Genomic DNA, 287,886 nt, shown 5'->3' on the forward strand with positions numbered 1-287,886 from the left:
TTCATTGAGTATAGTTCAATAGGAGACTGAATCTAAGTCTGGATCTATGGGTGAGGGAGATGGTTTCACTATGGTTTCTGGTTGCTCAAAGGAAGAGTTTTAAAGGATCTCTTTCCTCTTTGCATATGTTTGTGTGGAAGTCAGTACATTCCTAGCAAGGAATATTTAACACATGACATATCAGACTTAAATAAGTTGTGAAAATGATTGCCCAGGAGGAGGGCTAGCCTGGTCTTTATGAGTTGGAAATCAGCTGAGCTATTTAGCCTTTATCTTAAAATAACATGCTCTCATCAAGTTTTGTAAAGTTTGGAAGCAGGAGATTTGGCTAGCTCTGCCTAGGGTGGAATCTTCCAGCCCTGAGAGCAGACCCACACTCAGAGGCTACACAGTTCCAAACACCTGATTTGCCACTCTGGCTTAGCGCCATGTTCAAAACCAGGGAAGAGATTCCAGTCTGTGTCTGTCTCATGCTTATCCCAGCTTTTCCCCAGGTTCTTGACTTAGTAGTCACCGTCTATTCAACTCCAAATAGCTGAGGGAAGGGGAAGGGAGGGAACTTAATTTATTCTGATTGAAAATTGTCACTGAAGGCCTTTGTGCTCACTTACGTAAGAGTTTGCTTAACTCTTGGCTAGACTTGTCTTTGCCCTGTCTAGGGTTACAGAATTGGGTTTCTCACCTGACCTGAACTGTGTTCAGGAGGATCATGCCAAGTTATTTTCCATAAGTATTGATTCAGCATTTAGAGTTTCTAGGTGTCTCTTCATTGAAGGACCAAACTAAGGCATTGATGCTAAGCTGCATTTTATCACTAGGGTGTATAAAGCTTTTAGGCAGAAAGGAAGGAAGGAGTAGGAAGAAGGGTGAAAAGAGAGAAGTGTGGGAGAGAGAAAGGGAGGGAGGGAGTAAGTAAGGAAAGGACAGATTATCCTGTTCACCATTTAAACATTCAGTATAGAAAAAAGATAGGATTTTAAAAAAGAAAAACAGGATTCAGGGTAAATTTTTGAAATCAACTCATGTTTATGTTGCATAAAGTATAACATAACTTCAGTTCTATATGTGATGAAAGAATAAGCTGAGAAAAGGAAGGGATCATGTATACCAACAATATTCCTGTATAATATTTTTTTCTCACTGCTATCATTGCTTTTCTTCACAAATCACTAATATCTACTTTGAAAGAAATTCAAAGCATCTGTCCAGAAAAAGAGACATGCAGACTGTCACAGACAATAAGAAACAAAAAGGAGTTTATTCGAACCATTGTCTTCTCCTCCAAATATATGCCCTATGTCATTCATTTTACTATGCATTACTGACTTCATGGTATTATTGCTTATAAAATATTTATGTTTTATATAAATAATTACACGTCTTCAGAAGCAATTTAGAACTACATAATTTGAAATGAATCTAAAACTCAGCACTTGTATATGTAGGTGAAATAAAACAAAGCTATATCCTGCCCTACCTTCTTACCCATTTTTTTTTCTTTTGTCAGACCGAGCCTGGCTGATAGAACCAAGGAAGGTCCAGAAACTTCAGGAAAAAATTTATTTTGCACTTCAACATGTGATTCAGAAGAATCACCTGGATGATGAGACCTTGGCAAAGGTAAGTCCCTCAGATCACAAACCCACTGTCACCAAAAGAGAGTGCAGGGTTCTTACAAAGCAAGGGAACTTTCTCATCAGCAAAAATTTCTGAAAGTTACCAAAAGCTGCTTAATTTTAGAGGTGTACATTTTTGAAAGGAGAACAGTAAATTATGGTAGATGGAGAAGAGGATGGCTTTCTTAGAGGAGGAGGATACTGGCAGGTCTGAACCCAGAGTGCAGAAAGACAAAGCAAAGGAACTGTGGGTGTTTCCTCAAAGGAAGACAAGCTTGATGCAAGGAAACAAGTGTTTGAAATTCATATGTAAAGAAAGAAGACTTTGTGCCAGGTCCTGAGTCAGATCTGGGCACAATTACGAGTAATTGGATTTTTATTGAAAATTAGGAATTAATGTCAAAAATGAGACTTGTTGAACAGGGTGGTGGGGGCGACTGCTGTGTGAAGTAGTGAGCTCCTTGTCACTGGTCACATTCTAGTAGAGACTGCCTGGTCGCCTCTCAGGCATATTGTAAATAACAGTTTTCTGCCCAAAGTGGAAGATTAGTCTGATGACTTATAAATTTCCCTTCAACTCTAATCTCTTCATGCAAGACTTGCCCTGGGGTTCTTTCAAAATGGTGAAGCATCCCAGGAGCCACATACATGCAACATGACATCAATTTCTTGATTTAGCTTAATTAAGAATGATGATCTTTAAGAAGAATAGTGAGAAAAGTTGTTTACCAAAGAAACATAATCATAAAAGGAAGAAGTAATCTTCAATGATTGATAGCTAGCATTATTTTAAATCTTAAAGTATCTTTAATTTCTTAAGAACTAAAAAAAATTTAGAGGGATATTATTTTCAATTTTCAAGTATCTCTGATTTCTCAGGAACTGGATTTTTTAAGACAGTAAGAAACTGGAAAATTGAGCTTATTCTTGGTTAAAGATAATAGGAATCCTACTCTTTATATTTTTATCATTAAATTCTCCCACTCTGCCCTTGAAGTTCTTTATTTAAAAAAGGGGGAGGGTAAAGACTCTATTTGGAGACATCATCAGATTTTACTTTGCACATACAGAGAACTGCTATAAAAAACCTCCAAGAGTTAAATATGCTACTTCATTATGGTAACATTTTGTTAAAATTAATGCATCACTAGGAAGAACATTTCCACACTCACTGTGCAGTGATAACTCTTTGATGTAACTTTTCATTTATTATGTGATCAAGGACAAGCCACCTGCTTTCTGCACCTCAGTTTTCTCCCAGTCAGAAGCAAAACTTCAACTTGCTTTCAGATTCACTGGGCAGAAAAAAATGGTAACAGGATCATAAGCAGTGTCTCTGTCATTGCTTGATAACATATATGCATGAACACACCTGGTTAATTAATGTGGAGATGTGTTTCTTGCATTTGAGATCTCCTGAAGACTTTGGTCTCCATGCTTACCATTCTAAAGTAAAGTTCTTGAAAAGGAAAACTGAGTTAGATGAAAGCTCTTGCTCTTTTACTTGGTGAGATTGTCAGTTTGCCTGAAAACCCTGGTCTCTTAATCTACAGAAGGAGGATTACACTTTTTTGCTCCTATAAAGATGTGTTGTGGAGTTGTGGTTATTCTCCCCTTGGAGGGTAAAAGGTTCATGTGGACACCTTGTTATACACCCTGGTGGCCTGTGGGGATTTGAAGTATTTGAGGTTTTAGAAAAAAGACAGAGAAATTGAAAAGTAAAAGACGTTTGATGGCAAGAAAAAAACTACAGCACTGACTATAGGTTAGCTCAATTCTCCTTTTGCCATCTTTAGGAGAAAAACACACAATTTTATCCTTTATTTATAAAGAGATAATGTTATAAAGTTGGGAGCCAGAGAAAACATTAGAAGAAGATTATTTTTTTTAATAAAATTCCCTGGAACCAGTTTACAAAAAACTGCTTCCACAAGCCATATGCAGATATTGGGTTTTGTATGGACCCCTCTTTGTAGCAGTCATCATTTTATTAGGATGCTATTTGAATTAAAGTGGAAGGACTATAAAATGAAATGAGAACTGGACTCTCTTTTATACCAGTTCTGAATGGTGTGGACTCAGATATGGGATTCCATTTGTGTGAGCCTCAGATTTATCATCAAGGCTGGTGCCATGGGTGAATCTCTCCAGTTCCTGACTGTTTTAACATTCTGAGGACAAATACACTCTCGGCATACAAAATATCGTATCAGCTTTCTGACACTATGACAAAAGACCTGATATAAACAACTCATGAGGAGGAAAGGTTTGTTTTGGTTCACAGTTTGAGAGGTTTCAGGGCACGGTTGATTGGCTCCATTGTTTTGGGGTCTGTGGCAGGGCAGACATGGTTACAAGGAATATGTGGTGAAGCCAAGTTGCTCACTTTATGGCAACCTGAAAGCAGAGAGACAGGAAGGGATTGGAGTCCCAATATCTGCTTCAAGGGCACACCCCAAGTGACCTAACCTCCTCCCACTAGGCCCCACTTCTTAAAGTTCTACCTCCCAATAGACTTGCAAACAAGCCTTTAGAATCTGGGCATTTAAGATTTCAACCATCACAGATGCCCTTTCATTGAACTCCCCTAAAGGAAAAGTTTTGTTCAAACCTAAGAGGAACTCTTCCACCCACCACAGATTCTTCTCATTCTTTCAGGAGAGCTTCTTCTCTCTTCAAGTCATGGACCTCCTCTACCTCCATCACCTCCCTTAGACAGCGATGACCCTTGTTAATATTTGTTATTCATAGAACCCCTGGGGAATCTGGTGAACACTAGAAAACCCCTATCTAGAAAAAGGCACACATACCCAAAATGTTGTATTTAAATCTGGAGGCTCGAGAGTTAATCTCCAGTAGATGGGGAGGGGTTAGCATTTAGATCTTTCTGTGTATGTTACAAAAGACTATTTATACCACTGACCAGTTTGACCATAAACAGGTACAACAGACATCAGGATAAGATACTGGGGACATACAGTCAATAAACATCATCCTGAAAGAAAAATGACTCTAACACATTTTCTATACACCCACTTCCTTAAATTAAAGTTCAGTGTTTTGTGCCTTTGGCCAAATTTAAATTTTGAAAATTCAGGGATCCTGTACCCATGAACTAAGAAGCTTGAGTTCCCATATATTAATTAGCTTTTTGTTGTTGTTGTTTTTTGTTGGGTGAATTGGGGACTAGAGAAAATATCATATTAAAGAATTTAGTTTCCTCTCTCAGCATAATAATGATATGTAGCATATTTATATTAAACTGTCAGAGTCACTTACTAGCCAAGTGATCCAGAACTCTGATTTAAACTCTCCATTTCCTCATTAATACCATATGACTAAAGATAGCACCAATGTCAAAAGGTTATTTTGAGGACTAAATGAGATTAAAATATAATTAGTCTGCCTAATCCATAACAGGTAACATGTGAACACTGTTGCTGCTATTGTAATAGTTGTTGGAGTTGACAGAGGAAATCTCATTTCATCTGGAAAATGTTTATCCAAGAGATGGTATATGTTGGCTCATCACTGAAGGATGAAAACTTTTCAAAAGATGGAAGTTGGGAGGTTGGGGAAGTAAAGAATGGCATTCCACGTGATGGGGGCGATGGTATGGAGGTAGAAAAGTATAAGGTATGTTCAGACTATAAATAATAGTTAGATTTGGCTGGATCCAGGATTTGAGAAGCCAGGAAATGAGATAACACTGGTCACTCTCACTAAAGCTCATGAAAAAAAATAAATATACATATATATTTTTAAGCCCCATATGACTAGAGGAGGCAGCCCATCTGTTCTCTGGGCTTCATTTTTCTTGTCTGGGAAATGAGTAGGTTGGACTGCCTGGTCTTTAAGGTCCCTTCAGTATATCATCTTTCATGCCCAGAAGAGAAAAACAAAGGTTCTTTCTCACAGCTTTTGCCCTCCAGTCCAGGGTACTGTGTGATTATTTAAGGACTCTTTAGATGTTTTGGCATTATTAAAAAAAATTGAAGAAAAAAACTGATTTGCCATGTCTTGCTGATTCCAATTAGTACTCTGTGCACTCTGATTATTTAGTTTGAGATGGTTTTCTGGCCCCAAAGCTGCATAGTGTACAATGTTTATAAAGCCAAAGGCCAGCGTCTCTGTCAGGTTTCCAGGAGGGGCTCCGTCTCCTTGGGTATTTAGTGCTGCCATGACTCATTGTGATGGAGTTTCTTCCTAGGTGAGGACCTGTGGGAATTCAGAACCTGATACTCTTGCTTCTCTCAGTTGAGCATGTCAGGGTCCCTGCTGAGACAGAGAAAAGGGTATAAAATCACTGGGAACATATGAACTGTAAAGACCATTGGTGCTTCAGTTCTCTGGCAACTTCATTACAAGTCACTAACCCTGCCCCTCTTGTTGCCCTGACTGAAGTTACTGAGACAGGAACTGGAGGAGGGGCCTGGTCCTCAAGCCAGGCTGTGGCAAAGCACTGGCTATTTGAACATTCTGAGGACAAATACACTCTCAGTGTACAGAATACTGTGTCAGCTTTCTGCCACTGTAACAAAATACCTGATGTAAACAACTCATGAGGAGAAAAGGTTTGTTTTGGTTTAAGGGCAAAGCTTGGATCTCTACATCTTGCGCACATCTTGCCCTCAGGTGCATGTTTCCAACTCTTTTCGAAATGTAGTCTTTGGGTCAGGCCCATAACTGGAGGCAGGTGTGATGTATACTTCTCAATTAAGCCCTTCTTCTTGTGCCTCCTGGATAATTAGAGTCATGAAATATTGTTAGGTAGTGTATGTATTTTTCCCAGCATTCCTGAAAAGAGATAGAACACTCCTGCGTTGTGTTCTTGACCAAAGTTATATTGAGAAGTGTAAAGTAGCAAACTAAGGAGAAGTTTCTGGAGAAGTACCTCAGACTTCAAAGCCCACTCAGTCCTCCATGTGCACACCAAGAGGGAATTCTGCTTTTCATTTTACCACAGATGTAACACGTCAGTGAATCCATGCCTTCCCCTCACATCTCAAAATCTGACTAAATCCTTGTGCCTTGCCACATTATATAGATGCCAGCTTTCCGGGAATCCTGGGACACACCACACTTCTCCATACTTCTAGTGGCTTTACACCCACAGTTGTATCCTGATAATCCTTTCTAATTCTTCCAGCATGTGGTAGTATCTGTAGTAATTTTGCTGAAGATCAGAATCTCATTCCTCTCTTTCTTCCTATTCCTGGCTGGCCAGAGAGTTCTTGTCTGTCCACCTCTCTTTTCTGGTTAGTCTTCTTAAGCTCTTGCTGTACATGAGCATGTGTCAGCCATGTCCCTTTATGCAATCATTTCCCCAGTACAGGAAAGAGGGGAAAGGGGTGGGAAGACAGGGGCACTGAGAGAGAGGAACGGAGAAAAAGAAATGCAGTGGGGATTTACGGTTAGTTATGGCCAAGAAGAAGTGGTGACAAATCTCCTCCTTTGAAGTTTAACTCCATCTCAGATCTTTTGCTTCGTTTATGGACATGGCCAAGTGGGCTACTGTGGAGATAGCTGCTTCCTTTCAGCACAGCCCCAGAGAAAAAACTAGAACTTTTTCCTGATTCCCCACAGCATCACTGCAAAGTCCCACTTTTCAAATAGACAATAATACATATGGACTGTGGCATAAAGGGGATCAACCTCAATCCAAGTAGTCAGGCTAAATGGTCCAACTTTACACAACACAGCATACATGCACTGCTTTCCAGGAAGCCTTGGGAGGTGAGGGAGGGGCCTCCCTTTGTTTTTTGGTCTTTTGACCTACTTCGGCATGAACGCCTTAAACACTTACATTGCAAGATATGCAAGATCGCCTTCCTTGGCCTCTAGGCCTACATTTACACCCATCCTAAAGACCTACAATGTAAAATGTCTCATTTGTACTTTCTCTGTTTATATGTTGAAGTAACACTTTGGTATTTTAAGTTAAATCAAATTAATATCACCTGTTTCTTTTTACTTTTTCTAGTGTGGCTGTTAGATATTTATAGATTACTGCTAAAGCCTACATTATATTTCTATTCGGCATCACTAATCTGGACTCTCTGAAGTTCAGACAAGAGGGAAGTCTACCTCTCCTGCCTACTTCACACATAGCCTCTCAAGGCCATCATTCTGTCTGAGCAAAAATCTCTTATCTAGGTAAGGGTCCAGAGCACTGCCTTCACCTTCCAGGTGAGGCACTCTCTAGAGAAGACAGCCTCAATTAGCCACAGCTTTCAAACTGCAAAAGAAAGACTCACGTGGAAATAGGTAAAGTAGGAAAGGTTTCTAAGTTTCATCCATTTTAATTACTCAACAAATATTTATTGCAGTTCAAATATGTAAAATATATAAACGTATAGGAGCTATAAATTTACGTGGCCCAGAGAGAAAATACAAAGTATCTCCATGACTAAAATGAAAAGCAATGCATGATTGAAATCATATAACTCATAAAAACAGTGGTAATAATGCATTTACCATGGACCATGCACTAACTATGCTGATAGATTCTGAATGTACTGATATTTAACTTTCAAAACTCCAGTTTTTTTTATCTCATTTTAAAATAGAGAAAGTTAAAAATTCAAGCAACCGTGTATCTTGCCCAAAGTTAACTAGCTTGAAAAGGTAAGACCAGAATTTGAACCCAATTAGGCCAATTTCTGTACCTGAACAGAATTCATGGGGAGCTGCTCCTAAATGTTTGAGGGGCTCAGAAAGAGTCACTTCTGCTCAGGTATCTGGAAACTTCCAACTTCCCCTCAAACTCATAGTAAATCAAGCTGGTAAGGTACCTGCTAACAAGTTCACTAACTCATTAATTCCTGTCCTAGCCTAAAGATAACAAAACTGTTTTCATCAACATGAAAAGGAAGCTTATCTTTCATTGAATGATAATACCAAGTTATTGACTCGAAGCCTAAAAGATGGAAGGCTTCAACAACCCCATGTATATGTGAATATTTGAAATTTTACTTGAAACGACTCATCTCGGCCACTCTCATACTAGTAGTTCTCTTATGATACAAATAAAAAGAAAAAAACACGTTGCTCAGAGACTCTATGGAACAAACACTGAGAGATCATGAAAACTGAAAAAGGTCATTTGCAGTGATTTTAATTTCTTTCTCCATGAGATCAAAACAGACCACACTGCGATTAATAATGAAATGTTTATGCCTAAATCCAGCACCTTGCTTAATCTTCCTGCAAGGCCCTGGATGTAATTTTCAGTAGGTGGGACTAAAGATTCTGGTTTAATTTCATCTTGAAATTAGTGCAGTCTAATCAGAACTTGAGGAGCCACTTCCCAGATGATGTGACTTGTGGTCTCAACCTCCCCATTCCTATTTCTGTTTGCCAGGAATGTATTTTATATGTTAAAAAGTCTATAGGGCTGGGGTTGTGGCTCAGCAGTACAGCGTTCACCTAGCACGTGTGAGGCCCTGGGTTCGATCCTCAACACCACATAAAAATAAAATAAAGATATTGTGTCCATCTACAATTAAAAAATAATTTTTTTAAAGTCTATAGTTCATTTAGAATAAAACGCACATACTGAAAAGTACTAATATCATTACTGCATATCTTAGTGAATTGTTACAAATTTAACCTACCTGGTAACCACTTCTGGGGCACTCCAGAACCCCCCCTCAGGCTTCTACTATATAGTAAATACCCATTTTAAAAACCACAAGAATAGGCAAAATTATAGAAAATAACTCAACAGAGCCCCCACATTTTTAAATTTCAACTCTATACTCAAGAAACCCAGCTCTCCCCTGGGACAGTTTCTACTACATGCCAGGTACAAGGAGAAAATGGTGAAGGATGCATGGCAGTTTCCTTAAAGAACACCAGTGAGGGGCTTGATTACTTCAGTCTATTTTAGCAGTTGACAGTTTGCTAGCATACACTGTATGCCCAACACCCTAAAATTCCAAGGGTTGTCCATCAGATTAAAGGTCTGTAAATGAGAAGAGAGGTTTGGGTATTATTCTCCACTCATCAAGTTGCAAGTTAATACATTCATTGGGATTCTTTGGTTACAAGTAACAGGAACCAATTCCAGCTAGCTTAAGCAAAATAATAAAATAACAAATAATGAAGAATGTATCACAAAACCTAAAAATCAAACTTTCGACCGCCCATTCAAGAAGGTACTAAATAAAATTAAGAATTGAAAAGCCTTATGAACTCTGCATCTCGTACATATTTTCCTACTTTAAATATCTACTTCAGTGTTCCCCCTTTCTGAACACCAGTTTTCTCTGGTCCACATGGTGAAATACAGCCAGCCCTTGGCTCCTGAGGTTACTTGCAGTCTCTGCTACATTTAGAAAGTACCTTACAGGCTCTGTCTGATTCTTAGTTCCAGCCCCAGTTAAATGTCCACTTCCACTTTAGCCAACAATGTCCAGGGTAGAAAGAACATGCCCCATAACACGGTTGCCAAGATTGGTGTAGGGGTGGTGGGCAGAGGGCTAATGACCTGGAAATGCATCTCAAGTTCAATATCGTAATTTGAATCCTAGTGTCTAGGTTTGGTCAAACAAAAAACACAGAGAGCAATGTGAACGGACAGGTGACATGGATGTATTCAGCCTCACTTCATGTACCCTGTTTTTATCGGGGCTTCCGAAGTTTCTTCCACTTTGATCAAACCATTGCTGGCTTCCTGGCTTCCTGGTGGCCTGGAAACCCACATGAACAAGATTACTAGTTTTACCCTCTGCATGTCCCATTTTTCCAACATCAAATGTGCCAGTTATAAAATTGTGAGTTTTCTCATGAAACCACACTGTGGAGAGAAGCATAGGATTATTATCTCTTCTCAAACAGCCGCTTTTTCTTCTTGTAGACCCCTGTAGGTATAAGCTGAAGCTTCCTTCTTATAAGAAATGCTTGTCATAAGAAAGAGATGAGTGTGAAAATGGCTTTTTATAGACCCTCTGTCTACTTCTGCTATGGGGATTATTTAAACATGAAGGAATTTCATGATGATTTGAAATTGACTACCCCCTCCATCTCCAAGTGCTTCTGGATCACCTCCCCAGCTGTTTAAAAAGTTGTTGAGCCATTAACTGCTGCTGAGGCTGCTCTGAGCTCCCTTTGAAATGGGGGTCCCCCAGCTGCAGTACATAATATTAATGAGCAATAAGTGACTGCCTGCTGTCTTCCCCACCAGGCCCTTCTGGGCTCTGACAAGTGCTGCCACTGCCTTCACATGGCCTCCTGGCCCTTCATGCTGCCTTGGTGGATGTCACTGTCAGCACTTCTGTACCTGCAGCTGATTGGACATCTCTCAACCAGCCTCTTCTGGTACTGCAGAGGTTGAGGAAGTTTTGCTGTTTCAGCGCACCTTGCTGAAATTGTCCAGGTGCTCTTTGACCATTCGACCCTTTCTACAGATGAACAAAAGGGACTGGATCCAAAGTCCATAAAAATGGCAGAACCAGGCTCTTCCGAGACAGCAGCTCCCCCTGCCCCAAGGAAACTCAGTATTTAAATTCCATATGGAAACCTCAGATATGTGCTTGGAAATTATCTCATCATTGTTTCGAGACACCAGCTTTTAGCATAAAGGGGCAAGAGTCTAATATTCACTTTCCAAAGTGAAACACGCTGTTACCTATTTCCAGTCAAAAGAGCAATCGCTGAAGAATCTCAGTCATCCTCTTTTGCATTTAATTTCTCATACCTTCCCTTCACTAAAGGAGAAGAAAAATGCTTGAAGAACTATAGTACATAGGATTCTTCTTTATAAATCACAGTTAATAGAATGAGCAACTTGTTTTATTGCTATAAGAAAATGGAAAATCAGTATGATTTTGCTTTTTCATTTCTATAGAAGTAAGTAGCTGATTTCCCCATGCACTAACACACAATATACAAAGACTCGATTTTTAGAGGTTGGTTAGGGCTAAGTTGGTTTCCTGCCCCTCTAATTTATTTGACTGAATTAGATGGCCTTGGCAATTTCTCTCCTTGAAAGAAGGATTCTGTAGGAATGGAAGCATGGCAGTTGCTTGTGCGTGACACCACTATGTGCCAGGCACCACTGGAAAACTTATGTGTTGGTTCATTAAATCCTTCAATATCCCTCTGAGGGAGGTAATGTTACAATCAGAATTTGACCAATAAGATAATTGGGAGGTTAAGTGACTCACCCAAAGTCAAATAACTGTAAATGGCAGAACTAGTATCCGAATCCAGTCTGACTTGAAAGCCCATGTTCTTTATCCTAGACTATTTATCTTTGTGTGTCACAGGGAAAACTCTAGAAGTTCATTACTTATCCCTGGCCATATAATAGAACTAGGAGAATGCAACCTTCCCTCTCTCCTTTTTTTTGGGGGGTAGGGTTAGTGCTGAGGATTGAACCGAGGGCCTTACACATGCTAGACAAGTGTTCTACCACTGAGCTACATCACCAACCCTCAACTTTCTCTTTCTAGATTATAATAATGTCCTCATCTGCCTTCTGAAAAAGAGATTGACACTCAACTACCAGGCTTGTTTAAAATACAATACAGAGTTTACTTTCCAGTTTTGAAAGACAGTTGTAGATTTATAAGACATGAACAACTAAAGCAGTGTTGCTCAAAGTCTGTTCCATAGACATGAGTTTTGTGGAGAATATTTGTGTCAAACATGAATCTGAGTGCTACCCAGACTTACTGAAAACGAATCCCTGAGGAGTCGGTCCCAGCAATCTGCCTTTTAGGAAGCACCCCGGTGATTCTTAGGCACACTAAAGATTGACAGTCATTATAGAGTTGCATCTGGAAGTTTCAGGAGCTCTGCACATCAATTCAATAGTAGATGACTATAGAAAGCTTTCAAAGCCTCTCTGCATTCAATAGCTATTTCAGGGAGAATTGTAATGTGCAGGAAGTGTTCCTAAATTGTTGTAGTTTCCTTCTGGGTGAGCCAGCTGGTTAAGAAAGCTTGAATAATTTCCCAAGGGACTCAGTTAAGTGGACACCCTCACACTCTAGAAAATAAAGTTTTCCACCACGGTCTCAATGTGAGATTGCAGAATGGGCTTCTGATTATCTTTATTTTTACTTAAAACTCTTTCAAAGACCACAACATAGACCATGAGGGCTTCCATAATGTGGCCATGTGCATCTCTCCATCTTTATCCCCAAACATACTCACCTACTGCTGCAACAACCCTGAGCTGCCCTCACTTCTTCCAAGGCACTAAGTGCCACAGCATCTTTGCCTGTGATTTGGGGGTATATTATGTATCTCCTCCCCATCACCTACTTAGCTCTCACTGTTCCTTCAGAGCTCAGATCCACAGTCACCTTCTCAGGGCAGCATTCCCTGGGCCTGCCACAAGAAGGGAGGACATCCTATTATCCACTGCCATGCTGCCGTTCTTCTACAGTGCTCCACAGTTTTTCCATCTGCGTTTGACAGTGTGGTAACTTTATTCCCATCTGTCTTCACAAGTAGACTACAAACAAGAACCATAACTATTTTGTGCATTCTGGTGTGTAACTGAAGACCTGTCACATAGTAAACATGCAATTAATCGCTGTGGAGTATCATGAATGAAAAAATGTAATTGATAATGTTGGAAAGAAAGTCTGCATCCTCAATCAAAAGTTTCACATCCATTCCATAGACAAAGATTCCACAGTTTTCATTTCTATCCCTTTTTAAATAGCAGTGGAGATGGCTAGGTTGGGAAGTCTGAACCCCCAAACATATTTATGGATTCTCAATCCTTTTAGTGTATCAACAGCTTTAATCCCAACGCCATTTTAAAATTGCTCATAGTATGCTTAGTCAGTTATTAGTTGTTAAAAGGAACATTAATGAAAGAGTGCAATTTTCTAATGTTGAAAAACCATAAAGTAACTATTTCCTCTTTTACTTCAATGGCTGAAATGGATTTTTGTCATTTAATGGGACAGGAAGTGCAATGAGCTTAATTGGTGATAAAACTGGTTTATTTAATTGTATTTTATCATCATCATTTTCAAGGGTATCTTTAGTTCTGTATAGAAGAACATACCTCATTCCTCACAGTAAGTAAAATGTTCATGAGGACATTTGTTTAAGCTAATTTGACACTAAAGGATAGATTTGATGTGCTCCTAACATGCAGGTATGTTAAAAGCTAGAATTGCTCATCTGCCTATACCTGCCCAGCACTTAACAAACTATAAGCCTTCTAAATGGTTATAAAACATTGTCTTAGGGGTATTTTAACTCAAAAAGTTACATCCTACACGAGACCTATATATCAAAATCTAGAAATTTCAAGTGAGTATTCTCCCATTCATTTTTAAATACCTCCCTAAAGTTGCTAAATGCCAGTGACCTCCCACAATCTTTCTTGATTAGGCATAGGTTTCATTTTATTCCTTATAATAGAAAGGGATTAGAGAGGCACAGGTAAGTTTAGAGAGTTGGAGAGTCAGCAATACAGATAATTATGGATTTTACCTCACACAGTTTGTCAAACTTACCTAACATTATCACCTTCTATGGTAAAACATCTAATATTCATGTCATACAAGTATATAGGAGTTGATGGATGATAACAGTATTAGCTAACAATTATGTTCTGCACCTATAACATTTTTAACTCTTTTTTAAGATTAACTTGTTCAGTCCACCCAAGAACCTAAAAAAGTAGATGCCATTAGTAAGCCCATTTTACAACAGTGAAAACTGAGACAGAATTATGTCACAGCCACACCATCATTAGGCTATTTTGGAAGCAGGATTTCCATTCAGGCATCCCGTCTGCACAGCACCCATTCCTAACTACTAAAGCAGACGATTTCCCATACATTCTTTATTTTCAAACAGTGAATCAGGAAGCTTGGCCCTGCTTTCTTTTCTTCTCTTAATTTTTCCTTAGGAGATGCGAAGAGAGGTGTAGTTTTGTTTTATTCTAAAGAGAAGCGGAAAGTGAGCGTTCGTTCTTTCTGAACATCTTTTTCCAAAGCCATTTACGTTTTTCTGGGGCTAGGAAAGACTGAGAAGACAGAGCACTAATGAGCCTCTCTCTTTGTCTTCCTCCCTGTTTCTCCATTCTGCAGTTAATAGCCAAGATACCAACCATCACGGCAGTTTGCAACTTGCACGGGGAGAAGCTGCAGGTATTTAAGCAATCTCATCCTGACATAGTGAATACACTGTTTCCTCCATTATACAAGGAGCTCTTTAACCCTGACTGTGCCACCGTCTGCAAATGAAGGGGACGAGATAACTGGCTCACAGTCGTGGAGTACACCACCATTAAGACGAAAGCAATGTGTTCATGAAGACTTAAGAAAAATGTCACTACTGCAACATTAGGAATGTCCTGCACTTCATAGAGTTATTTTTCACCGCTACAGTTTGAAGAATGTAAATATGCACCTGAGTGGGGCTCTTTTGTTTGTTTGTTTTGAAATGACCATAAATATACAAATATAGGACACCGGGTGTTATCTTTTTTTTTTAATTTTATTCGGGTATGTTTTGGAGACAACTGTTTATAGAATTTTATTGTAGATATATACGAGAACAGAGCGGTACTTTACATGATTACTTTTCCTGTTGATTGTTCAAATATAATTTAAGAAAATTCCACTTAATAGGCTTATCTATTTCTATGTTTTTAGATAGTTGATGCATGTGTAAATTTGTAGCTGTCTTGGAAAGTACTGTGCATGTATGTAATAACTATATAATATGTGGAATATTATATATGACTATTACTTATACATGCACACGCACTGTGGCTTAAAATACCATACCTACTAGCAAGGGAGGTTCAGTCAGACTCTCTTATATTATTTACCTTCTGTGTTATGTGTTACTTTTATGTTAGACAATCAGGGTTTTGTTTTTTCAGCCAGAGTTTTCATCTATAGTCAACAGCAGATCGGTACCAGCTCAGAAATAAGTCTACAAAGAAATCCATGTAATGCACAGCCTCTGTATAAAAACTCTTATTTCTGTCAGTGACATCAAAGCCTTGTCAGGATGGTCCATACTGAGTTGGGGGAAAGACTTTGGAGCCATTTTCCTGTTTTGAGAATTGGGCTGCAGATAATATTGAAAGGCATGGGATGCTTTTTGACCAAACAATTAGACATTTCCTATTTTATACCAGAACATATAAAACACTGTTTTTCTTAGGATTTGGATTTCTGGTTGTGACAAAAACTTGATTTTGGTGCTCAGTGTCTTCAACCAAAAAATTACGGTCTGTGCATTATTACCACCAGCCATTTGCTCTAGAAAAATAACAGTAAAAAAAGGTAAACCAGTTCCCAGTGTCCAACGCCATTTGGGGTAAATATTTTCTCTCTAATCATTTTTTGACAAAGAGGCAGAAGTAGAACATACAAGGTTAAAAAGTATTTCTTGATATTCATCCTTAAGTATTTGTTAGAAAAGACAACAATAAAATGGGGGAGGTAGAGCTTTCTATGTCATTCTAGCCTGGGGCTTCTAATTTTCTTCAATTTCAAAACAATGTATTATTAAAATATAGCAAAAACTTGACAGATTAAAAAATATATATTTATTCTATGGAAGGAATATACCCAATGCCACAACTACTTTCTCTGCAGTTTGAAATTGCATTATCCATCCATCCTAGATTATATTTTTAGGAACTCTTAAACTTACAGAATGCAAGAGTGACATCAAAATCAGAGAATTTAGGCATTCTTGTATAAGTTCTCATCTCTCCATCTATTCTCAGGTAAAATTAAGCATAAATTCCAAGACATTTGTTTTGTCCATATCCCTGAGGCCTATGTCTTTGGTATTATCTGAGCCACAGTAAGATTGTTTAAAATGGAAACTATGAGAGAAATTTACATTAAGACAGTGAAAATCACAGTCTCCTTAACTGTAGGCCAGCCTGTGCATAAAGACCTGGCCTTTTTCCCTTGTCAAACACACGGCGCTCCCCTCTCCACACACACACACACACACACACACACACACACACACACACAGACCTGCTTTGTAAATTTCAAATCATGGGGACCTTGACTGTTTTTCATTTCCTATGATCTCCTAAAGTTCATGGTCGAGTGCCATCTCCATGATGCCTCAGAACTCCTGATTGATGATCAAAACAGTAGTGTTAGTCTTTTCCTTTTAGAAAACGAAGGCTTTTCTCACCTCATGATTGATGAATTCCAAACCAATGGGGAAAAACAAAAAGGCTTTAAAATAATGAATCTCTTTCTCGACTAGTTATATTCAATTAATTTAACTACATTGAACCAAATTACCTTTGGTTCTAAGAAGACAGCTGTAGACTGCTTATTATGCTGCTACAGGGACTCAATTCTTTTTGGTATAAATGTCACTCCTGCTAGCTCTTTGTATAAAGAATTAATTCCAAGAGTCATATTTCCTTCTAATGGAAAGATTACTTTACTGATTGCTAGGAAAACAGGGTAATGGAAGGCACTCAATTAAACCAAGCCGTTTCCAAATGCAATGTATGTTTTATGATTGGCTTGTGATAGGCGATGCTTAATGTGTCTACTTGGTGTTTCCCTTTGAGCTTTGAACTTATGTCAAACTTTGCTTTCATTGTTCTGTTGGCCTAGTGCTTCCCATTGTCGGCCTGTAATTCCTGCTCTGTTGCAAAGGGAATCATTCGTTGCCTCCAGTTTACCTTAGAGGATTTAAATTGGCTCAATTGATGAAGTAGCTGAGAATTTTTTCCTCCCTTGTCCCACGGGTGGTGTAGGAAAAAGATTGTTCCCCGCATTTGTCTCGGGAGATACTGGTTTTGATTTTGTGTCATTTCCACTAGTGCAAGCATTTCATTGGGACTGCACGAACTTTTTGAAGCCAGGGACACAGGAAAAAGAGCTAGCAACTGAACCAGAACAATGCAATGGAAACCAACCAGTACAAGCTGAGCCCACTTCAGTTGAGAAAAGAGATTTTCAGTTTTGGCTACAGTTGCCAAATTTCCCCTGACAGGAGAATCAAGTCATGTTTTTCACAGTAACAAAGCCTTAAAAAGCTGCCCTTGGAACATCTCTTGTGACTACAGGTCAAGATATTTTGAAAATTTGGTTAAGAACAACTTTCTTTACAACATACAATCCCAGCACTTTGTCCTTTCCCCCCCTGGGAACTAACAAACACACTCCTGATAAGGTGTGCAATGGAAGAAGGAATCCATAGTCTGCACTCCTCACTCCGTGCTTCGTAAATGACAATCACTGCAGATGTTGCACTGTCTCTGCTCAGGGATGTTTCATTTTAAAAATAAAATAATAAAAAAATATACATCAAGAAGGAGGGAAAAACAGGAAAATGACAACAAAATTTCAATGGCACAAATTAAATATGCCAGTGAGAGAACCTCTCTGACAAGGCTTTCAGACCCATGTGTAATCACTTCATGTCATAAACTGAACTGGCCTTTATTATTTGGATTTGCCTAAAAATTGCAGATGAATAAGGAAAACTTACATTTATTTTTTAAAAGCTTCTAAGAGTCAAATAATCAGGTGCTCCATTTTTAGGAGTAGATATGCCCCCAGAAAATCCAAGCTTCCTATGCAAATCCTGAGCAAGAAAAAGAAGGGAATATAACTGGCATTGGATGACATTGACAAGGGAAGTAAAGCTGTTTAGATTTGAGTGCCAGTGTATCTGTGTCCAAAGAAGAAAGAGCAAATTTTGAAAGGAAAATAAGAGAAGCCTGTCACAGTGGTGCATGCCTATAATCCCAGTGGCTCGGGAGGCTGAGGCAGGAGGATTACAAGTGAGGCCCTAAGCAACTTAGTGAGACACTGTTTCAAAATAAAAAATAAAAAGGGCTGAGGATGTGACTCAGTGGTTAAGCCACCCTGGGTTCAATTCCCAGTACCAAAAAAAAAAAAAAAAAGAAGAAGAAGAAGAAGAAAAGAAGAGAGGTTCCAAATCTGTTTTCACATCCCTCATGACAACTTTCGTCATTGCAATAGCCCCTTTCCTGCGGCTCTTTTATTCTCAAAGTCTAAAATCTGAGGGAAGAGATGTACTGTAAAAATGCTCTTCTGGATTTCCCTTGTCTTAACACTGTCTTCAGGGTTCTGGATAAAAGGACCTCTGAGTAGGTACAAAGAGGAATATCATGGTCTCTGGGGTAAGTAGATGTCTTTGGCAGAATCTAAGAGACCCTAAATTGTAATGAACTCTGTATGTCAACAAGACATGTGAGAGAGACTTCAGTGTTATTTCCTTTGTGGCTGCCTGGTTCAACCCCTAACTTCCAACAGTCCAACTAAACTGTAGAGAACCAGGCAGATGGAGAGCCAGTGCACATTCACTCTACCCTGTTACGTGTACCTGGCCTGAGTGCAAATACAATACAAGGTCACAGAAAACTTAAAATTCCCTCCCCCCCCAAAAAAAAAATCAGTCAGAGGCAAATAATGTCAATGTCATTCCATGTTCTTTGTTTCTGTTTGTTAAAGAAACAAGGAAAAATTCTACTGCTATTGGAAAGTAGAGAAAATAATTTCTTCCTGATTCTTTTTTTTTTTAATCTTTAAACAATTGTTTCCAAGTTACTACAATAGGTAGTTGACTCAGGCAGGGATGTCTATAATTGAACAGAAGCACCCGTCAATAGAACAGCAATAACTATGGAGCATGCATCTGGAGTGAAACTTTGCACAAAGTCCCTTTATAAAGAAGAGGGAAAAGCTGTCCATCTGTTTTAGATGAAGTGCTATTTGATGTGATGTTGGCATCTGCTAATACAAACAGCAAATAGAAGTGAAGGCCTGATAAGGAAAACCAGGGAGAGCTTTCAGAAAAGACCTGAAATCTCTTGGTGGGTAAGGGGGTGCAAGTCTCAGGCCCATGTCTATTTAAAGCAGAGGTTATAAATTCAAAAGCCTAAAAGGACCAGGGAGTGGATGCAAATGAGAGAAGCAGTCCAGCAGCAAGCTGGCAAGGAAATAGCCCGCCTAACAGAGGACATCCACTGTGAGGCCGGAGCTCAGCATTGCTAGAGCTTCCAAGTCCTGTAAAATGTCTTGAGCTGTAAATAAGGGCAGTTGATGCAGAGTGTAGACCAAACAAACATACCTGGGAACAGAAGAGTCCCCTGAGACTGCCCGCTGCAACCTCTGGTTTAAATCAAAATCACAGTCTAGCAGCCTATTCAGCTGTAGAAAATGTGGCCAGATTCATCCAAGGATGACATGAGAATAATACTAGTGTGGAAGGGAAGAAGGAGAGATCTTGCCTTTCTGGCTTTCAGTTTAGTTTCCACATGGAACGATCACTACTCAAGGATATAGTTAGAGGTTGATTGAACAGAATGTTGGTATAAAAATGAAGACAATTCAACTTATCGATGGCTAATAAAAGATACTTCTATTTGTCTTGCCCAAATTTCCATCTTGGATAGCCAGGGGGTTAGCTTTCTTGCCACTTTTTTTTTTTTTTTAAAGTCAAATGCATGACTTTGTGTTTTCAAGTCTCAACCTGCGTGGTTCACTGGGTGGCTTCAATATTGCAACAAGTTCTTACTTTCCCTCAGTTGGATGCATCTGAAGAATTTATCTGTAATCATTGATAGTGTGGTCCCCTCACATTCTGAAGTTCAGACCTCAGGTTCCTATGCACCAGGTGGGGGTTGTCTGTGCACTTTTTTCCTATGATATTGAAATTGTTCTGAATTGAATGGGCCATGGTCGTCTTTGCCTCTTGCATGACCATAAGCATGACCTCCAGTGGATCAGAGAAAGCAGCTCAGTGATTATTCTCACGGCCAAAACGAAAGCACAAGGGTTACTGGAATTGAATAAGCCCAGTTCAGGAACACAGGGTGTCTGCTCCCCAGCTGAGCAGCACTTTATCTCTTATTCGACTACTCTCTTCTGGCTGTGGCTGATGGTAAGCACTGTCGTGCCTCTGTCACTACCATATGTAGACACACGTGAGGTATGTCTGAAGAGCTACAAATCCCACATCCAGACACGGTACCGTCTGCTTCATCTGATTAACACACACACAAGAATGAAAACTACACCCACAGAAAACTGAGTATGTATTGTAGAAATGTAGAGGAAAAATAAAATATTTTTTCAAATGTAATTACTTTTAATATATGCTTGTGGAAGGTCTAATACAATGTATGCTGTCTCTAATTTTTGCTGTAAATAACTGGAGGCAGTGAATACACTGATTTTTCTATGTCTCTGTTTAAGCATAAGACTTTGTAACAATTTTTTTAGAGGGGGAAAACAACAAAGAGCAAATATGTACTTGCTTCCTTTCTGAGTGTCATGTACTTCTCAGTTTTTTAATAGAAACTGATTGTAACAGTTTAAGCATCCTGACGGGTCATCCGTGTTAAGTGTACGCTTCTTTTTGTAATACAATGGAGAAAGGGACAGGGCTGTCAATTAAATCTGCTCCAAAGAATTTGAATTGAAGATTGGCCTAAGAACTGCAAACTCCATCTGAACTAGATGATATGAAAAAGAAAAGTTTAAAAAAAAATCATTGTCTGAATTAAGTCATCTTTCCTTGTAGCAAATGGCTTTGTCCAAAACCTTTCTGCATGGAATAGCTTAAGGAAAACAAACTCTGCTTTCTGATGAACAAAATATTTTTGTACGCGTTTATTTCTTATTAATAATCTGAGGTCAGACCACTCATTCGCTGAAGCCATAACTGACCTTCACCAAATAAATGCTGTAAAGAACCTGGGGGAGGGTGGGGAGAGACTGAGAGGGAGGAAAATCCAAGGTGTCATGAGTATAGAATCACAGGCAGGAGCAAGTCCGATAAAATTGATGCTTTTCCTGCATCCCAAATATGACTTTAAAAGGCTAGTATTTTATGAGGATTGATTTATAATAATAATAATAATAATAATAATAAAAGATATTTAGATTTAAATGAGACTTTCCAATATTTTTTAAATCCCTGACAATGCTTCCTTGCGTTTAGGATTGAGAGAAATGGTTTTCATTACTTCCAGCGTTCAGAGATTTAATGTTTTTTACCTTAGCTCCAGCCTATACTTGCAAAGTGCAGAGGGACTCCATGTCCTCCAGTGATTGACACCATGGTCTGCCTGGGGCTAGGCTGTCCCCACTAACCACCATTGCACCTGCAGGGGCAGTGTGGAAGGGGTACAGTTTGCATCTCATTAGCATGCACACCACTCTTGGCAATGCACCAAAGTTGCATTGCCATGAGTATGTAAAATAAAAGTCTTCACTCTGAAATGCATAATAATTATATCTTTTTAAAAGAATAATGCCTCCTATAGTCAACCATTGATTTTTCTGGAGTTTAATTACATCATCGCCATGTATCAGCCTATAGAGGCAAAAAGCAAACTACACTTAAACCCAGTGACATATATAGTTTTTAAATCTACAATTTTCTTCTCTCTCTCTCCTTGTTTAATATATAAGCCCTAATTTCTGTGTATGTAAAACTGCAGCCTGAGTCATTTAGGAAGTAAGCATTGAGTTTTTTTAATTATAAATATACTAGATTAAAACAGCACTCCCTAACAATTAAAAAAAAAAGAGTTTTATATTACTTTAGAATGTAATAGGTTTTGTCCTTATTTTATGTCCTGTAAATTATTAGTTGAAAACTGTTAGCATTCCCGGATAATGCACACATGATTTCTGAATGTTTTCTGTAAATGACAATCAATGTTTATGAAGTTCCCTCCTTTAATGCTGAACAAAATTAAAAGAAGAAAAAGAAAAAAAAAATCTTGCCTAGTGGTTTTCTTAACTCCCAGAGAACAAAAAGGGGCTGAAAATAATAGTTGGATTTACCTTTATAAACATGGTCTTACCTTTATAAACATAGATTCTTACCTGCAACTATTCTTTTTTCAGTAAATGATTTGTCATTTATTTTCTGAAAATTCTTTAGTCCTCATGGACCTGGCCTGAGTCAAAGTGTTCATTGAGAAAAGATCCAGACTTCATTCTAGCCATATACCTTAACCAGTTGCAATTAAAATGAAAGCACCATCTTTCAAAGATAATAAATATCCTCATCTCAACACTGTCATAAAAGGAAGTCCCAGCTATTGGAGCCCTAAGCAATTCCCCTGTAAACACTTTGCTGAAATAAGCTGCAATGGGTTCCAAACGAATATGACGATCCCAACATTTGATGAAAGCTTTCAGGCAATAATTATGTATCAGGTCTCTGGATCTTTTTGTAATAAAGCACCACTGAAATCAATGCCACCTGCATGAATCTTATTTGGAGCCATCCTGCAGTGGGTAACAATTGAAGATAATCACAACCTCCCCGTGATGTTGAAGAAAGCAGTTCTAAAAGAGGCCAGCAGTTTCTCAGGGGCTTGGAAGTTTCTGCAAGTTGGGGTCTCCATAGTCAACATGCTCCAAGAACAGTAGCTTAAAGCAAGGTTTAACAAATTTGAAAAGTGGAAGCCCTGGCTCAAACAGCAGGATGAACCTGTAGAAGCCCACAGAAAGTTTCTTCCAACTCGGCTTTGGAGCTAGTGGAAACCCTTGTGGGATGTTTCAAGCACCATCTTTACTCTAAACATCCAGGTCCCACATGGCTCTGCTCAGAGGACACAGAAACAGTACTGCCCTGATGTTTCTGTGGCAGTACCATTTATGTCCTTGGGTTTCTGATCAGGTCTTTCAGTAACTAGTCAGCTGGCAAACAAATTATCAGAGCCTATCCTAGATTCCTATCAATTGTCACCAATGACTAATTACAGAACTCTTCACTCTAAAGTCGTGTAAAATTTTTCAGAAACCTAGATCCAGAAAGCAGTGAGATACAAAATGAAACTTACCAGTTTGAAACTCAGCTCGTACCACACACTATCACAATTACTAACCTTTGATAGAATCACCAAAAATTATGAATTAACCCCTTTGGATGGACAAAGTTTGGGTCTAGTCATAGATTCTTTTCTTTGAGGACAAGAACTGGAACTGTGTTCCCATAATCACACCATTGATGATGCACTGGTGTGTGTAAGCCATGTCAGGTACTAAAGGAATGCCCAGGGTTGGCCTTTCCTCCTACATGGCAATAAATAGCTCCTTCACCCAATTGGAAAAGAGCAACAAGTGAAGCAAAACTCTTTAATGCCATCCTTACAGGTAGAGGCTCCAAATACAAAGCGACTATGCTATAAAAATTTTCTCTCCTTGTTTTCTGGATTTGAACTTAATAAGTTTAACTGATTGAATAAATGTTATTCTAAAAGACTATGCAATTCTTGACAGCTAGATCTCATAGACCTTTAAGCCAAATGAGGTCTTGGCATTAGCATAAGCCTTCAATGAGCTATATGTGTTGGGGTCTTTTTCTAATTTTAGTTGCCCAACTATCTATTTGCTGTCATTTCACTGGTTTCACCCTTGATCAAATCATCCTGCAGCACAGGCACAATTCACAGACATGCTTGTCACCATAAGCCATGAGTAAAGAGGGTAGATATTTAGTGATGAGCAGGGAAAGAATGCTCTTTCCCTTCCCTTCTCCAGCAATTTAGCCCAGAGCAGTAAGACAAGGAGACTGAGTAGCTGGGAGAGGAGATATTATACAAATCTTCTCAGAGTTTCACAGAAGACTCAGCTGGCAGGAAATAAAGCAGGGAGATCAGAGAGCCTAACGTGTAAAAACAAACATAACGTAAAAGTGTGGTCTCAGCAAGTCCCTTTCAGATCCTCCAGTGCGGTTTGATCAAATCATTAAAACTCATTCAAAAATAAAGAATTTGGAGAATTGGTTACCTCATAAACTGTACTGTTGCATAAGTAAGAAATCTTAAGAGAAGGTCCTATTTTTTTTTAAGAGATGGAAACCATTAGGGTTGTAGCCATGTGTTTCTATTGCAGCAAAAGAGTGGGTCAAATGTGATCTTAAATGTCATCTTAGTCACTAGATGATTTGAATATGGTTAGGATATGAGGGGAACAAGAATGAACTTGCAGGATTACATGGCAGATTTACATGCACAAGGCCTACCCACATTTCACCAATCAGAATTAATCAGATGGCACCACATATCAGTAAAAGTGGTTGAGAAGGGCTGGGGATACATAGCTCAGTTGGTAGAGTGCTTGCCTCACATGAACAAGGCCCTGTGTTCGCTCCCCAGAATCACAAAAAAAAAAAAAAAAAAAAGAGTGGTTGAGAAATGTAGTCTAGCTGTGTGCCCACAGGGAAGAGAAAACAGGGTGTGGGGACTAATTAACAGACCTGTTCCAAATATAAAAGAAATTCTAAAAATGTCTCTAATCCTATTTCATCAGATATTTCAATAAACTTCTATTCAATTTATTTATTTAACAAATATTCATTAATCCACTACTATGTGCTAGTCACCAAGACTACAGTGTTAACACAGGACAGGTATAGATTCTGTCTATGGAAACTATTCTCTAGACATTAAAATAGAATGCTAAGAATAGAATTCAAGAAAGGTGTGTAAAAAATTAGATGGCAAAGGCATAACAAATAATCATAAATCTAATAATAATTTTCACCAAAAAATCATAGAAGTCCTTATAGATTGTCACTTATTCTCTATTTTACTCTACTTCTAGGGATCCAGTGTGACATGAATTACATGTCATGTTTTGGTTATTGCCTCCATTTTATCTGCCAGGTGAACTGCCATCCCACACCCTATAGGACATACAAAGTCTTTAATCAACCAAGCATGGAATAACAGATGTGGATACTCAGGCAGCTTCTTAGCTGACATTTGACAGGTTAATAGTTTTTGAGAAAAGCCAAGTACACTGCTGTTGGCTGCAGCCCACCTTTGTCTGGCTCACCATGTAAACCCCTTCCTCCCGCCTCAGAGTACAGAGATCCTCCCGACTTGCTGCCAACCAACACACACTTCTATTTATAAGGTTCTAATAAATTGCACTTTGGGAAATCCTGGATGTCTTTGCTTTTCCCTCAGTGTCACAACCCATTTCATCTTTGGCATCCTGTTCTCATACACTAGAATGGGGGATTTCTGAAACACTCCTCTTGAACTCATTATCACCCTTCATAATCAATTTGGGTTTTTTTTTTTTTTAAGCGATGTTGATTGTTCAATTAAGTTCTTAAAAGAAAGACAAAATCTTCCTTCTCATATCTTTTACCTCCTCTTATAGCTAGATCTGGTCATTGAGATCACACAGAGCAAGAGCATACCTAGACCTATCTTTGTGATGGCAATACCTACAATAAGGGGCTAGGGATGTAGCCCAGTGGTAGAGTGTTTGTGTACCATGTGTGAGGCACTGAGTTCCATCCTCAGCACCTCAAATAAATAAATAAATAAATAAATAAAGGTATTGTGTCCATCTACAACTAAAAAAAAATTTAAATAAGTCAATAAAATAGATACATCTTTCAGTCCTCACTCCCACTTGACTTTTTGCACACCAAAAAATTTTTGGTTATCCTAAATGTCTCTACAATTTAATTTTCTCATAAATCTGTTTATTTGGAAATCATTAGAACAACCAGTAATACATATCAGTGACACACGCACCATCAGTCAGGGATCCTATCTATGTCAACACTGTCGGTCATATGTGCATGGAGAACATGGCTTTTGTAGGCTTTTGTGTCTAAAAATGTAGGTTTTGTTACTATTCAGTTATGGTGAGGTCAAGATACCAGAAGACACTTACCATTGAAAAGATAGTTTATGACTCACAGATCCTGAGAGGGCATGCCACATCTCCCAGGGCCACGGAAGTACCACTGGGGCCAGTCAGGACGCAGAAGGGACAAGAGGAACTGTTCCTTCAACAGAAAGGAACAGGAGAGGCATGGTATGCAGGTTAAGGATGAGCCAATTTGGATTACTTTAGTCATCTCTGGAAATAGGGGCTGGTTTTAGATTATCTAGTACCCAACCCTTAAGTGGTTAGGCCAGGAGGGTAGTGGCACCACATGTAAGAACTCAATAAAGGAGATAGTCAGGGTTTGGCTCTGGATTGATTGTTTTGCATATGAAAAGTGGGTTTACAAGCAAGTCATTTTCTATCTCTGGGAATTTTCTGGCCCCCAGAGGAGCAATATTTCCAGGGCTAGCAAGGCCCCAGAGGTCAGAGTTTCAGGACAATAGAGGTGCTTAACACAAAATGATCTGTGCATATTGACTCACAGTGAGATAATACTTGATCCATGCTGGCCACAGTGGAGTACACTTGAAATCCCAGCTACTGGGGAGACTGAGACAGGAGAATTACGGCCTTGGCAATTTAGTAAGATCCTCAGCAACTTAGTGAGATTCTGTCTCAAAATAAAAGTTAGAAAGGATTGGGGATGTGGCTCAGTGATGATGTGCCCCTGAGCTCAATCCCCAGTACCAAAAAGAAAGAAAGAAAATATCTGATCTCATACCTTATATAAGAAAAACAGAGCAATATCTGCCCATCATGGAAAAAAAATTTTTTTGAGATAATCTTCCAAAATTTTTTGTATTTTCCCTCCTTTGGGTGCAAATTTATATCTAAGGCTCATTGCAACTCCTAATCTCAAGAATGTTTACAAGGTACAAAGCAAACTCTCTGACTTCTGAGCTCTCTGCCCCAGCAAAAGTTACACTTTGTCTAACACAGGGCACTAAAAAGGAGAATTTCCTATCTTCAATGTTTGGATCATGAAGAACCATGCCGTGATGATTCTAGAACACAAGCACTTAATCTCAATTTCTAGGAATGAGAGGCCTCCCATGTGAGGGACCTCAGTTCACTAACTCATTCAGTGCTTGTTCATTGAGCACCTACTATGGCCAAACAGTGTATGCATCATTAGTGTATTAGTTTTCTAGGACTGCTGTAATAAAATATCACAAACTGAGTGGTTTAAACAACAGAAATATACTATCTTACATTTCTGGATACAATCCAAGATCAAGATATTGACATAGTTGATTCCTTCCAAGAGCTACGAAGAAGAACTTGTTCTATGGCTCTCCCCTAGTTTCTGGGAACATTTTGTTGTTATTTTAGCAATCTGTAGGATTTCTTGGCTTATAAAAACATTACCCCCAATCTCTTCCCTCCTCCTGTGTGTGCTCAAATTTCCCCTTGTTATAAGGACATCGGTCATATTGGATTAGGACCCACTCTAATGACCTTGCATTACATTGCTCATCACTGTGCAGACCTCCTAGGACCTCTGAATAAGATCACATTCTGAGGTACTAGGGGTTAAGACCACAATATATTCTTTCACAGACAAGCTTCTTCCCCTCTCATCATGTGCATTCCGGGGATATTTTGTAATTTCCCCCCTTTCGATGAGATGATAATATTTCAAATTGATTTCAAGAAAATAAAGGTCTTCTTTGAACACAGGCATTTATGGACTGATAATCTATAAATCACACAGCTTATTCTGAAAGGGTAAGAATCAAGCAGCATAAGAAATTAACAAGGTAGAGGGAAGGGACAAGATCATTTGAGGAAAGCTACAAGTGACCGTTGAGATAATTAATTGGATTAAGTGGAAATTCTGAGACTCCAACGTGACTCCCAATTCCAAGCCTCCCCTCACCCTTCCATGGACGTTTTCTAAGGATCGAATGCCCCACTATGAACTCAAGTATGAAAACAAGAAGATCTACAACACCTTCTCACAGCCAGGTAAAAATATTTAACCAGGAACTAACAGCCCTTTGACAGCTCCAGTGGCGCAGAAGAGATGGACCAAACACCAGGCAGCCTGACCAGAGCTGTGTTCCACGCTCAGCTACCACTTGATGTTCTCCAGACCTGGTCAGCAACTTCCCCATCTGTATTTTCCATCCCCACACACATTACGGACCTAACTTCTTGCAGTCCTCAAATGTGTTCAGATATAATGCCATTTGGATAATCCTCCCTTTAAAATGATGAAACATCATTTTAAAGTGGGATGGGGCAGGCTCAGGGTGACGGTAGGGGGTTAAGTGAGGAAAGTAAAATCAGGAAAAAATTTTCTCAAAACAAATAGTAATTCTCATGCCCCTCAGTTCGCAGAAACTTCCTCTCCCAAACCACACATCCACATCATTGGCCAGGAAATTCTTGTTCATTAAACCTTGAAATTTCCTGACACACACCACACAAGTTAAAAATATAACTAATATAGAAACTTGATTTTTTTTTTTTGTCTTATACTGAAAGCCAGTGAACCCTAAGATGTTCTTGGTCTTGAAGGAAGAATTCACCAAAATGTTTACATTAAAATAATCCCTTTGGAACACATCTTAATTCTATATCATCCAAGTAACAGAAAATCTTCACCTTGATGATTTTTTAAAATCAAGACTAGTTGTTTCAGATTAATGGGGGAGGAAGGTGCAAAATTCTATCTCTAGACATCCTTAATCTTTCTCTCCAAACTGTCATTCCCTATGAAGTTAGGATTTATTTATTTATTTACACTGGAGATTGAGCCCTGGAGCTTTCTACCACTAAGATACATTCTCGGCCCTTTTGAAAAATTTTATTTTGAGATAATCTCTCACTAAGTTACCCAGGCTAGCTTCAAACTTGCAATTCTCCTGCCTCAGCCTCCCAAGTCACCCACCACACCCAGCAGGATTTGAATTTCTTTTTTTTTCCAATATCTTTATTTTACATTTATGTGTGGCTGAGGATCAAACCCAGTGCCTCATGCATGCTAGGCGAACACTCTACCACTGAACCACAACCCCAGCCCCAGGATTTGAATTTCTAAAAGTAATTTTTTCTGAACTTGTGGAGACCTCATCTCACAAATGGTTAAGTGGCACCATCCTCAGGGAAAGACTCATCTGTTTCTCTGCAGAGTTTAAATGTCTGATCCAGACAGGTTCAAGGCAGAAGTCAGATTACTCTAATTCGCATTCCAGAAAAGAGTCTTTGATATTATCTAGATGGTTCCATCCAACTTCCAGCTTTTACCTCATTCACACATATCCTTCCTTCCTGGTGAGAACAAATGCCTGCCAAATTTCCCTTGATCCATTGCACAATAAAACAGCTTTAAAAATAGACTCTTCCAAAAAAAAAAAAAACCAGACATTTGCTCAAAACAACAAGTAATTTTTTTCACAGTAATTTTTGACATAGATTGTATCAGCTATTTTTCTGCTTATTCCCAAATATCAGGGATAATAATTTCCAAAAGTCAAGGTATTGTGATCAAGTGTAAAAGAGATATATCATAAAGCCTTGCCTTTGGGCAAGAAGAATCTGCCAGGTAGAGCAGAGAGATGTGAGTTCAAGGACTCATGGCCCATCACCCATTCAACAAACATTAATTGAGTGCTTACTATATGCTAAATATTATATCAGGTTCCCAGGATAACAGATGGTAAGCATGGTTCCTGTCTTTGAGGTTTTCATAGTGTATGTAGCAAGGCAGATAGAACGACAAACAAATAAAGGGACACTTGATAAATATATTTTCAAATACATTTAACTGAAAAGGAGTGATTAAGGGTATTTGGGAATAGCTATAAGGTAGAATGGGGAAACAGAAAGACTGTTATTTAAACAAAGCTCTGAATAACATGATGTTTATCAGAACATTTAGTGGAAGAAACATGAGAAAGAAAGGAGAGAGAGAGAGAGAGAGAGAGAAGTCTAGAATGCAGAGTAACTGGCAGCTGCATTCCAATATTACCCCAGACATGTTTTGTTTGGTTTAGAACTAATTAGGAAATTTCATATTAAATCAAAATTTCCAATGTTTAAAAAAAAATCTGGCAACAATTTCCCATGTTGACACATGGAAAAATTAACTAGTGCCCAGTCAAGACTGCTCCCTTTAAACAAGACACATTTTTCTCTAATTTTCCTCTCAACTTATTTCTTACCTGCCTGGTTCCATAGGGAGTTGAGAAAGGTCAAAAGTAGACTGTTAGAAAACTTTGGAATGCCTGCCTGAGAGGTTCATTTTTATCTCAATATATCTACAACTCTGCCCTCACAGAACTGGTCATCTACAAGCTGAATCAGAGTCAATTTGTTTTCCCTTATGGTTCTTTTTTTAAAACATTGGAACAGTTACCACTCATCTATATTGGTGTGCTAAGAAAAAAGATCTGTTACTTATACTCACAACTGTCGACTCAGGAAGACAGTTACTACTACAGAGAAAATATTCAAATCTGTTGAGACTTGATAGCTTTGAACTTGCATGTGCTGGTAAAAAAGAATCCAGAGTTTCTGAGTATATCAGTGAGGGTCTCTAGAGGAACAGACCCAAGAGAGTGTGTATATAATTATAAAAGTGGGGGTTATGAGATGGGCTCACACAATCAGAAGCTAGATGGTCTCACAATGGCCATCTGCAGGCTGGAGAGCCAGAGAAACCAAGAAGCTGCTCAATCCAAGAAGCTGAAGCCCCAAACAAGAGAGGCCAATGATGTACCCTGAGTCTGAGGCTAGACATAGAGAAGGTCCCTAGACAGTTGCTAGTGTGAGTCCACATTAAAAGACTGAAGAAGCCAGAGTCTGATATTCATGGAAGATGGCAGAGCTTCCACACACGGGAGGGCTTCCTCCTATATAGCTTTTGTTCCATTTGAGCCTCAAGCCTATTGGACAATGCAGCTCTCATTCAAGGCAGATCCTCCCACTACAGTTTGCTGTCCCATGTGCCAATCATCTCTATAAACACACTTACTGACAAGTCCAGAGACTGCTTTACTAATTTCCCAGGCATCTCTCCATCCAACTAAGTTGACACAAGATTAACCGTCCCACGGAGGCTCTCCAAGAGGAAAGAAGAACCTGAGGAAACAGGAAGGAGACCTCATAAAAGGAGCCAATGAAATTGTGAAACTGGAACATGAATGGGTGAGTGGTCCCATGGGAAACTGTGACAGGATGGCCCAGATTTGAGGAACAGGGATGACTAATGTATGGTTTTAGGTGATTTCCTGCTCAGTGAAAAATATGGCACCCACACATACCCCCAAATTTTCATTACTCATAATGGTTTATGTGATGTTAAGGATTTAAATACTACTTGACAGAAATCCACAGAAAACTATAGAAAAGATTAAATGTCCATGCACATGGAATTGTATATTTAAGCTGAATCTCATAGGAGAAGAAAATCTTGGCTAAATACTATTTATACAAGAATTTAACTGCTGATGAAATAATATTTAAACCAAAATTATCATTAATTTATGATGAATATTAATATTTAAAAATATTTTTGTATTATTGTTGTTTGAGAGGAGCAACGTAATCCCCAGAAGCTCTAACACCTGAAAGCATCTGATTACCATGAAGCAAGGGAAGACTATCTAGGCTCTCTGGTTCTCTACTTGGGAAGTGATTTATGGAACTCAATCTAAGAGAAATTAGAAGGTATCTCCTCGAAGTATCCATTTGCCTGATAGAAAGATTCTTTCTTCCTTGTAGGCAAAAACCCTGGCAAAGTCTTTGCCAGCTCGTCTGCTTGCCCTCTGTTAATGAATGCAACTCTACCTGGATTGGAATTAAATTGCTAAGTCTCACCAGCTGGTGAAACAGCTTTGGTCTACAATTCACCTCCTGGCTCCTGGTCCTTGTGCCTGATGAATGCAAATCCCCAAGCTTCCCATTCCATTCCGAATGGTGCCTCTAGTAAACCTTGGGTCTCACAGTAAATCATCAACTCATAATCCTGCCTTCATCTGGGATAAAATGTGTTCCTCAAATTTCCCAGTCTAGAGGCTCTTGCCAAGTCAACAATGGCCTGCCAGGTGGCTGAGACTTGAGCAAGCATCTGCTCAGCTTCGTATTTGACCAAAATGACCATGGGAAGCATGTATTGCACAGATGTGTTGTCGGAATCAGCAGCAAAAAAAAAAAAAAAAAAAAAAGACCCCAAAGTCTGCCTTTAAAAGGAAGCTGTATGTCATAATTCATTTCTAAATAAATAATCCCACATATCCAAAATGTCCCTGGGCACAAAATCTCATATCCCTTTTTAACAAGGCATAGATATTGAAAAAGGAAATATGTGACGAAGATGGCTATGTTAGTTAGCTTTTCATCACTGTGACCAATATACCTGACATAAACAACTTAGGGAAAAAAGTGTATTTTGGCTCACAGTTTCAAAGTTTTCAGTCTGTGTTGGATGCTACATGCAGAAACATTGTGGTGGGGATGTGTAGGAGAGGGAAGGTGCTCAGTTCATGGCACCCAGGAAGTATATATAAACAGAGAGGATGGGACCATGGACAAAATTTGCCCCCCCCATAGTTTTCACCCCATAGTCCATTCAAGTTATTTTTTTAATTTAATTTTTTTATTTGTTCTAATAAGTTATGCATGATAACATAATGCTTTTTGATTCATTGTACACAAATGGAGCAGAATTTTTCATTTCTCTGGTTGTACACGACGTAGAGTCACACCACATGTGCAGTCATACATGTACCTAGGGTGTTGGTGTTCATCTCTGTCCATCATCTTTCCTATGCCCTTCCCCTTTCCCCTTCCCACCCTCCCCCTTGCCCAATCAAAGTTTTTCCATTCTCCTCATCCCCCCCCCCCCATTGTGGGTCAGCATGCACTTATCAGAGAAAACATTCAGCCTTTGGTTTGGGGTGATTAGCTTGCTTCACTTAACATTATATTCTCCAACTCCATCCATTTACCTGCAAATGCCATAATTTTATTCTCTTTTAATGCTGAGTAATATTCCATTGTGTATATATACCACAGTTTCTTTTTCCACTCATCTATTGAAGGCATCTATGTTGGTTCCACAGTTGAGGTATTGTGAATTGTGCTGCTATAAACATTGAAGTGGCTGTATCACTGTAGTATGCTGTTTTTAAGTCTTTAGGGTAAAGGCCGAGGAGTGGGATATCTGGGTCAAATGGTGGATCCATTTCAAGTTTTCTAAGGAATCTCCATACTGCTTTCCAGATTCTTCTCAGCAAAAGAAATAATCAATGAGATGAAGCGAGAGCCTACATTTTGGGAGCAAATTTTTGCCACATGCACATCAGATAGAGCACTAATCTCCAGGATATATAAAGAACTCAAAAACTTAATACCAGGGGCAGGGGTTATGGCTCAGTGGTAGAACACTTGCCTAGCATGTGTGAGGCACTGGATTCAATTCTTAGCACCACATATAAATAAAGACCCATCAACAAATAATAAAATATTTTTTAAAAACATCAAAAAAAAAACCCATTCAATAAATGGGCTAAGGAACTGAACAGCCACTTCTCAGAAGAGAAATATAATCAATCAACAAATATTTAAAAAATGTTCAACAATTCTAGTAATTAGGGAAATGCAAATCAAAACTATTCTAAGATATCATCTCACTCCAGTCGGAATGGCAGTTATCAAGAATACAAGCAATAATAAATTTTAGCAAGAGTATGGGGGGAAAGCACACTCATACATTGCTGGTGGGACTGCAAATTGGTGCAACCAATCCATTCAAGTTATTAATCCATCAAATGAATTTATCCACCCCACAGAAGAGGTTAGAGCCCTCATGATCCCATCATTTCATAAAGGCTCCACCTCTGGACATAGTTCATTGCCTTCAACACTAGAGCTTTTTAAGAACATTCCAGATCCAAATCATAACAGTAGCCAAGTTAGGTATCGAATAGAATTAACTCATGCTGATTGAATACCAAATATACTAATGGAGACAGACTGTTGTAGAGTTCTTCACATTGTGTGTCTTTCACATACATTCTTCATTTGAGCACTATAACAGCCCATTAAGAGAAAAACAGATAATAGAGAAGATCAGTATTTATAGGCAGTACTTCCAAAATCCAGCTATGGGGTGTAATTTCCCAAGCAAAGTATGACTGAAAAATATAAGGAAGCCCTTCAGATTTTAATAGTCCTAGAAATTCAAGATTAAGACCATCTATAAAGTTATTAATCCTACCACTAAAATATATTATATGCCACACACTGCATTATAATTGTAGTACATTATCCCTTCATGGTCTGCATATGATAATAATAAAAAGTACTTCTTAAAAGCTCTAAACTTCCTACCTAATAAGTTGGCATTACAATAAGTATTGTATAAGAACAAATTGTGGGAGAGAAGCTAACAATTTTAATAAAAGCTGCCAAAAAAAACATTCTTAATAAAAACTGTTATTGATAAATGACAAGAAGAAAGTTACATTTGATAAAGAATTAATCAGAATAAATATAGAAAAAGGAAACAAAATCATCTTTATATTGTAAATGATATAAATTGTATATGTTAAAAAATTTGTGATATGCAAGACTACTTTTCACAAATCTATTCAAATTTAAAAGATAATTTAATTATAGGGCTGTATGTGAAAAATCTACATTTAAAGTACCATATTAGTAAGAAGTGAAATGGAAAAAGAAAACTTATACTACAGTAATGAATACCACAAAATACCAATAAATTTAACAATAAAAGTATAGGATCTGTATGAACAAAATTATAAAAATTTTATCCTAAGGCAGAAAAAAATATTTAAGAACATGAGGGAACACACTATCTCTGAAAGGAAAGGAAGAAAAGAAATAATAGGTACATAATATACTGAAACCAAAACACAAAAATAAGTTAATGCATTTTAGTAATTTAAAATATGTGCGATTCCACTTTTAAAAATAGTCACAAATTATGTTTTTAAACATCTAAATATATAATGTTTTAAACAAGAAACTTAAAGGAAGTTGACATAGGAAAGTTGAAAATAAATTCTTAAAATTTCTAGATAATACTAACAAAAAAGATCTTCTTAAGGATGTAGAAATAGTAATTAGACAAAATAGAACTCAAGAAAACTATAGTGTGCACTATTGAGTATTTCAAAAAGTTGTGAAACCACCTAAAGTATTCACTAATCTACTTTTTTATGTACCCAATCCTGTAGTTTTGAAACATAAAGCAAAATCTATTAGAATTCTGAGGAAAAAATAAAATACCACAGAGAACAAGAAGCCTACAGAGCTCAGATTCTAGAAGATCAAGTAGTTGGGGTTTTTAAAAATTTGTTCTGATCAGTTTCACATGACAGTAGAATGTACTTTGACACATCATACATAAATGGAGTATAACTTCTCATTCTTCTGATTGTACATGATGTAGAATCACACAGGGCGTGTAATCATACACGTACATACAGTAATAATGTCAAATTCATTCTACTATTCTTTTTGTCCTCATATCCCTCCCCTCTCTTCACTGCCTTCTACCTATCAAAAGTACCTCTATTTTTCCCTAGCCCTCCTCCTTATTGTGAATTAGCACATTCACATATCAGAGAAAACATTCAGCCTTTGTTTTTTGGAGGGATTGATTTATTTCACTTAGCATGATATTCTCTGGTTCCATCTATTTACTGGCAAATGCCATAATTTCATTCTTCTTTAAGGCTGAGTAATATTTCATTGTGTATATATACCACATTTTCTTTATTCATTCATCTGTTGAAGGGCATCTAGATTGGGTCCATAGTTTAGCTATTGTGAGTTGAGCTGCTGTAAACATTGATGTGGCTGTGTCACTGTAGTATGCTGATTTTTATCTTTTGGATATAAACCAAGGAGTGGGATAGCTGGGTCAAATGGTTGGTCCTTTCCAAGTTTTCTGAGGAATCTCCATACTGCTTTCCATAGTGATTGCACCAATTTGCAGTCCCACCAGCAATGTATGAGTGTACCTTTTTCCTATTTTTTTTCAAGAAAATTTAGACAAGTTTTTAACAACACAGCTAACAAGTTTGATATAATATATAAGTACTTGACTCTGTGCCCAATAATTTTAAAAATGCAAGTTATTTTCAAACTCATGGAGCATTCATAAAAATTGATGGCATATTGGGTCACAAAGAAATTCTCAATATATTCCAAAAATGACAAATTATTCACCCAATGGAAAAATTAGAAGTTGAACAACAAATGAAGACGCTAGCATTGCCAAAAAGAAAAAAGAAAAATTGAAGAACTTAAAATTTTAAAAACAAACTTTTAAGTAACTCTTTGATTAAAGAGGAACTCAAAACTCAAATTACAAGTGACTTTGAAACTTAAAAAATGTGAATACTAAATACTAATACTGATGGAATGTAACCAAATAGAGCTTAGTAGAATCTGTGTTCATACATTTTAGAAAATAATATTTAAACTGAACTAAACTTTTAGCTCAATAAATTAAGCTCACATAATATCAAAAGGAGGAAATACTGCAGAGAAAAAAGCAGAAATTAATCCAAACTAACATAGTGTTGATCAATAAAACAAAAAGTTGACTCTTCGAAAAACTATGAAACAGACAGACTTTTAATGAATCAAATTATTGGGCAGGGTGGAAGAGAATGAGAAAAAGACAATCCATTTTCTGTTGCTAGAATAAAGGTTTATTTGGCTCTTGGTTTTGTTTGTTTGTTTGTTTGTTTGTTGTTTGTTTTGGTAGGCTGGGAACTCCACAAGCATGGAGCCAGCATCTAGAGAGACCCTTATTATTATTTTTTTCCCATGATGGGGAATAGATCCCAGAGCCTTACACAGTGTATCCAAGTCTCTGTCACTGAGCTATATCCCCACCCCTTATGAGGGTCTTCTTGATGTATCATAAGATGACAGAGGGTATCACATGGTGAGACACAACAAGAATAGGTTCATTTATAAAACTACTAATGCTGTAAAGGGGACCCACCCTCATGATCTTATCTAATTCTAATCACCTCCTACGGTCCCACCTCCAAATATCATGAACATACGAACTTGGGGATAAGTTTGCAATACATGAATTTCTGGGGAACACATTCAAACCAGATCACAGACATCAGCATTTAGAATGAGAATTGAATTACACATTTATCTGTGCTGGCAATTTTATCAATTCTGAGAAGCGTAATTTTTAAATTGATTTATGTCTGTCTTTAGGTAAAGAAAATTCTAGAATCCATTTGTTCCTACCCATTTCTCTCTATATGTGAACTTGAATCCCAATAGCTGAGTCTGCTTGAACCTGTTTGCTGACTCAAAGAGGAGCAGGTATAGGATTAAGCATGACCTTGAACTTCCCTGGCTGCTTGGCCAGCCCTCATCCAGGGTTTCCTTCTTTCAGGATCCCTAGGCCTCAGTATCCCCATCTACTGAATGTTGAGGCCTGTGCTGTCATTTCCCTCCCTGTCTCCAATCTCAAGACTGTGGTCTACCCTGGCTTAGAAACTACCATTTAATTGGTTATTCAGCACTGAATGATTCCTTTGGTACTGGGAAAAAATGTAAAATTCTGATTAATAGGATAAACAAAACAAAGAGATGAATGTTGGAAGCACCTAGAGAATGCCAGAGAAAGAATGAAGAGACAAAAATGATTTGAGAAATGATAACTGGAAGCAATGAACAAATCAGAGATCTCTGGGTAAAGAAGGAAGAAAACAAAACAAATCAAATAGGAGGAATGATCGAGAGTAATCTGAGAAAATAAAAAGATTTCAGATCCAGAGGGTCCATGTGATACAGGCAACTTGCTAAAAGGAGATTCATAATTAAATAAATGCAATAAATGTGTATGCGTTAAAAAAATCTTCAAGCATCCATCCAACGGTCGGCTCATCCAAACTGTTCTTCCTTTAAAACATGATGATCCAAGTCAGGGATGGTGGCGCATGCTTATAATCCCAACAACTCAGGAAGCTGAGGCAAGTCTGAGGCCAGTCTTAACAAGTTAATGAGACCCTGTCTGAAAATAAAATTTTTAAAAAGGGGCTAGAGAGGTAGCTCAAAGGTAGAATGCTCCTGGGTTAGATACCCAGTACTATCAAAAGGAAGGAAGGAAGGAAGGAAGGAAGAAAGGAAGGAAGGAAGGAAGGGAGGGAGGGAGGGAGGGAGGGAGGGAAAAAAAATGTGACAGATCCAGTAGATACCCCTACCCCCATCTACTTCCCACCCAAAACCAGGGACCATCACTTTGGCTCTTCACTATTGCAGTGGTCTCGTAACTGAGGTCTCTGCTTCTTCCCCTGCTCCAGGTAGACTACTCTCCATACAGGACTTCAACAGATTGTAGCATGTCTTCCCTCAAGTCCTTCTAGGAGTATCACATCTCCCTCAGAGCAAAATCTCAGATATACGAGGTCACTTGTAGGATTTGCCTTTTCCCAGCCCCTGCTGACCTTCCCCCACTACTCCCCATCTCCCCAAAAGGCCACACCCTGCTCACCCATCTTTAGCTAAAATGAGCTCCTGTTCTTCTTGACCACCTGTGCTCTGCCTCAGTGCCTTTAATCTTGTAGCTTCCTCTGCCTGAGATGTTCTTCCCAAATATCTGTATGGCTGGCCACTCCTTTGCTACTCCAACAGTGACATTTTTGTTTGTTTGTTTGTTTGTTTCCTTTTAGAATATGCTTAATCCTATAATTATCTAATCACCAGCATCAAAATCAAATGATTAGGTTCTGGAGTTGTGGCTCAGCGGTAGAGCGCTCGCCTAGCACATGGGAGGCACTGGGTTCAATCCTCAGCACCACATAAAAATAAAATAAATAAATTGTGTCCAACTACAATTAAAAAATATATTTTAAAAATATTATGATTAGTTTTGGTTTTCCCTTTTGAGCAATGAGTTTAGTATATTTGCTTTGAAGATGTGTATTACTCCATTTCCTTTGTTTTCATTATATTTTTGTGGAGTTCAGCATGATATCATTTGAGACAAAACAATCTTTTTCTTCTTTTAGCATTGAGTAAATAACAAGTGAAGTCATCATTTGGAATTGCCAATATTAATTTCTGTGAGTGTGTTTAAAGGCTTATTCGGGGCTATAGAACATAAGAGTTTAGTGTGAAATCTGAAGTCTGACCGCTGGGGTTCAAACCCTGGCATCCCCTCTTACATGCGGTATGGGTTAGAGCAGTAAGGTAAGAGAACCTCTCTATGCCTTGGCTTTCTCATTAGAAATGGGGAACAATAGTGGAAGGCACCTCATTAGTTTGAACAAAAAGAACTAAATGAATTAACATACAGGCCCAGAAGAGTGCCTAGCACCGTCAATTATTATTATCATTTTCTTCTTTGTGCTTTACTCATTTTTGACTGTTCTGGCAAATGCCTTTGAAGGCAATCTTTTTCTTTATCCAGCAAAAGTATGTAGCTGTTATTCTTTTGCAATCTCACACATTTGAATCTTTTTTTCATTTTCACATAGGTACAATAAATTGGTAGGATATAGAATTCTTGGATAACAATTTGTTTTCCTTCTCTGAAATCTGGTAAATAGCATTTTATTGTCTTATAAGCATTTATTGTTGCAAAAGTCAATACAGTTTTCGTGCCTTGAAGGGGAATTGTTTTATCATCTTAGATTAATTAATCAATTCAAAAAATATTTATTGTGCTGATTCTTTGAATAAGACAGCCTAAGCCTATCTGTGAAATAGGTAAATATGTGTGTTATGTGTGTAAGTTTCTATAAGCGTATATGTCTGCAATCTGTATCAGACTTAGCAGGTGCCTCTCCATCAGTGCTGTAAGACTCCTTGCAAAAGAACCCTGCCTTTTAATGAGTTTACCATTAAAAAAAAAAAAATTGGGACACTGCCTGGTTCCACAGTGTTAAATGAAAATAACATTCAGAGTTGAGTTAATGTGATTGCATGGGATCTATTTTCCCCCTTGCTGCAAATCAGAGCCGTTTTCCACTAACAAGAATGGGTGCCCTACTTGAACGGGCAGCAGGCACTGCTGCTAGTCAGAGCGGCACTTAGCATTGCCATCATTACATCCCCAGGTTCGCGGCAATGAAACTCCAGGAGTGGCAAAGTCAAATCAGTTCAATTGTCTGATTGTTCATACTCATAAAGTGGGGAAGCTGGCAGGGGTCCGGCATAAAACTTGGAGTTCTGCAGTGGAGCTCCTTTAAGGTAATTCATTGCCCTCTGCAGTAGCTTAAATCAGAGGGGCCAGCATGGTCACAGTAAATGCAGCTCCCCATCCTGCTGGAGAGCAATATCGCAGATAGCCGGCTGCTATGCCAGATGTCAAAGGTGCACTAAAAGCACTTGGTTTTGATCTACCCCATTCCCGAGAAGTACAATGGATGGGACTTTAAGCACTGCCATAAAAAAAGATTGTGATTAATGAAGCAGCACAACTTAATAAACCAAGTTGACTCCCGCTTCCTTCTCCTGGGCATTCTCGCTGTCCACAAAGCAGTTCTTTTACTTAGCAGCAGGGACATGTAAAATGTTAATCATCAATCTGTGGGCCATTAAAGAAGTTGCTTTCCCTTTCTCAAGTTGAAAACCAAGGGGGAAAGATAATAGGTTTGGTTAACAGAGCTGTTCACATAATGGAGATGTGCGGAGAAAAGCTTTGATGGAGTCAGCGTGGGAGCCCTTGAGCACTAATCCATCCTGCACTCTGGGACCACGAGTTCAAATCTTAGCTCGGGCTGGGAGGCTCAGAATGGAGGCTAGGGTGAATGTCTTGATCACGGCTAGACCAGCGGGAGGTTACCGTACCTAAGTGAGGCCAAAAATAAGATGAGAAGCACTGAAGCTGTCTGTGTCAGCAGACAGGGGCAAAGTCTGCTGGTACTGCCTGACCTTCTACAGCCTTCTTCCTCCCCGAGAGGGGGAAAGCATCCTGCCCTGGTATGCAAGTGGCTATGGGATCTTCCCGTGCCCGGCAACAGTACAGAGTTTTCAGCTAATTTTCTAAAGCCCAATAAAATGCTTTCCTTCAGGATTCCAGAGTACCTCATCAGAGAGGCCCAGTTTAAAATTTTATTCACTACTTAGGGATTGCTTCAGAGAGGAGCAAGGGTCAGGAGTCAGAGATCAAAGGATCAGGCAACCAATCAAAGATGTTTTCTGTCAGTTTGTTAATATTGGCAGGAAGAGAAACTACTGGAAGTGTCGGGTTAGACAGGACATTTTGAAATGTTCAGGGTTAGGAAAGGTGATAAAATTAAGGACAGTTTGTTTGTGTCTCTGTTTGCTCCTTTAGGCAAACTCTTGGTCTTGTCTTGCCTTGGTGAACACTGAATTCTGGGCAGAACTAGCAGAGGAGATGTGTCCCACTCCTAGAAAAAGTGTGTGTCCCAAGACCCCAACGAGAGGAAGGCCAATGGTCCCTGGCATCGTGAGAAATCTTATATGATCAACTGAAATGTCACTTCCCCACTAGAATCTTTAATCTTCAGTTTTCTCTGCTGTCTCTAAAAATTAAATAGAGGCAAGGACATTTTCCACCTTTTAAAATCATGCACACCTACCATCTTTTTTTGTGTGTTTTCCCCCAGTATTCTTCTCTGGAGTCCCAGTTCAGGCTTGTGGTCCAATGAAAGTCAATCCATTAATAATCCAGATGGTCCATTCAGGCCAAGGGAAATCTAAAGTCAAATGTACAACACTTAACTTCTTAGACCAGGGCATGAAGGTCAGGAAGGAGATACCAATGACTTTGAAAAATAGCCTCACAGATCTCACAGGTGAAATGTTTGGCAGTTTTCTTAATCCATTTTCTATTGCTATAACAAAACAAAACAAAACAAAACCTGAGACTTGGTCTAGAAGCTTTTTTGATTCACAGTTGTGGAGGCTGGTAAGTCTAAGAGTATGGCATCAGCATCTTCTCGGCATCTGGTAAGGGCTTTCCTGCTGCATGACAGTGTGGCAGAGGGCATCTCATGGTGAGACAGGAAGTATGCTAGCTTGAGTTTCTCTTCCTAGAGAGTCACTACTGCTCATCCCCTGGACCTCATCTAATCCTAATTACCTACCAATAGCCCCAACTCCATGTATCATTAATGAATTTAGGAATTAAGCTTGTTATCACTTATACAACACTGGTGAACTCTTGCAGCAGTTTATACTGGGGTTACAAAACAGTATAAACTTTGTCATGCATGTATATGTGTGTGTTCCTAGGGATTGAACCCAGGCCCTCAAATATATGGGGCAAATACTCTACCACTGAGCTACCCCAACCCCCATGAGATTTCTTGAAACCAGAGCAAGAACTTATGAGAGATCTCTGTTGAGTCAATAAGGGGCTTCCCTTTTACCTCCCAAATCTTACTTTAATTTACTGGATGATTTTAAGGGAACAGGTGTTGGCCAAAAGAGCCTGAATACCATCTTCAAAACCTTTCAGTTATCAAGATGTCTTGAACCTTCTCTGATTCTCAGCCTCTAATATCTCTTCCACAGAGGCAGCCAGCAGAATCATTCTGGAACACTTGATGCCCCAGCCAAATTCAACCATCCCTTGTTTGAAATGCTTGTTCTCTGTTTGAAATGCCCCTTTTTTCACTACCCCAACACCTCCTCCAGGAAGTCTTCCCCCAACTACATACCCTAAGTGCCCCTGCTTTCTTTCTTTCTGCAATTACCACCTGGTGCTATAACAATTGATTTGAGATGTGCATCCCTCAGGACACACATAGTAGCACACCTTATCTCAGTATACAGTGAAACCCGTCACAGCTACTCCAGAGGAACTACACAGGACAGATATGGGAAGGAGGCAAACGTATTGGAAAGTGTGGACTAGGAATCCTTTCATGCTTATATAATAGGTGCAATGCTTTTATATAGTGTTATGCTATAGATCAATAAGTGTGTGCTTTCAAAAAAGCACACTTTATATAAGATTGAGAGAACTTCTATTAGTCCTATCAAAGATAACATAAATGGGGATATGAGGTGAATTTGGAAGGGGTTGATGGTATGGAGCAATTAAAGCCCTTTTGAAAAAAAAAAAAACTCGTGAGAGCCATCTCTACTAGTTGTTATCATTTGCTAAACTGCAAGTTCCTATGGGCAGGGTCTATATCTTATTCAGTATCATACTTCTAAGGCCAAAAATTTGTATACAGTAGGTGATTAATAATTGTTGAGTTAATCAACTAATCTACCTAGAATCATGTTTAAAATATATGCTAACTTCCCTAACATGCATGTTCAAACTTAACACAATAATGTGAAAGACTTTTAGCAACTTTACCTGCACATTCTTCCCAGTCGTCTTGTTACCTCCTACCTTATCCAACATGTGCCCCTCAAACTAGCCACACAGCTACTCACCATTTCCCAAACGCCTCTCCCAGATGCTATTCCCTCCACCAGATAAACTACTTCTTATCGTTCTTCAAGAAGCCTTTCCTTTTCTCTCCAACAACATCTTGCAAAGGTCTCAATTCTCTCTCTTGCTGGGTGGATGGAGGTTTGCGTATATGTCTGTCTTCTCACAGACCTACCCAATACCCATCTTATGATATTCGCATAATGCCAACAAATTCTAGGCACAAAGTTTATTGTAGTTAACACAATAAATCAATGAATGAACCAATAAAGGAATCAAGCAACCCCCAGGGAGTTTCAGAAAGATCAGAAGCTCTGTCTACCTAAGCTCTGTCAGGGTTCTTGGGTGTTTAAAAAAGGTAAATCATGAATAAATTTTCATAGTAGAAATGTTTCTAATTTTAAAATTTGATAAATTAAAATATTTTGTTAAATTATTTCAATGTCCCAGTCTCTTCCCTCCAAGAAAATATCCAAGATGAATCTTAAAAATCATTTTCAAGCTTATGAATCCAACTTTTAAGTCTTCTATTTGGGGGGAAATGTATATGATGTTGAACGCTCTTCATAGAGTTTAGTGAGTCCCCATCCCTTCGGTATATCCAATCTTTCCATCTCCATCTTAGCTCTTGCCATGATGAAAAGTTACAGTGATCAAGGCCATCCAGGGTAGAAAATGAATTAACATTCTCCACAGGACCCTCATTTGTATAGTATATTAGTAGGCTCCATATGTAAATTACCACTCTTACCTCAGAGCTTATTTGTCAGCAAGCTGGGTGTGTGCAATTTAGAAAGGAGGGCAACATGATGGTTGCTTGGAGGGACAGAAAGAGGACAAGGATGGGGGGGTCAAGTAGTGAGGGGGAGAGTGGCAATGGACATATTTTATAGTTGTCACTGAGCCAACAGTGTTCAATAAAACCGGCTCTCTTTCCAATTAGATTTCACTTTTTGTGTCCAATAGATTTTTCCAGCATGAGTGAATTATGGGAAAATAAAAACAGACATACACACACACACACACACACACACACACACACACACATATAATGAGATTTCCAAGATATGTAAGAAGATATGGAAAGTTATTCAAAAGTGTGTCTAAATACAGAGAACTTTTTATTAAGATGTATTCTCTTGGAATACATCTCTCAGAAACCATATTACACTTTCAATAGTCCCAGTAAATCAAATGAAGAACTGGACCTGTATATACAATCCCCAATTTGACAGAGATTGCTAACTATTCATTGAAGTCCTTCTTCTCTTTTTCTTAGACATACTATTAAGTGACATTCCCTAGTCTCCTTTGCAGATGGGATTGACTCAGAATGAGTTCTATCTAGTGGTATGTGAATAAAAAGATGTGTGCTCCTTGTAGGGGTTCTCATAAGATCTCCCATGGGTGCTCCTCTACCTTTTTATCCCCTTCTGTATACCAGCTGAGGAGCCCCAGGGCTATGTTGGGTTCCATCTTTGAAGATGGTTGAGCCCTGTCAGTCTGGATACGATAAAGACTAAGTGGAGCAGAAAATCCCCCAACCCCCACTCATCATAGGCTGCCCTGGACTTTTATGTAAACAAGAAATAAATATCTACTGTGCTAAGTCATCACATTTTCATGTCTGTTTATTTTTTCCTAGCTTCATGCTAGTAAAGAACCCTTTTAGTTGTGACATTCCAGCATCTGTGTCATGAACAATCTAGTTTCTCACATGAAGCAGCTCCAGCTCCACCAATCTTGGGTTGAAGATCATTCTGGATGAGACAAAAGAAATATAAACAATGATTACTAACAATTTCTCATCAGGTCTGTTTGTTGTATGCCAGTCACTACACCAAGTGCTTGGTGTACATTCTAATTCTGAAAATGATCCTGCTTGGTAAGACATTTATGTTATAAATGTGATAAATTTCCTCCAAAGCACTCAGGTACAAAAATGCCACCTTCTCGTATATTCTAAATCTAGACATATGTCTCCTCTCCACATGATAGAGTCAATATAAGTCATATTTTGGGATTCTAAAACGTGTAAGAACAAATATAGATAGTTTGCAGGGGCTTGGAGAACAGAAAAATCTTCTAGCTCTGAGGCCATCAGGCCCACAATCCAGGCCTATGTGATCCATTCACAGCAGCTCTCTCGGTTTGCTCCAGGACTAGCAGGGACACCAATCATTGCGTGTGACTTCTTAGGCCATAGTTCCAACTTAGTCCTCGTAACAACCATGAACTAGCCCTCCACATCTAACCAAAAACACTTTCGTCTTCCCATCTCCAGGAATAAGCCTCTCTTTTCTTTCCCATGTAGTCTTCCTGTATCCATAGCAACTCCAGGTTATAGCCCCATCAATTTTCCCAGAAGTCTTGGAGGAAAGTGGTCATATAGGGACCTCACAACCTCTGTGAAACACCACCAGCGTCCCAAAGCACCAGCATCCACCTATCTTCCTGGGATGGCAATAACAAGAAGAAAACACAAGTCAATATGTTAATAGATTGTTCTGCCATCTTCAGATGATAGACCAAAATTTAACGATGCCAAACAAGTTGCCCAAGACTAGCAACTAACTGCTCAATGGCAGAGTCTCATTTCAAACCCAAATACACCAACTCAAAGGCCTAGAGAATTTTCTACCATTCCATTTGGACTCTTCTGGGAATAAGGCTCCACAGACCTAAGAAGCTGTCTTTGACAATGGGAAATTTGTTAGTTTTCCATTACTATAATGAAATACCTGAGACAATCAACTTAGGGAGAAAATATTCATTTTGGCTCATAATTTCAGAGATTTCAGTGGGGATCTCAAAATAGTTTTGATCAATAATCACTTGCTTCCATTTTTCTGGGCCTGTGATGAGGCAAAACAACATAGCACAAAAAGCTTAAGAGCAAAACTGCTCACTTCATAGCTGCCAGGAAGCAGAGACAGAAACAGTGTGGCTGGGTTCACATCATATCCTTCAAAGGCATGACCCCTGGGACCTATTTCCTCCACTATGCCTCACCTCCTAATAGCACCACCAGCTGGGGACCAATCCTTTAACACTGGAGCCTCTAGGGGCATTCCAGTTCCAAAATATAAAAGGAAATAATTATAGATAATTCAAATAAAATTAAATATTTGAACCATTCACTGAAATCCAAGACTTTTCATTTAAAAGATTCCTTGGTCACCCAAAGAGCTACTTTCTATTTATGTAAACACATACACATACACACACATACACAACACACACACACACACCACACACAAATACACACAGACATGCAAATAAGCCAAGAAAACCAGTAAGATAATTAATATGCAATCTAATTTTGCAACTATAGCACTCTGAAGTCACATATCTAATGAATTAGTCTCACTGAAAAGCAGACAAAAATCTCACTTGACTCCATCTTAATCACAAGCTTTCCCAGTTAAAAATTTAATCACAGAATTTTAATCTGGAATTTTTTTTTCAAAACAAAATTTTGAAATAAGAGGATATCATTTGTTTAATGTATTAGTGTGATTATTAAACTGATAGTCATTTAGGAAGCCTGAATTCTCTCCTTTAACAACAGTTATGTTAACTTTGGTGAAGCACAATCTCTTTTAATCTCTTGGTCCTCATCTATATTTGGCTCTCACATTTTCTAAATCTACAATTCTGGGAAAATTGGTGCCTCAGTTGGAAAATTAATGATATATCTTGGATCACCTTTGTAGCCAGTGTGTTGTAAAAAGATGTGACAAAAAGAGGAAATTAGAGAAAAGAAAGAGGAAAACAAAGAGAGGGAAGGAAGAGACAGTGAAGAGAAAGGATTAAAAAAAAGAAAAAAATACTTTCTCATCATGATCCATGTGTCTCAGGGCTCACCTAAGAGTTGCTTGAAATTCTGCTGCATCCTTTAGAATCAAGCTGAAGAATTCCAGACTTTGAATATTCTACTCTGACTAGCAGGCCTATCCCTCTGCAGAAGATGAGATGAACAGAAGTCTTAGCCAACACCATTAAAAAGTTGATTGATCTACCCATCTTTGTTCTGATTCCATGTACTTCAAGCAACCTTTTTATTAGAATCCAGCTTCCAAGACCTCGAGAGACACTGTGTAATGGCCAGTTTGGTAAAGCTTGCATCGGTTCTATTTTTCACTATAAATTGATAAGCTAGCGGGTCACTAGATGATATCAAATGGTAAGTATTGTTGTGTTGACCAACAAATATCTAATTGTCTAGGAAAGCCAAAGGGAGCCATGACAGAAATAGAGGTGGAGGCAGAAAAAAAATTTGCTAGCAGATCCAATGCCAGCCTCAAAGAAACTATATTTCCTGCACCTACCTCAAGACATGCCAAGGGGAGCGGCTTTGCTGTGGACTCACAGGGGCCAAAGATGGCATTAAGGAGCAAGAGAGATTTTCTTGATATAACAGAAACAAAGAGGACACCAGGAAACACTCTACAATTCCCAGTTTAGATTTTTCTTATCTGATGGTCAAAGTTGGGTCCCAACTTTCAAATCTCTGTTTCCAGTCATTGTCGTCGAGTCGCATTGTAGTAATTTTAAGTGTGTTGGTCAAGATCACATTGTTCTCTATGTCACTGATTAGCTCCAGCGCTAATTTCCGGCTCCTCCTTGGGTTGCTGACTTAGTCAAGTTACTTAACTCATATGCAACATTTTCAAATCAATATAAAAAGCCTCGTAGAGATGGCCCATTAAGTTATTGTTCAGATTGAATGACTGTGTACAATATGCACTGAGCACAATATAGAGGAGATAGTGAGCACACAATACATGTTACCTGGTAACAATGGTAAATCAACGTATGGTGAATTCCTGATTTGTCTTGGAGAAGCTTGCAGACAGACATATTTCATCTCACAAATTTAACCTTAGCGTCAGGACATCATGGTAAGGCTCAAAAAAGTTTGTTGGATAGAAAATGAACACTTCCACAAAGCTAAGAACTAAACCCTGAATCATGACTACACCTCTCTTCCCACCCTATACCATAAAATATCCCCACAAGCCCCGGAGCAGTAGGCAAACATCTCATCCCACAAAGCCTAGCCCATGTTTGTTTGCATTTGCAATGTGCTTCCAGAAAACACCACTCCCTACTCTCTCAGTAAAATACATCACCAATCCTGCCAACCATCCACGACTCTGTAACCTCACCCACAGCAGACACACACACCTGACAGTCATTTCTTCTCCTCATCTCCATTGTTGTTACCAGCACTTCCAAGTCCTAATCTGCAAATTTTCAAGGGCGAGTAGGGAATCCCCCAAAATGACAACCTACCAGGGATTTCATTGGATCTCCAAAGACTCCTAGGATTTGTGATCTTTTGCTTGGCTATCAATAGGGTTCAGAGAAATAGATCCATTAGAAGCTAACATTCAAACAAAAATGTCATTAAGGATAATTCCCCCCAATCCCTCCATCCAAGACAATCACTATATCCACACTTGGACATTCATTAGCAAAAGGATTTTTAACATGATACTTGCTAAAACTTTGAAACTAATGTAATTTCTTTTTTTAACAACTTTTTTTTTATTTTTTATTAATTTATTTGTTTAATTAGGTATATATGACAGCAGAATGCATTTTGATTCATTGTACACAATTGCAGCACAACTTTTCATTTCTCTGGTTGTACACAATGTAGTGTAGCACCATATGTGCAGTCATACATGTACCTGGGGTAATGATGTCCATCTCATTCAACCATCTTTCCTGTCCCCATGGCCCCTCCCCTCTTCTCCCTCCCCTTTGCCCCATCAAAGTTCCTCCTTTATTCCCATGACCCCCATTTATGGATCAGCATCCACTTATCAGAAAGAACATTTGACCTTTTGGTTTGGGGGATTGGCTTACTTTGCTTAGCATGATATTCTCCAACTCTGTCCATTGACCTACAGATGCTATAATTTTATTCTCTTTTAGTGCTGAGTAATATTCCATTGTGTATATATACCACAATTTCTTTATCCATTCATCTATTGAAGGGCATCCAGGTTGGTTCCACAGTTCAGCAATTGTGAAAAAAGCTGCTTTAAACATCGATGTGGTTGTGTTGGTATAGTATGTTGTTTTTAAGTCCTTTGGGTATAGACTGAGGAGTGGGATAGCTGGGTCAAATGGTGGTTGCACTCCAAGTTTTCTAAGGAATCCCATATAATTTCTAATGATTCACAATAAAAAAATTCACTAGGAGAACATGAGAATTTTACAGGCAGTTCTCAGGCAGAATTTTCTTATTACTAAGCAAACCTACACTGACAAAATTAAATCACCATTAATTTGAACTTTTAAAAAATCATCATTTAGCAAGCAGTAAGTTTCTAAATTTGCACAGTGGCTCCAGTGGCGTAATTATATGATCTTGGAAGATTCTAAAGTTGCTATTTACGTTCAAAACTATCACCAATGATAGTGCCAGTGCTGGACTCTACTTCTTTTCCTAGAAGAGTTTTTTTTTTTTTTTTTGGACACAAACAAAAACTATAAGTCAAATTAAATCCATCAAAAAGCAAAATAAGGGGCTGGGGTTATTGTGGCTCAGTGTTAGAGCACCTGCCGGGCATGTGTGAGGCACTGGGTTCGATTCTCAGAATCGTATAAAATCATCAATCAATCAATCAATCAATCAATTTTTTAAAAAAAGCAAAATAAGTAGCAGATGCTGTGATATCGTGAATTTCCTGATTTAAAACTATTTAATTAAGCTTCAAACCAAAAAGAGAGCCATAAGCTTTTTCCCCTTGGGAAGGGAGAAACAGCAGAATCACTTTTGTGTTTGAAATGAAACGGGTCCACTGAGTATCCTCTGTAAACATTAAATAATGATCACACCATATCAAAAATGAAAACCCCTTATTATTTATTGAACTGAATCCCATGTTCACAGAAGATTTTTAAATGAGATTCTCAAAGGACTTTATAAATGCTCTCTCATTATCATTCACCTTCATGTGAAAAGGTAAGTATCTTCATCTCCATTTCAGAGTTAGGGGTTAACAGAAAGGTGAACCAAATTATATAAACTTATATTACAAGTCTGAAAATGATAGATACCAAGATTTGTTATCCCTTGAGCACTAACAGCTTTTCTTTGAAAAATTAAGCAACCTATCTAATTATTTTTAGGAGGGTGTTTCACAAAAACACAATATTTTATCTGTACATCGTGGTCTAGAAAGAAAAGTCACAAAATAATAACTGTGCTAAATAAAAAGCCAGTGTGGTTTCCAGAATTCTCTCTATTCTCTGTACCCACCCATGTGGCTGGAGATTTGAAATGCTATTTAAGTCTCATTTTCCTTCAGAAGCTAACCTCTGTGGAATAAAATGCTGTTAAGGGGGAAAAATCTTTTCTGTCATTTGACTTTAACTTATGATAAATTAGCTTCAACTAGTTTCTTAGAAAATTGCCCAAGAAATGACTACAGAAAATTAAATACCAAGACTTCAAAGAGGCAAACACACAGCCTTCAAATTCCGACCTCAGAGAATAATCCTCCCTTTCTCATGCTTTGGAGAGATGTGAGTAAAGAAATCGTACTAGGGCATGGTAATGAACCATCTTTCAAATGACTTTTCTATCAATCTTCTTTTCAAAGGGTAATAAAGTGATGATTATTCCTAGGCAGTTTCTGGGAAGTTATCATCTCATTTCAATAGTCACCGGTAAAGGACTGCACTCTGGCACTGTCACTGATGGTGATAAGGGCAAGAACTGGTTGGGAATTCAATAGACAAGGTGTAGGTTGTTAAAAGCTATTTCCTAGAAAATTAAAACAGAGAGAGATCAAAAGAATTGTGTTGGGTCTTAAGGAATTGGTAATCATTTTCTTCTAGATTAAAAATGCAAATCTGATCTATCACCTAGTGAATGAAATCCACTATCATTTGAAGGTTTTGTTACTTCTTTTTTAAAAATAGTGTTGAAAGTGTGTTATGTGCCCAGCTTTGTGCTAGATGTGGGTTGGGTGTCTGAAAGCACAGGACATAACAGGGACATCTGTGGCATGACTTCTAGAACCAGAGTAGCCAGTTTCCTCTAAAATAACAGTCACAAGCAACAACAACAGAAAGTTTTTTAAGTATTGACTGAATGTTGGGAAGTCTGGGTCAGCCAGTACTTGTTTTTGCAAAGCCTCAGAAGACAATAGGGCAAGAAACACTCAAAACCACATCAAACTTCATCCCTCAGAGCTGTAAGGAAGCTCTAAGATAGCAGGGGCAGAAGTCACTCCAGGCATGTACAGCCTCGTGGAAAGAAAATCCTATGTGCCCAGTGAGTGCCCCAGTAGAGAATTTCCTGGATCCTGCCTGTTTCTCTGATCCCCAGATTCAGATCCCATCTGTGATGCAGGCTTTGTGCTCAGAAAAGGACTATGCGGTCTGTTTTTTTTCACAGGTTCCTAAAACCAGTCCTAGCTATGTCTTCTTATTTGCCGTAATTCTCTTGTCTCAGTGTGTACATACTGCCCTGGCAGGTAGGGTATGAAACATCTCTGAGTTCAACATTTGCCCAGAAATAAAAAACTCTAGCACTTGGTAGAAGTGCAAATTTGAAATAAACAAAAGTAAGTAGGAGACATAAAGCTCTTTAAGGGCAAAGATATGTCCTGTTCATCTCTGCATCCTCATCATTCATGCAATGTAGAAAAGGCACTTAATAAATATCTGTTGAATAAAATTGAATAAATAAACATTTCATTCTAGTGATCAGAAATCAAAGTTATTGTCACATTGTATTCACGCAATCCTAGTTGTCTGCATTGGTGGGATAGTGATGAGCATAGCTGCCTTCCAAGCAATCCTAGTGACCTTTGCTGAGCAGTTCATCTTTTTTTTATTTAAAATTTTTCTTTTAGACATTGATGGACCTTTATTTTATTCCTATATTTATATGTGGTGCCGAGAATCGAACCCAGTGCTTCACACATGCTAGGCAAGTGGTCTACCACTGAGCCACAACCCCACCCCTTAGCAGTTCATCTTTTTAAAATGTTATTCTGTAGATTTTTCTTCACTCTTTTTTTTTTAAGCACACCACAAAAATTTGAAATCAAAATGTATTTGCTTTTAGGTTCTATCCCAGGTAACAAGTAGTTGGCTAATAAATTGATGTCTTTGATTTGGTCCTTGGACAAATTGCCTCTTTCCATTTGAGTTGAATACAGCACTGAAGTAAGTACCAATTGATCTTTATTGACTCATAAAATAGAATAAAATATTAACATTTTATCTGCCCTCACTGTCAATCAAGAAATCACCCAAATTTCCCACTGTCTACCATCCCAGACCAAAGTCAAAGGAATATAGATTAACCCTTATAGCAAGCAACTCAAAAGAATCAGACAAAATCACTGCAAACAAAATCCTTGATTTTCTACCCACTGTGCAACAGGCTCCCTGAAGTATAACCTAAGAATACAGGAGCATATATTTGAAAAGCAGGCTCAGAAGCAAGATATGTAATGTAAAGACTAAAGATAAAGATAAGCTGAAATTTTTCAAACCCAGGAGGTTTGCTGCTGGCAGATTGGAACATGTTATAATAAGAAAGGAGAGGCAGGGGGAGAGGGGAGAGAATTCCCAGCCCTCCATCTCTGCTCCTGTGCAAAGCTCATACTTGTTTTGAGGTAGGGCAACCCAACCTAGTGTGCAAGAGGCACAATTGACCCCTCCAAAATGCCACACAGTGTACTTTCCAGAGATCCTTCATTTTGGGCATCAGAAACTTATGACACGTTTTCAAGCCAGATTAAAACCACCGGAACTCCATCTTGGAGCGAAGTAAACACCTGAAAAACATGTTTCAGTCTGAAAGCATATATTTCTTCATAAGACCCGACAAGCAGTGATTCAGCCTATAATATTACAGACAGAGCTCTGGAAAAGAAAGTGGCATGATGGAGGTTGACCTAATCAATTCTATGACTGACAGCACCCCTAAGATCAAGGAAGGGAAACCCTTTCTTAATTTATCTCCAATTTTACAATTCCTTGTAAAAAATAAAAAATAAAAGGAAAGGCATTTGTTTTAGATTTCCCTTCGTTTTTTGTTTTAGAGAAACCCGAAATGCCCAGACATCACATAGATTACTGACAGTACTCAAACACAACTAGATTTCACCAGGATACTAACTTTTACTGGTTAGTTGGTACAGGAGTGTGCTCTGATCTGTGCAAATACACCCTTATTCCATTGTTTCCTTGTTGTTGCTAGTCAAAGCTCTGTGCTACTGAATAGGATAGAGGAGGAAGTCAAATAACTTCTTAATGTACATATATATATACACACACACATAAGAATAATGTGTGGGTGAGATGGTGAACAGCATTCGGGGGGGGGGGGTACAGTCTGCATACAACGGTGAGAAAATAAATTAAATTAAATTCATCCCCCTAGTTCCTTAGCACACAGCACTCTGCTCCAAAGGTTCCAAGTGAGCAGCTAAAACAATGAGGTATCAAAAAAACAGTATTTCCAGCTGACTTGTCCAAGTGTCTTCTTGTGGAACCTGAGGATAGAGGAATGCATGCCAAATATCCTTCACAGGTCAACATCCTGGAGAATCCGTTCATTATATACCAATGAGGCCTCTGGGCAGGGACAGATGTGTCCCAGTACAAAGCCATCCTGATCCTTTGATCTGATGTAATCAGTGTTGCATCATCAATCTACATCACCAAAGAACTCGTGGCAGAAAGGTTGAGGGCCATCATCTTCTTGCTTCTCCCTCTTTTAGAGTCGTGTATGATCTTCTAGGGAATTTCTACTCCTTTCTCTTGCTGGAGTCCCCTCGGTTGGTTCTTTTTCCTTCTCAAATCCAAAGCTGGAATTTATTGTTCCAGGGGAATAGTCATTTCTTTTCAAATCTGCAAGGAAGACAAGACAGTTCTAGGACACCCCACAAACACACTTACATCCTCTAGATATACTCAACTTGAGGCTCTGCTAAGTGTTCAGGGAGGGTTCTACTTCCCCAGGCCATGATCCAACCAAGTCCTCCCTCCCACCTCAATGCCCATGTGTAACTCTAATTCCCTTGCTGTGGGGAGCACTGGACACATGGAGGAGAGATATGGTAGTTTGATTTCATGTACAGTGCCCCATAAGGTATAACCTGGCCAGAGTTCAGAAAGAGAAACTATTTAATTATGGGCAGGGTCAGGGAGGTCAGCCCAAATGGGTCAGCTTTCTGTAACAAAAACATACCTCAAGTTCAGCACTACCTACAAAAGTTTTATCCAATGATCAGATCCTATGTTTCCTGAGTCCTCCATCTTCCATTTGAAAAAAGGAAATTGGAAAAACATTCATAGGGGTAATCTTTGGTAGAAGGACATGGAGGAAAATGAGCTTTAAACATGTGTGTAACTTTTTGTGATGCGCTGACTAAATTTGGTGGTCTTAAATGTATATTACCAGGGAGCTAGGTGTGTCACTTGGCAGTACAGCACATGTTTAGTATGCATGAGGCCCCGAGTTCCAGCTTCAACACCAAAGGGGGAAAATGCATTTTTTGCATTTTTTAATGTTAAATGGGGATTAGCAAAAAAACTGGATTTTAGAGCTGGAACTGGATTCATAAAATTAATACATATTTTAATAATAATCAACATCTATTGAACATATACATATATTAACTCCATCCTAATACCAACTTTATGAGACAGGTACTGTTACCCCAAGTTTTCAGATGAGGGTATTGAACTCCAAGTTCCTATAGCTAGTAAAAAGCAGAACTGGTATATGAGCCCAGACTGCCAGGTTCTAGGTCCTAGACTCTTAAACACTGTTCTAAACTGCCTCTCCACAAATAAGTAAGTGTGAAAAGTAAATCAGAAAAGTCAATTCTGAACTTGTTTCCCAAACTAAACTTTTTAAAAATCCATATCACAAACATCCGAGTAAACAAAGATATTTCTTATTTCCATTTAAATGTTGGTTTAAAAGTAAGGTTTGGAAGGGAAACACAGATTATGTCTAAAGATGGAGAAATTATCAAATCACTTACTTGAAACCCACCAGTGTATTTAAAAAAATGATCTCAACCTTAATGGGACAGAACAGCCAACTGGGTTCAGGAACTGGAAGTAGTATATGATGGCTCAAGTCTCCCTGGCTCCTGGCTGATTAGATGTAATGCTTGTGTCTTTAAGAATGGAGACTGCCCTGTCCAGGGTACAATGAATCAGGCTAGGGACGGGCCAGTGCCTGAGGACATGCAGCTAAAGAGTCCAACTTGCAATCATGGGATAACTCAAGGGCTTGTCAGCTCCTGCCTCCCATAGAGCCCTTCACGGGAGGCCCTAAGACCTCTCAGCCCAGCCCCAGCCTGGGCTGCTTCTGACCAGAGGAGAGGATAAAATGCTGGGTACTGATCTCTCAGCTAGTCTGGTGTTTGATTTGTGAGACAGAGTCTGGGTAGCTATGAGAATTGTGCTTTACCCCTGTTACTGCTCCATTTTGACCTCCCCAGCCAACATATGCACCCTGACCCCCCACACTGGCTAATGCACTATATTCCTACTGGAACTGGAGGCCAGCTCTAAAACCCAGTTTTTTTTGCTAAGTTTTGCCCACAAAAGTTCCCTCTCCCAGGCTACAGTTGTGTCTCAGTGGTAGAGCACTTGCCTAGCATGTGCAAGGCACTGGGATCTTTCCTCAACACCATATAAAAATAAATAGAATATGTTGGGCACGGTGGTGCACACCTATAATCCAAGAGGCTCAGAGGCTGAGGCAGGAGATAGCAAGTTCAAAGCCAGCCTCAGCAATAGTGAGGCACTAAGCAACTCAGTGCCTCTAAATAAAATACAAAACAGGGCTGGGGATGTGGCTCAGTGGTTGAGTGCCCCTGAGTTTAGTCCTCAGCACCCTAAATAAATAAATAAATAAATAAATAAATAAATGGTATTGTGTTGTGTCCTTCTACAATTTAAAAAAAAAAAGTCCTCCCTCCCTTTACACTATAAATTTATATCTGCTTCATCCAAGGGAATGACCAGTACTCATACTGATTTCCAATTGAGGGTATGATATATATTTTTAATAGATGGGTCTGACTACCTTGCCCAGGGCGGCTCCTGGGCTTTTCAAGGAACCTCCTGCTTTACCTTCCTAAGTAACTGGCACTATAGGCTTATTGCCACCACAGACAGCTCAAGGGTATAATTTTTGATATGGCAGGAAGGGCTACTTAGCTTAAAATATGTGAAAGTCCAGTATCAGATCAAGTTTGCTGTGACCTAAGAAAAGGGTGAGGCAGACATGAAGCTCCCCTCCTGAGACAAAATTAAAGAATATCATGGAGCTGGGATTGTCAGGTTGGAGGGCAGAGGCCTCCAGCTGTTTGCTTTTTTATCAGGGATATGTTCCATGGGTCTGTTTTGGTTTCAGAGAAGCTATGCCATATTATCTAGCCAGAGTTTTTAAACAGCAATCACAAGATGTGTTTAATGTGGTGGGTTATAGATCAGTGCTAATGGATTTGCCTTGCAAATGCCAGGCCATGGTTTAATCCCCAGCACAGCAAAAACTAAATAAAGTTACAAGTTTTTATTGTGAGAAGCACAATTTAATTGACAGTTGTTGTTTCCCTCTAGACTCCATCCTCCCAAGTGTCCAATGGCAAAATAGAATAGAATTGAAATGTTATGGGTACCAGGGTAGGAGCAAGCTGGAATCAAAGGGGCAGGCCAGGGCGCGTTTAAGTCAGTGAAACTTTTCCCTGGGAGTGACTGTGACAAGTACTGGGCCCCATGTTGTTTTATCACATTTTGGCAGAACCTAAAGTAAATCCCTGTCCTTTTAATCCCTTCGGAGTCTTGAAAATTTTGCAGTCAGAAAGTCAGGCTCTGCGAATGACTGTGAATGAGATAAAAATGTGATTAAGATTTCCGACTCGATCCCAGGTTACAATAGATGTTGTTTCTATGAGAGATTTACTTAGAGGAAAAATAGAATTGTTTGTGGCATACCCGGGAGTTTGAGCTTCCGGCAACAGGAGTTGCAACGATGTTTTGCAATGAAACTTCTAATTGCATCTTCCCCTAAATTGGCTGGTCCAAACACCATTCCTCTTGATCTAGAGGAAATATCAGAATATCAATTAGATCATGGCTAAGAAAAAAGGAGCTCAACTAGGATTCTCTAAGATACTGAACAGTATCCCATAGTAACCCAGTAACTTGAAGGAGCCAACAAAGAACAGAGCACTTTGGGGAAGCAACAATGTTAGGTTTGCAAATTTAAAATTCAAATGCACTTAAATCTTTGTACCCAACTCCAAGACCTACTGTGAAACTCATTTTCAACGCTAATCTGATAGAAGAGTGAATTTTCTATGTACCACATTAAAACAAAATACAGTGAAACCCTTTTTAATGCATATGGGGTGAGAGAGTGACATTCATTACCAAATGTTCTAGTAAAATATGGAAAGGTAAGGTATAAAGTAAAATTGCTATTAGAACACACCTTCTAAAATGATGCATATACATCATTGCAAACCCAAATACTTTTCTCAAAATAAACCTTCCTCAAAAATAAATACCTGTCTGAACCCTAGAGACAATATTTATGGCTTTTTCAAAAGCCACTTTCTAAGCTGCAAACTGGGCTCTTTACGGGACAACAAAACTACTATTAGACCATGTGCACATGGAAGTAAACCAGGTATGCTCACGGAATAGAATCGGTATATGTGAGGCACATTTCAAATAGTCTATCATTGTAATAGATCTCCAGCAGATTCCAGGATTGTGTCCATCCGTTATCATATTGCCTATAACCATGATTCTTCAGACCATGCCATTCTGCACACCACGGAACACAGCACACCAGAAACACTTCCAAAGAAACTTTATGAAAGCTAATATTTTATTTTAATGACATGCAGAGTGGAAACAGCACATTTAAAAAGTCTGAACTCAATTACCACTCTTAAATACCACGTCTTAAGAAAAAAGCAAAGCAAACTATCACAAAAGGAAACAATAAACTTCGCTTCTAAGGAATGCGGTTTTTCAAAGGGGACATGGTGTAAAAATGGACTTTTTTCCATCCAAGTATTGAAACATTTATCTCAATTTCCACTTCCTTTTGGCAGAAGAACAGTAGCTGCTCTGAAGATGTGCCAAGCTCAGAATGAGGGCTGATGTCAGTTTGATCTCAGATTGCCTCTTTGCTCTGTGGTGAGTAGGTGGAGGAAATCTCTTGGGAAGACAGAGTGGAAAGACACTTAGGATTAACTTTCCTGGTCACTCAATCGCTCTTACAAAGTACAGCTCTGGTGGTGTTTACCAGGCTTCATAAGCTGCCTCTTGTTAGCTATGCCTCCCTTTCAGCCCATCTGGTGAGGCACTACTTCAATCAGGTGAAACGGAAGGTGGCAAAAAAAAAAAAAAAAAAAAGTCAAATTGCTCGGTATTTAGACCAGAACTCTACAATCCCAATATAGTGAAAACTAAAGGCATTAGTTAGTCATTCCCATCAAAGGATTCCTTTCCTTAGTCTCTCCATCATGTCCCTGTTTGCCTTTCATACCTGCCATTTCTCCCAAAAAAGAATGAAAACCCCCAACTTAGAAATAACATTGATTCTCAGATAAAAGCTCTAAGCTAAATCAGTTTCCCCTAGGAGCTATGTGAAAGTCAAGACAAAAGAATCAAAATTACTCCAAAATGAATATATCAGGGATTCGACCGCTCCCACCCCCATGAAGCAGAGGGTAAAAGATTGCAGGCACATTCATTTGCATCTACACTTTACAGAAAGCCCTGGGCCCTGCAGTCCAGATAATCAGGTTAAGGAAAAAAAAATGCAACTAGCTGTTTTCCAGATTTTTCACAACATAGGAAAAGCAGGTGGTCGCTTGGTTCCACACTCGAGGAAACGCTAATTAGTGCCATCTATACATAGATTTACTAAAGAACATCTCATCATTTCATGCTTGTCAAATGCCCAAAACCATCAAGGCTGTAATCTAAAAAGATATAAACTCAAACTACCAATAAAACAGGCAGAAGATTAGAGAAAGTTGAGACAATAGGCATGAGAAACAATATTAGAATGTATACCACAAAAAACACCTTCCCTTTTGATAGTGGATTATTCCCTTATCTTGACTCCCTTTCCTCATACACAAGTTATTGTCCTGTCTTTCCTGAGACTCAATTTTATCATTTGCGAACTGGGACTGAAAATGCTTTACTTCCAATGTTGTTGCAAAGGCTAAAATAAATAACATATGTGAAAGTGTTGGCTTAAATTGGTGCTTCTCAAACTTTAATTCACACCAAATCACGGGAAGATCTTGTCAAAAACGCAGATTCTGATTCGCATTGCACTTGTAACAATCTCCCATGAAGCTGTTGTTGTTGGTCCTAGGTCCATGCTTTGTGTAGCCAGGGTTTCTGACATAGAAGTACCTCGTTGAATTAATTAGATGTCATTCTCGTTGAACTAATGAGTCATGAGAAAATAGGACTTTCTGTTATTGTCACCATGAAGACTAACTGCACCCAAAACTGGGTGGTCCCACAAAACCAGGCAGGACTTGGTGATGCCATCCCATCAGTTTCCAGAGTTCTCATCCTCAAGTCATAAAAGGTAAAGACAGAAAATTCTCAACTCTGGTTGCCCACAGAATCACATGGGGAACTTTTAAAAAATACAGACATAAGGGCCCTATCTTTGGAGATTCTAATTGGATGCCAATCCTGCGCATCTTTTTTTTTTTTTTAATTTCCCCAGGAGACCTTAATAAAAACTGAGACTTACTGCCCATAGAATGCAATTAAATACTTAACTGTCAAGTGGGATAACAGAATCTTGGAATCCTAAAAATATGGGCTATTCAGGTCATATTAAGTGATATATGCCAAGGTCAGAATTTAATGAATGAGAATATGTATAAACTAGGTTCATAATATGTGCATAAAATTTTCACTGCAAAATTATAAAGAATGTACAGAACAAGGTTCCTACTATAAACCCAAGGCACACAGGGCTACTGAAGAAATAATATTCTTAGGTTAAAAAAAAAAAAAAAACTTTAGCCCTATTAAGGTGAAAAATAATAAAGCCTTAATGTGTACCCTAATGATTACAACATGGATGCCATAGTCAAATAAAGATCATGAGAATTAGATGCTGCATATGAGCAATATGATCACCTCACCTTCTCTAGCTCACCTAATCCAATTAAATATCCAACATATACTTAGTAGATAGGCTTTTGCATAGAAATCTATAAGTGGGACCAAATTTAGATTCAGTAAAATAACAGAGCATTATAGCAATGCACATCTATGAGTTCTGGGGGAGGAAAAGTAAAAACGTCAGACTTTATTGTATAAGGACTGCCCACATATGTAGTTTTATATTTTTTTCTACCACCTAGGAACCACATATAGATACTTAAGATGACTAAGAAGTAAAAATGTTAAATGCCAGCAGTTCTCAAAGTGTGGTCTATGGACCAGCAGCATCAGAGTCACCTGGGAATTTGTTAGATGTGCAGATTATTTGGTCCCACCCCCAACCTACTGAATCAGAAACTCTGGAGGTGGAGCCCAGCAATCTGCGCTTTAACAAGTTCTCCTGGTGATGGTGATGCAAACTCACATTTGAGAACCATTGTTGTCTGCCGTATTGAGCGGTCTTTAGGCACCATCACTTCTTTTTACTCCACCTTTAACAGAAGAACACAACCTCAGATCCTTTAGTGTCAAGTCTTTCAAAAAGCCTGCTGATGGGACAAAATGCCCTCAGGAATTCAAAGGACAGGCAGACGACTCCTCCTTCTATATAACTTTGGCTGTAAATTAAGCTGGACAACCTGATGCTTGTTATTTCAGCCCCATTGTTTTGACCTCTCATAGATTTGCTATGACTGGATAGCACACTTATGTCCTCAGCTGTCATTTTATAAGCAAGTGATGGAAGATGCTGCCCATGATAAGATGCTATGATTCCACTGTGAAGACAACAAAGGCAACTGTGCTTCTCACAGGACACTGTTTTCACGTCAAAGCCAACACAAGCTAAACTTAAGCACATTTCTCTTGTGTTTGGGACACTAGGAAACTCAGCATCAAATTTGCAACCAAATTCTGACTACTATATAATTTCCATTTATATATACTAACCCAACTCCAGATTTAATGATTTTATTTCCATACTTTCCTTTTACCCACATTTTCTAATCTAAAATCTTATTGTTTTAGACCTATATACAAAAGCTGCTTCAAAATCTTTCTAGGATCTAGGCAACAAGCTGTATGTTTATAAATTATTTTAAAAACCATGTACCATTTAAACAATATGCAGTATATATATGTATTGAAACATTATATGGTTTCCTATTATATGTATAATTTTTACATTTTTATGTAAGGGTTAAAGAATAATTAAAAAGAAACATGCACAAGTTAAATGTAATTTTCTAAAAGATAACACATAAATTAACTTACTGTTTGTCTTCAGGTTTTATAACAGATGGATCTGTCAAATTTTCTCCAACACCTCAAAAGAAGAAACAAAATTCACTTAGCAAATGGAGGTTTACTTTTTTATAAGTTCAAGAAAATAATAATCAAGTCTTAGCGTCTTTTTGTTGATCTTACAATCACTGTGTAGTAAATTAAACATCATATGAATTAAATCTAATATAAAAATTGTCCAGGAATGTTTGGAAATTTTAGTGAAGGCACTGTCTCCCACAATCCCCTCGGTTATAATAAACGTGTAGACCACAAATGAATGTTTTGGTGGTGTGTTCACAGTTACTGATAGTGACATCTGCCATTAATTTGCCACTTGTGCACATTAGACATTCTAGTTCTATGTTCTCTAATTCTCAGCAATCATAAGATATTAGTCTCATATCCTAATTTTACATGTGAATCTCATTTACATCAATGAGTACATTGATATTCAAAGAGATTAAGTAATTTGTCAAAGGTCTCTTGGATCATCCATGATCATAACCAGATTAAAGCTGAGGGAAGTCGTGTTCCTCCCATTGATTCAGGGTCCCCTTAGATGGACTCCATCAGTGCTCAGCAAGGTGCAAGGTGCTATGAGGTTTTGCAAGTACAGCTCCGCTCCATCAAAGGGATACATCAAATTATTTACACCACTTACAAACACTATAATGAATCAACACCAAGTTGTTGATCAGCTGCTGGTTGCACCTCTGTGTTCAATTTAAGCTACCAGCACTTTTCTGAATAGATGAGTCTTCAATAAAACTTACTTGTTACAAGGTGACACCAAAGCCTTAACAGATAATATAGGTTCAATTTAAAGCAAATTGTATATAAAAGAAAAAAGAAAAAAAAAAACAGGGATGAATGCCCAAAGTGAATCTCATAAAATTCAAGTGGTGAGGAGGCTGATTTCCAATGGTGGTGACATTGCAGGCAGCTGGACAGATAAACAGGCATCATGCTACAATGTCTGAGGTCATTCTCTAACTTGCTCTAGTTCTGTGTTTGAAAGAGATTAGCTTTGTGGGAAGATTATTTAAAACTTATGTGAACTTTACAACATTGGTATGTATTGTACTTCATGAAAGAAACTCATGTTTTCTAACCACTGTTTAAAACTCATGTTGTCAATATTTTCTTTGTAATTGTAGATGGACAACATACCTTTATTTTATTTTATTTTATTTTATTTCTGTATGCAGTGCTAAGGATCCAACCCAGAGCTTCACACATGCTAGGTAAGTGCTCTGCCACTGAGCCACAGCCACAGCTCTGTCTAAACACTATTTTAAAAATATTTCTGTATTCTGTATATTTAAATACGTTAAACCTTCCACAAGAAAATATAATCCTTACAGACTTTTCCCCTAAAAACTGACTTCCCCAGGAAAATGACAAAGCAAGTTAGAGCTTAGAGCAGCAGTGCTTAACTTTTTCTGTGTCATGTCCTCTCTCTGTCAGTCTGGTAAGGGTAAGGGACCCCATTCTCAGAATAATGTTTTACATGATTTAAATATGTAGGATTATAAAGGAAACCAATGGCATGGAAATGCAGTTATCAAAATATTTTTTAATTACAGTATTACAATACATGTGCTTCTTTACGAGTAAATTAAATAACAGGATTTCTCCTGGATCTATAAACTACTATAACATCCAACGTGTGACAAATACTAACAATATTTTGAGATTTCTGCCATCTTTGTAAATACTATGTTAATATCTGTAATTTCTATTGTAAACACTCACAAGTACTGCTAATATCACTGTGGTATGTGGTCTACTGTAACTGAAGAAAATGACAAGTTTCAGTTACCGGTTAATGCAAATAAGGCATAATTTGTTTTCTCATCAAAATCCATATACCCTGTGAATTTGACCCAGGAGTGCCTTAAAAAACTCCTAGCATATTAACTTCACACTGATTTTGAATAGGGAAAAAATAAAGTAAGGTTGAAATATAGCTTAAAGGAAGTATGCAAAACTTGCTATGCTCATCCCTTATCCCTTCTGAATAAAATCACAGGAAGAGGCTGGTCCTTTCGTGTTCTTCTCACCACTCCTATAGGAAAGGAACAGCCTAGAGAGATGCTGGTTTTCTAACCATGAATTAAGTAAACAGCACGACAGGCAGAAAGATACCCCAAGTACCACCAGTAGAGAGGCTAACAAACCTTTTACTTGTTTGAGTGCAGACCTAACATCAAGCCTGGAGTTTACAGCAATGATGAAAACTTAGGCTGGTATCTAAGTAAAGTGTGAATTTAAGCTAGGAGGACACACCATAGCTGAAGAGATAACAGCAATTGACAAAAAGGGGGTTTTGTAAGGGGAAAAAAAGTCCATCAAAATCATGTCAGCCTCTGTTTACTTTAAATCAGAGTCACAGAAGTCAAAGGACTCACAGCTCCAGCACCTTCGAGTAGGGGGGACCTGGGGACTTTCCTTCATTTCTCTGAAGCTCAGTTTTATCGTCTGAAAGTGGGAAATCTGTGCCTTATCTTATAGGATTACTGAGAGTATTAAATGAACAATAGTATACACACTGTTTAGCAGATTATCTGACACATATGAAACTAAAATATATTAACTGTTATTTTTATCATATTTATTCTATCAAGGACCTCTTATAAAATTAAACTTTATATTTTTGCCACTGGTAAAATCATGCTTCTGATTATCCTATTTCCCTAAAGCACTACATTTCCTAACAAACATGACACCTTAGAAGAATGAGGATAGAGTATCCACAAACCCAACTGAACAGTTCAAAGCTTAACTACTAAATACATATTTTGGGGCCCTCCAATGGAAGATGGGCCTTCTGAATGTGTGTATGTGTGTCTTTGTGTGTGTGTGTGTGTGTGTGTGTGAGAGAGAGAGAGAGAGAGAGAGAGAGACCACCCAAACACCAATGAACCACCAGCAGCCACATAGTCATACCCACCACCACTGCCACTCTGTTTCTCCCAGCTACACAGGAACATCCAAATAGAAAATTACCATCATGACCTCCCAACACATATATTCTCTGAACATTTGGAAAACATGGGGAAATGATGTATTTCAACACCTAAAAGTCCCCCAAGGCATCTCTCTACTGACTGTAACAGTATCCAGGTAATATGAGAAAACTCACAAATTTGCATTCTGATCTCAATCAACTTTGAATCCATCAATTATCTTCTACATCTGTGCAAAGAAGTTACTTTCTTTGTTGATGTACAATTTATGATAATGTGGTGGATATTGACTTATTCTGGAAATGGCTTTGTTGAATAAGAAATTAATACTGTATCTCCAAAAGTCCCTTGAAAAACATAATGAGCTATGCACCACAAAAAAACAAAGCTATGCACCACGGTAATTTGAAATACAATTGTTTTTAATTTCTACTGCTGGGAATTAAACAGTGGATTTCAAGTATAATGATGATGATTCAGAACCTCATATGCAGGATTTTTAAGTGGAAAAAGACCGGAAAGCTTCAGTATAATTACAAATGATGTGAAATTGGTCACACCTCTCCTTAGAGCTCAGTTTCTTGGCCTGGTGTGGCAATTTCTGGGTTAATGATTGGGACTCTCTTGTAAGAAATTTAAGAGGAGAAAGAAGGGAGACTGAAAGAATAAACTGCCTGTTTCCCCTGCCTTCTTCTCCTAAATGCAGTAGAGAACAGAGACCTAAGTTGGGGTCTCCCTACAGTAGCACCAGAACCCCACTAATGATTAACCTCCATCTTAAAGAACCTTGCAGAGACTGAGATAAAAATAGCAATAACTCACATTTATTGAGGACTTACTACCTACAAGAACTTGTCTCACCTGAACTCTTCAATAGCCTAATGACTTAAGTGCATAATATTATTTTTCCCATTTACAAAAGAGGCAGGTCGGACTCGAAAGCCACTCCTGGGGTCATGAAATCAATTCGAGGTAGAGCCAGGAGTCAGACTCTGGCACTGCAACTTAAAAGCTCCTCCTCCTAAGGGCTTCTACCCAGCTTCGCATCTTTCACCCCCACCTCCTAGGCAATTCTTCTCTCCAAAGATCAGAAATACAAATAAATTAAATACAATATAAAACTGAATGAAAACCCATTATGAGATTTTAAAAACGTTATATTTTCTCCTTTCCAACCTGGTTTGGATTAAACGTGATATTGCACATGAGCTTTTAGCCAAGTGCCTGGCACAAAATAAGTTCTTAGTAAATGTTAGCTAGCAGTAGTAATAGTATAACTGCTTATAATTACTGTTACAGGACTCATATTCTTCCTAAACTCAGGCCTAACCAATTAGCCACAACTCTCTGATAAGCATCTCAAATTTCATCATGATCATTCTCTGATGTCCACTCTTCCCTTCTTTGAAGGTCAATGTTTTGACATAGTTTATTTGGAGTGGCCTATTTCTGCAATTGACATAATTGCTCAGTAAAAGAATAAACTTAATTCCCTTTTTTCCCCCAAGACTATCAGCACAGCATTTGTTCTGTTTAATGTCACTTTGAATTACTAAGAGACATAAAAATCCCCAAACATAAACATCATTAAACAAAAACCTATTCAAGTGGAATACAAAATGCACCGAAGAGTCATCATTAATTCCTTAAAGTTTTTCTTTGGTTGTTTTTGTTTGTTTGTTTGTTTCTGCTTTTGTTTTAGAATCAACTCCACCCAAAACTCAAAGCACAAACAGTCAAGTACAGATGAAAACAATCAACCTTTCCCAAACTTGAGCCACAAAAACAGTTGCCTTAGGCAGCCTCACTCAGAGTTTATATGGATCCAATTCTTGTTGGTTTAAAAAGCTGAGTCATGATGGTCATTTTAACTTTGTTTATATTGCTTCCTGAAATATTGTGTTTGAGGGATAGAAATATAATCTGATCTTGTGAACAGCAGAAATCTCAAAGGTCAGAAGTACGTATTTGTAGTTTAAAAAGTGCATGTACATCCTTGAGCATGAGATGCCAATTTCAAGGTGACTTTGAAGTCTTACTGGACATTGCTCATGATTCCCCTGGATTATTTATCTCAACATTCCCCAGACTCCAAGCCTGGCTTTCAGCATAGAACACCAGAACTGGACAGCTGAGAAAGTCATAGAGGACAAGAAAAAGGCCCAAGTGGTTTAAATGAGCCATAAGATGGTTGCGTCCTCTAGGTAAGAAACTCTTTAAAGGAATAAAAAGAACAGAACACAGATGGTCAATCCAGCTTAATCTGCATTCTGGCTTCCCTTTAAGTAGCTGTGCAACCTTGGGCAAGTTATTTAAACTTTCTGGGCCTAAATTCCCCATAATATCTACCTTGAGGTGCTGCTTCTGGGATTAAATGATATAACTTCTATGAAAGTTCCTGCACTAAATCCCTTATTTAAAACCAAAGCCCTAGTCAGTGAGCCCAAGGACAAAACTTTGACCTTAATACATATTTTGTTCTGTCCCTGCAAGGAAAGTCTGCTGGAGATACTGTTTGTGCTGTAGGATTAGAAGTCACATGTGAGGTGTTGATAGTGGGGAGATGTGCTGATCAAAGGTTTCCATTAAATAAGAGTGCAGTGCGTTGCCTCTCTCAGGCTGAGTGTGTTCTTTCATGAACTGTCATATCAAGGGACAGAGCAAAGAGAGCAAGCTAAACTACAAATTGCTAAGGCAATAAACTCAAAATGCCTAGAATTTAAACTTCCCTATGTGTACAAATGTGTGCCTAAATTTTACAATGAACCTAAGAGCAAGGCAAGGCCATAAAACTGGAAAAATTCATACAAAAATCATTCCCCATTTATTTTAAAATTTAAGATGTCTTTACATCTTAAGCAGCTAATTGTCTCCTTACATTTTCCCCTCAAAGTAGGAAACAACATAGTAAGTATTCATGATCACCACTGCCCAATATCTCCACCTCCCTTCTAAGCTGGTGAGAGCAACCCCATACATTGCCCAACCTGGATCTCTCTGAACTTTGCCTCATACTTATTGTATCAAGTCATGCGTCATCAATTACCTTGCAGATCTAAAACCAGCAGCTCTCCCCGGGTGTACTCATAGGTCCAGTGAGAGAAGGCCAACATCAGCTCCTCCAGGGCATTGCTGGGGGCAATTTCATCTCCATTGTTATTGTTGTACTTCCGGAACTCCCCGGTCATGTACTTCTCAATGGTCAACCATTGGTTGGCTGAGTGGCAGTAGATTAAGAAAACTTCCAAGAACCTGTGAGGGAAAAAGAAGCCATGATCCCCCAGAAGATAGCAAAAGCAGGCTTTCCCTTACAGGACAGTCCACAGCAGGAGAGCTTGCCTAAGACTGACCAATGAAACCTAGGAGAACTTGACGGAATACAAAGAACGGAATACAAAGACAAGGAGGGTTTCTCCCATGTTTACTTGCCTCCCTTCTCTTTGAGAAAACTTTCAAACCCTTTTATAAATCCTGGACCCAACTTTTTTTTTTTTTTTTTTTTTTTTGTACCAGGGATTGAACACAGGGGCACTTAACCACTGAACCACATCTCGACCCCTTTTTATTTTTTAGTGAGACAGGGTCTCATTAAGTTGCTTAGGGCCTCACTGAGTTTCTGAGATTAGCTTTGAACTTTGCAATCCCCCTGCCTCAGCCTCCCAAATTGCTGGGATTACAGGCATGCACCACCACACGAGGCTAGACCCAACTTGTTTTGTCACACTGCATGACATTCCTTGTCAGTAAAGCAATGAAGTTTTACCCTAAGTCCTCAGCACCAAATTATTAAGTGTCTTGATGAGTGAATGCAATTCTCTGGAAACACTCAAGTAAAAGTAACCAGAGTTCAATCCTACAGAGTTCCTAATTTCTTTAAGACACTGAGGGAGAAACTATGCTTAAAATAGAGATGCTTTTCTGCCACACTGATCCTGGACATTAGTAACACATCCAGGATCTGCCTGTTTTGCATAATCGAAAAGGTGGTGATGGCATCTACCTGAACTTCTTTTTTTTTCCATTCCCATAAATTTAGTGATGTAGGCCAACACATCTCTGGGGCATCTAATTCTCTTTTTTCCAGTCTATATAACTATGGAAGAATCCCAAAAATAAAGCCATGGCAGACTTTCCCATGGGTCTGATATTTCTCATAACTAATGGGCTGAGAAGAGATTAATAGGAGTTCCTACTTAAAATGAAGGGCCATTTTGCCAAGATTTCCTTACCTCGGTGTGTAGGGAATGGTTTGAGGTTTCACTTGGTTGAAGGTATAGATTAGTTTTTGAGCAGCTCTTTGCTGTTGAATTTCCTACAAAATAAGGATTATTGATATTATATAAATGTGTGTATGTGTGTGTCCATTTACTGACACCTATGGATTAACGATCACAGAATTCACTAGAGGCTCCCCAAATGTGATTTTTCACCTTATTTAGCTACCACCACTCCCTCAAAAGTGAAAGTCCTACAAAACAAATACAACAAAATTCACCACCTTCAAAATAATACTAGACTTCCTTCAAGTTGGATTGGTAGTCTTAGAAAAGATGTAGCCAAGTCTCCTTTCTTTGGCCTGTCCCTCTTGGCTCTGAGTCTCTGAACTTCAGACTCACCCTGAGGCAAAGATGAAGCACTGTACTCTCCTGGAAGATTTTATGCCAAGTCTGCACGACCTCAGGGAGAAAAGACTTCACAACGAAAACATGTCCCGGTTTGAGAACATCATCCTCAGACCATGTGCTGATGACTCGCATGGCTTTGCGGAGGCCCCCGTCCAACTCTTCCTGGGACAACACCTGGATCATTGCAGCTCTTCCATGCTGAGACCAAGAGGACATGCTCTTATCAAGATTCAGAGGGGAGCTCTCCTCCAGCCTATAGATGGTGACTTCTTCTCCTGCTGCAAAGAGAAGTGAAGGCCAGGAGTTCAATGAGGTCATTGGGTCTGGGACAGGGAACATCCTTGATATCAGCTCAGAATTAGTTCAGTGGTCCCCATGATCAGAGAAGAAGGGACTAGGGCAGAATAAGGACATGGATCAAGCTAGTGTCCAATAAAGGTGGGGAGGGAAGAAGGGACAGTATCAGATGACATGTAAGAATTAAGTTAGTCTTATTGTAGACTACAACTGGACAAAAAAAAGTATCAAAGTAGTATGGAAATGCTTTTATTAAACAGAAATGTTTTAAAAGGGATATTCATTATCATTCCTAAAGGAGCTTTATTAGGCCTGTTTCCATAATTGTCCTCCCTATCACTAATTAACATTAAGAATGCAGCCAGACGCAGTGTGCACACCTGCAATCCCAGCAGCTCAGGAGGCTGAGACAGGAGGATCTCAAGTTCAAAGCCAGCCTTGCACTGAGCAACTCAGTGAGACCCTGTCTCTAAATAAAGATACAAAATAGGGTTGGAGGTGTGTCTCAGTGGATGAGTGCCTCTGAGTTCAATCCCCAGAAGCAAAATAATAATAATAATAATGCATATGCATATGTTTATATTCTCTCTCTCTCTCTCTCTCTCTCTCTCTCTCTCTCTCTATATATATATATATATATATATATATATATATATATATATATATAAAATGTGGTTTTTACAGAAGAATAAGGGTTGTGCTTTCTGGTTTTCTCCTTTGGGGATGTTATTATATCACTGAGGCAGCTGGAGTCAGATAGTACCAGGGTCATACCCACAGCTTCTCCCTCTTCCCTTAGTGCCTTTGAACAAGTCATTTAAAGCCTCAATTTCTCATCAGTAAAATGAGGATGAAATGGGTTGTTGCAAAGATTAAAAACACTGACATGGCTGAAGTCAGATAAAAACTCAATCTCAAAGGAATTTAGACAAAATGGTACTTAACTGCTACACAGCTTCCATTTTTCAGCTATTGAATGGGCACAATTCTTTTTGAACCTGGACTCCATCAACAGTGTTAATGCTTCAGACAGATGTAACAGAATCATGATAGACTTTCCATTGAGGTTGTCTCATTTTTTTTCTTACATCTTTGCTTCAGATGTTTGTTACTTTGTTTTTTGTTATTTGTGTGTTTGTTGTGAACACTGTACTGGTTTACCTAGAAAGGAATCCATTCCCTCACTCTTGTATCTAGTTCCTTACCAGTAAACACATCTGGGGAATGCTTAGTAACTCGTTTTCAAATATTTATTCTTGGTGCCCAGACAAATGCCACAGGAGATCTCTTTGGAGTCCTGATCCCTAGAGAATTCAGAGCACAGCTAGTGATCTGCAAAATCAGCAACGGGACCAACTGGAAAGAGGCGTCTGCATGAACAATCAGAAGCCAATCTGGCCTGTCCCATGTGAACCGTGTGACGAGAATGGAAATCAAGGGCAGCGTGGGGAACCTTGTTATATTGTCAATTGGTTCCCGCTTTATCCTCTGAACTTTATGCTCTAGCAAACTTGTTCTTTACTACTCCAACCTTTCAAAATGACATTTACAGTCTGAGGTAAGATCAATCCGTGTATGTAAAAACATCAAACAAATAAAAAACAACATACAAAGTATCTCTGTTTAGATGCCTGTGGTTTTCACCATATTGACATTTCATGCTCTCTTCTGTGCTTATTATATGTGGTTGGTTTATTCTTTTCTTTTACTGTGTACTTCCAGCCTCAGTCAGTGAATGCCAGGTGCAACATTGTTGCTTTCTTCCCAGCTGCTGCTCATTATAGGTCTCATCCCATAGTATCAGATTCTGACCCTAAATGTTGGCCACAACAAGTTTCCATTTTAGGAAATGAATCTTAATCTATAATTATGGTCAAAGGAAATTTTTCAAGTAAAATGCTGTATCATGATTTGTCCTTTGATTCACTCTGATGTCCTATGCCGCTGCCCTGGTGTGATCTCAAGAAGGTAGAGATGCTACTCACCGAACAGTTGGATGGGTGTAAACGGTATGGTCTGAGACAGCCTCATTAAATTATTCCTTTCAATGGCTGCAAACAAAAACAGTTTTACTCTTTTAAGTCTGAAACATTGGATTAAATTTACAGAAAATCTTCCCCCCCCCCATCAATATAGTCAAATAATTCTAGACTATTTCATTTCAAAGGCCTTTTATTTTTGCCATTATCAATATATGATAAATTATACCATTTTTAAATATATACTATGCCTTAAATGCCAATAATAATCCCAATCTTAGGAACATTTTATATGAGGAAGGACTGTGTCCCCTGCTCTCCTGAATGGCAAACCACACATCAACCCATACATATGTGGAACTGTCTTTTAAATGGCATTTTAATTTGTGGTCTTCATTCTCTGGTTTTCCTTTTCCAAAGCAAATCCAATGCACAGTGGACTGTGGGGACACCTACTGGTGATTTTGTGCAATTCACTCCTTTTCCCAAAGAGATGTGAAGACTCATTTTAATTAGAAGCAAGAGATCTGCATTTTCCTGAGAAGAGCCATATCCTAGCAGATCTGAGTCAATATGAGTTACAGTATTCCTCACCAGAGACTTTCTTCAGTTGACAGCTGGAGTCAAAATAATGGATGACTGCTGAGCTGAGAGACCTGGTTATAAAAGCCTGGGATGAGGAATCCACTAACACATTATTCACTACAGAGGAGAATTCAGGATAAGGAAGTCTATTACTGGACCCAAAAAAATGACCTTCATTATAATAAGAATGGTAACTCTAGCACAAGGTCTTGCCCACGTACTGAGCTTTAGATTGTATAAAAGACTGGCTGACCTATGTATTATGTCATCCAGGGTTGAGAGCAGCGACCTCCAAGAAACCATCCAGTGGCACAAGTCCAGTTGGTTGTTCTATTTTGCATTTCAAAGTGTTTTCCTCTTAGTTCTCCCTCAGCCCTTTGGCAGACTGTTCCTCAGGAAAAGCAAGTACAGTTATTCCCTCTTTGAAAGAAAGACAGCTGAAGCACTACGATGTGATTTTGCTTAAGAGAGTCGAGACCCTGGACATCTTTGTTTAATAATATACGTGTAAGACATCTTTGTTAAACTTTCTAGATGAGGTGACATCTATTCCATGGATATGCTTATTGAGGGCCCACGGAGGGTACAAAACCCTCCCTCAAAGAACTACTTCCAGGTCTGTCTTTCCCTCAATACAAAATACAAAACATCTCTGGCTCTAGGTTGCCTTGGAATATGTAAGGAATCTGTAGACCTCCAGGACATCCTGCTCCTTCACAATTTGGAACTTGCCAATAAAAACTTTGAATCTAAATCCTCTTAATTCCTCACAATTTTCCTTTCCAAGTCAATGCCTAGAAAAAAAAACTTAAAGGCTGTTCTCCAACAAAGTGAACAATTTTCCAAGTTTGGAGCCATATCAATAACATGGAATTCCCCGATATTTCTTTTTCCAAGTGCAGAATCACAGACATTGAGTTCAGTTGACCTTCTATGCACACACACTTCCTACCTGAGTAATGATGGTGAGGCTCTTGAGGGCTTTTTAAGGAGGCTGAGATCTCTGAAATTATAGAGAAGATTGGCATTTTAATTACAGGGCTGGAGATAAATACATGCTTATGAATATATTGCCTTCAAAGTTATTATTGAACAGGTTAATCAGAATGGCTTCTCTGGATTTGAAAAAGCTTGCCTAATATCCTTTAACCACATTATTGCACATGGTACCCTGACAGCTTCCAATCATCAATGTAATATCTCCAAACATATTTATATAGGGAATTGGAGAAAGACAGGTAATATTAGCCTCAAAGATGTATTTCCTCTGAACCAATTATACCTCAGGGTTGCAAAAAGCACTCAGCTGCCCATCACACTTCACAACATCCCAGAAGCACGATTCTCTGAGCTCCCTACCAAGACGCAGTATCCACAGAAAGACATTATTAATGCCAAGTTATTAGCAGACTACTTCACTGACCTAAAATAACAGCAAAATGATGAAAACACATTAAGGGGTATATACCAGAAACAAAGGAGTGGGTGGATAACAGCACCAAGGGATTTGCTTGGAGATGCAACTTCTGCGTGCTGGGAACACCCCTCCAAGTTTAACTCATTCTCTTCTATCTGCTCCAGGCTAAATTACAAGGCTCCAGAGAAAGACTCTGCAACAGTTTTGCCATTTCATAAAATCAAAATTAAAGTGGAGAAACTTCAGTCTCATGGTGGCAACTGCCTTATACCTAGTAGAGTAAGCAGCATAATGAGCCCAGTCTCACAGATCTCAATGCCTTCTTGTTGCTGGAGAAGAAAGGAGCAGGTATCACTTCCTTTGAGGGTGTATGGTAAAATAGTAAAATCAGCAGAAAAGACTATTCCTTTCTGAATTCATTCAATAATCAAATACATATATTCAGCACCCACTTCGGGTCTTGCTAGGCAAGAGAGATAGGAATAAGAGAAAAGTATATGCAACATACTAGAGAAAAAGATACATAACTAGAATCACAATACAGTTTGCTAAGTAATATAACAGAGGTGTGTGTACAAGGTTTTGGGACCACATTAATTCTATCTGAAGGGAGGACCTTCATGGAGGTGTAAATATCTGAAGGTGTAAATATCTGAAGAGTATAAAGCTGAGTCAAGCAAGACTTCACCACTTCAGAAGCTGTGAAACCTTATTCGTGTTTATTCAACACATGCTTACTAAGCACCTATTGTATGCCAGGTACTAGCCTATGCTCCAGAGAAGGAGCAAACAGATAAGGCTTCTGGTTATATGACTTAACACTTTTTAGCAATTTGGGGCATAAAGTGCTATTGAAACTGCACAGGAAAAGGCATTCACATATACCCTTCCAAATGGTTTGCTCTTAATGAGCAAAGTGTAGAAAAATGACAGAGTTGTTGACAAGTCAAAATGAAGTCAGAGGGTATCCCCACACTCATAAAGGAAACAGGAAAATCACAGTCAAAGAGGTAATTGGAAAAGAACAGATCGCATATCTGCTCTGATTTATTTGGAGAAAGATACTCAACTTTCTATCTTTATACTGAATGTTCTACTTTGTATACTAGACATAAATTATAAATACTAATTAAAGAACTACAAAAGTTTCAGCAGGACACTGAACCTCACCATTCATAAGACAAAAATAAAATGTTTAAATACACAAACTTACTGTCAGCTCCATTTGAACTTCTCAACCTGTTTAGGGAAAAAAACCAAAATTATATAGATAATTCTGCTTTAAAATCTTTCAATGATCAAAGAAAGGAAAAAGTATGTGAAACAAGCAAACAAATTTTATATGTACATATATTTGGTATTTACATATACATACTCTATCAGTAACATCTGATCCCCACTTCAACTAATACAGGAATTTATCCCCCTAATGATTTTCCTTGAAAAATAAACACAAGATATGCACGTAAGTCATTCACTGTACATGCCTAAAGCTAAATTAACAGAGGTTGTTTTTTTTTTAATTATCTATGTGATCACACCACAAATACAAGATTTAACTGTGTTTGTGTTATTCTGGATCAATTAAACTAAAGGGTTCCTGAACTATGCAAAGGAGATGCCTACAAATGAGTCTGTGAATGTCTCTGGACAAGTCTACAAATCAGTTTCATTAGCCCACGTGGCCCCTAAATGTTCACAGGCTGAAATTAGCTCTCTTTAAATTGTTACTTGCCCTGCTCAAGTGCACAAGTGGCCATGGGCAAGTCTGAATAAATGCATTCAAAGAATATCTCCAGTATTTAAGGTCCTTAGGGAAGAAAGTACAATTACAATTATTGTTTAATTTCATGCTGCAATAACCCACTACTCTGCATGAACACAAACTGCTGAACCTTTGGGAGAAGAAAGTCATATGTCCTTTAAGTCTGGAGGCAGGCTTGCACGGAGATCACAGAGAAAGGCCATCTCCAAGAGAGCTGACTGCAAATGAAAGTCACCTTGTACCTGAAGATAAGTTTTGAATTCTGCTCCCCACAACTCTATGTACATTTAATTTGAAAACAACACTAGAAAAGTCCAAAAAACACTACAAACAAAATGAAATTGTCAGTCAGGCACAGTGGTATACACCCATATTTCAAGCTTCAGGAGAAGCTGAGGCAGGAGGATTACTTGAGGTCAGGAGTTCAGAGCCAGCCTGGGCAACATAGCAAGACTCCATCACTTGAAAAAAATACAAATAAAAATAAAATAGGATATTATATTCCTGGTTAGTTTTCAAATTTTATTTCTGAATAAATAAAACCCCATGAGGATACCCATTTGTGTTTTCTGCACACTCTTTCCATCCCATATTCTTTCCCTCCCAGTCTCAATCCTTCACAGACTACTACTTCGACAATTAGGATGTTACAAAAAAAAAATCCAAAACATATCAACTTCATAAACTAAAAGGAAAACATTGGAGGGGGATAAAGAACAATTTTTAAAACAAAGAATAAATATAATCAGGATTTCAGTCTTTTTCTTTAGGCAAGACATGTTTATTTCTACTCTTCAAAGAAAATTTACAATCTTACCTCTCTGAAAAGATATTTAATCATTATTCCAAGTAACTTTTTTGACACTGAAAAGGCAAATGTCTATTTTGGTGTAGGAGTATGTGTTTCGTTGTGGTATTTTTAAAAGGGACTCAGGTAAGATGCTGGTGCCAGAAACAGGAAAACCTGGATAATAAAATGTTTTCATTCTTGCTAATAAGATAAAAATTATGTCACTTGACACTCTTTGTCTTCCTCTTCTGACCAAAAAAAAAAAAATTTGTTCCCAATCAGGTTAAAAATAGAATTCAAAGACTCTTAAGGAGAGACATTTAGAAATACTCACATTGGGCTCCTAGTAAGGCTGATGCTCCTGGAAGTCCATAAAGAGTTTTTGCTCAGATCCTGAGTAGAAAAGAAAGACCATTACATGTGCATCCAACACACTGCCACCCCAAGCTTCCCGCAATATACTTGCAAAACACACTCCCTAGAGGATAGCTTCCTCTAGCTCAATATTTCTCTTAATAAACAAACTAAAACCATGTTACATGTTAGAAAGATGCAAATATTAGCATAATATCAGAGTAGCTTAATGTGCTGATGGACTTTAACAAAATAAAATTACTTTTATGGGGACATGGAAGAGAAAATGTAATATACGAAAACTTCTACAGAAATAGGACTGACTATACAAAATCAGTTAATGACATGAAAAGGAAGTGATGGTCCAAGTTGACTCATGTCCTAGCGTCTATAGATGATATGCCAGGTGATTAGGATTATTTAAAATTACATTAGACCTGGGATCATAGCTCAGTGGTAGAATGCTTGCCTAGTATTTACAAGGCCCTGGACTCAATTGCTAATACTTAAAAAAAAATATTAACCTTTAATTTACTTCATTCTACCTCCTACTTATCAAACTAATATTTCTTTAACCCAGCATATTCCAGGTATTATTCATGGTACTATGTTTGTAGACTACTATTGACAATCTCATAAGGATAGTGTTTTAGAGATATAGATAAAGAAACTCATAGGTTAATTGATACACATAGCTTTGAAGCATAGGAAATGGTAGAGTTGGGATGTGAACATAGGTTCCTGACTCAATTGCCCTCATATAGTCTTAACTATCTACTTGCAAAACCTTTCACAGATTCCATTCCCAACAAGAACATCTAAGATTGTTCATATAGGTAATGTTCTCATAGTTCCCAAGTTCAAACAGAAAATATTCAAATAACACCAAAATTAGATTTCTTAGGTTACTCTAACAAAATCACAAATGGCAGGTACCACAAAAACAAGGCATAGATCTGTAGATGGTAAGAAAAGCAGACTACAGAACTGGAGAATCTTAGCTTCAGAGAAACACCAAGGGGCCTTGACCCTACAATGCTTGAATCCTCTCCACCATGTCTGCAAACAGGTTCCTTCAGCCTCTGCTGGACTAACCACACTAGGCAGGAAGTTACTACTTCCAGAAATAAACCATTCCATCCTTAGAAAGCTCCAATTGCTAAAAATTTCTTCTCAGCTTGGGCTGAAATCTGTCTCCCAGTAAATTCTCCATGCTCATTCTAGATCCACCTCTTAAAAACCTATTAAAATGTCCTATTTTTCTTCCATATGACAACTTTCATATACCTGAAAACAATTCTACTAATTCCTGAATTCTGTCTCTCTTATGCTAAACATCCCCAGAAAACTAGGTGGATAGGTAAATTGCACAGAGGAACCACAAGGAAGGAACAATCTAAAGGGGTGGGGGAAAAAAATCACATAGGGATTCACCTGAGCATAGTTTCAAACAAAGATTCAAATTCAATGCCAGTAAAAAGTAGAAGCCAATTAAATGGTATAAATGTAAAAATAATATGGCCCAGTGAAGTGTTGCCTGTACTGATGATTTTTATAAAAACTATTAAAATATTTTTACCTCTTTAGACTGCTGAAGATAATCACTGACTTGTACAGTACGTTGCTCAATTCCTTTAGTTTTCATTTTCTGATATATATAAGGTTCTAGACCTTGTTTAAAAAAAAAGATAGAAATTAGAAAATACTTGAAATGTGTTACATTCAAATCACAGTTCCCAAATAGAAAAATCTGAACACAGTACATTCATTTAAACTTGGATGTAGTTTTTCTCTTTCTGTTTTTAGCAAGTTTTATCAAGTTTCCTCCATCCTTTTTTTCTGAAGTAATTAAAAGCTATATATTCTATTTCTATTCTTCTATTGTAACTTTACATTTATAAACAACTTATACTTCTCTATAAAAGTCAAAGATTACATGATCCATAACCTGTTCTTCAAAAAAACAACTCTAAGTAGGCTATTTTTTATTTTTGTTGTTGTTTATTTGTTTTTTTTTTAAATTTACCCACTCCTACATCTTACAGCCTGTTTTATGTGCCAGGTACAAAGGCATACATCTGTAATTCCAGAGGCAGGAGGATGGTAAGTCTGAGGCTAGCCTCAGAAACTTAAGGAGACCCTGTCTCGGGGGCTGAGGATCTAGCTCAATGGTAGAGCATTCCTGATTTCAGTCTTTGGTACTACAAAAAAAATTTGTTTAATAAAAAAATAATAAATAAATAGAATGTGAAACTTCAGTTACAAATTGTTAGGTGTCCTTTCTGATTAACTGGATCAAGTATCACAGTAGGCCAAACAACAACAACAAAAGAAAAACAGGAATGCTATCAAAAAGGTTTAAGTTTTAGTTTCTTCTTCAAAAGGATTTTGAAAATTATTACTGACATTATATTTTTATAGTTGGTACCTACTATGTAGGTGCATAATAATCACTTAATGAATTCTTGATGAAATTAATTCTGAGAATACTACTTATTGAGGATTCTAACTGAGCATAGAAGACCATAGTTGCAGGGGTTTTTTCTTGGGGGGGGGGGTATTAATTTTGTTCTGTACATATATATACATATATATAGTATAAAAAAACAATAGCCTATTGAAATACCACAAAATTATGATAAAAGTTATTTCATAGCATAGTATGATAATTAAACTACCTACAGAAAAAGCTAAATATATACTTTTTCTTTTCATAGTTAATTTCCTCAAAGCTTTATTTCTTGTGTTTAAAGAAAACTACCTGATAGGTATCTCCCAATCCCCAAACATTTTTTAAAACTTTTTAATTCTCTTCTCAATTGGGTCAGAAAAATGTTTAGGAAAAAAAAAAGTAAGCTTCTCAAGTCGATGTGTGGTTCCAGAGAGATGCTGGGCCTTATCACCCACACAGATTAGCGGAGCCCAGGTTCAGCCTGTATCCCTGGCCTTGCCTCCCTGACTGGCTGTCCAACTTTATGAGAGTCTTTCCCAGAACCCTCCTGACAACTGCATCTTAGACTTTGCTTGAAATTCGCTGAAAAGAGCTTAAATAACTTAAGTACAAATGATATATAAGAACCTAAACATGGGTCATACTATTTATAAAAATATATATATATATATATAATATGTTGATAATTATTTTTAAAAATGGATAAATTTATATCTGGTCCTAGAAACGTGTCCTCTTTCATTTTTTTTTTAATATATGGTCTCTAGTAAACTGTAATTGTAGGCCAACCAATTAAGCTTTTGAGCCTGATTTATAAATTGAGAGGGCTTAGAATAATTTAACTTCAAAATTCTCCTTCAGGTTAGAGTCCATTTGATTCTCGGTGGTTCAACAGAAAGTTGAGTATGTTTTTAAATATAAATTGGGGATTCTCCACCTTGGCATTGACATTGGGGGCTGGATAATTCCTTAGAGTGAGGATTAGTTCTTATATTGCAAGATATCTGGCAACTTCCCTGGCCTCTGCCACAGGATGCCACGACCCCCTGCTTTAGTGGTGACCACTCAATAGGTCTCCAGACCTTGCCAAATGTCCCTTAGGAAGGGGTGGGGATTTGCAAAGTCACAAAGTCAGTGGTTGAGAACCACTGACGTGAGAGTAGTAAGCAAGCCTTATAAAAATGTATAAAAGCATAAACACTTAATATAAATTTACTTGCACCTTTACATTTATTATTTTAAATAATTTTTTCTCTTTATGGTATCTCTATCATATAGTTTCTTCTTTTTTAAGAATAGTAAAACAAAGTTCAATGTTCTGATCATTGCTTTCATTTCTGTTTGTGGTCTGCCCTCTCTCCCTCCCCATCCAGGGGAACTTTACATTCCATGCCCGGCTCATGGTTTTCACACCTAGATGGTTGTCTTCCCTCCTCCACAAACACTACAATCATTAAGCCTAAGGGAAACTTGTCCACAGAATAAATTCTTATGGTGGGCTGTAGCAAATTACCAACAATAACTCAATCCACTGAGTAAGGATCCATATTAGGCTCACGTGAACTTTAAGAATTTATAAAAGTAAACAAACTTCCCAGCTCATAAATACAACTAAATGAACACTCTCCTAGGAAATCACTCTTTGAATATGTGAAACTACCCAAATCTTTTTTTATTTTATTTTTTATTTTTTTGGTGCCAGGAATAGAACCCAGGGGCACCTCACCATAGACCACATCCCCAACCCTTTTTTATTTTGAAACAAGGTCTTGTAACTTGCTTAGGGCCTTGCTATATTGCTGAGACTGGCTTTGAATTTGCGATTCTCTTGCCTCAGCCTCCTGGGCCACTTGGATTATTAGCATGTACCAGGCCTCAATCTTAATATTTCTTTTCCAGATCCTGATTAGTATTCCTTTAAACAAATGAAATTTTGTCCCCTTCAAAATTTAAAAATAGAAAAGGCTGTTTTTCTTCAAGAGTGTTGCCACCTTCTTTCCCATATCTGCAATTGAAATAAAATAGAAGCCACCAATGGTCTAAAGACCATACTCCAAGAAAACTCTGTCAAGGTTTTGGGGATCCAAGAACATACACTGGTACCTACTTATCTGGGTAAACTTGGACACTGTGAGCCAGTTCTTGCTGCACCCCTTTTCTGAGATGTTATTTTCTCCTGGTTCTGAATCCATTTGATCATTTTGACAGCAGGCATTGACTGTTATGACCTGGAGAGAAAGTTACTTATTGAAACACAGTGACATTAATCTGAAAACATTCTGAGTCACATTAATAGAGGCATCATGGTGGAAAGCAGAGATTGCATGTTCAAATTCCCTGGGACATTCTGACAAGTCCCATCACTCAGGCTGGCAAGATACAAACACCCATGTGATTTTTTTCTTTGTAGACATAATTAAGAAAAAAGTGTGTGCTGGGCATGGTGGTGCATTAGTGTAATCTCCCAGTGACTCAGAAGGCTGAGACAGGAGGATCTCTAGTTCAAAGCCAGCCTCAACAACTTAGGGAAGCCGGGTCTCAAAATAAAACATAAAAAGGGCTGGAGATGTGGCTTAGTGGTAAAGTGCCTCTGGGTTAAATCCCCAGTACCAAAAAAAAAAAAAAAAAAGAAAAAAAAAGAAAAGAACAAGGTGTGGAGCAGAGGTTCTGTAACTTGAGTCTGCATCAGAATCAAGAGGACTGACAGGGTGAGGCTGGAGGACCTGGGGTAAACTTCAAATAACTGGATCCTATCTGCAGGATCTATATTCAGTAGGTCTGGGGAGAGGGAGAATTTGAAATTTCTAAGAGGTTCTCAAGAGAAGTTCATGCTGCTGGTAGGAGATTATAGTTTGAGAACCAGTGGTATAGAACAAAACAAGTGGAGGGGGGATAGAATAAGGATCCAAACAATTTCAGCTAGCCCTGTCAAAGCTATGTGAACTTGAGTAAATCATTTAAAGTCTCTGTGCCTTACTCTTTCAATCATTAAAATAATAGGTACCAGGCGCACACCTGTGATCCTAGCAACCCCAGAGGCTGAAGCTGGAGGATCACAAATTTCAGGCCAGCCTGGGCAACTCAACAAGACCACTTCTCAAGATAAAAAATAAAGAGGGCTGGGGATGTAGCTCAGTTTGTAAAGTGCCCCTGGGTTCAGTTTTCAGTACCACAATAAATAAATAAATAAAGCAATAATACGGCTGTCCTCTATACTTACCAGGAACAAAGAACAAATGGGACACAATGGCAAACTACAAAGCAATAAATTAATGTAACCTTGTGTATTTGGAGCTCAGTGTAATTCCTAGTTGAACTCTAGCTATTTGAACTATTTAAAAAAAAAACACCCACTTAAATGCATATTTCACAGGGTTCCAGCAACTCAAGGCATTTTCTCTGAAAGAGTAATTTTCCTCCTCAAGCTAATCTCTGCTCTAAAAGGTGGTCTTGCCTAATTGTCTCAATACCTATGTCTTTACTCACGGGGCTGAGGTGTTTCTTCAAATGCACTTGGATTATTATTTGCAAAAATAAGTGTAAAAAAGAAAAATGAAGCAAGATATGGAGACCATAAAAGATGAATGCTTACAGAATTGGTAATTCAGATTCACTGAACAAAAATGAAAACAATACATCAGAATTTTTAGGATAGAGCTGAATCACTGATCAGATAGAATTTTATAGCACTAAATGCCTATATTAAAAAAGAAGAAAGTCTCAATCAGTGACCAAAATTTCTACCTTAACAACCTAGAAAGAGAAGAGCAAGTTAAATTCAAAGTAAATGGAGCAAAGGAAGTACTAAAGAGAGAAATCAGTGGAATAAAAATCAGAGAAAAATCAATAAAAGAGCTTTTTGTTTTGTTTTGTTGTTGTTGTTGTTGTTGTTTCAAGAAGATCAATAAAATAGAAAATCTGTAGTCAGGTTGATTATGAAACAAAGGGAAAAACATATTGTAAATGTTAGGAATGGAAGAAGCAATGTCCGTGCAGGTCCCACAGGCTATAAGAGAACAGTAAGAGAATGTTGTAAACCATATTATGCCAATTAACTATGTAAAGGAAATTGACAAACTCCTTGAAATGAACAAAGAAAAGCTCACTCAGGCAGACTTTGATGACATATATAGCCCTATAACTACTACAGAAATTGAATTTGTAGTTAAACTAGATGTGGTGGTGCACACCTATAATCCCAGCAACTCAGGTAGCTAAGGCAGTAGGATCACAAATTATAGCCAAGGCAGGAGGATTGCAAGAGGATTGCAAGTTAGAGACCAGCCTCAGCAATTTCGCGAAATCCTCAACAACTTAGTAAGATCCTTTATCTCAAAATGAAAATAAAAAGGACTAGAGATGTTGCTCAGTGGTAGAGCATTCATGGGTTCCATCCCCAGTATCAAACAGAAAAGAAAAAAAAAAAAAAAAGAATTTGTAACTAAAAACTTTCCCACAATAATGGTTTTACTGGTTCAGTTTACTAAATACTTAAGGTTGACAGAATATTATTTTTTTGTAAACTCACCCAAGAAACCAAAAGCATATTTCCCAACTCAGTTAATAAACCCAGCACCATCCTGATGAAGCCAAGGAAAAAGGTAGTCCAGGTAGATAATAAGTAATTGGGTCTGATTAAGAAGATGGGGGCTGGTTGGAAAGGAAATAAATCTAATGCTGATATCTCCAAAGCCCTTTCCCCACCCTCCTCCAACCTGTTGCTAAGGTAACCTGCCCCAGAGATTGTTCCTCCCTACAGGGAGCTGTTAATTAATGCCTCCTGGGCTGCTACCTTCCTGCCTGGATCACTCAACCTGTTGGCCTACCTTTTGGGTCACTTGTCTCCTAAGTAGGATGGGAGAGGAAAGAGACAAGATAAGGGGACAAGGAGAGACCATGAGAACAAAGGAATTCTAAAATGTATAAAAGGGGCAGGACACCCCTACTTCTTTGGATACCCAACTCTGTGACCCCTTCTCTACGGAGAAGACTGTCTCTGTGCTATCCTTTAACCAAAACTTGCTTTCTATACTTGCCTCAGCATTTCTCAGGTGTTAACATCTAGGGAAATGGAACTGGGCACTGATTGATTTTCACCATGGGTGATATCACTGATACCAAAGCCAGACAAAGATATTACAACCAAGACAAACATCCCTCAAGAAGACAGATACCAAAAAAAAAAAAAAAGTATCAAAATTTTAGCAAAATGATAAGTATGTAAAACTAGATACATGGCCAAGTGGGGTTCATCCAAGCAAGGTTAATTTAATATCCTAAACATTTACTCAAACATGATAAAATTAATTAATATAATCCACAGTGCAAAGGAAAACCATCTAATCATTTAAGTTTATGCAAGAAAAGCACTTGACAAATGCCAACATTCATTAATGACAAAGATTCTCAGAAAAATAGGAAAGAAGGGGAGATTTTCAACCAATAAAAGGCATCTATATAAAAACCCACAGTTAATATCATATTTAATGGTAAAAGACTAAATGCTTTCCCTCTGGGAGCAGAAATAAGGAAAAAATATGATTTGTCACCACTTCTCTTCAATATGGTACTGGAGGTTCTGGCCAGCATAATCAAACAAGAAAAAGAAAGAAAACACATCCAGATTTGAAAGGGCAAAGTAAAACTAAATCTGCAGATGATATGGTCATTCATATTTTTAAAAAATTCTCAAAAGCTATAAAAAACTTACTCAAATAAGTGAGTTTAGCAAGAATGTGGAATAAAAAAACAAGATATAAACATATATTTCTATATGATAGAAACAAGAAATCATAAATTAAAAATTTTAAATAACTGTTAAATAAAATTTTAAAATATGAAATATTTAGAGATATGTGTATCAAAAGATGTGCAAGACCTGTACACTGAAAACTACAAAAAATTACAGAAATGAAAAATCTAAATGGGTAGATAAACCATGTTCATGGATCTTGTTATTGTTAAAACATCAGGTTTCCTCCAACTGTCTGATAGACTCATAGCAAGTCCATTCACTATCTTAGCAGGTTTCTCTGTAAAAATTGACAAGTTGATTGTAAATTTATATGAAAATTCCAAGAACATAAAACAGCCAAGCTACTACTTCTTCTTCTTTGGACCTAGGAATTGAACCCAGAGGCACTTTACCACTGAGCAACATCTCCAGCTCTTTTTATTCTTTATTTTGAGACTGGGTCTTGCTAAGTTGCATAGGGCTTCACTAAATTGCTGAAACTGGCTTCAAACTTGTGATTCTCCTGACTCAGGCTCCCCAGTACCTGGGATTACTGGTGTGTACCACTGTGTCCAGTGCCAAAAAAAACTTGCAACTTTATAATAAGAAAACAACCCAACTTCAAAAATGTGCAAAAGATGTGAACAGATGTCACACCAAAAAAACATAGATGTAGCAAATAAACACATGAAATAATTCCTAACAGCATTAGCCACTACAGAAATACAAAGGAAACAACCATGAGATATCACTACACACCCACTAACATAACTAAAATAAAGACTGCATATTAAAGACTGGTAAGGATGAAAAATAACTAATAATGCTCAAAAACTACAGATGGACATATAAAATGTTACAATCAGTTTGGAAGTTTCTGTAAAAATTAAAACATCAGGCCAGGTATGGGGGTGCAAGTCTATAATCCTCGCTATTCAGGTGGTGAGGCAGGAGGATCACAAGTTTGAGGCCAACCAGGGCAAAACTTAGTGAGACCTCATCTCAAAATAAAATAAAAGGGGCTAAGGATGTGACTTAGTGGTGGAATTCCCCTGAACTCAATCCCCAGTACCATAAAAAAATTAAACACCATAACTGACATTCCTAAATATTTGCCAAAGGGAAGCAAAAATATATATGTCTGCAAAAAGATATGTACACAAATGTACGTGCCGGCCTATTTTGTAATAGCCAAAAAATGAAAACAACTCAATGTTTTTCAACCCATGAGCAGATACATAAATCATTATATACTCATTCTGATAACGCATATTTTCATTCTTTTCAGTACAATGCTATTTTATGTATATGACATTTTACAATAAAAGAAAAACCAAGGTAAGATAGGCCATTGTTTCAATTGTTCAAAAACCTAAATTACAGAATACACTTACTGGCACCTGCAGTCCTTGAGTTTTCTTCTTTTTCTTTGACAGTCTCCTGTCCTTGGTTAACATCTTTGCTTTGGCCCACACTGACCCTATCTCTGAGGTTCGTGAATGGCCTGTAAGGAAATTGGTTTTCATGAGAAAGTTAACAGACCATGGGGAGGGGACTATTTGTTTTACACAAAGAGTTGATAATGCATTCAAGAGTCATAGAGTTTTTAAAAGCTGGCAGCAATGTAAAGAACTTAAAACTTTTTTTTTTTTTTAGTACCAGGGATTGAACTCAGGGGCACTTGACCACTGAGCCACATCCCCAGCCCTATTTTGATTTTTGTTTAGAGACAGGGTCTCGCTGAGTTGCTTAACACCTTGATGTTGCTGAGGCTTGGCTCTGAACTTGTGATCCTCCTGCCTCAGCCTCCCGAGCTGCTGGGATTACAGGTGTACGCTACCACACCTGGCAAGACTATTTTTTTTAACGTTTCCTCCTTACTTTTAATCCTATAGATCTTCATCAGTTTCTCCTCCTTATGGAATCTAAAACTATGACTCCTGAAGGGTCTGTCTCTGCGGAGGGGATTGATCCAAAAGGATGTGTTTGGCTGCAGCCATGGTCCCACCACTTCTGAGCAGTCACAGCTCCGGGTCCATCTGGTTGAGTTATCAGACAGGGATCTGCCTGGGATCTGGATCCTGCATTGTTCACTCTGAGCAGAGTCACTAGTACAAGTGGAGGGCAAGCAGGTGTGCCATTTTTTCTTGAAGCTAAACACACCAGTTTCATCACCTTCTGAAAATGCCCAGTTTACATATCCACCTCCAGCTTGCATGCTCTTGGCTTGGGAAGGAAGAGAGGCCATCGACGTGGGTGCAGGTGTGCAACTCAAAGTGGGCGGAACTTGCTGGGCCTTGGCTTGTCTGGCTGGTATCTGAGCAATTGGCTCAATCTGCCCTTTGGGTTCAGCCTCTGCTGCCTGGCTTGAGACAGCTGGGGTCTGCCAAGTCAGATGAACAGGGACCTCATTCTGAGGGACCTGTTCAGTTGCCAGCATATCTGCATCTCCTTCCACAGCTGGTTTGGACAGAGGCAAGACAGCTTCTGCAGAAAAAGGAAGTTGCTTTAGATAAGAAGGGACCTGGAGAAATTGGCCATACTTGGAGTACGCTTGCCTATCAGGGGATACTCCAGAAGCAACTATACTTTTTTCTGTTTCTTGCTCTTCCTGGTCATCCCTTACATTAGAGGCCTCTCTCTGACTGTCTTTAATATCAAAAAGAGTGCCTCTCTGCACTCTTGGGGGTTGTTGGCTTCTAGCTAGGCTCCGCAGCAAGGAAGGGGGCATGCTATAATACTGGTATTTCTTCTCTCCAGGGATCTCCATGCTGCCCAGAAGCTCTGCACAGATGACATTGTTCCAGCTGTGGGGAAGTTTTCTGCGAGTGCAATGCTTTCTGCTGGTCAAGAGAGCCTCATCCTCTTGCAAAGTGTCCACAGCAGAAAGAACCTTTAGAGTATCCACCGTCAGGGCAGAGAGGTCCTGTAGGTGTCCCACTTGGCTGTCCAAAGACAGTAAGGAGTCCTTTATAAAAGACACCTTTTCATTCATTTCTTTCAGTTGGAAGTACATCTCTGTAACCCTAATGGAGGTGAAGAAAAAAAAACAATAAACACATTAAACCAGTGGAAATTTTTCTTGCTTTCTTCCTCTCTTACTCCCATCCTTAGGAGATTGCTAAACCTTAGCTGCTTCCCTAAGTTAAATCTGCCTTTCACTGTCTTCTCTCTCAGCCCAGATGATTACACCACTCCTAGTATTCCTACTATGACCCCAATAAGGAAAAACTTCACATTTGCATTTTTATCTCTGATCTCTTTCTAATATTTCAGAACCACATTTCCAGGTTCCTGCTAGTGATCTCTGCAATTATCTGATCAAGCACTCCATTTTTATTCACTAATATATTCATTAATTTACATGATAAACATGCATCTCCCATGGGCAATCACTGTGCAATTTTGATGGGAAATCTGCAGAAAGAAACCAAATCAATAATCAGATGTGGAACTAGAGAAAGAAAAATAACTAGGGGCAAAAAGAAAAAGAAAAAGAAAAAACTCCAACTGTATGTTAAAACAGACTTTCCAAGTTCCAAACAGAATTCATTTTAGGATACCTACACTGAGAAAAAGTATGAGGCGAATTTTTTAGATTATTTGGAATAATTTAATGTAAAATTATGATGTTTAGCCACTGATTCATATAAAAAGCAGCACAACGTGTCTCAGTTATGAAAGAAAAAAGTAAGTTATATTAAGTATAACAATTTCAAAAAAGGGAGAGAAAGAAAGAAGAAACTGTTGGTCAATATTTATCTGTATATGTCTCTGTAAATATCTCTTATGGAGTTTCATTTTGTGACCCCCCCACCCTCCAAAAAAAAGGTATGTTGAAGTCTTAACCCCTATACCCTAGCACGAAACTCTTATTTTGACACAGGATCCTTAGAGAGGTGATCAAGTTAAAATGAGGCCATTAGGCTGCACCCTCATGCAATATAGCTGATGTCCACATAAAAAGGGTAAATCCTGGGTTGGAGTTGTAGCTCATTGGTAGAGCACTTACCTAGCATACGTGAGGCACTGGGTTCGATCCTCAGCACCACATAAAAATAAATAAAAGAAATAAAAGTATTGTGTCCATCTACAACATATATATATATGAAATCCTGGCAGACACACACACACACACACACACAGAGGGAAAAGGAGGTGGAGGCACATGGGGAGAAGATGGCTATAACCAGAGTGATGCAATACACACAAAGCATCATCCAGAAACACCAGAAACTGAGGCAAGGAGGGACTCTTTCCTAAGACATTAGAGAGAGCATGGTCCTACCACATCTTCATTTTGGACTTCTAGCTTCTAGAAATGTCAGACAATAAATTTCTGTTGATGTAAAACAACAAGTTTTTGGTGCTTTCCTACAGCAGCCCTAGGAAACTAATACAGTTATCAAAGCTTAACAATCAATAAAATAAACTTTAAAAATATATCTAATTTGATTACATAAAAGAAACTTAGATGTGAAAATAACATACAAAATTTTAAAGCAAAAATGAGTGGGGCACGGTGGTGCAAGCCTATAATCGCAGGGGCACAGGAGGCTGAGGCAGGAGAATTGCAAGTTCAAACCCAGCCTCAGCAAAAGCAAGGTGCTAAGCAACTCAGTGAGACCCTGTCTCTAAATAAAATAAAAAATAGGGCTGGAGATGTGGCTCAATGGTTGAGTGTCCCTGAGTTCAACCCCTGATACCACCCCCCAAAAAATTTTTAAAGCAAAAATAAATTTGAAAATTGATATTCTAACAAATATGATAAAGGCATTCATATCCTCCAATAAGTCAAAACATTTGCAAATCATTGAAGGAAAAATACAAAGACTCCAAATAATATGAATAAATAATTTACCAAGTATAAAATGCAAAAGTTAGAAAATATGATGAAATAATCAACCTCACTAGGAAATCAGAGATGAAAATTAAGATGACAATGACTTTATCTACACTGTAACAACATTTGTTTTAACTTAGCAAATTAAAACAACTCAATAGTGACAAACCAATATTGAGATACAATATCTATAAAAAGGCTATAATTTCACGATGCTAAAGCACACAAATACTCATTACATTATGAGATAGCATATTATGTAGCCATTAAAAATCACACTTACGGATGTTGACATCTATAATTGTTTACCTGTTTCTAATGGCAGGGGCCGGGCTGTAGATGTCTGTTATATTCTACATTGTGTGTTTTTAAATTTGGCATGAAATTTTATAAGTAAAGGAATAATAAAAGCTAAAACATATTTACAAAGAATATTTAATTACTTGCAGAACAGATTTTTGATATGGAGGGAAATAAATAGAAAACAATATGGCGTAATCTTAACTGAAAATATATTAGAAGATTTAAAGGGAAAGGGGCCAAAGTTTTTACAGAGAGCTCTGGCTTATTGACAGTGTTTTTTCTTTGTCTTCTTCCCTCATTTTGTTCTTTTATTTGAGGGTAGGGACGAGGGATACAGTTCCAAATTCTCAATGATGAAAATCTTTGATAAACAAATTAAAGTAAAAAACAGCAAGGAAGGAAATATATCCAACAGCTTCACAGCTCATATGACCATCTGCAGTTATTGAAAAAAAAATGATCCTCAGTCTTATGTGGGACAGGGAGAAGCAGAGATCACTCCATGGGGGAGTTTAAACGCTCAGCTGTAGCAAGAAAGTCCCAAAATAGCGTTAGACTCCCTACCTCTAGAACACATCTCAAGGCACAGGGATTGAAAGACCCTCTTCTTCCTGGGAGCTTCGAAGAAAAGAATTAGAGAATCAAGCAGGTGGTCTCTTCCATTCTTATTGTATTCTATGTGGTTAGAACCCTCTCTTTCTTGCTTTTGCTATAGAATTCAACTTCTATAACTCAATAGTGGCTAAATAAATGCTTCCTGACCTTCTGGAACCTGCAAAGTTAGAATTGGCAAGGATGATCACAAAGTGTATGTATATTCCCTTCCAAATATATTTAATTGGAGCCTTCCCACCCAGCACACTGTTTCATCTAATTCAAAAACAGTACAGTCTGAATAGCAGTAATGGAGACTCATTAAGTTCCATTAGCTGCAGCTACATCAAATGGATACAATAGAAACCAGCAACTATTCACAGCAACAGGTAGCAGGCTACAATAGAAACCTGTTAGACAAATAACCTGGTCACCTCAAATCGGGTCTTCTTGCTTTTACAGGTACTTATTTCCTAAAGCACAATGTCCTGTGAAACATATTTTAATTATAATCCTGGACCACCAACTACATTAATTTAATCTAGCCTTTCAGTCATTCTGACACATAAAATAAATTCTTATCACAAAGATTCCTCTTTGCAAAGTCTGAGTGTGAAGGAAAGATGAGGATGGTAACTTTTATTGTGGGCCTTTGGACAGGATATTTTAAAATGAGATAATAACAAGTATAATTATAATCATAATAATCATAATTTCTACCGCATGCTCACCAGGTGCCAAGCATTTTATAAGGTTCTGCACGTACTATTTCATTTCATCCTCATAACAACTCTATGAGGTGGGTGGGACTATTATCCCTTTCACGGAAAAGAGGTTGGTTCACATATCCAGAGTCACAGGGTTGGGCATCAAATTCAGACAATGCAACTCCATTGCCAGAGCATTCAATATAGAACTACTCAGAGACCCATTCAGGATCTAGGCAAGTTTCTTTGCAGGTCCTAGGGTCCCCAACTCTTCCCATGCTGGGGAGTTGTTCACGGATGTTCCTCAATAAGGTTTTGTGGTCAAATAATGATGAGAGGTGTTCAAGCTACAAGTCTACAGTTAAGTCACAATGCACATTATGACAGAGTTTTTACATTTTTTAGGAACCCCAGGATTTCCCAAATATAATGCATGAAACATGCTTAATATGAAAAATATTATTCCACAGAACAGAAAGAAAAAGAAAAGCTAGTTTGCATGACTGAGGTCATCACAGAAGTTGGTGTTCCACATAAGGTGTGCAAGACAGCACACGGCCCTAATGCACGCTCTCGTTCCACGTTCATAACTTATTTCATTCTGGAAGGTTGTAGGTGGTATCTTCTTTAGAGGTAGGCAGACGTGACTGGGCCCCTAATCTCCTTTCTCTCGATCTTCAAACTATGGTTCAGTTACCTCAGAAAATTTTCTTCTCTCTTTCCCACACCTTATTTATGTGCTCCCCAGAAATGACCTCAGCAAGGAGGACAGTGTAAAATTTGTGCTGTTAAAACAACCCCATCAAGAGGGAAAATGGATGAGGTTTTTAAGTTAGAACTTCCTTATTCCTTTTGTTTGCAACAACAAGCACGTGACTCCTACAACTAACTCTCCCAAGAGGCTGGTCTCTTTGTCCAATTCCAACTTGCCCCAGGGCTTCAGATCCATTCATTCAAAGCCTCCTGGACATCTTCAGCTGGATGTGCCCCAAGAATCTCAAGCTCCACAGATCTAAGCTGCTTTTCCCTATACCCTGTTATGCTCTATCTTGGTGGTGCCACCTTTCACCTGACTACCTCTGTGACAGACCGCAGAGTCAGTGATCTTGGATCCCATCCTCTCCATTGGCTCCATCTAGTCCCCACCATGCCTCACGAATTGTCCTTTCTGATTTTTTCTTCACTCTCTCCCACCACCACTACCTGGGCCAGGCTGTGGGACCCATCTTCTGAAGACCTGAAGTTCAATCAGCTACATAAACACATTTACATAAATATGGTATCAATAGAAAAGTATAGAATCATATAAATAGAACTTTTGCCTGTGGTGAGCCATTTAGAAAGTTCATAATATGATTCAGCTTTAAATAAAATTATATTTAAGAATTCACGTCTATCTAAAATAGATGGAAAAATATATGCAGAATTAGATTTAACATTTTGTAGTCGGTTTCTTGTATATTTTATTTTGTTTCATTGGTGTTATTGTTTTGTGGTGTTCTGTTTTGTTTTGCTACCAGGGATTGAACCTGGGACGCTTTACCAATGAGCTACATCCCCAGCTTTTTTTATATTTTATTTTGTATTATATTTTTATTTTTTTATATATAATTTTTTTATATTTTATTATCAGGGTCTTGCTAAGTTGCTAAGGCCTCACTAAGTTGCTGAGGCTGGCTTTGAACTTGCAAAGCTCCTGCCTCAGCCTCCTGAGCCACTGGGATTAAAGGCATGCACCACCACACCTAACTAGTTTCTTATATATTTTTTTTAAATGAAGGAACACAAGAGCAATTCTGTTTTTAAAAATGTATACAGTCACACACAGTCTTCCACATCTTAACACAGGCCAGGCACCTGCAACTGGTAACACACCCGCAATGCCTTGGAGGCCATCAGGTTTCTCAGTATCCACTTTCTCCAAGGCATCTCTCTCTTTTTCCTCAAACCTTTGAATGGTCTCCCAAGAGCACCGTCCTCTCCCCCAAATACACATACCCACAAGTACTCTCAGCCAATGGCCTTGCCTCAAGAGCTGTGTGCCCACACCCTGTTTGCTTCTTCAGGTGCACCAGCCATATTCTCTCCTGTTTCCTTTCCTGGGGGAAAAGCTGGGTCCTCCATTAACCCAGCTTCTCAGGGACTTCCTTACAGCAAACTGCCTCCTCCTTGCTTCTGCAGTTTCTCCCTTGATGGTGCATTTCCAGGACCATATTTATTTATTTTGTTTTCTCCTCATGAAACAAAACACCAGGAGCTCATCATGTCCTTATATTCCATCTCGATTCCCTTCACAGTGAAACTTGTAACAAACGTTGTCTGTAATCGCTGTCTCCAGGACTCCTCAGGCTGCCAGCAACTCCACCACCCAACTGCTGGTCAGGGAGCTGCCTATCTGAGACCCCATGCCTCTTCATAACCACACTGCACTCCACCCCTGGGGACCCAGGTGGCTGTATCTGTGCTCTTTTGGTGGAGTTCATTGTTCCATGAGGTGGTCCTGCCTGGCCCACTCCTCTCATTTCCTTTGGGCTTCTCACAGTGACCCTCCTGAACAAGGCTATCTATAGCAGTCCAACCCAACACTCCCAACTCTGCGAGACCTCATACCACCATCATTTCCCATTCCCTTAAACGGCTTCATTTTTCTTCATAGCTCTTTTACTAATATTAAATTGTGTTTCCTTGCATTTTTTGTTGTTGTTGTCTACTTCTTTCATTTCTTTCATCCCTCCCCCTCTACATACATACACTAGAATGTAAGTCCTCAAAGAGGATAGTCTCTTATTCTCCACTTATTCCTAGAAATTAGAAGATTACCTGATAGAATAGATGCTCAGGAAATACACATTGATTACATAAATTGCATGAGCTAATAAATGATTCAAATTATAGAGAACTCAAACTTCTGGGATTTAAAAGTGGATCTTTCTACTCTTTTAGATATTCTAATAGAATCAGGCTTTGGGAATTTTTAAAAAGATAAACACCTTACCTTTCTGATGTCACTCGGATTCTTTCCTCAAAGCTACAGTTCAGTCCTTCCATCTTCTCATGGAAATATTTCTCCACACACTGTTCTTCAAAATCATGGAGTTTTTTCAGATCTTCCTTACTCAGGTAGAGTTCTGTGGTGATAAATTTTATATGTAAAAAAAGATTATTCTTTCCCTTAATGGAAGCTGATACAGAGTATGCTGTGGTTTGGATACAGCTTGAGTGTGTCTCCCAGAGGATCATGTACTGGAAGCCTGGTGCCCAGTGCAGTGTTGCTGAGGTGGTGAGACCCTTGAGAGATGATCAAACTATGGGGCACCATCCTTGGAAGGGATTAATGTAGATCTCACAGGACCAGTTAGAACAAGCCTGGACCTCCACCCCTTGCCTCCTGTCTTTCCATGTACCTAACCACCTCCATGCATCCCCACCACATGATGTCATCCACCATGTTACAAGATCCTCACGAAAGGCCAACCAGATGGAGCCACCTGATCTTGAATTTTCAGCCTCCAAAGCTACCTACTAAATAGAGATGACCCTTCAACAACGAGGGTTAGAGGCACTGAGGCCCATGCAGTCAAAAATCCACATATAACATTTGACTTTCCAAAAACCTAACTACTAATAGCCTGCAGTTGACAGTCTTACCAAATATATGATTAATTTGTGTTCTGTATGATATATTGTGAAAAAATTTGGAAGAACTGTGAGAGATCACTTTTTACTATGATAAGCAATTTACTGGAAAGATGAACTGCTCGTGTGATAATCAGTGTTTTATGCATTTAAAGTAATAGTTAAAACACTTGAGCTCACCACAACAGGAGTAGGTGGCTATAAGATAATCACAATAATATAGTGTATAGCACAGTTACTGTTATGTAGTTGTGATCTAATGCTGCATCTTTACATTTGTTTAAATTTCCTTGATTGCAAATGGTACCATAACTACTCTGGCACCATAACTGTTCTATAAATTTTAGTTTTTATATAATTTTGTGCATAATTTGTACTAGTAATATTTTGTGTATATTTTAATGTAGTGATAAAATAGACAATTTTCTATACCTATTTTATGTATTCATGACATAACTTTTTCTTCATTTTCTTGATATTTCTACTGTGTAGAAATGTCTTCAAGTTTTTCAGATTGTTGCAAATCTTCAAAAATAAAATCTGCATAAAAGGGGAGCCTTAAAGTACAAACTAGTACAAAGTCAACTGTAAATTTCTTTTCTTTAGAAATAGTTTCAGGTATTTTGCAACAGCAACACACAAAATGGACAAAGGATATGAGATTTTTCTTTCACTTGTATTAAAAATGATAGAACTAGGTTGGGTGTGTAGCTCAGGGGTAGAGAACATGCCTTGCATAGGCAAGCCCCTGGGTTCAATCCCCAGCACCACAAAAATCAACAAACAAATGCTTTTAAAAATAAAAATGATAGCAATGTAGCTTGTATGATAAAAGATTGTCACATTGTATTCTTAATATTAATGGAGAAGTACTACACAAAAGCAGCTGGATACATGACCATTTGTAACTCCACATTATGTACAACCACAAGAATGAGAAACTATACTCCATGTATGTATAATATGTCAAAACACATTCTATTGTCATACATAACTAAAAAGAACAAATAAAAAAATTTTTAAAAAGAAAGAGGTGGAAACACCAGGCTGAGTCTCTCTCTCACTTATTCTTTGAAAATGATTTATATAGAGAACATATTTTCTTTTTTTCCAATTTTTATTCTGATTTGTTACGTATGACATCAGAATGCATTCAATTCATATTACACATATAGAGTACAATTTTTCATATCTCTGGTTGTACACAAAGTATATTCACACCATTCATGTCTTCATACATGTACTTAGGGTAATTATGTCTATCTCATTCCACTGTCGTTCCTACCTCCATTCTCCTTCCTTACCCCTCTCTCCCCTTTGGTCTATCTAGAGTTCATCTAATCTACCCATGCTCCCCTTACCCCAATCCTATTATGAATCAGCATCCTTAAATCAGAAAAAACATCCAGCATTTGTTTTTTTTTGGATTGGCTAACTTCACTTAGCATTATATTCTCCAACTCCATTCATTTACCTGCAAATGCCATGACTTTATTCTCTTTTAATGCTGAATAGTTTTCCATTGTGTATATATGCCATATTTTCATTATCCATTCATCAACTGAAGAGTATCTAGGTTAGTTATACAGTTTAGTTATTGTGAACTGTACTGCAATAAACACAGATGTGGCTGTGTCCCTGTAGTATGCTGTTTTTAAGTCCTTTGGGAATAGAACAAGGAGAGAGATAGGTGGGTCAAATGGTGGTCCCATTCCCAGTTTTCCAAGGAATCTCCATACTGCTTTCTAGATTGACTGCACCAATTTGCAGTCCCACCAGCAATGTGTGAGTGTGCCTTTTTCCCCACATCCTTGCCAACACTTATTGTTGTTTGTATTTTTTATAGCTGCCATTCTGACTGGAGTGAGATAAAATCTTAGAGTTGATGTGATTTGCATTTCTCTAATTGCTAGAGATGTGGAACATTTTTTCATATATTTGTTGATTGATTGTATATCTGAGAAATGTGTCTTCAGGTCCTTGGCCCATTTATTGATTGGGTTATTTGTTTTGGGAGTATTAAAATTTTTAAGTTCTTTATCTTAGAGATTAGTACTCTATCTGATGTGCATGTGATAAAAAATTTGCTCCCAAAATGTAGGCTCTTTAGTCAGCTCACTGATTGTTTCTTTTGCTGAGAAGAAACTTTTTAGTTTGAGCCCATCCCATTTATTGATTCTTGATCTTAATTATTGCACTATAGGAGTCTTATTAAGGAAGTCCAGGTCTAATCCGACATGATGGAGATTTGGGCCTAATTTTTCTTCTATTAGGTGGAGTGTCTCTGGTTTAATTCCTAGGTCTTTGATGCACTTTGAGTTGAGTTTTATGCATGGCAAGAGATACGGGTTTAATTTCATTTTGTTGCGTATGCATTTCCAGTTTTCCCAGCATCTTTTGTTGAAGAAGCTATCTTTTCTCCAATGCATGTTTTTGGCACTTTTATCTAAAATAAGATAACTATAGTTATGTGGGTTTGTCTCTGTGTCCTCTATTCTGTATCATTGGTCTACAAGTCTATTTTGGTGCCAATACTATGCTGGTTTTGTTACTATTGCTCTGTAGTACAGTTTAAGGTGGGATATAGTGATGCCACCTGCTTCACTCTTCTTGCTAAGGATTGCTTTAACTATTCTGGGTCTCTTATTTTTCCATATGAATTTCATGATTGCTTTTTCTATTTCTATGAAGAAGATCATTGGGATCTTAATAGGAATTGCATTAAATCTGCATAGCACTTTTGGTAGTATGGCCATTTTAATAATATTAATTCTGCTTATCCAGGAACATGGGAGATCTTTCCGTTCTCTGAGATCTCCTTCAATTTCTTTCTTTGGTGTTCTGTAGTTTTCATTATACAGGTCTTTCACCTCTGAAGTTAGATTGATTCCCAAATACTTTTCTTTGAGGCTATCATAAAGGGAATAGTTTTCCCGATTTCTCTTTCAGCTAATATACCATTGGTGTATAGAAATGCAATTGATTTGTTGGAGTTGATTTCCTACTGTGATACTTTGCTAAATTTGTTTATGAGTTCTAGAAGCTTTCCAATAGAGTTTTCTAAATATATAATCATGTCATAGGCAAATAGGGATAGTTTGAACTCTTCTTTTCCTATTCATATCCCTTTAATTTCTTTCTTTTGTCTAATTGCTCTGACTACAGTTTCAAGGACTATGTTGAATAGGAGTAGTAAAGGATGGCATCCCTATCTTGTTCCAGTTTTTAGAGGGAATGTTTTCAAATTTTCTCCATTGAGAATGATGTTTGCATTGGGTTTAGCACATGTGGCATTTACCAGGTGGAGATATGTTCTTATTATTCCTTGTTTTTCTAATGTTTTGAGCATGAATGGACGCTGAATTTTGTCAAATGCTTTTCTACATCTATTAAGATAAACATGTGATTCTTGTCTTTAAGTCTATTGATGTGGTGAATTATGTTTATTGATTTCTGTATATACAGGATATACAAAGAACTCAAAAAACTCAACATCAGAAAAATAAATAACCCAATCAATAAATGGGCAAAGGAACTGAACAAACACTTCACAGAAGAAGAAATACAAATGGACAAAAAATAATGAAAAAATTTTCAACATCTCTAGAAATTAGAGAAATGCAAATTAAAAGTATACTGAGCTTCCATCTCACTACCATCCAAATCACAATTATCAAGAATACAAGTAATAAGAAATGTTGGCCAAGATGTGAGGAGAAAGGTACTCTCAGATAATGTTGATGGGGCTTCAAATTGGTACAACCACTATGGAAAGCAGTATGGAGATTCCTTAGAAAATTTGGAATGGAACCACCATTTGACCCAGCTATCCTACTCCTTGTTCTATACCCAAAGGACTTAAAATCAGCATACTACAGTGACCCAGCCACATCAATGTTTATAGAAGTTCAACTCACAATAGCCAAGCTATGGAAACAACCTAGGTGTCCTTCAACAGATGAACGAATAAATAAAATGTGGTATATATACACAATGGAATATTACCCAGCCATAAAGAAGAATGAAATTATGGCATTTGCTGGTAAATGGATGGAAGTGGAGAATCTGATGCTAAGTGAAATAAGCCAGTCCCAAAACACCAAAGGCTAAATATTCTCTCTGATATGTGATGCTAACCCAAAACAAGCAGGGTTGGAAAGGGGAATAACAGAAATCCATTGGATTAAACAAAGGGAAACAAAGGGAAGGGAGAGGTCAGGGAACTAGGAAAGACAGTATAATTAATAGGACATAACTTTCCTAGCCTTATATTTGCATACGCAACCAGGGTAACTCATATCATGTACAAACACAAGAGTAGTATCCTAAACAGAGCAAGTTATACTCTATGTATATATAAAATTACATATACAAAATACATTCTACTGTCATGTGTAACTAAAAAGAAGAGATTTTTACAGAGAATCCTTTACTATGTACCACATACTATGTGAAAACTGGGAAAGAAGGTAAATGGTTCAGAAAAAAATAACACTCTCACAGGCCTTTCCTGTAGATGGCAAAGGAACATAGTAGAAGCAGAAGGAAGGAAGTCTGAAAGAATAGTTAGTTTTCACTTCTCTAACTTTTCATATGAGGTAATACATGCTGATTGCAGAGCCTTTAAGAAATCTAAATAAGCAAATGTTAAAAAAAAAATCCTAATTGCACCACTCAGAAATAACCATGTTAATATTTGGGACTATATCATTTTTATCTTTCATTTTATCTCCGTGTTATGTAGTCTTATATAATAAATATACAGGCTATAGAAAATTTTTAAAAAAAAACTGTCCTGAGGTGAGTCTTTGCTGTGGACTCCAGAAGCAAACTATTAAAATTGCAATTTCAGAGATGGATGCACCTTGCAAATGTGGAGCATTCCTACGACTATCCGCCAGGTGTCACTGCTGCCCTGTGTGTAAATGTCTCTATCCTCCATACAAAGAATCAGAAGTAACTCCATGAAAATGTTCCAGAGCTCGGGATCAAAGTCACATTCAATTGAAAAGTTTACTTGAGTTTTTTAAAGGAATTGTCCTGTAAGCCATGATAACAGTAAGCCCAGGAAAGCCTCTTTTATAGGACACCAGAAAGTCTGGGCAAAGCCTAACCAATTCCAGAATCTCTTCACTGGTTCACACCCTATTAGGTTGCAGTGGTTCTGTGGCCAATGCCTGAGATGTCTCTCTATTAGAAGCCTAAAATTTACAGTATAATTATAAGTCTCCAACTTAATTTCAGTTGTGCCTTGGCTTCATTCTAAAAGCTAAATCTATTGGGAAGAAATTTTTTAAAAAATCTTCAAAGTGACTCTTGAAGGAAGAAAGTACTTCACAGAACCAACTACAACTAGCAAAAGAGTATGATGACCTTTCAACCCCATAATAACATTGTAGGGGACAATATGGCCCCCTATTAATATAAATAGTCCACTATCCCTTATCTGCAATATAATTCAAAATTTTTCTTTTTTAGTTTTAGAAAAGTAACATGGTATATACATTATAAATAATGTGAACTCCTTAGTTCAGGCTAGAACATTCCCCAAAATCAAAACATTACTATTTCTACAATAAAATCAATGAATAATAATACTGCAGTTCCCTCTTCTGGTCCTTTTCTGGCCAAATGAATTTTCCCCAGTTTATTAAAAAAATTAAGACTTTCAGTTTTCAGAAGTATTCTGGATTAAGGAATTGGGATAAAGTATCGTGACTTTATGTCACTGACTGCTATGTGTAGGAATTAACCTAGAAATGGACCTGCTACCAACTGTGGGATTTTTTGACAGGCACCATAGAGGGTCTGTACAGCACAATGGACAATGTTCTCTTAGGACAGTGAGTGGGCTGTCATATCATAGTCATGATTTGGCAAAGAAGGGTAGAGGGTGTGGTTCAGTGATAGAGTGCTTTTTACACATGCTGGAAGGCCTGGGTTCAATCCCCAGCACCATGAAAAGAAAAAAAGAATTTAATTAGACTAAACAATTAAACAAGATGAACTAGAAAAATGTCCAAATATGTAGATTTGCACTCTAGAAGAACAAAAAGTGAGAACCCATAATTCCATATTTCTGCATCCTGAATTGAAGTTTTTAAAAATTAGAAATATCCCTTGCAGAACTCCTTTCATCCTCCACAGATGACAGAACCAGAGACCCAGAACTCTAGTTAATCAGTTAAGCAAAGCCTTGCTTCTGTATTTTCCTTCGACCCCAAGGCCTTCTGGAATGGCTTTCTATTTAAATTCCACCTTCCATAACAGGGAAATGAGTAAGGATCAGGTGACGACTCCCTAGGAGTTTCTTCAGTGAGCTACCAGGTCAGCAGGGAAAACACAGGTTCCAGATAACAGAAAGCTTTTCCACATTCAAACACTGATTCTGTCCCTACCTGTTCCTTTCTTTCAACGTATCACTTATCTTGGCAAAGGGCCACAAACGAGGTCAATGTATTTATCTACACCAGGTACACCCGCTGACAGTCTATTGTTAATTAACTCTGTCTTTCATCCTGGGCCCTTGATTTTAATTCTCAGTGCTCCAATGTGTCTTCACCATGGACCTCCACCCTGTACTCTCTTCCTTCCTCCTGCCCCACCAATAAAAACTTACTTAATCCAACGTCACCCTCATCTTGATCATGTGGAGCTCGGTGACAACACAGACCGCGGAGGAGGAGGCCCAGGTGGCTGAGCAGGATGAAAGGTGGGGGCAGCCAGGGCTTCTCATGGTACGTCATGATGTAGCGATAGCGATTGTATTTCCATAGCTTATTTGAAATGGATTTCATATCTACGTACACATTGCTGTAAGTTGTAGAAAGAGAGGAACAAGGTTTTAATGTGGGATCCCAAAACAACAGCAGTTAGATTCTTTCTTTAGAGTACAATTTTTCTGATCCTCCTTTTCTACCTCTTTTTTATAGGTCACTTTGGATTTTCCCTTAAATTACATCAGTTATAATAGGAAGACAGTAAATATTGACATTATAAAACTCAAGATGGAAATAATGGTGAATGGTAATTATTCAAAACAACATATGAGCTTTGATTACTTAAGTGTATGATTTGGGGGGAGAGTATGATGGAATATCCACCTTAGCATTTTGCTTGAACTAACAAAATTTAACAGCAGAGTTAAATTTGAGTAGAGTGGCTCAATTTAGCAAATAAAAGCACAGGCAAACTAAACTTGAGCAATGATAAGGAGAAGGAATTGGAACTATCCTGGGAAAAGCCAACATCAGATAATGGGAGAAGTTTCATAGGATGCATCCAGTGAACAACCCACACATAGGTGGCTGGGTTGGCACAGTGGATCTCAAAGTGCAGCCACTGAACCAGCAGCATCTCATCACCTGAGAACATGCCAGAGTTGAAAATCCTTAGGCCCCATTCCAGAACTACTGAATTAGAAACTCATTTGAGTGGTGAGAACCTCTCCATTACAAATTGTTGGTCCAAACATGACTATTGCCTGTCCACCAGCAGATGGCGACATTCATAGTGTATTTCAGATACTTTAATAATTGCTATAATTGCCTTAAAGGGCCCCTGAACAAGTGGTCTGATCTGGGGGTCAGTCATCTTGTTTGGTCCTCAGTGTGTTCATCTCTAAAATTAGAATATAGGTCCATGTGAGGATTTCTCAGCCTCTCTTTTGATACCCAATATGGTGGGGAGGGCAGGAGCTGGGGGTGCGGGGTACCAGGGATTGAACTCAGGGGCACTCGGCCTCAGAGCCACATCCCCAGCCCTATGTTATAATTTTATTTATAGACAGGGTTTCACTGAGTTGCTTAGCACCTCATTGTTGATGGGGCTGGCTTTGAACTCACAATCCTCCTGTCTCAGCCACCTGAGCTGCTGGGATTTCTGGTGTGTGCCACAGTGCCCACTGACACCCAACATGTTTGAGAAACAAAAATCTTACATCCTATTTTAATATTATATGAGATACCAAAAATAGCTATAGTATACCTAAATATCAATAAATGTAGTATGGTCAAAACAGCCAGACTAAGAGAGATGACAGTTAACACATAGTCTTGTTACAATTGGGAAGATATGTCCTCTATACCCAGGTGCAAAACCAACATTCACTTTGGGGGAGATATGATTTATTTTTGCCTACCTCCACCCTCTACCTTCTCTACTTTTTTTTTTAACTTAGCTTCCATGCACTGATTTTCTTTTTCTTATCTTTCTTCAGTGAGATAATCAATGAATCAAATACCCAGCAGAGTGCCTGGCATATAAGAGGCATTCAGAAAATACCAGCCTTTTGCCAATGCTTCACTAGTATGTTTTCATTCATAAAGCATCTACTAAATAAGCAGACGCTCTTTTCTGTGTTTGGGATAAATTCATGAGCAAAAAAATCTAGAAAAAAATATTTCTTTTTGTGGTGTAGAGGAGCTGAATAACAGAATAACATGATAAATAAATAAAGCATAAACTAGATTATGTCTATATTACATGTGAACATTAAAGGCGGGGGGCACAAGACATGCCAAGGATATGGAAGAGTAAAGAGGGCTTAACTTTGAACTGTAATGCTCAAGTGAGGCCTAGCAGGGCATGAGGGAATGAGCCACATGTATAAGTGTTGGGGGAACATTCCCGAGGGAACAGAAGTGTGAATGTATCTGTGTTGTTTGAAAACCTGAGAGCAGCCAGTATGTTTGCAGAATGCTATGATTTGGTATGAGGTGCCTTCCTTGAAGCCCCTTTCCCTTTATTTGTCTGTTTCCTGCCCACCATGAACAGAGCAGCTTTACTCTTCCACACTTTTCTGCCATGATGTTCTACCTCACCATGGGCCCAGAGGTATTCAGTCAGCCCACCATGTACTGAACCACTGAAACCATTAAGACAAAATAAACTTTCCTTTCTTTAAGTTGTTCTTGTCAGGTATTTTGTGGCAAACAAGCTGACTAAAACAGAAATGAGTTAAAGGAAAAGTGGGTTGAAGGATGATTTGAGAAGAACAGAAGCCAAATCACATGGGCCATATGGGTCATTGAAGGGATTTTGATTTTTGCTCAAAGGAAAACTGGAAGCCACTCAAGGGTCTGGAGCAGAGGAGTGACCTCATCTGACATATGTTTTTAAGGGGTTTTAATTGAGCTACTGTGTTAAGAACAGAATAGAGGAGCCAAAGACTGAAGCAGAAAATTAAATGAGGAGGCTCTATGGTAAGAGCAGGGTAGTGAGAGGTGGTCAAACAGGTAAGGGCTGACTCAATCTCAGTTTCTAACAGTTTAGAGACAGAGAAAACAACAGTCATTGAAAATGACTCCAGCAGGCTTCTGAACAGCTGAAAAGATGGTGTTCCAAAAGAAACTCATGTTCTTCCCCACAGATTTGCAATCAATAGCAATAGAGTAAGTATACACTGAGAAAGAGAGGAATCAAGAGTCTGGACAGTTTAAATTTAAAAGAAACTACTACATTTCTGACTAGTGATGGAAGAGGACAGTTAAATCTACCTGACTGGAGTATAAGAAGAGCTGGGCTAGAGATATAAAGTGGAATATCAAGATATACAGGAACTGAACAAGATCACAATAAATAAATACATACATAAAGGAAAAGCAGAGACACAAAGATGATCCATAAAAAGGAGATGTAGATAAAGTGAAAAGTAAGAGAGAAGAAAAGACAGAACGAGATATTCTGAAACCCATGGGTAAAAGGTGCATTAAGAACTCCTTAATTAAGGACCCATAAACTATTGCTCTTTCATGAACCTGACTCTCTTAATCACAACTCAAGATCTCTTCCCAGGATGCTCTCAGTACACTTTCTCTCTATTGATAATGATTCATTGCCTCACATGATCTGCTCCTTCCTACCAGGATTTTCGTGCCTATGCTTTAAAGCCACAGTAAATAAAACACGAAACACAAAAACAGAGGTAATATTCTCAACATACAAGTAAATCTCCTCTACATGCTTGTCCCCAGCTTATATTTAAATAAAACAAGCAAATATAATTAAAATCACCTACTTGAAGAAGGCAATCAACAGGTTCACCATGATGATGTATTGCACGAAGAGGTAGACAGCTTGCAGGAACGGAGTAAGAAAAGCACCCGGAGGGCAAGTCGGCTGGCTTGAACAAACTACACACGGAGAATGTAAATGAGCAAGAGAGATGATCAACCACAGTCCCAAAACCCTCCCCAGACACTGAGCACTTGAACTTTGCAAAATGCCAAACTTTATGTACTTCTTAGATTCAGATAAGTACTCTCCAGATTATTTTTTTTAACTGAGTATCTCTGAAGGTTCAATTTCTGCATGTTGGCCAAATCCCCTATGTACCATCTATCTCTGAAGCGTAGACTTCTCCATACATCATCCAGTATGGCTCAAACACAACATCTCGAGCGAGGCTCCAAGACGGAGGCTCCTTTGGCGAAAGGATGGCTTTGCGCGCCACTCCAAAGCTCAGCAAGACGATGGCCATCATGATGACAATGTAAAACATGTTTGCTGCCTGCAAAATAGCACAGCTCAACTGGAATTTTACCACAGATTTGAAATTTAAAAAAAAATAAATACTAGCAGCCATCATAATTACATTTATCAATAACATTGTCTAGTCCTTAACTAAAATGCCCTACTCTATAAACAGCTGGATTTTCTTTGGCAAATTATTTCCTTTTCTCTGCACAGTATGTGTTTCAAGTCAAACTGATCTATGGAACCACACAAATATGCTGAGTAGAGAATACATGCTTCTTTTTTTAAACAGTAATAAATATAAAATGTGAGCAGCTTTTAGTTAATATCCAACTTTTTGTTTTGTTTTGTGATACTAGAGATTTAACCTTAGGGGACTTTACCACTGAGTACATTCCCAGCCCTTTTTATTTTTTATTTTGAAACAGGGTCTTGCTAAGTTGCCCAGGCTGGACTCAAACTTGTAATACTCCTGCCTCAGACTCAGTAGCTGGGATTACAGGTGTACCACTGCACCTGGATGCTTTCCCACACTTCTTATTTCACTGGTATTAGGCTGGGGCCATGAGACCCATTCTAGCCCACAGGCTGTGGAGTGACAGACTTGGGTCACCTCCTGTTCGGAGGTGTAAAAAGCCATTAGATTCTCTATCCCTGTCATTCTCTGCTATGGGAAACCTTAGAAGCCACAAATGGGATATGACTATGCCACAAAACGGAGAGGTTCTGTACCCCCTGAGTGACTGCATAGAGACCCATGACCTTGTACTAAGACATTGAGATATACTAGTTACATCATACAGTCCATTAATAAATGCCAGTGTCACCAAGACTAGAGAAAACAATGAAAAGTAAGAAAAATCTGTCTCTGGACTCCCGCAGGTTCTCCCTTCTCTGTCACCTTCCTGTGTTTCAGCACTACTCCTACTCTCCAGAACTTGCCCTTCCCCGTCAGCAAGTGGTCTAGAAGGAAAAACAATAATAATGGTCTTGGGTATGTGCCAAAAGTCAGATGGAGAAACTGACACAACTATACGGCAAGCTCAGATGACAGACGGAGCCAGGTGGCCCACTTTGGGATCCTGGCTCCCCTACACATGTTCTTGAGTTTACTTAACCTCCATTTCCTTGTATGTAAAATGTGGCTAATAATTATACTTGTCCCATAAAGTTGTTATGACAACTAGAAAGTTCATATACACAAGGTATTCAGTACAGTGTGTGGCCCATAGTAAGCACTATATTTGAGTGTGGTAAGGGTGAGTGATAAATGACTATTAAGATTTCAGCAGAAAATATTCTTGGTGGTAGCCTCACACAAATCTAACACATGAAATTATTGTGCTCCAAGACTAATTTGACTCAATTCCATATTAACCAAAGGAGTATCTGGATCAATGACCCAATGTGTCATCCTTCATATTAAATCATTCATATGGTGGAGAGAGAGAAGGGGAGGAGAGGGGAGGGGAGGGGAGGGGGGATAGTGGAGAATGGGATAGACAGCAGAATACATCAGTCACTAGAAAGGCAATTTGTAAATCAATGGAAATGTAACTGATGTGACACAGCAATCTGTATACGGGGTAAAAATGGGAGTTCATAACCCACTTGAATCAATCTGTGAAATATGGTATATTAAGAACTATGTAATGTTTTGAACAACCAACAATAAAATAAAAAAAATCATTCATATTAAATATGAATTTGTGGTTATATAGAAAATAGTGATGAAATGATCTGTCTGTGTTTCTAGAACTAATCCCCAAAGTTAAACTATTGTATATGAACCATGAAATTAGGCAGAACCATTAACAAAGAACACTTGCATATAGAAACCAGACTGTACTCACCATTTTTGCAATCATAGTCACATATGGACCTGCATGTTGATTCACAGCAAAGAAGTCCATGAGCCGTGAGAACCAGAATATGATGTCTATGCAGTAGATTAGTCTTCCTGCTGTGTGAAAAGGAGGGCTACCCAACCGAAGGCCAAAACCAACTGAAAACAGGCCAATGGCCACAGTTTCCATTAAGTTCCAGTACTCACTAATCCATACCTTCACCTTTTGAGTAATCTTCCCAGGTTCTGAAATACAGATCTAAAGAAGAAAGAAAGGGAAATTTTAAAAAAATGAGGCAGAAGGGTGGGGGTGCAGCTCAATAGTAGAGTGCTTGCCTAGCATGCAGAAGGTCCTGGGTTCAATCTTTTTTTGCACTGCCAAACCTAACATCACACAGGGATTTGAGACAAAAGTTATTCTAGGTAAAAAAATTATTAAACATGGGGCTGGGATTGTGTCTCAGTGGTAGAGCACTTGCCTAGCATGAGCGGGATCTGGGTTCAATCCTCAGCATCACATTAAAAAAAAAAAAAAGGCATTATGTTGTATCCATCTATACCTAAAAAATAAATATTAAAAAAATGATTAAACAATTCTATAAATATATTTTAATGCTTGTTAATTAAAATTAATTAAAAATTAAATTAATAATGTTAGCATTAATACTAGTTAAATGAAACTCCCCTAGAAATTTTTTAAAAAAGGAAAATAGTACTTTTCTAGCTTTCATTAATCCAAAACTAAGATGAGAAGCACCAAGACAATTTAAAACTCAGTATTGGGCTGGAGATGTGTCTCAAGCGTTAACACGCTCTCCTGGCATGCACGGGGCGCTGGGTTCGATCCTCAGCACCACATAAAAATAAAATAAAGATATTGCATCCACCAAAAACTGAAAAATAAATATTAAAAAATTCTCTCTCTCTCTCTCTCTCTCTCTCTCTCTCTCTCTCTCTCTCTCTCTCTCTCTCTCTCTTTCTCTCTCTCTTTAAAAAAAAATAGAAATAAAACTCAGTATTGCAATGGATCCACATCACTGATTCCACTCCATGAGATCAACAGAATGCAAAGAATACTGGATTAAAACCAAAAAATCTAGTCCTACCACAGAAATTTAGCGAATTGTTAACAAACTAGTAGGAATATTATATTGGAGCTTACTATCATAAGAAATCACCCTTGAAATACTTTACAAACTGAAATGTAAAAGCAAACATGTTCTCCCTGAATCCTAAAAAATTCAAATGTTTCTATAATGAATTGTTTGCTATAACCTTTGAACACCACATAACTAGTAGGCAATATAGGTATAATTACTAAAAATACATAGTATTATTATATATTATAGTATTATTATTATAGTTATTAATATTATTATAATTAATTACATATTATTATATGTGATTATTATTATACTTAGTATTTAATGTTGCTCAAATGGTAATAGGACAAAATAAATGTATGTAAGTGCATAGACAAAGAAATACATACACAATGACATCTAAAACAGTCTAACTATTTGTGATTGTAGCTATAACTGCAAACGAATGTTAATTTTTAAGTGACTCAGTGCAAACTAGAAATGAAAGCTTGTTTGCTTTGTTTCTTAGACTACTTGCAATGAGTCTAATGGGATTTTTACCTTCAATTTTCAAAGTTGTTTAGTAGGAACTTTCAAATGCTGTAAATGAATTCCTTATGTATTCTGCAACTTCAGCCTTTACGTACCACTCTGTCATGTAAAATTGATAACACGTAGATAATGCTAGGCCATAAAAAATCAATCCCACAAAAAATATGCACTTCATGGAAATCAAATACTTGGAGGGTTAATAACAATTAGATGCATAACCTGTCTATTCTAGGACTTACAAACATACTAAGTCCTTAAGAGATAAGTGCTTCAGAGATAACTGCTTCCAAAGTCCAGTAACCAGCAGAAAGTATTTGATAAGGATGAAGGGTTAAAATCGGGGAATTTTCCCCCAAGGATCTTCTTGGAGCATGCAAATCAGTATCAGAATATTCTCTCTCCCACCCTCAGCTGTCCCTTTACATCACCAGACTTGAGAACAACTCTACCAGAGGTAAGCAGAGGACAAGAAATTATCCCCCATTTGATTCAAATGTATGATATGTCAAGATCATTACGAGCAACTAATAAAAAAAAAATAGAAGGAAAACTCACCTCCCTGACTTTCTCAATAGCATTGGTGAAGATGTAAATGATAACAAGCCACTCTTGCACGCTGGGTTGGGGCTGCATCTCCACCAACACAGTGTAAGTGAACAGCATGAGGAATGCCAGATATGCCATCTGTGAGGGGACACACATTCCCTGGATGTGAGTGCCAGCAGTCATGGAGGATGCCAACCAGACACACAGAGAGTCCAGAAGAAACACGGCCATGAATTTCAACATGATAACACAAAAACACATGGGGGGCCACCTTCAGATTATTGGTGACCTAATATCAAGGAAATCACAAGAATCTATGGTTTTCTAGTCTAAAATTTGGTGGCAGAAATGAAAATCACTGTTCTCAGATGCATGGAAGAGGATACTGTCTCATCCTGTTTACTTCACACTGGAATTTCCAGTACCCAGCACATTCCAATGTGGATACTAGCAGACTAACAGCAAGCCAGAGAAGAATCTCATGGCTCCCTTCAATTTAAACATCGACAGTATGTCTGCCAAATGTGTCCGATGAGCAACATCAGTGGATTGTGACATTTACTACACTGGGAATATTAATTTATGTTGATTAAAACATTGTGGTTGATAGAAAAGTTTGCCCAACTGTAATCCCTTGTAACTATGGACTGTTTGTGGCTTATCAGCACTCAGAACGATGTCTGACACATGGTAGACATTCAATCCATGTTACATATTATACCTAGATTTCTAATCTCTTCAATGAATTAAAACATAATAAACACATGCATAAATATACATAGTGAGTAACAGCGTTGTAATCTTATTTAGTATCTTATCTTCTTAAGATTTATACGCAGAAGCAGATTAGCTGGGCACACACATTGGAACTGAGACAAATCTTAATAAATTATCCACCAGAAAGGCTTTACCAATTTACATTGTCACCAACGAGTTATGAATCATGCAGTTGTTTAAACAGCTTTGGAGAGAAGACACAGCACTTGCTGACCCATACTTATTTCTAAAAATCCTAAATCCACAGAGAGAAAAATGTCTGTTTTGTTCTCACAAGAAATATTAGTTTAACCTTGATCCTTATTTTTCATGCCTTTTTGAATTCTAAGTTGGTAAGTCTGGTTCTAAGTCTGGTTCTAAGTCTAGTTCTGTACAGGTAACAAAGAAAATGGCTTAAACCATTTCTGACTTCACTAGAATGATATTATTTACAGAAGGTGGCATTTGTGGGTAGCCACTATAGATTTAACTGCCTGTAAGTTAAGGAACTATAGAACAGAATCATATAAAAAAGTTAAGGTAAAGTTAACTAATTCTATACTTGTCTTATGTCTCAATGACTACTCTTATGACTTCCTAGGGACATAATTTAAATAAATTTATTCTACCAAAGCAGTTATATTTTTTTTTTGCATTTTCATCATTGATTTCATAGTAACCAGAAAATTAATCCCTTAATTTTTATTCGAGGGTGTATTTTTATTCATACATTATTTATATTTTCATCCATTTGTCTATACTTCCTTTGTATTAATACTGCCTATCCCCTGCTTTATTTTTGAATAATTTATATAATTTAATATATAATTAATATTATTATATATAATTTAATATATATCATTTATCATTTAATAATCAGAAATAGTATCCTCTACTCAACTGCAAGCTTCTGGAGGTCAGTGACTATGTTTGACAACCTGCTTTCCACCTACCTCTCGTGCTTAATACTGTGCTTCAGAAAGAACAATAAGCTTTCAGTTAAATGTAATTGAATGGTTTTGACCTTATGTCATCTTCAGCCATAATACTTTTTCTTCTAACATGTAGGTATGACTATATGAACATAACAGATTTACAAACAAAAAGACAACAAATGCGTCCAACAAATATATACTGAGCTTGAACTTAATATACGGAGCACAAGTTCCTCTAATTAAGAACAGGTTGGGTTCTTATCCGCTATTTTCAGTCCATTTGCTCATTAGTCTAGAGTGACCTTTTACAAGGCTGCAAGCAACCCAAGTATTCACCTCTAGGCAAAACAAGGCTGATCTAAACCTCTCTAGTTACTTATGGTTTTGCTTTTGACTCTTTTTGTTTCTTTCCAATATGAAAAATGTGATCTAAAAAATGTTTACATTTTTGCTTTTACATCACATTTGCAGCAAGATGCAGTACAGCACACACAGCGGAGTCCAGAAATGCGGAGCCAAGACTCAAACACTAGAGTGCACTGCTTGCACCATCTGTTATGGTGGGCAGATCCAGATGACTCGGATCTACTGCTCAGCTTTCCTCCACCCTCTAAAAGCCTTCGAGGTTGGAAATTTCTAAGGAAAGAAACATGCAGATATTTAGAGTCTTTTGGGATTAACTCTTTTCTCAATAATGGTACTACTCTCAGCACATGGCAAAGTGGTGTATGCATGTAATCCCAGTGGCTCAGGAGGCTGAGACAGGAGGATCAAGTTCAAAGCCAGTCTAAGCAATTTAGCAAGACCCTAAGCAAATCAGCAAGAGCCTGTCTCAAAATAAAATATAAAGAAGGGCTGGGATGTGGCTCAATGGTAAAGTGCCCCTTGACTCAATTCCTGGTACCAAAAAAAAAAAAAAAAAAAAAAAAAGAAAACTCTCAGGGCTCCTACTGGCTTCTCAAATATTTTTTTTGCAAATTCAAAAAAGTAGTGAAACCATATCCTTTAAAGTGAGATTTGATTTTTAGAAACTGATAAAAGTCTTTCAGAGTTAGATATTTATTCAATAAATATATGAAATAAGTGTGTGGTTAGCCAAGTACATATTGTGAAATATAACTCATTTAGATAAATATCTTTTAATAGTCACACTTCAAATGTTTAAGAAATACAAAACCTTGGCCAAGAACATTTTAAGTATAACTAAGCATTAGAAAAATAAATGCTACTAACAATGTGAAAGCACTCAATACATTTAAGGTATAGTTCACACTTTCTCTGAGTCTCTGCTATCTATAATAGAGTTGATATTTGATGGCACAATTCAGATTCTAAACTTTTTATTATCCTCTGCATGCTGTTGAAGACAAAAACAAACACTTGTATTTTTGTCTATGTCACACAAACAATTACTATTAATATTAATAGCATTCCTACAAAGAAAAGCTTGATTCAACTGCTGATTTTTCTTGCCCCACATGGGAAAAGAATCCACTTAATCCTACAGACACTGCTGTTAATCTTGTTGTTTCTCAAAGCTCCAAATGCTCAGTTCCATCTGTGCTAACTCCAAACTCTCTAAGCAAGAAGAATACACATGCTCTCAAATTCCCAAAATCTACTCTGGCTTCCCATGTCCTCTCCAATCCTCTTTGCTGTCTCCTTTGTCTTTTTTTTTTCCCTGCATTTCTATACTTTTATCCCAAGTTGGAAAATCAGGTACGTCAGTGTCCACTTTACCATGAGCTCCTAATGGTCATTAATACTATTTATACTGCTGTAGTGAAACCAACCGTGTAAAACCAAAACTTCACAATGGGAGCGCTGTAGAACTCATAGACTTTCCTAGTCCAAGGAAGGCTTTTGGGCCCATTTGTTAAATCGAAGTGCTGATTTTCATCCACTTTCTCATCAGGGCCCCTCTCCAAATCACAGTATTTCTGTAAAATAAAAAAACAATTTTCAGGGTGCAATTCAGTGGTAGAGCTCATGCTTTGCTTCTATGAGACCTTGAGTTCAACCCTCAGCACTTCCACCAAAATAATTAATAATAATAATAAATCATTTTTGCAGGCAGCTTAACTCAAATGTTGACAGGTGTGGACACCCAAAACATCGTAAATGATATATTATAAATGAATTGTCCAAATTATAGCCTTAGCCTTAAAGAGAGAAAACTGCATATATTGCATAAATCTTTGACCAGGTAAGGAACATAGAATATTTCTGAAATGCAAACTGAATTTCTAATAATCAAACCCAAAGTAAGAATAGTTCTAAGGAATTACAAATGTTCGCTGTTCCTGTTCTGATTAATCTCCTTTAGCAGTAATTTTGGAACTTCCTGGTAAAAGCAATAGCATGTTACATTTATTTCCTTAATACAAGAGAACAAAATGGACATGAAATCAATAATGCCTCTACTCCAGATCATGGGAAGTCAGCCACAGTGTTCATTTAGGATTCTGACCTCTGGCAGCTTTCCAAGTATTTAGAGCTGAGACGCTCTTAGCCTGGAGTTCACGGGCCCTCTGCTCAGGAGTTCCTTGGAAACCCTGCAACTATATGCAGGTATTTGTGTTGTATGTGCATATTTTTTTTTTTTAGGAAAAGAATTAAACCTTTCATCAGCTTCTTAAAAATTATATGTCAGCCCAAAAGCAGTAACCTTTGTAGGTGATGAGCATGAGAACCTGTGTGGCAGAGCACGATCACCTGAGTGTGACCACACCCATGCCCACAGAGAGCAGGCTTTTGAAAAAGGAAACATGAGAAACGATATGAAAACAAAAAAGCACCTGTAGCCTAATTGTCATGATGAAGGAGAATGTAAAAGCAAAAGTGAAGCAAGAGAGCTATACCCTACTTTATTTCTATGGGACTTTAATTTTTACTGGGAAATGCATTCATTTCATAATTTTAAAGTAATACTAAAAGAAAAGAAAGGAATATTCTCTGCTACTTCTCACCCTGACCCATTCCTTCAACCTAGTCACAAAAGTTCCTTCCCTAATGTCTATCCTGCAAGGTTAGCAAGATTTTTCAAGCTTAAGAAATGAATCAAATTTTGTTTGAATTGTTTACAGAACAGCAGAAATGTAATTTTCAAGGCCTTGGGCATCCAGATGGGTTATCTTTAGTGCCTGTTTGATTGTTCAGTTTCCTTCACTTTGTGCAGTGGAATTGAGGTTATGACTTAGAGATGTGGGAACTGACCCGGTTCTTAACAGGTTTGAACAAGCCTCGAGTGAAAATGGCTGAAAACCAATTAGAAAAGTCATCATTGACTGAGATTTTAATGACACCAATACCACTTCAGAAAGACCCCAGAAATCAATTTAAGTAATGATCTTTCTATCGAATGACTTCTCTTATTTTTTCTAAGAGTGTTTCATTAGACCTGAATTACTCCTGACAATTTAGAATGGACTATAAAGTATATAAAGTGACAATTGAGCCTATTTCTGAGTTGTCAAAAACAAATGCCATCAGAAAGACAATATGGGACTTCTGTTCATGACTTCTGTTTTTTTCTTTAGAAGAAGGCAGAGAGAAAAATACTTGGCTTAGTTAACTTGTTCATTCCATTCAAATCTCTCTCTCTCTCTCCCTCCCTCCCTCTTCCCTCCCTCCTTCCCTCCTTCTCTCTGCCTCCCTCCCTCTCTCTGTTCCTCTCCTCCACTCTCTTTCTCTCTAATACCAGCAAGTACACAAAATAAAATTACAACAACAACACTCAACCCTGATACAGGTAGAATAGATTTTTCAACTTGCTTAATTTTTTTCAATTGCTATTTATCAACCTAAGACTGAGTTCATCTCTCCTGTTCCAAACCTACTCCATTTTCATTCATTCCTGCGTCCCTTTCAAGGCTCCTTGTGTACCCACCAATTTCTCAATCACATTTGCCATTTCCTTTAACCCATTCCCCATGCTCAATTGACTCTTCATTAAAATCTGTTGTTTCCTCTCCAAATCTATTGCTACTGATCCTGGATAATGCCCTTATTACTTCTCACAGGAATGTTTTTCCTGACCCATGTTCTCCCTGCCTTCATCCCTTGGTGTTAAACCATCCTATGCACTGCAGGCAGCATAATTTTCCTACTAGTCATACACATTCACTGGTTCTCCAATGATTAAAATGGAATTCATAGAGTAGAGCAAGCAGATCTGGAGGAGGATGGAGGGGAGGAAGAGGGAAGGTGCTGAGGAATGAAAGTAACCAAATTATGTGCATGAATGAACATGCATAATGAATGCCACTGACATGTATAATTAGAAAATGTATAATAAAGACATAACTCTTTCCTTCATAGGGCATACAAGAATCTCTACAATTTAACCTCAACCTATTTTTCCAGCCATGCCTACAGATCCTTCCATGCCTACATATCCTCCATAACAAACAATGGCACTTGTGAAGCTCGCTGATGCCTTGTTATTTCCTGTCTCTGTGCCACTTCCTGTTGTCATGCTCTTTTCCCTTTCCACATCTTCAAGTCTCAACTCAAACATCACGTCTATCATGAAGCTATCACCAACCCCTAACCCTCAGCTACGGGCCCTTACTTGAGAAGTCATCTTCCACGGGTAAGCCTACTCTGCCTCTTCCTGCAGGTCATTCCTAGGACAGCCCATGGCATCCAAATTCCTGCTTTTAAGAGACTGGCAACTAGGAAAAGTTAACTTTCTCTTGGCAAAGTAATTTTGCCCATTCAAATTTCAATGAGGAATTTTACAAGGCCTCACAAAGCAAATGCAGTATTTGATTCTGTATAGTTTCAGCACGAGAACAATGGCCTTCATTCTCCTATTACTATACATATTCTCATATTTATATTTATTACTTCAAAGGCACTCCAAAGGCATCTACGTTTTGCCTTCCTCTAGTTCTCTCCCACAATACATAATGCAAGTTATGCTCCTCAATTAATTAATCACATTGGCTGAATTAGCATTATGAAATCTTGTATATCCCAACAAAGTATTGTTCTCATCCTCACCCAGCATAATACTAAAACCTAGTCAGCTAATCAATAAGTGTTGCTTAAGTAAAATTCAAAGATTAAAGAAAACTTGTTCCTATAAGTCATTTGTAATATATATGTGAAATACTTTTTTATAACTAATTTATGATTTAAATTGAATAGTGGTGAGGCATCATGGACATTCTGTCTGATGATAAATCCAGAGGGGCAGAGGCCACATCTGCTTCAATTAATGATACTGTCCCTCAGAACTTTCTATTTTGTTTGGCACATGGATGTAGGCCATTAAATATTCATTGACTTAATAAATTTATATGGTCATATCCAAACCAACTCAGTAAGCAACTGCTAGAAGACAACCACTATATTACCAAAATGTGATTTTTTAGGAAATTATGAAATTTACAATATTTTTTAATATTAAGAGTACACTTAATTCCCATTGAAGGGGAGAATTCATTTCTGAGTCTCCCCTTTAAAAATTATTATTTAGTGGAATGCTCTAGCTAACTATAATGTCTTAAGTGTTTTTTGAGTTCATCCCATGAAATCTGAGAGTCAAAAGTGAAGTTACACCCATTTGCAAAGTACTATTTGCTACAACCTGTAAGAAACTGCCAATCTAATTCATATTTCTTTGTAGATATATAGATGAAAAATAAACAGCTCTCTTTATTGTTGGCTTTAATAATGGAACTAAACTTAATGTGAACAATTAGACAGGCATAAAGCTAAACTGAATACCTCAATATGAGGATGGCATTCTTGGGGGGGGGGGGTATTGGGATTGAACCAGGGGAACTTAACCACTAAACCACATCCCAAGCCCTTTTAATTTTTATTTTCACACAGGGTCTTGCCAAGTTGCTTATGTCTTCACTAAATTGCTGAGACTTGCTTTGAACTTGGGATCCTCCTGCCTCAACCTCCTAAGTCACTGGGATTATAGGCATGCCTGGCAGTATTCTACTTCTAAGGGGGTTAAATCAAAACTATATTTATTCTTATTCCTTAAAATTTTTTTGAAATGGTCCAAACTTAATAAAGGTATCATCTGGCTGTTATAGTCACAAATGTAATGACTTTGACTAGCTCAGGCGTGTGGGAGATGACTTCCCACACATTCTACAGAGGTTGAAATGTACCTGGCCTCTTGGATTCTAAGAATCCCTGATAGACTATCAAGCAGAAGGAAGGAAGGAAGGAAAGGAGGGAGGAAATAGGGAAGGGGGCAGGGATAGAAGAAGGGGAGAAGGAAGGAGGGGAGAGGAACACACACACACCCAAATGATAGTGATAGTTAAAATAGTTAACTACCTATCTGACAGAAGCATCAACCAATCAGAATGGCTATTCAACCAAATACAACAGATGCCAATCATAGACCACTAATTACAATTAATTTTCACTTAGCATATACTGAATGTATTTTTAAATATTATAATACATACTTTATAAATGCAAAAGTACACCAGACAGGATTCTAAAGATACTTCGTGTAAGTTCCTAAGAAGACATTACTACACCTCATAGTAAATGATGATTTTATAATCAATGACCCAAGTGGAAACATGAAAAGCAAAGAACATATTCAGAGCATACTGGAAACTCTGCAGTTAAGATGGGCTGTGGCAGAAGTAGCTCAGACAGACCACACATGTGGAACTCATAACTCCCCTCAGCCACTGGATATAAAGTATGGAAAGATCTGTGGAATGGAACTGGGAAGATTGGCACAAATTCTAAACACAGATCTTTAGGAACAAAGATTTTAGGAACATGAGGCATTTCTCATTGTTGCTTTAGCATAGTAAGTCAATTTACTATAGTAGTTGCAAAGGAAAATGAAAACTTAGACACATGTTAAGTATAATAAAGTCTTTGATTTTGGCTTCAAATTAGAAATGGAGTATTTCATTCAATACTCCATTGTTAATTAGGCCTTTCATATATGTCACCCTTGATCACAATATAATAATATTAAGATTAGGCTGAAGAAGGACAGGGGCTGTAGCTCAGTGGCAGAGCACTTGCCTCGAATGCATGAGGTACTGGATTCAATTCTCAGCATCACATAAAAATAAAAAACAAATAATCTAAAGGCATTCTGTTCATCTACAGCTACAAAAAAAATTAGGCAGAAGAGAATCACATGCTTGATTGATGAGTCAGGCATTTGAGAATAATGCATAACCCTAGGGCACATCCCTGGCAACAGGAATTTTGTTTACCAGATTACTATATAAATAAACATTGTGGGTATGTCTATTTGCATACAGTCAATACCATAAAAACTCAATTTACTATGTCACACTGACCATACAAGCACTTTCTTTGCTACTGATGGGGTTCTGGTCACCATAATACCATGTAAACTGGAAGTCCTGGGACTGGGGAACATGGGACATCTCAGCTTTGCTTTTAAATTCCAGTGTCAAAATGGTGGGTGGTAAAAGAATGCTTATGATGATCTGCGAAAAATAAAATAAAATAAAATAAGTAAGAAAGGATGCACAATATACATGTAGCACTCAGATAACAAAACTAAGATTTTAAGTGTCTAGACAATATCAGATCCATTCCCAATTCAATTTGTATCCTGATTCTATTCATATTTGTTAACTCAGCAATTTCATTTCTACAAGTGTTTCCCTAAGAAATACTCCAGAGTACAAACATATGTAGATACAGATGTTCACTGTATGGTTATTTACAAAAGCACAAAACTCATGTGACAACCTAAACATTCATCTATACATTGACAGCCAGCACGGAACAACGTAAAAGTGAAGTAGTACCCAATCATTAAATGACAAATGCAATGTTGAAAAGGTTATCCAGAAAATATTGTTGAGTGACCAAAAAAAGAAAAACAAATCATAGAACAGTGATCCCATTAAAAAAAATTAAACTTTAAATATTTGATCATAGACATACATGCATTTTAAAATTTAGAAATATGTAGTATAACATACTATACAGTATACTATGCCAGCAGCACCTGGGCAAGGCAATGCAAGTATTATTTTTCAATGAATACATTGTTTTAATAATTTTTTAAAAAACCTCTAAGTATATATTACCATATAAAACATATTAGAATTTATTCATATTTTTAAATCAAGAATACAATAACACCAAATCATATCTATCTCCCATCCTACATAAATATTTTGTCTGCCAATAAGACCCAATTTTTTCATTATATTGCTATCACTTATAAATTATTAATAGTTTTTTCACAATTATTTTTAAACTGTGTGCTGGTGCATTCCTGAAATCCCAACTACTTGGGAAACTTAGAAGGATTGCAAGTTCAAGGTCAGTCTGGGCAACTTAATGAGACCCTGTCTCAAAATTAAATGAAAAGGTCTGAGGCTGTAGGTCAGCAGTAGAACACTTAATTAGCATGCACAAGGCCCTGGGTTCCATCCCCAACACGCCCAGCCCCCCAAAACAAAGAAGAAGAAGATTTTTTTTTGTCCAACTTATATGGCCTTCAAGGTGAAGTGTTTAGAAGACTTAATAAATGCTGTAAAGATCAACTTGCTAAATCCTACCTGTTTTTAGCTAACATTAAGCCTCAGTATTATGGGATTGAGTGAGAAAAAATAAAATTAAGCCTGACTACCCACTATTCATGTTTTAAAAAACTGACGTCATATCCTTTTTTATCATGCTTAAATAATTATTTTTTCTCTTACAGTACTGGAATGGAACCCCGGGACTCACACAAGCTAAGAAAGTACTCTATCACTGAGTTACGTTCCCAACTCCTGCTGGGTTGTTTATTTTATTGTTTTGTTTTAGTATGATCTCCTGTAAGGACTCTCTGGGATTGGGGGAACAGCTCAGTGGTAGAGCGCTTGCTTAGCACAATGAGGCACTGGGTTTGATCCTTGACACCACATAAAAAATAAATAAATAAATAAATAAATAAAGGTTAAATTCTTTAAAAATATATATGCATATGTGTGTGTGTGTGTATATATATATATATATATGTAGATGTATGTATTCTTATGTAGCTCTTAATAGGCATGATTTATCTCCTTCTATTCAGTTTCAGAAACACATTCTATAGGTTGACCACAACCTAAAACTTTGAGCTTAGGTTCATGTCAAAGGTTAAATGTCCTTTTTACCTAATTCATTTTACTCTTGGTAATTTAAGATGAAGGAGGAGCAAAGAATTTGGAGATGGTTACTGGTATGAAGAAACGAGTTTGAGGGCAGCCTTATAAGAGAGTCACTGGGCCCTGAAACAGCACATTGGATGAGAATTGCCACAGACATTGCTAATTTTACTTAGCTTACTATCTATTAGTGTTTGTTGTTATTGTTTTGTTTTGTTGTTGTTTTGGTGCTGGTATTAAACCCAGGGTCTCACACATGCTGAATGTATGCTCCACCAATGAGCTACACCCCAGCCTCTGTTAGTATTGTTGTTTTTTTGTTTGTTTTTGTTTTGTTTTGTTGTCTTTTTAATTACAGTTTGATCAGAAGTATTCTTAAACTAAGAAAAAATTCCTTGTATAGTCTCCTTTACTTCTGTCAGGATTCTCCCAGGCAGTGGCATGTAATAATAACAACACCTGCATGTTTTTGGTTTTTTTTTTTTAAAGAGAGAGAGAGAGAGATGATTTTAATATTTATTTTTTAGTTTTCGGCAGACACAACATCTTTGTTTGTATGTGGTGCTGAGGATCAAACCCGGGCCACATGCATGCCAGGCGAGCGTGCTACTGCTTGAGCCACAGCCCCAGCCCAACACCTGCATGTTTGTATCTGCTTAACTTCTTCTTCCCTCCTTCACATGGGTCTGTCTTTGACCAGACATGTTCAATTACTCCCATTTTTGAAAAGTAATTGTGGCAATAGCAGACAAAATAGTTTTTGGAGATGCCCCTGGAGATGCCCCTGTGAAAATCCTGCCTCACCTGTGGAAAGATAGCAACTAGTTTTCCTGTGGATGCCTTGCAGGAACAAACAAACAAAAAAAAAATGGAGCTCAAGAATATAGACCTTTCCACTGAACCAACATTACACTCTGTAAGGAAAGTCAATTTACCTTCAGCCAAGAGTTTTTCCTCATTTTCAGGCGCCCCATCCACATGTCTGTCAGCAGCATTTGGGTACAAGAATGTGAAACAAAGGGACGCAGCCCTCCAGACACAGCCAGTTTTAGGCAGGTAGAATTGCTCCAGTTCTTGAGTTCGTATGTCAGCAGCTTCATGGCCATTCGCTCGTTCTGCTTGAAGGCCTTCTCCAACACATCCAGGGCCAGCTGGCCAAACTGCCTGCAAGAACACAGTGGTGAACGGAGAATGCAAGGCCAAGGGAGAGCTCCAGAAATGTTCTAAAAGATCGGATAGGAGACTCAAAAAGCACCAGTAATTAGGCTTAATTTAAGAAACATTAAGAATCTCAGTCTGCAGAAGTTAAAGGAATGGCTGCTTAGGAAAGGGATTTTTCTCCTTTTCATGAAGGAACAAAACCTCAGGAGTTCCCTGGTAGCATATGGAATTTAGTTGACACCTGACTTATTCACAGGGAGGAGTCAGTACACACTGTGCAACAAGCTACAGAAGGCTTGGTGTGGGACTCCTGATAAGACCTAATAGAGAATTATTTAGTGAAAAACACTTCAAAACCAAGCTAGCATCTAAGGAATGTTGTGGAACCACTTTTCTTCTTTCTAGCTTTCTTTCTTTTTTATTTTTATTTATTTATTTTTAGAGAGAGAGAGAGATAGAGAATTTTTGTAATATCTATTTTTTAGTTTTTGGTGGACACAATGTCTTTATCTTATTTGTATGTGGTGCTTGAGGATCGAACCCAGCGCGCATGCCAAGCAAGCACTACCACTTGAGCCACATCCCCAGCCCTTCTTTTTTATTTTTACCAGATACCTGGATGACTTAAATAAAAAGCTAGACCTAGAGACATCATCAGAAGATTTTCCAGGAGGACGTTTCCTTTGGAAAAAACTGCCATTCTCTGGAATTTTAAATCACAATTGTAAATGAGTTTCTGTTATCTCTAGGCTTCCCCTCTTAATACCACAATACTTTAGTAATCCAAACATCCAAAACATTCCCAACTCTTCTGTCTTCTGCCATTACTCTCTGGTTCTTAAACACAATACATTTATTCGTTTTCCCAACATGAGAGATACTTAAGGTTACAAACAACTCTTATGTGTAACCGATGTGAATCTGCAATATGTATATGGGGTAAAAATGGGAGTTCATAATCCGTTTGAATCAAATGTATGAAATATGATATGTCAAGAGTTTTGTAATGTTTTGAACAACTAATAAAAAAATAAAGTAAATAAAACTATCTCTTAAAAAAACAACTCTTAATTTCACTTAATGTCAAAGAGTTTGAGATTTGGGAAAAATTTTCAACATCATTCATTTCAAAATCATTAACTATAGATGGGAAGCTAAAGCCGAGAAATATGGTCAAGTGATCTGTCCAGTTAGTATACAGCTGGACTTAGGTTAGGACCCAGCTTTTCTGACCTGAAGCCCTCTTCTCTTTCGTATATCCCACAAAGGTCCTTAAAATCCCTACAGACCCTTTAACAGGAAAGTCCATGAAATGTACTATGTGATGGTTAATGTTAGGTGTAACCATGAATAGATTAAGGAATACCTAGAAAACTGATAAAGCATTATTTGGGGTGTGTTTGTGAGAGTGTTTGCAGAGGAGCTTGGTATGTAAGTCTGAAATGGACCAGGGACATCCATCCTCAGTATTTGTTCTCCCAATCTGCTGGGGAGAACAAATACAGAAAGCAAATGGGTCTATTTCCCTGAGGCCTGGGACAAGCTTTTCTTCTCCTGCCTTGTACAACAGAAGTCCAGGCCCTCCAGCCTTTGGGATCCAGGACTTATACCAGGGGCACCCTCCCCAGTTTCCCAGGCTTTCAGCCTGGAACTGAGAGTACTACCAGTGGGGCTTCTCTGGTTCCGAAGTCTTTGAACTTGGACTGAGCCATGCTACTAGCATCCACAGGTCTCCAGTCTATGGATAACCTGTTATGAGACTTCTCAGCCACCATAATCACACAACACAATAAATCTCCTCTCATGTATCTACCTATGTAACCTGCTGGTTCTGTCTCTCTGGAAAACCCTGACTAACTGACATGGTAATAAATCTACTTGTCTTACAAGTTCTAAGGCGAGGGAGATAAAAGTGTCTAACCATTCTAAGAACTGTCCGTGTTTAGTATGAAGCGAAGAGATAACTCCTACTTTGAGTAATTTTTCAACTCTTCTGAGGCGTCGTCCACCATGTTGCTGTCCTTAGCTTCGTGGGCCATCGCTCGGTAGAGAATGCAAGCAATCACTGCCTTAACTGTGGCTTCCTCTCCATGCTGCCAGAAGAACATGGCCATCCTCTGCCTTTTCATGAGCACAGCCCAAACCAGCAGGTCATTGTAAGGATAAATAAAGCCAGTGGATTCAGGGTCATCTGTAATGTCTTGTCTTTCTTTTGACTTCTTCCTTGATTTATGTGAGACTCCAGGCTTTTCCTGTTGGAAAGCAAAATAGGATTACATTTCCAAATACTAGGATGAGGTTTTACCTAATATAACACAGCAAGTATCTTAGAGATATTTTTTAAAATCACTTAAAAAAAGACATGGAAATATTGATAGGACTTTATAAACCAGCAAGAAAAAATTAAACATTCTACAGTGATGTTTCTTGTTGTATTTAAGGTATCCAGAGTCCCTAAGCTGAGATGCTTTAAATTCACATGGCACAACTACTTTGGGATATACCCAATAACTACATGACAACTTTTGATTTCCCAAGGAAGGGTGTTGAAATAATATATTGGAAATATGGAAGTTATTTTAAAAATCTCTAACCTCACTTTATCAAATAGATTTATAATTTTCCCCTTAGGTGGATGTCACTAGTATTCCAAACATGCATCAAAACAGATTGGTTTTTAAGTTTTCTTTCCCTTATTCTAATTATATTTCTCTAGGGATAATATTGAAATAGTATTCTCCTCCTGGTGAGGTCACTCTTAGCTCATCTCAGATGTCACTTCGTATGTCTTTATTTCATTGTCTCGTACTGTACTACCGTATAACCTGGAGAAAAATGGGACCATTTCTGAGTCATCTTCATATCTTTCCTGACCCACTTGCTTCCCAAATTTAACCTAGTAGCCAGCATAATACTTGGAAATATAATAACGATTCAGTAATTATTCTTTGCAATTTGAGGGATCATAGCAAAACATTCTAATCTATTTTCTCTCTTTCCATAAATAAAGGAAATCTGTATTCATTAATGATGGCCAAGGGTAATCAAATATATGTTCATCCCAGGAGCCTTGGAAAGCAAATCTCTTTCATCCAACATGGCAAATATTTCCATGGAAATGCTTAAGCAAAATCATTTATCCCCAGAGGAAAATGGGATTAAGGAAGTAAGAAGCAAAGGGAAATATTAAGGTTGTTGTGTATGTGCAGGCACACATGCACACACACATGCAATTATCATTATACCATAATGACAGGCTAAATTAATCTCAAGAAAACCTCAGAATGGAAAGAGGAAGACACAAAAAGGCATTTTTGAGAGCACTGAAGGAGAAGGAAGCAGTCTTCATACAGCTGAACCTTGGTTCAGGAAAGACAAGGATGTAGTGTTGGGCAATGATTATAAATTTTTAATACTATGGCATAGACTGCCAGCCTGAGTCACCGTCTGGGCATGGCAAAGCTAGGAGAAAGAAAGAGAAACCAAAGTACAAGCCCAGACAATCACTGGGTTGCCAGTGCTATATCCTAGGTCTTTGCTCCTGATTGTCAGAGGACAGCTGTGTTATGCTTTTTGACTTGCGCCATCTGTTTAAGGCACTTATAAATGGTTCCTATGTTTGCACCTTGCTTTCTCCAATATTCGATGAAGAAACAATCTCAGTCTGAGAGAATAATTTATTGTCCACTCTAAAAACAAATGAGTGATACCTTGAATTTATAAGGCTGGGCAGTTCTGAAGAACTGGGAATGCGAGGTGTTTTCTGCAGACTCTTTTCTATTTGACAAAGAACATCGCTGGTGAAGAGGGTGCTGGGAGAAGCTTTGAGCAAAGCTGGTCGTTCTCTGGCATATATAGTTATTTTGTTATTTTTTTTTAAGAAAAGAAAACAGAAAAAAAGAAAGTTATAGTGGTAACAATATTTTTTTCATAGACAATAATGAAAATATATAATAAATAAATATAAATATATATATTTATATATTTTTTATATAAAAATAAGTATAATGTTCTACCAAATATCTAATGGTTATGCCTCTCATCCATCATTAGCATTTCATCTCCCTGGAGTCTAATTACTCAAGAGCCTCTCATAATCTTCCTCTTATTAAGCACACTGCTACTTTCTAACATCTTAGAGAACACACTCTTCTGCTCCCTACTGTATATTTGCATTCCTTCTCTATGTGGAAATTTCATTAGAATCAATGGATATTCTATCATTGGAACAAGTTCAAAATAGGCAATAAAGATTTATAGTTCTGATAAGAAAAAGTTCACATTCACAAATGGCTCCAAGAATAAGTGAAGTTAGAAAGTTATGAAATTTCTCCAGATGTTATATAGTTTTCTCTTGAAAATGTAGAAATTAAAAGCTTAATAGGATTAGATCTATAAACTCTAGATTTATATTTAAATCTAGAGTTTCAGTGACTGGGCCCAATAAGAACATAAGTCATTGTTATCAGCATCAAGTGTTCATCAATAAGAAACAAAAACACAAAGAAGTATATTAAAAGAATTGACATAAAAATACAGGCTTTCCATATATTGAACCATCCTTGCATCACAGGGATGAATCCTACTTGATCATGGTGCACAATTTTTTTGATGTGTTTTTGTATTCGATTCGCCAGAATTTTATTGAGGATTTTTGCATCTAGGTTCATTAGAGATATTGGTCTGTAGTTTTCTTTCTTTGAGGTGTCTTTGTCTGGTTTTGGAATAAGGGTGATGTTGGCCTCATAGAATGAATTTGGAAGAGCTCTCTCTTTTTCTATTTCCTGAAATAACTTGAAAAGTATTGGTATTAATTCTTCTTTAAAGGTTTTGTAAAACTCTGCTGTATACCCATCTGGTCCTGGGCTTTTCTTGGTTGGTAGTCTTTTGATGGCTTCTTCAATTTCATCCATTGATATTGGTCTGTTCAAGTTGTGTGTATCCTCCTGACTCAGTCTGGGCAAATCATATGACTTAAGAAATTTATCTATGTCTTCACTATCTTCTATTTTATTGGAATATAGGTTTTCAAAATAATTTCTAATTGTCTTCTGTATTTCTGTAGCATCTGTTGTGATATTGCCTTTTTCATCCCGTATGTTAGTAATTTGAGTTCTCTCTCTTCTTCTCTTCGTTAGCATGGCTAAAGGTCTGTCGATCTTATTTATTTTTTCGAAGAACCAACTTTTAGTTTTGTTAATTTTTTCAATAGTTTCTTTTGTTTCAATTTCATTGATTTCCGCTGATTTTAATTATTTCTTGCCTTCTGCTACATTTGCTGTTGTTTTGCTCTTCCTTTTCTAGGGCTTTGAGATGAAGTGTGAGCTCATTTATTTGTTGGTTTTTTCTTTTTTTGAGGAATGACCACCAGGCGATGAATTTTCCTCTTAAAACTGCTTTCATTGTGTCCCATAGATTCCGATATGTTGTGTCTGTATTTTCATTTATCTCTAAGAATTTTGATTTCCTCCTTTATGTCTTCTGTAACCCATTGATCATTCAGTAACATATTGTTCATTTTCCATGTGATGTAGGATTTTTCCTTCCTTCTTTTATCATTGATTTCCAGTTTCATTCCATTATGATCAGATAAAATGCATGGTATTATCTCCACCCCTTTATATTTACTGAGGGTTGCCCTATGGCATAATATATGGTCTATTTTTGAGAAGGATCCATGTGCTGCTGAGAAAAAAGTATATCCATTTGATGATGGTTGATATATTCTATATATGTCAGTTAAGTCTAGGTTATTGATTGTGATATTGAGTTCTATAGTTTCTTTATTCAACTTTTATTTGGAGGATCTGTCCAATGGTGAGAGAGGTGTGTTGAAGTCACCCATAATTATTGTGTTGTGGACTATTTGATTCTTGAACTTGAGGAGAATTTGTTTTATGAATGTCGCAGCACCATTATTTGGTGCATAAATATTGATAATTGTTATGTCTTGTTGGTGAAAGGTTCCTTTTAACAGTATATAATGACCTTCTTTATCCCTTTTAATTAACTTAGTCTTGAAGTCGATTTTATTCGCTATGAGGATGGCCACCCCTGCTTGCTTACGAGGACCGTGTGCGTGGTACATTTTTTCCCATCCTTTCACCTTCAGCCTGTGTATGTCTTTTCCAATCAGATGTGTCTCCTGGAGGCAGCATATTGTTGGATTTGTTTTTTTAATCCATGATACCAGCCTATGTCGCTTTATTGGAGAGTTTAAGCCATTAACATTCAGAGTTACTATTGATATATGGTTTGTACTAACATCCATGTTTGATTGTTTATCCTTTTTTTAAAAAATTTATTTTGTTTCTCCATGATTATCTTTCCCCTCACTCTCTGTCTTTACTGAGGCACTTCCCACTGATGGTTTTGGTTATTGTTTTTCATTTCTTCCTTGTGTAGTGTTTTACTCAAAATGCTTTGCAATGCTGGTTTTCTGGCTGCAAATTCTTTTATCTTTTGTTTATCATGAAAGATTTTTATTTCGTTGTCATACCTGAAGCTTAATTTTGCTGGATACAGAATTCTTGGTTGGCATCCATTGTCTTTCAGTGTTTGAAATACATTGTTCCATGACCTTCTTGCTTTCAGTGTCTGTGATTAAAAATCCGTTGTTAACCTTATTGGTTTACCCCTGAATGTAATCTGTCTCCTTTCTCTTGTAGCTCTTAATATTTTCTCTTTGTTCTGTATATTGGATATCTTCATAACAATGTGTCTTGGCGTTGGTCTACTGTGATTTTGTGTGCTCGGTGTCCTGTATGCATCTTCAATTTGTATATCTGTTTCCTTTTTTATTTCTGGAAAGTTTTCTGTAATTATTTCATTCAGCAGGTTACTCATTCCCTTGGTTTGAATCTCTGTACCTTCTTCTATCCCGATGACTTGTAAGTTTGGTTTTTTTATGTTATCCCATAACTCTTGGATGTTTTTCTCGTGATTTTTTACCAGCCTTTCTGAGTTGGCTAGACTCTTTTCAAGATGATATATTTTGTCTTCATTATCTGACGTTCTGGCTTCTACTTACTCCACTCTGTTAGTGATACTCTCAATTGAGTTTTTAATTTGGTTTATCATTTCCTTCATTTCTAGAATTATTGTTTGATTATTTTTTATAATCTCTATCTCCTGATAAAGATACTTAACTTCTTTTATCTGTTTATGTAATTCATTCTCAATGTGTTCTTTCGCTGCTTGAATTTGCTGTCTTGTATCCTCTTTAAGGTTCCATTCCATCTGTCTAAGGTGTTCCTTGAGTTCTTTATATGACCATTTTTCTGATGACTCTGGGTCCTCCTGAATATTTAGGCTGTCCTGCATTGTTTGTACTCCTTTTCTTCCTTGCTTTTTGAAGCTGCTCATGTTACTTCTTGTTCTGTTTGACTGCTGAGTTACTGTTTACTCCTATAAATTTATTTGATGCTTGGGAGGAAAGGTATTAGAAGGGAAGGGAAGAAGTCACTAAAGAGAATGAGAGTAAGCAGGTAGAATTCAAGGAAGGGGGGATAAGAGAAATGAAAAGACAAAAGAAGAAAAAAATAGGAAATAAAAAAAGAAAAAAAATTTTTAAAAATAATAATAATAAAAATTAAAATTAAAATTAGAAGAAAAAAATTTTTTAAAAAAATTGTAAAAAAAAATTAAAAAAACAAGAAAGAAAAATGAAAATTAAAGAAAAACCCAATCAAAAACAAAGGGAAAAGAAAAAAAGAAAAAAAAACTAATAAATGCAGTCTTAGAGTTTGATTAACTTCTCTTCCAGTAGGTGGCGCTGTGCCCACCAGGCCAAGTTTCTCCTGTCAATACGCGGGAACCAATCACTGTGCAGCAGCTCCTCCCAGACTGGGCGAGTCTCCAATCCTGAGTGCCTAGGGCCTCCTCTTGTGTCTAGTCACTTCCCACTTTTCCTCTAGCCAGGCCCCTCTCATGGGTTCACCACATCAATAGACTTAAAGATAAGAACCAAATGATCATCTCGATAGATGCAGAGAAAGCATTCGACAAAGTACAGCATCCCTTAATGTTCAAAACATTAGAAAAACTAGGGATAACAGGAACTTACCTTGACATTGTAAAAGCTATCTATGCTAAGCCTCAGGCTAGCATCATTCTGAATGGACAAAAGTTAAAGGCATTCCCTCTAAAATCCGGAACAAGACAGGGATGCCCTCTATCACCACTTCTATTCAATATAGTTCTCGAAACACTGGCCAGAGCAATTAGACAGACGAAAGAAATTAAAGGCATAAAAATTGGAAAAGAAGAACTTAAATTATCACTATTTGCAGATGACATGATTCTATACCTAGAAGACGCAAAAGGGTCTACAAAGAAACTACTAGAACTAATAAATGAATTCAGCAAAGTGGCAGGATATAAAATCAACACGCATAAATCAAAGGCATTTCTGTATATCAGTGACAAAACTTCTGAAACGGAAATGAGGAAAAACACTCCATTCACAATATCCTCAAAAAAAATAAAATACTTGGGAATCAACCTAACAAAAGAGGTGAGGTGAAAGATTTATACAGGGCTGGGGATGTGGCTCAAGTGGTAGCGTGCTCGCCTGGCATGCGTGCGGCCCGGGTTCGATCCTCAGCACCACATACCAACAAAGATGTTGTGTCTGCCGAGAACTAAAAAATAAATATTAAAAAATTCTCTCTCTCTCTCTCTCTCTCTCTCCTCTCTCACTCTCTCTTTAAAAAAAAAAAAAAAAAAAAAAGAAAGAAAGATTTATACAATGGAAACTACAGAACCTTAAAGAGAGAAGTAGAAGAAGATCTTAGAATATGGAAAAATATACCCTGTTCATGGATAGGCAGAACTAACATTATCAAAATGGCGATATTACCAAAAGTTCTCTATAGGTTTAATGCAATGCCAATCAAAATCCCAACGGCATTTCTTGTAGAAATAGATAAAGCAATCATGAAATTCATATGGAAAAATAAAAGACCCAGAATAGCAAAAGCAATTCTAAGCAGGAAGTGTGAATCAGGCGGTATAGCGATACCAGATTTCAAACTATATTACAGAGCAATAGTTTGGTACTGGTACCAAAACAGGCGGGTGGACCAATGGTATAGAATAGAGGACACAGAGACTAATCCACAAAGTTACAACTATCTTATATTTGATAAAGGGGCTAAAAGCATGCAATGGAGGAAGGATAGCATCTTCAACAAATGGTGTTGGGAAAACTGGAAATCCATATGCAACAAAATGAAACTGAATCCCTTTCTCTCGCCATGCACAAAAGTTAACTCAAAATGGATCAAGGAGCTTGATATCAAACCAGAGACTCTGCGTCTGATAGAAGATAAAGTTGGCTCCGATCTACAGATTGTGGGGTCGGGCCCCAAATTCCTTAATAGGACACCCATAGCACAAGAGTTAATAACAAGAATCAACAAATGGGACTTACTGAAACTAAAAAGTTTTTTCTCAGCAAGAGAAACAATAAGAGAGGTAAATAGGGAGCCTACATCCTGGGAACAAATTTTTACTCCTCACACTTCAGATAGAGCCCTAATATCCAGAGTATACAAAGAACTCAAAAAATTAGACAATAAGATAACAAATAACCCAATCAACAAATGGGCCAAGGACCTGAACAGACACTTCTCAGAGGAGGACATACAATCAATCAACAAGTACATGAAAAAATGCTCACCATCTCTAGCAGTCAGAGAAATGCAAATCAAAACCACCCTAAGATACCATCTCATTCCAGTAAGATTGGCAGCCACTATGAAGTCAAACAACAATAAGTGCTGGCGAGGATGTGGAGAAAAGGGTACACTTGTACATTGCTGGTGGGACTGCAAATTGGTGCGGCCAATTTGGAAAGCAGTTTGGAGATTCCTGGGAAAGATGGGAATGGAACCACCATTTGACCCTGCTATTGCCCTTCTCGGACTATTCCCTGAAGACCTTAAAAGAGCATGCTACAGGGATACTGCCACATCGATGTTCATAGCAGCACAATTCACAATAGCTAGACTGTGGAACCAACCCAGATGCCCTTCAAAAGATGAATGGATAAAAAAAATGTGGCATCTATACACAATGGAGTACTATGCAGCAATAAAAAATGACAAAATCATAGAATTTGCAGGGAAATGGATGGCACTAGAGCAGATTATGCTTAGTGAAGCTAGCCAATCCCTAAAAAACAAATACCAAATGTCTTCTTTGATATAATGAGAGCAACTATGAACAGAGCAGGGAGGAAGAGTAGGAAGAAAAGAGTAACATTAAACAGAGACATGAGATGGGAGGGAAAGGGAGAGAAAAGGGAAATTGCATGGAAATGAAGGGAGACCCTCATTGCTATACAAAATTACATATAAGAAGTTGTGAGGGGAATGGGAAAATAAACAAGAAGAGAAATGAATTACAGTAGATGGGGTAGAGAGAGAAGATGGGAGGGGAGGGGAGGGGGGATAGTAGGGGATAGGAAAGGTAGCAGAATACAACAATTACTAATAGGGCATTATGTAAAATTGTGGATGTGTAACCGATGTGATTCTGCAATCTGCATTTGGGGTAAAATTGGGGGTTCATAACCCACTTCAATCTAATGTATGAAATATGATATGTCAAGAGCTTTGTAATGTTGTGAACAACCAATAAAAAAATAAATAAATAAAAATAAAAATTTTAAAAAAATAATAAAAAATAAAAATAAAAATACAGGCTACTTCTGGATCTTGCGATAGCCCACATCCTCCCCTGAATGTATACTCTTTGCTTTATCCCCATTCCTCATGTTTCTCACTCTTAAGAAAGTCCACATTCTCCCTTGAATGTGTCTCTGCTTTCTTAAATACATCACTGTGTCTCTAAAAAAATTATACACACACACACACACATATACACACACATATATGTATACACACATAAAAAAAAACTATAGGCTACAATCAGTCCTCATATCTGCCATTGGTAAACTCACAGCAATATATATATATAGATATTTGGTAGAACATTATATATGTATATATATATATATATACATACACACACACACACACACACACACACATATATATATATATTATGAAATAGCTGGTACATCCCTATGCCTCTGAAATCTTAACAGAGAATTTTCTGGGTAAGTTTTGGGGTTCCATCTGTTTTGCATTGTCCTGTTTTTTCCAAGTCCTAAAGCCAAGTTCAGCTTCCACTTCTCATTACTTTTTACAAAGGGCCAAAGTGGCTGAATAGTCCAGGCTCTTTATATGATCTGATCCCAACCACCTTTCAAATCTCATCTCTTGTGCCTCTGGCACTTACTCTGCAGTAAAGGTCTCCTTGTCACTGCAAAACACATACCCTGGTGTCTGCATGCTCAGGCCCTCACTGCTCCTGCTCCTGTGAACATAAATATCCCAAACTCCCTCTTCTGCCCTTATCTTCTCAGAGGAGTTAGGCTCCTCAGTCCAGTCTACAATGGAAATTACAAAAAACAAGCAATTTTTTTGTGCTAATCTACTAAATAACAACTCTAAACTTTTATTCTTAGATTTTCAAATCTATGATAGAAAATAAAATGTTTATTTCTATTTTTAAAAAATTTCTGTTTGCATCTTCCAATAAAATCCCTGTGTTTATCCCAAGGTTGTCATCATCTGGCTGTGGGCTAAAGAGTTTATAGATCTAATCCTATCAAGCTTTTAACTTCTATATTTTCGAAAGAAAACAAAGAGAAAAAGAACTGGCCATTTCTCTCTCTAACAAGTCCCATTTCATCACATTACTTCTACCTCAATGTAGCACTTATTTTTTAAAATATTTATTTTTTACTTGTAGTTATCACAATCAATACCTTTATTTTATTCATTTATTTTTATGTGGTGCTGGGGATCGAACCCAGGGCCTTGCACGTGCTAGGTGAGTGCTCTACCACTAAGACACAACCCCAGCCCTCAATATATCACTTATTATATTCTGTTTTGTATTATGGCTAGTTCTTCATAAATATATATCATCTAGAAGTTTCTAAACTCCTGATCTTTATGTTCATCCCATCACAGCATGCCAGGACGAAGCACAGTATTTACATACGTCAGGTATAAAAGGTTCACAAATAGAACGTCCATGTTAGAATCTATTGACATCTGAATATAACAAACCATTTTTCTAAACCTACAATTTCTAATTATTCTTAATTTCATTAGGGGCACTTGTTAATTATGTTACCTTGTGTTTCCTGTAGAGGTTGTTGTAGAGGGCTCTGAAACTTTTCCTAGTGTAGCTGCTTCGATATGCTCCACCAATGAGGTATTCTATCACCAATCCGATGTCAATCAGAGTTATTCTGTAGCCTGAAAGAAGGGTGTGCTGCAACAAAAGCACACAAGGAGTTGTGACTTTCAGTTCTCTTTCTCTGCCTCTTTGGCCATGCTATCAGACAATAACCAAGTTAATTTCAATGAGGTATACTTTAATCCTCTTTACAAACTAATCGATTTATATTGCCAGCTATTGATAGAATCTACTTATTCAGAAGAAAAAAAAATCTTAGCCTTAATGTCTTTTTACTTTCACAGACAGAAAATGTACGCCTACATCTATCTTCTCTTTCCCTCTCCCTATCATGAATGCAAACATAGGCACACATATATTTGAATAAGATACAATTAAATGTAGTATTATAGAGAATCTATAGATTGTTTTGTATTTATATATATATATACATATATATGTATATATATATATATATGTGTGTGTGTGTGTGTATGTATATATATATATAACTACAACAACAAAAGTAGTAAAATCATGAAGTATATAGTAAATGTAGGCAATCCAAAATTCACATTGGGTTAACTTTTTTTCTTATGGTACCAAGGACTGAATTCAGCAATACTTAACCACTGAGCAACATCCTCAGTGGTATTGTATTTTTGATTTTGAGACAGGATATTGCTAAGTTGCTTAGGGTCTAGCTAAATTGCTGAGGCTGGTCTTGAATTTGTGATCCTCCTGCCTCAGCTGGGATTACAGGCATGCACCTCCATGCCCAGTTTATATTGGGTTAACTTTTCAGCTTCTGTTGAAATGGCTGTTATACCTTGCAGTGTGTTGAACACATCATATGTAAAACAAGAATGTGGAAGGAAGTAGAACAAACATAAATAAGGAACATAGAATTACAGAGTCAAATTATATCTCAAAACATGAGGCTGTGCCAAGAGAAATTTTATAGCTGACAGCAGTATTGAACAGCAGAATTCCAAGTACATGGCTCTTATTCTAAATGAAAATTATTTTGACCCCCTACACCTCAAATTGTACAGCTGCTGTCTTCTAAACTGCCATTCATAGTAAATTTTTTAAGGTGGAGTGTTAAACAAGGTCTCTAAAATGGACAAATTGTGAATAACATTCACGAAGCTATGAACAAGAAATTAGGTGGGTTTTTTTTTTTGTGTGTGTGTGTGTGAGAGAGAGAGAGAGAGAGAGAGAGAGAATGTGTATCCATATATACTTTTCTTTTTTTTTCCACATTTATAATTTATTTTTTTCAAAGAACATCAAAAAATAACATTCCTGGTAACCAAGTGTGGTGGCACATGCCTATAATCCCAGTGGCTCAGGAGGCTGAGACAGGAGAATTGAAAGTTAAAGCCAGCCTCAGCAACTTAGTAAGACTCTATCTCGAAAAAATAAAAAATAGAAAGGGCTGGGGATGTGATGCTCAGGGGTCAAGCACCCCTGGGTTCAATCCCTGGTAGAAAAATAAATAAATAAATAACATTCCTACTTGCTGCTAGTTAAAAGCATAAATTCGCTGGGCATCGTAGTGCACACCTATAATTCTAGGGACTCGGGAGGCTGAGACAGGAGGACCATAAGTTCAAAGTCAGTGTGGGAAACCCAGTAAGTCCCTGTCTGAAAGGAAAAAATAAAAAGTACTGGGTTTGTGGATCAATGGTAAAGCACCCCTGGATTCAATCCCCAATAAATACAATGATAAATAAATTAATAAGAGCATCTTTAACCTATTTTATGCCTTATTCTTCAATTTACTGATAGAGTTTAAAGAAATAAAATTTAAGAAACTATCTTGACATAGCATAAATCAATATAAATAAAATCCACCTCAGCATAGACACTTTTGCTTATTACAAATTTGCCAAGTAAATTTCTTTCGCTATGGTTCTCCTTCCAAGTCACCATAAGCAGAAATTCCACACTCTATCATTCCATCCTATGAGATACCAGCCTTCAAAGAAATGAGGGAAGTTTTAAAACGTGTCTCAGTCGATTTTAACCAGAGTGACAAGACCAGGGGGAAAAAAGGAAGTCCCAATTCTTGGGTCTGATCTAACTCAAAGTTCCATGAGAAGACCAGGAGCAAAATCTGAACAAGGGTGTTGACCAGTGGGGTCCCTCCAGACTCCCTAGAACAGTGGTTAGACCCAGAAAAAATGTGCCAGTGTCCCCGAGCTGTCACACATATTCCAAACAGTATCAACAAAAGCAACGAAATCATGTTAGTCCTCCAATAAAGACAACAGAACCACAGACTCTTCTTCTGCTGGCAGTTGTCACCATGGGCACCACTGCCCTGTCATGTAGAGCTGAAGTTCTGATTGGAAGTGTTACATGTCTCTGTTTCATGCTTTTGTTTGTTTCTTTTTTGCAATTTCTTTTTTCACATATTTTATTGTTTTATTGTTCCTTTCTGGTTATACATAACATTAGAATTCATTTTGACATAATTAAAAAAGCATGGTATATAATTTGCTGTAATTCAGTCCCCAGTATTTTCTCTTTCCCTTCCTTTCTTCCTCTCTCTGTTCCACTGATCTTTCTGCTATTTACTTTAAGTCTTTTGTTTTCTTGTTGGTCAGTGTCTGTGGATGTTTATGATGGTAAGTTTCAGTGGTGTGTATTCATGTGTGTACACAGAGGAAAGTTAGGTCAGATTCACTTTTCTGTTCTTCCCTTATCCCATCTCTTCTCCCTCCCACTTAGTCCCCTTCATCTAGCCCACACCTTCCTTCCTTTTTGATGGAATCTTCCACCCTTGATTCCCCTCTCCTTATTTTGGAATAGCTTCCAGAGAAAACATTCAACCTTTGGCTTTTTGAGTCTGGCTTATTTCACTTAACATGATGTTCTCCATTTCTAGTCATTTACCAGCAAATATCATAATTTCATTCTTCCTTATGACTGAGGAATACTTCATTGTGTATATATATATCACATTTTGTTCTTTATTAGCTAATGTCACTTACTTGGTAGATCTAAACTAAAAACATAAAGTGAATTAAAGGGAAAAAATGTAAGAGTGTGGTTTGATGAGAAAAAATTGCTTAGAACCATATATATGTAAAAAGGGTAGATAATTCACTAGAAAATCAAAAGAAGCAAAATATGGCTACTCCTCTAATCACAAAGCTAAGGCAATATACAAAGATATTTCCACATCTTTGTAATTAGGTTACCTGTTTTACATCTTGGACAAGATGATGCAACAGCATATTAGTTGGTCCTTGTTTCTGTGATAAAGAACAATAGAAAGAATTATTTCCTTTAATTGTGGTAAAATGAGGGGGACCCTTTATTTCCAAGTGTGTAAATAATGCACAACATGGACAATTTTGTTCAACATTTTTAGTAATGAAACTTAAGCTGGTTGGTTTTAAGGAAGAACTCTCCCTAGAGAAGATGTATTTAGATGAAATATTTTTCCTTTTCTTTTGTCTTTGGATGAAAAGATTTTCAAAACTAGGTATCTATCTATCTATCTATAAACTAAGGATATCAGCTTTAGCTTTATGTGATAAAAGGCAGAAATACATTTTAAGTAATTTGTAACTATTCTTTATTATATATAAATGTTCATACTATTACAAATCCTAAGACACAAGTACATTTTAACATTGGATATTTATTGAAACCTTATTATAATCAACCAGGTTTCTAAGGGATTCAGTGGCATATTCATAAAAATAGAAAGCAGTGAGTAATTACACTAAAAAATGGATATGTGGGTGCTCAAAAAGAGTTATAACTAATCCATACCCTAGGAACAGACTGCTGTAAACTAACTGGCATAATCAAGAAGACATGGCTTGAATAGGACATTGAAGAGAGAATAATATTCAAAGATCGAGGAAAGATATTTCCACTGCTTCAGCAACTGGTGTTTTCACAATGAGTAAGCCAGACTAGTTTCAACAAAGGATTTGCATTGGGAAGTTGCAGTAACAGCATTTTAACAGTGGCCTTGGGTTAAGATACTTCAAGTAGCTCAATAAAAGGCAATTTGTTATTATTCACATTTTAGTCTTTATCTATGTCTTAGTAGAATAAACTAGAATTGGTGAGAAGGTTTCTCCTTCGGTTGAAAAGCCTGTATCTTTATAAAGTGTGTACCTGAACATTCAAGGAGATAGGTAAATCCTAAGCTAATTAGTAAATAAACCTTCAATCGGAGGATGGCTGATGAAGCTCTATACTCACCGTATTGTAGAGCTCTTCCAGTCGGGGGATCGTAAGAAAGCGATGGAGGTTCACTCCATTTTCTATCAAAAGCTTCACAAAATCCACCCGATCCATCACCAAGGCATCTAACATTGCTTGTTCTAGTGTGCCAGGCTTCATAAGGTACAAATTAAAAGACAGTTAAAGAAACTAAGGAATTATACATATTTGCACTTAGAGCATACACACCCAGTAATTACAAAATACAGCCTTACCAAGAATGTGCAGGACCTAAGTGAAGGCATCTTGACTAAATCAAGAAATATTTCATGGGAAAACTGACTATGATAAAGATTTCAGAACTTCCCAAAATGATGTGCAGACTTAATGCAATTCTAATAAAAATCAAAGGGTTTTTTGGTTTGGGGTTTAAAAAATTTTTTTCTAATGTTGGTAACATAATGTTTTCATTTAAGCTTTACCTGGTTTCTGAGTATAAACAGCAAGTTAAACATACTTCTCTAAATTTTTCCCACCATTAAGACTCTGCAAAAGAATTTTTTTTTTAAAGAAAGAAAGAAATTCACAGGCACAAGGAGGGCTAAAGTGGAGACAACAGTGCAACATTTTGGAAGTTGGAAAGCAGTTAGTCAAGTGGTAATTGACTTAGCAGTTTCCAGAAAGCCAAATAATTCAATTGGGAAATGTCAAGAACCAAACAAGATCTATGCCACTGAATTCCAGCAGCACCAAGATGAAATAAATGCCTTGGGTCCTTCCCTATCATCTTCCCCATTGGACTTCCAGGCAGGGGATCAAAAGATTCTCTTCTGGTTAATAACACCAATGCAAGAGAAAACACATGAATCTGCTGACATCTGAGGGAGTCCCACAACAAATGACACATCACCTACTGTGATGCTCACATTTACAGAAAAGCTCCAACTAGAGGCTCAGAGTTGCTAATGAGCTTTCCATCCTCCACCCTTCAACAGAAAGACCAAAGCCAACAGATAAGAAAACATCAACAATGAGAAATCAGATAATGCATGGAGAAACCTACAAAAAAGCTACCATTAATAGTCTCAGAGAGATAAAATAAGACATATAATGGATACCAATGAGGACAAAGGGTAGGAGAATACTATCAGAGAACATATTTGCTCTGGGAAATTACTAGATTAACTATATGCTCTCAGAAGAGAAAAGCTTCATAGAAAACTTAAAGTTGAAGAAATCTACTAAGAAAAGATAAGGAACATAGGAGGAAAAAGATAAGAAGATTAGAACAGCAATCCATAGGTTCAACATTCAGAATATAGGAATCCACAAAGAGAATGCAAAAAACAAACAGAATGGAATGGAAAGGAAAGAAAACATCCATGCCAAGCTGATATCATATGCCAATAATATAGAATGGATATACAGACTTATAGTAACACATATCATTGTGAAATCTCAGAACACTGGAAAAAGATTTTTAAAACTTACAGCAGGAGGGGAAAATGGCCATAAAGGATCTGAAAACAAATTTCTATTTCTCAACAGCAATACTGAGTGCCCAAAATTCTGTAGAAAAACTTACTTAAGTGTAGATTAAAAATAGAAAAACATATAGATCCTCAAAATATTTATTTCCCATAGTCCCTTCTTAGAAGTTACCCAAGCAAACATGCCATCAAAATAAAGGAATAAATCAACAAAGAGGAAGTCCTCATGTACAGAAAACAGCCACTCTTCCAGAGGAGTGAGAGAAAAAGATTCCCAGCATGATGGAGGTAGATTCTAGGAGTACAGCCAAGCACCAGGAATAGAGGCAATCTGCCCACATTGCAGCCATAAGGCCCCCAAAAGGCAGATGTTGAGAGTCTTCTAAAATTGATGAATCAGAAGATAGCCATACAACTTTATTTAGAAATGGGGAGATTTAGCCAGGCACAGTGGCACACCACACATTTGTAATCCCAGAAACTCAGGAGATTGAGGCAGGAGGATGACAAGTTCTAGGCCACCGAGGGCAATTTGGTGATCTTGTCCTGAACTTGTAATGTAGTAGTACAGCATCCCTGGTTTCAATCCCCAGTACCACACAAAAGAAAAAAAGAAAAGAGAGAGAGAGAGAGAGAGAGAGAGAAATATGAAAATTTATAAATGTCAGAACTGAACAGTCCAAAAATGTCAAAAGTAGTAGACTCCTTCTGGAAGGGAATTACATTTTTAAAAGCCCTTTAATACCATTTGATGTTTTAAACAATGTGCATGTATCATTTGACCCAAATATAATTTACCCAAGATATAGTTACAACTTTATTTTATATATATGGTTGTTGATATATCTTTAATTTGTTTATATGCAGTGCTGAGAATCGAACACAGTGCCTCACACATGCCAGGAAAGTGCACTATCACTGAGCACAGCCCCTGCCCAACAACTTTATTATTTAATGAATTGTTAATAGTGATCATCATTACCATTACAGGTAATCATTTTTTCTTATTTCCACTAATTTCTACTGTGAGTATTTATTACATATTCATGGAAATAGAGATATGTTTTAAGTTTTAAATAACAGAAATCCACCCATTCAAAAAATAAAATAAAAATCCTTCCATTCTGTCTTTCTTCCAACTTTCTTTTCCAGCTTACATTAACTAAAGAGTGAGGAAAAAGTTATTTTCAGGGAGTCAATGTATTGAGAGAAATGTCTTAGCCATTCCTGGGTACCCAGACATCAAGATGTTCTTCCTATACCCTCCCAAACCTATCTATTTCTCCTTTAATTTTTTTCTCTGCCTCTCCCTAACAAAACATGCAAGAAATTTTTTCCAAACAACACCGTTTTCATCATACCTTCCAATGTTGTCCGTAAATTAGGATATGTTTCTTGGCAATGTCCATTCTGTCCCAGGTCATTGCTAGATTTAATTGTTCTAATGTCGATAAATTTGTGCCTGTGGTAAAAGAAAGGAACAATCATATATTCTATTCAAAATATCCAGGCAACAAGCACAAGGTGCCCTGGAATGTGAGAACAGGAAGTGAGGAACAATTAAAAATCACTTCAGTCACTCACCCTTGAACAAAGCTGTTAGGATTGCTAAGTCAAGGTCTTGCTGTTCTTCAGAATCAGCATCAAATATGGTTATCTATAACAATTGAAAAATAAAAAAGCCATATATTCAGAAACTACCAAAGACATGCTCTCAATCAATATTCATAGAATTCACATTTAAGCTAATGAATTGAAGAAATCGTTCCTCATTTTGTAATTTCAAAATGTAATTTAATTTTTTTTTACTTATAGAAATGATAAATCTTTTAAAATAGGGTAACAAAAAAAAAACTTGTAGGCGCTTGGAATAAGAAGAAACTTTATAAACTCCATGTGTATTAGAAGAAACATTTCTGAAAAAACAATATTATATTAATTTGCCATGTGCATGCTACAAAAAAAGGAAGAAAAAGAACCTCAATGTTTATTTCTACTGAAAATAAGATTAATCTTCCTTTTGAAGGGATACCAAATGAGATCCTCCGCTCACTTAAACTTAGAAACCAAGACTTTTGTTTTTTAATGAGAAATGAATCCTCAAACATTTGTCCTAAAACAAGTAAGGCAATTTTACAATGGACTTAGTGACCAAGTACATTGAACAGTAGCATAGACATTGTTCACAATGTCAAAGTGCCCAGAGTGTTTTGGATTGTGAATGTCTTTTTTTTTAAGACAAATAAAAACTAATGAATATATTTTAGCCTTTCCAGATGAAACTACATTCCATATAGCAGAGGAAACTTGATTAACAGAAAAGAGCCAGGACTGACAAGCTTTACTCTGCCAGGCCCTTCTGCCATGTTCTGCCTCACCAGAGGCCCAGGATGAATGGGGTCAGCTAACCATGAACTGAAATCTCTAAAGCCCTGAGACAAAATAAATCCCTTCTTCTTTAAGTTGATTTCATAAGGCATTTTTATCACAGGGATGAAGAACTAAAACAGTTCCTATAAGATATAAATATCATGTTCCTACAGCTTCACACGTTCATTCCCTTCACAATGCACATGAATAAAATCAACCTTCAATGGCACAGGAGCTGAAAACCCAGTTGCTATAATGTGTAAACTCTTTAGCTGCCTTCCCTACTCTTCCAGTCATTACACTGTTCATTTCACTTGTTGATAACAGGAAGGGGCGAGCACAATGGCATCCTCTTTAACCTGTCCTTTTCTTAATTTACTGATTATTGTGGAAATAAAAAGTGGAGTAGACTAAGAACAAGATTTCACCTTGGACCTCAAGTTTCAGTTCTGACATTTTTTAACTGCAAGGCTGTGCAAATCACTTAGATTCTTTGGCTTTTAGCTTCATTTTTGAAATTAAAATACAGTACCGCTGTTACACTGAACTCACTCATGGGGCTATTTCAGGAGAAAAATATATTCAAAAGCACAATGATAATTATAAACCCGATTGTTATTGAGTCACTATTACATGTTTTACCACAATTTCTGTAGCCTAGTTCTATTCAACAGGTTTTTTCAGGCTAAGTACTATAATATCACCAAAATTCTTCCAATTCTGGAAAGTTCACTTTGAATCATGACATATCTGCATATGTGCTATAATTTTCAGCTTTATTTATTATATTTATTTTGGGGGGAGAGTATTCAGGATTGAACTCAGGGACACTCAACCACTGAGTCACATCCACAGTACTATTTTGTATTTTATTTATAAACAGGGTCTCACTGAGTTGCTTAGTGCCTCGTTTTTGCTGAAGCTGGCTTTGAACTCGAGATTCTCCTGCCTCAGCCTTTAGAGCCACTGGGATTACAGGTGTACACCACCAGGTCGGGCTAATTTTCAGCCTTATATCATCCAAGTTGATAAAAATTTTGACCCCAGTCCCTGACACACTAAACACTTTTCCGAAGTGTGCATATGACCGCAGCCATAGCCTATGGACTCTGTTTTCTATTCCAGTGTGTATTTTCATATTTCCTGTTGTCCAGTACCATCCCAACGACCTCCTCCAGGACAGTCTGTGATGCTGTCATCTGAACTCAGCAGACTTGAGTTCACTGAAGACAGGAAGCTGTTCCTTTACTCTCTGAAAACATTTATGTGTAACTTTCACCAAGTTTTACGATGTTTCTGTAACACAGTTTATCCTATCCAGGGACCTATCCTAGGGGCCTTCTCCCAGGTAGAGTCTGAAATTTGAATCATGAAGGATTGGGGTGGAGGTGAGGGTGAAGCATGAAAAAGCTAAGTTGACTCAATGAAAGGTTGATTTCTGTTGAGTTACATCTGCTCAAGTTCAAAATGAAAAAAACTGAAAAAATTAAACATTGCAAACTGTCATTCTTTGAAGTCAGTTTGAATCATCAACTCATACTCACAAAATCCCTGTGCATCATACACTCCATTAAAATGTGAAAAAGGTGCTTGGACTGTTTCAGACTAAAGTTGAAAGTGTTCTGAATCATGCAGATGATTTCCTCTTTCACCTGAGGACGCAGCATCCTTGAGAGAGAAATAAATGGTTATGACTGGATGCAACCCAGAGAAGGCACCAAGCCAGAAACTTCAATTCAAGAAAACCCAACTGTCCGCCCCACTGAAAAGTTTTCTATGGATAGTTCTGCCAGAGAGCAACTGAGTAGGAAGAAAATGCAAGGAGGAGATCCAGCAGAAGGCTGAACTGGAACATGAGTAAAAGGATGAGAAATGCTAAAAACTTTAAGAACCACTCATCCAGGTGACTTTAGGAAAAGGAGAGGTATGAAAAGACAGAGAGGGGTACAGGGTAGAAATAGGTGGCTGAAGTCTGAATGGGAAGAGAAATCAGAAGGAAAGAGATGCCAGAGAGCTGATAGAAGAACATAAGCATGAAATACATTTACCAAATAGATTAACAGAGTTGGCATTTTACTTTTAGGCACTGTATTTATACAGCATAAACCTGCTTTCAAAGAAGATTCATGCTGCCCATAGGAATGGCTGGAGAAAAACCAAAAAAAGGGGACAGAAAGCTTGTGGTAAGCACAACATGTGTTATATAAATGCTGGCATGTTAATTTTTCCCTATTCACACTATTTTTTCTAATGGCAAATGAGTTTGAAGGAGATCTGGGGCTAATACTGGTTCCTTCCCTCCCTGCAGAGCTCTCTCAAATATAAGGGCCAATGCAGGGACATCTCTTCATTGATTTCCCTGGAAATGCCTTTTCTGGAAGTTCAAACAAGGCTCAAGATTCCCTAATAAAGGCAAGCCATTCCTCAGCTAAGAAAATACAGCCTTCATTGTTGGGGAGGCATCTAGGGACTAATGAACAAAAATGATTTCCAGTGTCACCCTCTGTACTCCAAGGATATCCGACCCACATCATGTATGGCTCAAAGATCTAAAATGGAAAAGTAAGTAGGTCACTGTCATTTTAAAAAGAAGAGTTGAGAACTTACCCTTCATCTGCTAAGTGTTTGTGGGTAAAGGCCAGGAGGTCGGCAGCTCTGCCTGTACCTTCACACACCACCACTGGGTCTTTGTCCTTGACAGTCTCCCACACCATGAGGATGACGTTGGGACCTCCTTCCACCACCAGCTGCACCACAGGCACACCTTGTCGTGAGCCTGTTTCAGATCACAAACCATCATCAGACTGCGACAAAACATCCCTCTCTGAGAGTCAGCCCCTTTGGTTTCTGGGCACAAGTCTTTCCACTACCACATATCCTCATTGCTTGCACCTGCCCCTGTCTCTTAATTTACCCAGTTTGCTTAGATGAAGTCAAGCCATAAACTTGGACTTCAAATAAAATGTAGCATAAAATATGGTGAGGGTCTCCTTAAGTTTTTGCCAGGACAAAAGTTAACTCAAGTCTTTCAGTGATTTAAAAAAAGAAAGAAAGGCATTGTCTTCAAGAAAGTTAAACTTTTCATTTTGGGAAATCCCAAACATCGAAAAGTAAACAGAACTATATGAAGGATTCAAATGTATCCATCACTCCTCTATAAATATGATCAATTTTTTAGATCTTTTTTTTCCTTTTCTTGCAGTACTCGGAAATGAACCCAGCGACATCCTACCATTGAGCTAGATCCTTAGTCCTATTTATTTATTGACAGGGTTTTGATAAGTTCCTGAGGCTGGCCTTGAACTTGTGATCCTCCTGCCTCAGACTCCCAAGTCACTGGGATTAAAGCATGGGACCCAGCTCAATAAATTTTTAATAGTCATTATTTGAATTATCATTATTTAAACAAGATGAATTGGGCAACCCTCAAAGATGTTTACATTTCAATATATTCTGATTTTTAACCGTTTGAATTCTTACTGGCAGCATTATTTTATTACAACAATGAAAAAAATTAAGGAGCATCCAAGTCACTCTTTTAAAAAAGACATTAAGTGAAAAAAATACATATAGAATGAAATAAATAATATACCCAATTTGTATTTTCAAAACCTTATAATTGCCTATATATTTTACATGCATATGCCTATATCTTTAGCATGTTATATAAATGACTAGCAAAATCTGGAAGGATATACATCAAATAATTAGCAGTGGAAAAGGCAGGGGAGGGTTTAGATAAATTTGTTCATCTTACATATTTCTTATTACATTTTAATACCATACACTAATGGTATATATCACTTTTTTGTGTTGTTGTCATTGAACACAAGTCTTTGCACGTGCTATGCAAACACTTTAATACTAAATGTACTCCAGATTGATATATTATTTTTATTTATTATGCAGTGGCAATACTAGAGATTGAACCCAGGGGTGTTCTACTTTTTGTTTGTTTGTTTCTTTTGTTTTGTTTTGTTGATACAGGATCTCACTACGTTGCCCAGGCTAGCTTCAAATTTGTAATCTGTCTGCCCCAGCCTCCTGAGTTACTGGGATTACAGGTGTGTGCCACCAATACCTGACTGATATATTACTTTTAAATCAATACTTTTACTTTTACTTTTCAAAAGAAGAAAAATTAGCAGGCAACAGCATACCTGCCAATTCTACTTCCTTATTGTTGTCTCCATATCACAAAAAGCAAACCTAGGATCTATCAACCAGTAGACATAGGGTCTTCCAATCATATCATCTTATCAAAACTAAATTAAATGTGGAAAATGTTTTATTGAAGCACAAAGGCAAGAAAGAAAACTTAAGATAAATATTCATTAATCTTGTGACAGAAAAAAAATTATAAGAGAATCTCTTACATCTCATACAATAGAATATTACATAGCCATTAGAAATGTAGTAGCATGCTTATTAACATGAAAATGCATCCATGTTTAGTGGGAAAGAAGAGACTACAAAATAAGCATAGATATCTTAGCATCCCAGTTTTCATTTTTAAAATGTTGCTCTGTATGGGGAGTGGTTATTGTTTTTGCTATTTTCATATGAGTTCTCCTTAGAATAAGGATGTTACCAATCCACTACGATGGATCCCACATTCTTTGTCCATAGTCATGGAAGCCCTCCAGGTACATCCAAAGGATTTCTTTGTTGTTGTTTTATTTTGTCTTTTTGTAATGGGGATTTAACTCAGGGATGCTTTACCACATAGCCACATCTTCGGCCCTGTTGAGACAGGGTCTCACTAAGTTGTTTAGGGCCTTGCTAAATTACTGAAGCTGGCCTCCTGAGTCACTGAGATTATGGGCATGAGCCACTGCACACAGCTTGTCCTAAGTTTCAAAGTCTTTGAAAGTACAAACATCAACTGCTTCTGCTCGGTGCAAGCTTGGGGTTGATTGCATTCACACAAAAACAGAAAATCAGCTGGGCATAGAGGAAAACACTTGTAATCTGACCACCCCGGAGGTTGAGGTTGGAGGATCCCAAGTTCCATAGCAGCCTGGACAACTTAGTAATATCCTGTCTCAAAATGAAAAAGAACTGGATATGTAGCTTAGTGGTTAAGGGTCCCTGGATTCAGTTCCCAATACTGGAGGGAAAAAATGGAAAATCAGTAGGGCACCAGAAAGACAAAGACCCTCATGAAGCATACACTACTGTGCTGCACAGAGCCTGAGCAATTCAGGTAGTGAGCGCAGGTGAACAGAAGCCACAGGATACTTTAAATAACTAGCATTTTAGAGACTTAACAGATCTTTCCCAGCATGGTTCTTCTCCAGGGCCATTCTCCAACCTTTCCTCTTTCCCTGTGCTCCATTGGTCTTCTATTTCCCTAGCCACCTCCGTCCCACAGAGGACCACACACCCAATCCTTCCCTTTTCCTGACCTAAATGAGACTCAAGACCTTCATTCACCCTAAGCCATAAGTGACTGGTAGCGATTTCCATGGCCCCTCCCCTCCCCTCTTGACCCCACAACCACAAGATGACCACTGTACTAAGGGAAGACAAGGAAAGAAAGAAACATTTATTGAGGTGATACTATGCACCCAACACTATTCCAAGCACATCTAACATATCTTTTCTCAATTAATTCTTGCAACAACAGTTAGAGGTAAAAGGGTCCTTCCAATTGATAATAAAAAAGCAGTTTCACCACATGAACTCCATCCCCCAAAGTCACAGGCAGTGGAATACAGCTGTGACTTGTCTAACCTCACTGCTTCCTACTGTCTCAGGGTATCAAGGCAAAAAAACTAAAAGGACTTTCAGTATTTTCAGCCAACACTCAAAGGTTGAACAGAATTGAAGCTTCCTGGAGAAGCTTCTGGCCTGTCCCAGAAGGTAGAAATATTGTGTGGAAGATTTAATTCATCACAAGAAGCAAAGGCCACCTTCTGCTGCTCCTGATGGACCAAAAGAGTTTCCATCTCTCCAGCCAGCATCCAGCTCTCCTCCTCTCTATAAAGAAGCCCTCCTCACTGCCCAAAGACTCCCACTCCACAGATGCCACCAAAATGAATCATACCCAGGATCTCATGCATGCTAGAGAAGTGTCAGCCACTGAGCTACGGCTGCCCTGCACAAGCTCTGGGCTCCTTGAACACAGCAGCCCAAAATGGCCATCTGAAGCACCACTGTTAGCACAACACAAATCTGACACCTTCCACGCCCTACTTTCTAAAACCCCTGTCAGGTCTGAACCACATCCATGCCTGAGCTCTACCCCCCGACTCACACACACACATATGAAACATAGTCTTCCTTGACCCCTGCTCCTCTAAGGCTTGTCTCCTTATTGTCTTCCCTGTGGAAACCCTCCCTCTTCCCAAACTCCAACTACCCAACTCTATGGACTCTTGGAGGCCTTGCTAGTGTCTCCATTGTTCCATGAAACTTCCTTCTCCTGGCTATACTGTCCCCCTAATTTGTGATCCTCTTTTCCACTGTCACCCACAATTCTGCACTATCTTTCACCCCCTTTCTGGCTCTCTGGCTACTCGAAGGCAGGGACTGGCTTGGACTGGGCTCATCAGCAGGCCTCCAGGCAGACCTGTCAGCTGAGCCCTGACAGAACTCACGACTGTGTATCTTCTGCAAAGAGAGGTGCTTCTCCAGGTTCCTCCTGAGCTTCATTTCATTTCCATACTTGCCCACAGTCCCATCATCGGACAGGATGAAGTGCGCGTGCATGCAGTTGAGTGTGGTGAGCTTGCTGAGGGGGTTACCCAGAGTCTGGTACATGCACACCACCTGAAGGACAGCAAGGACAAGAGAGGGTCAGAGCTCAACTTCCCCAGGCTCAGCTGCTCTATACACTAACAGAGCAGCTGTCAAGTTTAAAAACTATTACCTGCTACTTGGCACAGTGCTTCTCAAACTCTCTGTGGAGAGGGATCAAATTTTTAAATTTACCCTTTCTTATGGGCCAATAAAATACCAATGTGCTCTTATTATGCACGACGACTACACAGCCCATTGTATGTGAGCCTCATAATACAATTTCTAAAACACACACACACACACCATGGTCAGCAGGATGAGCACACCCACCAAACGCTTAGATACCATTGCACAGTTGCATTGCTAAAAAGGTTCTAAATATTTATTTTCCACTTCCATACTCACCTTGTTTCAGACCATGAAAAACCAGTTCAAGAATTGGCACCACTATACAAATCATGCTGTCTCTTAGATCTATTACAGAATAATATTGTGCCACTGATTTTTTCTAGTATTCCAAATGAAGTGAGAGGTAACAATCAACCAGCCAATTGGCATTTTATTTGATAAAAAATATCAAGGTCAGCTGGTTGTGGTGGCACACGCCTGTAATCCTAGCAGCTGGGCAGGCTGAGGCAGGAGGTTTGAAAGTTCAAAGCCAGCCTCAGGAATGTAGTGAGGCCCCAAGCAACTTAAAGAGATCCTGTCTCAAAATAAAAAATGAAAAATGTTGGGGATGTGGCTCAGTAGCTAAGCACCTCTGGGTTCAACCCCTGGTACAAAAAAAAAAAAAAAAAAACTTAAGGTCTTTTTAACGTTTATGAACACCCCTTTAAGCAGCTTCAATTCTTATTTGCTTTTAGATGTATGGACATGGTATTTAATCAGAAAGACCAAGTTAAAGTTGCTGCTGACCTTAACCCTGGGTTACTCCTGCTTCCTTTCTCAGGCTTATTTTCCTCATGTATGAGAACAAGGATAATCCCTACTTTGGAGGATTGCCATGAGCCTTCAAAGAAATAATGGATGTAAAAAGCACTATGAATTTTGCTAACATTAGGCTCTAATTATATCAAAATGGATTATACTTTCATGTAAAACTAAAAAGAAACAACAAATTTAAAAAAAAGTCACTTTTATAATTGTGAAACATGACCAGAAACCAAAAGGCAAATGACTGGCAGAATTACTATATACTTATATTTATGGAAAAAATATCATAAATAATATAAAATAAAATTTGAGGGAAATGTAGTATACATGACAAAAGTACTACTAGGCTATAAATAAAAAACTATGTGAAGAGACACTGAACGTCACTAGTAACCAGATAAATGTAAATAAGAACAGTTGGGTATGACTTTATACCTGTAAGAATGGCAACAAAAAAAAGAGTCTTAAACACAGAAGATTCCTAATTGGCCAAGGAACAGGGCACTTGGGCATTCACATACCCCCTTGGTACATTGTGAACAATCACTCTTTCTTTACCAACTTTGTGTAAGACAACCTTTCATATTTTTAAATATATACAGCAACTGGACCAAGCCCTGATCTTTGAGAACGATTTCTAAGGAAACAAGCAAGGCAGTACCAAAGATTTGTATATCTCACACAATATTAATAATGTCTATAAAAGTGAGAAAGAAAGGGCAATCATAGAGGAATAATTAACTATAATATGGTAGAACACTATCAGGTAAGAAAAATGAAAAGGCACCCGTGGCCCCAAATTGTGGTCCCCTAACACTATGCCCCACTGAAAGCAAACAGCAGTATCTCTAGGGAACAAAAATTATACACAATAAGCCCAGAATATTTTTTCATCTTAAAAAAGCAAGAAAGTTATAAGATGAAAGAATTGAGCAAAGGGACTCAACAAGAGACTAAAAGCCTCCACTAGACAAAATGGAGCAATTTAAGTATGATAAAAAATATTATATAGCCAGGCATGGTGACAGCATATGTTTATAATCCCAACAACTCAGGAAGCCAAAGCAGGAGGATCACAAGTTTGAAGCCAAACAGGGCAACTCAGCAAGACCCTGTTTCAAAATAAAAAGGATGGGGGTGTAGCTCAGTGGTTGAGCACCCCTGGGTTGAATCCCCAGTACAATGAAGAAAAAAAAATTCTAACAATAATGACTAGCATAGTGAAATACATAGGTTTAAATTCATGAATTTAAAGAAAAAGTAAGTTTCACCTTTGGAGGATGGTAAATAATCATCCCATTATTTTGAAAACTGGAAAATAAAGTATCAGACATTTTTTCGGCCTTTCCTATCCAACTGTACAAGGTAAGACAAGTGCTTGATGAGAAACTATTTTCTTCGAAGAATAGCAAAGCAAATAATTGAAAAGAGAATGCTATGATTAAATATCAGCATTTCCGACCTTATTGAAATAATGAATCTAGGTGGTGACTGCTAAAACCAAGAAAAGACAAGTGATCAAAGGTTATAGCAGAAGGACACACCTCCCATAATATAAACCTGAACAAAAAGAATCCAAGTCTGATCATGATTCTTGACCAAACTACCAATTTACAAGGAAGACAAGAAACAAGGAAACATGTTAAGTCTGCTACAAAAGGTTAAATTTGGAAAATCCAAACTGTGAGAAACTCTTCAGACAAATGTCCCAAGTTCTTCAACAAACAAATTGAAGGGGGAAAAAAAGGAGATGAATTACAAGAATGGGGAAAAGTGAATCAAACCAGACATGGTGGCACACACCTATAATCCCAATGACTCAGTAGGCTGAGACAGGAGGATCCCAAGTCCAAGGCCAGCCTGGGCAACTTAGTGAGACCCACTCTCAAAATAAAAAAAATTAGAAGGGGGATGTGGAGATGTAGCTCAGTGGTAGAGCATCTCTGGATTGGTCTCAATCTCCAGTACCAAAAAAAGGAAAGACAAAAAATGTGAAGCAAGAAACCTATTAACTGATCACAATGTATTTTTGAATGATGAACTCAAACAATTAACTATGAGGCAATGAAAAACTTGACAAAATAGAATAGTTAATGACACTCAGGAATTATTTTTTTAGTCATGATAACAGCATTGTAATTTTTAAATTGTTCATACACTTTAAAAATGCCTACTGAGGGCTGGGGTTGTGGCTCAGCAGTAGAGCGCTCGCCTCACATGTGCAAGACCCTGGGTTCGATCCTAAGCACCATAAAAATAAATAAATAAAATAAAGGTATTGGGTCCAACTACAACTTAAAAAAAAAATATGCCTACAGAGCCAGAGGTTGTGGCACATACCTGTAATCCCAGCAACTTGGGAGGCTGAGGCAGGAAGATCACAAATTCTAGGCCAGTCTCAGCAACTTAGTAAGGCCCTTAGCAACTTAGTGAGACTCCCTCTCAAAATAAAAAATAAAAAGGGCTTGGGACTTAACTCAGTGGTAAAGTACTTCTGGGTTTAATTGTCCGGGAAGAAGAAGAAAGGAGGAGGAGGAGGAGGAGGGGGGGGGAGGGGGAGAGAGAAGGGGAGGGGGAGGGGGAGGAGGAGGAGGAGGAGGAGGGAAAGAGAGAGAGAGAAAGAAGAAAGAAAGAAAGAAAGAAAGAAAGAAAGAAAGAAAGAAAGAAAGAAAGAAAGAAAGAAAGAAAGAAAGAAAGAAAGAAAGACTGAAATGTTTACAGATGAAATTATCTGATGTCTGGAATTTGCTCAGAAATAACAGAGAGGATTGCACCGGGTACAGAAGCACATGCCTGTTATCTCAGCAGCTTGGGAGGCTGAGGCAAGAGGATCATGAGTTCAAAGCCAGCCTCAGCAAAAGCAAGGTGCTAAGCAACTCAGTGAGACCTGGTCTCTAAATAAAATATATTAAAAAAAAAAAAAAAAAAAAACAGGACTGGGGATGTGGCTCAGTGGTCAAGTGCCCCTGAGTTCAATCCCAGTTACCAAGAAAGAAAAAGAAAAAAAAACAGAGAGGGTTGGTTGGCAATAGATAAGGACATAGAGGAGACAAAATTGGGAGTTAGTTGATAACTACTGCAGCTAAGAAAGAGTACACAAGCCTTCACTCTTCTAATATCTCTACTATTTAATGCGTTTGAAATTTCCAAAATAAGTGTTAAAATACACCATAAACATGACTACATTGATTAACATAGATAAATAACTATGCTAAATAGTTAAATTTTAAAAAAGCATAGCAGTGAGTTTATTTTGTTACTTTTTAAAGGCAATTTTTAAAAACATAGATAGGCATATTCAGAGAAAAATTCTGGAATCATAACACACCAAAATATTAACAATAGTTATCTTTCTTTCTTCTTTATATCTTTTCTAATACCAATAATCTTACTAAAAAAAGCTTTATAAATAGACACATCCATTCCCTCCTAATATAAACACATAGATAGGATCAAAGAATCAATACATAAGAATGAATGAAGCAGAGAGTAATATGAAATAAGAGAAAAGAACTAGCAAGAGCCAAATTAAGAATCTGTCTTGTTTCACTACATGTAAACCATTCCAAATATATTGGCTATTTGCAGGACAGTAACCATTGAGGAGTTTTGCAAAGAGGAATAGCATGATTTGATTTCTATTTTACCAGCAACATTCTGGCTACTGTGTTGAGACTAGACTGTAATAGGAGAAAACAATAAGAAGAAGGAAGACTATTACAATTATTTAGCATCATAAGGTCATTTAGACCTGGTCACTAACAGTGAAGATAATGAAAAGAGGTCAGGTTTTTCAGCATATTTCAAAAGTGGAGCTCAAGTAGTTTACTGATGGATCAGGTCTCAGGCATGAGACAAAGAGCTCATTCTGGAATTCATCTGGGGTTTTTGACTTGAACAACTGCAAAGATGGAATTGTCATTTTCTAAAACAGGATGAAGGCTGAATTTGGGGTACATGCCTATAATCCTAGCCATTTGGGAAGCTGAGGCAGGCGGATCACAAGATTAAGGCCAGCCTGATCAATTGAAGGAGAATGTGTCTCAAAAAATGAAATAAAAAGGGCTGGGGGTGTAACTCAGTGGTAGAGCACCCCTGGATTCAATCCTAATACTAAAGTATAAAAAAGTAAAAGAATAAAATAGGATGAGGGATGTAGGAGGAAGGCAGAAATTGGCTGGGGTTATATTTACTACATTTGAGGGGACTGTTAGACACCTAGCTGCAGTGTTACATGGGCAATTTGAATTTACACTTATTTCCTTTTGCTATGAAAAGGATTGTCTACTTACATCTTTTCCAATGAGATCTCTCTGGTTCTCAATGACACCCCAAGGAGGGATTCCAACAGTCCAGATTTTCCTCAAGGACTTAGAGGAATGGGCTTTTAGGGCATCTCCAACGTGCTTGGACACTCCTAGGGACAAACAGTTCAGAAGTCAAATTTTAACTCACAAATCACATAAAACAGTCAAATAGATACAGATAATGCAAAAGGTTATTCTTAAGGAAAGTTGCTGGCACAGTGGAATTGACTTCTGGTATCTCATTTTCCCCTATTCTCTCCTGACACCTTTTTCTCTTATCACTGACCTCTGTACCTAAAGAATTTCCCTCTCCTTTTGGGCAATTTCTGCCTACAATCTCAGCTCTGAGCCTGCTGAATGACCAGAATGTTCTGTGCATTGTCCTTTCTCAGCAAGTCCAGCCCTGATATCATGAATGTTCTATATGTCTTTATCTCTAATCTTCTCTAAAATCTCAGCAAAACACCCTGCAGATGTATCCCTGGCTTCATTAAGGCAAACTATTTTAATAGCTTCATATACACAAATAATTCAGAGAGAATACATTAAGAAATAGTACATTAATGTTTGATCTCCTGGAGTTAATAATAATATTTATAGTATCCACCCCTTTCCAGAACATGATAAGATTTCAGCAAGTGTTAACTACTTTACAAGTATTTACATGTTAGGATTTTTTTTAGTCCATTTTATAGACAAAAATGGTGGCACAGAGAGGTCAAATAATTTGCCCAAGGTTATAGAGCTGGCAATTTGTAGAGCTAATATTCCAATTTAGATAATCTGACTCTTTAAAAAAAATAGTCTTTATTTTTAGAGCACTTTTAGTTTGAACACAAAGTACAGAAATTCCCCTATGCCCACTGCCATCTCACAAACATAACTTCTCCCACTAACAACCCCCACTAGAGTGATACGTTTTGTTATAATCAATTACCAACCAGAGGTATAATTTACATTGGGGTGCATTCTTGGGGTCATATATTCTATGAGTTTTGACAAATGTATAATGACACCTATTTACCACTGTAGTATCATACAGAATATTTTTCCTGCCCTGAAATTTCTCTGTGTATTGAATATTCATCCCTCCTCTCTGCTAAGCCCTAGACATCACTGATCTTCTTTCTACTGATCTTTCTTTCCATAGTTGCCTTTTCCAGATGGTCACATAGTTGGAATCATACAATAAGTAGTCCTTTGACTTTGACTCTGACCTTTAGTTACAACACTGCATCTTAAGACAGTCTTCCTTATGTATGCTAATGACTTTACATATGTCATTAGCACAGAGAGGAAAAAACCTGCTGATATGGTTTGAATGTGTCCCTTTTAAAATTTATGCACTGGAACTTTAGTCCTCAATGCAGCAGTGTCTGAAATGGGGACTTTGGGGAATTGTTTAGATCATGAGGGTTTCATCCTCATAAATGGATTTATGATACATAAAGGGGTTTCTGAGAATGAGTTTGTTCTCTCTTGCCCTTCCACCTTTCAACAGTGAGGAAACAAGCCAGAGAATCCACATCAGATGTTGGTCCCTTGATCTTGAACTTCCCAGCCAAAAAAGTGAGAGAATAAGCTCTGTTCTTTATAAATTACTAATGTCGGTATCCTGTTATAACAGCACAAACAGACTAAGAAAGACACCTTCATATTTCATGGATCTGATGCAGAGCACCTAAATCACTTTTTTATCTCTGGCATCTTCTCCCTCAATCCATTAAAACTCTGCCAGATTCATCTGTAGAACCTGGGTTCTGAACTTCAGGAACACTTGTATATCAACGTGGAGCTATCCATCCCAATAGAGATTTTGATTCCAGAAGTTTGGCCTGGTTTAGGGTAGCAATACCGTACAGTTATTTTTGGTGGTGGTGGTGTTTTAAGAAACCCACCTGCTATCCTAGTACAAATACTCTGTTGAGAGTCTCTGCAAAATTCAATCTGACCATATCATTCCCCTATCCATTCTCTGGTTCAAAACCCTTCAAGAGCCCTTTGCCACACAGAGAATAATGCCAGGCCATGAGCACAGCACCCAATCAGGCTCCAGTCTTCCTTACTGTCCCTGAGCCCTGCCACATGGCACACACTGCAGCCAGTGACCTTATCACTTCTCTCTACACTTGCCTTGATCTCTTTCTGTGATTCTCATGATGAAGTGCCACTGCTGCCTTGCTGAAGACCAATCCATGGGCTGAATCCTCATCCAAAAGGGGCCCTCAGTTCAAAACAGAATTCATCCTCCCTTTCCTTTTCCTCAAACTTTCTTTTTAACCCTGTCAGCATCAAATTCTAATCAGTTGCTTTTTGTCTGCTGTCACAGCCCACCTGTGTCCCTCACCTAGGGCCACACTGCTTGTCTTTCATCCACACCTATCCAGATGTTCTACACCTAGTAGATCTTGAAGGCTGGTGGCATTCAACTCAGTAATTGTCAAATAGCCGTGCCAAAAAAATGTTCAGTTTTAGTTCAGAAGCGTCTCAAGATAGACAGGCATTCATAAGCAGAGCTTCTCAAATTTAAATGTGCAAAAGAAAATTTAAATGTGCAAGAATCATCCAAGGTGTTGTTCAAATGCAGATTCTGATTCTGTGAGTCTGGGGTAGGACCTGAGATCTGTTTAGGAGCTCTGGTTGAATCAGACTGATGGTTATTTAGGAGTTGCAAGTCTTCCTCATTTCCCATCATCTCTCTTGTTCATATAATCTACTTAAATAATCTTCCCACTACTGTCTATGCTTTTCTTTAGGTTTGGTGACCCTCACCTAAATTTTCTTTTCTAAAAAGCAATAAGTAAAATGACACCTGTAATGCAGTTATTTAACAAAATAATTATCTTTTCCAAGCCGACCTTTTTCTGAGCTCTCTAAAACTTCTCCTCACTCTCTTTTTTTACAGGAAATAAAATAAGTACCATACAATGGACTTAGAACTCTGCCAGCTTCAGTTTATGTCAAAATGTGAAACAATAATCATCTATAAAATGTACAAGACAAACTATCAGATTCCTATTAGTGACAGGCCAAATCCCTTGTTTCATTTTGCTTTTTATGGGTTTTTGTGGTCGTTTGTTGCTAATTTGTTTATCATTTTCTTCCTTTATTCCTCTTCAGTCAAAAGAAATTGTTAAATCAGCACGTGTTGCTAAATACTTGGACAAAGGTGTAGGCTGGCCTCTGGTGCACCACAGGGCAGAGAGCTACTACACAGACTCATGCTAATGTGTGAAGCAAACAGACACAGGCTGCAGGTAGTCACTGCTATAGGAATTAAAAGATAAAAGTAAATAGCTCTAGTTGAGACATCAGATGCTGCTTCATGAATGTGTCAGCCCTAAAAGATGGGCATGATTTAATCAGAGACTTTGGATTCAGAAGAGAGAAGAGTAAAGAGAGATCGAAAGCCATCTGTTAGCAACAGATCAGTAAGAGATGAGGGTTGGGGGAGTCACTTGTTCTCAAGCCTAGCTGCACATTAGATTCACTTCAGAAGCTAGACCCTTGAAGCCACAAATTCATCTGAGGAAGAGCATGTGCATCTGCTTTTTTATTTCTGGGTTTTTTTTTTTTTGGCTTTTTTTTAAAGTTCCCTAGAGAATTCTTATGTACAGGATGCTCATAAACTGATGCAAAGGAATAAGGTTCAGAGGCCACTATATGAGGTTCTTGAATGTCAGATTGCAGTGAGGCTCAGGGGGAGCTGAGGTGGGAGAATAGTGAATTCAAAGCCAGCCTCAGCAACTTAGCGAGACCCTATCTCAAAATTAAAAATAAAAAGAGCAAAGGGGATGTGGCTCAGTGGTTAAGTACCCCCTGGGTTATATCTGTGGTTAAAAAAAAAAAAAAAAGTCAAAGAGCTAGGGGTGTTAGCGCATGCCCATAACCCCAGCAATTCTAGAGGCTGAGGTAGGAAGATGGCAATTTTGAGACTGGCCTGGGCAACTTAGCAAGACCCTCAAAGTGAAAAATAAAAAGGACTGGGATATAGCTCAGAAAAAGAGCATCACTGGGTTCAATCCCCAGAACTGAAAAACAATAATAATAATAATAATAATAATAATAATAATAAAATTTAATTAAACATAAATGTCAATGATGTAGACAGTGTATTGACAATCATGTCTTTTAAAAAAAAGTAATTGTCTACTCATTCCCAAAATAATCAATGCAATTTTATGTATGTCATTTGTTTCCAATATCTAAGAATTTAACAATGACTGAGTTTAATTACTATCTAGACCTATACATACTACACATTTGTATGGTTTGATGTTCCTATTAATCTCACAATAGCCTTGATAAAAGACAAATTCTGTGATGTCCTTTTTTGTTGTTATTGATGGTGGGGTACTGGGGATTGAACCCAGAGACAATTTAGCACTGAGCTGCATTGTCAGTCCTTTTTATTTTTTGTTCTGAGACAGAGTCTTGCTAAATTGCCCAAGTCTCCAACTTGCAATTCTCCTGCCCCAGCTTTCTGAGTCACTTATCATTACAGGCATGCACAACCACACCCTACTAAAAGATGTCCTAAATTTAGTTACAAGGACCAGAGGATGGAAGTGGGAAGAGATAAGAGATATTAATCTGTTAACAGCTATAGGCTGAAAGGAACAAAAGGCTGTTTCACATTCCTGAATGTATGTTGAAACCTTGACTCAAAACTCCAGGTGGCTGATCAGGGGTCACCACATGATGCTTACAAATGAAATTTCCAGACTATTAACCCCAACCAAACCAGGAACAATGGTATTCTGTAAACTGTTCTTCTCTCCTTCATATTATCCCACCCCTCTTATATATCACCAATGTGAATTCAACATGAACAATTTATGCTTTCCTTCCCCAAATTTTCATTATAAAAATGCTCCTGACTCTTGTATCCAGTGGACACATTTCCAACTGTGCTGGTCCTGCTGCTGGTAGTTGTAGAACTTGTCCCAGGACCAGCTCCTCTGCTGAGGGCCATTACCAAGTAGGAATGACGCATCGATTTCCTTGCCAGCGTACCCCATGTTAAATTTGCTGTGACCTTGCATGTGTGTTTGAGAAAGATGACCCTACTCAAGGACGAGGGTGGATCCAGGATTAGGGTGTATTCTGCAGTTTGAGGAAGTATAGTATCCCGGTCCTTGGGTTTAGGGCGTTCCCAGTTTAAGACCTTGGGTTTTAGGGAAGTTCGATGTTGAGGATTATTGCTGCTGGAAATAGGGCGTTCCTGCTACCTGAGCTCCCATTGAGCTCTCGTGAGATTCAGAGAGTATTTTGGGAAAAAAGCCTAGTGGAGGAGGTGAATTGGGTGGCAGCAGAACTGGGATTGCCCCAGAACGTGTGTGGAGGCCGGTGTGAGTTCGGGAATAAAGAATTGCTGTTTGAATCTACAAAGCTGTGTGGTGGCTCATGATTCTGTGCCCAGCCAAGACTGCGGCACTCCTCTTCTGGCTAACATCTGGAATAGCTCAATGAACCCTACCATTGCAGAGAACCCTTGGTCTCAAGAGTTTTGGTTTAAGAGACTTAAGTTCAAGAAAAACTACTTTTTTGCTAGAAGTTTACTTGAAGTTACATTAAAATAGCATACTTCGACAACGATAAAAACATTCTAGGAAAAGTCTGTCATTCTGCTGGGCTTATTTTCCAGTCACTGGCTTTTTATCTTTCCCTTTCACATCACCACATGTCCTGGGAGCACTGCAGACCTGAGATTAGATCCATAATGCCTGCTGTGCAGTGAGAAAGCACAGGGAGGGAGGGAAGGAGGAAGAAGAAAGGAAAGCAGGGGAGGGAGAGAAGAGAGACAGACGGACACGTGCTTTACCCATGTTGATGCCTTCGGTTATTATCCACGCTCCTGTTGTCTCTGCAGCTTTGACCAAACCCTGGCTGAAGATCTCTTTAAGCTTAGAGGACATCTTAAAGTTCTGGAGACCCCCATGGACAGAGATGACAAGCTTGGGCAACTCCATCTTCCATTCTTTCAACATTAAATGTAATAGATGATCTGGTTTGGTATCATAAGAAGTTCTAATGTACTGGAAGACAGACACATATCCATGAACAGAAAACAGTGAAAAATACATACCAGGCATGGAAACAATGAGCACACAGCAGGGAGACCCAAATGGCCAAAACCTGCAAGGAAGTGTCTACAATCTCTCTTAAAGTTCATCCTCACTTATTGGAAATATTTACTTTTAAAAGATCCCACACCCCCTTTGAGTTCCTTCTGGGAATTCTAAGTCACTGTAGGAAAGTTTCCTCTGGCTAGAGGCTTGGCCCCCACTGTCCTCCAGAAGGTCTGAGGGGAGGCAGAAACACTTCAAACAACTAGCCAAAATCACCACCTCAGCAAACCTGGTAACAGAAAGCTGCGAGAAGTAGGTGAAATGTGACTTCATAAATGCTGTGGCTTTACATCCACTGGACCCCTTCACATACTCACATAACAAAAGATTCAGAAGCACTTACAAGAACTTATTATGAAGTTTTTAACCTTCCAATCATTTCCTGTATTCAGCATGTCCTTCTAAAAACATTTTCTTTTCCAAAACAAATTCTTTTCACAGAACAGTCATCTCTGAATAGTCAATGCAAGCAAAATAAAAGATGAGGGAAATCCAAACCAGCAAATAGCTTCCGGATCATTTTGTATTTTGCCTAAGATTTACATGGCGCAACTGGCCTTCTTTGTCCAGGAAGATGTAGCCACATATAAGCCATTCAAATACTGTAATATTGAGATGGGCTTGCTTCCCTCAAGTATATGTCCAAAAAGCAGTAAGAATAGTCCAGATTTATAGAATGAAATTAGAGCAATAAGAAACCCAGAAGAACCACAGGTAGAAATCATACCTGCAGGTAGGGATCTCACACTATCCTCCAGAATGGTAGAAATTGGGACAAGATGGGGGAGAACTGGGGATTGAACCCAGCCACAGCTGAGCCATGTTTATTTTTTATTTTGAGACAGGGTGTCACTGATATGCTTGGGGCCTAGCTAAGTTGCTGAGGCTGTCTTTGAACTATCCATCCTCCTGCCTCAGCCACCAAGGCTGCTGGGATTATAGATGTGTGCCACTGCACCCAGCAAACGGTAGCTATTCATCTTTGAAATTCATAATACACCATCCCTTATTTCATTATTAAAATTTTGAATTTCTGAATGTTGGGATAGGAAAGCTATCACCAAATATGTAATTGAAAGAATCCAAGAATAATCATGATTTAATTTGCAAGTTAGGACACAGCTGCCATATTAAAATAACAAAAATTAGCCAAACTACATTGCTATATTATGTGCATGTACAGAAATATAACAACGAATCTCATCATTAAGTACAACTATAATGCACACAAAAAATATGGAAAAAATAAAATACTACAAAGATGGGCATGGTCGCACACATCTATAATCCCAGAAACTGGGAGACTGAGGCAGGAGGATCATAAGTTCAAAGCCAGCCTGGGCAGAGAGAGACTGTCTCAAAATAAAATTGAAAGGGCTGCAGATGTAGCTCAGTGGTAGAGCACACCTGAGTTCAATCTCCAGGACTGAAAAAAAAAAAAAAAAAAAAGAAAAGAAAAGAAAAAAAACGTATTCACGAGGATGAACTTTTGTTTCAAATCCATCCACCTGCTGGTCACACTCCAGGGTACAGCTGATGCACAGCTTTCCTGAAGTGGGCTTACCTGGGAAAACTGCCTGTGATTCAAACAACAGGGAATTCATATGCTCAAGAGAAAGTACCTGAAGGATGGCTAGCCTGTCAATACTATCTATGTGCTATGGTTAAGATGTGTCTCCACAGGCCCACATGTTAAAAGTTTGGCTGCCACCCTAAGGTACTATTAGGGAGGTCTTCTCAGAGGTGGGTCCTAGTGGTCATTCATTGGGGGCATGTCCTTGAGGGAAATGTTGGGGCCCCAGGCCCTTCTCATCTCTCTCTCTCTGCTTCCTACCCTCCATGAGGTGAACAGACCTCTTCTATCATGTGTTCCTGCCATGATGTCCAGTGCTACCACAGGCCCAAAGCAACAAGGCCAAGTGACCGTGGATTGAAACCTCTGACATTATGAGTCAAAATTAATCTTTTTAGCAAACCTTAGAGTGGTAGGTGTGTTCTCCATCTTGGAAATTAATAGTGCCAAAGGTATCTGTCGGGCTTTTCATTGTATGTTTTTCAACAGACCACTGTTCACTTTCATTACCCTTGACAGCCGAGCAAGTCCAGGCATAGTCTATCCTATGATGGTCTTGGATCAATCGGCCACAGCAACACCTACATTCCAGAAAACAAATGACTTTAGCATAGAAAATCAATGCAATGTTTCTACATTTTCCCAGAGTAATATACAGATGCCATATGTTAATAAGCCTTACAAGTTTACATTAATATTTATATTAGACTAATTACATTACATTGGATTGTCTTCTAAATTTAGAAATATCTTCCTTGGTTCTCTCCTTTGATTAGACATAAGTATCATTTTGGGGAATGTTTTCTAAAATGTTAAAAATCTCTTGCATAGTCATGTGCATAGAGGCATTATTCACAATAGCCAAAAGGTGGATATAACACAAATATCCATCTTGGATGAATGGATAAACAAAAATGCGTATACATACAATGGAATATGATTTAACCTTTAAAAGGAAGGAAATTCTGATATATGTTAAATCATAGGTGAAACTTGAAGACATTATGGTAATTGAATAAGCCAGAAAAGACAAATGTGATGTGATTCCACTTATATGAGATATCTAAAGGAGTCAAATTCATAGAGACTGAAAGTAGAATAGTGATTACAGTGGCTGCGGAAAAAGGCAATGGAGAGACACCTAGTGCATAGGGTTTCAGTGTTACAAGATGAAAAAATTCTGGATATTACTCAGCATTAAATGAGAATTAAATTATGGCATTTACAGGTAAATGGATGGAGCTGGAGAATATTATGCTAAGCAGAGTAAGCCAATCCCCAAAAAACTAAAGGCCAAATGTTTTCTCTGATTAGTGAATGCTGATCTATGATGGGGGAGGGCAGATGGGAACAATGGAGGAACTTTGGATTGAGCAAAGGGGAGGGCTGGGAGGAATTATGGGGGTAGGAAAGATGGTGGAATGAGATGGACATCATTACCCTAGGTACATGTATGATTGCACAAATGGTGTGACCTTGTTGCTCTCCATTTGCATATGATGAATTGAATTTGCATTCTGCTGTCATGTACAACAAAGTAGAACAAATAAAATAATAATAATTTTTAAAAAGTTCTGGAGATCCATACACAACAGTAGGAATGTACTAAACACTACTGAACTCTATACTTTTAAAATCATTAAGAAAGAGCTAGGATGTACATACTCCCCAAAACTTAATGATACATACCCAGTAAAATGTGTAAAGACCACTTTATCAATACCAAAAATCATTTGAGAATGCCCCCCAATAGCTGTATATTTATGTATAAACTATAGTGTATATTAATGTTAATCTACATAATAAATTAGTCAAGACATAAGTGAAATTGCAAATGCCCCAAGTTATTCATTATTGTTCAGTTCACAATTGCAAAAGATTGCAAATAATTAGATATCCTAAACATCATTCATCAATAGAAAATCAAACATGTAATTCATGGGGCATCCAGAGCTCTCTCTATCCTGTTACAGAAAGCATTTTAAGGTGTATGGAAGCATTCAACAAAGCACACAGGGAGTATCCTCTACTATGTCTTAGTGTCTATGGAAAACAGAGGAATGAAGAAAATTTTAACACATTTATTTTTGCTATTTGTGTACTAAAAACTCATAAAGAAATCACAAGAAACTAATAATCATAGGAACCATGAATAGGGGAAGTGGGAATGGGCTGCCTCCACCCTAGGGCAAGAATAAGATGAACATTTTTCACTATAAATCTTCTTAAACTTTAGTTTTGAACTATGTGAAATTGAAAATTGTGCTGTAGAGTTTACTAGGTGTTTCTCAAACACTCTAAAATTCTGTAATTCAGAAACTCACATCCAGGCTTTTCATGTCTTCCTGTCCTAGCCTTCAGGGAATGTCTGTGCTTAGAAGTTTTACTTCTACAGCACGTTGAAAATAGATATTAGTAAATTTTAATTATTTTTTAGATTTAAAAACAGAAATACAAATTCCAGTCTCTCTTTAGGATCCCTCAATGTATTTTTTTTTTTAATGCTGTGGAGTTTATACATCCCAATTTAATGACCAATGTTCTAGAGTGTATATTGTGAGATCCTGGTGTGCTGGTACATGCCTATAATCCCAGAAACTCAGCAGACTGATTCAGGAGGATCACAAGTTTCAAGCCAGCCTGGGCAGAGGTATCATGTCTCAAAATAAAATAAAAAGGCCGGGGATGTAGCTCAGTGTCAGCGGTAGAGTGCTTGCCTAGCACATGCAAGGTGTTGAGGTTCAATTCCCACTACTGGGGGGTTAAAAAAAAAAGTGAGGGAGAGTTGTGAGAGAAGAGAATATATTGTATGATTTTAAGATGTTGTGTGCAGCTCTTGCAAAGATTCTTATGAGCAACTAAAACCAATGCAGATAGACGGAATCAACACATAATTACAGATACTAATCCACCTGGAAAGTACTTCATATGTGGCTAAAGACATCAAAGTCCTTCCTGGATACAAAAAAAAAAAAAGTGCCAGAGTATTTTCCAAATTCAGTCAAATCAATCAGTCATTAAGTATAATATTACAACCACAATAACCAATGCTTATCTGGTGCTATAGAGTTTACTAGGTGTTTCTCAAACACTCTAAAATTTTGTGCATATTATTTTCCTTTTCATCTGACTTGCTAAACTGAGGACTCTATTTTATAAAAATTTATTTTTCATTATCCAATTTTTAATGTAAACCTAAGTATATAATCAGAATTAAGGTAATTTTATTTCTCTCTACTAAAAAGAAAAGTAACAGTAGAATGAATTTGACATAACTCTCCCATGTACATATGCTAATACACAACGGTAACTCTCAACATCATGTACATCCACAAGACTGGGATTCTAATTAGAATAAGATACATTCCATGTTTGTATAAAATATCAAAATAGATTTCGACTGTCATATATAACTAAAAAGAACAAACAAAAAATATTTTAAAATAAAATTACCAGAAATATTAAAAAAGAAAGAAGAATAAGGAAAGGTAAAATTGGTCACCAAAAATTACCTAAAATATTTTTAAAAAAAACAAAAAAGGAAGGTAAAATCAGTTAATAACACATAGTTTAAAGTATACATCATTGTTAAAATTTGTATTGCACTGTGAATTTCAATAAGTACAAATGTTTTTCCCATAGAGCTTGGTATGCATAAAACTTACTTGCAAGCCATGGATCAAGCACATGATGCATATTATTTTATCCAAGCATAAGATAATATTAAGATAAAATTTTAATGTTTTCCATGTTTCAATTGGCAGCAACTTTTGTCAAAGACCTTCAGTTTTGTAGGTAAATGTCTCAAGTAATTCAAATAATCAATTACATTCAAACAATCACTCACCATCAAAAAAAATCTCATTTTTAAAACCTTCCTTGGAAAAGCAAATAGCATAGACTTTGTACTGAGTCCATTCAAGATGCAAGGAAACTATGCTATTGAGTCATAAACACATGCCTTAAAGTTAAAAAGAAGCTTATTTATACAAATCTTACCTGATTAAATTCTGGCAAACTTGACAGCCTGGAGTACATCTAAATGAAAGAAACCAAACATCTATTAGTTTACTTTTGTATTTAAAAATATACCTAATGATTATATAGTCAATACCTATTATTTTCCATAGTCTGGTAATCAAGATTTGCTGAGTATTCCTATACCATGTATTTTCCATATGTCATTTACTACATATACTGTAACAACAATGATATAATTATTAAAACATTTTGGAGTTTGAAACCAATATGCTAGACTTAAATCTCATTGATTTAGTGATTCCTCTAAGTCCCCGTTTTCACAGTTGGAAATAGCATTTGCCCTATAAATTAACTGAAACGATTATTTGAGCTTGGCAAGCATATACATTACTTGTCAGGCACGCATCCAATACATCATTGCATGTGCAAGAAGAAATGTTTTCACTATTATGCTTTTCAATATCTTTTTTGAGGGGGTGTAACCAAGGGTTGAACTCAGGGGCACTCAACCACTGAGCCACATCCCCAGCCCAATTTTGTATTTTATTTAGAGACAGAGTGTCAGTCAGTTATTTAAGGCCTCACTTTTGCTGAGGCTGGCTTTGAACTCTTGATTCTCCTGCTTCCACCTCCCAAGTTGCTGGGATTACAGGTGCCACCTCACCTGGCTTCTCAATGTATCTTGACACTGGATGTGGAAAGCCCTCAATGCTATAGTCTTGTTTTTAAAAAGTTATCTTACTTTCCTAGACTAGAGTGAAATGCCCAGTTCAATCCTGGGTTCCAAAAACAAAAATTAAAAAAATTAAAAATTAAAAATTATTTTACTTTTCTGGACACTTTTATACATTCATATGAATTTTGAATTGTCAAGTTTCCTGAAAAAAAATATTTTTAGAATATTTTCGAGGGAAGGGTACTGGAGAACAAATCTAGGGATGCTTTACCACTGAGATACATCCTCAACCCTTTTTGAGACAGAGTCTTGCAAAGTTGCTGAGGCTGGCCTGGAACTTGCCATCCTCCTGCCTCAGACTCTTGGGTCACTGAGATCACAGGCATGAGCCACCACATCCACCCTTTTTAGGATTTTGATAGGTATTTTCTTAAATTTATAAAACAATTCGGAATGCAGTTGGCATAATTATGATCTTTATTCTTGTTGATCTTTCCTTAGAAGAACCTTCTGGATTTGGGGGTTAGCATTGTGGTCATCAAAGATCATATTTTCAGTGTAAAGAAGTTTTAACAGAAAACTTAAGTTAAAATAATAGAAACAAAGGCAGTGTTCATAGAGTAAGGGTCATTCTGTAATTCCGAAACTCACATTCAGGCTTTTCATGTCTTCCTGTCCTTGCCTTCACGGAATGTCTGTGCTTAGAAGTTTTACCTCTACAGCATGTTGAGAAGGAAGAGGGAAGATGCTATAACTGAGTCTATCAGGTCGGTTCTCATTAGGAAGTAAAAATAAGAAAGAATCAAAGATAAATTTTATTGAAATTTATAATAATGAAATACTGCCAATTTTTTCCATTATAATGAAGAAAATTACATAAAAGCTACAATTTAGAGAATCTTACTAGTATCTAAGAAAAAAGCCTTTACCATCCAGTAACTTTTTATAATCTCACAAAGATGGAGTTAGCTCTCTTCTGCCTAAAACATATCAGGTCTTAGATCATTCATGGAATTATTATGATCATTGTTTTGTTTTGTTTTTTTTCATGTTGGGGATTGAATCCAGGGCCTCATGCCTCCTACATTTGTGCTCTACCACTGAGCTATATCTTTGGCTCCCACTGATGTTCTTCTTGAGTCTAACTAGGCTAGAAATAGATTTAGCAATTTTATCACTTTTTGTGAAGTTCAAGGTGATCATGAAGATGATTTTCCATTTTCAGAAGCAAAATGACCCACTTGGAACTTAGTCTGCTTTCCACTGCAGCCACATAACATTACAAGACATCATAAAAGACGAAGGAGAAAAACAAGGTTGCCTTGGCATCTATAAACATTTTGTAAACAAGTAAAATGAGAATTTCCAATCACGGGGCTTATAGAGGGCAGGTAATTTGATGAGGGTGGAACTGGTCAATGTTTAACAAAGGCAAGGAACACTATTTTAGTCATCCCCAAAGAAAAAGAATTTCAAGAACCTCAACGTGGTCCTAAGCACAGAGTTATGATTTCTACACTCTAATTAATTTAAGGCCAATGGCTCAAAGAACCTAAGTATAGAGTGGCTCCCCTAATTAAAATGTGACTCTTCTATTTTCCTTTTAGTTTTTGCCCCAAGGGCAAAGATAGCCAATCTTAATTCCATGGATCTGATTGCCCTGGGGAATTTTCCATATCCATTTCTTCCCCTATCTTTCACAGGCTGCCTTATTGAACTTTGTTCTGCAAGTGGAGTTTCCAGAGGGCTGTCAAGAACACAAAGTAGTCAAACTCAAACCACTCTGTTCTACTGACCATTTTACTGAAATTACCTGTTCATATAATCTAAGTACAGTATCCTGATAGGTCCAAAATAGTCACAGATAATTCAGTTGAGGATGAGGCTCAAACCACTCTGTTCTACTGACCATTTTACTGAAATTACCTGTTCATATAATCTAAGTACAGTATCCTGATAGGTCCAAAATAGTCACAGATAATTCAGTTGAGGATGAGGAATATTCACAATTTTTTGAACATTTAATATCCAAATATTATAAATTATTTATCCAAATTTGATGGAATGGATGTATTATTTTCCTATAACATCCATCTCCCCCATTAAGAGGAACAAGAGCAGGTAGAATAAAATCCACCACAGCTGGGCATGTTGGGGCATGCCTATAATCCCAGCAGCTCAGGAGGCTGAGACAGGAGGACTTAAATTCAAGGCCAGCTTTAGCAATTTAGCAAGATTCCATCTCAAAAATATAAAGGGTTTACATTAAAAATATAAAGTAGTTAAGCGCCCATGGGCTCAATCTCCATTACCAAACAAAAAAGAGAAAGAAAAAAATCCATCACAATATGAACAGTGATATCACTGTGTTTAACTTCTTTCTTCTTTACACTTCATTAATTCGATGATCAGGCACTTCTAAGGAGCCTCATTTGGGACAGGGACTGTCATAGGCACTGGGGCTGAAGTGAGGCACAAAAGTGACAAGGTCCCTTTTCTTAGCAGATTTTCTACAATAAGCATGTAGTTCTTTTATAAAGGGAAAAAAAAAACAAACACTCATTAAAATTAATGAATGCTGACTTTATAGATATTACCAGATCTTCTGACAAGCGGTATTTCTAAATGTCTACAAACAGTCTTTCTAGTCAAATTGCTTTAAAAAGAAAACTTTAATTAAAAAGTATACCTGTGAGGGTCTTTTGAACTGGGTATGATTTTGTTGCATTCTCTCTTGTCAAACACTCCTTCGATCCAGGATTTCTGGGACTGAACAGAAAGTGTCTAAGTTAGAAGCATAACCCTGGTAGTTCAGTTAAGCAAGATAATGTTTCGTTATCATGGCTACTCACTAAAATGCTAAGATCAACCAAAGCTGATTTCTACTACATAAATAAGCCAAATGTGAACACAAAAATACAATTCATCCATTATCTCACTTTGAGCAACATGTATCCTAATAAATACATAACTGATGGGTTCTCTTAAGTCAGCTAAAAATCACTTTTATGTCTTGCACCATACTCCTATGGCATAAATACCTACCTCTCAAAACTTCAAAAATCTCACTCATAAAACCTTTTCCTTTGCCTAAGATTTCACAGGGAGCAGGAAAAAGTGCCAGAGGAGAGATGCCATCTTGGCAAGATTCTATACATAGTCCATAAACCTAGTTTACCTTGGCAATATTGCCTCATGTTACACAGCCCTTAACCGTCCCAAAATCCAAGTGGTTCACTGGAATTCTTTCCTCCTTTGTAATAAAATCTGTCCCATTCCACAAAATGCAAGTCATAGCCAACCTCCTCCATTAGCTGGTTTAAAAGTCTAGAGGCAGATGACATTGGTTCCACCACAGAACCCCACCAACCAATAAGCTTGGCCTTTATCTAATAGGAAAATATTTTTAATTCCATGTTATATATTTTTAGTCAAATAAAAGGTAAAACTCAGCTTTTGGTTGGTAGCCTGAGAATTTAACTTTAATGTATTTTTTCCCCACAGAAAATACATTCTGACTTTTAAATCTCCCTCACAGGACCACTCATAATACAATTTAGTGTCCTTTATGGCCTACTTTTATACGATAGCTCCCATAGTCCCAGTGCCAGTCATTTCTATTGCCCCAGGGCCCAACCCAGTGCTTTTTGAATGGGCAACAAAATGAACACACTTAAAATAGAACTTCAGGTACACTTTGTAGAATTTTCCTCCACAGGTGTAAACAAGGAAGCACACGCATAACAAGAACATAGAATTGGTTTTCCTAAACTCCCATATCTTAGCTCAAAATTATGGCAAGAGAAAAGCAGTCTTGATTTTCAAGTATTTCAAATAATTCTTACTTTAAAACTTTATTCTTTTCTACTTTCATAATGGTCTCATTTTCAATATGCTCTCCAACACACCCTGGAGAGACCCCATGGTCAGGTTTGCTGGTTCTGATGTAGTAGCCCAAATATGGATGGGACAAATGCCCAATGGGCTAGCTTCTTCTGATGGAGTAGTAAACCATTGACACAATAGTAGCTAACAGTGGGGACTATGCCATTTCTGTGGCCACTGTGGCAGCCTTCACATAGGGGTGTATTTTGTTTGTTTTTTAATTATTGTTACTTGGGGGAGAAAAAGGGAGAAAATAAAAACAGTGTTGACTTCAGTTTGCTTTACCCTAAAATACAATCCGATTTTACATTCAATCTTAGGCCTCAGGTGAGGGCCAGGAATTAGAAAGAATTGTTCCAAAGACTGGTCCTCTAACAGCAGCTGTACATAAAATAACACTTTCCTAACTGACAGTATTATTATTATTATTATTTTTTTTTTTTTTTTCTTTGTGGTGCTGGGGGATCAAACCCAGGCCCTCACCCATTCCAGGTAAGTGCCCCAGCCTCAACCCCTCCCTGACAGCATGTCTACTCTACAATTTTTGAGAGTTTCCAGATCATTTTCTCAGGGAAATCTCTGAGCAGGCATAATTTTAGAGAGATTCCTTAGCTTTCAGAAAATTAAATAAAATAAATAATTATTTTATTTGTTTTAATTCCATAGTGCTGTACAGTTGGGCATAAGAAGGGACAGGTAACAGGTCATTTCTTTTCTGTTTTAAAAAAGAGTGGAGGTTGTACCCTCAAATAGCTAACATCTGGGCTGGGGTTGTGGCTCAGTTGTAGAGCACTTGTCTTGTATGCTTGAGGTACTGGATTGATCTCCAGCACCACATAAATAACTAAATAAACAAAATAAAGTTATAAAATAAAATCCAACATCTAATAAATACTTTTCGGATGAACTGATGACTTGCTCCTATTTTGATGCCACCGGTTCTATTCACATATCACAGTACTGAAGTTTGACTGTACTTGTTCTGCTATCTTTACTTATTAACCTTACTATAATTTACCTCAAAAGAGGCATTGCTTTATTTATCTTGGAATCTGCAGTCTTTGGGGAAGCAACAGAACAGGTTAAATGAAGAAGGAAGATTTTCAGACTCCAGAGTGATGTTTGCTATATTCTCCACAGAGCTCCTTCCTTGGAGCAAGACCCCTTCAGACTGAGTGCCAGGCAAATGGACTTGCAGGTGCGCGAACAATCTTTTGGCTTAGGAAAAGTATCAGTGCAAAGCTGGCTGGTTCACTGGAAGCATCAGCTCAGAGCCCTGTCCTGAATTTTGTTTGAACTCTGCAGGGATGCCTCATTTCACTCACTGGATCCAAGAGGAACACTCAGAAAAACAGCATCCAAACCAAAGTATCCAAAAATTAAAGGCCTGTTGCACCAACATTACCATGAGGTATGTTGATTTTCCTTTAAATGATCTTTTTTAAAGAATTTATTTTTTTTATTTTTTCATGTTGGTGCTTTCAGAGATTTAACCCAGAGGTGTTCTACCACTGAGGTACATTCTCAGCAAACCGCCCCCCTCCCAGTTTTTTAATGTTAAGACAGTGTCTTGCTAAGTTGCTGAGGCTGGCCTTGAACTTGCTATTCTCCTGCCTCAGCCTCCTCATTGCTAGAATTATAGCTATGTGCCACCCAGTTCACTAAATACTCTTTCCAGAGGACAGCATTTAGCAGTATACTTTGAAAGAGACCACAGAATAATCTTACATCTTTTTTTTTTTTTCTTTTTGGTAATAAAAGGTGAACATTCTTTAGTTGGTAGTAATTTTCTTTTTTAAAGGAAAACCTCTAAAAATATGATGTCAACTAAATAAACCACAATTCTCTAAAATTCCACTTCTCCTACAGAGGTGAGAGATTTTACAACACTTTCCTGTACTGCCTTCTTGGACCAGGGTATTTATCACTTTAGAATGAGTTTCCAGATCATATAAACTCATGAGTAAATGAGTAGAAAGCATTTATGAATTCTCCACAGAGCCAACTGGGGAATTAGAGGAATTCAACAGTGACCCTCCCAACAGAGTGGATCATAAAGGTACAAACCAAAGTGATGTCACACCCCTTCCTTCCTCTCTCCATGAACTAAATCCCTCATTATTTCAGTCCAAAAACCCAGTTTCAAAACAGCAGTGAAAGATCTCCTTTTCCTCAAGTGTCATACATGCGTCAGGGCTGCCCAGTCTCCCGGGGAGTAAAATACACAAATAAAACATTTTTCACTTCATGTCATGTTAAATCATTTTGATAAGGAATACAGAGGAAATGGAAGATTCTTTTATTCCTGTTCTTTACAACTGTCCCTGAATAAAAAAATACAGATCTTAAACCAAATGTCGGGCCTAGTTGTTATATAACCACTTTAATCTGCTAAGATTTCCCAGTTTGATGAACTCAATCCTTTCTGATTTCCGAGCACCAAAATACCCACAAATTTATTATGTACATACATAGATGGTCTTTACTTACTTATTTATTTATATGTGTGTGTGTGTGTGTGTGTGTGTGTGTGTATTTTGCTGGAGATCAAAACCATGCCACATGCTAGGCAAGTGTCCTACCACTGACCTGAGGTATACACTCCCATCCCACACACATAGTATTTATTTCAGAGTATCTTATTATATTATCCAGAACTTGACTAGGACTACATCTGAATGATCTGTGTAATCTAATAAAACAAAAACAAAAACAACAACAAACTTTTCTTAGAGTTACTAATTAAACTATACTTTTAAATAATTGATTTTTAAGAAATTTATCATCATCTGGGACAGTTTAAAAGCTATTTATGACCCCCATGGCAATGGAGATTGTCTTATTTATTTATTTTTTTCAGTGTAGTACAGCAGAAAGAGAACAGGATTTTACTTCTTCAACTTCGGTAGAGACAAAAAAAAAAAATTGGTGGGTACACATACCACATATTTAATTAGACAATTCCAAAATTTTTGCTGAAAGAATGTGAGAGAGAACTAGAAGGTGAAGTGTGAGGCAGAAACAATTTTAACACTGTGGGCAATTTAGTGACCATTCCACATTCCAGTGTCTCTTATCCCCAAGAGCAACAGTTTTCAAATGTTTTGGACTTAGGATCACTTCATACTTATAAAAATTACCAACAACACCCAAAAAACTTTGAATTGAGTCTACCAGTATTTTCCATATTAGAAATTAAAATTGGGACTTTAAAAGTATTTATTAACTGGTGAATTTAAAAAAAAATAATGATTAATCTAAAACACGTTAACATAAATAACATTTTTAAGAAAAAAAACATTTAAAGTTTAGAAGAGCATTTTCTTCAGGGTACAGTGGCACTCCTGTAGTCCTCTTTGTGAGGATGAGGCAGAAGGATTGCAAAATCAAGGCCAGTCTCAACAAATTAGTGAGATCCTATCTCAGAAATAAAAATAAATAAATACAAAGGACTAGGAAACTAGCTAAATGGTAGAACACTCCGGGATTTAACCCTCAGTAAAGAAGATGGAGGAAGAGAGGGTGAAAAGGAAGTGGGGGGCAGGAGTAGGGGAGAAGGGCCTTGTCCTGCAATTCTGCAAATCTCTCATTTCTGGAACAGGACAGCTAGGTATTCATATTTGCTTCTGCATTCAGTCTATTTTTGAATAGTTTGGGTTGAAGTATATAAGAAAATTGGCCTCACATAGACATGTAGTTGGACAAAGAAAGGTTTGGGGTTTTTTAATTTTTTAAGTTGTAGATGGACACAATACCTTTATTTTATTTATTTATTTTATGTGGTGCTGAGGTTTGAAACCAGTGCCTCACATGTGCTAAGAAAGTGTTTACCACTGAGCCTCAACCCCAGCCCCAAAGAAAGTGTTTTAATGAACTTTTTAGAATTTTTTGGATTCATCACTGAATCTCAGAAAAAGTACCTTCATGAAAGAACTAATTAAAGGGCAAATCTCATATCAGTACCATTATGAAAGTCATTTTGACTTTTAGGACCATTGAAAGAGTTTCAGGGACTTTCAGGAATCCTTGAACCACACATGGAGAGCTGCTGCCAGCAAGTGACTACATACAGGCCCAAGGTGAGGTGAGGAGAGGAGAAGAGAATCCATCATTCCCTAGTTGGCCTCAATTCTCACATGAAAGCATGTCTTAGTCTGTGAAGTGAATAGATTCTGGTACTTCATGATCACCTGTTCAATCTGGTCTCAATGAAAAAAAAGTTCCAACATAGAGGGAAAAGCAGTTCCCAATGAAGATCATCAAGTACTTACTGTACTTTATGGGCAAGGAGCTTTTCAAGGATCATTTTGAATGCATGTTATTTTTAACCTTACAGATGACTTCAGAGCATATCACACCCCCCTCCTAAAGATGTCATTAAAATGACATCCCAAGGCTGGAGTAGTGGCTCAGAGGTAAATCGCTCACCTAGCATGCATGAGGCACTGGATTGGATCCTCAGCACCACATAAAAATAAAATGAAGATATTGTGTCTACCTAGAACTAAAAAATAAATATTTTTTTTTTTAAAAAGGGATATAGCTCAGAGGTAGAGACCCCTGGGTTCAATCCCCAGTATCACCAAAAGACAAAAACATTGATAACTATAAGAACAAGAGCTTTAATCATTCATCAAAAAAAATACTTTGACAATTCAAATTATTGTCATAAATAAAATAAATAAGGGTTGGGTGTAACTCAGTGGCAGAGTGTCACCTTGCAAGTGTAAGGTAGTCTTGGGTTCAGTCTCCAGCACTGAAAGTAAATAAGTAAATAAATAAAGTAATGTCCAAATAATCAAACCAGAACAGAAGAACTTCTATCTACAAGTAGATACCATGAGAGGGCTTAAGTAATATATGGCACAAGCATAGGTTCATGAGACTCTGTAGAAAGACAACTATAATTCCCCAATAAAAAATGTGGGGGGAAAAATCTGTAGAAAGAGAATCCTTTCTGCCTTCTGCAGACACATGGGAAGTCTTCATGCAAGACATGGGATACAGGAAAATCCTTGAAAGTCAAGAGCGGGGATGATGGAATTCCACATTAGTTAGAAACACAGAGGTTTCGGCCTGGAGAGTTCAGGAGCATCCTTGTTAAGGTGATGATAAAACCCTTTTGGAAACTGAGAAGCAGAGAATAGAGAAGATGAAGGAGTCAGGTACTTCAGGAAACATCTAAGCCTAAAGGTGCAGAACAGTCCAGGGACTAAAGAACAGAGTTATTAGTGGTGATGCTGAAATAGGAAAAGAGGCCTCTCTTCAAGAAAAATGTATGTATCATACAAAAGTAGGAAATTTCAAAGAAATACTTCCTCTGTGATTAATACTGCAAAGAAAGTAAAGATGGTGGTAATTTTGTCCATGATGAACAAACCAAATGGGAGAGATCCAGGAACTGGATTGTAAAAGAGAAGAGGCAGGGAGATGGTGAAAGACACTCTTGGGAGAAGCAATATTAAAAACAATACCCACTAAATCAACATTATAAAGCAAAATCAGCATTTACAAAGCCTTTTATATGCCAAGGGCTGTGCTAAATTTCTTGTGTGCTGTACCTAAAGTAATATTCATAATTGTATGACTAATAACATTTATTCCCTTGTACATAGGAGCAGATTCTAATACCAATATCAGAAGTCTTTCACACCATGTTTTACAGGTGAAGTTGAGAGGAAGTTTATTTTATGTGAAGAAAAGTAAGACCGTACTCACAGACAAAGGAGAAGTCAATGAAGAGAGAGGTGAAGATAAAGAGAGAATGAAAATAGCTTAAGAGATCTTGGTGTGGGGTTGGGTGTGAAGAGATGGCATGAACCATCAAGAAGAAGGGTTCAGGGGCTGGGGTTGTGGCTCAGTAGTAAAGTCTTGCCTAGCACATGTGAGGCACTAGGTTCAATTCTCAGCACCACATATAAATACGTGTAAGGTCCATCAACAACTAAAAAAATGTATTTTAAAAAAAGGGTTCAGACTTGAAAATTCTTCCTCTTCTGATACTGACAATATTTGTACTTGGTAATTTTGCCCAAGACCCTAGAAACTATATTCTACAGAAAGTCACAGCCCATTTATCTCTGAAGGTTGCCTTTTACCTCTTACCCAGAGAGAGAAAAGAAGGTGGGAGACACACATGCACATTCCAAGTCTCTTTTTGAACCAGCTCCTAGCAGTACCATGACACAGTATGATGCACTTTCCAGAGTATGTTCTATAGATCATAAGAGCATATAAAATGCTTTCTCAATTAAGCATCACCAAATTTAATATAGATGGGGAAAACTAATGGTATCCCATTGGACATCCTATGGGGAATACAATACTTCTGCAATACAATAGTCAAAGGATTTCCCTGATGGGTGAACCTCAAAGCACGTTCCTCATAATATTCATGTCTGCAAACATCTAGACTAAGGGAATAAGAATTGGGGGTAAATATACAAATAAAAATAACTTTATTTGTATTTGTATATTTATTTATTTGGATACTGGGGATTGAATCCAGGGGCACTTTACACTGAGCTTTTTATTTTTATTTTTATGTTGAGACAGGGTCAATGCAAAAAAACAAAAAAAAAATCAAGATATATTTGCTTTCATCTCTGGCCTCTGGATAATCTCTCTCAGCAAAATGGAGAAATCTTGTTCTTCCTGGTGAGTAATTTCCAACTGTTTAGGGTATTGCTAAGTTACTTAGGGCTTTGCTAAATTGCTGAGGTTGATTTTGAACTTGGGATCCTCCTACTTCAGCTTCCAGAGCCACTGTGATTACAGGTGTGCACCACCACACCCAGCCTTTTTTATTTTTTATTTGGGACAAGGTTTAACCAAATTGCTGAGGTTGACCTCAAACTTGTGATCCACCTGTCTCAGTCTCCCAAGTCACTGGGAATACAGACCTGCACCATTGCACCCAGCAATAGCAATTTTTTAAAAATAGGCAATGTTGTAAATGGTACAAAATCCACAAGACACAATGCATGATACCGGAAAAGTTAAGCCTCCCTCCAACTCCTGCATCCCATCCATCAACTTCCCTCCTCAAAAGCTAACTGTTCATTCACTGTTCATTCTTCTAAAGATACTCTATGAATTTATAAGCATATATCAAATAAATTTTTACATAAATACAGGTAACTTATGCACACTGCTTTGCTATTCTTTTACTTATTAATAATGGTCAGTAATAATCTTACACATCTGAATATATAGAGTTGCTTCATTCTTGTTGGGGATGACCAGTATTCCTTTGTATGGAAGCCCCATAATTTATTTAGCCAATTACCTACTCATGCATATCCATGTTATATTTCATTTTATGCAAAATGGCTATGAAAGCATAGCTTTCATGTGTCTCTATTACTACAGAATACAAATCTATAAGTGAAATTTCTAAATCAACTCAAACATTAACATCTTGCCCTCTATAGAGGGGTACCAATGTATAAGCAAAAGATATGAATTATTAGCAACTTTCAAGCAATCATGAATACACTAAGTATAATGCACTTTATTCCTTCAGGGAACTAAAATATTTGTGTACTATTCATACCCAACTTCCTTCCAAAAGAATTTTGAGATGACAAAATTCCTTCCATGTAAAAATAATGGTAATAACAAATAAAATAAATGAACAAAATCCTTATTGCCAGGAGATCAATCTACTTCCCACAATGCTTTTAATGTTCAGAAGTTGAAAAATATCTATAGCGCACCTTTGAAAACATGCTATTTCTGGGCATAGCATCACTTGCTTGTAATCCCAGGGATTTAGGAGGATGAGGCAGAAGTACTGCAAATTCAAGGGCAACCTCAGCACTTAATTAGATCTTTTTTTTTTAAAGAGAGAGAGAGAGAGAGAGAGAGAGAGAGAGAGAGAAAATTTTAATATTTATTTTTTACTTTTCGGCAGACACAACATCTTTGTTTGTATGTGCTGCTGAGGATCGAACCCGGGCCGCACGCATGCCAGGCGAGCGCACTACCACTTGAGCCACATCTCCAGCCCACTTAATTAGATCTTATCTCACAAAATAAAAAGGCTTGGAGCCCAGCACAGTGGTGGATACCTATAATCCCAATAGCTCAGGAGACTAAGGCAAGAGGATCACAATTTCAAAGCCAGTCTCAACAACTTATCGAGGCCCTGAGCAACTCAGTGAGACACTGTCTAAATAAAATATTTAAAAAAGGGTTAGGGATGTAGCTCAGTGGACAAAGCACCCCTGGGTTCAATCCCCAGTACCAATAAAGCAATAAAGACAACTGAAGACTAGAAGACTTCAATGAAAAGAATGCTCTGATTTTCTGCTTATACTACGGAAGTCATGTATTAATTGAGAAGTAGGGAAAGGACTTAGAAGACCAAGGTGCATGGTCTCTTACTGCCCTGTGGCGATGGGCAGTTTGCTCATTTATATGCAATTTAGCTGATTAGGTACCAAGGAACAAAAGCATTTATTGCTAATTTAACCTATCATTTCCCCCACCAAAACCTTCTACCCACCTGTACTCCCTAAGGGCTCTTCAGTATACTCAGTATACTCAGTGTCCAAGTTAAAAAACAGGGCATCACTCTAATTCCTCCCTATTCTTCCCATTCAATCAACCACCAAGGAATACTGCCTTCTCTATCTGCTCTTGTCTCTGTATCTTTATTGCCACTATCCTAGTTCATGCCATTACTACAGTTAGTCACCATAAACTCTTGCCTAAATTGTCTCCCAGGCCTTTCTGCCTCCAGCTTTTTCTTCTTCAATCCATTCTCTGCAATAAACCCTGTAATCTTCTTGTAGTAAATAAGTAAATAAGTCATTCTCACCTAAAACCTCCCAATGGTTGGCCATTGTCTTCAAGGTAAACCCTAAAAGACCTCCACAGGTTCATAGTCCACTGCCTATGCTGTCTGGCCTTATCCCTTCCTCCTCCCTGCTTCAATCTCTACATTCTATAACTACTAAACAATTTGGAAGTGTCTGAATTTACCTCCAGGTGTTCTCTACATGCTATTTTCTCTACTATACTCTACACTCCCTTTCTCTCTCCACCAATTTAGACATCATGTCTTCTAGAAGACCTTTCTGGAAACTCCCAGATCTGAATCAAGTTCCCCTTCCACATACCCTCTCAGATGTCTGTGCCCAGCCCATGCATTGACTCTTAGAAAGAACTTGACAGGGCAGTGCCATTTTTAAACAAATCCATCGAACAAGGATCACTTCATGGTCACTCTGACTCAGCCTGACCTAAACCCCATCAATACTCCATCATCATGCTAAGAAACCCTAAACGCTCTATCATCAAGGAAAGGAAATTGTTACCTGGGACCGAAATCCTGAAAACACCTGAAGGCAACACCACAAGAACCCTTCCTTAATAACCCTTCTAGCAATGGCTTAACTGCAAAAATCTCCTCCCTCCTCTATCTACCTTAAGCAGAAGACAGGTCTCAGTCCTCTGGGTCTCGCTCCCCAGGTCTGTCCGTAACTAACCTGTGTCACTTACTGTTGACACTTTTATTTCTGTATCACTGTTGACTCCTTTTATTTCCTTCATTCCCTTCTTTCCTTACATTGATATGATCTCTTAAGACCCACTACACTTTGTGCCCCTGAAAACATTGTGGTATCCCCTGTGCCTAGCTAGTCACATATACAAGAGTTTACCCAGTGCTTCCAAAAGCATATCCTGCTAAACAAAAGAATTACACAGGAGAAAAGAAAATGTTTTGTGGCCATACAAATATGTGCAAGTATTGTGACTCTCCAGCAGGGATAAACTCTCTGTGACTCCTCTAAATCTATTTGTCCAAGAATTTTCCAAGAGGGTATCATAGACTTGATTCCACAACATACAACTGTGGGAGAATCTTTTGCCAAGAGATTTCCACCAATTTTCAAGTAACAATTCTCCATGTCTATTATTATTATTATTTTATTATTATTATTATCATTATTTTTATTTTGTACTGAGCCACATCTCCAGTCCTTTTTATATTTTATTTACAGATAGGGTCTTGCTAAGTTGCTGAGACCGGCTTTGAACTTGAGATACTCCTGCCTTAGCCTCCCCAGCTGCTGGGATTACAGGCATGCCCCACCACTCCCGGCTCCCTGCTTATTATCTTAGGGTTTTTTTTTTTTTAATCTTAAAATTTGAGAATTTTATCTTAAAATACAAAAATTAAAAATTAATTTGCTCTTTAAAATATTTAACTTATTTTAACAGAAATCTTTGAGATGTTAATTTGTTTTTTGTTTTGTTCTGTTTTGTTTTGTTTTCTATTTTGGTGTTGGGGATTCAGCCCAGGCATTGGGCCTGCTGAATATGAGGTCAACCATTGAGCTATACCCCAGCTCTGAGATTAAGATAAAAGCTCTTGAAAAAAATCTTTAAAATTTTTATCCTGTCAAATATAAATTAAAGATGTAGAGTAGGATTCAAGTCAGTCACTTTATTCAGGAAAAAGAAATCTCACATCCAGAATAATTAATTCCCCCCAAATTCTAAGAGGAAGATGTTTTTATGATACTGGGGATTAAACCCAGGGCTGCTTAACCAAACCACACCCCCAGTCCCCTCCTTTTTTTTTAAGACAGGGCCTCACTAAATTGCTTAAGGCCTCACTAAATTGCTTGACTGGCCTTGAACTTGTGATCTCCTGCCTCAGTTTCCCAACATCACACACAACAGGAAGATGTTTGTGGTCCAGAAAGTTGAGACTCAGAAATCTGTCAGTGGGACACCAAGAATCCTGTGAGTAACAGAGGTTGGCAGATATGAAATATTATCTACTAGGCTAAAGTTTCCCAACTTCTGTTTCTTGCTATTACACTTGATATTCAAAGTCCCAGTGCTGCTGTTTAGAGACTGACTGAACTTTGCTTGCCACTCAGGAAGGAGAAGGGAGCGTTGTTGCCACAGTGTCTCTACTTATTAAACACAGGATTCCAGAACCTCTCAGTAACGGCTCCTCCTGGACCTTACCCCAGATCTTCCCTTAAAGAGACACTCACAGTAACAGGATCCCCAGAGAAAAGGCCTTGGAGGGCTCCCTCCGAATGCAGAGCTCCTGGTTCTTCACCTGTCAACCCTGCTCTTCAGCTGGCTGGTTGTTAAATCCAAGTGCCCACCAGCAAGATGCAATTTCTTCTAAATGTCTCCAGGATAAGAACTTCTTCTCCAAAATGCTTTCCCACTTGCGGAAAGTAACTATAAGTAGGCTGAGAAACTCAAACATGTTGGGAATGTACCAAACAACAACAACAATAATAACAATAAATGAATAAATTTTTAAAAGCAAGGTAGCTGGAGAAGTAACTATAAGTAGCTTGAGAAACTCAAACCCAAGTAGCTTGCCTCTTTGTTTCCTGTAGAAATTAAGATTCAATCTATAGGTCTGGAGTTGTGGCTCAGTGGTACAGCGCTTACCTGCATGTGTGAGGCCCTGGATTCAACCCTCAGCACCACATATAAATAAATAAAAGATCCACTAACACCTAAAAAAATGTAAAAAAAAGTCCAATCTATAAAGTCTTACGCCAATTTACAACTCCTTCTTGTTTGCTTTCCAAAGTTTATCCTAAAATTTTAGAAAGGTTTTTTTTTTTTTTTTTTGAGAGAGAGAGAGAGAGAGAGAGAGAGAGAGAGAGAATTTTTTAAATATTAAATATTTATTTTTAGTTTTCAGCAGACACAACATCTTTGTTTGTATGTGGTGCTGAGGATCGAACCTGGGCCGCACGCATGCCAGGCGAGTGTGCTACCACTTGAGCCACATCCCCAGCCCAAGGATTTTTTTTTTTTTTAAGTACTGAGAATTGAATCAGGGTGTTCTGCCACTGAGCTGCATTCCTACATTCCCAGACTCTTTTTTTTTTTTTTTTTTTTTTTTTTTGAGACAGGACCTTACCTAGTTGCTGAAACTGGCTTTGAATTGAGAATCCTCCTGACTCAGCATTCTGAGTAGCTAGAATTATAGGTACACTACCTCACCTGGCAAAGTTTTAAATTTTATGATTTTGGATCCTTGGAGCCAAGTGCAGTGGAGAACATCTGTAGTCCCAGCCACTACAGAGGCTGAGGCAGGAGGATTTCTTGAGCCCACAAAGTCGAGGCCAGCCTGGGCCACATAGAGAAAACTGTCTTTTTTTAAAAGGAAAGGCCAGGTAGAGTGGCCCGTGCCTTGTAATCCCAGCCCCTTGGGAGACTGAGGCAGTGTAATGGTGATCCACTTTATGCTTTGAATATGTCCCTTGCTGCTCTCACATTGACATGTTTTTTCTCCTCCCTGATCCTCTCCTCCCTGATCTTTTCTTCCCTGACCTTCCTAATCTCTCCTCCCTAATCTCTGGAAACAGGATTCTTCTGAATCAACTCTTTTAAAACCCCCTGTTCCCCTGATGGGCAGAATCACAGCCTCTGGGACAGGAGTCCCCTGTGTTTCTCCTTTGCTAGCAAAGTAATAAAACTTCTTTTTCTTTTTTTCTCATAACCACGTCCTCATTATTGGATTGGCATTGGGGACAAGGACAGAGCCAGTGAGACCCTGTCTCAAAATAAAATAAAAAGGGCTGGTGATGTAGCTCAGTGGAAAAGTGCCTCTGCATCCAGTCTTCAGTAACAACAACAACAATAATAACAATAAATGAATACATTTTTAAAAGCAAGGTAGCTGGAGAAGTAGCTCAATGATAGAGTGCTCACCTAACATAGGCAAGGCTCTGGGTTCAACGCTCACCACAGTGAACAAAACAAAAACAAAAACTTAAAGAAAAAAATGTTTTGGACTCTCTTTTCTAATTTAATCCAAAAATATTTACATGCCTTTCCTTGGGCCAAACAGCAAAGCTGCCTGCTCTGAAGATTGAGTTTTTCTAGTTCATATAGGTTGAAGATTGGTGTTTGGTTTGTTTTACTTTAAAATCCCCCTGAAGCAGATACTGACAGTGTTAACAGAGGTTGGAGAGGATTAACTGATACAGGCCAAGGATCTGTAAAGTACTCTGTGGATTAAACCCATCGGAGAAGAAAACTGGTTTTCCTGAGGAGATTACAAGTTTCAATTGAAAAAAAATTTCTTGGTCCTTAAAAGATCAATGGAGGATATCTACTTCCTCCAAGAAGGAAATTTTTTTTTATATTCACAGGTCAACATAGTCTGCAGGATAAATATTAATAAGAGGGTAACAATTTATTCCATATATTCCATACTCTCTGTGTGCCCACCTGCACAATACAAAGCATTTTGTTTATTAACTTACTTAATCTGCCCAAGAGAAGCTGGGTTCAATTATTATCTCCAAGGTATGAAAAAGAACATTGAGTCTAAAGAGAGGATAAACTGCCCCAGAGACACATCAGTTTATTAAAGTGACACTGGGGGCTGGGTGTGGTGGCACATGTTTGTAATCCCAGTGATTTAGGAAGGTGAGACAGAAAGATCACAAGTTTAAAGACAGCCTGAGAAATTCAGTGAGACCCTGTCTCAAGATAAATAAAAAGGGCTGGGGATGTAGCTCAGTGGTAGAGCACCACTGGGTTCAATCTTCCTTACTGGGGGTGGGGGGAGTAATACTAAGATTCATACCCAGGAAGTCTGACTTATGTCTGTGCCCTCAGTAACCACTTCACCATCAGATATCTGCAGAACTTGTGTCAATACCAAGTCAGGCACAGTGATGCACACCTGCAGTCCCAGCGACTTGGGAGGCTGAGGCAAGAGGATCACTTGAGCCCAGGAGTTCTGAGCCAGCCTGAGCAATATAGCAAGGCCCCAACTGGAAATAAAACAAAACAAAAATTCTCGTGCTAACATCAATCCCTGAAGTAGTAGAATAAGAAAGAAAGAGAGAAAGAAAAAAAAGAGAGAGAAAGGAAGAGAGAGAGAGAGAGAGAGAGAGAGAGAGAGAGAGAGAGAGAGAGAGAGAGAGAGAAAGGTTAATTCAATCTCTGATGTCTTAAATTTAATCATAAGGGCCAGAGAATGGGGGCAGGAAAATAAGGTAAATTAATCAGTTAAAGCTATGAGCCAAGATCATCATCATCAACAGCAAAAACTGCTTCCTCTTCCTTAATGTATAATATAACCATAACTTAGACCTTAGGCAGCTGATTCCAAGTGCCACTACCCATTCTTACATAGGAACATCTGGATTACTAACCCCAACCAGTCCAAAAGTAATAAGTACTTCTTATGGACTCTCATCCCCTCCCCAAATTCTGCCCCTCTTATTTACAGCCAATGTAGATTCAGTGAACACAGTTTATACTCTCCCCACATTTGTTATAAAAATGCTCTTGACTCTTAGCTCCAATAGACATATTTCCAACTGCTGATAGTTGCAGAATTGTTCCAGGACTGGGTCCTTTTCTGACTAGCATTTGTAACAGCTCACTGAACCCCTTATTTCAGAGAACCCTTAGTGTCAAGAATTTTGTCTTAAAAGTAATGTCTTAGGGTTTGCAAATTATCTTCCTGAATCATTATCACACAAGTCCACTAAGATCCCTGATAGTAGTAATGAGTAAAATCAAGCAGGTAAAATTTTGAGGAAAGACCCTGCTATGTTCTCTCTAGAAGTCAGACTCACAGTATTATCAGGGGAATCATGAACCCTAAGATATTATATACTGACTTTTGTGTGGATGTCATTTTTCAGGAAAAATATCTTAAGAGCTGGATCAAAAATAAATTCTACCCAAAAGACCTAAATAGTTTTCCAAAGAAGATTACAAATGGCCAATAAGCACATGAAAAGATGCTCAAATCCATTAGACCTTAGGAAAATACAAATCAAAAACACAAGTTTCCTCTTTATATCCACTAGCCTGACTGTAATAAAAGGAAATTCGACAATACAAAAGATGGGGAGAAATTGAAACTATCATAGATTGCTGGTGGAAATGTAAAAATGGTGCAACAAATGCTTTGGGGAAGTACCTCAAAAAATCTAAACAAAAGCCACACATGGTGGTCCCAGCAATTTGGGAAACTGAGGCAGGAGGTTCACAACTTCAAAGTCAGCCCCAGCAACTTAGCGAGGCCCTAAGCAACTTAGCAAGACCCTGTCTCAAAAGAAAAAATAAAAATGGCTGAGGATGTACTTCAGTGGTAAAGCACTCCTGGACTAATCCCCAGTACCCAACAAACAAACAAAAAAAATCCAAACACAGATTTTTCATACCGTCCAGCATTTCCACTCTTAAGGATCTACCAAAGAGAAATGAAAACCTAAATTCACACAAACACTTGTTCACAAAAGTTCATAGCAGCATTATTCATAATAGCCCAAAAAAGTAGAAACAACTGAAATATCCATCAAATGACTAACAGGCAAATAAATTATGATACATCCATGCAATGGAATAGCGTTTAGCAATACAAAGAAGAAGTACCCGATATGCTACAATATGAAACTTGACACATTAATGGCAAGGGAAATAAGCCAGTCACAAACAACCACAAGCAGTATGCATCCATTTATGTAAAATGCCCAGTATAGGCAAATCTACAGAGACAAAAAGATTAGTGGTTTCCAGGGTGGTATGGATGGAAGGACTAGAGTGTGATGGCTATGGGATGTAGTATTTCTTTGGGGGATGATAAATATTTTTAAATCGTGATGATGGCTGTTCAACTGTTAATACACTAATGGGTAAATCATATGATATGCAATTCTACTACCTCCCACTGCTTGAAACTGGTTGTGACACTCAAATATTCTCAGAGTTTTCCTGTAATATCAATAACCAAAGAACTCCTTCTTCAGAGATAAGGAAATGCCAACTCTCATTAAGAGCAAGGGGAAGTGACGCTGGGCTGCCCCAAACAAGGGGACTAAAAAATACTCTCATGCCAAGTCAAACAGAAAAAAGTTTTCAAGGGTACTCCATTGCCCTGCCCTCCTGATACCCTGGAAAACCTGTGTGTTCCAGTCAAAAGTTAAGACTCAGCTGAAAGTCGATTCAATTACCAAACTCAAAGTCTGGAAATGCAGCTCAGCAGTAGAGTGCTTGCCTGGCATGCAAGAGTCCTGGGACTCAATCCCCAGTTCCACGCACACAAAAAAAGAACATTATTTTGAAAGAAGTAGAAAACAAATCCCATTATGAGGAAATTTGTGTGAGAATCTTCCTTTGTTTTGTTTTAAGTTGTGGTAGAAATATATATAACATTTGCCAGGCATGGTGACACACACCTGTAATCCTAGCAACTTGAGAGGTTGAGACAGGGGCATTGCAAGCAATCTCGTCAAGACCTTCAGCATCTCAGCATGACCTGTCTCAAAATAAAAATAAATAAGAAGGTCTGGGGGATGTAGCTCAGTAGTTAGCATCTGAGTTCAATTCCCAGAACTAAAATAAATAAATAACACATAAGTACACAGGCACATTTAACTTTTTTTTTTTTTTTTTTTTTTGGTATCAGGGATTGAACCCCCGAGGGCACTTAGCCACTAAGCCATATCCCCATCCCTTTTTATTTTTTATTTTGAGATGCGGTCTCATTAGGTTTCTTACAGCTTCGCTAAATTGTTGAGGCTGTCTTTGAACCTGCAATCCTCCCAAGCCACTGGGATTATAGACATGCACCACTAGGCCCCATATCCTAACCATTTTTAAGTGTACAGTTCCATAGTGCTAAGTATATTCACATTATTGTACAACCAATCTCCAGAAATCTTTCATCTTGCAAAACTGAAAGTCCAAGATCTGGAGGCATACATAGCTCAGTGGTAGAATACATGTGCAAGGCCCTAGATTGGATCCTCAGCACTGCGAAAACGAGAGATGGCAGAAGGGAAAGTGGACAAGAGCATAGCACACTTTTAGTGCAGGACTATGGATGTGGCTCAGTGATGGAGCACTTGCATAGCATGCGTGAAAAAGTCCCAGTGAAACCCATCTATTTGTATAGTTAATATGCATTAGTAATTATAAGTTTTAAAAAACTGATATTCTGTACCCATTAACAATTTCCCTATTCCCCTCTTTTAAACCCTGGCAATTGCCATTCTACTTTGTTTCTATAAACTTTACTTCTTTTGATGGATTACAAGGGGAATCATGAAGTATTTGTCTTTTTGCAACTGGCTTATTGAACTTAGCATAATATCCTCAAGGTTCATCCATATTATATGTCAGAGTTTCCTTTGCCCTTTTTTTTTAAATTGATCTATATCAGGATAGAATCCAGAGATGCTCTACTGCTGAGCTACATCCCCAGCCCTTGTTTTATTTTTACTTTGAGAGTCTCACTAAATTGCTGAAGCTGGCCTCAAACTTGCACCCCTCCTTCCTCAGCCACCTGAGTTTCTGGAATGACAGACATGCATCACAGTATCCAACTATTTCCTTCCTTTTTAAGACTGAATAATATTTTATTGTATGTATATATTTCTGATATATCATATTTTATTTTGTCCATCCAGAAGCTCTACTTCTATATCTTAGGGGTATGGGCCCATTGGTCTAGTAGAGCAAAAGCTAATGATTTTCATTTTAAACCCGGAGAGAGACTGCTTGTATGATGTTTGTACTCTAGGAAACAAGCTAACTAAGAAGCCAGATTCTTACAGTCAAGCCCCCGATTCCAGTCTAGCCAAAATATTCTAATACTTTATCAGTCATGACAAAATCCAAAGGAGATGTCAAAATCACATATCAAAATCTGTATACAGGTGGAAAGTAGTTGAATAACCCATTTCTTACTTTGGCAGTTAAGGGTGATTCACAACTCCTTCCTAGAACAAATAATGACAATCATGTGTGCAGCTAGAATATCCATGTTCTCAGTGTTTTAGGGCACTGACCCAGGTTCATACCTCAATTCTACTTTTCTCACACAGCCTCATTTTTTAAAGATTTTTTTCGGTAGTTGTGTATGGACAGCATGCCTTTATTTGTTTACTTTTTTGCCATGCTAAGGATCAAACCCAGTGCCCCACACATGCTAGGCAAGCACTCTGCCACTGAGCTACAGTCTCAGTCCCAGCCTCATATTTTGACTGGAAAATTAGTAGAAATGGGGGGAGTGATTATGCTTACACTTTATGGGATTATTTCATCATGAAATAGTTACAAATCACAATCTCTTACAACCTACAGAATATATTAGGTATTATTCTAAGAGCATACGACATATAAGGTCCCACTAAATCTTTAAGTTACAAGTAGTATTCTCCCATTTTCCAGATGAGGAACCTCCCACAGAGGTGAACTAACTTACCCAAGGTCACTGGTAGTGGTACACCTGAGATGCTAATTCAGGCTATCTAGCTCCAGAGAAAATGCTCTTATCAACCAGACCTGGCTGAAATGAGCTAACGTTTGGCAAGCATCCTGTACTACGTCTGAACACAACGTGCTTAATAATGGTACTTCGCATTTCATACACAATGTGTGGAAGTCCAGAAAAATAGGTTAAGTGGTAACCAGTTTAAGGTTTGGCTGCCTAAAGGAGACCAACCTCTCCCCTAATTCCACAAGCTCACTCCTTTCCCAAGCTTCGCCAGAGCTCTCCCAGTAGCCGGGGGCGCCCTCCTTTCCAAGCCCCCAAAACTCCCTGTCGCGCGGGGTGCCAGCCGAAGCTGGGCCAGCGCGCGGGAGTTGTGGCTGCGGGTCCGGGCCGCGCCGAGTGAGCCGGCGGAGCCCACAGTGGCGGGACCAGCGTTTACCTTGACGCGCACTCTCATCGCCCGAGACTCCCGCGCAAGGACGCAGACGGCGACTTCGGCACTTCTGTCGCTTCCGAGAGCCGCGATCCTAGGCTCGCCCGGGTCCTTGCCCGCGATCCGTGCGTCCGGCAGCTCAGTGGTGCGCCTTCTCTCTTCCCAGCCCTGGCTCCAGCCACCTCCGGACTCCTCTGCCGCCGGCCAGGAGCGGACCACCTCACAAATTCCCCACAGCCCCAAGCTGAACCCCTGCTCTGGGTTCGATTTCCGCTCTGACACCACCTCCGCTCTGGCCCCACTCCAGCTGCCGGAACTGGGGCTGCGGGTCCTGCCCTTGCTAGGGTCCTCTACATTTGCCCACACTCAACTGTGATAATCATCTTCCGGTGGAGACTAAAGAACTCACTCGAAAGCCGGTATTTCGTAAATCCTAGCAATTCTAGATCCTACTTAGATTATTTGTGAGCCTGGCCCCACCCGCAGCCTTGGGCTCCGATCTGGTGACCTGCCTAAGTCCCTGGTGCCCCGCCTGGCAGAAGCAGCTTGAGAGTACCTGTAAACGCTCGGTGACAGTCGACGCGTCCATCCTTGATTTGCAGGCCCCGCTACCAAAGCCTTTTCTGAGCTTGCGACTGTGGAGTCGGAAAATCTGGACGCCAGCTCCACCTCCACAAGCTGCCTTTTACAGCCATGTGGATTTGTCCTGTACCTTTTAGCCCCAGTTACCTCGTGTGTAGAAAGGAAGGTGACTCCATCCTCACTTTGATCAAAGAAAGTATAGTGAGGATCAAATGGGATTGTTCACTGCCATCACTGTCAAATTTTATGGTATTGTATTGTTCTTGTTGCGTCAGTGTGGTGGGGTGAGGACGCCCAAGATTTAAACTAACAGCACTGCTTTTACTACCTGTGAGGTATTGGAAAGGTCAATTCTGTGTCTCAGTTTACTTATATATGCAGCGAGAATAATAGCAAAACAAAACAAAACATCTCCCTCATGGAAGTTGTAATGAACAAAGGAAAGTGCTTATTTTGCTTTAGTGTGGAGTACCATACAAATGCTTTTATAATTTTTGTTATTTTTGGTAAGTTCTTCTATCTGGAAAGTGTCCCTCCCCCCCCCGCCCCGCCCCTTAAGGTACTAGGGATGGAACCCACAATGAAATTGATCTACGTCCCAGCCCTTAAAAAAAAAAAAAAAAAGTTTTATTTTGCTGGGCATTGTGATCCACGCCTGTAATCCCATAATCCCACCTACTTGGAGCTGTGAGGCAGGAGGATTACAAGTTCCAGGCCAGCCTCAAAAATTCAGCAAGGCCCTAAACCACTTAGCAAGACCCTGTCTCAAAATTTAAGAAGGGGGTGGGGGGCGATATTGAGCGCTGAGGATGTGGCTCAGTGCCCAAGGATTCAATTCCAGGTACCAAAAAAATAAAAATAAAATAAAAGTTCTATTTTGTAATAGGGGCTTGCTTGCTAAGTTGTCCAGGTTGGCCTTGAACTTGTGATCTTTCTGCCTCAATTTCCCAGATAGCTAAGAGGACAGGCCTGCGGTCACTACATCCAGTAAGACATGTTTGTTTGCTTGTTTATTTTGGTGTTTTTTTTGTTTTGTTTTTGTTTTTATTGTGCTAGGGGTTGAATCCAGTGGTGATTTACCACTGAACTACATCCCCAACCCTATTTATGTATTTATTTCTTCCAAGACAGGGTCTCACTAAATTGCCCAGGCTGAGCTCAAACTTTCCATTATTCTGCCTCAGCCACCTGAGTTGCTGAGGGTCCGGGGCCTACCACTGAGTCCAGCTGCCCAGCAAAGCAATCATGACAAAGGCTGCTGTGGTCAGTGATTTTAAATGAATCCCAGTATGCTGGGAGAGGTGACACAAAAGCTCATGGACAAAGTGAGTCTTACATTATGACAAGTGTTGTAACAATACTATGCTTTCATACAAGTGTCTTAGGGACACCTACCTGTTAAATCCAGTCTGAATTTTTGTTCAGTGAATCCACATTTGGAGACATAGCTATTAACTGTGTTCCCCCACTGTTTCTCCCCCATGTTGTTCCCCTATTTCTCAACATGGTTTAATGAGCATTTCTTTGTTTATTAGAAGACTGGAATATGGCCAGGCATGTCTGTAATTCCAGTGGCTGGGGAGGCTGAAGCAGGAAGATTACAAGTTCAAAGTCAGCTTAAGCAATTTAGTGAGGCCATAAGCAACTTAATGAGACCCTGTCTCAAAATAAAAAATAAAAAGGGCTAAGGATGTGACTCAGTGGTTAAGCGCCTAAAAACAAAAAAAAAAAAAAAGAAAGAAAAGAAAGAAAGAAAGAAAGAAAGAAAATTGGAATATGTGTTGGTATTTTATTGCAGTTTTTCTATTAAAATATTGATTCTTCTTTTTTCTCCATAACTCATCTCCTTCAAAGAATAATTTGTAAACATTCAACATGTATACAAGTTCTTTTGAGGCAAGCAAGTACCTCTCTAAAAAAAAAAAAAAATCCTTCTTTTTAGTTGTAGGTGGACACAACACTTTTCTTTTATTTGTTTTTATTTGTATGTGGCGCAGGAGATCAAACCCAGTGCCTCACGCATGCTAGGCAAGCGCTCTACCACTGAGCCACAATTCCAGCCCCAAGCAAGTTCCTCTTGATTTGGATCCTTCATTCACCTCCTCTGTTAATTTTCTTATAGCCTTAGAGCCTGGAAGCTCTCAGAAATTTGCAGACCCCCCAAGAAGATGACACATTTGGAACCCAAGATGCTAAAGAATCTCAATGTACTGTGACTATCATCTTATAGTTTCATCTCTTTGGGAATGAACATGTTAGGATGGTCATATATATATACACATATATTTGTTGCAGTATTTTTCCATTTAATAATTTACTTATTACTTCCTTAATAACAGACTTTAGGTTAATTTATTGTGCTATATAATTTTGAAATACATATCCTACTATGAAAATTTGTATTATATGTTATTTTGGGGGTGGGTAACCAGATACAATCTTCCTCAGTCACAATGTCCTTTATGATGGCATTTTGTTCTTGTCAGTAAAATATTATCCATTTTCCTAGAGCTTAAGATGGTAAAATAAATGTGATGGTTGTACTATAGCAATTCTATATCTACACATAATGGCCTTCCCTTCTTAAAAAGTTTCAATTATTATACCTTCCAGGATGTTACAGAAATATTTGGGTAGCTTTACTGTCAAGTAAATCACATACAATTTGTTTTGAGGAGGATGTAATCTAAAGACTTCATCAATGCTGAAAATGTACACATTTTTTGCTGTGCTGATATTGCTGTACTGAAAATTGGTTTGTTCAAAGTTTATAAATACTTCCCAAAGTGAAGTTTTAAAGAATTAAATAAAAACAAAATAAAACTCACTAGTAAATGGAAGTCAAGATTTTTTGTATTGGGAATTAAACTCAGGCCCATTCCTAGCCTTTTTAATTTTTTATTTTGATATAGGACCTCAATAAATTACTGAAGGTAGCCTTGAACTTGCAATTCTCCTGCCTCGGCCTCCTAAGTAACTGGAATTATACGCAACTACACCGAACTTAGCTGAAACATAAAATAGTTTAAGAATCCCAGTTTAGTTCAACAGACTCTATATATGATCTTAACACCTTCTTGTGACACTATATATACATTTCAAACAAATTTTGTAAAGTTAAAACAAAAACAAGATGATACTAGATAAGTGAGGAGGCGTGAAAGCTTCTGGTTAATTCGTTTATTTTCTACCTCTCAGTTTTCTTACCACAAATGGAAAAGCATAATTCCTTAAGCTATTAGAGTATTTGTTCCATGAGCAACTGTGGCTGACCCTCCAAGGACAATGTACTGGTAAGATAAACTGTCTCACAACAAATAACCCCCAAATTTAGTGGCTTACAATAACATGTTTTTTTGTTTTTTTTTTTTTTAATTTGCCATCATTCTGAGGGCTGACTGGGCAGTTCTGTGGGGTTGCTGGTTTCCCCCAGTGGACTTTTTTTTTTTTTCCAGGGCCACAGTCTCAGAATGGCCACTTGAGGCTTAGCTCAGAAACTTAACCATGGCATTTTTGCCATATATTTTGTCAGTCACAGATTGAACTCAGATTTAAGGAAGTAGAGATTCTGCCTTTGCATGGGATAGCTATTGTCAAGTCCTATTGCAAAGTGAGGTGTTCCTGGGAAAGGAATTTGTGATCCTTTCACAACCTAGAGTGTCAACTCTTTTAAAGAAGCTGGAGACAGTGGCCTCCATCAGCTTGCCTAGCACTTTATTAAAGGAGCTCACCCAATTTTAGCATTCCTGAAGCAATATCTTAAGATGATTCTGAATCAGGAATCAAACATTTAGGATGTCTGCTGCATGACGGGCTGGCTAGAAGGCTGTGAAATTTTTAAAGTCTGGGCAAAAAGAGAGGACAAAAAAGAAAACTGGAGAGAAGAATGGGAAGAGGAAGAAAAGGGTTGAGGGGAGCAACAGAGAAGGAAATAAAGCACTGTTTCTATTTATGAGTGTTACCAGTGGTGCCCCAGGTACCATTTCATTGCTGATTGTTCATCTTCCTACAAACTTGAGCTTCTTGCAGATTGGACAACATCTCATTCATCTTTGTTTTTTCTGGTGTCCAGCACGATGGCTGACAATCTGTGTTCAGAAAATATTTGTTGATCTGAATCAGTCCACTCTGGGCTATTAAATAACCTTCTAAACTTAAAATTTCATAGCTAGCTGTGGGCATGGGTGTATTTGTGACCAGAAGCCTTTAATAGACAACTTTTCCTTTCTTCTTCTTTTTTTTTTTTTTTTTTTTTTTTTTTTTTCACTACTAAGCATTGAACCCAGGGGGCTCTACCACTAAGCCACAGCTCCCAGTCCTTCTTATTTTTGAGACAGGTCTCACCAAGTTGCTAAGGCTGTTCTAGAATTTGTGATTCTCCTGCCTCAACCTCTGAGCCTCTGGGATTAGACACATGCACCACTGAGCTCGGGTATAGACAATCCTCTCAACTGATTGAGAGGCCTGTGAAACAGACTCCAGGGTCCCACCCTAGAAATCCTGTTTCAAGAGATCTGGGTGGGGGTGGGTGGGTGGAGCCCAGGAATCTGCCAATGGAAGCCCAGCACAGAGGCTGCATTTTGTGCCTCACTTTCTAGTTAACCTCGTCTGACCCTTGTCTTCCACAATAATCAGGTGAAGTCTGGTTTCTTCATTACCAGGAGCTTGGTAATCAGCAAAAGTGCTTCAGGGCAGCTACACCCTCTAGCCAGTTTATTGTGTAATAACTGCACACTAGCAAACTAGTCAGTGGCAAAAATAGCCCAAGGAAATAATGATCTTTGTTCTTGAGACTCACAGAACTGAAAAGCACCTCCATGATTAGGATCAGATGTGCATCATCTGGCCCACCCACTGTGAAAAGACATCTACCTGTCTGGGAACACCCATCAATCACCTAAATTAACCACTCCTAAATCAGATTTCTAACAAGGTGAACTTTGTGACAGAGTCCTCCATCTTCTCGTTGAGCCAGCTTTTTGAATGAAGAAGTCTTACTTGTTTCAATACCTGTCTCTCCTCTAGTTAACTGGCCTGTGATTCAGGGAACAGGAGGACTTGGGTCCCCTAGCACTTTTTTGTTCTTTCTTTGATACTGGGAATTGAACCCAGGGGCGCTTAACCACTGAGCCACATCCCCAGCCCTTTTTAAATAAAATATTTAGAGACAGGGTCTCACTGAGTTGCTTAGGGCCTCATTAAGTTTCTGAGGCTGGCTTTTACCTCACAATCCTTCTGCTTCAGCCTCCGGAGCCACTGGGATTATAGGCTTGCGCCACAGTGTCAGGCCCCATAGCACTTTTCAACAAATGTCTGAGGTGTTTTACATATAGCTTGGGAACTAAAAGCAGCTTGTTACCTAGCACATCAGATATCTTAAGCATTTGGAATTACTTTTCTATTTTGTCCTCTAAGTGCCTTGAAGCTTCATCTGAAAAGAATATATATGATCATCCTACTGGGCATGGTACTCCCTACTCTGGAGACTAAGGCAGGAGGATCTCAAGTTTGATGCTAGCCTGATCAACCAGTGAAGACCCTGTCTCCAAATAAAATATATGCTCCATTTGTGTTCAGTGTGTCAAAAAATATTCTATTAAAAAATATTCTATTATCATGTGTAACTAATTACAGCAAGTTTTTTAAAAAATAGAAAGAAGATCAGTAGAATAGAAGAAGGGGATGGGGGAGGGAGGGGAGGGAAAGGGGAGGTATTGGGGAATGAAATTGATCAAATTATACTGTTTTATTGTGTGCATGTAAGAATATATTATAACAAATTCCACTGTTATGTATAATTATAATGCACCAATAAAAAAAGAAAAAATATATGTACCTCTTTAAAAATGCTAACAATGAAGATTATGCAAAGTGAAACAAGGGTGCTTAAAATGGATATTGTCTGCTATGTCATCAATTGTGTAGAAAAAAAACAAAAAAAAGAAATGTTTCTTTCTGTTTATTTCTTCCAAATATTCTGTAATGTGAAACTACTTTTTAATTTTAAAATTAATTAAAAGTGAAGCCAGGTGCATTGGCATACACCTGTAATTCCAGCAACTCAGGAGGCTGAGGCTTCAACTTCAAGGCCAACCTCAACAACTTAGGAAAGTCCTAAGCAACTTAGTGAGAACCTGTCTCAAAATAAAAAATAAAAAGGGCTTGGTATGTGGTTCAGTGATTAAGCACCTCTGGGTTCAATCCCTAGTACCAAAAATAAATATATAAAAATTAAAATTAATTAAAAGAAACTCACACATATCTTAGAATGACTCACAGGAATGACTGAAATTCCCCTACTATTTCTGATTATTCTATGTGATGTATAAAACATGCAGTTCACTAATTTTCTAGATCCTTTGAGGCAAAGATTTAGTACCAATGTGATTGTTTTATGACTCATTGAAGTACTTGTTGCTTCTTAGCCAGAAGGTTAGGATTATTTGTTTTGGCAATAGCCATTTAACTGAACACACAATAATAATGCCTATTATTTCTTTTCCAAGGAAATGTATTTGTGTTACTATTGCAGATCAAGATAAACAGAGAGAAGAGTACAACATACTATAGCTTGGATTGGTTTTTTTTTGGCAGGGGGAGTAACTGGGGATAGAACCCTGTAGCATTCTTCCTCTGAGTTCCAAGCTAAATTCCTTGCCTTTTTTATTTTGCAGTAGGGTCTTGGGCAGCAGGGTCTTGTCAAGTCACCACACTGGCCTCAAACTTGCAAACCTCCTTCCTCACCCTCCCGAGTAGCTGGGATTACAGGCCTGTGACACTGCACCCATCACTAAGTTTGATCTTGTGGAGGCACTATAACTCCATATTTATCTAAAAGAGACTCAGTTTATGCCTCTTGCACAAGCACGACTATTTATGCACCTTTGTTTTTTTGGTACTAGAGATTGAACCCAGAGGTGCTTAACCACCGAGCTACATCCCCAACCCTTTCTTTTCTTTTTTTTTTTTTCAAGAATTTCTTTTTTTTTAGTTGAATATAGATAGACACAATATCTTTATTTTATTCATTTATTTTTTTATGTGATGCTGAAGATTGAACCTAGTGCCTCACACATGCTAGGCAAGCACTCAACCACTGAGCTACAACCCCAGCCCTCATTTTTTATTTAGAGATCGGGTCTCCCTAAATTGCTTAGGGTCTACCTATATTGCTGAGATTGGCTTTGAATTTGAAATTGTCCTCCCTCAGCCTCCTGAGCTGCTGGGATTACAGTTGTGAACCACCACGCCCAGCTCAATAGCATCATCTTTTAATCTCAAAATTGCCATGTTTAAATGCTCACTTTACCTTACAAGTCACATATAATCCTCCTAAAAGCTACTTCCATTTGGCTAAGAAGTTCTTCCCAATTGCTTTAATGTCACTGAAGACTACAAACTTCCCTTGATACAATGACAAAATGGATATTCATTTAAAAGCTTTCATTGGAGGTGGGGGTTGGACACAATGGCAGATTGCAGGTTGGTGGCCAGTCTTGCAATTTAGGGAGACTCTTAGCAACTTAGCAAGACCCTGACTCAAAACAAAACAAAAAGGGCTGGGGATGCAGCTCAGGGGTAGAAAACCTCTGGGTTCAAGCCCACCACAAAAAAAAAACAAAAAAAAAAAAAAACTTTCATCAGACCTGGGGGTACAGCTCAGTGGTAGAGTGTGTGCCTAAGATACACAAAGCCCTGAGGTCAATCGCCAGCATAATAAATAAATGAATAAATAAAAGCAAGCTTTCATATCATCAGTTTTTGTCTTGTTTTGTCTAACGTACATGTCCCATAAAGACAGAAACTGTTTTCTCACTTAGCATTTACATGATACAGTATGAAAAACTGTTGATTCAATAACATTTAGATTGAAGTACCAACCTTATGTTTTTCTTTTTCTTTTTTCTTTTTTTTTTTTTTTTTGGTGTGTGTGGTGTTTTGTTGTGGTCTGTCTTGTCTTGCTTCTTCTTCTTTTTTTTGGCACCAGGAACTGAACCTAGAGCTTCCTGCACTCTAAGCACAGGCTCAACCTCTGAGCTATAACCCAGGCAATATTTACTCCCTATTAAAGTACCATACTTTCTCAAAATTACCCTCCCTCATTTTTTTTTAACTCAAGGTTAATTAACCATTGAACCACATCCCCAGCCCTTTATTTTATTTTTTATTTTGAGACAGAGTCTCATTAAGTTGCTTAGGACCTCACTAAGTTACTATGGCTGGCTCTCAACTTGCCATCCTCCTGCCTCAGCCTCCCTAGTTGCTAGGTTTATAGGTATGGGCAACCATACCTGGTTCCTCCCTCATTCTAAAACTTATCAAGAAATAATACAACTTGCTAAGCATTCAGATTTATAGGACTCAGTAATTTTCCTTTTGAAAAAAAAAGGTGAAGAATAAGCAGGCTAAAGCATTTTATTTTTTATGGCATTAGTATGCTTAGTCCAGCATGATTGTATCTACAGGGAGAAATGAACACATTACACATTTACAAATATCACATTTACTTCAAATGTTTAAAAAAACTGTAAGAGCAGAGTAGAAATCAAAAACAACAAAATGAGGAATGTTTTTTGTTTGTTTGTTTGTTTGTTTGTTTTGCAGGGGGTATTTTATTTTTGTCAGTATTGGGGATTGAACCCAGTGGTGCTGTATCACTGAGCTACATCCCCAGTTCTTTATATTTTTTATTTTGAGACAGAGTCTCAAGTTGCCAAGGCTGGCCTCTAACTTGTGATCCTCCAACTTCAGCCTTCCTAGTAATCAAAGGAGATTATTATTGTAAATAACACTCTTATATGAGCTGTACACAATACTGAAATGATATGGTGTTAAGTATTTACAAGTAACTATAGCCTTAAAGTCCCATCTAGGAGAGCATGAGTGAGACCCAAGAAGGTCGCCCACTGATATTTGATGCTGTGGATGGAAACAAAAAAGAATATATCACCATGACCATGGGACAAATTCAAGACCAAGATCACCCAGGAAAATAAACATTTCAAGAAGAAATTACTCAGAGATAAGTGGGTACATGCCCTTCTTTCTCTCCCTGTTGAGGTTAAGCACTTGTTCATATCAGATTTGGTTCAAGAAGTACAGGAAGTGAATGTTTGTCATCATTTCTTAATGGAAGTGTAAGGTTTTCAATATAACTTCTTCCTGTATAGTGACGCCAGCCCAAGGTTCAAAATTCTGTGGTCCAGCATCAATTGGATTCTTTGCTTGACTGTCATAAGACCCTGCCTGAAGGATCAAAGGTGGCTTCATATCCCACTGGGGAAATCAAGACAACAATGGCATCAGGTCCCTCCCTGCTTAGAATCAGCTTCTGTGTTAAGTTCTGAATCACATGAGTGCTGCATGACTCCAGAACCCTCACACATGCTGCTGACCCTGGAAACCACACCTTCACCCTAGAGGGGCACATTTCTCCATGAAGCACCTCCTCTCCTTACACAGCACAAGGATCTCCTTCAAAAAGTTGTATGCACCTCCTTCTTCCAGAAGCACTCTTATTTTTCTGATTATAAAAGCAGTACACTCTAGTTTTAGAGAACTGGAGGAATTCAGAAGGGCAGAAGGGAAAGGGAGAATGAGAGAGACAGAGAGAAGGGAGGTGGGAGAGGGAAAGAGGCACGAGAGAAATGAATCACTGGCAATTTCACCCCTTAAAATAACTATTGCCATTATGGAAAATTCCTTTTCAAACCTGTCATGTCAGTATTTGTCAAGTATTTCTCACGAGCTCCTTCGAACCTCCTTCAACATCTCTTTTATAGACAGTTAAATGGGTAAATACTTAAATTAGGAAAAATGTATTGTGTGGAACTAAGAGTATTAATAAAAGGGTTTTCTTTTCACGTTGTTTACTGTATGCAGTTGGCAGTTAGTAGCAGTGGAATGGTATCTACTAAGAATATTATCTGTTCTCAGGCATAGTGGTACACACCTGCAATCCCAGCAGCTTAGGATGTGGAGGCAGGAGGATCGCAAGTTCAAATCCAGCCTCAACAACTAAGCAGGGCCCCAAGCAACTTAACGAGACTTTGTCTCAAAAAATAAAAAGGACTGGAGATGTGGCTCTGTGGTTAAGTGCCCCTGGGTTCAATCCCTGTTACCAAAAAATAAAAAATGAAGAATGTTATCAATTAAGTAGCAGTCTGTCTGACATACCACAGAGTACCCCAACCAAAGACCTTTTTCTCTTAACTTCCAAAAACCTCACTTTTTCTTTGCCAACTCCACTATTACCACCATTTATAGAAAGTATAAATATTGCTTTGTATAGAAATATACAAGGCTCCATAGGTCTGGAGGTAGACCAGGGAAGCCATAATCAAGGTACCATTCTTTCCATGGGAAAATCTATTCTAGAGTCTAAATAATTTATTTATAAATTAACTTACAGGGTGCAGGGGGTACGATTTCTAGGAGGAAGATTTCCTATATTGAGAAATAATAAAGAATAAATAAAAGAATAAATGTTTGAATAATATTTATGACAGGAGGTAACAAGTGAATGAATCCCAGGTGAACAAAGGAGTGTGGCAAATTTACATAGGATTATGTGGACTAACAGAAGGACAAAAAGAGAGAACAATTCTTCAAAGTAACTTCTCCATGAGGGCTCTTTATATCCAGGTTTTCCTCATTCCTCCTCTTTGTCTATTGAACTCACATATATCAAAACTTGCCTCTGAGTGCACGTAAAATTAGTGACTTCTGGAAAAGGTCTGTAGATTGTCCAAATGTCAATTTGCTATTTTTGCTATTGCATTAGAGCTATGTAAGATGTTTCTCTCAGTGAAAGCTGAGAGAAGGGTACAACAAGACCTCTTTGTACTATTTTTGCTATTCACTTCCTGTGAGTCTATAATTATTTCAAAAGAAAAGGAAAACTCAGTTCCAGAACTTTCTACAGTAGAGTCTCACCTGATAACCAGAATCTATTTTCCAACTGTTTTGTCCTTTCAAATAATTCCTATTCTGTATCTTACCTATTCGCTATCTCTGCCACATCACTTAGCATACATATGTATGTGTATATATATATACACACACACACATATGTATGTATGTGTATGTATATATGTGTGTGTATGTATACACACATATACATGTATGCTAAGTGATGTGGCAGAGATAGAGAATAGGAATATATATATATACCGACACACATATAAATATGTTTTGCCTACACTGGAACTCAAAAAAAGATGTGTATGATACTGCTCACAAGCTGCATTATATGTATAAAAATTAAATCTTCTAAGACTATATGTTCTAACTTTTTCTTTGGTACCCCAGGGTATTGAGCATTGTTAATGCCATGGAAGGTGTTCAATAAATAACTACTTAAGTGATGGAAAAAGTGAAAGGAGAGAACAGTTAACAAAGTTGGGTTTTTTCCCCTAACATTATATAATTTTGTACCCACAAAACATTTATTAGCCCAAGGTTATAACTTAAAGGCTGTAGAAGCCTCTTTAATCCTAGTTAGTTATCACTATAAACAGGCTCTTATCAACAAAGAAGCACAAAGGTTACACACTAGTGTGCTATTTTAATGTTTGCCATAAAATATCTCTGAGAGTTCATGGAAAGAAATGCTGAAAAAGCACCTTGCTGGTGCTGCAGTCCAACCTTCCTCCAGGTAACCTTGTCTCAATCAGAAAGTGAGCAGGTCTAAGCTGAAAACTTGGGTGGGGAAAAATAAAGGAGATAAATTTTAAACTTCATAAGGAACGTGTACCTTCAAAATCAATATGAACAGTCTGCACATTGAGCAATCTACTGATTTTATAGAGTATATTCTTAGAACAAGTGCTGCTTATTTGAACCACTATTTGTAGGTCTGATAATATTGGTTGTAATTTAGGATTAGGGACTGACTGGGTAATTTTTACCCAGTTGGGGCCTATTGATATAGAACAATCTATAAAATATTCAGTGAAATAAGCAAAGATCAGAAGATGTGCATAGAATTCTACTTCTACCATTTATGCTTTTAAAGTGAGAGAAGGAATTTTAAACACACATATATTCTTTCAATATTTACCACACCGTGTATTATCTTTAGAAATGTTGGGTTTTGGGTTTTTTTTTATCATAAGAACTAAAACAGATACAGAAAAATCACATAAAACAAATTGTCTTTGTGACGTATTACCAGGAGAACACTTGTGTAACTACCTTCTAGGCCAAGAAATAAAACTTTGCCACCCATCCAAATGCTTTGCCATATTCACGTCTCAATAACAATCCTGTCCCTCCCTCCAAAAGTAACCACTATCTTGAATTTGACAGTAATCATTCCCTCCCATGATACTAGCTTTTTTCCTTTGCATTTCTTTATGATTTTACCAGGTATACACTTATTCATATATGCGCACATTACACAACAATATAATTTGGCCAGTATCACTCCCCAGCACTTTTCCCCTCCCTCCGTACCCCAGCCTTTGGTCCCTTTCCTATACTGATATCCCTTTGGTTTTCATAAGATCCACCCCATCTTTCTTTTCCTTCTTCCTCTCTACCTTTTTTATATGACAGAAAACGTATGACCCTTAACCTTCTGAGTTTGACTTATTTTGCTTAACATGATGGTCTCTAATTCCATCCATTTTCCTGTAAATGCCATAATTTTATTTTTCTTCATGACTAAAGAAAACTTCATTGTGTATGTATACCACATTTTCTTTTTTTTTTTTTTCTTTTTTTTTTTTTTTTTTTTTTTTTTTTTTTTTTTTCACCTTTCAATTTTTTTTTTTTTTTACATTAAATCTTTATTTTATTTATTTTATTTTTTTTTTTTACATTTTTTTTATTGGTTGTTCACAACATTACAAAGCTCTTGACATATTATATTTCATACATTAGATTGACATGGGTTATGAACTCCCAATTTTACCCCAAATGCAGATTGCAGAATCACGTCAGTTACACATCCACAATTTTACATAATGCCATATTAGTGACTGTTGTATTCTGCTACCTTTCCTATCCCCTACTATCCCCCCTCCCCTCCCCTCCCATCTTCTCTCTCTACCCCATCTACTGTAATTCATTTCTCTCTTTGTTTATTTTCCCATTCCCCTCACAACCTCTTATATGTAATTTTGTTTAGCAATGAGTGTCTCCCTTCATTTCCATGCAATTTCCCTTTTCTCTCCCTTTCCCTCCCATCTCAAGTCTCTGTTTAATGTTACTCTTTTCTTCCTACTCTTCCTCCCTGCTCTGTTACCACATTTTCTTTATCCATCCATTCATTGATGGACACCTAGGCTGGGTTCCATAGTTTGGCTACTGTGAATTGTGCTGCTTGAAACATGGCTATGCATGTATCACTGTAGTGAGTTGACTAATTCTTCAGGATAAATACCAATGATTGGTATACCTGGGTCATATGATGGTTCCAAGTCTAGCCTTTTAAGGAACCTCCACACTGATTTCCATAGAGGTTGTACTATGACAACTAGTTTTGTTGTTGTTGTTGTTGTTGTTGTTATGAACTCCTAGATTAAAGCATATCTGATGGGTTCCACACTATAAGAGCCAGCCTACAAGAAGGTCTCCAATGAGCAATCATATAATATTAAATCTCTTGTATAGTATGCTTCCATATCATACAAGATTTGGTCTGTGTAACCAAAAAAATACAGCAGAAATGATGGCATGTCACCTCTGAGATATAAAATGCAGCTTCCATCTTTAGTGTTCCTGCTCTATACTCATTCTGGGAGAGCCACACTGTCAGTAGCTTATTGAAGAGGCCCACGAGGTGAGGCACTGTGGCTTCTACCAAGAGCCACAAGCATGAGTATAGAAGCAGATCTTCCAAATTCAGATTCAGATAAATGCAAGCACAGCTAACAGCCTAACTGCGAATTCATTAGAGAATTTGATACAGAACTATCAGTTACTTGGTTCCTGGATTCCAGGCCCTCACAAACTCTTTGATGTAATGTGACTGGCTTTAAGCAAAGCTTTGAGATAATATTTTACCCACACATGAGAAGTAGTTTAGAATGCATTGCAATTCTTATCATTATTGAAATGCAATTTGTTCCATCCTTAGTCTGTGGAAGTCTTTTCAAATTGTCTCCTTAGTCCCTTGAGATATTCCTAGAGGTTTTGATAGCTCCTTGGTTATATAATATATGAAAAAAAGAATCTTAGGGGTTTCTCATACATTTCCTAAAACCAGAATCAGCTATTTTTCCAAGAAGTCTTGGATTATCTTATTGGGAAAAGTCTTGAAAATACTATGGTCTGGGCTTCATGGTCTTCTTTGGTCATTATTTCTAGACCTTTTCAGTATAAGGATAAAATGCCTGGTGAGATATTTAAATTTCTAATCCAAATTCAGAATTTAAAATTTTATTTAACTTTTTTATTAAATCTGTATTCTTTTCTTGGTTCTCAAGGACAGAGATAATAAAATTAAACATCCATTAGTTTTTTGTTTTGTTTTATTTCCTATAAACACACAGTAGAAAAAAGTATGCTACTACCACCAATAATTATTATTTCTAAAAATTGTTTGAAATAATTATTGCAAATGCCTCCTCCATTTTCCCTTTTTAAAAAACCATGATTCCATCATCAGATTACAGAGCCCTTATATACTATATGCTTTCTCTCTTTAATGCTTTTTAGTGTTCATTCTACAAGCAACCATACAGTGCATTTAATGTCCATCATGAGTACTTAATGATGCTGTCTCTAACATTATTCTGGTTAACCATGTTATCTGAGCCTTTATATCCTGATAGCAGCTTGTGAGCTTCACATTTGAAAGTCAATTTTATTGGACATAAAATTCACAGCTTACGCTTTCTTCCATTGAGGAACTGAAACATGTTACTCCATTTTTTTTTCTGCATAGATCATTGCTACACAAAAGTTCAGTGATAGCATGATTTTCTTTCTCTAATATATTACATGCTCTTTTTTATCCTCTAAATGAACAATGTTTTTTTTTTATTTCTTTTTTTCCTGTATTGGGGATTATATTCAGGGTCACTTTACCACTGAGCTGAGTCCTTTTTATATTTATTTTGAAACAGGGTCTCACTAACTTGCTTAGGGCCTCACTAAGTTGGTGAGTCTTGTCTAAAACCTCAGATCTTCTTGTCTCAGACCCCAAATTGCTGGATTACAGGTATGCACCATCGTCTCTGTGGCATGTTTTTCTTTAAAGTTCAGCCATTTTGCCATAATATGTCTTGGTCATACTTATTCTAAGTTAGTATTCTTAGATACTCAGCCTGCTCTTTCAATATGTAATTCATATCTATGTTCTGTTAAGAAAAATTTTTGAATTATTATTTCAGTATTTGTTCTGTTCTGTTACTTAGGTTTTCTTCTCCAGTGCTCCTATTACTTGTGTGTTGACTCATCTTTGCCTGTCTTAATAATTATGTTTCTTTTCAAATATTTTTCCCTTTTACTTCTCCTTTTCCTATTTTTTCTCTCCCTTTAGCCTCTTTCTAATAAGGTATTATTTTCTGTGTTCATTTATACTTTTTATTTTATTCTTAAATTTCTTTAATTTTTAAACTGTCTTATCTAATCATTCTTTAAATGTTCAGTCTTCATTAAAATTTTTTTTCCATTCTGTTTATTTCTTAGGTTCTGTTATCTTATTTCTGAGCTCCTCAATTTCCGATTTGCAATGCTTTTTCACATCTTCTGTCATTTCTTCGTTACATATTAGTTTGTTTCGCAATAGTTATGGTTTTGATCTTTCCTATATTTTTCTGGTATGCATTCATTATCTATAAAGATTGTTATTTTATCCTTAGTCTCTTTTTTTCCTTACAATAATTTTGTTTGGAATTTGATCTCAACACTTTTCTGTTGCTCATTTTATGTAGAATTAATTTTCATAAAATTTGAAGGCAGGGAAGTTCAGGATAGTTTTTTGGTCTGCACAGAGCTCCCTCTTTTCTGGTTTCCATGAAGTCTGCAGAAACACAACAACTTCTTTCTAGACTCCCAGGCTCCACTGTCACCACTTTTATCTAGAGTCCATCTTTCCTCTTTTTCTATTTCTCCTCTCTTGCTCAACTTTGATTTCGCTCCCAGCATTTTTCAATGAATACCCCTTGGCTCTCTCCTGTCCTTTTTTTCTTAACAGTGTGTTATATTTTGCAAAGCACTTTATTTTTATTTGTTCTTATTTTGCAGTAGTGAGGATTGAACCCAGGACCTTATGCATACTGAGCAAACACGCTACCATTGAGCTACCTCTCCAGCCCTGGAAGCATTTTGCTAGCTAACACCTGTCCACTTACTCTCACTCTTTCCTCAAATGAAGCACAAGAAAGTTCTGGTTTGGGCCCAGGTGATTTGGGTGGGCTGTTTGGGCCCTGTGTCCCTATCTGTGGACCCGCTATGATATGACCAAGATCAGAAGTATCTTCTTTATCCATCTCTTCCTGGTCTTCTTTCCTCCCTTTATAGTCCTCTCCCCTAGAAATCCCAACAACTCAGAAAGCTGAGGCAGGAGGATCTCAAGTTCAAGCAAGGCTAGCCTCGGCAAGTTAACAAGCCCTAAGCACTTTAGCGAGATACTGTCTCAAAAAATGGACTAGTTCTACCCACCCTTGCCAGGCGCCTTACTGGCCCCTGTTACCTCCTAGGCCAGCTGAGAAAGTATAAGAGAGAGCAGCAGAGCTATCAGATGGGGGGCCCAGATGGGGGCTCAGACTAGAGGCTTCCAATATTGGGCTCTCTTGCCTATGGTCATCTGATTGTCCATCACCAGGGACAGAGGGAAGATAGATGGGGAGGGCGCAGAGACAGCTTCCCCTAAATGTGGGTGACATTGTAGTATTTCAGGGTAGGTTAACATTTTAAAACTGACCTGCCTTTGTATTGTTTTCATTTTGGTTTGGATATTTTGGGGTGGGGGATTGTTTTGTTTTATTGAGACACAACCTTGCTATGTTACCCAGGCTAGTTCCAAACTTCTTGGCTGTAATGATCCTCCCACCTCAACCTCCAGAGTAGCTGGGACTACAGGCATTTACCATGGCAGCTGGTTTGCCTTCATTTAGTGTTTTTAAAATTATTCTAGATAAAATAGAAATACAGAGCATGTTATTTTTTAGGGATGTTGGGACAAAATCAGATTCTGAAAGTAGCTTTAAGAAGCCTCTGGGAATTATGGGTGCCACAGCACAGGCCTGTAATCCCAGCAACTCAGAAAGCTGAGGCAGGAGGATCTCAAGTTCAAGGCTAGCCTCAGCAACTTAGCAAGGCTGTAAGCACTTTAGTGAGATACTGTCTCAAAAAATGGAAAGGGCTGGGGATGAAACTCAGTGGTAAGGTGCTCCAGGTTTAATCCCTGAAGAAGGTGAAAAGGGAGAAAGAGGAGGAGGGGAAAGAGGAGGAAAAGCCACTGTCTCTGGGAGAAGAATAGGGTTTGTTTTAGTGTATCTAGGAGCTGCCCCATACATCTCATCTGCCAGGCAAGCAATCAGACATCTTTCTTCTCTAACTCAGAGGACCTAGAGGCCTAATGTTACTGGGATCACAGAAATACATACTGATATTACTGGTTCGAATCCAGAATGGGGAAGCAAACCCCTGTAGTAGGACCTTGGGGAGGGTCATGACGTGAAGCACAGGCAAGGGCCCAGTTCTCAGCAATAAGAGAAAGCTAAGGTCAAAAGTTCAGCGACCTTGGGGTTGGGACTCCAGCCTGGTTCCAGAAACCATTGACAGGGAGGCATTCCCCAGAACCTGGATAGCTGCAAAAGGAAGGAGGGTGAGCTGGGTTTGGGTACAGACTGGGAAGCAAACAAATTCAGGATTTGAGGTGAGGCAGCACCAAATAGCAAGGGTGAGGAAGTGTCCCTGCCAGTGCCCTATGACCTCTTTGAATTCTGGGCTTGCTCCGGGGCACAGGGTTGGGGGGGCAGCAGTATGAGAGAAAAACATGAATGTGAGGGAAGAAGACAAAGACCCCTCTAGACCAAAGCCAGTGAGAATGACAGGAGGTGTCTCTGCAGGAAGCTGCTCTATATCCTGGGGCACAGCTGTGTCAGTACTGGCAGGTGTAAGCAGTGAGGATGTGTACCTTACCCAGAGGCCCTCACCAGCTCAGCTGGGCTAGGCCTGGGGCTGAGACCTCTCAGGATCCCCCAGCACCAAGAGTTGGGCTGCACTGGCTCCAGGGAACCCTAGCCACTGCTCAGCTGAGCTCCCATGGTCAGGACTATAGTTGGTTTCAGGTCTGAGGTCTGCTATACTCCATCCTAGCAGGCCCTGCTCTGCCCCATGCTCACCTTGCAAAGGGAGGGATCCCACCATGATCTTCTGAAAGAACTGGTCATCTGTTGGCCACTTTGAGTTTCTCCTGTTCTCAGTCCACCTGACACCCCATGGCTTCCTTTTGCTACCCTCCACAGAGATGATAATTGTCAGGTCTGTGGTGGTGACTTAGAAACAAAGCACCAAGCAGCCCGCGCACGCAAAAGAAACATCAATCAGGCACCAAGAGAACTGCCTGTCAATCAGTGGGACCTCCTGGCCAATCCTGGATCTCAGCCAGTTTCCTCAACCAACTTCAGCAGGACAAGGGACTCTAAAATCCCTTTTCCTGTCCCAAATCCTCCCTTCCTGCTGTAAGCTCCATAAAATTCCAGTCCTGTTGAGCCCCCACATGGTTTCTCCTCAGACCCTCCTCCTGTCCACTCTGTCCATCTGATGGACTTCCACCCGGGAGTGAGTCTCAATAAAGCCTCGTTCAGCGGCCTTTTTAAATTTGCCTCCTCTTGGTTACCACCGTTGCCTGACCTTACATCCATTGCCAAAACCCGGGAGGGGTTTTCGGGCCTCCCCCATACCTTACATCTGGGGTAGAGGTCCACCCTCCTCTTCAAAGGAACTGGGAAATTCCTAAGCTGCTCCTTCCCTCTCCCTTCATCCGGGCCAACAAGAGTGGGGTAAGTTCCTCATTTCCCTGACCTTCCAGCCCCTTTCTGTCCAGGGTGGTCTATCCATAAGTCACACACATGCCATAGACTCCCACCCGTTCCAATCAAGGCCCTGGGAACTGTGGAGACATCTTGCATGGCCATTATCTGTTTGGGCCCCCGGTGGTTGCAGGGACACCTCAATCCCCACCCAGCCCTTAACCATTGCTCAGGTGGGTGCGAGCAGAATTTGGGACTCCTTTTTCTGTTCCCACTCACCCCATTAGGGTGCCAGAAGGTCATGGGAAACACAGAGTCCTCTCCTTAGACCCCCCAAAGTCCTCTGGGTGTCTATATTCAAATTTTGCCAAGTTAGGACTCACTCAAGACCTAAGCTGTAACCACCTGGTCTTTTACTTCACTGTGGCCTGGCCCCAGTGTGGCTTAGACAATGGGTCACAATGGCCTCCAGAAGGAACTTTTGATTTTAAACCCTCACTTAATTGGACAATTTCTGTCACCAGACGGGGAAGTGGGCAGAAGGGTTCAGGCTTTTTGAGATACACTCCCGTCCTTCCCTCTGCTCTCCACCACCGTCCTCCTCTCTGTCCTGTTCTCCTGCTCAAGTCTTCCTTGCTAGGGAAAATCCCCCAACCCTCTCATGTTCTTCAACCTCTCTTTCCACATTCTCAGAACCACCCGAGCTGCTCTCAGCCCTACCTTTCCCGTCTTCCTCCTCCCAACCCACATTAATCCACTCGGCCACCCCTCTCACACCTCACCCCACCTCCCCCTCCTCCTGCTATCACAGCTTCTCCTCCCCCCACAACTTCCTCCTCTCCTGAAGCCATGATTCCTTCGCCCACCTCTTCTACTGATAAACCCTTCCCCCTCCTCCCACTCATTCCTCTCTCTTGTCCTGTCAGTTCCCACACCGGGTTCCACCAGGCCCTCCCACCAGCTAACCCAAAGCTCCTTTGTCCTCTTAGGGAAGTGGCTGGTGCTGAAGGGATTTTCTGAGTATACATCCCATTCTCAATTCAAGAGCTTTCCCAGAAGGAAAAGCACCTCGGATCCTTCTCTGCTGACTCTTCTACTTATATTCCAATACCTCTCTCATATTTACAGTTTTACCTGACATAACATCTATGTCGTTCTCTCCTCCACCCTTACCCCCACCCACAAGCCATGAGCAAGCTTGCATCCAGAAGGCTACACGAGATCAATGCTGATTAAACTCATTTAACAGATATGACTCTCCCCACAGGTGAAGCAGCCGTTCCCCTAACGAACCCACCTGGGACTATCAAGATGACCAACAAGGTCGCCATCACTGCGCTCACACGGTTCAATACCTTATAGCGGGCATGCAGGCGGTTTCCAATAAGGTGGTTAACTTTGATAAGCTGAGAGAAGTCACCCAGAATCCAGATGAAAATACTGCTTTATTTCTCAACCGCCTTACAGAGGCCCTTACTAGATATACTAAGCTGGATCCTGAGTCTCCCACCAGGGCTACAGTGTTAGCAACCCATTTTATTACTCAATCGGCCCATGATATTAGAAAAAAGCTCAAAATAGCTGAGGAGGACCCTCAGACCCCTATCTGAGATCTGGTGAAAATGGCCTTTAAAGCAGGCTCCATTGCAAAAAAGGTAACACTCCAAACCCAGGCCTTGGCAGCATCCCTGAGGCCTATGGCTCAAGCAAGAGCTTCACGGGGGATCCAGCATACCTCTCCACCAGGGGCTTGCTTCAAATGTAGATGCAAAGGTCACTGGGCTCACCAATACCCAAACCCACGGCCTCCTTCCAGGCCATGCCCCTATAAGCAGACAGGACATTGGAAGAGAGACTGCCCCATGGCTCGCTCTTCCTCAGTGCCTCTATGTGGGGGTATGACCAGCCAGGCGGTCCCTTCTCTTGAACTATTGGGGTTCGCAGAAGACTGAAGAACCCCAGACTCGAGGACCCCCCCACCACCCTCTCCAAGCCCAGGGTAATGCTCTAGGTAATGGGTAAGTCCAGCTTTATTTTATTTTTATTTATTCCTTGTGACACTGGAGCTACCTATTCTGTCTTGCCTGCCCATTCTGGTCCTCTGTTTCCTTCCCAGGTCTCAGTTATGGGGATTGACGGCAACCCTCCTCCTGACACCAAACTGCTAAGCTGGCCTGTGCCCTGGAGGGACACCCATTCACACACTCTTTCCTGGTCATTCCATTCTGTCTGCTTCCTCTCCTAGGCAAGATGTTCTCCAATTACTAGGAGCCACTCTCCAACTACACCCCAAGAATACTACCACCCATCTCCTTCTGCCTCTAATCCTTACCCTCTCTAATAACCTGACCTACAGTCCCATTGCCCCCTGACCTTGTCAATCCCCAGGTCTGGTACATCTCCAAGCCAGTCATAGCCTCCCACCACAAGCCAGTCTGTATCCAGCTGAAACCCCAAACTAAATTTCCTTTGCGTCCCCAATTTCCTATCTCCAAAACCCACAGGAAGGGACTTAAATTCATCATAGACCGGTTACTTGCCCAGGGACTCCTCATTCCTACCGAGTCCCCCTGCAACACTCCCATATTGCTGGTACACAAACCCTCAGGAGCCTATTGCTTAGCCCAGGATTTCACCCTACTTAATGAGGCAGTTATTCCCATCCACCCAGTGGTTCCCAACCCTTACAACTCTTCTTTCTCATATCCCCCCTTCAAATACTCACTTTACTGTCCTGGATCTTAAAGATGCCTTCTTTACAGTGCCTCTCCATCCTGACTCTTATTAACTCTGCCTTCACATGGGAAGACCCTACATCCTTTAGGTCTCAACAGCTGACATGAACAGTCCTACCACAAGGCTTCAGGGACAGTCCCCATCTCTTTCGGCAAGCCTTGTCACAGGATCTAACTGCTTGTGACTAAGGGATAGCACTCTCTTACAGTTGGATAGAAGCCTTCCCTACCTCCAGGGAAACTGCTGACACTGTCGCCTCCATCCTCATTGAGCAGATCATTCCCAGGTTCGGACTTCCCACCTCCATCCAGTCAGATAATGATCCAGCCTTCACTTCTCAGGTTGTTCAACTAGTCTCCAAAGGCCTCAACATCACTTGGAGGCTCCACATCCCCTACTGACCCCAATCCTCAGGTAAGGTTGAGAGTGCTAATGACATTCTCAAGGATCATCTCACTAAATTTGCCATTGAACTCAGGCTGTCCTGGCCCAATCTCCTGCCATTGGCCCTCACCTGAATTCGGGCAGCTTCTAGAGCCCCCTCAGGCCTGAGCCTCTTTGAGCTACTCTATGGGAGCCCTCTCTTAATCAACTAAGGCTTTCTAGTCACTCCTCCTCCCCTTGTGTCTTACCTACCATATCTCACACTTCTACACAAGCTCCTAAGGGAACACGCAGATCGGTGTCTTCCTGCACCATCCATTACCTCTATCCCAGCGCAACCACAAACTGAATCGAACCTTCTTCAACTGGGTGACGCAGTCTTACTTCAGGAACTGCATCTTCAGTCAATGAAACCTCGCTGGACAGGACCCCATACAGTCATACTTACTACCCCAATGGAGGCCAAGCTCTTGGGCCACTCCCCTTGGTACCATGTCTCCCACTTTAAGAAAGCACCTGTTCCAAATGTCCAGTCCTGGACTTCCACCATGCTGGGGCCCACCAAACTCAAGGTTTCTCGCCAACCTCCTTCTTCTACTAATCATTAATCTCTCTCAAGCTTCTGTCCCAACCACAGATAGTGCTTCCACATCCAAGCAACACGGCAGCAGGATGGCACCACCCACTCTCAGTTTATAGGTCAAGGCGATTGCCCTTCCACTGGCTGCAATCGGGCGGTCACCTTTAATATTTCTGGATTCAACCAAGCCACCTTGTCCCACTTATGTTCAGCAATGCTATGCTTCATATCAGACCAAACCTAGGAATCTTGTAAGCACTGGCCTAACACCTATGGCGGGTGCCCTTATAATTCATGCAAGAAACACATCCTAGATAAGTCTTGCTATGAGAATCAAGCATACACCAAATTAACTATTTAGGACCTATGGAACCTGAAATGGGCTTCTGGTTGTTAATGGTAAATATTTTTCTTGGGGTTTTGCCAAGCACCCCTCAGCCTCTATCAGAATATGGAGAACTTATATACAAGTGTTCCTTCAAATTCACATACCATCCAAGAGCAAGAGAAGAAACTCCAACATGAGCTGGATGCAGTTGCCCATCCTAAAGCTGACCCTTTCTCATGGGTAGCCCTAATACGTCAGGGCCTTCAGCTTCTCAATGTATCCAAAGTTAATAACATTTCAGACTGTTTCCTCTGCTCAGGTTTGGATCATGCTCCATTAACTGTGAATCCCACTGATCTTCCTCTCAATACCTCATCTAGACCCCAAGAGCCCTCCCTTCCAGCCTTTGAGGAAGTACCTCTTTTTCATAACTCTCATCAGGGATTTTTCCCTTGCTGCTACACTGCCTCTGGCTCAGCACCCTGTGACCAGATGGTTCTAATTTCTTCCCTAACCTTTGCTCTGCCAGGGTTCTTTTTCTGGTGCAATGGTACCCTAACAAAAAAATCTAAGCCTCAACATGCCCTTTGCTTTTTGTGTTCCTTTTATCTTGGTCCCTCAATTAACTCTGTACAGTGAGGCTGAATTAACATGGCTTGTTACTACCTCCCTTTCCAGGACAAAAAGGGCAGTCTTTCTACCAGTGGTACTTGGACTCTCCCTGGCCTCCTCACTCGCTGCCTTCGGACTGGGGGCAGGAGGACTTGGTTATGAAGTAACCGCTACTCAGAAGCTTCAACAACAATTCAGGAAATGGTAGAGGCATCTGTCACCTCTCTTGCTTCCCTACAAAGGCAACATCCATTGCCCAAGTTTCATTACAGAACCATTGAGTCCTAGATCTCCTGACAGCAGACAAAGGAAGAACCTATCTATTCTTGAAAAAAGAATGCTGTCACTATATCAATAAAACTGGATTGGTCAAAAAGAACATCGACACCCTCCATCATTTAGGTTCACCTGAAAGCATGTGGGTGAAATTGCCAGAGTGACCTACAACCAGATGCTCCTACACGCTTACAGTCACCTCCCCACCGAACCAACACCCGAGCCACTCCTTTACTCTCAGCACCCCTAAGCCAGCAGGAAATAGTCAGATGAAATTCACTACGCTGTATCATCAAAAAGGCCGGGATGTCAGGTCGGTGGCAGTGACTTAGGAACAAAGCACCAAGCAGCCCCCCACACGCAAAAGAAACATCAATCAGGCACCAACAGAATCGCCTGTCAATCAGTGGGATCTCCTGGCCAATCCTGGATCTCAGCCAGTTCCCCCAACCAACTCCACTGGGACAAGGGACTCTAAAAATACCTTTTTCTGTCCAAAGCCTTTCCCTTCCTGCCATAAGCCCCATAAAATTCCAGTCCTGTCGAGCCCCCACGCCGTTTCTCCTCAGACCCTTCACCTGTCCACTGTGTCCATCTGATAGAGTTCTGCCCGAGAGTGAATCTCAATAAAGCCTCATTCATCGGCCTTTTAAATCTGCCTCCTCTGGGTTGCTGCCTTGCCTGACCTCACAATATGAAATATCTAGTTGTGATTGTTGGCTTTCTCCCTACCTGGTTGTATTGAGGGTTTTCTAGAGTTAACCTGTCCCTTAGTTTAGTATTTACCTTGCTTGATGCTCTCTGAGCTTCCTGGATTTGTGATTTGGTGTTATTAATTTTAAGAGATTTCTAGTCATTTTTTCTTCTAAGGTGTTTTGTATTCCTTTTCCTCTTTCTTCTTTTGGTATTTCTATTACACACACTTACACATTTTGTAACTGTCCCCAAGGTTCTGGACATACTGTTTCATTACACACACACACACACACACACACACACACACACACACACTCTGTTGTCTTTTTGATGCTTTTTCTCTTTGCTTTTCAGTTTGGGAATTTTCTATGAATATTTTTTGAAAGAAGAGTTATTGATTTTCAGTTTGTTAAGCTTTTTGTTGTAGTTTTGGAGGAGTTTGGAATAACAACTTTCAATATCCTTACACACTAGACCAGAAACTGGGTATGTATTTTCGTTACAAATATTATTAATTTTTTTGTTTTGTCATATATTTTACTTGTGGAGATTTGAGAGGACAAAAGAACAATGCACCCATTGCCATCTTCTCAAAATCAAAACTAGACCGGGTACAGCAGCGCATGCCTGTAATCCCAGAGACTTGGTAGGTTGAGACAGGAGGATCACAAGGTTAAGATTTAGCCTCAGCAACTTAGTGAGGCCCTAAGCAACCTAGACTCTGTCTCAAATTTTTAAAAAATAATAAATTTTAAAAAGGGAAGCAGGGATTGCAGTTTGTGGTAAAGTGCCAAAGTGCCTCTGGGTTCAATCCCAAGTACCAAAAAAAACAACAAAAAAAACAATAAAACAAATTTGTGTGTGTGTGTGTGTGTGTGTGTGTGTGTGTGTTTATGTGTATGGTACTGGGGATTGAACCCAGGGGTTCTCTACCACTGAGTTACATTTCCAGCGCCATTTTTATTTATATTTATTTATTTAATTCTGCATTACTGAGGATTAAATTCAGAGGTGCTTTACCACTTGAGCCACAACTCCATTTCATTTTAATTGTTTTATTTGAAACAGGGTCTCTCTAAATTGCCCAGATTGGCCTTGAACTTTCAATTCTTCTGTCTCAGACTCTCAGATTTACCCCAAATCCAGCACAAAAGTTATTTATTTATTTATTTAATGGTGCTGGAGATTCAACTCAGGGATTTATGCATGCAAGACAAGTACCCTATCACTGAGTCAAATCCCCAGCCCCTCAAAACTAAGTTTTAATAATAGTAAAGTAAGAGGTACATGCTTTAAAGTAATTTTCCCAGTTTGAAAAATATAAGCATTTAAATGTAAACTAACAAAAAATATTTACAGGCAATTTATAGAAGAAACTGAAAGAAACATCAAGCAATTTTGAAACTCATTAGAAAGCAGAGTAACATCAATTAAAGCAATGAAATATCAATTTTAATTCTGATAGACCAGCAAAGATTAGAAAGTTGACAGGATAGCTGTTGACAGGACTGTAGTTTACAGACACTTTGTACATTAATGGGGCTGACAGGGAAAGATGGTGCTATAATCTGGAGCTATCATTTGGCAGAAAAATATGGCACTCTTAGTCTAATTAGATAGATGTATACCCCGTGCTCCAGGACATTTTCCAAATAAATTTTCATACTAGGTTCACAAAATAACAGTATGAGGATCGTCACATTTTGTGGTGGAGTAAGTTGGAGGTAATATTGGTTTTCATCATTGGAACTGTAAATAGATCAAATGGGTGAGTTCTCCCATGGAGCATTTATATTTTTTAACAATTTGAAGTAATAGATGGGTACCACAGCAATATATACAGATCTTAAAAAGCTTAGTTCTTAATGAAAAAAGTAAGGTTAAGGTCCATAACACATTACCAAATTTATAAATCTTTAAATACATGCCAAAAAACCTAAAATACAGTTGCTATTGTTGAGATGTTGATTAGCCCCCAAAGGCTCATGTATTAAAGACTTGTTTCCCAGGGGGGTACTATTGGGAGGTGCTATAACCTTAGGAGGTGGGGCCTAGTCAGAAGTTCTTAGGTCACTGGAGCATGCCTTGAAGATATTTTGGATTCCTAGTCTCCTTCTCTTCCTTTCTTTTGCTTCCTAGAAATGTAGTGAGCTCTTTTGCCTATCACAGGCTCCCACCAGGATTACAGTGGGGCCAACCAATCATGGATTGGAACTGCCAAATCTATGAGCCAAAATAAACCTTATCTCTTTATACATTGATTATCTCAGGTATTTTGTTATAGAGACAGAAAGCTAACACACAGGTTTGAAACACACACACACACACACACACACACACACACACACACACACACACAATACATATTTACCACTCTAGAATGCTTGCTGTGAGAGTAAAGAGGAATGACAATAGGAAATAAGGATAAAGGAGAATATAACAAATGAACAAATCTATACATACATTAAAACAGGAGAATTTAGACAGATGATAAAATGCCATAAACTGAGAGGTAAATTAGCTCACTTCTCAACATCAGATTTCTATTTTAAATTTTTAAAATAAATTTGAATATTTTCCCTCAATACCTGAGCCTTTTGAGAATACCTCCAACCACCATTTTTCCCACCCTGTTAGCATCTCCTCTAATTGTTTTCTATTCTCTGACTTCCTTTTTTAGCAGCATTTTCAACTTCATAACTTTTTATTCCCCTAATCCATTCATTTATTTATTCAAGAAGTACTTAAGTGTTTACTCAAGCATTAAGTGTAATAAATTACTAAGAATAGGAGAGAACCTTATGATCCATGATTCCTGGAACCAATAATATAATAGCGGGTACAAAGCATTAACCCGTGAAACAGTAGTCTGAGGCAATTCTGATTCAGTATCTAAAAGGAAGAGGTAGATGATGGTCACAGCTGAGAGAACCCAAAGAGAGACATCAGTGAGAGTTGGCACAGATGGGAAAAGGTCACAGTTGCATGGGATCTTATATAAAGAGTAATGTAGACTAGAGAGAGGAATGGGTATCCCAAGGAAGGGATGCATTTTTATGGGTTTTTAGTTTGGCTTTTGGGGTTTGGTACTGGAGATTGAACCCAGGAGCACTGGTAGAGTTACATCCCCAGCCCTTTTTTATTTTTAATAAAATAATTATTTTATTTTTGTTTTGAGACAGAGTCTTGTTCATTTGCAGAGATCCTCCTGCACCAGTCTGCCCAGTAGCTGATTATGTGCCACTGTGACCACCTTGCACACATCTTTTTAAAAGATTTGGGCTAAATAAAGCACAATCAGGAAGCATAAAACTAGACCATAGGAGCTGGCTAAAGAAGTATGATTGAATCAGCGGGAAACAAATTATAGGGGTTGTGAAGGGTTCTCCAAGGAGTCTTTTTTTTTTTAATTATTTTATTGTTGGTTGTTCAAAACATTACATAGTTCTTATTATACCATATTTCACAGATTGATTCAAGTGGGTTATGAACTCCCATTTTTACCCCGTATACAGATTGCTGTGTCACATCAGTTACATTTCCATTGATTTACAAATTGCCTTTCTAGTGACTGATGTATTCTGCTGTCTATCCCATTCTCCACTGTCCCCTCACCCCTCCCCTCCCCTCCCCTCCCCTACTCTCTCTCCATCCCCTCTACTATAAATCGTTTCTTCCACTTATATAATTTTTCTCCTACTCCTCCTTTCCTCTTATATGTAATTGTGTATAACCCTGAGGCTCACCTTCCAGTTCCATGCAATTTCCCTTAACTCTCACTTTCCCTCCCGCCTATCATCCCTGTTTAATGTTATTCTTCTTCTCCAGCTCTTCGTCTCTACCCTGTCCTTGGTTACTCCCCTTATATCAAAGAAGACATTTGACATTTGTTTTTTAAGGATTGGCTAGCTTCACTTAGCATAATCTGCTCTAATGCCATCCATTTCCCTCCAAATTCTATGATTTTGTCATTTCTTATTGCAGAGTAATACTCCATTGTGTATAAATGCCACATTTTTTTAATCCATTCATCTATTGAAGGGCTTCTAGGTTGGTTCCACAATCTTGCTATCGTGAATTGTGCTGCTATGAACATCGATATAGCAGTGTCCCTGTAGCATGCTCTTGTTAGGTCTTTAGGGAATAGACCGAGGAGGGGAATAGCTGGGTCAAATGGTGGTTCCATTCCCAACTTTCCAAGAAATCTCCATACTGCTTTCCAAATTGGCTGCACCATTTTGCAGTCCCACCAACAATGAACCAGTGTACCCATTTCCCCGGATCCTCGCCAGCACTTGTTGTTGTTGGATTTCTTAATGGCTGCCAATCTTACTGGAGTGAGATGGTATCTTAGGGTGGTTTTGATTTGCATTTCTCTGACTGCTAGCGATGTTGAGCATTTTTTCATGTACTTGTTGATTGATTGTATGTCCTCCTCTGAGAAGTGTCTGTTCAGGTCCTTGGCCCATTTGTTGATTGGGTTATTTGTTATCTTATTATCTAATTTTTTGAGTTCTTTGTATACTCTGGATATTAGGGCTCTATCTGAAGTGTGTGGGGTAAAGATTTGTTCCCAGGATGTAGGCTCCCTGTTTATCTCTCTTATTGTTTCTTTTGTTGAGAGAAAACTTCTTAGTTTGAGTAAGTCCCATTTGTTGATTCTGGTTGTTAACTCTTGCGCTATGGGTGTCCTATTGAGGAATTTGGGGCCTGACCCCACAGTATGTAGATCATAGCCGACTTTTTCTTCTATCAGACGCCGTGTCTCTGATTTAATATCGAGCTCCTTGATCCATTTTGAGTTAACTTTTGTGCATGGCGAGAGAAAGGGATTCAGTTTCATTTTGATGCAAATGGATTTCCAGTTTTCCCAGCACCATTTGTTGAAGATGCTATCCTTCCTCCATTGCATGCTTTTAGCCCCTTTATCAAATATAAGATAGTTGTAGTTTTGCGGATTGGTTACTGTGTCTTCTATTCTGTACCATTGGTCCACTCGCCTGTTTTGGTACCAGTACCATGCTGTTTTTGTTACTATTGCTCTGTAGTATAGTTTGAAGTCTGGTATCGCTATACCGCCTGATTCACACTTCCTGCTTAGCATTGTTTTTGCTATTCTGGGTCTTTTATTATTCCATATGAATTTCCTGATTGTTTTATCTATTTCTACAAGAAATGCTGTTGGGATTTTGATTGGGATAGCATTGAACTTATAGAGAACTTTTGGTAATATCGCCATTTTGATGATGTTAGTTCTGCCTATCCATGAGCAGGGTATATTTTTCCATCTTCTGAGGTCTTCTTCTATGTCTCTTTTTAGGGTTCTGTAGTTTTCATTGTATAGGTCTTTCACCTCTTTTGTTAGATTGATTCCCAGGTATTTTATTTTTTGGGGGGATATTGTGAATGGAGTAGTTGTCCTCATTTCTGTTTCAGAGGATTTGTCGCTGATGTACAGGAATGCATTTGATTTATGCGTGTTGATTTTATATCCCGCCACTTTGCTGAATTCATTTATTAACTCTAATAGTTTCTTTGTAGACCCTTTTGGGTCTGTTAGGTATAGAATCATATCGTCTGCAAATAGTGATAATTTAAGTTCTTCTTTTCCTATTTTTATGCCTTTAATTTCTTTCGTCTGTCTAATTGCTCTGGCCAGTGTTTCGAGGACTATGTTGAACAGAAGTGGTGAGAGAGGGCATCCCTGTCTTGTACCAGATCTTAGAGGGAATGCCTTCAATTTTTCTCCATTCAGGATGATGCTGGCCTGTGGCTTATCATAGATTGCTTTAACAATGTTGAGGAATGATCCTGTTATCCCTAATTTTTCTAGAGTTTTGAACATAAAGGGATGCTGTACTTTGTCGAATGCCTTTTCTGCATCTATCGAGATGATCATATGGTTCTTATTTTTAATTCTATTGATGTGGTGAATAACATTTATTGATTTCCGTATATTGAACCAGCCTTGCATCCCAGGGATGAATCCTACTTGATCATGGTGTATAATTTTTTTGATATGTTTTTGAATCCGATTCGCCAGAATTTTATTGAGGATTTTTGCATCTAGGTTCATTAGAGATATTGGTCTGTAGTTTTCTTTCTTTGAAGTGTCTTTGTCTGGTTTAGGAATCAGGGTGATGTTGGCCTCGTAGAATGTATTTGGAAGTTCTCCCTCTTTTTCTATTTCCTGAAATAACTTGAAAAGTATTGGTGTTAGTTCCTCTTTAAAGGTTTTGTAAAATTCTGCTGTATACCCATCCGGTCCTGGGCTTTTCTTAGTTGGTAGTCTTTTGATGGTTTCTTCTATTTCCTCTATTGTTATTGGTCTGTTTAGGTTGTCTATATCTTCCTGAGTCAATCTGGGCAGATCATATGACTTAAGAAATTTATCGATGCCTTCACTATCTTCTATTTTATTGGAGTATAAGGATTCAAAGTAATTTCTGATTATCTTCTGTATTTCTGAAGTGTCTGTTGTGATATTGCCTTTTTCATCCCGTATGCTAGTAATTTGGGTTCTCTCTCTTCTTCTCTTCGTTAGCATGGCTAAGGGTCTGTCAATTTTATTTATTTTTTCAAAGAACCAACTTTTGGTTTTGTCAATTTTTTCAATTGTTTCTTTTGTTTCAATTTCATTAATTTCAGCTCTGATTTTAATTATTTCTTGCCTTCTACTTCTTTTGCTGTTATTTTGCTCTTCTTTTTCTAGGATTTTGAGATGAAGTATGAGATCATTTATTTGTTGGTTTTTTCTTTTTTTAAGGAATGAACTCCAAGCAATGAATTTTCCTCTTAAAACTGCTTTCAATGTGTCCCATAGATTCCGATATGTTGTGTCAGTGTTTTCATTTATCTCTAAGAATTTTTTAATTTCCTCCTTGATGTCTTCTATGACCCATTGGTCATTCAGTAACCTATTGTTCATTCTCCACGTGGTGCATGATTTTTCCTTCCTTCTTTTATCGTTGATTTTCAGTTTCATTCCATTATGATCAGATAGGATGCATGGTATTATTTCTACTCCTTTATATTGTCGAAGAGTTGCCCTGTGACATAATATATGATCTATTTTTGTGAAGGATCCATGTGCTGCTGAGAAAAATGTGTAACTACTTGATGTTGGGTGGTATATTCTATATATGTCAATTAAGTCTAGGTTGTTAATTGTGTTGTTGAGTTCTATAGTTTCCTTATTTAACTTTTGTTTGGAATATCTGTCCAGTGGTGAGAGAGGTGTGTTGAAGTCTCCCATGATTATTGTATGGTGGTCTATTAGACTCTTGTACTTGAGAAGAGTTTGCTTGATGAACGTAGGTGCACCATTGTTTGGGGCATATATATTTATGATTGTTATGTCTTGTTGGTGTATGGTTCCCTTGAGCAGTATGCAGTGTCCCTCTTTATCCTTTTTGATTAATTTTGGCTTGAAATCTATTTTGTTTGATATGAGTATGGACACTCCTGCTTGTTTCCGCAGTCCATATGAGTGGAATGATTTTTCCCAGCCTTTCACCTTCAGTCTATGTATATCTTTTCCTATCAAATGCGTCTCCTGTAGGCAACATATTGTTGGATCTTGTTTTGTGATCCATTCGACTAGCCTGTGTCTCTTAATTGGTGAGTTTAAGCCATTAACATTTAGGGTTATTATTGAGATTAGGTTTGTTCCTCCAGTCATATTTGTTTATTTATCTTACTAAACCTGATTAGTTTTCCTCTTTGGTTACTTTCCCCCCTTTACTGTCCTATCTCCCACTGATGGTTTTCAATGTTATTTTCAGTTTCCTCTTCCCGTAATGTTTTGCCAAGGATTTTTTGAAGAGATGGTTTTCTAGCTGCGAATTCTTTTAACTTTTGTTTATCGTGAAAGGTTTTAATTTCATTTTCCATCCTGAAGCTTAATTTCGCCGGATACACGATTCTTGGTTGGAGCCCATTTTCTTTCAGTGTTTGAAAAATGTTATTCCAGGATCTTCTAGCTTTCAGAGTCTGTGTTGAGAGATCAGCTCTTATCCTGATTGGTTTGCCCCTAAATGTAATCTGCTTTCTTTCTCTTGTAGCTTTTAAAATTCTCTCCTTATTCTGTATGTTGGGCATCTTCATTATAATGTGTCTAGGTGTGGATCTCTTATGATTTTGCACTTTTGGCGTCCTGTAGGCTTCTAGGATATGGGATTCTGTTTCATTCTTCAAGTCTGGGAAGTTTTCTCGTATTATTTCATTGAATAGATTGTTCATTCCTCTGGTTTGGAGCTCTGTGCCCTCCTGTATCCCAATGACTCTTAAGTTTGGCCTTTTAATGTTATCCCATATCTCTTGGATGTTCTGCTCATGGTTTCTTAGCAGTCTTGCTGAACTGTCTATGTTCTTCTCAAGTTGAAATACTTTGTCTTCATTGTCTGATGTTCTATCTTCTAAGTGATCTATTCTGCTGGTAGTATTGTCAATTGAGTTTTTAAGTTGGTTTATTGCTTCCTGCATTTCTAGGATTTCTATTTGTTTGTTCTTTATTACTTCTAGCTCCCTGTGAAATTGATCTTTTACTTCCTGGATTTGTTTCTGTAGTTCCTTGTCAATGTGATCTTTCATTGTCTGATTTTGCTGTCTCATGTCTTCCTTGAGAGTCCAGATCATCTGAAGCATGTATATCCTGAACTCTTTATCTGACATTCCATCTGTTGCAGCTATTACCTCTTCTAGGGTTGAGTTGACCTGCATTGCTTGTGGTCCTTTCTTTCCTTGTCTTTTCATGTTGCTTGCGTTTCTTTCTGCTTCGTGAAACTGTTGTGTTTTTGAAATTTTTCCCCCTGTTTATTTTTGTTGCTCTTGTATATTTGGGATATCTCTCTTGTAGGGCGGGTAGTGGCTGTGATCCTCCTCTAATCAGGGTGATCTATATACTACGCTGGTTGGTCGTAGGTCTGCCCGCCCTGCGGGCACGGGTGGCTGCTCTACTCTGCCCCCACTCCAATTGCGGTGACGTTCCTACCACGTCCTCGGATCGTTGGTCCTGATCCGGACGTGGGCAGCAGCTCTTCTCCACCCCTACTCCAATTGATGTGACGTGTCTACCACGCTGGTCGGCCTCCAAGCCTGTTCCGCCGGTGGGTCTCAGATCTGCCCACCCTGCGGGCCTGGGCGGCAGTTCTGCTCAACCCCCACTCCCAGTGGGGGTACCTAACTGCCTCTCCAACGGGTCTCTGGGCTCCTTCCGGATGCTGGCGGCGGTTCTGTTCAACCCCCACTCCAACCAGTGTGACGTGACTGCCTCGATGCTACTCGTCCACTACACTGGCCGGCTGCCGAGCCTGTCCTGCCAGTGGGACGCAGGACTGCCTACCTTGCAGGGTCAGACGGCAGCTCTTCACGGCCTCTACTCCAAATGGGTTGACTTGGCTACCCTGCCGTCGGGTCGCTGGTCCTGTTCCAGGCGTGGGCGGCTACTCTCCTCGGCCCCAGCTGCAGTTGGGGTGTCGCGATACCACACCGGCGGGACCCTTAGCCTGCTCTGGGCACAGGAGGCAGCTCCACTCTGCCCTCCAGGCCCCCGCAGTACCCAGCAGGACCCGGACCAAGAAGCAGTCCCTGTAGGATCCCCAACCCTGAGCCAGAGCCGCTTCGGGAGCCAGGAGCCGGTCTCTCCGATCCCCGCCACTTTCTGCTAGGAGCAGGCTCCTCAGGGCAACCGCCGCGGGTTCCCCAAACCCAGGCCAGAGCCGCCCCGGGAGCCCAAGCCTGGCCGCACCAGACTCTCCCTGCTAGGTGCCCAAGCCTGGCCGCACCAAACTCTCCCTGCTCGGTGTACGCTCCCCTTGGAGCAGAGTCTAAGACGCACTTCCCGCGGGTTCCCCAGCTCCGGGTCAAAACTGTTCCAGGAGACAGAGTCCCGCTGCCCCTCGACGCAAGTTTCACTTGTGGCTGGCCTCAGCTCGCGGTCCCCGCAGGCTCCGCGGCCCTGGGCTCAAGCAGCCACGAGGGCCAGAACCCAGCCTCTCCGATCCCTGCCACACTCTGCTCGGAGCAGGGTCCACAGAGGTACCCCAGCCTCAGGCCCAGGCGGCCCCCGCCCGGGCCTGGCAGCTCCAACCTCTCCCAGCTCAGTGTACGCTCAGACAGGGGCAGGGTCAAAGACACAGTCGCCGCGGGTTCCGTAGCCCCGGGCCAAGAAGGATCTCCCGCCCTGGGCCAAAGCAACCCGGGGAACTAGAATCTGGCTGCTCAAAGCCCGGCGCCCGCCTTGCCAGGGGTGAGGCCTGAAGAGTATTCTCCTCAGAGTTTCCAATCCCGAGCCTGAGCGATCTGTCTGCGCGACGCAGGCAAATACCAGCCTGGAATCACCTGTTCTGTAGTTGAATGAGCCGAGATCAGTAGAAAACAGGGATGATTGCGTCAGCTCTCCATGATGGCGGCTGCAGTTCTCCTGCGTGTTCCGACCGGTGTCGGGAAACGAACTGGACCGATTCTCTCCTGTATTTCAAAGCTGGAATTCAGCACTCAGCGCGGCTAGTGTGCCACTGGCAGGAGCCTGCAGAATCCGCTTCGCTGTAATCCCTCCAAGGAGTCTTAATTTTATCCTGTAGGCAGTAGGAAGCTCTGGAGACTGTGGACTCAGGAGTTGAACAGATTTTCTGTGTTAGATCTCACTTCAATTTATGTCAGTACTGCTGGGGTTCAGTCCTCTTTTCCTCCACCCTACAAGGTAGAACTTGCTCCAGGTGGGTCTGTTGAACTCCTACTACAACCCACTCCTCTTTGCTCACCTCCCCACTTCTAGCCACTTCTCCTCTTCTTCCTCTTCTTCAGCTTCATAATCTAATAGTCCAAGTTATGTTTATTCCCTTGGCAACCTACGCTAACCTCCATTCTTTAGTTCATTCAATAAATGCTTCCTGATCCACCTACTGTCTATTAGGTACCCAACACTGTTGCACAAAACCAGCCCCTACACTGTTGCACAAAACCAGACCCAAATTCTGCCCTCCTATAATTTAGGGGCAGAGAGAGAAGTTACCATATTTTAATATCCTATTTTTCACTGTAGAATTTATTGTATTACCTTCCAATTACTCTTTTATCTTCTCAGTAGACTAAAAGCTCATAATGTCTAGCACATTGTAGACACTCAGGAAATGTTTAATGATTGAATATGGCAATACTTGGGAGAATCCTACACATAGAACCACAAGAATTATCATCCTGGATTGATAAAATAAACTCATCCCTCCTCAGAACAGCAGATTGTATAAAAATGTAAACTCTCTGTCAAAAGTTGGCAAATTTTCCTATGAAGTGCTAGATAATAAAATTTTAGTCTTCATAACTTCTCAACTCTGTCACCAGAAAGCAAAGCAGCCATAGATATTAGGTAAATAAATATATCTATTTTCAATAAAATTATATTTACAAAAATGGAACACTAGGCTAGATTTGACCCCCAGCCTAGTTTTCTACTTCATGCTCTGGATGATGCTACTTCTGTCAATTTTTCAGAATTGCCTTCATGCCTGGTCCATACTCTCTTTCTCCATCCCCCACCATACTAGGTATAGAACCCAGGGGTGCTCTACCATTGAGTTATACACCCAGACCTTTTAATTTATTTTATTTTATTTTTGTTGTTGGTGGTGGTGGTACTGAGAATTGAACCCAGAGATGCTGAACTACTGAGCCGCGTCCCCAGCCCTTTTTTATACTTTATCTAGAGACAGGATCTTGCTGAGTTGCTTAGGGCCTTGCTAAGTTGCTGAGGCTGGCTTTGAACTTGAGATCCTCCTGCCTCAGCCTCCTGAGCTACTGGGATTATAAGCATGCACCACCGCCATAGCTCACTTTATTTTTTATTTCAAGAAAGGATCTTGCTAAATTGCCCAGGCTGACCTTGAACTTGTGATCCTCCTGCCTCAGCCTCCTGAGCAACTGGAGTTACAGGCATGTGCCACCATGCCCAGCTATACTCTATTCTTCAGCCAGAAGAATTTAGTTGTTACAGTCAACATATGAGTTTGCCTTTGAATCTATGTCTGACATTTACAAATTTGGTAAAAGAGTATGTAATTTGGAGCTTAACAGATCTGTTTTATTTATTGGTTGGCTTTCCAGTAGGTTACCTAGCTTTTTTGAATCTCTGTATCTTCACTGTAAGTGGAGGGTTTTTTATTCTTGACTATGAGGATGACCTGAGATATTATATGCAGTGAGAGTTGAAGATGATGCCTAGCACACAGTAGGTAAACAACAATTATCCCTCCTTTGCTTATTCTTTTCCTCCATTAAACAAATCAATAGGTACAGTATTTATTGAGAATCTACTTTACCCAAGGCAAAGTTTCAGGTGTCTTTAGAACTATTATTAATACTCTCTGAGATCTCTTTGAATAGTGGTTCTCCAGCTTGGCTCTAACACAATTTACTTGGGAGCCTAACGGTGATGGTGTTCAGATCCCAACACTATGATTCTTCTGTAATTGTTATAAAGAATGCCCTGGCAATCAGAACTATCCCCAGCTCATTTGAGAATTACTGATAGATACCAGAACTTGGGGGCTTCCAAGTCAGTCTACTCCTTACATCTTCCTTCTGCTTCCTTTTTAACAGTTAATACCTATGTAACTTCTCTGTAAGGCTAGGGTTCATTGGGCTCTTTGTGTAATCTATTTATCTTAGGGAGAATAGAAAAGAAGGGAATGAATAATTGTCTTCCTTGGTGATCAACATTTGTTGTTTAAATATCAGGCATCCATTGTTGAGATGGCAATCTATAACAAAATCTCGGATTTTTATTTGGGGATTCATCTCTCCCCTGCCCTTGGTTGTCTTGGCTGCTTTACCCCTGGCCATTGAGGCTCATAAGGTCTGTATGTTGGCTCTCCCAGCCACAATTAGTGTTGAGCACAGCTCACTCATGCTGAGGGAGTGTCCTCATTTCATCTTCTAGGGTTGCTGGAACACTCACATTTTTTCTGCTGATCAGAAAGTGAAAGAATATAGTTCCTAGAGATTATGGTAGCTATTTTATAACCTCAAGGAGAAAGTTTGTCTGAGAACAGAATACAAACAGATAGAGAGAGATCATTCTGAGCCACAGGGTCTAGCTGATTTTCAAGCCAAGTGTACCATTCAACTATTGTGTGAGTCAACAAGGACTCCTATCTTTTTTTTTATAGTAATTATTGTTTAGTTTATTATACCTAAATATTGTGATGTATTTCTTTTTGAATTGGTTCTTTTTAGATATCCATGTCAGTAGAGTGTATTTTGACATATTATACACACATGGATTATAACTTCTCATTCTTGTGATTGTACATGATGTGGAGGTACACTGGTCATGTATTCATATATGAACATAGGAAAGTTATGTTCAATTCATTCTACTGACATACAAAGACTCTTCTGCTTCTACTTCTATGGTTTGAATCTGAGATGTCCCCCAAAAGCTCCTGTGTTAATGCAGGAAGTGAAATAATTGCAAGTACTGTAAGCTAATTAGTCCTCCTAGTTTGAATGGAACTGAGTGGTAACTGTAGGCAGGTGGGGCATAGCTGGACAAGGTGTACCCTGGAAGGGTGCATCTTCCCTGTGATCCCTTCCTCTTTCTCTCTTCCTGGATGCCATGAGCAGGACAGTACTCCTCTGCTGTTCCCTTCCGCCACGATGTTTTGCCTCACCTTGGGCATAAAGCAATGGAGTCAGCTACCATGGGCTGAACTTCTGAAACCATGGGCCAAAATAAATTTTTCCTTCTCTAAGTTGTTCTTGTTAAGTATTTTGGTCACAGCAACAAAATCCCAACTAAAATAGCCAGTTTTATTCAGATGTTCTGTCATTGGCCACCAAAAGAATCTCAAACCAAGAGCCTCCTCCTATCATCCTTGAAACCAAATCTAACCACTGGTATACACAAAGATTATATGCCACAGTCAAGCACCAATCATTTCTTCAACAAACACATGTTGAGTGCCTATTGCATACAATGCTTGGTATAGAAGGAGGGATTACAGCAGTATAGCATCATGGAGAATTGTGCAAATGTTTGTGGAAAGAATAACCAGCTACAAAATCATGCTCCTTCTATGCAGGAGATCCTATGTTATGTATTGGGGACACGAAAGGTTGTAGGATAGGATCTATATTCTACAGGGTTTGTCATAAAATCTGAAAGATGGCCTTCACTTAAAAAGGGAAGCAGAAATCTAGGATTTTAGATCCATGGATTCTCGAGGATTCCAAAGTAAGAAGCCAAGGCAGAATTTTTTGGTTTTTTTTTTTTTTTTTTTTTTTTTTTTTTTTGTGTGTGTGTGTGTGTGTGTATGTGGTCAGTGCTGGCGATCAAACCCAGGGCCTTGCACATGCTGGGCAAGTGCTCCACCATTGAGCTGCACCCCAACCTCTAGATTTTTGTTTCCTGTTGAATTAAAATGAGGTATAAAAGGGAGGGAGCATGTCATTCCAATATGAAAAAGTAGAGATAACAAGAAGAAAGGAAGAATTAGAAGCTTGAATGTTTTCTACATCATTTTTTAATTAAAAAATATAAGATTTTGTGGACTCGTGTCTTCTACGAGTTAACCACAATTGTTTTAAATATTACTAAATAAATAAATTCAGAAATTCATTTACCCACTCATGTAACACTATGTGTTGTGTGTCCTTTATGAGCCAGGCACTATTATATACACTAGGGTTTCAGCATTAAATAAATGAAGTCCCTGCCAATGACATTCTAGTGCCTACAAAGTCAAAAAGTTTCTTATCTAATCCTGAAAATGGCCACTTAAATGACTTCATGATGATTCCTACAAACATTGTAAATGTAGACATTTATTTGTTTTTATATAAAATGGGCTATGTTATACCTAATATTTTTTGAAGCTTGCTTAGCAATATAACTTTGACTGGTTTTATGTTCACAAATATTGATTCACTCCATTCTTTTTTATGAATTATATAACATTCCATTTTTCATTAACATACCTTGTTTATTCACATTTGGTTGTTCCCAGTTTTTTTTTAAAACAATGAGCAATATTGTTGTAAACAAGTGTCTCATCCCTATAATTTTTTTAAATACTTAGAAGAAAAGTGGCATTAAGTCTTCCAAAATGGAAATGTTTGGTTCATAGTGAAATAGATATGAGTTAAACTTCTTTCAGATAAGGATTGTTACCTTCTACTTCCTTTTTTATTTTTCACTGACTTATTCTGTACCTAATAAGACATTATACAAGCTGGGTGTGGTGGTGCATGCCTGTAATCCCAGCGATTTGGGAGGCTGAGACAGGAGGATTGCAAGTTTGAGACCAGTCTCGGCAACTAGCAAGACCTTGTCTCAAAATAAAAAAAAAAAAAAAAAAGTGATAGGGATGTAGCTCAGTAGTAGAGTGCCCCTGGGTTCAATCTGCAGTACAAAAAAAAAAAATTCATCTATTCATTGTGCTCTATATGTGTAATAAGAATTACAATGCATTCTGCTGTCATATATAAATAAAAATTAATTAATTTTAAAAAAATTTTAAAAAGACTTGATACAAGTGACTAGGAAATATCTGCCAAAATCCACTAATATGAATGCAGAATAAAAGAAAAAATAATCAATTTCTATTTCCACAAACTTCTGTGCACATGGACTGTTCTAGGCTTCAAAGGATAAAAAATCTCTATTTCTTGAAATAAAGATTCATCCAATTGAAATGGGCAAGAAAAGAGTCAGCACTTTTCCAATGAAAGTGTTTCTACTATACCCCAATATCATGTTCTTCTCCATGAAAGGAAATAATTGAAATATCAAGATAGGTTTCACTGATAAAATTGCCATAACTATTTCAAATAAATTTCAGGAAACAAGAAAAAAATCATCTTACTGAATAGAAACACACAACCATAAAACAATATTTCTATTAGAACCAAAATTTATCTACAGGTATACCACAGAGTTTCCAGCTTAGCTATTTCCAATAATCAAAATTATTCATCTCTTTTGTTCAAATAAAATTGTCTCCAGGGTCGGGCTGGGGTTGAGTGCTTGCCCTGCACGTGTGAGGCCTTGGGTTCGGTCCTCAGCACCACATAAAAAATAAATAAATACTGGGCTGGGGATGTGGCTCAAGCGGTAACGCGCTCGCCTGGCATGCATGGGATGCTGGGTTCGATGCTCAGCACCACATAAAATAAAATAAAGATGTTGTGTCCACTGAAAACTAAAAAATAAATATTAAAAAATTCTCTCTTTCTCTCTCTCTCTTTAAAAAATGAATGAATGAATGAATAATTAAATAAATAAATAATAAAAGATATTGTGTCTATCTACAACTAAAAAAAATTTAAATTAAAATTTAATTGTCTCCAGTATAATTACTGAATAGTCCAACATTATTACATAATGCAGAAGAACATTTCAGTAAGTGTTCAATTTATTAAGAAAGCTGTTTCATTAATAAAAACATATTTTTTCAAGAAACAGAAGAAATCTCATCATACATGCTTCACTGTGCAATTTGATCTCTGATCACTTAAACACAATCTTCAATCTAAATGAATTTAGATTTAACTATGATTACAAAATTATGCCTTGCACATTTACAGACATATAAAATCTTGCTTAAGAGAAAATAAACTTAAGAGCAAAGAAAATGCTCACTCACCGTCTTCATCATCACAGCCATTGTAAACTTCACTCTGACTTCAGGCAGCAAATTTGATTCTGAAATTCCACCCACCACTATGATCACATAAACTTCAGTTTGTGGAAGTGACAAACGGAATCTGCAGAAAAAAATTACTCAACAAATCTGTTTCACCTAGAAAGGAGGAATTCAAATGTGAACTAAGTAAAAAGGTTTTAATTGCATTTAAACCAGAGGGATGATTTTGCTGTTAGCAGGAACTTGTGACTAAGGTTACCTGGTGAGAAAATGATTAACACTCCTGTTGTCATCTCTGTGTGCTCTCCAGCAAAACAAGAAGCTCTGAGGAGCCTTATCAACTCTGGGAATGCCTGTTGTAAACTCCCTCTCCCTGTCCCACTGAGCTGGCATTTAGCTGAGTGAATTCAACTTTGGAGTCAGGTTATTATAAATAAAAATGTATTGAGGACTTCTGCAAATTTCATTAGTGGTCATATTTTCTAAACTATTATTCTAAAAGGTTTTATTCTTGCCTTTCATTTCTATGTTCCACATTAAAAGACAGATTATCACTTTGACCCTTTTTCTTAAAATTCCAAAGGTTTATAAGTAACATTAGCAGGTTCTCTTTGTTCCTGCAACCTTGTTTGTCTTCTCAACTATGCTCATTTCCAAAACTTGAGTACCCTTTTGAACTGTTGGTTCTTAATCCTCTGGAGACCAGAGGTATGAAAAAGAAAATGTGAGAGAGCTAATTAATAGGCACAAACAAGTTGGAGGCCTAGAAAGTCATCAAAGGATTATTATTTTTTCTTTACATGGTTAGCATGCCTGTAATCCCAGCAGCCTAGGAGGCTGAAGCAGGAAGATTGCAAGTTCAAAGTGAGCTTCGGCCACTTAGTGAGGCCCTAAGGAATTTAGTGAGACCCTGTTTCTAAATAAAATATTTTAAAAGGGCTGAATGTCTCTCAGTGGTTAAGTGCCCCAGGGTTCAATCCTCAGTACCAGAAACAAAACAAACTACATTACCAGTTCTTCATAAATACTTCTAGAAGAAAGGAAATCATATACTCACTCAGATAGGAGATAGGCAGAGATGTGTTTAGATTATCACCTATGCAGGATCTTATGAAGAGGAGCCCAAGATGACATTCATTACAAGCACACGACTTCTTTTAGGCCATCACTGAAACTCTACCTTACAGGGCAAAGTAGATTGTGTATTTCCTGCCAAATGTCCAATGACAGTCAAAACTGGGTCTCAAATACAGTGCTGTATAAAGAGTTTAAGAGCTAGTTTTCCGTTGTGTTTATTATGCTATAAACTTCACTTTCCTGATAGCCTTTAGATTGCTGATTTAAGAGTAGATTGGTGACTCAGAGTTCTTATCATCCTTCCTGAAGTATTTTCCCAAAATGACAAGTTAGTTCTAAGAACTCAGAGACATCCTCCCCCCTCAATATCACCCCTCTCCACCAAGGAAAGCAAGATTTAACTATTTCAGGAAGGCAAGTTTTATCAGTGCCGAAAACCTATTCTAAATAAATTCCTTTACTTCCTCTCTTTTCACACAAATGTTGCTTTTGTCTCTGAAATACAATAGGTGCCCTGAATGAGCTTCAAATATTTTATGTAGTGCCTGAACTGGCAGGTACCCTATAGGAAGAACTGCTACTCCCTTGGTTCCTTTTATTGGACTACAACAATTAACTAGAAACACACACACACACACACACACACACACACACACACACAAGCATGTTCAAGCTTGAAATCACCCTTTTTGTTTATAAAAGTGCCTGGTACATCATACACAATGAATAATCATTTGCCATTATTATTCAGTTGCCCAAAAAGTTGATGTCCACAAATTTATGGAAATAGCACAAAAAAATATTCCAAAACTAGAGTTCTTAATCTAGACTCTTTATTTTATTTTATTTTTTGGTACTGTGGGTTGAACTCAGGGATGCTCTGTCACTGAGCTATATCTCTAGACTTTCTTATTTTTTATTTTGAGACGGGGTCTTACAAAGTTGTTGAGGCTAGCTTCAAGCTTACAATCTTCCTTCCTTAGCTTCCCCAGTCACTGGGATTACAAGTGTGCACCACTGTGCCCAATTAATTCTTAACCCAGATTTTAACAAGAACAAGAGTTATTTAAATATCCTAGAATTGTATGTAAAATAACTACATATTTTTCTGGGGAAACTGCTGTTAGGGTTTAAAGGTCCTTAACTGAATGGGTCAGTGTTATAGAAGGACAGCTACCATCCATGGCAAATTCTAGCCTGTCAACCCTGTGATGGATGTCAGCATTGGCAGCCATGAAGATTGAGCTGTTGGCAGACGTTGTATCTAAGATGGCTAAGAACGTTAGATGATTCTGCACAGGAGAATTCAGCAGCATCCATTTGGCTCCAGGGTATCCTAAACTGGAAAAAAAAAAAAAAAAGATTACTTGTCTTCATTCCAAGTCTCTTTCTTTCTGATTATAGAAAAGATGGGGTGCCAATAGGATAGATACAAAGGAGAAACTTCCTAAATGATTTCATGATTCAAGGTGGAAATTTTGATAATAGAGATAGTACCAGAGTCACCAGCATTTACCAGGTACCATTTACAGATAAAAATTTTAAACCGAGACTCTTAGCCCCAGGCTTTCTTTCCATGGCAAACAGTGGTCCCTGTACAAATGGCTGTCAGTCTTTATCACCTGCTTTAAGTGTGAATGGCTGTATGGGAAGCATGTAGTATTTGGAAAAATCACTGATAGATTTGTTGTGATGAGAAAGATTGAAAATGTTCCCACAGGCCCCAACAACAAGCCCAAGCTGCGGGAAGCTGTACTCCAGACCAAGACTGAATCAGACCTAAGGAAAAATTGGGAAAATAGTCCATTGAAAACCCACATACCTTTCACCTAGATTCACCACTGATCAGCATTTTGTTTTATCATTTTGTCTTGATATTTGTTTTTGCTTGCCCTCTTTCCTCCCTTCCTATTCCATTCCCTCTCCTCTTTCTAGCCCTCCCTTCCTTCCTTTCTGCCTCCTTCCTTTCTTTCTCTTCTTTCCCATTTTAAAATTGCAGACTTCTTGATCCTACATAATCACAAAAATATTATATAATATCTAATACATATTCAAATTCTCCAGTTTTCCCCATAGAAACATGTATAGCTTTAAAACAAAACAATAAGACCCTAGCCAGGTGTGGTGGCATGCAGAGTCCCAGCTAATTCAGGAAGCTGAGGCAGGAGGATCGCTTGAGCCCATGTATTCAAGACCATTCTGGGCAACATAGTGAGATCTCATCTCAAATAAAGAAAGTAATTAAAATATTTGGTCAAGTTTCCCAGATTTTAATCTGGGAAATTAAATGTTTAATCTCATTTTGAAAATTTGCATACTAAATAGATAAAGTAAAAGCCCCCTTAATGAGTAAAGAAAGTGTGGTGCATATACACAATGGAATATTACTCAGCCACAGAGAATGAATAAAATTATGGCATTTGCCAGTAAATGGATGGAACTGGAGACTGAATCCGAGCAGGGGGTATTTCTGACTAGAAGAACAAATGCTTCTCCACCTGTCTCCAGTTCTCTCTCTCATGTCTCTTCCCACACACTAATCTATCTAATCCTTGCCAAACTTCTGTGGATATTTTTCCCTTCATTGTGTATTCCTTCTCTTTCAAAATTACTTTTTTCATTCCAATGTTAAGATCCTACTTTGCCATTCAGCCTCAATATTATGAGTTCTTATCATGTTATCCTAATAGATATCTCTTGTTCTTCTCTAATATTTTTCGCTACCAAATAAAATTTCCTTTGGACACACTTCCCTAGCATCCTTGCTCTGAACCATAAACTTCAATAATAGTATATCATAGAGTTTTAGACTGGGGATTTTCAAATCTTGATGTGTACACAAATTACATGTACATCTTCCTAAGAGGCAGACTGGGATTCAGCAGATCTGAGGTGAAGCTTGAGAGTCTGAATTTCTGTTTTCCAAGTGGTGTTGATGCTGCTCTCAAGTAGCTGGGATTACAGGTGTGCACCACCACTCCTGGCAAGACCAGAATATTAGTGATCTTTTTTTAAGGCGTGAGGGGAATGGTTAGGAAGATGCACAAAGTTAAGCATCTGGAGGGCTGATTACCTTCTATGTCTTGGTCTGGTTTTGCTTACACAAGTGTGTTCACTGTGTTAAGAGTCCGTTGAATTATACACTCATGATCTGTGCAATTTTTGGTATATTATATTTCAATTAAAACATTTCCTTTTAAAAACGAGAACGTTGTCTTAAGCCTAGGAAACACTAAGCACAATTGAGGATTGATAGGATGACTGAAATTTTATAAAACTAATGTTCAGATTATCAGCCCTCCCATTGTTGTACACCTGGAATGCAATCTGGAGAGGGCTTTCCCATCTAAACTGGAGCTTAGAAGCTTCTCTGGGAACTCTGATTAACTGGAAGAAAAGACCTAGGGGCTCCCCAAAATAAGCCCTCCCCAGTCCACCACATAAAGAAGACCACAGTAGACAAGCCTCACAAATGAACAGAGCACTAATTAGCTTGTTAGTATACAAACTTTAAATATGAGCAAATAGCAAAGGCCTGCCAGATACGAAAGTAGCATTTAATATGAAGTAAAGACAAAACAGGGAGAAGAACTTACCACACAAAGAAATAATTCCCATGGGGTGACATCAAGCAAAAACTTCTCCACATCAAAGGAAATAACAAAATGAAAAGGCTGCCTAAAGATGGGAAGAGAATATTTGCAAACTCTATACAGAATAAGGAGTTACAAACTAGACTCTAAGGAACTCACAGAGCAAAATACAAAAATGAAAACAAAACAAAACAAAAAATCTCAAGTACCCTTATTTTAAAATGAGCAAAGGACTTATTAAATAAACATTTCTTCAATAAAGGCATAAAAATGGCCAATAGGCATAAGAAAGGATGTTGAGTATCACTCATCAGCAGGGAAATACAAGTCAAACCACAGTGAGATATCACCTCATGTCACTTAAGGTGGGTTTTTTTAATCAAAAAGATAATAGTGTTGAAGGATGCAGAGGGAAGGAAACTCTGCACGTTGTTGGTAGGAATGTGAATTGCTGCAGCCATTATAAATAGCATTATTCAGCTGGGCATGGTGGCACACTCCTGTAATACCAATAGCTCAGGAGGCTGAGGTAGGAGGATCACAAGTTCCAAGCCACCCTCAGCAATTTAGCAAGGTTGTACGCAACATATACTCTGTCTTTAAAAAATAAAAAAGGGCTGGGGATGTGACTCAGTGGTTAAGCACCCTTGGTTTCAATCCCCAGTACCAAATAAAATAAATCTACTATGAGTTTCTCTAAAAATTAAAAATAGAAGCCAGTGATTTCCCTTCTGGGTATATATTAAAAGAAAATGAAATCAGCAACTCCTATAGATAATGCATGCTTTTATATTGATTGCAGCACTATTCACAATAAGATATGGAAACAACCTAAGTGCCCATCAATGTATAAATGGATAAAGAAATTGGGATAGATACAGATATGGATACATAGATATATGTGAAACAATTACTTAGCCTTAAAAAAGAAGATCCTGACATTTGCAACAGTACTGATAAACTGAAGAATACTATACCAAGTGAAATAAGCCAGACACAGAAAGAAATACTGTATGATCTCACCTATATATGGAATCTAAACAATGTAAATTATGTAAAAACCATTGAAGGGAGTTATCAGGGACAGGGGTGGAGTGAAGTAGAAGGAAAATGAGGAGATGTAGGTAAATAAGTACAACGTTACAGTCACGTAGGATGAATAAGAAGTCTAGAGATCTAGTAGACAGCATGGAAACTACAGTTGATAATATTGTATTATTTACTGGAAATTTGCTGAAAGAGTAGATTGTAGATGCTCTTATCTACTGTTAACAAAGTTAACTATATTAGGTGATGGATCTGTTAATTTGCTTGACAGTATTAATCATTTATTTCACTAAATTTATGTATATCAGGATATCATGTTTTACATCTTAATTATGTAAAATTTAAAAAAATTAAAATTTATCTTTAGAGAATTAAGAACACATTGCAACAAATATTATTAAACCCTATATATGTGTATGATTACATTACTGGTGCAACTCAGCACTATGTACAGCCAGAGAATGAGAAATTTTGCTCCATTTGGGTACAATGTGTCAAAATACATTTAATTAACTAGAAAAATTTAAAAATTTTAAAAAATTTTTAAAAAACATTGCTTTCATGAATAAGAACAGAGTTGCTATTTTATTATTGATTTATTGATTTTTGACACTGGGGATTAAACCCAGGAGCATTTTACCACTGAGCTACATCCCCATCTTTTTTGAGACAGGGCCTTCCTAAATTGCTGAGGTTCCCACTAAATTGCTAAGGCTGGCCTTGAACTTGCAACCCTTCTGCCTCAGCCTCCCAATTTGCTGGGATTACAGGTTTGTCCCACCAAACCCAGCAGATTATTATTTTAAAAGGAACTATTCTGGCTATGCATGTTGCTGAGTTGTAGACTACTTGCTTAGCACATGTGAAGCCCTGAGTTTGATCACCAGCACTGGAAAAAAAAATACATACACACACACACACACACACACACACACACACACAAAAGCAAATATTCTGAGAACAGAAAAAAAGCTATTAAAAATTACAAATAAAGTAGGCGCAGAGGTGCACATATGTAATACCAGCAACTTGGGAAATTGAGACAGGAAGATCATAAGTTCAAAGCCAGCCTCAGCAACTTGGCAAGACTCTGTCTCAAAATAAAAAATAGAAGAGCTGGGATTGTAGCTCAATGGTCGAGAACTCCTGAGTTCAATTCCAGTACCAAAAAATAATTTTTTTAAAGTGAGAGAGCAGAAAAGTTTTAAATGCAATAGGATAATTAGAAGATAAAGTTGAAAAGAAAAAATCTTCTAGAAAGTAGGATAGAAAGACAATGATGTGAGAAATAGCACCAAAAACTAAGAAAATTAGTAGACCAGTCCAAGAATTAAAATGGAGAGAAGAGAAAGAGAATCAAGAATACTATCACAAAATTGATTCAAGAAAATTTCCCAAAATACAAGAGCTGAACTCCCAGGTTGGATGAGCATATTTGTTTTTTGTTTTTCTTTATTTATTTTTCTGGTAGGGGGCAGATAACTGGGGATTGAACCCAGGAGTGCTTAACCACTGAGCCACATCCCCAGCCCTTTCTTTATATTTTATTTAAAGACAGGATCTCACTACATTGCTAAATGCCTCGCTAATCTGCTGAGGCTGGCTTTGAACTAGTGATCCTCATGCCTCAGCCTCCTGAGTTGCTGGGATTACAAGCATGTGCCACTGCCCCCACTTGTTTTTTGTTTTTTATTGTATTCTTTTCTTTTTTGAATGAGCATATTGAACAATACCACAAGAGATGAAAAGAAATTCAAACTTTTATGAGATTCTCAGAGTGGCAATGAAAGTTCCTACAAGCTTGCAAGAGAAAAGTGTTGATGAAAACCAAAGACTCAGAAGTGCATGGGGTAGCTCAGTAACAGGAACGGAAGCTGGAAGACAATAGTCCAGTGGCATCAAAATTTTGAAGTAAAATCGTTTCCAATCTGGAATAATCATTCCAGCTGGATTACAAAATGTGAGATTGAATAAAAATATTTTCATGTGTCCAAGGATCCTAAATTTGCCTTCCAGGCTCCCTTTCTTAAGAAGCTACTGGAAGTAGGGCTCCACAGAAACAGAAGAAAAAACTAAGAATGGTGTTCAGGATCTGAGATGAGGAAAAGTGTAGAGGAAACTGAGAAAAGAGCCCTAAATGAGAGCTGTACAGCAGGCCCATGAGCACCCAGACAGCGCGAGAGGGCCTGGAGATGTGGGAAGCAGCCCTCTCTGTAAGAGTAAGTAATAACATTTCTAGAACATATTGAAAACACTTTACCAATTCAGAGACAGTTTGGTGAACATAGAAACTATGTGTGATAAAAAGCAATTATTAATTTCAGGAAAAGAACAGTGTGTTATATTTTTCTTTTCTCTGCAACTAAGGAAAAGTAGTCATTATACACTGCATAACTCACCTGTGAGTGGCATTTAGATAGTCATAATACTAAAAATTCTGCATATTGAATGAACCAAGATTTAAATACTTCTACAGTACTTCTCCCTTTTCTGAGGTTTTGCTTTTCTGTTTCAGTTATCTCTGGTTGACTGCAGTCCAATAATGTTAAATTAAAAATTCCAGAAACAATTAATAGATTTTAAATTGCACACCATTTTGAGCAACATCATGAAATTTAACACTACACTCTGTTATCTCACCTGAGCAATGAATCTTCCCTTTATCTTGAATACCCAGTAATCAGTTAGTAATCTTCTCGATCATCAGATCTACTGCTGTGGCATCACAGTGCTTATATTTAAGTAACACTATTTTATAATGACCCCAAAACACAAAAGTAGCAATACTGGCAATTTGAATATCCCAGAGAGAAGCCATAGAGTGTTTCTTTTAACTGAAAGGAGAAATTTCTCAACAGAATATGAAAAAAAAATCATATGTTAAGGTCGCTAAGATCCATGATTAAAAAAAAAAAAACAAAAAAACTTCTATCCATGAAATAAGAAAGAAAAAGAAATTCATGGTAGTTTTGTTGTCATATCTCAAAAGTTCTGACAACAGTGTTTGATAAGTACTTATTTAAGACAGAAAAAAGCATTAATTTATGTATAGAAAAAATATAGAGTATGTAGGGTTCAGTACTATCTGTGGCTTCAGGCATCCATGGGAGTCTTGGAACATACTGCCACAGGTAAAGAGGAACTACTGTACATAGGGAATTAGCTCATTAGTTTGGTGGATGTGGTGGCGCACACCTGTAACCTCAGGTACTTGGGAGACAGGCAGGAGGATTGCAAATTCAAGACTAGTCTCAGCAATTTAGCAAAATGCCATCTCAAAAATTAAAACAAACAAAAAAGACTTGGGGATGTAGCTCAGAGATAAAGCACTCCTGGATTTAATCCCTATTGCTGAGAGAGAGAGAGAGAGAGAGAGAGAGAGAGAGAGAGAAAATGAAAATGAGAATGAATTGGGAGTACTAGATGTATGATAGGTGTGGCAAAGAAATCTAAATCCTTACCTTCCATAGTGAGGCATCAAAACCTAAGAACTAGAGTTAATAAAAAAAAAATAGCAGTAAAAACGTTATTTATAGATATGGAGCTATAAAACAAAATAATCAGTTAAAATAGTTGCCTCTGAGAAGAGAAAAATTGGAAGGGCAACATTGTTATCAGACTTATAAAAGTATTTTACTTTTTAAATTCATATTTTGATAGAAATCAAATTTAGAAACAAATAAAATGGATAATTTTTTAAATCTGATAGTTATTGAGAATCAAATATGTAGAATTTGACAGATTCTTTTGAAGAAATATCTCATAATGTAGATAAACAGAAATGGAAATCATGAAGGAAAAGGGGCTGAGGCAGGAGGATTTCGGGTTCAAAGACAACCTCAGCAACTTAGCAAGATTAAGTAACTTAGTAAGACCCTGTCTCTAAATAAAAAAATAATAAAGAGGGCTAGGGATGGGTGCTGGGACTGGGTCTCAGTGGTAGAGTGCATGCCTAGCACGTGTGAGGCACTGAGTTTGATCCTCAGCACCACACAAAAAATAAATAAGTAAAATAAAGATATTGTGTCCATCTACAACTAAAAAAAAATATTTTTTTAAAAAAGGGCTGAGGATGTGGCTCAGTGGTCAAGCACCCCTGGATTAAATCCCTAGTACCAGTAATAATAATAAATAAATAAAAGATAAGTGATTTAGAAGAGAGATCTGAGCCCTCACTTGGAAACAAAAATTTTCACAGGAGGTGAAAATGGAGGAGATAAAGTTGTAAAAATTAAACAAATACATTTTTTAAAAATATGTATATGTTTCCACATTTGGATTGATGAAAACCTGAGTCTGACAATGAAAAGGTTGATTGAGCCCCAGGAAAGATGAATTTAAAAGTTTACTTAAAGGGCTGGGGATGTAGCTCAGTGATAAAGCACTTACACGCATTGGGCCCTTGGTTCAATTCCTAGAATCCAAAAAAATAATAAAATAAAGTTGTATACAATTTTAGTGTGGGTAGCAAGGCCTAACTAGTCCAGCCTGAGGTTCATTAAAAAGAAATTCATTTGCCCAAGCATGGTGGTGAACACCTGTAATTGCAGCAACTCAGCAGACTGAGATTGGAAGATCACAAGTTCAAGGTCAGCCTGGGCAACTTAGTGAGACTGTCTCAAAAAAAAAGGCAGGGAGGTGGCGAGGGATGTAGTTCAGTGGTAGAGTACCCCTGGTTTCAATCTGCAGATCTATAATGGAAGGAGGGAAGGAAGGAAGAAAAGAAGGAAGGAGGGAGGGAGGGAGGGAGAGAAGAAGGGGAAAAGAAAAAATGCATTTATTTACTTGGCATGTACTCATCAACTATATTCTAGTTGGTAGTCTTCCAGGCTCTGGAAGTACAGGTGAACAGAATAGAGAAGGTCTGTGTCTGATGGGACTGGATTCACTATAAGTAATGAAAAATTTAATAGTGGCTTAAGTAAGGAAAGAATTTATGACCCATATAAAAAGAAGTGTGGCCAGGTGCAGTGGTTCACACCTATCATTGCAACTATTCAGGAAGCAGAGGCAGTAAGGCAAGAGGATGACCTGAGCTCTTCAGTTCAAGGTCAGCTGGAGACTCCCTTCTCAAAGAAAGAAAGAAAGAAAAAGAAAAAAAGGAAGAAGTATGAAATTTGGACCCCAAAGCCAAAGCACGAAATCATGGAACTGTGCTCCTTCACTCGGCTCTGCCCCATTTAACATGTGACATTCCTTGGTTACATGATGACTACTTCACAACTACACAAGATGAACACGGTGATAGTAATTAACTAACAAAGATTGATATTTAAGAGCAGTCCTCCAGGAAGTGTGTGTGTGAGTGTGTGTGTGTGTGTGTGTGTGTGTGTGCGTGTGTGTGTTACTAGGGATTGATCTCATGGGCACCTAACCACTGAGCTACATCCCCAACACTTTTTTATTTTAAGAGAGTCTTGTGCCGGGCACACTGGCACATGCCTGTAATCCCAGAAGTTCAGGAGGCTGAGGCCAGAGTATCACAAATTCAAGTCCCGCCTAACAATTTATCAAGGCCCTAAGCAATTTAATGAGTCCCTAAATAAGAGAGTTTAGGGATGTGGCTCAGTGGTTAACTATCGCTGGGTTCAATCCTGGTGAGAGAAAGAGAGAGATGGTCTTGCTATGCTAAGAGTCTCCCTAAATTGCTGAGGCTGGGCTTGAATTTACAATCCTTCCTCAACCTCCTGAGTCACTGGGATTACAGGCATTCACCACCATGCTGGCTCCTCCAAGAAATTTTTGAAATAAATCGTGATAGTGATCATCTCTTTACTACTTTTAATTTTATTAGAAATTCATTAAATACTAAATAAATATTTTTACTTCATTTTCTTATTGTATTTGTAGCAATGCCAAAACAGTGTTGGATAAGAATGATAATAATGTATCTTATTGTATTGCTATGATTTTATGAAAAAGCAGTTTAATATTTTACTATTTCATGTGCTATTTAGTGCTTCTAAACAGTTTCATTTTATTTGCATTTTACTTAGAATAATGTCTAAATGGTTCTAAGGTGAAAAGAGTATGACCTAAGAATATTACACGCAGCCAAGTTCTGTTTAAATGTAAGTCAGTCGGACCACCATTTTCACCATGCAAGAACCGAAGGCATATGGTAATTGGGTACTATCCTTGGAAAAAATTACCCAATAATGAATTTGAGACATCAAAAATAAGTGGAGAAACTGTTGGTAAAGAACTATGGCAGCAGTAATGTCAGCGTAGTGTAATATTTACAATGTTCTGAGGGACAGACAGTGAAACTAAAGAATTTTATACCAAGATTAATACAAGTATAAAACGAGGGTATAGGAACTCTCAAATACACAAAGCAAGGTATATACAAGTAAACTTTAACAAAACTACATTAACAATGAAATCAGCCAGCCAGGAAATTAATTTTAAAAAATGTTCTAGAATAGATGAAAAACAGCAAAAATATGCTAACAAGCATTTAATCCATTAAGATTACAGAAACATGAGAATTATGGTTATAGAGGGAATGTAAACATTTTAAAACTGACAAAGTAAAATAATACAAGTAACAACAAAGGGAAGCCTATAATCCCAGCAGCTGGGGAAGCTGAGGCAGAAGATCTTGAATTCAAAGCCAGTTTCAGCAAATTACCGAGACCCTAAGCAACCCAGTATGACCCTGTCTCTATATAAAATATAAAAATGTGCTGGGGATGTACTCAGTGGTTAAGTGCCCCTGGGTTCAATCCATGGTACAAAAAAAAAAAGTTAAAGGAGAAGAGGAAGAGAAAAAATGTTACGTTAATTTTCTTTTCTTGTAGTAAAGGAAATGGATAGACATGATTTAAAATTGAAACATCTAGGTCATGTAGGATTCTTCATGATCCTTCTTTTTTGACTTTCAAACAGTCCTTAATTAAGCAAAATCTGTAGTGGTGAAGAATCATCTGTCTCTGATGGGTGATGTTGATAATGAGGGAGGCTGTGTATGTGCAAGGGTTAGGGGTATCTGTACCTTAACCTCAATTTTGCTGTGAGCCTAAAGGTACACTAAAAAGTAGTCTTTTTTTTTAATTAAAGAAACATTTATCTCATGGCTAGCAATTTCTTCTGTTTTATTTTAATTTCTTTTATTCAACTAAATTCAAGTAAAATTGTGTGTAATACTATCTATTATAAGTTTATTATATATATCTGTCTATATATTTCCATCCATGCATCCCCCTACCTACCAAGAGGTGCTAGATGGGCTGCTCATCTAGTGTTATTAAACACTGTTATAAAGTCACAGTGGTTTCAATTTTGTTATTTGTTGGTATTTAAATGTATTGGTTAAATTTTTAAGTATGCTTCTTTTTAATAAATCCAGCCATTATATACTAAAATACTTGTGAATTTCAAACCCATAAAAAGTTTACACAAGAATGTTAAAACAATACAAGACTATTCCTAAAAATAATATATAGTTGGAAAATATCAAATATATGTTTACCTCATCCATGTATTACTCCATTAAATAAAAAAAATGATGGAGTAAAATATATGTACATAATTATAGATGCAAAACAAAAGCCAGAGTATTAATGTGGTCATCTCTGGGAAATGGTATTTTTTTCTTTTTGTGACTTAAATTTCCAAAATGGATGTGTGTATGTGGGGGGGAGGGGGTGTGTGTGCGTGTGTGTGCGTGTGTGTGCGTGTGTGCATGCACATGCACATGTATATGTATATATGTTAAAAAAGCAGTACAAATTATATTTGTACCTTCTAAAATTTTATTCCCATAGCTTACTGTTCACATATCCATTAGTTTTAATTTAATTTTTTTTTATTTTTGAACTATTATGACTAGAAAGATAAAAATAAAACAGTACAAATTATCTTTAAAATGAATTTGTAATTTAGTTATGTACAGAAAGTTACATACTAGGTTCACAATTTTGATAGACTTTACAGCTGCTGGCCTAACAATGGAGTACAGTCATCAAATGATGCTTGTAAATCTTAGGGTTGGAATGCTATTAGGTGATATTGACCACTCCCACACTATCACATCTGCAGTTTAATAAAAGTAAAAATATTGTCTTCAAATTTTAATAAGCATTACAGTACAATGTAACATTACAGAATAATGACCTATAATTCTGATAATTACCACCTTTAATCTAAAGGGCAAGCCAACATATTTTAAGACTTGATTACAAGTCTTATTTATATGAAGAGCAATACTATTTTTAAAATTCCAAGTGTTCCAAGGACTCATTAAGCCATAAAAATATTCAAATAAAATGTTCAGGAGTAATAATGACTGCAAAGTTCCTCAATCTTCCTCTGAAAACCAAAATGAAATAGGTAAACAAAAAATAAACTGACAAAAGAATTATGTTCATTCAACTTATTCTAGTAGGTCAGGGAAGAATCTAGATTATCTTTTATATAAAAAATTAAAATATCATATAATATACTACATATTGTATATTTGTCAATAGACATGTATTTTGTGTTTATATTTATGAGAAGTATTATTTATAGATTGAACCCAGACTTTTTCATTTTTTATTTTGACAGGATCTTGCTATATGTTGCTCAGGCTGGCCTCAGACTTTCAATCCTCCCGAGTAGCTGGGATTACAGGCCTGCCCACCACATGTGGCTTTTTTTCTTGTAATAATGTTTATTTAATTTTGGTGACAGAGTAATGCTAGACTAATAAAATTAACCGGAAAATGGTTTCTCCTATTTTATTTTCTGAAAGAAATTATTTCTTCTTTAAGTTTGATAAAATTCTTCAATGACATTATATGATTCTAGAGTTTTATTCTTAGAAGGTTTTAAGCTATGAATTCAATCTCTTTAATAGCTATGGTTCGGTTTAAGTTATTTCTTTTTGAATGTGCCTTAGTACTTTATATCTGAAAAGATATTTGTACATTTGATCTAAGTTCTCAATCTTGTGAGAAAAAAGTTGTAATATCCGGGACTCCAATGCCATAAATATTATTCATTTTACTCCTTTCCCACAGGATGGTAAGACTCTTTTCATTGTATTCATCATTTTTCTTTCTGTTTTTCAGGTGGGATAATCTCTGTTGACCCATGCTAGACAAGCACTCGACCACTGAGGTACATCCCCAGCATGTCCCCCCTTTTCATTTTTAAAGCATTTTTCTGTATCATAAAATTTCTGAAAACATGATTTTATCATTTCACTATATTTCATTAAATATTTTAATTATTTATTACCCACTCATTCTTTTTTGGGGGGAGGGGGAGGGAGTACCAGGGATTGAACTCAGAGGCATTCAACCATTGAGACACATCCCCAGCCCTATTTTGTATTTTATTTAGAGACAGGGTCTCACTGAGTTGCTTAGCGCCTCGCCATTGCTGAGGCTGGCTTTGAACTCGCAATCCTCCTGTCTCAGCCTCCTGAGCTGCTGGGATTACAGGATTGCGCCACTGCACCTGGCTCCATCCATTCTTTTTTAAAATATATTTTTGTTTATTTCTAATATATTATTACTATATTTAACACTGTGACATGCAGATTTACATCTAGTTTTCTGATTATATCTTTAAGATATATTTTTTGGTTCAAAATTACTATTTCAAAGACTATGATAAGGCAATTAAAGCATGGTACCAAATTGCTTTCCACAAAGCTTTTTCCAAATTAAAGAAAAAAAAAGACAAGTACTACCTGAAACTTTTGCCAATTTAATACAGGAATATAGTACCTTATTTAAATTTTAGGGTCAAAATTGAGTAGAAGTTTCATTTTTCATGTTGATATTTTTGGATAATTATTTATTCCTATCCATTACCCACCTATTAAAATCATGTTTTTAATAAGACTGTGAAATACAAACATATTTTACAGTTTTATCAATTGAGAGTAACTACAGTCTTGATATTCATTAGTTTGTTTGATTTTTGTTTTTGTTTTTTGTTTATTTGGTTTGGTTTGATTTTGGTGGTACTGAGAATTGAACCCAGGGGCACTTTACCACTGAGCTACATCCCCAGACCTTTTTATTTTTTATTTTGAAACAGGGTAAGTTGCCCAGGCTGACCTCGAACCTATGATCCTCCTGCATCAGCCTCCTGAATTACAGTCATGCACCACTGTGCCTGGCCAGATCTTTATTTCTAAATACCATTGTCAAGAAAAAAGAACCAAGGCTTTTAGGAGAAATAATTCCAGGACTGAGGTGAAGAAAACTACAAGAGAAGTATCTATGCTGGATTTTGTGCTGGATTGTCTTGAATATGGGGAAAGGCTAAAAATGATAAGGTCTATTCATTTTCTGTTGTTGCACAACAAACACCACAAATTTAGCAGCTTAAAAAACATGCCAATTTACTAGTTCATGGTTCTGTGGGTCGGAAGTCTAACATGATGTGCAGAGACCCCTGCTCAGAGCATCACAAAGTTGAAATCCAGGTATCTGTCAGGCTGTGTTCCTTTCTGGACACTCTAGAGAGATATTACAACTTTATTCCCACAAGATTGAGAACTTAGATCAAGTGTACGAATTTCTTTTCAGATATAAAGTACTAAGGCACATTCAAAAAGAAATAACCTGAACCGACCCATAGCTATTAAAGAGATTGAATTCATAGCTTAAAAGTTCCTTTTTGGACACTCCAAGTTCATTCAGGGAGTTGGCCAAGTCCACATCCTAGAAACTATAGTTTTTCTCACAGTTTGCTGCCAGAATTCATTCTCACTTCCTGGAAGGTGCTCTCAGGTTTTTGTCACATAGTCCCTCTATGAAGCCTGCAGGGGAGTTACTTTCATATGGAATCCTTCCCTCACTTTGTATCTCTCTACCTTCCTCCATTTTTGACTCTCCACTCATATTTACTTTTTTTTTTTTTAAAGAGAGAGTGAGAGAGGATAGAGAAGAGAATTTTTTAATATTTATTTATTCTTTTTTTAGTTGGCGGACACAACATCTTTGTTGGTATGTGGTGCTGAGGATCGAACCCGGGCCGCATGCATGCCAGGCGAGCGCGCTACCACTTGAGCCACATCCCCAGCCCCTCCACTCATATTTAAAGGGCTCATGTGATTAGGTCATATTCCCCTGGGTAATCTCCCTAACTTAAGGTCAACTGGTTTGAGACTTTATATCTGCAAAACTTATCTCAGTAATACCTAAATTAATGTTTGAACAAATAATTGGATGTTATATCAGGGGCCAGAAATCTTGGGAGCCATCTGAGAATTCTGCCATCACAGAGTCACATCAAAAGGGCCCAACCATCAATTTATATAAATAATTAGAAAATTATTGTTTAGGTCCATATCCTCAAAGAGAATCCAAGAACTAGAATTCTTTAAAAATGACTTTAATCAGAGTGTTTGTTTGAACTTCAGGTATTGCCAGAGAACACAAATAGCTATTCATCTCTTTTATTTATCAAAAAATTGGTGAAAATGTACATTGAGGTACTGTAAAGAGAAGAAAGGGGCTTGGGATCATATCTATGTTGTATCCACAAAGCTTCTTAAAAAATAAAATTTTTTGAACCTTTGTGTGTGTACATAAGATGGATATAGATGGATCTATAACACCATGGACCTATCTCTCTCTAGATATAAATCCCTACATGTGGCTGGGTGTGGTGGCCCACGCCTGTAATCCCAGAGGCTCTGGAGGCTGAAGCAGGAGGGTTGTGAGTTTAAAACCAGCCTCAGCAACTTAGTGAGGACCTAAGCAACTCAATGAGACTCTGTCTCTAAATAAAACACAAAAAAAGGACTGTGGATGTGGCTCAGTGTTTAAGTACCCCTGGATTCAATCTCCAGTACCAAAAAAAAAAAAAAAAAAAAAAACCAAAAAACCCCTACATGTATGTTATACTTATACATGTTGTATAACATTAAACATATGGATACATGTGTATTTTAGAAAATACATGTTGTATATATGTACACATAGAAAATATTAAATGTTTAATATATTGAAAGCTAATATTTCCTCTGGAAATCTATGGTTTATTTACTGAATGCTTGAAAATGCTTGAAAAAGTTGTCTGAACTACTTTTTACATCTTCCATTCATCTATATAGAGTTTTAAATTCTTGGCCTTTACCATACTGAGCCTTCGGCAGTTTATCAATTAAAGTTCAGGTTTTTCTATCCTAGTACTTATTCTCATGGTGGCATTCTTGAGTGAGGGTTTCCCTCTGGCAAACTGCAATTCTCTGAATCCTCCTGTGTTATCTATAATTTTCCAGGGCAGCACCTTGCTCAATAACCTAACTTCTTTCACAGATCCAAGAAGGTTGATTTCTTTCTTTGTTTGTTGTTTCACTAGTTTCAGGACAGAATAATTTCCAAGCTTCATACCTGCAAGATTGGAAACTGGAAGTCTTATAGGGACTTTCATGTATGTTCAATTTCATATACCTTATGGAACATGCCATCCAAGGGCAATAGCATACATGTACTCAATTGCACATTGGACATTCTTCAATATAGATCATATGTTAAGCTGCAAAACAAGTCTTGAGAAGTTTCAAAAGACTGAAATCATATTAAACATCTTTTCAAATCATGATGGTATAAAAGAAGAAATCAGTAACAGGAGAAACTTCAAAAATACATAATTTTTTTTTCTCTACTGAGAATTGAACCCAGGACTTTCTCATGCTAGGCAAGCATTCCCCAATGCTGGGGACTGAGTTATATCCCCAGCCAATACATGAAAATTAAACAATATGCCCTAAACAAGCAATGGATCAATAAATAAATTTTGAAATGTCTTGAAACATGAAAATGAAAACATGCCAAAATCTATGGGACACAGCAAAAGTAGTTTTAAAGGACAGGTTTATAGCAACAAAGGCCTTAAAAATAAGAAAGATCTCAAGCAAACAATCTAATATTTCATCTCAAAGAACTAGGGGGAAAATAGACCCAAAACTAGTAGAAGGAAAGAAATAATAAAGATTAAACAGAAATAAACAAAATAGACACTAAAAATTACCAAAGGTGAGTGAAATGAAGGGTTGATTTTTTGAAAAGATAAACCAAATTGACAGACTGTCATCTAGACAAGAAAAACAGAAAGAAGACTCAAACATATAAAATTAGAGTAGAAAAATGAAACATTACAACCAATGTCACAGAAATTCACAGAATCATAAAAGACTATTTTGAACACTAAATTCTAGAAGATATTGATAAGTTTCTGAATATATACAAACTGCCAGGATTGAGTTATGAAAAAATAGGAAATCCAAACAGACCAGTAACAAGCAATGTGAGTGGTTTGGAGATAAAATTCTCTATTTTTGGTGTCATTGTTGTTTCCTTGTCTGCTTTGGTGTCAGAGTAATGCTGGATTCATAGAATGAGATTAGAAGGATTCCTTCATTTTTAATTTTTTGCAAGATTTAGTGAAGAATTGGTAATAGTTCTTTTTTTTAAATGTTTGGTAGGATTCAGCAGTGAAGCTATCAGGTCCTTTGCCTTTTCTTTAAGGGAGAATTTTATTTCCAACAGTCTTACTTCTCTGAGACTCCCGTGAGTCAATCTTTGCTGTCCACAGTCCTATCAGAATTCTGGTCTTCTGAGCTTTCACTAGAATCTTCCATTAAAGTCTGCTTACAACATTCTAAAAATTTTCCAGTTTATATACCTAAACTTTTCAAAATTTACTCCCCTTGCAAACTAGTTCCAAAGGATTCTGAATCACGCAGTCAGTTTAGTCAGAGTAACAATCCCATTTATTGGCACCGATTTCTGTTTTATTCAAATTTTTTAGTCACTGTGACCAAAATATCTGACAAGAACAATTAAAGGAGAAAAAGTTTATTTGCCTCATACTTTTAGAGGTCTCAACCAATAGAAGGCCAACTCCATAGCTCTAGACCCAAGGTGAGGCAGAACATCATGGCAGAAGGGCATGGAGTGGAAAAGTGGCTTGGGAAGAGTAGAGAGCTCCACTAACCAGGGACAAAATACAAACCCAGAGGCATACCTCCAGTGACACCCTATCTGCCTACATTTACCACCCAGTTAATCCATAACAGGAGATTAATGGATTCATTAGGTAAAGGGCCTCAAAACTTTTTTGCATTGTCTCACACATGAGCTTTGGGGGACACTTTATGTCTAAACCATAACAACATTAAAATTATCATTCATAATGATCAAATGGGATTCATTTCAGGGATGCAAGGATATTTCAACATACATAAATCAATAAATATGACACATTGCATTAATAAAATGAAGGACAAAAACCATATCATCACTCTAGTAGATACAGAAAAGGCATTTCACAAAACTCAATATCCCTTCATGATTAAAACTCAACAAATTGGGAATAAAATAAATATATCATAATACAACAAAATTCATATATGACAAACCCTCAGCTAACAAAGTGAATGGGGAAAAGCTGAAAGTTTTTCCTCTAAGATCCAGAACAAGATAACATTTACACTTCCAGTATTTCTATTCAATATAGTACTGGAAGTTCAAACCAGATAAATTAGATGAAAGAAAGAAATAAAAGGCATCCAACTTGAAAGGAGGAAGTTAAAATTGTCCTTGTTTGCATATGATATGACCTTAAATATAGAAAACACTAAATACATCATCAAAAAACTGTTAAAACTAATAATGCATTCAGTAAAGTTGCAGGACACAAAAATCAGTAGCATTTCTTAACACTTATAGTGAAACATCTGAAAAAGAAATCAAGAAAATAATTCTCTTTGTAAAAGCAACAAAAAAGAAAAGAAAATTAAAATATCTAGGGCTGGGATTGTGGCTCAGCAGTAGAGTGCTCACCTAGCATGCATGAGGCACTGGGTTTGATACTCAGCATAATTATATTTCACATAAATGTAAAATAAAGATATCGTGTTCACCTAAGACTAAAAAAATAAATTAAAAAATTAAAATATCTAGAAATAAATTTAACCATGAAGTGAAAAATCTCTACAATGAAAAATCTCTGATGAAAGAAATTGAAAAGGACACACAGGGGAAAAAAAGAAGAAGAAGAGAAAAGAAAACAATTCCACGTCTAAGGGTTGGAAGAAGTAATATTGTGTCCATACTACCAGTAGTGGTCTTCAGTTTCAAATCAATTTCTATCAAAATACTAATGACATTCTTCTAAGAAATAAAAAAAAGTATAAAATTTGAATGGAACCATGGAAAATTTCAAATAGCCAAAGTAATCTTGAGAAAAATAGAACAAAGTTAAAGGGATCACACTACATGAATATTCTATGAAGCTATAATAAACAAAATCATATGGTACTAGAATAAAAACAGTCACATAGACCAATAGAGAACCCAGAAATAATCCATACATATATAGTCAATTGAGGTTTTTTTAAAAAATACATACCAAGAGTACATATTTAATATGTATTGAGGACTCTGTGTGTGTGTGTGTGTGTGTGTGTGTGTGTGTGTGTGTGTGTTGCTAAGAATAAAATCCAAGGCCTTGTACATGTATATGCTAGGCACATGCTTTACCACTGAACTGTATTCCTAGCCCAGTCTTTTCAATGAATGGTAATGGGAAAACTGGATATCCCTGTGTAAAGAGTAAAATTAGACCCTTATTTTTCATCATATATAAACATCAGCTCAAAAATGGATTAAGTACTTAAAATTTAAGGTCTGAACTGTGAAACTACTAGAAGAAAACATAAGGGAAATTCTTTCTAGCATGGGTCCTGGCAATGATTTTTGGGAGGATCTGATCTTAAAACAAAATGCAACAAAACCAAAAAATTAACAAATGGGATTACCTCAAAGTAAAAAAACCTTCTGTAAAACAAAGGAAACAATTGACAAAGTGAAGAGACAGCTTACAAAAGGGAAGAGGTATACATCTGATAGAGCTAATATTCAAAATTTACAAGACACTCAAATAGCTCAGTAGCAAAAGAAAGAAAGGAAGGAAGAGAGAAAAAGAAAGATTGATTTTGGAGAAGAGTGGAGCATCCTCAAAATATTAAAAATAGAGGAGATTCAAGATGGCAGATTAGAGGAAGGCTGTGTTCCCAACTGCTCTGTGGCTCAGAATTCAAGAAACAGGAGCACTGCTTCTCAGCAAGGTGGGTGAAAGAGGGATTTCATGGAAATTTAATACTGGACAGTCACAGTATCTTAGAGACTCAGAACAAAGAACGAGGAAGAGTACACTGGAGCCAAGTTGGTTGTGGCCGCAGCAGTGGCAGCAGCACTGGTTAACTACAGAGGGAAAGGACAACACACAGAGAGAAACACAACAGGCAGATTTGGCAGGGAGAAACCTGTAGATAAGAAAAGCAGCCTGAATTTGACTGATCCAGAAGTTGCACAGTGGTGTTTGAAAGTGCTGTGGAGTTTTCTACTAGCAGAGAGTTGAGGTGGAAGCCATCTTGAGAAGGTCACAGGAGATCACAGAAACATTGTCATACTGCCCCAGGAAGCACGTAATGGGTGGGCTACAGTGTACCTAGCAGAAAGTGAGTGAAACAGCATAAAGAAAACTGTACCCAGAATACAACAATTACTAATAGGGCATTATGTAAAATTGTGGATGCGTAACCGACGTGATTCTGCAATCTGCATTTGGGGTAAAATTGGGGGTTCATAACCCACTTCAATCTAATGTATGAAATATGATATGTCAAGAGCTTTGTAATGTTGTGAACAACCAATAAAAAAAATAAAATAAAAAAACTGTACCCAGGGGGATTCAAGTCAAAAAAAATGAAGGACAGTCCAACAGATTTTCCCTCTGAGGCTGGCAGCACATGTGACCAGTTGAATAGGGTCTGGAGTCTGAATAGGCCAGTGTCAATATACTCAAGGACTAAGTCTGGGAAGACTGTATCTGTAGGCTCCTCAGCTCCACAAGAGTAGAATTCTTGGGAGGCTCCTGAGATTCAGACTGTCAGCAGAGATCTGCATCTACCAGCCTACAGGTGTGTTGATTTGACCTCTCCAGAGAAGACACCACCCAACAAATACCCTAAGGCCTGATTAGACCTAAGTCCCAAATGCCAGAACTCCCTTCATAGAACTTGCAAGAGTACTACCACAGGAGTGCATTGATTGATCTGGTCTGTGTAGGCAAAACTCCAGTCCACAGTCCTTCCCATTCCATCCTACCAGATACTGGTGAGAAGGGAAGCTGAGAGGTATTTCAACCAGGCCACTCCAACTGGCAACTCAGTAAACAATACAAAAAGAGAAAGAAGTTAACAATCCCATAACAATCCCATTCATATCTCTCTCCCTCTCCCCCTCCCACCCCGCCCCATAGGCAAGAAGAAATGGAAAGGACAATAGTCAGTGACTCTCATTCTCAATGACTATTTTGACCACCTCAGTGGGGAAAATATTTTCATGTTTCACTAAGAATATTTGTGGTTGTTGTTCTTGCTGTGCTGATTGTTTCATGGACATATATACCTATACATACCTGTTTAACATACTGAATGCATTTTGGGAAAAGTTGACAAAGGTTTATGTCTTTTCTCATTGAAAATATATATAATTGTAGACTAAGACTTCAGAAAGGTAGAAGTGAACAAAATGGGAAATGACAACTTTCAGAATCTAACAAATCAACCTAAAGAATGAAAGTGGAAAAAAAAGTTATCTGTCCAGAGCTAAGAAAAAAAGCTAGAAAATAGTCTAATGATGTATACCATACCTTCCAACAAAGGAAGCTCTTACATCATATGAGGAGAAAGCATAATCCTCTAAGCAGCTGTGGAGCTTCTGTGTACCTCACATACACAGGGTACCACCATTGTGTCCTCCCAGATTCCAAGTCTCCAGAATGCTATGGCACTTAGAACTTATGGAGTTCATCTATCCTCTCAAACGCAGGAAATCTTTTTACAACTTCACTGTAACATGGCTGTTTTGCTTCTTCCTAACATTTTACGTTTGTGCTCCAGCACAGGTATTGACCATGTGATAGATTGCAGATTCTTAGCACCTAACCACAGACTACTCATCAGGCACTTTACATATATATTATCTTGTTCTATTCTTAGAACACCTTACAGGTGGTGGGACAATGATATCCATCTCACAGACGAAGAAACTAAAGTGAAGAGAGTTGGCTCACTTGCCCAAGATCACACCTTACCATTGAGCCTGCCTCCTGAGCTCATCCCTTGGCTGAGCTCCAACTGCTCCCTTAACTGAATGACTTCATCAGCAATGAATAAGGAGCCAGAAATTGCATAGAAGGCATATCCAGGTGAGATATTCTAGCAGTGGGATGGAACCATGCAATTATTTCTAAGACAAAAAAGTTTTGCAAAGTAGCTCCATTTTTTTGATCGGGGCTCTAAATGTCACAAAATGTTCTTTATATTGATGCCTATGTGAAATCTTCATCTGTTCATTCTTCTAGATCCTCTGAACTTACAAAACAGAATGTTAATCCTTCTTCTATATAAGATCATTTTAAAAGATTTTAAAACACTGTCATATTATCTCCTTACTCATTATACCAATATTGGAGTAATAAGACTGACAAACGACTTGCCATTAGGAGGTTCACTGTTGTGTCCTGTGGGTCTATAAAATTTGTTTCTTTGAATTCTTCCCTATTTCTTGAAAAATGTATTTTATTCCAAATAAGCATGAGATAGAATAGATTGTTAATGACTATGAGTCAAACAATATAAATCATCTTAATTACCAGGTCTTTTAGTCAGCTTTTTTCTCACTTTGACCAAATGACCTGACAAGAACAATATAGAGGAGGAAATGTTTATTTGGGGCTCACAGTTTGAGAGGTCTCAATCCACAGATGGCCAATGTCATTGCTCTGGGCCCAAGATGAGGCAGAAGGGAATGGTGGAGGAAAGCAGCTCAGGACTTGGCCACCAGGAAGCAGAGAGAACTCTGATCATCAGGGACAAAAGGCATGCCCACAGTAACCTACCTCCTCCAGCCATACACCACCTGCCTACAGTTACCATCCAGTTGATTCATTCAGGTGAATTAACGCACTGATTAGGTCAAGGTTCTTGTAACCCCATCATTTCACCTCTAAACTTCCTTACAGTGTCTCACAGATGAGCTTTGGGGAACAGTTCAAAGAAAGGACCTGCAGAAATATTAATGAAACAACTATAAAAAGCTATGGGAGAAATTGTGGAAATCTATAAGGATTTTCTACTCAGATTACTGCAAATGTGTCCAGTTCTCACTCCACTTACAAGAATCTGATACTGTTCATTTTAGAGATAGTGCCTTACAAGTGTGGTGTGTATAAAATAAACCATTGTTTATGAACCTATTCTCAAATTTTAAGCCTATATCCAAGGATTGGCAAGGAATGTGTATTTGTGCATTAAGTAAAAATAAGGTTCTAAAAATACCTATCTATCCTTTTTGAAACTATTCTTACTTGAACCAACTTTTTATTTAAATTTTTTTTAGTTGTTCATGGACTTTTATTTATATGCAGTGCCAAGAATCAAACTCAGTGCCTCACCTGTGCTAGGCAAGTGCTCTACCACTGAGCTACAACCCCAGCCCTCACTTGAACCAGCTGTCTTTGATTAGCCACAAGTGCCCATTGTGTCACTTGAGAGAATTTCTACTAACTATGGCTGAAATACATCCTTCTCATCCTTCCAGATTATTAGAACCTTGTTAAAGACTGCCACGATCATCAATCATTCTAGTTGTGCCTCCCAACTTGCTTTCATCTTCCATCTGATAAACATGTCTTTGGGGCTGTAATCTAAGTTGATAAAAAATGTACCCCTTCTGGTTAAAAAAAAAAAAAAAACTGGTGTCCTATTGTTCTCATGATAAAGGGCATTCTTAACATAACCTAAGTTTCTAACTTATCTGGCTTCTCCCTCTCTCTCCGTCTTTTCACTGTTATCACTCGGCTAACTCCTTCAGACCTCTGTTCCACCATCCTTTCATGATTTCCCTCATTTTCCTATGTTAGGCTCTCATAACCCCACACACTCCTCTATCATATAAATAATCAGGAATGTAATTTTGTATTTATTTGTGCAATTGCTTTTTACAGAAGGCTATGAATTTCACAAAATCATAGACTATGTCTGATTTTACTCACCTTATGTCATTAACAAGTAACTTTGAAGTTGGCGCATCATAAAAACTCAATGTTAAAGTCATAAAAACAAAAAATAAGCAAACAAACAAGCAAAGATTAGGGAATGAGCTGTTTGGAGTACTACCTAATCCCTTCCTCTCAGTTGATAATGTTGGCCTAAAGTCAAACCTGGGTCTTTAGAAAAAGAATCTACAAATTCGGATCTACAATGCAGAGCCACAGGTGGCTCTTTCCCTTTTGGGAAGGAACAATGGACTGGCATGAGAAAATTCCCACAGCCCTGGCTATATTCCCTGGTGAAAGTGAACTCAGGAAACCCAGCCACCACCACTTTAGAACAGGAAAATACCTTAACATAGTAACATCTGTATAGAGCCACTGCTTTCTATTCTACCACAACTGTGTGAGAACTAATTACAATGCCTGGCCACATCCCCTCCTCTCATGTAATTTCACCTGGGGAAAGCCCCACACATGAAGGGCCCTAGCTCCCAGCTGACAATCAACCTGCCTGCTCATGCCCACCCTCTTACCCTACACACCTCATTAACTCCACAGTGGAAACGCCAGAAATGGAACCAAACAAGACATATGATCTGGGAACTCTAAATTCCACTTGCTATGCCACTAGAGACTTGCATCCTTGTTGGATAGCTTTCTGTGTGCCTCACGTACGTGGGAAGTGACACTACAGAAGGACATACAAATACCCAGTAAAACCTCCACTGAAAAGGATTATTAGAGAAGTAGCTTTGTTTCAGCATTACTGAAGCATAGTCTGTACAAAAACAAACAAAAAAACACACAAAATTCCATGTGAAACTCACCATAATATTATACATCTGAAGACTCATGTGAAGCATCTGATTAGACTTCATAATCAAAAACAACACTGTGATCTCTAAAATTTACCCTCTCTTAACACAGATCACCTGAAAGCACTTCACTTGGACAACTCAGTAGTAAAGTTCTACTCAGAAAGACTTTAGTAAATTGAAGTTTAATCTTTTTGTGTGTCACTTTAAAGAAACCACATAAAAAAGAAAATTGTGTTTTCAAGAATACCTGTTTTTTGGTCAAAGATACTTTCTTCATGATATTATTTAATGCCCATGACACAGCAGCTATTTGATAACTTCCAAGATTATTAAAAGTCTCCATACATCCTATGTGTTTTCCAAACTATTGGCTGAGGTCCATTAATGGGTGATCATATCAATTTAGTAGGATTGTTTTCAAAAATTGAAATAGAGTTGAATATACTAAAATTTTTTTATGAAATTTCTGTTTTCTCTTTCTACATACATATATATATGTGTACACATACACACGCACACACACACATATGAATGTGAACAAATCTTGGCACATGGGAGGGAAGAAAGGGGGCAGTATAGAACAATGATGGAAAACAGAGGGCCTAGGTGTAGGTCAGTGGTAGAGTTTTTGCCTAGCACATGCAAGGTCCTGGGGTTTAATCCCCAGTACTAGAAAAATGAAAGAAAGGCAGAAAGAAGAGAAGAAGGGAGGGAGTGAAATTCTTGGTGTCAGAATACATGGGTTTAAATCCTAGATATGTTATTTACTAACTGGGTAACCTTGGACAAAATTTCTAAAATACTACATCTAAACTTTCTCCATAGGGATAGTAATAGTTTCTACACCATATGGTTTGGGAAATAAATAAGTTAACATAGGCATCTAGAATAGGACCTGGCCAATAACCAACACCATTTAAGTATTATTTTTAAAAAATTGTGTGTATTTGTGTCTATAAATGTATGAACATATACATAATGAGTTTTAATATAAAAACCTAATTCTTGCTATGGGTAATAATCAAAAATGCTTAAAAGCCACTGTAGTAGACAAAATTATATTCCCCCAACAAATCATATTGGCCAAAGAATTTTCTCTTTTGCCTAAACTCTTAGTAACTTAGAGTTAAATTTAAGACTCAATTACAATGTCAACCTCATCCCATATGTCTATAAGAACTATCCCACCTTCCTTTAATTGGTTTTTTTCCTTCCTTCTTTCTTTCCCTCTTTCTTTATCTTTCCCTTCATCCTACCTTCTTTCTCTTTCTCTTTTTTTTTTGCTATCTTTGAAAATTCCCTTAATCTCTTTTTGAAATATGTCAACTTCAAAACACATTAAAAATAAAATGCACTTGATTTTTTTTGAGTTTTTAATGAGTGTTCCATTTATTGATCACTGGGAAAATACAGCCTATTGAGAATACATGGCATGCATTTGAGGGAAAAATTAACTAAATCTGCTCTGAAGCCATTCAGTAATCCTGCTATGAAGTATGTAAGGTAGCACAGACCAGCTCTAAGGACATGGGAGGGATGACTCAACCAGCCAGTCAGTATTGTTAAGATTCAAACTGCCAAATTCTTTTGGAACATATTTTTAATTTAAAAATCACCGGGAAAGAAGGAAACTCAGTCTACCCCTTTATCTTAAACTAATGCTATGAAGGATGTTGTCAATCATTTAAATACCACACCTCTCCCCAACAATTATGCTCACTTTAAATTTTAAGGCAATTCCACTTTTACAAATTCTTCCATATCAAATCATATGCCTCAAAATTAAAAGCAGCCATGTGGATTCAGAAAAGATTAACTGATGTCAAACAATGTACTCATTAGATTCCAGAATCTACTGCTGATTAACACTAGCAAATCTTTATGCCCACATTGTGAACTGCCCCCACAGATGTGTTTTAAATCACTGATACAATAAAATGATACAAATTAAAGAATTCCAGTTACATTTAAAAGTACAGAAAGATTAAGCTTTAAAAATATTTTTAGGATACCTTACATGATAATTAAAAACTAATTATGTATGGCATATTTAACACAATTGCTATAACTGGATAAAATGCCAAAATGTATCTATAACTACAGTTACATGCCACATATTTTCCCCAGACTTTGTAGTGGATATTTTTTCTTAAAATGATATCAATGTCCCCTGATATTCAAATAATGTGAACTACTTTTTATGGTTTTATGGTAGCTAGGAATAAAAAACAGAAAGCTATACCCCAATGGAATAAACATGGGACAATTTGGCATTTTGTTCCTTTTTAATGAGGCAGTCTGTTCCTTTCATGACCATCTTTTCTTCATGCTTTAGGAGGAATCAGTTATGGCTTACAGCGCTGGACAAATAGAGGGTACAAGCATACATCTCGGATGTGATATCTATTCAGAATCCAAGTCAGGAATCGTTCTAAGCCCAAGCCGTATCCTCCATGAGGACATGTACCATATTTCCTCTGATCTGTGTACCAGTAATAAGGAGTGGGGTCAATCCCTTCCCTTTTATAACCTGCCAGAATTTCTTCCCTATCCCAGATACGCATTGAGCCTCCCACAATTTCACCAACATTGGGCATCAACACGTCAACAGATTCAGTAAGACGGGAATCCTCAGGACATCGCTGCATATAGAAGGACTTGATCTCCACAGGAAATCGACACAGCAAGATTGGTTCATTAATGGTGTCTGTCATTAGTCTCTCAGGAGCTTCTGGGATATCTTCTCCAAATTCATAGAAAGTCCCATCTTCTTTCTTTACATTGTGTTCTTTTAGCCACACAATAGCATCTGAGTAGTTCATCCGTTTGAAAGGCCGTTTAGGGGGTTTAAAGTTCGGGTTGAGGTCATACACTATGCTTGCTGCTGGTGATTTTAAGACTCTATCTACCACATCACAAACCAAGTCCTCCAATCTGTTCAGGAGATCCTCAAAGGTCAGGAAAGGGCACTCAGCTTCCACGTGAGTGTACTCAGCCAGGTGCCTTCGTGTTCTGGATTGTTCTGCTCTGTATGACTGTGCAATACAAAAAACATCTCCCAAGGATGGAAGGCAGGTCTCCAGGTACAACTGAGAGGACTGAGTCAAAAATAGTCAAGCTTGGAGAGTGTGGCACCACCTTCTACCTGCGTCTGCACCAATGTTGGAGGAGTAACTTCACAGTACCCCCTATCAAAGAAGTGATCTCTAAAGCCTCTGGTGATCATGGAACGTGCTTTTAGGATTTTGGACATATTTTCTCCTCGGATCATCATATGCCTATTGTTCAGCTGGACATCAACATCAGATTCTTCGTTGATTAAGTTATCTGCTCCTCCAGCAGGGGCCAACCCCATAAGTTGCCAGAAGTCACAACTCAGCTTGTGGCCCCCTGGAGCCTGCTTGCCCTTTGGAGTAAGATTTAGCATTCCATATACAGCAACACTACTCTTAGTAGACAAAACTACTCCATTGTAACACTGACACAACTCATCTGACAAGACACACTGAAGATAACCCGTACCATCCCGCAACACCAGGAACATTAAATTCTTTCCTTGCCTACGCAGCCTATGGACCCAGCCAAAAACCTTCACTCTCTGGCCTCTATATCCTTCTAATGCATGAATCTTCACACACTGTGGCTCTGGCAGACTTGGATCATTTTTAATGGTAATCTTCTTTGCTTCTTCAAGGTTCTTTTCTCTTTGCAAATTATCTTCTGCCTCTTTCTTCTCTCGGGATTCACTCTTCATTTGTTCCCTATGCCACATTTTCCTAATGTTCTTCATCTGTGATTTAGAAATAATGTCCCACCTCTCATTTTCTTTTTGTGAATCTACATAAATGGTAGGAAATGGTTCTTTTCCTACTGTCATCAAAGCCTTTAGGCCTGTTTTAAATGGCTTCTCTTTGGTTCCATCTCCCGTGGCATCATTTCCCTCTCGATCTGAGACATACAGCTCTGCTAGCACCATCCCTGCAGTCGCCCTGGTCACTTCCAAGGACATGGTCCCAACACCACCACCGCCCAGTCACCCCAACGTGCGCGAAAGGCTTCCTTGACTCCAGGGTTGCATCATGCAACGTAGTGCCGCAGGTCGCAGGTCAAATGCACTTGATTTTACATATTTGTAAAAATGAGGCAATGATTCCTAAATTACCTTATAAAACAGATATCCCAATTGCATCCTAGGGCCAGGGTTGTAACTCAGTGGTAGAGTTTGTCTAGCCTGCATAATTGATTGATCCCTGTACCACTACCAAAAGCAAATCCTTCAATTGCACCCTGAATTTCAAATATTAAAAAATCTATATCTATGAAACAAAATATTTCAAACTTATTTCAGTAATTTAAAAATAAAAATGAATAATTTATACCACTTAATATAATTTTTTAAATTATCTGTAAGGATTTGTAAAATCATAAAAACAAAATTTCTAAGTTTAAAAAAGAAGACTCAATTCCTATAAGCTTTGGAGATGTCTTTTTCATCATCACTGGTAGACTGAGGCCTTTGTAGCCTTTTAAGAAGAAAAAGCCTTATTTGATATTTATATCAAGTACACATATACAACATACCTATTTATATAATATCTAAATGTAAGTAAACATAAATAAATGTGCATGTGTATAGTATGGTAATTTATTCAAACACACACACACATATATACACACATACAACTATACATATTATATGTATAGACACACACTATCAGTTTGGAGTGATTCATCATATCATGTGGAAATAAGGCCACAAATACATTTTTACATAAATGCATACACACAAATATGAACAAATATATATTTCTAGATAAACATAGACAGCATGAAATATATTGATACTTACATATATAAATGCATAACAATATAAATGAGTAAAAAGAATTATTAAAAATAAATTCTTCTCATAACATTAAGAAAAAACTATGAGCCAGGCCTGGTGGAGCACATCTACAATCCCAGAGGCTTGGGAAGCCGAGGCAGGAGGATTGTGAGCTCAAAGGCAGCCTCAGCAACTTAGTGAGGCCCTAAGAAACTCAGCAAGACCCTATCTCTAAATAAAATAAATAATAGGGCTAGGGATATGATTATAGGGCAGTGGTTAACCACCCCTGGGATCAATCCCTCGTACCAAAACAGAAAAAGAAAAACAAAAAACTACGAACCCATAACATGTTTCATGAAATAAACTGATGCCAAAAGTAGAGACACAATAAAAGCACAGGAAGTTACAGGCAATAATTTTTCTGAAAGAAACTGAGGTAGCCCATTTGTTTTAGGCATAACACTTATATCCTCTTTAGATAAGAGATACATAATAAAAGTGCCATTATTCTAGATTTAATTCAATTTTGGTTTTTAAATCAACCAGAACCACCTGACTCACTTGCTTAACCATTTTAGTGGTTAAAAACAATTATAAAGCAGTATCAGGAACACAAATGAGTACATTTTTTTTCGTGGATGGCGACAGCTTCTGAAAAAGAAAAACTTAACATGTAAGAAGATGAAAACAAAAACAGTTAAGGAACTAACTACCCATATATTCCATTTATACATAGTGGATTAGCTTAAACAATTAAAGACAAATTATACAATAATCTTTCTTTTAATACTTTTGAAGTTTCAGAAAGCTGAGACTGCATATATAAAACCAGCTTGTAGTTACACGTATGTATGTTGCTATGGCCAGCTCCTGACTGCCTCCATGTGGAGGACCTGTGTGATTCACAGGCTGTTTCTTACCCCTGGTCCCAAGTGACTTGAAAACCAAACAGCTCTGGTTCAGCTGAAAAGAAGAAAAGTGGCAAAGAAACCATGTCCTACTGTGAGGCCTAAACTTAGAAGATAATTATCCATGGATTTGATTACCAGAGGAGCTTATTAAAAAGAAAAATACAGGAAAAAACAAGGAATCAAGGAAGACTAAGCAGCATATTCATAAATCATTCTTTGGATACATCTTAACAAACATGTTGTTTGCCTCACTAGACAGAACATCTTAACTGCAGTAGTCAGTGACCATCAGTAGTGGACGCTGGCAGTGCCCTACTGATCCCCTCTACAGGCTGGTGCACTGACACCCCAGCTGCCAGGAGGTCAATGGCCTGTGGCTGCTCCCTTCTCTGGAGAAAGACCTAAAGTAGATAGCACCTCACCTGGGAGGTTAGATGCTACCATTCCCTACCTCACCTCCACTCAGGCAGCCTATAGCCAGTGACTAACAGGGACACAAAAGGCCTCCTTTCCACTCTTGCCCAAGACTTCCACAGGTACAGGCTGAATCCAGACCCAGCTCAGACCACATGCTTGCTTGGGCTCTTCTCCTGCCCATCCCACCTCCCTCCCTCTCATCCTCCTGTAGCACTCCTGCAATAAATTACAGGTACCCAAATCCCTGCCCTCTGCTTCTAGCTAACATGACCTAATTCAACAACAATAAAAAATAAAAATTATAATTATTCTTGAGAGACAATATCAATACCTTCATATGGAAACATCTTTCGATTATGACATAAACACCACAATTATTTAACTTATATAAACATTATATATAATATAATATTTAATGAACATATGTTTTAAAATGTATTTTTTAAATAAAAATACTTTCCAAACAAAAGAATAAAAATACAAATAATCACTAAGACGTTATACTATTTAAAACAGTCTTTTACATGACTCAGCTAGTTTTCCCCCAATCATGTCACCAAAAAGTGTCAGTGTTTAAGTTACTAGGGCAATTTCTAGCACCTTCTAGTGGCAAATTACTCAGAGGAAACAAATTTGAAAAGTATGCTATATAGTTTCTGGTCTTAGCCTTGGTCTTTGATGCATTTGGGGCATAATATCTACTTAAACACTATAATGTAACAGTAGGGCAGGGGGCATATAGGGTGTATGTGTGTGTAAAGGAAGTCCACTTATCTAAGGCTAGACTGAGGAACAATTATTTACCGAAGTTCTAGTAAGAACCCAGAATCTGTCCTAGTATACAGATAAACTCTGAGGGAATCCATATAAGTCTACCACGCAGCCTGCGCAGTGGTTTCATTAATGAGGTTCTAGGCATAAAGTTAGTTAGAAGAGATCAAAATAAAACACACAGACCAGTTACCTTATTTATATTGCTAGGTCCGAGACGGCTCACCTCTCTGGTTCCCACCTCTAGCCGCCCAGCAGGGCAGCGAGGATTACTCAGGGCTAGCAGGAGAGAGAGAGAGCGAACACGCCTGGGAGTAGCCCTTTATTGGGGAACAAGAGATTCAGGGGAGAATTCCATCCAATGAAGGTTGAGGGGGGGCTGCACTCCAAGGTCAGGGTCAGTGATTGGGTCCCCGGGGTCAGTGGTCAGGCACACCCCCACACGGATGGGCTCTCTCATCAGGAAAGGGTCGGGAAAGCTTCGACAGAGCCAAAGCGCCTCAGGCCCTTAACGGGAGTCACCCAATCACGTGTTAGAATGGCTTCCCACATATAAGTAAGTTCTTCCATGCATCTGGTAATAAAAAGAGATGTACCAAAACATTGTAGGACATGAGATTAATATCAAATTATTGACTCAGCTCCTATTTTAATGCTTCTATTGGTTATGGATAATTTTGTCATTGTTGTGGGGTTCCCTTCTTCCCTTTCTTTCTTTATTTTTGGTAGATTAGAAGAGAGGAATTAAAGAGTTAAATTTTGAGAATAAACAACTCTGAACAATTGATAGTACACTAGGCAGAAAATCAGCAAAGATAATGGTTACTCAACACCTTTTAGACAAAGGATATGAGATAAGACTTTTAACCTGGTAACAAAATACTGATTCTTATAATATGCCCAAACCAGGTAAATAAATATAAGCCATCTCCCATGCCAGAAAGAAAAGTTACCAAGTTTAAAAGAATTGAAATCACACTTAGTGTGTTGTTTTACTACAGAGACTAAAAATAGAAGATAGTAAGGTAAAAGAAAATCTTCAAAAACTTGTAAAATAAGCACACTCCTAAATAATCTACAGGTCAAGAAAGTTTGAAGGAAAATAAAATAGATACTGAACTAAGTGAGAATAAGACCTTTAAAATTTTGTAGGCTAGAGCTAAAGCAGTACATAGCATTAAAAACATTAGAAATGAGGAATGGGCCCAAAGCAATAATCGTTACAGCATGAGAAATCTAGGGCAGTGTGGAGGGGTGGTTTCAGAGAAAAATAAATGAAAAGTAAGCAGAAGGGCTGGAGATGTGGCTCAAGCAGTAGCACGCTCGCCTGGCATGCGTGCGGCCCGGGTTCGATCCTCAGCACCACATACCAACAAAGATGTTGTGTCTGCCGAGAACTAAAATATAAATATTAAAAATACTCTCTCTCTCTCTCTCTCTCTCTCTCTCCCTCTATCACTCTCTCAAAAAAAAAGAGAAGTAAGCAGAAGAAAGGATTTAATAAAGATAAGAACAGAGCTTAATTAAATTGAAAATTATGACAATGGGAGAAATCAGTGATACAATGAGCTGGTTGTTTGAAATAATTAATAAAATTCACAGAATTGTAATAACATTAATGAAGGAAAGAATAGACAAATTTTCATTATCAAGTGTTAAATGGGATATTAATTACTATAGACCCTGAAGACATCAAAGTGTAATGAGTAAATACTATTTTGTGGGTATGCTTTGGGCACAGTGTGACACCCAAGGGTTCATGTGTTGGAGGCTTGGTCCTCAGTGTGGTGTGGAATCCTTCAGAAATGGACCAAGTAAAAGGTTATTGGACCATTGGGCATCATCTTTGGAAAGGGATTAAGGTGTTTTTTTTTTTTGTCAGAACCCAGCTAATTCCTGAAAAGTTAATTAATATAAAAGAATGAGCCTTGCTCCTGCACTCTCTCTGCCTCCCTGTCACACTCTGTAATCTCTCCTTTGTGCGTTAGAAATGCTGACTCCATTGTAATGCCATCTGCCATTTGGCCCTCACCAGAGAGCAAACAAATGGAGCGGTGGATCTAGGACTTTCAGCATTTACCACTGTGAGATAAATAAACCTATTTTCTTTATGCAGTGTCTACTCTCAGGTGTTTCACGAGAATGACAGAAAATGCATTAGTACAACCAAACAGTTGAAAATACAAAAACTACAATTGAGATGAAATAGTTCAATTCGTGGAGAAGCATAACTACCACAACAAGAAGGATATTGGATGGTGGGATGACCATTAAGGAAATTAAATTTCTAATTTAAAAATCTCCAAAAGCGTCTTCAGGTATAGATAATATCATAGAGAATTCTACCACACTTTCAAAGAAGAATTGATACTACCTCTATGCAGTTATTTCCCAGAAGCAGAACAGGGAACAATTCACAGTCTATTTTATGAAGCTAATTTAACAGATTATTAGTCTGGAAAAGGTGGTGCCAAAATAAAACAATGAAAGAAACCTAAACTTGACAGGCCAACGTTCATCATGAATACAGACATGAAAGTCCCTAAATAATGCACTTTATTGACAAGTGCAGGAAGTCATGTGACTGCATGAATTAATATAGAAATATCTTATGACAAAATTCAATTCCTGTGGATTAAAAAAATGTTTTGGAAAAATAGGAATAAAGTGTAACAGGTTAAATTTGCATCCTCTAAAGCATATGTTTAGGTTCTAACCCCACACCACATCTAGGAATAAGGTCTTTTTTAAAGAAATAGTATTATATGAAGAAATTACCTGAGATGGGCTCATATGGGAGTAGGGCGAGTTGTTAGTTCAGTGCAACCTGCATCCTTGAGTGGGACTTGCTTCCTTATAAGGAGCAGGACAAGCTCTTGATTCACTGTTCTTTGCCTCTTTATCTGATTATCTTCTCTCCTATCTAGTTGATTTTTGTAGTGAGATATTTGAATTCCCATCCCTTTCACTTTGGATATGTGCTACAGGTATTTCTTTGTGGTTCCTAAGTACATTTCATTTGAGAAAGACAAACCACTCTGATATGAACCTATAGCAGTGTGACTTTAGTAACACAGAGAATGCTGCCCTGTCCACCTCCACCCCCAATCTGTTACATATGTACGTCTTGTATGTGGAAATCAAGGCTGAAGTGGCATCTGAGGGCCTATGTACTTCCACATAGTAAAACAATTTCTGAGGCACCCTCTGGACTAGCAGAGTGTCTCATGATCTCTTTTCAAAGAAATATTATCTTCTGTACCCTAGAGCCCTTAGTGGGTATGTTATTACAAATTCAAGATACCCTCAAGGCTTCTTACTAATTGTGTTTCTCTTCAACCAGTACATCTTACTTACCTCAGCTTTACATGCACTTTTCTGGCCCAACTGCAAGTTTTTAAACTATGTTCACTCTGAATTCTTTCCCCACTCCATTCTCACAGTAAATCAGGCTAAAGGCTGTCAGCAATATGCAGGCCAGAGACTGAATGCTGTGCCATGTGAAAAAAAAAAAAAACAAAAAAAGCAAAAAGAGACAGAAGCAAGGTGCAGAGGCAAAGTGGCAGAATAGCAGGATGGCAGAATGGCAGAAAGGCTCCTTGTCCAACCTGCCAGCTTTATTTATATCAATAGGTTACATTAGGTCACTGGCACCAAGTAGTACATTATTGTTCATTGTGTCATTAGGCAGATTACAGAGTTAGCAACATTATGCAGCTTATTCCTCAGTTACATACTATAGTTTCAATGTGCAATGTTAGGAACTTTGTGTAGCTCTCAAGAAAGTCCATTGTTTAAAGTTACTGCTATGTGAATAGGTTCAGGCTTAACAGAGCTTGGTGAGACATTGTCGTTGTCTAACAAGAGAGTTCCTTTATTCCCAGGAGCTGAGTGCCTGAGATCAAGGTCAAGGCTGATAAGACTCTAGCACTGAGCCTCCCCATGCAAAGCATTGCCACAGCAGTTAGGCATGTATTAGTTATCCTACTAGTTCCTGGGAGAAATTGCAGAATATTCCAACAAAGGGAAACAGGGCGCCTGTCCCCGCACCCCCCCCAGCAGTTTGATTACCTGTCCTGTATATTTCCATGGTCAGAATCCTTACAGTGCCATCTTAAATTTTTCTTCCACCAGAGTAAGTAGTTCATTGCTTTTTAAATTCAGCATCACATAGAGTCTTGGGATGTGGTCAAAATATAATCAAGCTCTTAGTACAAATTTCTGTTTCTGTTAGCTTTTTGGTTGCTGTAACCAACCCACTCCTCCACAAGAACAACTTACAGGGTTACAAGTTTACCCAGGGCTCATGATTTGAGAGGTCTCAGTGCATGGATGGCCAACTCCATTGCTCTGGGGCCAAGGTGAATCAGTACATCATGGGTCAAAGGCCCAGCTGAGAAAGCTGCTCCCCTCACAGCAGCAAGAATGCAGAGAAAGAAAGGAAGGGTTTGAAGGGAAGAAGTGTGCACTTCCAGGGCACGAGCCCAGTGACCTACCTCTTCCAATTATGCCCCACCTGACTACAGTTGCGACCCAGTTAGTCTGTAGAATCTAGGGAGGTTAGATTAGGTTACAGCCCTCACAATCCAATCATTTTAATGAATATTCCTGTATTAACACAGGAGCTTTGGGGGGACACCTCAAATCCTGTCTACTCAGAACACTGTGGCACAAGGACCACAGGTTTAAGCCCAGGCTGAGTTAACTTAGTGAGAACTTGTCTTAAAATAAAAAGGCTGTAGATGTACCTCAGTGGCAGAGCAATTGCCTAAATTGGGCAAGGGCCTAGGTTCAATCACCAGTATTTTGTGGAGCTGGGGAGGGAGGGTGCTTGAGGGAATGAGTTCTACCCTTCTGCCTCTTCCATCATGTGAGGGTACAGCAACAAAGTACTTTGACCTTGAACAGAACCTTGTCAGTCTAAAAAACTTGGAGAAGTTAAGTTACCCCATCTAATGTATTTTGTTATAGCAGTACAAAAGGACCCAGTCTTCTCAGAATGCCTCCATTTCTTCCCCCTTTGGTAAGGAAACTTTGCTGTTACTAGGATTCTTAGTTTCCATATTTTGTCCTTAATCACTTTGAATATATCAATATACTGTCTTTTGCATTCCAGGGCTAATAATGAGAAATCTGATGAGGACCATATGAGAAAATTATAATGAACCCTTCCTGCCTCTCAACTCCATAGGTGTTAAGACTGCTCTACAGTGTCTTAGGGAACAGAGTATTTTATTATAATATCACAATGAGTAAGATGCTACCATAGTTTTGATATCAATTATTTGGAAGAAAAAGGAATTGACTACCTTAAGGGTAGATATGATGAGATCTTCCAAAGCCCAAAGTTATTATAAATTTTTAGACTTGAAATGGTAAGTCCATTAAATTACTGGGCAAATTTAAATTTCTAAACAAGTAAATATCAGTCTCCATAACCCACTAAAGCAAAAAATGTCTGAAGTCCTTTCTTATTCCTATTCTGAAAATGAAAAAAGTTTCAGAGGCCCCCCCAAGGGAGTTGACCACTGGGTATGCTCAGGAATGACTGGGTGATTTTTTGCTCTGATCTCTCAAGAAGCCATTGAGGAAAATTCAAACATCAAAGAGGTGGCTGAAGCTGGGTTTTTGTGTACAACTACAGGAAGCTTTAGATGGTGACCTCTTAGATTCCAGATAGCATGTTTGGTGGTTGTGGTCTTTGGATATTGTTTTTTTTTTTAATTTGTATTTTTTTTGTTTTGTCTTGTTTGGTTTTTGATTTGTTGTTTAGTTTTGTTTGGGTTCCCTGCCCCACCTCCTGCCCCCATCATCCTTAGTTGGTGCTCCTGCTTAGGATGAATAGCCAGAGTAGTCAGATTAGTGTAGTGTTGCAGGTCTCAGCTCCTGTAATGAGTCAGTCTTCATTAGCCATTATGAGGTCCTGAGGGGCATTGGGCATGGCAGGTTTGGCCAGATGAAACTAGTGAGGCTTTGCCTCACTGAGGCAGAAGTAGCAGTGAATGTCCTACTAAGTTAGAGCAGAACCTCCCTGTCCTCTCTGAACCATGTATGATGAGTACTCTGGAGTATCCCAATGTGATTTAGATATTTCAGGTTATTGAGACCCACAGAAATATCTACATAATGATGGAGTATCCAGGTGGGGCTTCCCATGTGGTGACACCTATTTCACCACATCCCCTGTATGGCATGTAGGAGGAAGAAGCCTGGAGACTTTTCAGGCAGATAGCACATGCTGTGGGATTCTGCCATGACAAGGACATCATATACAAAGACTTGAAACCACAGAATATCATGGTGGATCCCAGAGGCAACATTAGATCCCTGGACTTTGGCGTATCAGGTTCACAGCTGGGCAGAAGATGAACAGGTTCTGGGGTACTCTCTCATACTTTGCCCCTAAAATTGTCCTAAGGCCAGCATATGAGGGCCTCCCAGTGGATGTCTGGAGCCTGGGTGTTATTCTGTATTTTATGTTGACCAGGAGCCACACACTTATGGGGACCACTGCCAAGGAGCTGCTGAGGCAGATCATGTTTGCAAGTTACCACATCCTTCCCTATGTTCCTGTCAAGGCAAAAGGCTTATCCACAACATACTGACTGTGAATGCCAGGAAATGGCCACAGTCAAGCAAATCTTTTAGCACCCTTGGCTGAAGGAGGGTGAGTGGTATTTACCCCATCACTGTAGTGAGGTACTCCTCAAATACCCAGACCCAGCAATAATGACAATCCTGCTTGATATGGGTTATTATCTGTACAAGACCTGGGTTTATCTAGCCCAGAGAAAATTCAATGTGGCCATGGATACATACCTAATACTCCAGCACCAGAAATGCCAGGGGGGCAGGCTGCATGTTCCAGGGGAAGCCTGGGCCTCTGAAGGTTATGCCTTACCCATGCCCTATAGATCTTTTCAATTTCCCTATCCTCCCAAAGAGGAATGCCAGTGAGCCTGCCCTTCACACCTTCTCCTTGCCCTGTGAGCATCAGCTGCCTGAGGAAGCCAAACAGTCATGGCAGAAGGACCAGCCTGACTGCCATTCATCTCAACTTCCTATGTGCAAGGACCCTCTCCCAGTAAAGCCTCCCAGCTTGACCCTGTGCTCCACATGCCCAAACCCTGGATGATTCTCATTAGGTGAGCCAAAATAGCAGACAGCAGCAATTCCTCCCAGGATACATCCACAAGGCATCCTCATGGCAACAGAAAGGGCTGGAAGGGGGTGACTAGGAGGATTGCTAGCTGTGTCGGACAACTGTGCTATTGCATGCCATGTGTCGGCAAGAAAGTGGCTCCAGTGAAAGATGGCAGAAACATGCTAGATTCATAAACAGTGTGGCTCCAATGAAGTGGAGAGCGGAGACAAAAACCAGTGGACAGCCAGAGGATACTGTGCTAGGCGCATCCTGACGTCTTGGTGTGGGCATGGCTCATGTGGACTCTGAACAGCTGCAGGAGCATAATGTGCAAACTACCTCAGATTTCTCTGCATGGGTTCCATCCAGGAGCACTTCTGGATCCCCAGGACATCATGAGTCTCCTCTTTCCCCACCTGCAAAAGACATCAGAGACTGTTCTCCCTGGGACACTTCCCCCTGCCCTGCTCCTCTGTCCTTTCTCCCATTTTTCTGAGATGTTTCTTAATAAATTTGTTTCAAATTGCATAATGAAATTATTATTCCAAAGATTAAAATAATAGACTAACTGTAAAGAGGAGGTGCCTCAAAGTGAGAGTAGGAGCCCACCAACTATCCACTCCAAGGCTGAACCACTGTGCATATCTCTCCAGTGTAGAGAGTCACTCACCTTTAGCCAGAATAGATGGGGACTCAGTAGCTTTTAGCCAGTGTAGGTGGTCACTCACCATGAGTCAGTGTAGAGCATTCACTTGCTTTGGCCTAGTGCAAACAGACTCACTTGCCTTGACCCAGTGTGTATGGAGACTTTCCCCTTGAGCCACTATAGACCTCACTTTCTTTTAACTGGTAATCTTAGTCAGAAGGAATTCCTCCCTGAGGTGTGCAGATGGGTGGGTGGAACTGTTGGAGAGAACACCTCTGAGAAGTCACAGATTATTGTAAGGCATCATCTTCATAATAGTGTGTGCAGGGAAGGAAGAGATGGGCCAGTGGGCAGGGGTGAGCTTTCTTGCAGCAGTGGCTGGGTGCCTCACCATCTGCTATGCAGCCTCTCCACCTAAAGTGACCTTATGACTGTAAATGTAGAGAGAAGGAATACATAAGATTACAGGTGTAGAGATGTTAATTCGCCTTATGCATACAAGTTACATAAAAGCAAAGTGCACTAATATGGAATTGCTCTTATCTTTGAGTTCTATTAACACAGTTTTGTAAAGAAAAGTGTGCCAAAATGAAAAGGAATGGTCAGGTTCATCAAAGGGTGCAGCTTTTGGGTACCTTCCAACTCTGACATCTCCACAGGGATCACACCCAGAGCTGTTCTGACAGCAGCTTCCTGTTCTTCCCTCTTAGTGGTCAAAAATGGACACCTTTGCAAAAAAATGTATGTCAGTGTTCTCTAATTTTCACTGTAGAGGTCTTTAATATCCTTGATTAGATTTCTTAACTTTTTTTCAGGTTATTGTGAATGAGTGTTCCTAGTTTCCTTTTCAACAGATTCATTATTGGAATAAAGAAAAGTGATTGATTTATATCTGTTTATCTTGTATCCTGTTACTTTGCTATTTTTTAAAAATCAGATCTAGAAGTCTTCTGGTGAAGTTTTTTGGGTCTTCCAAATAGAGGATCATGTTATAAGCAAAGAGATAATTTCTCTGTTTCATTTTGTTATTTGTTTCCTTTTAATTTCCTTTTCTTGCCTGATTGCTCTGGCTACAGTTTAAAGATCTATGTTGAATAGGAATGGTGAGAGTGGACCTGCATTTCTTGTTCCCTCATTTTTAAAATTTATGGTTATTGGAACACACACTGAGCCCGGATCGGCTGAATTCAAGCTCCCGTTCGCCTGCTTCCCGCAGACAAACAGCTGTGACTCAGCACTAATCCATCCGGCTGAAACGACTGGTCAGCCCTTCTGATCCTACGGACTGACTTCTTCCCTTCCCTTCTAATACCTTTCCTCCAAAGCATCTAATAAATTTATAGGAGTAAACAGTAACTCATCAGTCAAACAGAACAAGAAGTAACATGAGCAGCTTCAAAAAGCAAGGAAGAAAAGGAGTACAAATAATGCAGGACAGCCTAAATATTCAGGAGGACCTAGAGTCATCAGAAAAATGGTCATATAAAGAACTCAAGGAACACCTTAGACAGATGGAATGGAACCTTAAAGAGGATACAAGACAGCAAATTCAAGCAGCGAAAGAACACATTGAGAATGAATTACATAAACAGATAAAAGAAGAAGTAAAGCATCTTTATCAGGAGATAGAGATTATAAAAAATAATCAAACAATAATTCTAGAAATGAAGGAAACGATAAACCAAATTAAAAACTCAATTGAGAGTATCACTAACAGAGTGGAGCAAGTAGAAGCCAGAACGTCAGATAATGAAGACAAAATATATCATCTTGAAAAGAGTCTAGCCAACTCAGAAAGGCTGGTAAAAAATCACAAGAAAAACATCCAAGAGTTATGGGATAACATAAAAAAACCAAACTTACGAGTCATCGGGATAGAAGAAGGTACAGAGATTCAAACCAAGGGAATGAGTAACCTGCTGAATGAAATAATTACAGAAAACTTTCCAGAAATAAAAAAGGAAACAGATATACAAATTGAAGATGCATACAGGACACCGAGCACACAAAATCACAGTAGACCAACGCCAAGACACATTGTTATGAAGATATCCAATATACAGAACAAAGAGAAAATATTAAAAGCTACAAGAGAAAGGAGACAGATTACATTCAGGGGTAAACCAATAAGGTTAACAACGGATTTTTCATCACAGACACTGAAAGCAAGAAGGTCATGGAACAATGTATTTCAAACACTGAAAGACAATGGATGCCAACCAAGAATTCTGTATTCAACAAAACTAAGCTTCAGGTATGACAACGAAATAAAAATCTTTCATGATAAACAAAAGATAAAAGAATTTGCAGCCAGAAAACCAGCATTGCAAAGCATTTTGAGCAAAACACTACACGAGGAAGAAATGAAAAACAATAACCAAAACCATCAGTGAGAAGTGCCTCAGTAAAGACAGAGGGCGAGGGAAAAGATAATCATGGAGAAACAAACTAAATTTTTTTAAAAAAGGATAAATAATCAAACATGGATGAAAGTACAAACCATATATCAATAGTAACTCTGAATGTTAATGGCTTAAACTCTCCAATAAAGCGACATAGGCTGGTATCATGGATTAAAAAAACAAATCCAACAATATGCTGCCTCCAGGAGACACATCTGATTGGAAAAGACATACACAGGCTCAAGGTGAAAGGATGGGAAAAAATATACCACGCACACAGTCCTCGTAAGCAAGCAGGGGTGGCCATCCTCATATCAAAAAAAATCGACTTCAAGACTAAGTTAATCAAAAGGGATAAAGAAGGTCATTATATACTGTTAAAAGGAACTATTCACCAACAAGACATAACAATTATCAATATTTATGCACCAAATAATGGTGCTGCGACATTCATAAAACAAATTCTCCTTAAGTTCAAGAATCAAATAGACCACAACACAATAATTATGGGTGACTTCAACACACCTCTCTCACCATTGGACAGATCCTCCAAACAAAAGTTGAATAAAGAAACTATAGAACTCAATATCACAATCAATAACCTAGACTTAACTGACATATATAGAATATATCAACCATCATCAAATGGATATACTTTTTTCTCAGCAGCACATGGATCCTTCTCAAAAATAGACCATATATTATGCCATAGGGCAACCCTCAGTAAATATAAAGGGGTGGAGATAATACCATGCATTTTATCTGATCATAATGGAATGAAACTGGAAATCAATGATAAAAGAAGGAAGGAAAAATCCTACATCACATGGAAAATGAACAATATGTTACTGAATGATCAATGGGTTACAGAAGACATAAAGGAGGAAATCAAAAAATTCTTAAAGATAAATGAAAATACAGACACAACATATCGGAATCTATGGGACACAATGAAAGCAGTTTTAAGAGGAAAATTCATCGCCTGGTGGTCATTCCTCAAAAAAAAAAAAAGAAAAAACCAACAAATAAATGAGCTCACACTTCATCTCAAAGCCCTAGAAAAGGAAGAGCAAAACAACAGCAAAGTAGCAGAAGGCAAGAAATAATTAAAATCAGAGTGGAAATCAATGAAATTGAAACAAAAGAAACTATTGAAAAAATTAACAAAACTAAAAGTTGGTTCTTCGAAAAAATAAATAAGATCGACAGACCTTTAGCCATGCTAATGAAGAGAAGGAGAGAGAGAACTCAAATTACTAACATACGGGATGAAAAAGGCAATATCACAACAGATGCTACAGAAATACAGAAGACAATTAGAAATTATTTTGAAAACCTATATTTCAATAAAATAGAAGATAGTGAAGACATCGATAAATTTCTTAAGTCATATGATTTGCCCAGAGTGAGTCAGGAGGATACACACAATTTGAACAGACCAATATCAATGGAGGAAATTGAAGAAGCCATCAAAAGACTACCAACCAAGAAAAGCCCAGGACTGGATGGGTATACAGCGGAGTTTTACAAAACCTTTAAAGAAGAATTAATATCAATACTTTTCAAGTTATTTCAGGAAATAGAAAAAGAGGGAGCTCTTCCAAATTCATTCTATGAGGCCAACATCACCCTGATTCCGAAACCAGACAAAGACACCTCAAAGAAAGAAAACTACAGACCAATATCTCTAATGAACCTAGATGCAAAAATCCTCAATAAAATTCTGGCGAATCGAATACAAAAACACATCAAAAAAATTGTGCACCATGATCAAGTAGGATTCATCCCTGGGATGCAAGGATGGTTCAATATACGGAAATCAATAAATGTTATTCACCACATCAATAGACTTAAAGATAAGAACCATATGATCATCTCGATAGATGCAGAGAAAGCATTCGAAAAGTACAGCATCCCTTTATGTTCAAAACATTAGAAAAACTAGGGATAACAGGAACTTACCTTGACATTGTAAAAGCTATCTATGCTAAGCCTCAGGCTAGCATCATTCTGAATGGACAAAAGTTAAAGGCATTCCCTCTAAAATCTGGAACAAGACAAGGATGCCCTCTATCACCACTTCTATTCAATATAGTTCTCGAAACACTGGCCAGAGCAATTAGACAGATGAAAGAAATTAAAGGCATAAAAAATGGAAAAGAAGAACTTAAATTATCACTATTTGCAGATGACATGATTCTATACCTAGAAGACGCAAAAGGGTCTACAAAGAAACTACTAGAACTAATAAATGAATTCAGCAAAGTGGCAGGATATAAAATCAACACGCATAAATCAAAGGCATTTCTGTATATCAGTGACAAAACTTCTGAAACGGAAATGAGGAAAAACACTCCGTTCACAATATCCTAAAAAAAAATAAAACACTTGGGAATCAACCTAACAAAAGAGGTGAAAGATTTATACAATGAAAACTACAGAACCCTAAAGAGAGAAGTAGAAGAAGATCTTAGAAGATGGAAAAATATACCCTGTTCATGGATAGGCAGAACTAACATCATCAAAATGGCAATATTACCAAAAGTTCTCTATAGGTTTAATGCAATGCCAATCAAAATCCCAACGGCATTTCTTGTAGAAATTGATAAAGCAATCATGAAATTCATATGGAAAAATAAAAGACCCAGAATAGCAAAAGCAATTCTAAACAGGAAGTGTGAATCAGGCGGTATAGCGATACCAGATTTCAAACTATATTACAGAGCAATAGTGACAAAAACAGCATGGTACTGGTACCAAAACAGGCGGGTGGACCAATGGTATAGAATAGAGGACACAGAGACTAATCCACAAAGTTACAACTATCTTATATTTGATAAAGGGGCTAAAAGCATGCAATGGAGGAAGGATAGCATCTTCAACAAATGGTGTTGGGAAAACTGGAAATCCATATGCAACAAAATGAAACTGATTCCCTTTCTATCGCCATGCACAAAAGTTAACTCAAAATGGATCAAGGAGCTTGATATCAAATCAGAGACTCTGAGCCTGATAGAAGAAAAAGTTGGCTCCGATTTACATATTGTGGGGTCGGGCACCAAATTCCTTAATAGAACACCCATAGCACAAGAGTTAATAACAAGAATCAACAAATGGGACTTAATTAAACTTAAAAGTTTTTTCTCAGCAAGAGAAACAATAAGAGAGGTAACTAGGGAGCCTACATCCTGGGAACAAATTTCTACTCCTCACACTTCAGATAGAGCCCTAATATCCAGAGTATACAAAGAACTCAAAAAATTAGACAATAAGATTTAAACAAATAACCCAATCAACAAATGGGCCAAGGACCTGAACAGACACTTCTCGGAGGAGGACATACAATCAATCAACAAGTACATGAAAAAATGCTCACCATCTCTAGCAGTCAGAGAAATGCAAATCAAAACCACCCTAAAATACCATCTCACTCCAGTAAGATTGGCAGCCACTATGAAGTCAAACAACAAGTGCTGGCGAGGATGTGGAGAAAAGGGTACACTTGTACATTGCTGGGGGGACTGCAAATTGGTGCGGCCAATTTGGAAAGCAGTTTGGAGATTCCTGGGAAAGCTGGGAATGGAACCACCATTTGACCCTGCTATTGCCCTTCTCGGACTATTCCCTGAAGACCTTAAAAGAGCATGCTACAGGGATACTGCCACATCGGTGTTCATAGCAGCACAATTCACAATAGCTAGACTGTGGAACCAACCCAGATGCCCTTCAATAGATGAATGGATAAAAAAAATGTGGCATCTATACACAATGGAGTACTATGCAGCAATAAAAAATGACAAAATCATAGAATTTGCAGGGAAATGGATGGCACTAGAGCAGATTATGCTTAGTGAAGCTAGCCAATCCCTAAAAAACAAATACCAAATGTCTTCTTTGATATAATGAGAGCATCTATGAATAGAGCAGGGAGGAAGAGCAGGAAGAAAAGATTAACATTAAACAGAGACATGAGATGGGAGGGAAAGGGAGAGAAAAGGGAAATTGCATGGAAATGAAGGGAGACCCTCATTGCTATACAAAATTACATATAAGAGGTTGTGAGGGGAATGGGAAAATAAACAAGGAGAGAAATGAATTACAGTAGATGGGGTAGAGAGAGAAGATGGGAGGGGAGGGGAGGGGAGGGGGGATAGTAGAGGATAGGAAAGGTAGCAGAATACAACAATTACTAATAGGGCATTATGTAAAATTGTGGATGTGTAACCGACGTGATTCTGCAATCTGCATTTGGGGTAAAATTGGGGGTTCATAACCCACTTCAATCTAATGTATGAAATATGATATGTCAAGAGCTTTGTAATGTTGTGAACAACCAATAAAAAAAATAAAAAATAAATAAATAAATAAAAAAAATAAAAAATAAAATTTATGGTTATTGCCTTGTCTTTTTAGGATTAGGGTTTTGAGTTTGTTTATTTTGGTTTTGTCTGTTTCTTTCTCTCCTTTCTTCTTAACAAATTATCTTTTCTCTTTCTCTCTCTCTCTCTCTCTCTCTCTCTCTCTCTCTCCCTTTGCTTTATTTTTCTTATTTTTTCTCCTTCTTTATAACTATCATTGCTATAGCTCTTCTGAATTCTGTCTGTCCACATTTTGAACACTCTTTTCCTTTACCTTCTTATCACATTCCTTTCTCTTAATGAAGTGGATTTTACCCTCTTTTAGAACAATTTAGTTAATGTAACTCCAACCCACACCATTCACATTTGTGAAATTATTACTGCTATGAATGACACAGTTGACCCCTGCTGTAAGGCCACATCTAGCTCACAGTTATTTATTGTTTTTGCTATAGGCAATTGCTGACCACACTGTTCCTATTTTTGTGGTAACTAACGCTGTAGATGTCATATTGGGCACTGGGTATTTATTTGAATACTGTATCTTGCTTGATTCAGTTGCTGCTACTGTTTGTTTCCTCCTTTCCTCTGAGGTGATGGGAATCTACAAGGATACTACAAGTTCACAGGGAAGAGACTCTGCTACTGAACTAAACTCAGCCAAAATACAGCACACATGGCTCAACACCAAAATTAGAAACACTCCAACTCCTGCTATATATATTTTTTAATATTTATTGTTTAGTTGTAGTTGGACACATATCTTTATTTTATTTATTTATTTTTATGTGGTGCTGAGGATCAAACCCAGAGCTTTGCACGGGCTTGGCAAGTGCTCTACTGCTGAGCCACAACCTCAGCCCCTGTTATACTTTAATACAAAGTAATAAAGAGAGAAAAACCTCAACTAATAACCAGGCCCAAAGTAGAAACAGCTCGGGTGGGACCTCAGGTCTCACACACAGATATATCCATCCACTCCTGCAGCAAAAACAGAATTAGCACAAAGACTGTGGATACCATATCTCAGGTCTCAATTGAGATGTCTCTACAACACTTTGACAAGAGAAAGCTGTGCACTAACAAGGCCCACAAATACAGTGGAGGAGTAACCCATCTGAATAGATACATAAAATCCTACGTAGGAATACAAAATATGAAAAAAAACATATGATGCTTCCTAAAGCTCATAATTCATCAGAAATTGATTCCTAAGATATTAAAATAGATGAAATAGCAGATAAAGAATTCAAAATAATATTTATAAAAATGATCAATGAATTTCAAGGAACACAGAAAAACAACTGAATGAACTAAGGAAGACAGTATAGGATGAATGCAAAAAAAAGAACCAAACAAAAATACTGGAAATAAAAGACACAATAAATCAAATAAAATATTCAGTTGAATTTCTCTCTGATGCAGTTGAATTCAGTTGAATTTCTGTCTCATGCTGCAGACAGAATCTCAGCTGAAAGACAAATTGGACAATCTTGAACAGACAGTATTAAAGAAAAGAAAATAAATAACCATGATCAAAATATATAAGAATGATGGAACAACATTAAGAGTCCATTGGAATTGAAAAGAGCTGTGAGATGCAGGCTAATGGAATGGAATTCCTGTTTAGGGAAATAATAACAGAAAAATTTCCAAATCTTGACAATGAGATGGACATCCAGATACAGGAGGCATTCAGATCCCCAAATAAACAAGACAAAAATAACCTCTCCATACACATAATTAAAATGGCAAACACAAATAACAAGGGTAGAATCTTAAAAGATTCAATAGAAAACCAAAGGTATCCTTCAAAATCAAAATAGAAATAAAAACCTCTGACACACACCTGTAATTCCAGTGGCTCTGGAGGCAGAGGCAGGGAGATCTAAGTTTAAACACAGTCTCAGAAACTTAGCAAGACCCTAAGCAACTCCGTGAGATCCTGTCTCTAAATAAAATATAAAAAAAGAGCTGGGGAAGTGACTCAGTGGTTAAGTGTCCCTTGGGTTCAATCTCTGCCACAGAAACAAAAAAACAAGCAAACAAACAACAACAACAACAACAACAACAAAAAACCCTTCCAAGATAGGCAGAAACTAAAAGAACTTCTTACTACTAATCTGGCACTACAAAATTTACTTAAATAGTCAACACAAGAGGAAATCAAAACAAAACTCCAGAGCTCACAAGTGAACAAATCACATTTGAAGAATAGAAACAAAATCTAATTAAAAATTAAAAATAAATCAAAATGGCAGGAATTAATAAACATATCTCTATAATAACTTTTATTGTAAATGGTTTCAATTCTCCAATCAAAAAACATAGACTGGAAGAATGGACTAAAAAACAAGACCTAACTCTATGTTGTTTGCAAGAGGCTCAGCTTACAGGCAAAGACAGTCACAGGCTAAAAGGAAAAAGGGAGAAATTGATAGTCCATGCAAATGTATCCTGAAAATAAGCAGAAGTAGCTACTCTCATATCCAACAAAGCAGAATTCAAGCCAAAATTAATCAGAAGAGACAAAAAAGTTACTTTATATTAGTAAAAGAAAAAAATCCAGTAACAAGATATAAAGATAGTAAATAGTTATGCCTCAGATGTTGGTGCACTTAAGTATATGAAAGAGAGTATTTGAATTAAAACCTCAGATAAGCCCCAGTACAATAATACAGAGTGATTTAAATATGCCTCTCTTACAAATAGACAAGTCATCCAAATATAAACTCAGTGAAGATTCTTTGAACACAAAAAAATTACAAATCAAATGGACTTAATAGACATCTATAGAATATTTCATTCAACCACAGCCAAATGCACTTTCTTTTCAGCAGTTTATGGAAAATTCTCTAAGACAGACCATATTTTAGGCCACAAAGCAACTCATAGCAAATATGAAAAAAATGATATAATCCCTTGCATTTTATTAGATTATAATGGAATAAAACTAGAAATCTATAACAAAAACCATATAGAAACTATATAAACACATGGAGATTGAACATTATACTTTTAAATGATGAACAGGTGATAGAGGAAATTGGGGAAAATTTTAAAATTCTAAGAATCAAACAAGCATAGTGATTCAACATACCAGGAACTCTGGGACAGTATAAAGGCAGTTATCAGAGGAACATTTGTAACTATGAGGGCCCACATAATATTAGAAAGATCCCAAATAATCAACCTAATGATGCATCTCAAAGCCCTTGAAAAAGATGAGCAAACCATTCCCAAACAAGTAGAAGAAGGGAAATAATTAGATCATAGCGAAAATAAAATGAAATTGGAAATAAAAAACCACAAAGGGTCAATAAAATGAAGACTAGTTCTTTGAAATGATAAATAGCCCTTAGCCAAACTAACCAAAAGAAAAATAGAGATCAGGTACAGTAGTACATACCTGTAATCCCAGGGACTCGGGAGGCTGAGACAGGAGGATCACCAGTTCAAAGCCAGCCTCAGCAACAGTGAGGCACTTAGCAATTCAGTAAGACCCTGTCTCTAAATAAAATACAAAGTAGGGTTGGGGATGTGGCTCAATGGTTGAGTGTCCCTGCATTCAATCCCCAGTAACCATCCCTGACAAAAAGAAGAAGAAAAAGAAAAAAGAGAGAAGGCCCAAATTAATGAAGTTAGACATTAAAAGAGGAGAAATCACAACAGACAGACATCACAGAAATCCAAAGGATCATTAGGGATGATTTTGAAAGTTTATACTCAAATAAGTTTGAAAAGCTAGAAGAAATGGATATTCTAGACATATACAATCTGCCAAGACTGAATCAAGAGGACATAGGAAACCTAAACAGATTAATAACCAGCAATGAGATAAATGCATTAATAAAAAGTGTTCCAACAAAGAAAAGCCCAGATGGATTCTCAGCTGAATTCTATCAGACCTTTAAAGAACTAATGCCAATGTGACTCAAATTATTACATAAAATAGAAAGAGATGTAATAGATACAAATTCATTTTATAAAGCCAGTATCACTCATACCAAAACCAGATATGAACATATAAACAAAACTACAAACAAATATATCTGATAAACTTAGATGCAAACATCCTTAATAAAATATTAGCAAATCATATTCAACAGCATTTAAGATGATTGCATATCATGTCCAAGTTGGTTTTATCCCAGAGATGCAAGGATGGTTTAACATATGCAAATCAGAAAATGTAATTCATCACATAATTAAGAACAAAAATCACCTGGTCATTGAAAAATTCAGCACCTATTTTATTTATTTATTTATTTATTAGTTATTGGCGGACACAACATCTTTGTTTGTATGTGGTGCTGGAGGATCGAACCCGGGCCGCACGCATTCCAGGAGGGCGCGCTACCGCTTGAGCCACATCCCCAGCCCCCAGCACCTATTTATGATAAAAAAATTCAAGAAACTAGGGATAGAAGGAATCTAATTCAACATCATATAGGTAATATACAAAAAAAAAAAAAAAAAAAAACCCAAAGCCAACATCATAGTAAATGGGGAAAAACTGAAAGCACTTCATTTAAAATCTGGAACAAGATAAGGATATCCAATCTCACCACTGCTATTTAATACAGTACTATAAATTCTAGCCAGAATGATTAGGCAATAGAAGCAAATTAAAGGGACAAATATAGGAGGGAAAAAAAGCCAAATTATCACTATTTTCAGATGATATTACTATATATTTATAAGATCCAAAAAGCTCCACTGGAAGATTGCTAGAGCTAATAAACAAATCTGGCAAAGTAGCAGATTATAAAATCAACATATAAAAATCAACAGCTTTCCTATATACCAACAATGAATCTGCTGAGAATGAAATCAGGGAAACAACCCCATTTACAATAACCTCAAAAAATAAATTAAAATGCCTAGGAATAAATCTAACCAAGGAGGTGAAATCCCTCTATAATAAAAACTATAGAACACTAAAGAAAGAAATTGAAGACCTCAGAAGATGTATAGAACTCCCATGTTCATTTTAAATAATTGTTAAAATGGCCATAATATCAAAAAGCAATATACAGATTCAGTGCAATTCCCATGAAAATATCAATGACATTCTTCACAGAACTAAAAAAAAAAAAAAATCCTAGAATTCATCTGAAAGAATAAAAGACCCAGAATAGCTAAAAATTTCTAAGCCAAAAAAAAAAAAACCCACAATGCTGGAGACATCACAATTATACTACAGAGCTAAGTAAAAACAATAACAAAACAAACAAACAAACAAAAAACTCATTTTTTTAAGATGGCAAAGTACAGGAGGTCATTTTCCCATCTGCTCTGTGGAATGAAACCAAGAAAGCAGATAGGCAGTTTCTCTGCAAGGTGGGTGAACAAAAAAAAAAGTGGGGGGACTTTACTGGAATTTAAAACTGGACATTCAAAGCAGATTAGGGACTCAGGAGGTTGGATATAATAAAATAAGGAAGAAATCCCCAGTGGCACAGCCACTGCTGCCAGGCCAGAAACACCAGCCAGAGTGGTCCCTCCATGAACATAGTAGAGGGACAAGGGAATTAACAGAAGCTGCATTTTTAAACACTCCATATCTTGGATATGGAGTGTTTAGAAACCAAGGACATTACCAGGCAAACCTGAAAGTCACACTGCATAATATCAGTGTGCAAGGAAAGAGGTCGCCATATCTCCTGGCAGGGTGCAGAGGACAAAGGAAGTAACTACTTGCAGCTGCTGTGTGGGGGTTGAGGGGGCTGATTTCTGGCAAACCTGAGTTGGCCCAGTAAACACACTGCATGATAGAGTGTGCTTAAGTGACCGGGAGAAAGTCAAATGTAGAGAGGATTACACAGGGGACAACTGGTCATGGAAACCCACCCAGCTCTACCACTCCCCTCCAATCTGATTGCTTGTGAGACCCACTGGGAGAGACACATCTGGCTGGGAACTCAGAAGGACAGGGACAGGAGATTTTTTTGAGACTGAACCCAAGACCCGGAATAGAGGGGTCTGAAAGTGACATAGGGGACTGAGAATTGGGTCCCCGGCCACACAAGTGGAACCCAGGGGAGATCCCTGCACTACAGTCTTCCAGTGTGGACCAGCAAGTACTGGGCACTGGAGGTATGCTGCTTTAAAATCTCCAGACCAATTGGCATTCAGTGAAGAGCATGGAGCCCACCTAACCCTAACCCTGCCTCCAGGAATTCTGCCTACAGGATAACCTCTCTCACTCCAGCAATCCAGAGGACCCCACCTAAAACTGCTGAGAAGAGAAACTGAGACTATTTTGAACTCTAAAGGAAAGAATTCTTTAACTTTTCATCAAAATTTTTGTAAAATTCTTTTTCTGTTTAATTCATCAACACTATAGTGGAAGAAATGTCAGAGAAGGAGTTTAGAACGCAGACAGTTCTTCCTTATCTGTGAAGGATGGTAAAAGAAATGAAATCAGAGAAAATACAGGAAGTGAAAAATCATTTAGATAAAGAGGCAGAGATTCTGAAAAGAAAAAAAAAAAAACACCAACACCACCAATCCTAAGAATGAAGGAAACAATAAACCAAATTAAAAATTCAATAGAGGGGCTGGGGTTTTGGCTCAGCGGTAGAGCGCTCACCTACCACATGGAAGGCCCTGGGTTCGATCCTAAACACCGCATAAAAATAAACAAAATAAAGGTATTGTGTACAACTAAGAAATAAATATTTAAAAAAATTCAATAGAAAGCATCATCAATAGACTAGACCACTTGGAAGAAAGAACCTCAGGCAGTGAAGACAAAATATATAATCATGAAAATAGAGTTGACCACAGAGAGAACATATTTAAAAACCATGAACAGAACTTCCAAGAACTATGGGATAACATGAAAAGACCAAATTAAAGATTTATCAGGATAAATGAAGGTGTAGATACAAACCAAAGAAATGCACAATGTTTTCAATGAGATAATATCAGAAAAATTCCCAAACCTATGGAATGACATGGAAAATCAAATACAAGAGGTTTACAGGACGCCCAAATGTGCACAATTACCACAGACCTACACCAAGACCCATTGTAATGAAAATGCCTAACATACAGAATAAGAATAGAATTTTAAATGTTGCAAGAGAAAAATATCAAATTACATATGGGGGGAACCAATTCAGATCTCAGTTGATTTCTCAACCCAGATACTCAAAGCTAGGATGTCCTGGCGTAACAAATACCAAGCTCTGAAAGAAAATGGATGCCAACCAAGAATCCTATATCCAGCAAAATTAAGCTTCAGATTTGAAGATGAAATACAAAGATTCCATGACAAACAAAAGTTAAAAAGAATTTACAGCTAGAAAGCCTGCACTATAGATAATTCTCAACAAAATATTCCATGAAGATAAAATTTTTTAAAAGTGAAAACTAGCAAAGGGAAGAACTACACTAAAGGAATAGTCAATCAAAGGAGAAACTAATGTAAATTAACAGCTAGAAATAAATCCAAATGACCAGGAATACAAATCATATCTCAATAATAACCTTGAATATTAATGGCTAAACTCATCAATCAAGAGACATTGACTGGCAGATTGAATTCAAAAACATGACCCAACAATATGCTCTCTCCAAGAGATTCATCTCATAGGCAAAGACATTTACATACTAAAGGTGAAAGGATGAGAAAAAGCATATCATTCACATGGATCATGTAAACATGAAGGGGTTTCTATCCTCATATCAGATAAAGTGGACATTAAGCCAAAGTTGCTTAGAAGGGACAATGAGGGCCATTTCATACTGCTTAAGGGAATTATACATCAACAAGACCTAACAATTGTAAATATTTATGCCCCAAACAATGGAGCATCTACATATATCAAACAAACCCTTCTCAATTTCAAGAATCAAATAGACCATAACGCAGTAGTACTGGTTAACTTTAACATGCCTCTGTCACCACTAGATAGAGCCTCCAAACAAAAACTAAATAAAGAAGCTATAGAAGTAAAAAATACAATTGATAATTTAGATTTAACATATACAGAATATTTCATCCATCAATGACTGAATACACTTTTATCTCAGCAGCACATGGATCCTTCTCTAATATAGACCATGTTATATAAGCTATTACAGATGTTACCATACAATTGTAATGTCACCTTAATATATTTTTAGCATCTGTAGGATGTTTTTCTGTTGTTTTGTTTTGGTTTTGGTAGTGAAACATTCGTTTACTGTTAAAACAGCTATAACAGTCAACACTTGACCACTGAGCAACAATGTAGAGTTATTTTGATAGGTCCCTTTCCATTGTTATTTTTTACCTTGATTAGACTTGTTTATCAAATTTTAGCTATTTCTTCTCTATTTCATATATTTCTGCTCCTACTCTTATTTTTTCCTTCCTACTACATAATTTGAAATATGGTTGTTATTTTATCTTCTTTCTGATGCAAGTACTTTTATGTTAAATGTTCATCTGAATACTATTTCATCCCAGAAATCCTGATATTTTAAGCTTTTATTATCACTTCGTTCAAAGCACTTTTTACTTACTTTTTTTGTGCTTTCTTCCTTGACCTCTGAGACATTTATAATTGTACCATTTAATTTTGAAATAGTTGACATGTTAGGATGGGGTCTGTATATCTTAAGGTGGTTGATTTCTAATGTAATAAATGTAATAAATATGCAGGAAACACAGTCTACATGACTTCAAATTCTTAAAAAAGTAATGGAAAAATAAAGAACAAAAATTGCATTGCGCTACCATAAAACCAGACATATAGACCAATGGTACATTAGAAGACACGGAGACAAACCCACTTAGATACAGTCATCTGATCCTTGATGAAAAGGCCCAAAACACACATTGGAGAAAAGTCAGTCTTTTTAACAAATGATGATGGGAAACTGGTTATCCATATGTGGAAGGATGAGACTAGACTCTTATCTCTCACCCTGAACAAAATTCAACTCAAAATGGATCAAATACCAGGGCTGTGGTACAGCACTTGCCTGGCATATGTGAGGCACTGAGTTTGATCCTCAGCACCACATAAAAATAAATATATTGTGTCCACCTACAACAACAAAGTCAAATACCTATGCTTTAGACCAGAAACTATATAATTTCTGTAAGAAAACATTCCAAC

The 287,886-nt window shown here is 38.1% G+C and overlaps 3 protein-coding genes across 4 annotated transcripts in view; 1 reads left to right on the forward strand and 2 right to left on the reverse strand.

Moving 5' to 3' along the window:
• Positions 1 to 22,323, forward strand: part of RORB (RAR related orphan receptor B) — a 184,873-nt gene extending 162,550 nt beyond the window's left edge. The window contains exons 9-10 of the mRNA XM_081279413.1: positions 1,508 to 1,620; positions 14,684 to 22,323. Of these exons, the coding sequence (XP_081135539.1) occupies positions 1,508 to 1,620; positions 14,684 to 14,839 (269 nt within the window). The 3' untranslated portion in view covers positions 14,840 to 22,323. The remainder of the gene's footprint in view (positions 1 to 1,507; positions 1,621 to 14,683) is intronic.
• Positions 22,324 to 54,414: 32,091 nt separating this feature from the next.
• Positions 54,415 to 189,502, reverse strand: TRPM6 (transient receptor potential cation channel subfamily M member 6; the record flags this gene model as incomplete). 2 transcript variants are annotated; one of them, XM_081262351.1, is made up of 39 exons in its annotated part: positions 54,415 to 54,548; positions 57,657 to 57,763; positions 62,154 to 62,205; positions 68,181 to 68,386; positions 69,364 to 69,446; positions 69,751 to 70,037; positions 72,042 to 72,107; positions 73,573 to 73,623; positions 75,251 to 75,276; positions 76,927 to 76,985; positions 78,526 to 78,617; positions 81,506 to 81,626; positions 86,527 to 86,636; positions 87,014 to 88,158; positions 94,575 to 94,707; positions 101,835 to 102,028; positions 105,234 to 105,348; positions 105,551 to 105,725; positions 107,545 to 107,796; positions 109,727 to 109,855; positions 113,202 to 113,348; positions 118,719 to 118,871; positions 121,472 to 121,700; positions 123,669 to 123,949; positions 125,408 to 125,542; positions 133,911 to 134,051; positions 137,168 to 137,221; positions 138,189 to 138,323; positions 141,001 to 141,101; positions 141,224 to 141,296; positions 143,554 to 143,677; positions 144,617 to 144,785; positions 148,612 to 148,783; positions 153,979 to 154,103; positions 159,818 to 160,031; positions 162,101 to 162,278; positions 165,697 to 165,735; positions 169,044 to 169,123; positions 189,470 to 189,502. In XM_081262351.1, 39 exons carry the CDS (start codon positions 189,500 to 189,502, stop codon positions 54,415 to 54,417), a joined length of 6,120 nt encoding a protein of 2,039 aa, XP_081118477.1. The 2 variants fall into 2 exon arrangements, with proteins under 2 accessions (XP_081118477.1, XP_081118476.1); XM_081262350.1 differs by lacking the exon at positions 189,470 to 189,502 and adding an exon at positions 188,920 to 189,015.
• Positions 189,503 to 258,652: 69,150 nt separating this feature from the next.
• Positions 258,653 to 261,387, reverse strand: LOC308641636 (asparagine--tRNA ligase, cytoplasmic-like). The gene is given in 2 exon segments (XM_081280282.1): positions 258,653 to 260,399; positions 260,402 to 261,387. Coding segments are annotated over 2 exon segments (1,662 nt in total). The 5' UTR covers positions 261,303 to 261,387; the 3' UTR covers positions 258,653 to 259,638.
• Between the last annotated feature and the right edge of the window lie 26,499 nt (positions 261,388 to 287,886).

The sequence above is a fragment of the Spermophilus citellus genome (assembly GCF_964194105.1).
Source record: "Spermophilus citellus genome assembly, chromosome: 2".
Classification (NCBI taxonomy): Eukaryota; Metazoa; Chordata; class Mammalia; order Rodentia; family Sciuridae; genus Spermophilus; species Spermophilus citellus.